At 34.8% G+C, this 254,493-nt stretch overlaps 9 protein-coding genes and 1 long non-coding RNA gene across 18 annotated transcripts; 5 read left to right on the forward strand and 5 right to left on the reverse strand.

Moving 5' to 3' along the window:
* Positions 1-11,050: 11,050 nt before the first annotated feature.
* On the forward strand, positions 11,051-120,323 carry sev (receptor protein-tyrosine kinase sevenless). Of its 4 annotated transcripts, none has more exons than XM_074176109.1 (28): positions 11,051-11,379; positions 32,548-32,607; positions 66,432-66,491; positions 70,428-70,748; positions 73,156-73,401; positions 77,608-77,749; positions 77,809-77,922; positions 82,249-82,555; positions 85,202-85,411; positions 85,923-86,242; positions 86,530-87,029; positions 87,772-87,958; positions 89,124-89,444; positions 89,537-89,718; positions 95,799-96,191; positions 100,704-101,564; positions 103,830-104,232; positions 106,832-107,416; positions 108,318-108,560; positions 109,393-109,614; positions 111,332-111,521; positions 112,807-112,918; positions 112,983-113,177; positions 114,945-115,157; positions 116,561-116,778; positions 117,244-117,398; positions 118,884-118,940; positions 119,036-120,323. In XM_074176109.1, the coding sequence occupies exons 1-28, from the start codon at positions 11,269-11,271 to the stop codon at positions 119,281-119,283; spliced, it is 7,176 nt and encodes a 2,391-aa protein (XP_074032210.1). In that variant the 5' UTR covers positions 11,051-11,268; the 3' UTR covers positions 119,284-120,323. The 4 variants fall into 4 exon arrangements, with proteins under 4 accessions (XP_074032210.1, XP_074032212.1, XP_074032213.1 ...); XM_074176111.1 differs by having other exon boundaries at positions 73,156-73,278; XM_074176112.1 differs by having other exon boundaries at positions 119,020-119,159.
* Positions 120,324-125,185: 4,862 nt separating this feature from the next.
* On the reverse strand, positions 125,186-157,866 carry LOC111503863 (calpain-D). The gene is made up of 13 exons (XM_074176113.1): positions 157,513-157,866; positions 156,830-157,445; positions 155,442-155,851; positions 154,641-154,856; positions 153,684-153,769; positions 151,868-152,245; positions 150,867-151,250; positions 143,053-143,255; positions 142,799-143,001; positions 138,035-138,210; positions 135,938-136,218; positions 134,151-134,380; positions 125,186-130,483 (listed from the first exon to the last, which is right to left on the reverse strand). The coding sequence occupies exons 1-13, from the start codon at positions 157,713-157,715 to the stop codon at positions 130,009-130,011; spliced, it is 3,861 nt and encodes a 1,286-aa protein (XP_074032214.1). The 5' UTR covers positions 157,716-157,866; the 3' UTR covers positions 125,186-130,008.
* An 808-nt stretch (positions 157,867-158,674) lies between these two features.
* Atg16 (Autophagy-related 16) lies at positions 158,675-165,154 on the forward strand. The gene is made up of 2 exons (XM_074176114.1): positions 158,675-158,815; positions 162,856-165,154. The coding sequence occupies exon 2, from the start codon at positions 162,933-162,935 to the stop codon at positions 164,571-164,573; it is 1,641 nt and encodes a 546-aa protein (XP_074032215.1). The 5' UTR covers positions 158,675-158,815; positions 162,856-162,932; the 3' UTR covers positions 164,574-165,154.
* On the forward strand, positions 158,676-201,859 carry LOC111509023 (proton-coupled amino acid transporter-like protein pathetic). Of its 4 annotated transcripts, XM_074176117.1 has the most exons (6): positions 177,502-178,079; positions 178,425-178,503; positions 188,230-188,660; positions 192,329-192,686; positions 196,314-196,495; positions 199,404-201,859. In XM_074176117.1, exons 3-6 carry the CDS (start codon positions 188,254-188,256, stop codon positions 199,819-199,821), a joined length of 1,365 nt encoding a protein of 454 aa, XP_074032218.1. In that variant the 5' UTR covers positions 177,502-178,079; positions 178,425-178,503; positions 188,230-188,253; the 3' UTR covers positions 199,822-201,859. The 4 variants fall into 4 exon arrangements, with proteins under 4 accessions (XP_074032216.1, XP_074032219.1, XP_074032218.1 ...); XM_074176115.1 differs by lacking the exons at positions 177,502-178,079; positions 178,425-178,503 and adding an exon at positions 158,676-158,815; XM_074176118.1 differs by lacking the exons at positions 177,502-178,079; positions 178,425-178,503 and adding an exon at positions 167,908-168,006.
* A 4,342-nt stretch (positions 201,860-206,201) lies between these two features.
* On the reverse strand, positions 206,202-208,891 carry Tbp (TATA binding protein). Its single transcript, XM_074176119.1, has 4 exons — positions 208,631-208,891; positions 207,626-207,843; positions 206,893-207,035; positions 206,202-206,807 (listed from the first exon to the last, which is right to left on the reverse strand). The coding sequence occupies exons 1-4, from the start codon at positions 208,674-208,676 to the stop codon at positions 206,288-206,290; spliced, it is 927 nt and encodes a 308-aa protein (XP_074032220.1). The 5' UTR covers positions 208,677-208,891; the 3' UTR covers positions 206,202-206,287.
* Positions 208,892-211,029: 2,138 nt separating this feature from the next.
* On the forward strand, positions 211,030-214,077 carry LOC111509020 (UPF0587 protein CG4646). Its single transcript, XM_023164690.2, has 2 exons — positions 211,030-211,355; positions 213,782-214,077. The coding sequence occupies exons 1-2, from the start codon at positions 211,106-211,108 to the stop codon at positions 214,015-214,017; spliced, it is 486 nt and encodes a 161-aa protein (XP_023020458.1). The 5' UTR covers positions 211,030-211,105; the 3' UTR covers positions 214,018-214,077.
* Positions 214,078-214,928: 851 nt separating this feature from the next.
* LOC111509019 (uncharacterized) lies at positions 214,929-217,965 on the reverse strand. The gene is made up of 3 exons (XM_023164689.2): positions 217,760-217,965; positions 217,354-217,660; positions 214,929-217,292 (listed from the first exon to the last, which is right to left on the reverse strand). Exons 1-3 carry the CDS (start codon positions 217,871-217,873, stop codon positions 216,127-216,129), a joined length of 1,587 nt encoding a protein of 528 aa, XP_023020457.2. The 5' UTR covers positions 217,874-217,965; the 3' UTR covers positions 214,929-216,126.
* A 1,136-nt stretch (positions 217,966-219,101) lies between these two features.
* Positions 219,102-229,358, forward strand: eEF1gamma (elongation factor 1-gamma). The gene is made up of 7 exons (XM_023164695.2): positions 219,102-219,258; positions 219,376-219,525; positions 219,607-219,822; positions 221,807-222,101; positions 226,959-227,100; positions 227,551-227,845; positions 229,034-229,358. Exons 1-7 carry the CDS (start codon positions 219,247-219,249, stop codon positions 229,187-229,189), a joined length of 1,266 nt encoding a protein of 421 aa, XP_023020463.1. The 5' UTR covers positions 219,102-219,246; the 3' UTR covers positions 229,190-229,358.
* On the reverse strand, positions 223,938-225,122 carry LOC141482600 (uncharacterized). Its single transcript, XR_012465608.1, has 2 exons — positions 224,562-225,122; positions 223,938-224,499 (listed from the first exon to the last, which is right to left on the reverse strand). It is a non-coding gene; the product is annotated as an uncharacterized lncRNA (long non-coding RNA).
* Positions 229,359-230,653: 1,295 nt separating the features above from the next.
* Positions 230,654-234,988, reverse strand: LOC111509025 (uncharacterized). Of its 3 annotated transcripts, XM_023164694.2 has the most exons (5): positions 234,893-234,988; positions 234,369-234,733; positions 233,462-233,640; positions 232,832-232,942; positions 230,654-230,811 (listed from the first exon to the last, which is right to left on the reverse strand). In XM_023164694.2, exons 2-5 carry the CDS (start codon positions 234,558-234,560, stop codon positions 230,670-230,672), a joined length of 624 nt encoding a protein of 207 aa, XP_023020462.2. In that variant the 5' UTR covers positions 234,561-234,733; positions 234,893-234,988; the 3' UTR covers positions 230,654-230,669. The 3 variants fall into 3 exon arrangements, with proteins under 3 accessions (XP_023020462.2, XP_074032221.1, XP_074032222.1); XM_074176120.1 differs by having other exon boundaries at positions 234,369-234,982; XM_074176121.1 differs by lacking the exons at positions 234,369-234,733; positions 234,893-234,988 and adding an exon at positions 234,072-234,273.
* Between the last annotated feature and the right edge of the window lie 19,505 nt (positions 234,989-254,493).

The raw sequence follows: 254,493 nt of genomic DNA on the forward strand, positions 1-254,493 counted from the left end.
ATAACCTCAGGCAATTGCTGTCCCTCGGGCCAGAGGCCCTCGGGACGCAAACTTTGCCATCGGTAATCAAGGCCCTCCTAATTCCCTTGATACATAAATAACTATTATTATGAATGAGGGAGAAATAAATCATCTGTTGAACTGAACTATTTCAATGTGAGCACATTTTCAATTTTTTCACTATTATCTAATATACAATTGTGTAATGTTTTTTAAAATGCTGTTGTTCTCAGCTTTTTAATTTCTCGTGGATTTATATTGAAAATTTTACAATCAACACATATTCAGTGTTGTTGCATTAAATGTAGACTACACTTGGCATTTTGAAAGCATTTATTGGTCTTTGATCTTGTATCATACTGATGTTCTATTATGTCAGTATTTGCAAAATGTTTTTTTATATAGATGGTACTGATTTTGTGAAATATTTGTCTGATATTTAAAATGGAATATTTTCTGAATAAACCTTTCGATGGAAATCTGAAAGGTTTTTCAAAAATTATTTTCATTGCATATTTATGAATAGACTTGACATATTTTAACGAATTTTTATATGCACCACCCCTAGCTATTATTCCATAGGTCAAAATATTGGAAAATAATGCATGATAAAACATCAATAGTATTTTCACTTCAAATATATTCTTCTGAATTCTGAACTTATAAAGACATTTTCTTATTTTTTTTGTTAATTCAAGTAAATGTTTTTTCCACTTCAGGCAATAATCTATATAAATTCCTAATTATTTTATTTGTGTTTAATTTAAGAGTGCAATTGCATCTTTGAAAATATTTCTGTAAACATTTCGAACTATGAATTTTTATTTCATCAAATTTTAGTTGATATTTTTCACTACATGAAAATGTCATGAATTTAGTTTTCGTGATATTGAGTGTGAGTAAGTCATAACTCAAGTTATGTTTCAAAATTGACATGCCAACGTTAGCCTTCGATATGGTCTCATCCCAGTTATCTCCATCCACTGCATATACAGTGTCATCTGCATATGAATGTAGATCACCATCAATATTTGTATTTAGTAAATCATTAATGTAAATCAAAAAAGGGCAGGTCCTGAAACCGTGCCTTTGGGAACACCACACTTTGTTATTTGTTGGTTACTCTTATATTCATTTATTTTTACGAACTGTTTTCTGTTTCTTGAGTAACTTCGGAAAAGTTCAAGGCAAACGCCTCTCATTCCATATTGTGTTAGTTTCTCCAGGAGTTTAGAGTGAGATACGGTATCAAAAGCTTTCTTATTATCTAAAAATATTCCAACCACTTTTTTGTTAGTATTCAGACTATTATATATATATTTCGAGTAACACTGAAAATTGCATCTTCTGTTGACATTCCTTCCCTGAAACCAAATTGTTTAGTTGACAAAATTTTTCCATTTGCAAAAAAGGTAACTACTCTTTTTTTATACATTTTTCGATATTACTTGTCAATGATATTGGTCTATAATTATCAATACATTTTTTATCTCCATTCTTGTACACTGGTATGACATTACAAATTTTGAGAATTGATAGAAAAATACCATATGTTAAACAATTATTGAAGATATGAGTCAAGGGTTTCGCTTTGAAATACTCAACAGATTTAAGTGAAGTGACATTCAATTCATCAAGGCCTGGAGCAGATTCATTTTCTAAATCATTGATCAATTTATCAATCACTTCGGTTTCTGTAACTGGCGACCAATACAAACTTTTGTTATTTGATTTAAATTCTAAATTCAAATATCCATTAACTTTTTCAATATTATTAGATAACTCAGGTCCGATATCACAAAAATAATTATTGAAAATGTTAGCTATCTCTTTATGATCTTTTGTGAGAGCATGGCAATTATCATGTATTTCATTTACATTTTCCTTAATTTTAACTTTCCCTGTTGCTTCATTGACTACTTTCCATACCTTTTTTATATCTCTCTCGACCTCTTTCCGTTTATTCTTGTAATATTGTTCTTTTGTCTTTTTTATTAGTCTATTCAAGTAATCACGATAAAGTCTAAATTTCTTTAACAGTTTTTCATCATTTCCATGTTTTCGCAATTTTTTTTTCAATTTATCACTTTGAATAATCGAAATAATCAAACCATTGGTAATCCAAGGCTTGATTTTCTTATGTTTTATTTTAATTAACAAATTTTGGCAGGACTGTTCCAAATATTCTTCAAAAATATTGGATAAGATACTTCAAGATCATTTTCATTGACGACCTTTTCCCAGTACTCATTTTCTAACAAGCAATTCAGTTTTTCAAAATCAATTTTTTTAGTTTCCATTTGATGATCGTCCGATTTTTTGACTGAATCTAAATGTAAGCAACAAGTTACAGGAAAGTGGTCAGTGATGTAGGATTCATATACATGATATTCCAATAACGCATCGGTATATTTTCCATTGAGTGTGATAAAAATATGATCTAAGCAACTTTCTGAATCATTTCCTATTCTTGAACACCAACGATATGTGGTTTCAACAGGACGGCGCTACATGTCACACGCCTAATGCCATTTTGGATATTCTGGACGAGCGATTTGAGGGCAGGGTCATCTCACGTGGGGGTGATCTGAACTGGCCACCGAGATCGTGCGATTTGATCCCGTTAGACTTTTCTTGTGTGGTTTTCCCAAGTCGCAGGTGTACGCAAGTCAGCCGCACACCACAGCTGTCCTTAGAGCCAACATAATCAATACAACCGGTCAAATTCAGCCTCCTTATTATTCAGTTCATAGAAATGAAATTGAAAAGGTACCAAAAAAATTCTTAAGATTTCTACATTACAGAAAACATGGTGAATATACAGGGCTATTCAAATTCGTTTCTGTACATGGGGATCTCGTAAACGATAAGAGATAGAGTGTCAGTTAAATTGTGGCAAAGTGGCGTATTTTAGAAACCTATTCAATGATGTAAAAAAATCGAATATAGCTCTTTTGGTTCTGGAGATATACAGGAAAAACAAAAAATCCCTAATTATGTTTTTTCCTTTATCTTCTTTATTCATAGACATATTGAGAATCTGTCCACATTTTGCTATTGGCACTTGATGTCGGCTCTCAGAATATATCCATGAATCTTTTATACAGGGTGTCATCTGACTTGTCATCTTTGAATTTTTAAATACAAAACTGTATTTTTGTTGTAGTTTTTGGATCGTAGACGTTCACTTCATACTCAGAAATTAAATGTTATTTTTTATTTCCGGATGTTTCGGTAATATTTGATTATAATTGGGTGAATTATTCCCTTTTAAATTACGGCCCTGGAAATTGGTTGACTTAATTAAATAAAAACATAATGGCAGGCCATCTTATTGGCCTGCCAATCTTATTGGCCCTAATGGGCCAATGAGATGGCCTGCAAGATCACCATATCTTACTATTTTGGACTACTTTCTATGGGGGACATTGAAAAATAGGATTTACGCTGGCAGAGATAGAAAATGAGGAAGACTCGAGATTGAGGATTTTGAACGATTTCGCAACAATGCAACAAATAAGTGTATTAAGGACAATAAATAATATGAAAAACCGAGTTAAAAAATGTATCGAAATGAAAGGATTCCAATTCGAACATTTATTGCGCCATTAATTTTTTTGTTTTTATAAATTACTTCATTTCAATTTTCATTACAATTATAGTAATAGTTTCGGATGTTATTGTTGCAATAATTTGCAATATTGTTGTTTATTGTTTATTGAAATACATATAATATATTTTTGATGTAGATATGTTTCAGATAATCATAAAAGATTTACTTATTCGAAGTTCATTGTAGAAAACGCTCTTAGCAATGGAAAAAATGTCAATAGGTATCTCAAAATTTAAAAAAACTCTCAAAAAACTCTACGGTACATAGGGAAACGTGAAAGTTGCTTTTGTGTTTTTATTCAACTCAGTCAACCAATTTTCAGGGCCATAATTTGAAAAGGAATAATTCACACAACTATAATCAAATATTACCGAAACATCCCGAAATATACTATTGAATTCAATTCCTCAGTATGAAGTGAACGTTTACGATGCCAAAACTTCAACAGAAAATACAGTACCGTATTTAAAAATTCAAAGATGAGTGTGGCTCAAGTCAGATGACACCATATATAAAAGATTCATGGACATATTCTGATAGCCCACATCAAGTGCCAATAGCAAAATGTGGACAGATTTTCAATATGTCTGCGAATAAAGAAGATATAGGCAAAAAGATAATTTAGGATTTTTTTTGTTTTTCCTGTATATCTCCAGAACCAAAAGAGCGATTTCTTCACATCATCGAATAGGTCTCTAAAATACGCAACTTTGCCACAATTTAACCGATACTCCATCTCTCATCGTTTACGAGATTCCCATGTACAGAAACGAATTTACACCGATGACTGGCAAATTACCGAAAAGGCAGAGCCATAAGAAGAAAAAAAAGAAACGAATTTGAATAGCTCTGTATTTTCAATCTCAGTTATCATACTTCCTTGCATGAATTTAAATTCACAACCTTAGAATTTAGAATAGAACTTGCTTTTCTATTATTTTGCTATAAGCTATTGCATAATAAAGTAGATAATACACACTTGTCAAAAATGTATCTGAACTGCAGTACATACTTTAATAATAAAAGGAAAGATATATTTGTTTTGCCTAAACCTCGAACCAATCTAGGTTTACATTCCACACTATACAATATGTGTTCTCTTGCAAATTGTTTGAGGAATATAGATTTCTTTGTCAAATATAATGTAAAAACATTTAAAAAAAATATTGGGATGTCATAATTGTAACTGAGAGTCAGTTTGAATGAAAAAGGTCTATTTGTCATTTTCAACTGAATGTGTCTTTGAATTTGATTTTGATTCAGGTGATTCGGAGTACATCTAGTTTTAGTCATTGTATTATAATGAGAATGATTATTCAATTAGTTTTTTATATTTGTAATCGCTTATTGAAACTGCTTGTTCTGTAAATTACTTAATAAATAAAATAAAATAAAATGTATACACCAGAGTCACGAAAAATTGGACGTTTCAAATGCGCTCCTCCTCAACCCGTAAACGGTTGGAGATCTAACAGTGAACCCGCGTAGAGTTTTTGTCAAGTGAGACCGTTGGACCTCTATTACTTGTTGTTTTTAGCAGGTACACACATGTATATTTCTTGAAAACCAAAGACCAGGCATTGGATTATTTCAAAGAGTTTAAGCAGCTTGTCGAAATATAAACAGAACACGAGCAAACAGTTTTTCATTTATACAGTTTTTCCAACACATTTTCATGGTAATTGACCTGCTAAAAACAACATTACTATTATTATTACACATTCCGGAACCTTTTTTTCTTGCAGTAGGTGTGACAGTTCGTGGTCGTCAAATAATTGAAAAGGGCACGGCTAAAGAATAGATGGTTTGATAGATTTGTTCCTTTTTTTCCTTTTTCTTCCGCCTACATTTGAATGTTACGTAACTTCATATATTCCACGATGAGCATCCAAAGTTGATTTCGGTTGTCTTTGAAATGTCATAAATTTTTGTCGAGATGGTCCTCTTCCGCCCAGAATCTCGTTTAACGAAAATGTCAAGGTTACATGTGAACTTTATCACATTCTTTTATTTCTGTAGCAATCCCAATCACGAAATCTCGTTATTAAATGGGATCGTTCGACAGGAGAAACAAAAAAATACATGAATTTATATTACTGACCGTTAAAATAAATAATTAGATGTAACACGATGGTAATAAAGTTTGTGATTACATATAAAAACAAGTTTTTCTGAAATTCTTTCCGATTTTTACGATACTTCTTTCACTTGTTTCTTACAAGAAAAAAAAACGAATACATTGTATTCATAACTACGATAGATTAGGAATTATTCACAAGAAAGTTCAATTTTAATCATTATAATTCACATTTTTATTCATTTCCATTTGAGAAATCATTCGTGTGTTAAGTTATATGGACATGTTTTGCACATACACCAAAGTGATTGAATACAGTTTTACATATTACAGTAATAATCGGAATACACAGGGCGCTCCACAACATCAAGCCGCTGAAGACACAATAAGTTATTTGACATGATACAGAAGTTAATGATATTCTCACAGAAGGAGCTGCTAAACGTAAGAAATGTTTTTCAAGCACTTCCCCAGTTGAAAAGACGGAATTTTACCGCTCCTATTGGAAAACTTGAACGACGCGTACACAAGATGGAAACAAAAAACAAGTCGGCGAAACAACATGGAACCATGGCTTCCAATAAGCCTTACATGCAGCTTTGTTATAACTAGCTACCAAGTTGAAACTTCATTATCACACTTTGAGTGTGAGAAGAAAATTTACGAACACCCACTGTTACTGTCGAGTAGAAACTGCTTACTTCTGATAGTGTTCGCCACCCCGCCAACCTTCAAAGAAAGAGAGACCCCTGATATAGATTGTTGAGTCTTTATTTATATTGAAAGCTTGCATATACAGGGGTTTATTAAACAATAAATTGTTATTGTCGAAATTATTTTTCACTCCATATCTTCGAAACAAAGCGTCCAATCAAAAATCATTAGATGAGTCCACGGAATGGTCCCTTAAGTTTTTGCCACATGTTTAATAAACACCCGGTATAGGTGTAGTCCTCGACATTGATTGCTGTTTTCCAAGATGATGGAAACAATAATAATCTTGGAAAATTCAATTGTAACTCATAAATTGTTCAGGACAAGAGAATTTTTTTTGTTTTAGTTGAAACTGAAAACTGAAAATATCAAAAACATATAGTACCCTGATTGTTGTCTACAGGAAGGTTAACAAATTATTCCATTAAAATTTTTAAATATTTGCTATAGTTCAGGAAATGTTGGTCAAAATTCGAAAAACTGGAAAAATCTCATTTTGCGTACAAAGTATTGCAAATATCCAAAATTTCCTTAGAGTCAATTATGTTCACAGAAAATGTGACATGAGTTTTCCTCGTGAAATACATAATTTTTGGAATTATTTCCTTCAAATGGTTTCTGGACTGTAAAATTTCTGGCGGCAGAAAACGAGAACTAAAAACTTAAAATATCGAAAGTGCTCATGAAACTTATTTTGTTCTATTATGGAATTGAACAAAATACTTCGTTACATTTTGTTCATAATTGCTATAGTTCCGTAATTATGTTTGTTTAAAGGTGGTTGATAATGTTTCTTGGTGAATTTAATTAGTTCTGACTTCCATTGTCTAATATGAAATAAAATGATTTAAAATCCCTGAAAAAACCAATAAAATTGAAATTAATAGCTGAGAATTGAAAATTGAACGATTAAAAACAAATGAAGATTTGAAGCCAAGTTACTTCATGACATTTGGATTGTTAGTATATGCAGGAATGGAGTGAAATGAATGAACAAGCTTGTAATCATCTTCTTGGTAAACTAGAAGAATGGTTTTGAGCTGAATATTACTGGAGTTTTTTCCCAACACCAAATCGTTATTTTTACACCTCGACACGTGTTTCGATCACCAAGTGATCATCTTCAAGAGGAAGATAAAACTAAAAACTACTCAAAACTAAAGCTACTTATACTAATCAGGTACATCATACAGGTAGGTAGTCAGTAATACCACCCATACAAGTGTACCACCCTGAATTAATTTTACAATTGGCCTTTCTATTATTTTACAATATGTCCTTATGTATGTTTAAATATTACAGCTATATATAGAACAATTTTCAGCTATATAAAATTAGTTTCACAATATTGCCTATCTAAATATATTCTGTCTTTTTGTAGTAATCAGTAAACCCAACAATATTATTTCAACAAGCTATATAGTATGCTATTTGGTATTGGTCCGTTATCGTTATTCATTATATTATTATGTTTACTTATTTCTACACTCTCATAGGCATCTAGTTGCCTGTTGTTGTTAACTTGTCTAAAGAACTGAAGTCTATGGAATGGTTTTGTTGCAAAATATGATGGGCGACTGCTGATTTTTCAGGTCTTCCATATTTTAAGTGTGCTATGTGTTCCTTATATCTCACTTTGATAGATCTTTTTGTCTGTCCAAAATATTTTGCATCGCAGTCCTTACATTCAATTTCGTAAATTCCAGACTTTTCCGAATTCTCGACTTTGTCTTTTGGAATACCCAAAAGGTTCTGCAGTATATGACTTGTTTTAAAAACCACCTTCATACCTAGTTCCTTGAAAATATTTCCAAAGTTCTTCGTATATTGGTGGTATGGAACTGAGATGTATTTATCTTGGTTTTTGTCCTTTCTGAAAGTCGAGATTTTGTTCATTCTTAACCTAAACTTCTTTTTCCTAATTATGTCATCTACAATACCCCTCGGGAAACCGTTAGTGGCTGCTATTTCCTGTATTGTACGTTTTTCTTTTGTGAACCTATCATGTGTTAGAGGGAAAGTCAAAAGACGATGCACCAAAAAATTCAACCCAGCACGTTTGTGCTGTCCACAGTGATGTGAACTGTCAGGAATATACCTGTACGTGCTTGTTTCTTTTCTAAATATATCGTATTCTAACCCTCCATTTAATTCATACGTGAATTTTATTGATGGACATCTATCATTTAAAAAGGAAACAAAATCCTCGATTTTCGATTTTTTGGTATCGAATACCGCGAAAATATTATTCACATACCTTAGCCAAATCCTAGGAAAATACTTTGACTTTTCTTTAGTTTCCATTTCGAATCTGCTCATGAACAGGTCTGCCAGGTAGGGGGACAAGGGATTTCCCATGGCCGTTCCTTCTTGTTCATAAAAGCAACCTTCTACCTGGAAACGATTTTGTTTCATACACAAATCGTTAAGAGAAACGAATTCATCGATGTCGTTGTTATTGAAATTATTTTTCTCTAGTAGTTCCCTGAGGTATTGGAAGGTCTGTGGAATTGGGACGCTAGGAAATAATGAACTAACATCAAAAGAAACCAAAATCTCACCTTCTTGCAGAACCATGTTTTTTGTATGTTGTATGAACTCTAAAGAGTTTTTTATACTAAAACCTGGTTCCGCAATAGACAAGGTTTCAGATTCCTTAGTGAGCCATTTCGCTATTTGGTAGATAGGAGCTCCAATAGCTGAGAATATGGGGCGCATTGATTTTCCCGGTTTATGGATTTTTGGGAGGCAATATAGTTTCGACACCGTTGGGTTGGAAACTTGTAACTTCCGTTTCAGTTGAGGGGTAAGTATGTGGTTTTGAGCTGATCAACTACATTTCAATATAGAAAAAACTGAGTATCTAATCTTTCACACCAGAATAATAAACAATCCACTTTCGTTGAATAACTTTTTTTCAGTGATAACCTTCAAAAAAACAAAATTATGAAATTGAAAGGGGTATATTTTTATAAGACATCTTCTACGCTTTTCAACTTATGCGCTCCTCAAATTCTTAGAGTAATCCTAGCGTTCCCGCATAAAACACACCACTGTTTCTTTGTACATTGTTTAATATTGGTACTGGCCGAGAATACCTACGGTATTCTCGATTAAACCCTGCGCCATCTCTGAGCGTGAACTTTAACCATGGTCACTTTTGTTACAGTTTTCGATAATTAGTAGCAGATGAACTTAATGTTAGATATCCACCCATTAGATGGTGACGCATGTTTTAAATTTAGTAAACATTGCGTCACAGATTTGGTTATTTGGTGGTAGTGATATTATGTTACGATGAAAACGTATTATTCTAGAAGAAATTATTGAAATAATTTGAAAAGTACTGGAGAACCAAACAAAACGAATCTGTTCTCAACAAAAATTCAACAGTTATGAAATGTCTCAAACTATTCCTTTCAACAGAGTTTGAAGACTACGTATCTTCTTCAAGATACGAATATCGCTAAGAAAAACTATTGTATTGACTTTGAAAGACGGTCAGTAGATATTTTATGATACATATATTGTTTCAAGTACGTATACATCTAACGCAATATTCAAATTTGGAAATATTTATTTGACTGAGAAGTATTTGAATGATGAATGTCATAACTGTCAACTTGGATATGACTACTGAAGCAAATTAGTTCGTATGATTTAGTTTATTCTGCCAAAAACATCACAATGATTGAATTGATATATGTTGATAGATGGAGCAAGAATATAAATCTGACGCTCTTATGTTCAATTTATTGACCATAATGTAAAAAATGTTTCACTGAATATCAATCAATTTCCAAATGTATATAAGATTTCATTTGTGTGTCTTGGTCAAACAGGGAGAACCTTTTCCGAAAGAATAAAAGAACACAGCAGTCGTTTCTCGAATTCCACATTTGTAAACCATCTTTTGACAAAGGGGCGAGAGTTCAACAACTATCATGAAGTATTGCATTTGAAAGGAAAAAGTTTGATACTCAATGCTTGGAAATTCATACAAGAATTCTGGAAATTTATTGAATAGCCAAAAAAAATCTTCATGTCTTCCAATGTGGAAATTGGTAATTAGTTTATGATATGTCCAGTTTGAAAAACTCAGGTAAAATGGTAGAAAGGTAAGTAGGTAGAAAGCCAAACTTTTGCCAACGTAACACAAATCGATGAAGTCATCGACGAAGGCAATTTTTCCCTGGTCCTGATTGGCGAAGGTTCTACCGGTGGTTCTACTGTTCAGTAAAAATTTCACAATGAAATCTTACTTGATCTAGTCGCCAATTTTGTTTATCCATATCATACTAGTATTTTTTATGGATCAGGGTGTAGAGTGTGGTAGTCATCTTCAATTGGGGGTTACCAACGGAATTAATCCATCAAAGCCAGAAAACTCTCATTGTCCCATCCCGATCCATCAAACAATTAGTACCTACAGTAAGTGGTCAGAAACTACCTTCAGAACAGGAAATGGGCAAATGAACTTTTTAAGGGCTACTCCTCTCAATCCTACTGAAAAGCCAGCAGAGCGGAAGCGGTTGAACATTGTTTGACATCGTTAATTATGTTTTCCATTGCTGCACTTGCCGGGCATTTAACAACAACTCCGGAGTGGGGCAGCGAGAGCGAACCGGATTGGATACCTCTGGCTGACTTAACAAACGCGCTCAGTCAATCCTTTATTGAGATCTAGATTGCCGAGGCGAACCGCGCGCTTTTGTTTTTGAAATTCCACCGGAGCGATCACAAATCACTCGTTATTTTTCAAAACTCATCGCTCCGAAGGAATCAAAAAGTGGATTTTGTAATCTTGTTTCGTTACATGCGAAATCAACGAGAACTATGACGAGTTGACGTAAACTCAGAAACGATGAAGAAGCTACTAGTGTTTGTGTTTTGTTTATTGGTGTGGAGGACGAATTGTTTGAATAATATAGACAGTGAGGTGGAGGCGCAGTGTATTCAAAATTGCCCTTTTCAGGTGAGCAACTGTGTGAAAACTACATAATTTAGTAAATTGGTTTTCTTTATCTTCTGAAGACGTCAATTTGGTTGGTGAAACGCAGGTCGAACAGAGTTTTGCGTTTCTGGTGAAGAAATGCTTGTTTCTGTACATAATTTAAATTAAAAAACTAGGAAAATATTTCAGATGCACAGAATATCTGTTTCGCAGACACAATATTTAGCGTACCAGGAAAACATATCAAATCAACTGAAATTAACAGTGTTCATTGTGTTCTATGCCTAAGCACTGGAAAGAGTGTAACTGCCTAAGTAATATCAACACATACATTCCTAACTTTCAATTGAGGTTTGTAAGTTCAGAAAATAGGATGAATTTTTATTCTTCTCAAAGATTAATCATTTGTTCATCAATTACTATTTTGGTCCCTTTCAAGTAGTCCTCCTCAGATATAACACACTCTTAGCCATTCGGTTTTTATCTCCCCAATCGTCGCAAAATGCCATCCTTTCATGAGACCCCTCAATCTTGGGAACAGGAAAGAGTCGCAGGCGGCCAAATCTGGTAAATACGGCGGCTAAGGCATGATTACAGTGTTGTTTTTAGCCAAAAAATTTCGAAAAAGCAATAACGAATGAGACTATGCATTATTGTGATGTGAAAGCCACAATAACGAATGTTTTTTTCGTATTTCTTTTCGCATAAGAGGCGCATACATTCAACATAATGATCCTTATTGATTGTACGACCATGTGACAAGAACTCCTGATGCATGACGCCACGGTAATCAAAGAAAACAGTGAGCAAAACGTTGACATTGCGTGCTTTTCTCAGTATTGGGACGACTAGATTTTAGTTTCGATGTCATAACCTTATTCTCATGATTCGTTACCAATTGTGACCCTATGGCTAATCGAATGTACATCGCTCACGAAATTTCAATAATCACCTTATATTTTTAACAGACCCCGTATTTGGAAACCCATATTTTGGCTCCATATTCTAGATTTGGCTTTATCAAACTGGAATATGGAAGTTGGTCCGTTCAAATGCTACTTTGATTCAGCTGGAAATAAAACGTTAGCAATGGAATTATTCCTATTGTTTTGGTCCATTACATAGGTATTTGCAAAATTGTGTCAAAATCATCTTCTGTCATTTCATAGACCAAACATACTTCGCGAGGAGTATGTTTGAATCAATGCCATGCTGGTAAACAGAACTGCAACTACGACTCTTCAAGTCAAGGCCGTTAGGTTCAGGGTTAACAGAGGCTTTCCTCAAGGTGGGGTACTATCCCCCTTCTGTGGTCGCTCCTGATGGATAGTCTGCTTGATGCCCTCGACAGTAGAAAAGTAGATCTATAAGCTTATGCAGATGACCTGCTTATCTTGCCAAGGTCCACGTCAAGAAGGGTGTCTTGTAATATCCTCCAAAGTACGATGGACGTTGTTCACAAGTGGTGCCTGAGGGAGCAGATGTCTGTCAACCCCAGCAAAACCGCGATAATCCCTTTCACCAGGAGGAGAAAATTTTACGATCTAACGCCACTTTCCCTCAATGGTGAGGTCATTCCACAAATGGAACGGAGGTGAAAAATCTTGACATTCTTCTTGAAAAAAAAACCCACCTGGAATGCTAACACAAAGCCAGACTATCCCTATGGACATGTGGAAGGATTTGTGGTGAAACTTGGGGTTCAGATCCCAAACAAATCCATTGGATTTATGTGATGATTGTCAGACCAATGATCACTTATGGTGCAATTGCCTGGTGGCCGAAGGCTCTACAGAAAACGGTCCAGGCAAAGCTCTCTGGCTCACAGAGACAGGCTTATATGGCCATCAGTGGAGTCATCAGTACCATAACGTCAGCGGCCATGGAGATCCTTCTAGATCTACCTCCTCCTTTACATTATTCTGGAGAGAGAGGCTAGATGGACTGCATATAGACTTGTGCACATTTCATTAATCAATTTAATGCAGAGTGCAACAGACTGCTGGTTGACACTGGAAGTCACGACATTCTGGAAATGACCTCTGACTTTATGTCTCCAACTGTCAACTACGAACTGCTTTATAAAGTACTGTTCCCGAGTAGAGAGGACTGGATCCTCCGGGATAAGGAAATATTAAGAGCAGATAGTTGTTGGTTCACAGATGAAACAAAAACACCCTCCGGTTCTGGTGCAGGTGTTTTCAGACGCAGACCTAGGACAGATATATCAGCCTGCCAAGGAACAAGGAACCTATGCCACTGTATTTCAAGCGGAAATTTACGCTATTGAATTGTGTGCGGAGAGATTGGAAGAGTCCAACCTCATACATAAGTCAATAAAAATATTCTAGGACAGTCAAGCGGCGTTGGAAGCTCTTGGCTCCTACCGAGCAACGTCTAAATTGGTAGCAAATTGCCAAAAACGACTCTCCTCGATAGGAAGACTTGACAGATTGTCTCTGGTCTGGATTCCTGGCCATACTGGCCTGAAAGGCAATGAGGCTGCTGACTTCTTTGCAAAGGAGGGTGCTGCAAGCAGCTTCATCGGACCAGAACCTGTCATTGGCATCGCTTTAGGGTTTGCCAAACAAACATTGAACACCTAGATGGCAAGAAGAGTTATGGACTCCTGGCATAATCTTCCAGAATTTCACTTCACTTCAAGACGTTTATTCACCCTTTGGAGCTTGATACCAAACAGTTGTTGGACCACAGTAGAGATGAACTACGATGTCTAACAGGCCTTTTTGCAGGTCACTGTCATTTGAATCATCATATGCAGAGACTCGGACTGTCGGAAGACAATGTGTGTCGCGTCTGTTTGGATAATGATGAAACAGCAGAGTACATACTTTCTGCATGCCTCGTTGGTGACCGAATCAGATTTTTAGAGTTTGGCAGAGCCGTAATCTTACCATCTGATGTGAAAGACCACTCACCATAAAACTAATTGGCTTCGTTAAGAAGCTGGGTTTATTTGGTCGAGTGTGAATAGGTGTGAGCCCCGCAAGGGTTACTTGCGGGTTGCGGTGGAGGGTCGAATAGACCCACTCACTTTAGACCTTACCTAAACCTAACCTTAATAAAAGACCCTATAAAGTGCTAGATCATCCTTCATTCACAAAATATGTTAGAACTGACCGATACTTGATGAAAATCCATTATAACGTATTCAAAAAACACACTTTGAAAATGTAATGTTTCATTTACCATTTTGTTAATAACATGTAATTTTGCCATTGTTGCCCATCCTGTATTCATTGGAAGTATTAACTCGTGATACATTTTTCATATCAGCTTAACAAGGTTACTATGAAAAGAAGAAGAAAATGGAATTTTCATTAAAAACCAGTTGGTGATAACTTTACTCAATGGTAGGTCACCTTGTATATTCAATTATATGACTCTTTCTATTGCTTTTGGCAATTACTATAAGTTAGAAAAGTTGGAAACATTCAAATATCACAAAAGTTGCGAATTCTGAAATGGAAATGGATAGCTTATCTAAGACAATCATTAAGTCGCCAACTTTACTGTTAATTATATACATTCCAGTAACGTTCAACAGCAGACATTTTGATATTCGTGGACTTTCCTCCCAACCATTTTCGTGAAATTGGATATTACAGACGTTCTTGAAGGGTAATGAAATCATCTAATCAAATTCGAAAATATGCTTTTATCAAAGATCACTGACCTGACTATTTTATTAATAAAAACATCTCACTTAAAAATATTGCTTCAGATTAGATAGGCTATGTGTCATTTCCAATGACACTCTTTTTGTTTCTTACATAATAACATCCATCTTTGTACTGATGTCTAAATAACATAGAATCATTTCATTGGATTGAGTTTTGTGTGTGTCGGGATATCAAATTTCAGTTGAATTGATACTTTTCGAAAATATAGTGTATTTCATTCTGTTCAGTAAATCAACTCACTTATTTGTGGTCGGTGAATTGAATTTCGTGGTACCTGGTACTGTAAGGTGTTGCCTAGCAACACGTTTTGTTCTTGAAAGCAATTACGTTTCAATTTCGACTTTTGACCAGTTCTCACTTGAAAATGATTGGAAACTTCACCATAATCTACTATTTTTACCAAATAGACAAAACTGAGATTATGATAATAACCGTGTCCAATTATTATAAAAGTAACCGTCACAATTGAAAGTCATAGCAAATGAAAAAATACGTAGGTACGTTGGCAAATCAACAAACAAATTACGCTTTTTAAGCTATTTGGCCTAACTGAAACTAGTATATATATATATATATATATATATATATATATATATATATATATATATATATATATATATATATATATATATATGGCTCATCTTTGGCACCCCGAAAAAAAATCATAATACAAAAAAATTGGAATCAATGCAAAGTATGGCCTCCACGCTGGTTTATTACGGCCCTACATCTATCGTGCATCGACAAAATGAAATTGTCAATGTCTTGTTGAGGTACATTTGCCCATTCAGCGATTAAAAGCTCTCTCAATTAAACGTTGTGTGAATGTTCCCCATATGCGGAGTAATTCTTCGTTGAAGCATGTCTCACACATGCTCCATGGGATTCAGGTCCGGTGATTGTGCTGGCCATGGCAATACATCAACTCCTTCGTTGGTGAGCCAGTCAGTCACTAGACTCGCGACATGTGGACGAGCATTATCGTGCATTAGGTCGAAGTTTTCACCAACAGCACCAGCAAACGGACGGACGATAGGTAGAAGAATGGTGTCGAGGTACTGTCGAGCTGTGAGGGAGCGATTTGGAAAAACGAGATCGGTTCTGCCGCCGATCATGATTCCGCCCCATAGTATTACTGTACCACCTCTGTATGTGTGGACTTCCTGGACGTGTCTCAAACGTTCATTATTTCCAGGTCGTTTCCACAGTCTTACTCGACGAGAATCTGGATGAAATCCAAATCTGGATTCGTCTGTAAACAGAACTGTGGCCCAATCATTTGCATCCCAGTTTTGATGTTCTTGACACCACTCAAATCTTCTACCGCGATTGCCTCTCGACAAAGGTGGACATCTAAGTGGCCTTCTGTTGTGGAGATCTGCTTCATGCAGTCGATTTCAGACAGTATCACGACCAATGGTTACCTGGTGCGTCTGCCGCAACACGTTAACCAACTCAGGTGCTGTGATTGTCGGTTGTCTTCTTGCGGTTAAGACCAAAAATCGGTCTTGAACTGCAGTTGTAGCGCGTCCTCGCCCTGGATGTTGTTCGGCTGGACTGCCAGTTTCACGAAACGCCGCCACAATCGACTGATAACACTTTGGGAGACCCCCAAACGGAGAGCTACATCATTTTGTCGCATGCCACCTTGAAGAAGCCCTACAGCTCTAAGTGATGGTGTTCCATGTTAAAGCACAATATTTCCAGTTTAATTGCTGAGCAAGAACTGCATAGAATGTACAAACTCGACACTTTCAGATTATTCATTTTAGCCGAAAACCTACAGTTTGTAAAAAACATGATAAAAGATTAGTTGCCGTTTTTGCAGGCTTTGTTCAACCCATAGAAATCTACAGGGTGGTCGAGTGTACCAATTTAATAGAAATTAAACGACCTCATGCATTTATTTTTATGATATTTAGTATGTTATAAAAATATCCCTAGACTTTTCCGTACAACGATTAAATGTGCATTGCATGAATGATATGTTCCTTGAACTATTCGGTACAACAGTCGAATTTTCTTGTGTTGAAATTATATTTTTTTCTGCCATGGACACAACTGCCGTTGATGTACCTAGTTGCAAATCAAGTGTGGGTGTTATTTCAGCACTGCCAAACGTTCTAAACACTTTATTAGCTATTTCTGTCCTGTGTGCTACCGATTCATCAACATACCCTTCAGCGACCGTTGATGACTTCCAACCGCCATGTTTTTTTAGAGTCATCAAGTCTCCCCCAGATTCAACTATAAGTGTAGCAAACGATCTTCGAAATGAATGACCTGTATATGAATTGGCATTTTCAAGTTGAATAAAATTAGCCACTGCTTCAGGTACCTTATGAAACTGATTGCTACCCACAACCTGATTGATACATTTTCCGTTGCGATATGCATAAAACAGGCGGCGATTCTTTGCTGCTGCTGGACACCGTAAAATAATAACGATTCAATTCAGTCATCATAGTTTGTAATATAAAACACACTATAAAAAGGTGTTTTCAATGTTTTTTGAGTTTTTGTGTGATGTCTAAATATACACCACCGAATTATATACACATATCCTGATTGTACATTGTTACAACCTACCTGTTGCGGAAATTTGTCTAAACGCAAGACTGAAGATCAATTATTAGAGTCCTCTACCGTGTTCTTCAACCGGAAAATTTTATTTTTCATTTCGTGAATTCTTTTGCATAGTTTAGGAACGAACCCGTTACGGTTCACAGAAATATTCCACCTTCCGTTACACTTCCCGTGCACTTGTTGCAAGCACGTTAAATAGGTAGGGCAGTAGGGGTTTTCCTGTAGTTAATTGAGGCGTTGGAAACCAGAAAAATTTATATTAATAACGCTGTCAAAGATTCAAATGAACTGCCGTTGGATTACTGATTTTCCTAGAGCAGACCGACCACAGGTATTCACCTCGTTTTGCTTCGAAGAAAAACAGTTTTCTCAAGCGAATCAAAACACACATTGTTTATATTTATAGTACCTACCATTAAAAATGCACATACGAAATTGTAAGTATAGATTTGAGTGAATTTACGTATTATTTCATTTCAAAAACCTCATTTTTTTCATTTTCATCTGTAATATCGCTTATTTATTCATTCATTTATGAATATACACGGGCAAGCCCAATTTAGATATAAGTAGTGCTGTGCTATGTAGTACTTTATGCGATACAGTGGATTAAAAGTAAATTATAAGAATAATACAATTTCAAAATATGTAAATACTTCCTTCCTTCCTTTGGAAGATTCCCTCATCCTTTTTTTTTGTATCAAGATGGAGTAGTAGAAAGCCAAAAACTTTCTTTCCCAAAAACTAATCACTCCTAAAAATCCTCCTAAATCAAATAGGTGAATGAATGTCATTACGATGTCAATGATGACATAAGCAGATCAAGCTTATTCCGTGACATAATTAATGAATAAATTGTGTGTATTTTCTATAACGTTATCCAATTTGGTACTGAAGAGCTTTAGGGCAAGTATCTTATGGCGAAACATTGATGTATACCAGTGAGGATGACAGTGTTCCATGTAAGTGCAATTTGTTACCATTCATTTAAAGTAAAACTCGTGTGAATGATATCTGATTTTTTATTCCACAACGAATGTTTGAAATACAAACTGAGTAGAGAAAAGTATCTTCTGTATAATTCAGTGTTCATATAGAAATATTTGTTTCGAAAGAATTTTTTTCTTTCGTGTAATTCAATGTTTATATGGAAGTAGCTGTTTCAGGGAGACTTTCTTTCAGTTTGTGCCTGAAAGTTATTTCTTTGCATGATCTGCACATCCATGTATGGAGTTACTTATTTTCAAATTGATTACTTCCTTCTTTTCTTTGGAAGATTCCCTAATCCTTTTTTTTGTATCAAGGTGGAGTAGTAGAAAGCCAAAAACTTTCTTTCCTAAATAATAAGTAGATTATTAAAAAAAAATCAAAATGTATAACAGTATGAACTTATATAATTCTTACAGGCAGGTAACACTAGACACAATACAACAACACAAGCCAGAGATTATTAGATGGCTAGGTGAAGAATATGGTTTTCAAATCTGAAAACCAATATATTAAAGATTTGAAGATTATTTCAAGAGTTAGCCAATCGAAGAGTTCTGGGAATGAAGCTGTGAAAAGAAACGTGAAACGTTTGCACCTATCCAGTTGAACGTCTGGGGACATGTAAAGATATTTTGGAGAAAAGCTCGGGGCTGATTCTCAGTCCATTAATGATTTTTAATTAGAGTATTAAATCTTTATGTTTTCTGCGAGCCTCAAGAGAAGGTATGTTCAAAATCCATTCCAATTCACTAATGCAGTATAGTCATAGTATACACGCATCTTGAAGGCAATATATCGCAGGAAATTGTGCTGTACGGCCTCGAATTTCACTTTTTGTATAACGTAATGAAGGTACCAAACTGTGGAAAACTAATCGAGATAAGATCTAACCAGGGAAAAATAAAGAGATTTAATACCAGTGATGTTGGTGAAATCACAGGTGGTTCTTTTTATAAAGCCAAGCATCCTCATAGATTTTTGAATTACAGCGTAAATGTGTGATTTATAGCCAAGTGTGGAGTCTAGGATCACACCTAGATCTTTGGTTTCAACAGCATAATGTAAGGTCCGATTATTTATACTGTATTCGAAAGTGATTGGCTGATGTGTTCGATGAATTTGGCATTAGGATGCATTCAAATACATACTAGTTTGCGAACACCAGTAAGATAGACAATCTATATCTTTTTGTAGACACAATGTATCAGCTTCACTTTTATTCATTTTGAAAATTTTTAAATCGTCAGCATTTAGCCACAGATGATTATATCGTTGGTGAAAAGGTTGAACAGTGGTCCCAAATGTGAACCTTGTGGAACACCCGATGTAACTGCGATGGCATGAGAATGGTAATGATCAACTTTATGCGTAATAAAAACAAGTACACTGAGAGAAATTATAAATGATATCCTTGTATACATTTAAGTACTTATTCGTCATTTTAATAAGTTTTAGAAGTGTACTTTGCTTTGACTAAATGCTAAACCATAAATCAAATAATCAATAGTGATTTTGAGGGGGTAGTATATAAAACTGAATCATATAAACCATCTTCAAAATTTGAGATTGCAGCCATTTTGAAGAACGTTTCCGTCCACTCATAAAAAATGCTATATTTTTCAACATATCGTCAACTTAATATATTCGGAAAAAATGATAAAATATCTTTATAATATATTCTACTCAATTCCAACAATCAACATCATTGTAAACTATAGTCTAAACACAACGCATTTATTCTACAACGGACGGCACTGTTACGACCCGCCATAGGTTTCATCAGTGGTGCTCGACTGAACCACAAATGCATTGCTGGACTGAACTGTCCTTGAAGGACACGCCTAAGTGAGCAAGGGCGATAGCATCTCCCCCTACGAAGACGTTAGAGACGGTTCATTGAATAATTTCAGAAAAACCATTGTGAAAGTTTCGAAACATTTGGTACTACTTGAGACTCAACATTTTTTCTTATTTGTCATCGCTACAGTTGTGTACATAAAATACAAATAGAAGTTGTGATATGCCTTGATATTACGATTGACGTATCTGTCATATAATAAAGATTATTTACACACAGAAGTGTCTTCATTTTGTTCACTCTGTATAATGTATAATCAAGGTAAATGCATGTGAGGTATAACACGCTATTTCATGAAAAAAACATTTTTCAAGGAGTCATTTTCATTGAAATTATAATTAAAATAGAAAAAGAATTATTACTATTTGATATTGTATTAATAAGAATGCAAATATTATGAAATGATGACTGGGATTGATAATTGTATTAGAAGAAAAAAATCAATTGCCAGAATGATGTATTCAATAACACTGAAAAGGTACAAAAAAATGATAACATATTGAAAATGTAAACTGATGCGTTTGACGTATTGATTCAATGAAGATTCCTACAAAAATAATTTCATTTTCTTCACTCTGTATATTTCATGCATTGAAAAATATATAATCAAAGTAAATACTTATAAGGTATGAAAATATATTTCATTGGAAAAAAAGCATTCATTTGGGAGTTGAAAAAAGAGGGTAGAATATACCAACTACCAGGAGAATAAAATATCAACAATTAGAACAGAAATTGAATTATTAATTTTTGCTCGTATTAATAAAATGGAAAAAATGATGATATGTTAATTGAAATTATAGGGTTCGAATGAACTAAGATATTTTCATGTGAATTAAAATAAAAGTATGTTTTTCCATTATACAGTTAACGCACACCTACGAACAACAACCCTCAGAAGTTGACCTTGTTATAAAATAATTTGCAAAAATGTCGTATATCACCTAGAAAGACAAAAGCAAATACCAGCACTCAAAAAAAAGTACAAAAAATGACTATTACGAATGTATACTGATGCGTTTGCTGTGTTATGTATGCCTAAGAAATTAGTTGCAACTAATTGGTTCTAATTAACTACAATTGTAGTTAGATTGAAGCAGAAGACAGCGGCTGTCGGTTAGTTCCTTCCAATTTCGCTTGAATTATCGAGTCTACAATAATTATATTCAATAGTACTGTACACGTCACATTCGCTATCGAAAATCAGTAAGAGTCTATACAGAGTGTTCCGAAACTTTCTTTCAAATATGGAGATGAACATAGAAACTAACACGAAGTAATAAATAACGTTTCAAAATTAGGTTTGAAACTGATATTTCTGCTACTTAATTTTTTAGTGAATTCCTACAAAATAATTAGCTTGTAAAATTGACATGTAAAATATACATCAAACATATATTCAAATTACGAAAGATCCAAATCTACCACAGATTATTCTCTCAGCCGAAAATAACCCTCACCCCTACAACTAAAAATAGGCTACATTATAATTTCAAATTCATTTAAATGACTCTGGTTGGACAAGTAAAGCCCGAACTAATTATTGTATCTACGAAAATAGTTTCACTTTCGAGGTGATTCTCACATAAGTTAACATACATTAAAACAGCAGCAGTGTGTATCTGTTACCCTCTAACAAAATTAAGCCGTAATTTTTTATAATTACCCTCGAGTGCTTAGAAGAACAAACAAAATTACAACCGGTATAATGATGTGTTGTAAATCCGGATGTAGTCGTCAATTTAATAAATAATATTCGGTCTAGCCTTTAATTAGTCAATTTAAAACTAATTACGTTTCACAGACGATAATTCATTTCATCAAAGTATAATCAAACGGAACGTCAATTTGGAGGCTTCTGAAAATTGGAAGAACGTACTTATTATTGCTTTGGGAATGGTCAGTTCACTAGAAGGTCATGTCTATAACCCTCGTCCATAATCAGTGTTTTATTAGCGCCCTTTAATATCGTTCACACTAGGGTATACGTTGATTAACTATTTTTTTCTATGACTGTTGAAGCCTCAATTATTTTACAGTTTCTTGTTGAGTAAGTAGCTAAACTGATTCATGATTCACACCTGCGACCCAATCATAATGTACTATATTCATTACTCACTAGCTCTAGGATAATCAGGAATAAACCAACTCATAACTTCACAGTTTTCTTTTAATTATTTTCAATGCCAGTGAACCTTGAAAATGTTCTTCTTCAAAATATAATCTAAAACATTAATTCAGAGTTTCGCCCCTCGATTCATGGGTCATGCACATCAAGACGCCCTTCATTATCTTTCATAAGATTTACATAATGATGTTAATAGAATTGGAAAACCTAAACCGATGTCAACGGAAATTGACGAAAAATTGAGCCACAGCGAAAAAGCACGAGAGTCATGGCTGAGATATTTGAATATAAATAACTCTAAGCAACATTGAGCAACAACAATTCTGATACTGGAAAAATTGCACGTGGAGTTCCTTAGGGGTCAGTCCTAGGCCCACTTTTATTTTTGCTATTTATTAACGATATGGCAAAACTTGATATATCTGGAGCACTTTGACGTAATAAAGACACTGGGACTTTGACTTGGTCTATCCACTCAGAGTTAGAAAAAATAAAAAGTGGTGTGAATCGAATATGCTATCGCTGAATGTGTCTGAAACAAATTTGATAACATTCAAGTGGGACATAGAACAAGTAAAACAGGTGAACACATGATTGAAAGTAGGCCTGTAACTGAGTTTCTTGATATACTGACAGTAATTAAAAATTTGATACGCAAATTACTTTTGATTGCCTTGCCATAAATGTTATATCTCGTGAACTCGGATTTTCAGCAGCAATAAATGCATACTATTCACTTATGAAGAGTCAATTCCTTTCTGGAGCTCAGGCAGCCAGATTTTGATACAGAGTATATTCGTTATCCAGAAGAGTGCTTTGAGAATAATATTCAAATTGAAGATGCTTGACTTTTCTGTAGAAATAAAATATCAACAATATTTGATATATTCATTCTGGAGGCTGTCTGCTTACTTCACAAACATGAAGAAAAGTTTGAAAGCCATACAGAAAGATCTATGCGTAGCGATAAAAAACTTGCCCTTCCATTGCCCACATCATCTTTGACCAGGCATTTTCAAATCTATAGAAGTAGACAAATATATATCATCTACCGAAACATATTACATCAATTATTGAACCTAAGAAGTTTAGAAAATTAGTGAAGAACCTTTTTTGGGAAAGGGCTTCTACAATTTGGAAGAGTATTTTGCATACAGATTCAATTCTTTCGGTATACCACAATGTATATTACGATTTATGTCACGTTATTTTGAAATCATTTTGTTTTATTGATAACATATTTGTAATTTTTTTTTATCTTTGATATTTTTTGTTTGTTTTTTTTTGGTCTTTCTATTTTCTCTTCACTGTATTTGTATTTAAATAAATTTGTAGATAATTTCGTTGGTCAATTAAAATCCCCATATCACAAAGAACTGGCCAGTTGTGTTTATCACAATGTTTGAATTATTTCACAAAAGAGAAAACTTTGGATGGACATGAAAAACAGTAGCGTTCGAGTTGCAAGAATAGAAGAAAATGCACAAACTCTCTATCAATCCATAAGTCTCCCCGTATTTTAGTCATTCACTCAGAATCTCTCCAACAGAAAGATTCAGGGGCAAGTTAAACGTTTCCATCGAATTTCCTATAGATGAATCAGATATGAACACTTATGCAGCAGATAATGTGACTCCTTGTCGTTATAATCTATATACACTTTCGGATTACAGTGAATTTACTTACAGCGGACATTATACAGCATTCTGCAGATAATCCTATACCATGGCACGAATACAATGATTCACACGTGTCACCAATTTCACCAAAATCGCCTGTGAGTGAAGAGGCGTTCTTCCTCTTCTATAAAAAGGAGGAAACGAGTTCGTATGAGTTCTTTTAGTGTTTGAAATGTTATTTTTGACCTGTTAAAAATAATGTTCGTCTATCTCAAAAAACAATTATCCTAAGAAAAACAGTATACCACAATCCACTGTTTAAGAATATCAGAGCTGTCGACAGAAAATAACCAAGTTTTTTGACATCTTTGAAATTACTGAAAGCGTTGGTGAAAAACTTTCAAAAACTCATAATGTTCTTGAGGATGTTTTTCAAATAGATGAAAAGCTTCTTCGAAGATGACCATAAACATTTAGTTTGAAATTATTTAAAATAGTTTAGCGGTTTCAAACATATGTTCACATTCTCAGCTGTTTAGCACGTTTAGTTTGTTGGTAAGCTATCGAAAAAAATTGCATTATATTTGTATAAAAAACGAAATTAAGTGCTCAAATATAAATTTTGGGAAAGGGAAAAATTGTTATTAGGAATCGTTGAATCACGATTAGAAAAGTTGCTGAGGATATTGGCATATCGGATGGATCATACCATGCAATTTTTTCAAAAATTTTGGGCATGAAACGTGTGGCATGTCTCAGGAATTGTTGAATGATGTCAATAACACTTATAATATTGATAGTGGCATACGGCGATTGTATTCCGAGTCAGAAAAATGTTTACAAGGGGTACACGTTTTTCACAGACGGTCGAGCAGATATGAGTGATGATGAAAATATTGAGAATCTGAAGAAAATTGTTATGGAGGAGTTGCTGAGGATGTCGGTATAGCGGTTAGCTCATGTCATGCATTTTTTTCGTAAATTTTGGGCCTGAAGCGTCTAGCAGCAAAGATCGTTCCAAAGTTCTGACCAAAAAACACAGGAATTGTTGAATGACGTCAATGGCGATCCAGATTTGCTCAAAACGGTCATAACTCCTGACGAACCATGAGTATATGGTTGGGACATCAAACCAATCGTCCCAATGGAAGACCCCAGGAGAGCCAAGAGCAAAGAAAGCAGGACAAGTTCGATCAAATGTCAAGGTGTTATAGGAGTATGTTCATTGAATGTGTAAATGTGTACTTCTTTATATTTTATATTTTGAAGTATCTGAATTTAAGTTTTCAATCCAGTATCCATAATTTCAGGAATTTCTTCTTGATGTATCATATATAGTGATAGTATAAAAAATTATTATCATCATTATTACTAATAATTTCTACAGCATCCTTTATACTCTTGCCTGTACATCAACGATAAAAATAGAATATTAAAGAACAAAATGATTGATTCATACAAGTTAGTTACGAAACCAATTGGTTAACTATGGAAAATAGACGTGTTTTTACACTCAGCTACCTTCTTCCATAAAATATTAAAATATTACAAATGTCCATCATATTTGTATAACAAAATAAAATTTCATAGCGATGTACATACTTTAAATTTGAGGTTTAAAGGGTTGCTTTCTCCTCCGCCCTATCGAACCACTCTATATCGACGATCCTTCAGTTATAACATAATAGTTTGTATAATAATATTCCACAAAAATAAAGTTTCCTTATTCAAGTGCTGTTACAAAAATATCTCATCGCTGTTCAATCAGAAAGTCATTGATTTTATAGATTTTATACTTCTGAAAAATTTTCAGGGATAAAATTCAACATGTTTTCTCTCCCTCTTCCCTCTCTCTCCTTCCACTTTTTTCTCTTCCTTTTTCCTTGTTTTTTCTCAAGTTTAGTTTTATTTTTTCACGGCTAGAACTAAGATCAACAGTACCCTTCCGTTATATGTTGTTTCTCGCCTCATTTGTAGTTTTTTTATTATTTTTTTAAATTGAATAATTATTGTATTTATTTGTAATAAGGAACAACAAATAAATATTATTATTATTATTAAAAAATAATACAGAATAATGAAATTACATCATTATATTTTGGACTGGTGGGCTTGTACTCTGTGTATCCACAGAGAAAAACAAATGAGTGTAAGTTTTCATGTGTCTGAAAGAACGTACCTATTACCAAACTGTCTTCAACTTGACGGTTGTGATTCCCGACACAGGGTGGATGGGAGGAAGTTCTTGACTTGTAGTCACTCAAATGTGAAGGAACGAACGACAGGTGTCTTGTACATGTCTTTCATAATGGTACCCTTTGTAAATAAGCCAACTTCTTCATCTAAATCCGTGATTATAACTTTCGATGCGAGTGTCAACGATATACATGATCCTTGACTGATACCTAAATGCTTATTTCCTATTTTTGTGTTCGATTATCAAATTGCAGCAACATATATTCACGATAATAATGACATTTCAACTGAGAGGGATATATTTTTAGGAAAAATGTAATTTTTGGGAAAGAAAGGTTTTGGCTTTCTACTTCTCCATCTCTATACAAAAAAAAGTGGGAGTCTTCTGAAGTAAAGAAGAAAACAATTAATTAAAAAAAAACTCCTTCCCAAAAATTAATGTCTTCTGAAAATATTCCCCTTTCGAATCAAACAAGATTCCTATGGCTGGGATTGAATCAAATGAGCGAATTAATGTACTATCATCGATGACATGAGAAGATGTAACTCATTCGTGACATATGCTTTTCAATCAACCCTAACCTCCAAAAGACATTTGTAGAAATTTCACAGCTGTCAGATTATTAGTTTGTGGGATATGGTGTATTGTACAACAAGTGAGAAAAACGACATATTCCTCACGAGCGCAGAAGTTTGTTGCGAGCAAACGAGATAAATATGTCGTTTTCTCACGCATTGTAAACTATACATTTTCTACGGTTGCGTTGTTTTCAAGTATTGAAAATTAGAATACATATATAATAATACTTGTATGTCGTTAACACCTGTCAGGTCGTTTTGTTTCAACATGTTTTCGGTAATTGAAATATTAGCTGCGGTCGAAGTTGAAGTTGATGGGAAAACGTACTGAGCTTCCACAGCATTGTTGTGTTCAGGTTCTAATGGCACTGGAGGCTGAATGGATTCTACTATACTTTTTGAAATTTTCATTTTGTTAACTATGCAGTTGTCGATATAAGATTCAGCAACATTGCTGGATTTCCAACCCCAATCGCGTTTTAAAGTTGAAAGATCTGTACAACGTCGTTTCCTAAAACTTCTCTCTTATAGATCAGACAATATCTATCCACCAATTGGATTTCCACAAGATGAATTGTTAGCTAGACATGCTATGAATAGCTTGAGTGGCCGTCGTGATTGTCACTCCACAATTTTTCTTTTCAAACTGACTAATAATTTAATTATTTACCCACATATTCAGCAAAAAACTGAATTACAATGTACCCAGACCAACCTCTAGAGTGGTTAATCCTTTTTATCTGCCAACACCAAGTACAAATAATATTCTGAAGCTTTCACCTCTGCATAACATGTGTAACAAATGCGATTCTGCCAAGCTGTCAGCTCGATATTTTTTACTGTTCCATTTCTGAGATCAGGTCTTTTTACTTCAGCTAATTTTATATGTATTGTTTTTATCTTACAACTTATTGTAATTGTATTGTATTGTGATTTGACTTATATCCCTGTTCTGTAGTTGGGTGTAACCTGAAGAACAGTGCATAAATAAATAAACAAATCAATAAAAAAGATGGCAAAATTGCATGAATTGGGCTTCGTATCCACGGTGTTCTCTAGAGCTGGCCTCAGCCACTTAATTCTGTTCTCAGGCCTCAAGAAAATACTCCCTAGAAATTGAGCGCTATTAAAATGGTATCCAAAAATTATATAACCGTTAAAATCGTTGTGCCGCCCTTGAAGATAAATATATTGAATAATGAAATCAAATTTCATCAATTTTTTTTCTACGTTAGCCCACGAACTCATCAGTCCAACTGTTATATTTACAAACCCAACCATCATCTCAAGCGACTACTAAACTGAGCGGCCCCAGTACTGTGCCTTGTGGTACACTGAATGTTATTTCAGTACTCATAGCAGGGTTAATATTTCCAATTTGTTTTCTTTCATTTTCCAAATGAGTCGTGAACGATTTCAAACCGTTTCTTCTTATATATTTTTTTCTGTCAATCGACAACACGTTATCCTATTTCTGTCTTATCTCCGCGTTTATAATTAATTGAAAAAACAATCCAAAAATAGCCAGTGGAGACAATACATGGTCGCTTGGGTGGCCGACGTTTCATTCCTGACAAGAATTTGAAAAAGTATTGTTGCTTATCGATATGAATTTCATTTAAAAAATTAATTACCTTCAGCTCGTCTTATCTCGTGTTTTTGTTGACCCTCTGAGACTATCGCGACTTTTAGCTATAATTATAGTTGATAAAGGCCGAATGCGTGTAGTTATATTGTTGTTGTTGCTTTTATGGGATTATTTTTTCTAATAGGCGGAGCACGAATGGGGCCTAAAAAAAAGTGAAACTTTCAGTTATCAGCAAGTTTCCATAATATTATGTTGGAAGGAAGTTCCACTAGCTTGAAGATTATTTACTCACGTAAACTATATTTAAGTGGGGAATGGGAAAAATACGAGCGTGGTTCAAACAGAATTGGCTGGTATCCCAATCGTCACAAAAGAAATAACCAGGAAAGGAATTTCTGGCAAAAACATAACAATCTGCACTGATAGCAGCCTTGTGTTAAGTGTTACCTAAGGGTAGTACTAGAGTGCCACCAAGATTAAGCCAAAGCCTCGGTAGATAATAACATTATCCTGAGGTGGATTGAAGGGCACAACAGTAGTTAAGTAAGGTAATCGCACTGGTGAGTCTTTAGCTGGACTAAAAATTTCAGGACCCTGTGACACCTACGGTCTGATGACTTCGACAATTGCGGAACTAGTCAAACGTCACACCCATGCTCAATCCCTAAAGAGATGGGATGAAATCAAAGGATGTAATCTTGTCTTGGGCGACCCTGGGAAGCTGGTGCCGAAGAAATATCTGGCAATGACCAGGAGAAATCTACGCGTAACAGTAGAATTTCTGACTGGCCACTGTCAACTAAGAAAACACCTCCATAATATGGGGCTAGTGGACACACCTTTATGCAGGATGTGTGAAAAGGAAGATGAAACTGTCAGGCATGTCCTACGCGAGTGTCCGGAGAAAAGAAGAGAGTGTGTGTTCGGCGAGTCTTGGCCTACGCCTGCCGATATAAAAGAGAAGTCTCCCAGCGACCTGTCCACCTTCCTAGAAAGGACGGAATGGACGATGACCTAGACCTACAAGGACAACTCCTTGGGAGGATGTACAATGGGTCACATGTGGCCTAAGTGCTGTGGGCCTACACTTATCCTCCCTACTATACATATACAGAGAACACTATTTAGGTTAAGATGCTGTGTGATTCACAGCATTTTTTTACATAAAATCCAAACTATCTCCATGATAAAGTCATATATAGAAAAGATATACTTGATATAAATATTCGGCAAGCTTTTTTCATCACCATTTCTCAATTTTATCAGTTCGGACTTGTCTAATATAATATAAATTGATTTGATAACCCTGAAACAAATCAAAGAGATTAACTGAAAATAACAATTTTATTAAACAAAAAACTGAAACTACAAAGAAATAACATACAACAACCAAACAAATAAAAATTGAAATATTAATAAAAGCTGAAAAAATTGAAAAAATTAAAAATATTATTAACAAAAAATTATATCTGATTTATTTCTTACTACATTCCATATTGAAACAACAATAAAAATTAAAACAACGATAAAAATAAAATAAAAACAACAATGAAAATTATTTGGCGCTCCGGGGCGATTTCATTGATTCCAGTGGCGCATTTGCTTTTTCAGCTGCAGGAAAATCCGAAATCTGAAGATCTTGATCTAACAATGTCCTCTCTCTTATAAAACGAAATGTTTCGCCAGAACTCTTCGTGACACGACTATCGTCAAACTTAAACCAGTCCGTTTCTTCTTTGACCAAGGCGTAATAATGACCAAATTCAACGCCAGAACCACAGTGAACAATGACTGCATGAATATTATAAAAGTGGTCTGCTAGGTTGAAATGTTCATCTATTTCGAACCTTCCAAAGAGTTTCTGGCTTCCGTTAGAGGTTGAATCTTGTTTGAAAATCATCAGTGTAATTATTAGATTGACTGGAGCCTCAGCTATACTTGTTTCCTTATAACAGACAGTTAGTTTGCCGCATGTTTGACAATATAGTCGATCATCACCTGTTAAAAATTCCATTTTCAGATGATTTAACAATAAGCTTTGCACGGACTGGTTATTAGTCGTATTAGGAAAAGCTAGATGAAGTTCCAGAAATTCACATAAGTTTTCGGTACTTCTTGAACATTTACCACAAAGTAAACAAGTGAGGATTTTTCCAGCAAAAGATTTACATACACAAGACGAGATGGGTTGTACGCAATCATTCAGTCCAGAGCGGTCAGGAGTATTGATTTTGCTATTGTTTTGCTCACAAAGAGTATTCAACGAGATCCCCAAGAATTCGGAACAATCCACTTGTTGTCCTAACGAGTATCTAGTGGACTTCAAAGACTCCAGGAAATCGGTTGGAGGGAAAGATGATACCTTCTTACGAAACTGCAGCTGCATGAACAGGTGTTTGAGTTTGATGAATAAGTAGGAAACATTCCCGTTCTCGTTCATCATTAAAACTTCGTTCTTGAAATTAAGAAATAAAAATAAAATAATTCAAAAAATTAAAAAATTAAAATTAAAAAATTTCAAACCAAATGTCACAACGTTTCGATTGTTAGTATCTGACTATTTATAGGCCATTCGAGTGCTTCACCTATCCCCTCTTCCCTCTTTCCGCGGGCGGAAGTTGGTCGTTTTTCGCTTGATTAGAGGTTTCCATATGTTACGTATCTCTACGCTAGCTTGACCACCTTCAAACAAACAATTTCTCAACATAGAAAAAAAATTGACCTATTAACACAAGATGAAAATTATGAACATGAGATGGAAATCAAAAATTGAAAGATTCCAAGCCAAGTTATTTCACGACGTTTCGATTGTTAGTATCCACAATCGTCTTCGGGTGATGAATAGACTAATTCTTTCGAAATATGACTATTTATTGATCATTCGAGTACTTTCACTTAATATCGGCTTTCTTTCTTTAGAAATTCGTGAATGTCAATATTTTCTTTTCTTTGAAAACATCTCTGCAAGGTTCTCGAAAACCCAAATGGAATATCAATCGTATGATTTTTTTCTATACTATGAAGACTCTGCTGCTGCCAGTAGCGGGACCGTAAACTATAATATTATGACTAATAGAAGAATATACCAATGCATAGTAGACGCTCATGAGACCTTCTTCATTTAAACAGCTCTTTAAATTTCTCTAGAAGTGCTTATTCAAGGTGGAAAATAGTGACACAATATGCATTTGTTCTATTTGAGGTTTTCGTCGACGATTGTACCCAAAAATTTGGAGCTACTTCGAAATGTGATTGATGAACTGTTTATATCCAGGTTTTCACCGATATCTCTTCCCGTAGTCGATATGTGGAATTGAAAAGCAACAGTCTTCGAGTAGTTCATTATTAAATTGTTCTTCTGACACCACTGGTTGAATTTATTTAATTCGTCTTATGTTTTAGTCTTATGTTCACCTTTGTTAGGGCCAGATATCAAAATTGAGGAATCACTTGAGAACTTGTAAACCTTTGCATCTTTCCGTCATCAACTTTTTTTGAATGAATCTAATTTTTATATAAATTTCAGTAGTCAGTATCAAAACAAATTCAGCCATGTTCACAGCATTTGTAGTTCCCGACGTTTCTCTTCAGAAAAACATCAATGTCTCTAATTCTCTAATTCCGAAAGATCAATCATAATCATGATTGGACTCATGCTCCACTGTCAAAAGATGGTTTGCATTGATGTTCTCATTAAAAAAATTAGACACTTTAATGTTCCAAAATTATTTTGGAGAAAGTTCTCCCGGTTTGGCTCATATACATTTATTCTCCCTATATAGAGGTGTAATATGTTGAAACGACCTTCATTTTTGTGGAAACAGTTGACAATAGGTTGGAGTTGAATGATATAATCAGTAGTATCATCTCAAAATTACACATAACAGAGTAAAAATTATATATATCATAGCTATATAATTATCATAACCTTTTTTTTTCAGAACCGAACGGATAATGGTCATTATGGTTACGCTTGTGATCACAATTGTAATTCGGACCAGGTAAGAATCATACTTTTCTACAGGATATATTTTAATTATTCAAGATACCTAAAAGCCCCGGATCTGGATTCTGAGTTATATAATACATGGGATTGATGGGGGAAGTACAGATTTAATCCCGAAAGTTGAAGTCACTTTTTATTGTTAGTATTATTATTCTTGTTGAAATACAAATATGTTGCCAAGCTGTTTCATAATGCTCTGCAATTTCCTTACCGCATATCTGAAAACTTGTTTAGAAAAATCAATAACAAATCAATTAACCTCGCGTGATATTTCATATTCATTACTGTAATTTCCTTACGAAGAAATTCTCTATAATTTATTGAATTGACGTAAAATATCGTTTATTGAGAAGTTGGCAACATTCTTCGCTGTTTAAAATTCCCAACCGAAATAGCACGAAAGGTTTTACAATAGTTAATTGATCACATATTGCTAGAAAGATAGGTAGGTACTCAAATACGAGGTCTGTTTAGAAAATGAGGTGAATTTTAATTTTTATCAAAAAGTATTTATTTACTCATCAATTTCTATTTTGTCCCCTTCGAAGTAGCCCCCCACAAATATAAAATACATTGAGCTCTCTCAGCGATTCGCCGTCCTTTCATGGGTCTCTTCAATCTTAGGAAGAGGAAAAAGTCGCAGGGGCCCAAATCTGGTGAATATGGTGGCTGAGGCATGATTACGATGTTGTTTTTGGCAAAAAAATTGCGAATAAGCAATGATGAGTGAGCAGGTGCATTATCATGATGCAAAAGCCATGAATTTTTTTGCCAAAATACTAGACGTTTTCCTCATATTGTTTCTCGCAAGATTATACTTCTTATTGGCCGTACGATCACGTGGCAAGAACTTGAATATTATTGATTTCTCTAAAATTCGTACTTGAAATTTTTGATTTATTTGTTATTGAATGGATGAAATAACGAGTTTTTTTGTTTGTGTAGTGTGTTCAAATCTAATGAATGTTTTGATATATCAAATTCACATTCAGTCTTGGTTCTGAGTACGTTAATTATGAGCATTTATTAGTTTTATTTTGTGACTATTCCAAAGGTTTTATTATTAAATAATAATAAGGCAATGCAGTTGTGACTATATAATAATGAAATAAATATTTTTCAAAAATTTTGTAGGAATGTTGTTCCTGATTTCCAATAGAATACCAATGAGAGGTACTACTTTTTTTCGAATGATTTCAATATGTTTTGTCCACGATAAATGTTCATCAAAATATATTCCTTATTTGATTTGAGAGCTAAAAAAAATAATAAACGAATAGATATTTTCATATACATCCCCAAAGTATGCTGTATATGAGAAACTTATTTATTAAGGGTTTTTCGACAAAAAGTTATTCTTGATAAAAGTTTGTGCATATCATAAAAATAAACATACACCAACAAAATACAGTTGTTCAGCATTAAAAAATACATCTAGATTTGAAGTAATGGCCATCTAAGTAAAGTTTCATTTTTGTACCATTTTTTTAAAATGGGGACTACGGAAAAAAATGTTTGCTTAAACGATAACTAGACAGCATCCTGTAAACGATGGGTTATTTCAAAAGCTTGTATGTAATACAGCAAAATACACAACTATGGTGTTAACCACGGTCAATTTTTTGAAGAGTGAAATAATTTTCTAAAATTTTTAGTGCAAAGTTATTTTTATTTTCTGTTAACACCGAAAATTACTTCAAATTATGCAGTATTGTAACAAGAACTCAATATTCAATAATATCAAATCACAAAACATCAAAATGAAATAGGTATTTTGGAACACTCATTGATTTTCTGGAGATTATTTTGGAGAATTATTTTGGACAAGAAAATCTCTAGAAAATCAATGAGTTTGTTCTGAAATACCTATTTTATTTTGATGTTTTGTGATTTGACATTATTGAATATTAAGTTCTTGTTACAATACTGTATGATTTTGAGTAATTTTCGGTATTAACGAAAAATAAAAATAACTTTGTACCAAACAATTTAAAAATTATTTTATTATTGGTTAACACATAGTTGTGTAATTCGTAATATTATCAAGAATAACATTTTGTCGAAAAACCCTTCATGAGTTTCCCGTATGGTGCATACTTTGGGGATGACACTGTATACTATAATAATATATTCATTATTCTTTTCTCGAAACGACAATTTCAGAAAGTTATAGAAAACCGTAAGCGTAACGACAGTGAATCGGATTCTACCATCGCTTTTTGCATTGTGAACTGTTGTTATCACATTTTAATGGTGATCGATGAGACCAAAAATTAATGAACTTGTTCATTTTTAATTTTCACTGGATAAAATGGATTGTAGGCCATGACCGCGTAATAAATCTGAAACGGAAGCGGATCTATGGTCACTGCATCAAATGATGTATCGGAATTTTGTCGCACAAGTATCGAATTCCATCGGCTATAAGGTGAATGAAGTGCTATCGAGAAGTTCCACTAAAAAATAATTTATCGAGAACTTTTACTTTTTATTCATAAATAACAAGAAAACAAACGGCGTTGTAATTCATTTAAACATTTAAACTACGAAGATTGGACACGACAAACAATTTAAAAAAACGAGGTTGAAATGAAAAGAGAGTACTGTAACTCAAAAAAATTTGAAAAAATGCATTTTCTTTCAAATTACTCAAAAATTATCAATTGAAGTATTGATAAACACAAATTAGAGCTATACTTTACGTATCATTGGAAGTTTTCAGGTTATTTCGAAGAGGATGCCATTTTTTGCGAAACTACAAAATGCTCTGGTTGCTGAACTGATTTCTGGGTTTTGATCCGTGTTATGTGCTAATATCTTCAATCTCACGACGTTTCGACAAAGTCTACTATGTCATCATCTGGTTATTACTGTTAAGTGTTCGGAAGTTAGCCGACCTTACTCGATACACTCCCTATTATACAGGTAAAATGATGGTTTGTTACTTGTTCGGAAGTATACTGTCCTTACATGCTCTACTACCTACTATATCTGTTTACAATTTGTTTTTCCGTTATTCAGCTGTCGCCCCCATACGAACAACAACTCTCAGAAGTTGAGAAACTTGTGCGAGCTAAGGACTAACAAGGCCTCACCTTTTAACGTGTGATTCCTAACATGGTCGCAGAATCATGTTAGATAAATTCTCTAAAAAAAAATATCTGGTCGAAGCAGGAATCGAACCCACGGTTTTCCGATCGTGAGTCGGGTGCACTACCACCACGGCCAATTCCACACACATATAAATATTGCTGTTGATTTTCACCTGAGTTCTTATTCTTGAAGAATAAAAACAGTTATAAATTCTTGGTCCTAGGTATACGTTTTGGTGCACTTTGAGTTATCTTATACTTTAACGTGTATCATTTGTTTCTGTCGAGTGTTTTCATTATGAATATCAATATTGAGAATGAAGTCATTCCTGTTAGTGAAAACATAAATTGACAACTTATAAATATATGATCCAACCAGAGTTGAAATTTCGTGTGTAACGAAAATGTTTCTGCATGAATACTGTCGAGGAACGTTGAACAAACAGCGTAGGATAGCTTTTTGATGGATGAATAAATATATTTTTACTCTTTGCAAAGTTACCCCACAGACATACCTACACCATAGCGCAACATGGATTCTTCCATAAGTTTTTTTCACATTGAAAAACAGGTCCTGACCATTCAAATCAGATCAAATATTATTGATATATAACAGAAATAAGAGTGGCCGAAGTATAGATCCCTGAGGTACCGATCTCATTTCTGATGTTGAAAACGAATAAACATCATCTTTGTCAAATTTGACAGAGACACACTGTATTCTGTTGATTGGAAAAGATGAAACCCATGATGGGTATTTTTTTCAAGCACTTCAGTGAAGGTTGTATGAGTTTCCCAAAATCATTGTTTTTTGGTTACTTCACGTTTTAGCTAATTTTAGCTATTGACGAAAAGGAAAAAGGTATCATTCCGTTTGTATTGGTTCAGTTGACACAATTTTAAAGTTTATATTCACAATGAATGATTTTTTCGATAAAATTGGAGTTATTTGTAAAAAATGACTGGAAACGTGTTTATTGGTTGAAAAATTAATACTTCCATTTTCAAAAGTCTAAAAGTATTGATTTTCAGAAAAAGAACTATGGAACAAAACTAGCTTATAATTTTCAGTTTGTCGATTCTCTGAACTATTTTCTATCACACAATTTTACTTTAGAGGAGAGTTGCATCCATTCACAGGTAAAAGCAACCCGGCACTGGATCAACTATAGGTAATTTATTATTAAAAAAATTAGTCAACATTACAAATTCAATTATTGATGTGCTGCATTCCACAAAATATAAAGGCCACATATGATCAACAAGAGTACCTAACAGTTACGATCATAAACGCTTTAGATGAGGATATTTGTACGACCATTATGTCCAATAATTCAATCTAGCAAGCTGCTTTTAAAGTGAACAAAACACGCTTAACGCCTACTCTGTTATAACACTGGAGACATCTGCAAAAATTAAAATTATATCACCGAATCTGGATTCCAGCAGATGGAACATGGAGATTAAGATTAATGTTTTCTGAAAGTTTTTACATTGTTTCAGTGCAAAACTTCTTTTGGATGGACTAATCATTGTGAAGAACAGACTCTAACATCGAATATTACAATAGATAACCGTATCATTTGAATAATGATGGCTACGGTTGCTTATGGCAAAATGTTTCCTAGAGTTTGAGGTTCGAATTAATAAACTTAGATGTCGCCCAATTCGTCTTCCAACGGTTAGTCTATATACAAAGATAATAGAGAAAATAAATGGAAATGAAATTTCCAAAAGAATTTATTTATATAGTGGCTTTGGAGCCATCAAATCGAAATTTAAACAGATTAAAGTTTTCATTTGGGAGTAGATAATTCACGTTTTCATCATCAACGAATTATAAAAGGGGAGTGTGAAGAATTAACGTGAAATATATGAACTAGACCATTACTAATCGGATTTTCAAACAAAATAGCTATTTATGAACAAAACGTTTTTTGATCAAGTAATCAGTGTGGAAAAGAAAGAAGCTAGTGAATTTTTTTAATTGAATTGAACTGGCCGATACTTGATGAAAATCCATGTTAAAACTCATAAATACAGTTCATTGTATGTTTTTCACTATAAAGGGTTTTACAAAAATTTTTTTTGCTTGAGCTTTCTCAAGCAAATGAATATTTTACACTTGAGAAAGCTTTTGTATAGCGAAACACGTCACGGTTTTTGCAAAACCCTTCATAGTGAAAATTTTACAATAAACTGTATCTACTGATGAATATTTTTAAATTTTCTAAATCAATCACCATTAAAAACTTTCAAAGAACTGTAGATGAACGGAACTATGAATATTATATGTGAAACGATGATAACACTACTTAATATATCGATAATACATGAATTATGGGAAATTTCTTTCCATGTAAACAAGAACAACAAGCTTTATAGCTGAATTATCTCATCTCGAGACATTAATTGAAATACCCCATAAACATTATCATAGAAACGAAGGCGAGTAATGAAGAGGATTGTTGACCCACATTTTTATAACGACATTTTTGAATATCGAAATAATTCGATGATCAGGAGTTTTGTCTAACCAAAATTGAGAAACTAGTTTTGAAAGGAATTATTGTGGTTTTGATGAGACTTTTTCTCAATACATATTCACTGTTTATCAATTAAAATCGGTATAGGTAAAAAAGTAATTGAAATATCCTCATTTATTTTAAGTTTTAATCTGTAATGGACTGAAAATTGAACTCAATTTGAAGACCAAGTGTGTGCTACACAATTGATTCTAACGTCATTAACTACGTACAATAATTGCATAAACTATTCGTATCCATTATTTCTTAGTCTTCTACTTGTCTTTCTATAAGATTTGTTTAAAAATCATTCAGGATAAAATATATGAAATGAAATAACAATTCCAAACCTCAAAAACTACCAACTTGACAACGTTCTTGAAATTTAGAGGGGAATTTTCAAGTTTCGGAATGTAAACTCGAAAATAAAACCTTTAAATTGATGTTTTCGGATAACAATATCGATGTAAACACTTTTTAGAGTTTTTTTTCGAATTTTTGATCTTGTATTGAATATATTTTTTCTTCATTATGTTCACCATTTTTTAATTCATTATTTTTGAATTCATTCAGTATTGATTTGTCATTTTCACTGTCTATTCATTCCCAAACTATTTATATTTCGATACATAGTAATTATTTGCCCAACACAAACTTAAAACTAAGACTATGCGAGTCACTGATCATGCTTTAAAGTTTTGATATCTCGTCAACCTGATTACTCACTGATACAACAATTGATAGTTATCTGTTCTAATTGTACTCTTTATGACGAATGAAGACGTATTATTATTATTATTATTTACTGTCTATCTATATCTGTTGCAACCCCTAGACCTCTAGCAAGTTCACCAGTTCAAATCCTACCTATATCACCTATAACCTATATCAGATCGACCCTGTATATTAGCATGAGAAATGTAACCCGATCCCATGATGAAATATAAATTCAAAACCATAAAGTAGGATATTGTTTACGTTCTCAGAGATAAATACTGCCGGGGTTCTGGTAAGCCTCAAAACGTGATACACTTTTTCAAGAAGCATCCACCATAATATAAACCTCATTATATGTTATTTAATTATTTCTTGTTGAGTATCTGGTCTGTTTATTGTATATTTGGGCCTCTGTTCTTGAAGAATTGCGAATGGAAATGGCAAATATAATGTGCACTATGTTCATCTATAACAAGCAAGTAGATAACTTTCATTTTCATTCCAGCTTTTTTACAAAATATTTTCAAATAGACGGGCGCAAGATCTTTCGTCTTGTGTAGTCGTTTGAGAATTTGAATGAATTTTTGTGCTGAACTACATGTGTATATGGTAGAAATTTGCATACCAAGACAAAAAAAAACTCTTTTTTTGTTCAAGCTTTCGGACAGACCTTATTAACTCTTCTTCAGAAACAGTATAAAGATGGAGAATTGTAGAAAAACACATTCAAACTGGTGAATTGTTTGTTACAAAAAGTGAGGTTATACAAAAGAAGCCGTAAAAACATTTGGATTTTAAAACACATTACCCAGGCACCAATTATTCTTTAAAAGATATCTCATGGACGTCCAAAGTGTACCAATCTGGACATGTCGTACATTTTTTGAACATCTCATAGATGTCCATAGGATATCCAAAGCAGGATATCAATTCTCAATCCACTGAGGGATATTTTATAGACATTTACTCCATGACCAAGGATATTTCGATTTGAATGGGGCATAATTTGGATATCCATAGGATATCCGGTACTGATGTATGATGAGCAAAACACAAAAAATAAAGATGGATTGTCACACATTTGAAAACACTTTTTAGGTTAGGTATGTCAAAATGTCACTTTCTTGCTGGAAGCAAGGAGGACAAGTCCCTGTCAATTGTCATGTAGATAATGTTTTGATATGTAAATGTAATAGATCTGTGATCACAAAACATTGAATTGAAGTTTTTTAGGGATAATGCTACACAAAGAGTCCCTGAACCAACCAAATTTTGAAACTCGTGGAATATAACAGATCTACCAGTCTTAGCAGTTGTTTGGCGGGCGATTTGAAATTCATTGAATGACATAAGTTAAACAAGAAAAAATGTATTGGTAGTAGGTGCAAATAATATACTCATGTGAAAATTTCAGCATGATCCTGCTGTTGGATGAACAAAAAACACTGCGAGATAAACCTCTGTGAGGTATTTGCTGAATATTGAATTATACCCAGCGTGGTATCAGCCGGGGAAATAGTTGCTTTCCGGCAGAATCTACTGTATAGGTAGTTGGGAGAGATGAATATTTTGAGATTTTATTTCGAAATAGTTACTTTCTTATTGAATAATCAATTATAGCAAGTGGGGAAAGTCTTTGTATGAGAAACTTATGTTACTATGTGAGAAAAATGTTATGTATTAAAGGAAAAGTGAAACTCATTTCTCTTGTAGTGTAAACAATATACAGATCTTCTAAGTCTCCTCTAGAACTGACACAAAGAGGATCCTATAAAATGAGTACTCAAAAAAGATATATAAAAGACTCTTTCTATAAATGACCAACATTTATGGGAATTTTTTTTGCATGAATTCTAGAAGGGACATGGATGGTCTAATAATTATCATTCATAAATATTTATTACATATAGACGAAAGAATCAATTTCAGTTCTTCTTCAATTCAGATGAAGTAGAAAACTTATTAATATCCTTCGAAAAGATATTTCAATTAAGTAATGATTCTGAAATACACTTTCACTATTACATTACATAGTAGCTGAATTAGAAAAAATTATCAAGAGCAAGATAGAAAAAAATCAATTTTATTCGTCAGAAACTCAGCGATGCTTTTGAAAGCTACCAAAGAAATATGAATATTTTTTTCATTTTCAAAGAATATAGATGAAGGTTTATTTGCATCAAAATTTGCACTCTACAATACTTAAAATTTATTAAAGAAAATTTGTCTCATTTTCTATCTATTTCCATGTTATCAATTCCATAACGAATTTTTCAGATACAAACTAAATAGAAGAAAGTGTTTTTTGTATAATTCAATGTACATGTAGAAGTATTTTTCCTACCGTGTAATTCAATGTTCATTTGAGAATAGTTGTTTCGAGAGGTTTTTTCTTCCAGTTTGTGTCTGAAAATCACTTTTTTGCATGCTCTATACATCTTTGTTGAAAGTTTATTCTGTAATCGACTGCTTTCTTCTTTTTTTTTGGAAGATTTCCAAATTTTTTTATATAAAGTTGAAGAAGTTGAAAACCAAAACCTTTGTTTTCTATATAAGAGGGCTTTTTCGATGAGTCAACTGTTGATTTAGTTTTCAAAAAACGTTTCCGACACTCACACTGTTTGTGGAAAGGTATTCAGTTTGTTATAAAACCACAGAGTAATAACTAACACAATTCAAAGAGTAAAGTAGATTGGATGCCTAATTCCACACTTCCTCATTAACTCTCCTGTATAATGACTGCAACTGGAGTGGTTCTGTTCCTGCTACCAATTATATTTCATATCAGGATCGAATTCTACTGACGGTTCAGATTTATTGTTCCGTTTCCATTGAATGTATTTGTATTTACCAATAAATTCGACGAAATAACCATGTCTTCTTTAAATAAAGCGTGTAAAAATCTATTTAATAATATTGAATCGACAAGAAGTAATTCCGTCATAAAGTATGGGTCTCTTGCTTTCCAAATCTGAGAAATGAATAAACATGCACTGTTTGTTGGAGAAACAAGGTGAATTTTGATTTTTCTACAGAAATATTCATTTATTCATCGATTTTTATTTTGTCCCCTGCAAAGCAGTTCCGATGAACAGCGTTTTTCAAATCCTCGAGGCAGTTCCCATATGCACTTTTTGGTATGTCCCTGAGTTCTCTCATAATTTGAAAAATTATGGCTTACTTGAACTGGGTGATATATCGTTTTCAAGAAGTACGAAAAGTATTTCATACTTCAAAACTATAAATATTCATTTACGTCTGTTATTTATTCCGTTCAATGCTTTATTTGATCTATATCTGTACAGTAGGGAGGGTGAGTGTAAGCCCACAGCATTTAGGCCTCATGTGACCCATTGTACATCCTCCCAAGGAGCTGTCCTCCAAGGTCACCGTCCATCCTGTTCTTTCCAGGAAGGTGGGCAGGTTACTGGGAGACGTCTCCTTTATATCGACAGGTGTAGGCCAAAACTCGCCGAACACACACTCTCTTATTGACGATAACACCGGGCACTCGCATAGGACATGCCTGACAGTTTCATCTTCCTATTTACACATCCTGCATAGAGGTGTGTCCACAAGCCCCATATTGTGGAGGTGTTTCCTTGGTTGACAGTGGACAGTCAGAAATCCTACTGTTAAGCGTAGATTTTTCCTGGTCATCGCCAGATATTTCTTCGGCGCCAGCTTCCCAGGGTCTCTCAAGGTGATCCTGGCAATATTGCATCCTTTGATTCCATCCCATCTCTTTAAGGATTGAGCATTGGTGTAACATTTGGCTAGTTTCGCAATTGTCGAAGTCATCAGGCCGTTGGTGCCACTGGTCCTAAAATTCTTAGTCCAGCCGCTTCCTTGGCTAAAGAGTCGGCAATGCGATTAGCTTTACTCCTGTCGTATCCTTTAACTCACCTCAGGATAATGTTATCATCTATCGAGGCTTTGGTTAAATCTTGGTGACACTCTAGTACTAGCCCTGAGGTTATACGTTGGTTGTTCAAGGCTAATAGGGCGTGTCTGCTGCCAGTGCAGATTATTATGTTTTTACCAGAAACTTCTTTCCTGGTTATTTCTTTTGTGGCGATTGAGATACCAGCCAGTTCTGTTTGGACCGACCACGCTGGTATTTCTTCCCATTCCACACTTAATCCTCAGGCTCAGTGATCTGGAATATACTCCATATCCTGAGCCTTCTTTGGTTTTTGAGCCATCTGTATATATACGTATTGCATTTGTAGCATCTGACTCTGTGTTCTGTGTAATTTGTATTTTGTAGGGTCTATTAAACACAAACCTGAGTTCAATTGCATCATTGGTGGCTCAGCCTCAGTTGACCCATTCCTACTTCGAGGTTTACATCAACCGTGCGCAATAGTACCACGGTCATTAACGCAACCTCCCCAACGTACAGGTCCAAAGGGGTCAGACCCATAATTAATTCTATTGCCGCTCCTGTGATGTTTAAACAAGCCAGTCGCTCTATTTGATATAATTTTTGAATGGCCGTTGCTTGTAGAACTTTCGGTCCCCATGCAATGGCTCCGTTTGTTAACATAGGTCTCATTGCAGTGTAGATCCAGGTGACCACACGGGGTGAAAGACCCCATGCGCGTCCCACTATCCTCCGACATTGCTCATGAACCACGTATTCTCTTTTTGCTCTACTCTGTAGATGAGAGTTCCATGTTAGCTTCTTGTCGAGGATAGTACCAAAGTATTTCACCTCTTCAGAGAAGTTTAGTTTGCTTTTGAAGATTTCGGGAGGTTTTAAGCCCGATAAACTTCTTTTCCTGGTGAAAAGAACCATCTCAGTCTTCTTGGGATTGATCGACAGTGAGTGTTCCTTACACCATGCTTCTATTAATTCGAGCCCATCCTGCGCTCTATCGCACAGTGTGTTCACAAATTTGCCGGTCTGCAAGATAACTATGTCATCTGCGTATGCAATTGTTTAGAATCCGTTTTTGTTGAAGTGATTAATAGGGTATATTTGATATTTTATGGCTTAATTTTCAGTGCAACTTTATGTTCATTGGGTTCCAGTTCCATGTTAGGACCAATACTAATCAGTTATCTCATATGGAATTGATTGATGATGAATATGTTGGACAGATTGATCGAGCTATCAAAACATATTTGAAACAACACACATCCGAATTTTAGATATTTTTTTGGATTATTGAGTCCAAGAGTAGTTTTTTATATCAAAAAGTAAATACATAGTTGAATATCAGTCACAACACATGTATTGGCACTTCTGTGGGTTCGTTATATTACACTTGGAGACCTGTACTGTAAACATAGCGGAATTTGTTATTATAGTGGATACGAAAATCGATGAAAAAAACTAGAGATCCGTATTCAAAAATAAAGTTGACGATGAAATCTGTTAAACAAAACATCGCATTGCGAATTGGTTTATATCAGGTTATAACAAATATGAAACGGTATCGAAAATTCCTTTGTTTTTTTATATCATTTCAAATAAAGGCGGTAGACCCAAAAAACTAAAATCAATAACTCTAGTTTTTGATGAATATTTCTGAAATGAAAAGAGATTATTTTATTTCCCCAAAATAGGAACCTCTTGTCCAAACTGGCTTGTACATTTGCCATGCTGTGTTATTCTCGAAACCGTCCAATACTGTAGCAACTTGAATCGGGTTCATTTCTGTGAATAGAGCAAAGCAAAAAAAAGATTCACGCGAACATACAGATGATTATAGTTTAGACTCAATTGGCTAACGAGCCCTGGGATCTCATTGCGCTTCATGTGGCGGATTAATTAGTTAGCGGAAATCGTCATAAAATAGATTTTTTAATTGATGCTGAATAGCACGCAAAACAACAAAAGTTAATTCGAATGTAAAGGACAACACCCTATCGAATGGATGGGGAAACGTAGTTCATCAATTTATTAGAATATGATTTCGATGATAATGACAACAGTTTTACTAAAAATGAAGGGGATTATGAACATTTTAATGTTACTGGAGTGCTATCTCAACAGTAAACCGTCATTTTTAACACCTCGACACGTGTTTCAATCAAAAATCAAGAGGAAGATTAAACTCAGTAATATTCATTAATATACCAAAAGTTCCAAACAGTGCATTACATAAACATTTCAGTTTGGACAAAATATAATATTTCGAAAGATACTTGTAGTTCAATATTAGAGGTTATGTTATTAAAATGATATTTCTACGTACTCACCAGACACCTACACATAGATTCATTAATTTTAGGTTCTCCACGACATCTTATGGCAATTATGCAATTAATACACACTAAAAAGTAACATAACAAGAGTGAAAGTTACGAGACATGAAACCTAACCTCAAAAAGTTTGTTCATTATTGAATTTAATCCATGACCAAGATAATACTGGTAATACAAATTCAGAATGATAATTATGTCAAAGAATTTACATCAAATTTTGTGTATAAGAAGGAATTAAGTGCTCAAAAACACTTGAAATGTTGACAGTGACGTACGGTGATTGTACTCTGAGTCAGAAAAATGTTTGAAAAAGGTACAATTTTTCACAGAAGCTCGAGAAGATGTGAATGGCGACGCTCGCCCTGGTATTCTAGCACATCAACAACCGATGAAAATGTTGGTAAAGTGAAGGAAATTGTTATGAAAAATCGTCGAATCCCAATCAAAGATAGAGAGAGAAATATGCTTTATTCTCTGAAGAATGAAAATTCTTATTCACAGTAGTTTAAAAAAATAGATACATAACAAAACACAGAAAATGTACCTGAATGATTTAAAACAAGACATATAACAAAACATGAGTTAGTCCAAAAATAATGAATGAACATAAATTACATCAAAGGCTACATCAGACCAGGGTTATTACACTAACACAAAATGACTTCAGTATTGCAACTTAATTCGATTTAAAATGTTTCATTAGAAAAGTCAACAACGCAGTAGTATGGTTTCTCACTAAGTAATGTTTTGAAGACTGTAGAGCTTTCGATTTTTCTTATCTCCAGTGGTAGATTATTATATATTTTACCATTCTATATAAGCGAGTCTGTGACAAGATTTGAGGTTGGAATAGGTAATCTAATATTTTCTGTCTTCAATTCATTCATTTGGATGGTTTCAAAGCTGTTAATGTGTTTTCTTAGCAGGCATGTAGTTTCCAAAATGAATGAATAGAAGAGCCCAGGAGAGCCAAGAACACAAAAGCACGCCTAGTTCGATCAAATGTCAAGGTTTTGCTCACTGTTTTATTTATTTACCGAAGGTGCATCAGTAGTTCTTGCCACATGGTCATACGGTCAGTAAGGAGTATATCATCTTGAGAACTATTATCTTGAAGTTATGTGCCGGTTGCTAGTAGCAATACGAAGAAATCGCCCTGTATTGTGGAAAAACAATTCATCACTTTTGCATCACGATAATGTACCTGCCCAATCGTTGTTGGTTGATCACATCTTTTTTGGCCAAAAACAAGACCGTTATCATGCTTCAGCCACAATATTCACCAGATTTGGCCCCCCGCGACTTTTTCTTGTTCCCAAGATTGAAGAGGGCCATGACAGGTTGGCGTTTTGCCACGATTGAGGAGATACACGTTGGCACAAGTGTAGTATATCTGAAGGGGGATACTTTGAAAGAGACAAAATAGAAATCGTTGAAATCGCCTTATTCTAAAGAAACATAGTCAAAATATGCTTTATTGTCTGAAGATTCATATCTTATTGACAAAGCTTGGTTGAAATAATTAAATAAAAAAACAAACAAACAAAATTACACATATTAGCTGTCGCTACTTAGTTATATAAAACTATAAACCATAAAATAATATGCAACTTCAAGTAGATACTGAATATATGTATATGTAACAAAATGGAACAGAAAAAGATAACAGAAACAGTTTGTATTTACTAAGCATAATACAACACTTCAGGAAAATAGCCAGTAATAAAGTATTTTAATAATTTCCAATATTGATTACATGAATTGTATTGAGAATCAGACACAAGTCAATCAATCAATCAATCATGCTTCATTGTCCAAGAAATCCTTATTGACAAAGCTAGTGAAACTTCATGAAGTCAACAATGTTAAAGTTTTTAAAAAAATATTGAAATTATGATATACAGTGAACAATCATCATAGGGTTAAAAAATGTACATATACTAATACACATAAATAAAACAATCTATAAACTATTACAGATAATGAATAAATAAATCATTACAGATATGTAAGCATCTGAAATACTAAGAGTTGAAATACATCATCGTAATATACCTTTAAGTCATAGTAGGCTTTTTGCAGAAGTACTCCTTTAAATAATTTTCCGATTTTTTTTCAAATTTGTTATTGCCCTATAGCACATTGAAAGGTGATCGAATATTTTCTTGCTCTCATATATCAAAGAAAATTTTTTAATTGCTGTTTTTGGGATTGGCAATGGTAAATTCCGACTACCGCTCGTATGGTAACGTCTGTCATTATTTGCTGATGAGTTGGAGTATTTTTTGTGAATTAGGCAAACGGTTTATAAAAGGAATAAACAAGGTATAGTAAGAATTTTCTGACTGATGAAAAATCGTTTGCAGTGGTCTTCTGATTTTGACCTACATATGTATCTGACACCCTTTTTTGTAGAACTAATAGGTACTGAATTTTTTAGTTGCTGACTACAAAAGCCCCAAAAGGCAATTCTATATCTCAAGTGCGACTCTATCAAGAAAAAATACGCTGATTAGTATTTTTTGTAATTATTACTTTCATTGTTCGACATATTCTAAATAAACATATTTTAATGTTTATTGTAATTATTACTTTCATTGTTTTAAAATAAAACTTCTTGTCTTCATCATTATCTAAATTTTGACAGTATTCATCTGATTCTTATATATAGGTATGCATAATTTAAACAGTCTTGACAGAGTAGTTGATATGTACAGTGACTAGTTCAAATCATAAAATGATTTCATTCATAATTCATAATTTTGATATTTTCAATTATCTGGCAAGTATCAGAATAATCAGTACCAGTAACATCTTGAACTTTTCAACAGACAATGTATTAAAACTCATGGAGGCGGCTGGTTTCTTTCACTAATAACTACCATCAGTGAAAGATAAACGAGACAAGGGTTAAAACACTTGTTAACAGTCCCTATATTATGTTAGACGTCTTAATAACCATAAGGGTTGTCTGGCCTAACCTCTTAGCTTCTGTTTCATGTTCCGAAATATTTATGTCTATCATGTTATTGTGTGGTTTGTATTTTGGGTTTACAGAAAGACGCACTTTCGAAGGTTTTGATTAGTTGTCCCCTTGTTTGTTATATCGCAGTGTAAATAAATCTCCATATTTCTTCAAAAAGTTTTGTAATAGATTGAATCAATCAATCGTAATTGGTGTAATGCGTAAACAACAAGTACTTATTTATATAGAGAGCATTTTATACGAAGTAATCTTGTAACTAGTTTTATGCGTTTGTAGATCATATTATTTATAGAACTGACCAATGAAAATGACTGCCTTAGACGATAAAACAATTTTTCTGGTGTATTATCAATGAATGTTAATATAATATCAACACCATTGAAAGCATTTCAAGTTTTTTATACTTATTGTAAGTCAATATTCTCAATGTTCTACTTACACTTGTGATTATGATTTTTCAATAATGTTGTTAATGAATAGTCGAACAGAAAATAAATAATAAACAATTGATTGAGTGGCTTCATTATGTCAGTTCTAATTTTTGGACAGTTCGTTGAAAAAACCTAGTCATCATGGCGTTGAGGACGTGACAAATGTCAGCCATTGTCACTATTTTTTTGGTGTGTCACTTTAGTATTTTTACATCACAAGTTTTAATTTAATTTGCAATGCAGGGCTGTTAGTTCGGGACAAATTTTGCAACTGAATTTTGAAAAAGCTATCTTTAACCAATTTTGTTTTGCATACACGTTTATTTTGGATGACAATTATTTACAGTTAGCTGAGTGACGCCATTCCAAATCCAACATGGCAGGTCACGCTAGATAACGGACTAGTTTTTCAGAAAATAATAAGATTAATAACATCCAATATGGCGAAATGAATATAATATGGCGACAACCTGAGATGGTCAAATGAAAAGATTTGCTGATGAGAATGCGGAAAATAACATGAAGTCACTCTAAATTCAATATGGCGGACTGCCCAAGACGGCGAGCTATTTTTTATACACTCCCATATTATGAATATCAAATGAATGGGTTTGCTGAAGGAAATATGAAAAAAACATAATGTCACTTAAAATCCAATATGCCGAACCGCCCAAGAAGACGGAATTTTTTTTTTGTACTTATATGATACGGATAATGAATGAAATAATTTACTAAAGAGAATAGGAGAAAACTGACGTCACTTCAAATCCAACATGGCAGGCTTTTGAAGATGGTAGGGACATCAAAAGATATTTGATATAAAAAGTAATTTTTACGTATAATCTTTCATTTATAAGCTCTAAAAAAAGGAAATGAACTTTATGATAAAAAAATGTTTTTTCAATAAAATAAATTAATTTTGCGGCAAAATTTTATATCATACGTTGTCTCTTCAAAAAAATTAAGTTAATTTTTTAATTTTTCAGAAATATTTATTTATTCATCAAATTCAATTCAGTGCGACTCAAAGTAGTCCCCCTCAGATATAATACACTTGTGCCAGCCTTTTCCCAATCCATGAAGCAGTTTTGATAGGCCCTTTTTTGGTATGTACTTGAGTTTTCTCAGAGATTCTGTTTTTATCTTCTCAATTGCCGCAAAACGCCGTCCTATCATGTGTCTCTTCAATCCTGGAAACAGAAAAAAGTCGCAGAGGGACAAATCTGGTGAATACAGTGGCCATGATTACGGTTGCAACACTGTTCAGTGAAAATCTCGCAATAAAGTGTTCCTTGAATTCGGAAAGATTTATTCATCAAAAATCATTTGAATTGAAAGGGCCGGATTAAGAGGATGACAGGCGGGGCTACTGCTTCAGGGCCTCCATAGGAGAGGCCCCGCCACAATGAAGAAAGATAAAAAATATCCAAATTCTGACCGGTCAGCTAGATAACAGCGAAATCATCTGTCGGGACTGGTGATGGATGAATTATTATTCAGACGAACACAGCGTTTATCATTAACAAAATTTATTAACAACAAGGCACAATGACAAACAAAACACGAAAAAAAAAATCACAGGGTAACCTCGAGGAACTTACGCTAAGTATTTTCTTGATCAGCGAGGAGACTCTAGAGCGGGTTTAGTTCTCGACAGAAACCCCAGACTAAGAAATGGGTTTCCGGACAAAATCCCAAAACAGAATGAATTGCCTCGGCTAAAAAATGTGTTCGAAGTAACTCTTGAAGAATCATCACTGGCAATGGTCGGGGTCATAAATATAGTCCAGAAGGGTTAACCACTTGGGCCCGAATTCCTTGTCTTAATTCATAATAGTGTTAACGATGAGTACCTTCTCGTAACATCCCAAGTGATGTCGTTCTAAACATTCATCTATTTTTCGGCAATAAACTTTCGTTTCGAAAGAAGAGAGCATTTCAATGATATGCGATGAAATAAAAACGAAAATTATAAGTAAAAATTAAAATAAACGAATTAACCCAAGCAGATGGATATTTTGGACTACTCTTCGACAATACACTTATGAAAAGTCAATTTTCTAACAAAAATCAATAAAGAAATGAAATGTTTCCATACTGAATAGTTGGAGGAAAAACCCTACAGTACCCCCTTGCCAATGATGAACGATATACCATGAAAAGTGGAGATATATAAAAATATGTTTTTAAACTAGTGTTGTAGAGAAAACCCTAAACGTCAACGACTTTTCGTCGAATAAACTCACAAAGTTCCATTCGTTAACGCGGTAATTTAGTTTTTAATAAATTTCATTCGACTTCAACAAATTATTATTCTATTTGTTGAAATGATTTCATTTGCTCACAATTAATTTTTGAAAAATTCGATAGAAAAAATGTTTTTCTTTTATTTGGAAAATAATTAATATGCAGGGGCATCAAATCTTTCGTTGCCTCAGGGCCCCAGACTTCCAAATCCGACCCTGAAAATATAAACTCATCCGTGTGATTTTCTGATTAAGGACACATCGAACGTTTTTATCAGTTATGATCCGGTGCAGAATCTCCAGTTCGTCAAAACTGTTCTTTTTCGATTAAGATAAAGGTCAACCCGAGCTCATCTCCTGAGCTAACCGGCATGTTATGTGAAAAGCCAGTATTCCACTTGAGTGTATAATAAACAACAAATTCAAATTGATTGAGTGAACGCGTGCTCTGAAGATGTCCTTTTAATCTAGTTCACAAGTGCCATATCACATGACTTCAGTTCGTCTTCATCGAAAATTATGCTTGGGTGTCATTTGATTCGAAATTTTACACAAATGATTTACGATCTGAGCCAGGTTGCGCTTACAAATAGTTCAGAAATTACAAAAAAATCAGTTGAACAAAAAGGGTGCATTTTAATTTTTCTTCAAAGGTATTCATTTATTCATCTATTTCTATTTTGTCACCTTCAAAGTAGTAGTCCCCCTTATCAATCTTCGAAGCAATTTTGATATACACTTTTTGGTATACGAGGTCCGTCTAATAAATAACGATACTGATTACGCAAAAGGGTTTTATTATGAAAATTATTCTACATTCGAATGCTCCCTTACAGTATACTCCCCTCCCCTCGCCACACACCTTTTCATACGTTTTTTCCATTGATCCAAGCAGTGCTGGAAATCTTCTTTGGTGAGGTTCTTTCGGAGCTCTGCCGTTTTTTGCTTTACCGCTTCTATCGACTCAAATCGGGTCCCTTTCAGACCAGATTTTATATTCGGAATAAAAAGTCGCACGGTGCCAAATCTGGCGAGTACGGCGACGTTGTTTTTTCACAAATCGGGCCGTGATGAAAACGTTTTATACTGCGTGAATAGAGAAAATCTTCAGATACCCAACGCACTACTCGTTTTTTCTCCACCCCTCTAGGCGTACAGTCTCGTTATTTAATAGACGAACCTTGTATCCTTTAGCTTCCTCAGCGATTCGATTTTTATCTTCTCAATCGTCGCAAAACGCAATTCTTTCATGGGTATATTCAATCTTGGGAACAGAAAATGTCGCAGGGGGGCACATTTGGTGAATACGGTGGCTGCTGAGTCATGATTACGGTGTTATTTTTGGCAAAAAAAATCAAAATAAACTTTATACAAAGATGTGTAGTTTATGTGAAGAACTGATTTCCAGAAAAAACTGAAAGAAAGAGCCATTTCGAAACAACTACTTCTATATGAACCTCCTCTTTCTATTCAGTTTGTACTCCAAAGATTAATAATGGAATTGAATCAGATTTCACCCACAGGATTGCTACACAATATAGTAGGTATATGAAAGAAGTAAAATTTCACTAACATGGAACACTGTCATCCTCAATGGTGGACATCTAATGTTTCGGAATATGACACTTGCTTTATTGCCTCTTCAGCACCAATGTGAATAACAAGTCTTGTAATGTCACTTCCTTGCATGAACTGCACAACAAAGGTGCAAATATTGCTTTCAAAACCAACAACAACCTAGGCATGCACATAAAAAATAACAAAGATAAAAGTTCAGTTTCAGAAAAATCCAGAGTGTATGAATTATCACGTGGGTCATGTCAGATGTTTTATATGGGTCAAACTGGAAGAACATTTAAAGCTCGCATAAAGGAATACAAAAATAGTTTCCACAATGGAAAAATTAATTCCACATATGTCACTCATTCAATTACAGAGGGACATGAGTTTAACCATTTCCAAAAAAAGGTTCAAAACTCAACCTGTTGTAGAGTATGGAGATAAAAAAATTCAAAAACTCTCAATATCTTCTGAAGGATCAAACTGAACTGAATAACTCGTCATTATTGAATCTGTTTATTTCCAGGTAAAAAAAGTATAATAATGGTAGGTACTTTAATTTATTCATATAGTTGATGTATTTATACCTGACCTTTTCAGGTAGATTCATTCATTAGAAAGTAGGCATACAAGTAGTTAATAAATTAGAATATGAAAAAGTTGTGATTATTTTACACTTGAGAAAGCTATTATATAGCAAAACACGTGTCGCGGTTTTTGTAAAACCTTTTATAGTAAAAATCATAGCATGAACTGTAATAATGAGTTTTTTTGTAGCTTCCGTATCAACATTAAGACTTCTTCAGGGCGCTGAAAATTAATATAATGAAAAAGGGATCTTGAAAATTGATTCAATGATATTTTACGATCAACTATGAATTTTTTTATTTATGTTCGATGTCAAACTTTCAAATATATTTGACATTACTAATGTCATTTTCAAAGCTATGAGAAAACAAAAAATGTTCATCTCGAAAAGAATTGCACTTTTTCATAGTGTTTTTTATCGACTATTGTAACCGATATTGTAGTGAAATTTCAATAATACAAAAGCTAATAGGTAATGATAAGATTTGCCCAACTCAAATTCCAATTCATATAAAATATCACTAATGTTCTGCAGGAAAGCTTAATTTTTGCAATTGGCAACCAACAATAGTGCGACTTGCAGAATTTAATAAAGTCTATTGACCAGCACACTCCATTAACTTCAATCAATCCACTTTATAACCTTACACAATGACATCATCGAAACAAAGATATGAGAAATAAAAATTGTGCACAAAATCATGTGTAATGCAATGTGGGCAGTATCAGGCAGTTCCAGAACGTCTGTCAATATACTGGGTAGGTTCAAAGTATCTAACCCATTAGTAAGTTTATGCAATCTGGTGCTTCAATATAGGTATCAACCTTCTGATTATAATATATCATCTTCATTGATAATATATTATGTCGGTATTCGACTTATTTATGTGTTTATATATGGAAAATCAGTGATTCATGTATCACAGATATTTATTTGGGATTTTCATGATGATGAATCAGAAATTCATTATTTTTTGACATAGTGCTGGTTCAAAATCATCATTAGGGGCTATACATAAATTAGGTCGTACGAATTTTAAAACTTTTAGATCCCCCCGTCCTTGTCACAGGTTGTCACATTTTTAGAACCCCCCCTTATGTGACGTCAGACATTTTTCAAAGGTATGCATGTATTTAAAAATAAACAACAGTTATTTTCATTTTTTTCTTCTCATTATTAAATAATCTTCAATAAAATCAACATAAAATCAAATAATTCTGCTAACAGAAAGAACAAACGATTATTTAGGAAACAGTAAGCGACTAATCATGTTAATTAAAGATAAAAAACTTAATCATCTTGTGTCCACGGGCTTTGGCCCCACTTCTTTATATTAGCTATTACTGTTAAATCAGGCACTTCATTTTCGTTCTGAATTTGAACGTCAAGAACTTTAATAAATATAGATCAAGTTCGAAATCTTTTAAAATTTTTTATTCACATATAAATTTCATGTCACACTATGTCACATTACGGTGATACCTTCCCCCCCATTAAAGTGTGACGTAATTTATGGATGATCCCTTACTGATAATGAATTATTTGATTTTTATAAGATTTTTGAACCTCAGTTTTCCATCCTCAATACTTCTGACCTCACATGAAAATTGACTCATCTAACTGCGGGACCTATTTGTGATTGGTAAAAACTGCAATGACCACTTTAAGCGTATTGTGGGTGGTCCCAAAAATACCCGGCTCAACAAAGGAAACACAGAAATTTTGGATAATCTCTTTGCAGCTCTATACACTTTTCCCAGCGATGTTCAATAATTTCGATACCGTTTTTATAATAAGAACTCTCTTGCTCCTCAAAATAGCGATTAACTGCAGACATCACTTCTTCTTCGTTGGAGAATCTTGGACTAATGAGCCATTTTTTCAAATTTGGGATCAGAAAATAATCTATGGGGGTTAAATCTGGCGAATAGGGTGTACGTGGTAGCAATTTAAACTTCAAATCGTTAATTTTGGATAGAACCATGTTAGGAATCACACGTTAAAAGACTGCCAAACAAATACTAAACAACGCAGCATCTTCAAACTTGAAACGTATGCTTCATAGATTGTATACTTTCTTATACAGTGATATTTTCCCAACAACTACCGCCATCTCTAGGTCAGACCGGTTACTTCTGGGACCACCATAAGTATTCATGAGGCTAAAATGCCCGGCAGGAGCTAAACCCCAAAAATTGTTCAGTGTTTTAAAATCAAGTATTGTCACTTTATTCAAAAGGATGAAAAAAAGATCGGTCAAACAAAGAATGAGGTAGTGAAGGAGTCACAAAGTACGAAGCTTTCTCAGACATTCTTCGGGACTAATCCCCAAAACTCCTCCATCCCTTCACAAAAAAATATCTAGTTCGGTTGGAGTCCTAAGTGTCAGTGATTGTTCAGTGTGAATTGCCAATAATAATAGAACGAGTTATATCCACGGGGAATAAGAGACTCCATTAAAGACTGGGATACATCACAATATTGGACCAGATCCATTCTACACATGAACAAGGTGAGGCCAAAATATCATAAGCTAAACATTGAGCAGAACCAAGCAGACTCATTGGGTTACCAGAAAGAAGTTTCTGAACATTTCAAATAGTTCCCCCCTACCTATCAGGATGTCATTACATTGTAAAAATTGATCACAGTGCTCAAGGGCTTACCCAGAAAAAAGGGGCCTTTGCCTCCCATAGAAAGTAAATTCGAGTTTACCAAATGCGCCTAAGGAAGCAAAGGTCAAGAACACTAAAATAGAGAGAAAAATAGAAAAGTAATAGAATCTAAGTCGTCACGTAATGTTACCTACCCAGACACTAAAGACAAGAAGAGAGAGAGAAAGAGGAATGAAAAGTCAAAAACTTGGCTTTTCCTCACTTCTCAATAATTGGAGATGTCGTAGTCGAGATCCTGTGCATAAATTCCAAAAAACAGAAGAAACAGGTTGCTGGAGAGACTAAAGAAGTATTATTAACAGATAGTACACCACAGTGGAAATGTAATAAAGCAGGTAATAATAAGGGAGACCAAGTGGGAATTTCGGGATTTACTAAAGCGCGGCAGATTAATATACAGGGGGATACCTTGTACCCGGTTAAGTAGTTCCACCAAATATGAGCCCCATATATAAGGCCGCCAGTGAAAGATAAAGGATCAGATTAGTAAAAAAAATTGATCACCAGAAATTCTCGAGCGCGTCAGATTAAGGTAGGGTGAGTTAATTACCTGCTAAAAAGTGTATATTCCAGTAATCTGACAATTTGAGAGTGACGTTAAGAAAGGGGAGGGCAGCAAAGTTGTAAAAAATAACGCCATTTCGACATTCTCGAGCGTATCTAATGTTTTTTATTTTGAAGGAAATAATTCAAGGATAACGAAAAATATATAATCTGACGATTTCCGCAAGCCGAAATAACAAAAATTCGTCGATAAAGTTTAATGCGTGCAGCTGTGTGATACCTATATTTCCTTCTCCGAGTTTCTATTCCTCTATTCTTTATTCACTTTTTCTCTATATATTACTTTCCCACTCCGTCACCATTCTGAATTCTGTTGCCATGACGCCATTACAGCTCATCACAGAGACTCGTTCATGATGAAGATGATGATTAATTAATCAAATAATTGATGGATGTAGCCGTTACTACGTGGTAGGAAATCATAATGGAGAAAAGAGAAATTAAACTTTCTATGTTTTCTACCACTTTTATTTGTAACTAACGTTACTGCATACAAGTTTGAAAATGTCCTTATAGGACGAAACTGCAGTAACGTTAGTTACAAATAAAAGTAGTTAAACCATAGAAAGTTTCATTTCTCTTTTCTTCATTAATTAATCAATTGATTATAAAAAACTAATTTTTTTGAGCATTTTTTTAAAATATTTTTTTATAAATACAAGTATTCTACTTAAAAAACGTACACTTATTTATTTGCATGCTATTTCCTGAGCTTTTCAATTAATTAAGTCCAATGAATTGAAAAAAAATTGTTTTTGTCAGATTGAGCGAATCCCTCTAGATAATCGTCAGATTATAAGACAGCACGTCTGAAACATAAAGATGAACCATATATATCTTAATCTGACGCGCTTGAGTATTTCAAAATGGCGATTTTTTTTTGTACATTATAATAATGGCCACGAGTTTGCGTCAGATCGAAATCATCAGATTATTGAATGAAAGCTTTTTTTGTTGCACTCAACACCCCCTTAGAAAATCTGACGCGCTCGATTAAATTGTTTTTCTTTTCACTTTTAACCCTTACGTACAACCACCCGCATCATGCAAACGATCAGATTAACATACAAACATTATTAAAAATACGTAGGACATTGATGCTATCAATATCTGACGCGCTCGAGTATGTCCATGCAACAGTATTTTTTACATATTTTAACATCTATAGCCGCTTCCCCCACCGATGAAAAGGTATATATCATATTAAATTTTTTTCTTCTCATCATCTAAGCTTTGCAACCTAATATGTCTCTATGACGCTCGAATAAATACACATTTTGCATCGTGGGCTCCCCTGCTATAATTAATCTGGACTGGATTCTGAAGGACCGGACTCCTAGAACATGGATAATTAAAGAATGTCATTGTTTTGGTTGACACCATAAACACCTACGTTTTGAGTCATACGTTATGATTCTGACTCAGAAATTGTTGAATTTGTTTATTTATACCTCTCCGTATCATTATACTAATTACTTTAACGAAATAATATTCAATACGAAATAACAACAGTAATTCTGTCGAAGCAGCGTATTTTTATCGTTCCGAAACGGGTTCAACAAATTGCAATATATCTACTGATAAGGATAGTTTAAGCACTAATGATCATTGAAGTATAAAAAGGAATGTAAAAATGATTGGAAGTGATAGTAGAGGTTCGAAAAAAACTAACAAAAAATGGAAAAAACACTTTCTCGTTCAAAGTAAAAAAGAAAGAAACAAACCTTGTAGAGAAACAAAGAGAAAATAAATAGCATCAATAACTTCATTATTCACATATCTTTCCTTCTGATACAGATGGTGTTCATCTGCATCTAAAGCATTTTTATAGGCCACGAACTTTCAGCAACTGAGCTTCCATTCAGTAGATAGAACTAGGAATGATTGACATAAACTGGACTCAACAACACATAAGCTCAAATGGGCTCAGCAACTAAACATATCAGCGAGTGAAGGGTGTTCAGGAACACGATGATCTATCGAAATCTGCTGGGTTCCGCATTGAAAAAAGTTGGGAACCAGGAGGCTCCAAAAGTACTGTGAAATACTTACATTTTATCACCGTTGCATCATAAGTACCATCTCATGTTTATTATACTTGTATGAAAGGAAGGAATTTAAAATTGTCGTTCCGATGCAGAAGGGTTTTTGTAAACAGTTTTGTTTCACATACCTCTTGACTCCAGAGGGATTTTAAACCACGATAGGTCTTCAAACAAATGAACAGATGGAATACTGCATGTGCCTGACAGGCATATCATCAAACAAAAGAAATAGAGTAGTATATCGCCTAGTATATCGCCTATAAGTGATTTTGGAAGTTGTACCAAGTGGTTAAAAAATAGACACCGAAAAAATCGAATTCTTTTGGTCAGATTCAGCAGAACTGTATGTGGAGCTACATCCTTGGCATTTGGCATTCAATGTGATGTTTATAGTAAGAAAAATCTTGAAATGTGAAATGATGGGAGAACTGATAGCACACTGCAAAACGGCATCCAGCATTGTTAGATGCTGTTTCATATCTGTTCCGAACTAAACTTATTTCCTCCTATACTTTCCATAGCCGATTCGTTTACAACTGTGACAGATATTATCAAAAGCGATGAGATCAGGAATTTAGTTCTATATTTGTCCTCACAGCACATATTTCTATCAAGGTCTCATAGTTCTTCTCAATGGTAAAAACATTTCTCATCATAAACTAGTTTATGCTTGAGGACGCTATTGTATAGCGAAACACGTGTCGCGGCTTTTGTAAAACCCTTTTATAGTGAAAATCATACAATAAACTATATTGATTAGTTTTTTTACTTGAATTTATGTAAGGATGACAAATCTAATAGTTGGTTTGTGCAAATTGACTGAAGGCTTATTGTAGTTCAACTTGTATATACCTACACCTTATAATTTTGATCTGATGTTTTTCAACTGGTTTCAATGAGGAATATTGAATTTTGGAATATACTAATGAAAAATAAATCAATTTGAGGTATTTCAGGGGTACAGCATTTCTTACTTTGAATTAAATTTCAATCATGGGAGCTATTTTTTTCTTATTGTTTCAATGTGTTTCTTCCATGATACATTTTCATCTTGAATAAGATATGAACATATATGAAGATTTTTGAAAATTCAGTGTCATTTTATGGCATTGAAGCCATAAAGATATTTGATCAAGGTCTTTTGAAATAATAATTTTGATTTCTTGTACACTATTTCCTTTGTAAATTGAAGTGTTGTCATTAGCAAACATTTGTAACTTACCAAATAAATTTACTGTAGTCAAAGAATTGAAATATATGAGAAACAAAACAGGTCCACGTGTTGATGCGTGCGGTACCCCCATATTATTTTCTTCAACTATTTATGTCTCCAATATAGACATATTACTTTCTATTCATCAAATGATGTTGAAACCAATAATAAACCAACGTTCGAGGAAGCTATTGTTCGTGAATTTTGGTAGAACCAACTTAGGAATAATTCCTTTCAAATTTTCCAGTTTTATGTCCCAATTAAATTTAATAACATGAATATTTTGTTTGAAAAAGTTCAATAACAAACTTGCGATATGACTCCACAAAGGTCAGATAATGAGGCGCCAAATTTATGAAGAGAAATAAATAGAAGTCGATGAGCACGATTTCTAATACAGTGAGGCTCAAAGTTTCCTTTATTATGTATACATCATTGAAGAAGTGGAAAGCCAAAAAGTTTTTTCCTATCGTTCAAGTATGCTCGTTTGTATTGATCCAATGTACGATCCAATATACATTCAAGATTTTTTCTATTACAAATATTTTTTTTCGATTTTTTATTCTATCTAAATATCCCTGTGTTCTAATTTTGCTGCCAGAAATGTTGATACTTTAAGAACAGTAATTCATAAAACCATAGTTGGCGAAACATTTGGAATATAATTTAAAATCTGTACGGTATATACAGGGCCGTAGCGAAAAGAAAAACCGGGGGGGGGGGGAAATCCAAATTTTCCCAACCCCACCAGCAAAATTTCCCAACTTTCGAAAAAATGAAAGCCGAGAGATTAGTTACTACTATAATATATTAATTTTCTTACTTAGCTATCCAAAGATTGCCTGAATGCACAAACATAAATGAATTTTGGTAATTATAAAAATAATAATGGGAATTATTCCACCATATCTACCATGTATAGGAATATTCAATACAAATGAAAGGAAAAAACATTAAATAATATTGTGCTTATTGTTTCCTACTATTATTTTTTCTATCTTCACGGCCCGAAATTTCCCAACTTTTCCAAGTCGAAAAAACAGTGAAAAGTTGTAAATTTTGTAAAATTGTCACTTCAAAATTTGTGGACTGTTCACGGCTGTTCTCTTACTTGGGAGAAATTGAACTTCAAGTTTTCAAACAACTCAGAATTTCAAAGTAGGGGATCTCCAAGTTATGCATGTTGGGAAATCCCAACCTTCTCCTGGTACTTTCCCTTTTCTTGCTACCTCTCTCTTTCTTTTCTCTCATTTTTATTCATTTCTTTACTATTATTTTTTTCTATCTTCACGGCCAAAAATTTCCCTACTTTTTCCCAACTCGAAAAAGTAGGGGGGAGGCACCCCCATCCCCCATGGCGACAGCCCTGGGTATATGGTGAAATTAATGAAACACTTTAAATCACAATCATGGATTTTATTCACAGTAGGTTACTTGAAATAATGATACAGTGTTGTAATGTAGGTTTCACTAGTCAGATGGAATTGGTTTATACTTCTTTTTGATGTTTTTAATAAAAAATTCACCACAAATATAACAAAAACTGTCAACAGAAAGTTAGAGTTCTTACAACCGCGATTAGGCATTTTAATGAGCACATGTACTGGAAACCAGAAAGTAAGGTTAGGTTGACAGTAAACAAAGCATCAGCTGTGAACAGAACAATATAATTCTTCTTTTTCTGGACAGTAAATGTGTTTCAGCAGTGCTGCCAACTCTTCTACATCCAGTACAAATTATTTTACAATTTTATTTGTAGTATATAAAAGTTGTTAACTTTATATGCGATATCATTCAATAAAAAAGCAGCAGCAGCAGCTAAATTCTGGTTTACTTTGAAACCAAAACAAAAGCTCCTACTCATTATCTAACAAAATTTCGAATAGATGGAAACGATTGTTGTTCCGTGAAAACATATGAACTGTATTTTATATAATATTTCTTTGATTAATAACTTAGGTGCCTCTCTATCCCTCTTTCTACAAGACATGGGAAAGGAAACAAACAATTACTTGTCTTATAATTGTGGTTGCGGTATTTCAACAAAAAAATTAACGCAGGCAATGTTACATAGATCACAATTATCATTCTTGGTTTCTAGGGATTTTCACTGCCTTGAAATCGGAGGAAAAATTATTAACGATGTACTGGTGGAGGGAGGGTCAATATTAATTCAAAAGTATTTTAATTCAACCTGAACGTTTCAGTTTTATAGTAAACAATATTCATAGGTGCTTAGGTTCATTTCTGATCATGCATTGCCCCCATTTCAGTACGAAACAAAAATATCTTCGAAACAAGCCGAGATATGTAGATATTCATCAGTCTCCTATCAAGGTTAATTCGCTAGTGATTGATCCACCTTTTTCTTTTTCAGTCAATGGACTTAGGTCATTCTTGCCCCCCAAACATGAGTTGCAGTCCTCGTGATTCTGGTTCTCTTTCAGTGAAAGAGCTTCATGAAGCAACAGCCGAATCGGTCCCTCTACGAAACCCTTCATCACTTGGAAGGATCGATTGCAGCTTGAGAAATGGTTTTTATGCAGATTCTGTGAAACATGATCTTCCTTACTCTACTGATGTAGAGAGTTGTCCTGAACATCTTGAGAAGAAAATTGGATTAGATAATTTAGGAAACACTTGCTACATGAATAGCATTTTGCAAGTGTTGACGAAGAATTTCAAGAACAAGAGTTTAACGATGAACGAGGACGAGAATGTTTCCTACTTATTCACCAAACTCAAACATCTGTTCATGCAGCTGCAGTTTCGTAAGAATGTATCATCTTTCCCTCCAACCGATTTCCTGGAGTCTTTGAAGTCTAGTAGATACTCGTTAGGACAGCAAAAGGATTGTTCCGATTTCTTGGGGTTCTTGTTGAATATTTTTCGTGAGCAAAACAATAGCAGCACTTGTTTACTTTGTAGTAAATGTTCAAGAGGTAGCAAAAACGTATGTGAATTTCTGTAACTTCATCTAGCGTTTCCTAATATGACTAATAACCAGTCCGTGCAAAGCTTATTTTTAAATTATCTGGAAATGGAACTCTTTGACTTTATTGCCAAACATGCGCCAAACTAACTGCCTTATGAGAAAACAAGTATAGCTGAGGCACCAGTCAATCTAATAATAACACTGATGATCTTCAAACATGACTCAACCTCTGACGGAAACACAAAACTCTTACGAAGGTTCGAAATAGATGAATACTTCAATCCAGCAGACCACTATCATTACGTTTTGGTCAAAGACGAAACGGACTGGTTTAAGTTTGACGATAGTCGTGTCACTAAGTTTTCTGGCGATGTATCGAATTTATTGGAGCCTCTGGAGCCCCTACATTTTGTTTTATAAGAGAGAGGACATTGGCAAATCAAGATCTTTAGATGATGTTGTGCTGCAGGTTTTTCCGGGATTTTTGCAGCTGAAAAAGCAAATGCGCCACTGGAATCAGTGAAGTCGCGCCGGAGCGCCAATTAATTTTTGTTGTTGTTTTATAATTTCATGATTTGTATTTTTTTCAACCTATACTTGAAAAACTCAATAAGTGTTGTTTCTATAACTATTTATAATTGCTTTGTCTATGAGATGTTCATCTTTCATCAATAAAGTATAAAAAAGGGATAAAAAAGGAATGAAGCCACTTTTGAAGAAAAACACGCGTTTTTTCGCTTAGGCCCGGGATTTTTCAACCCATGTGTGGTATTATTTCTTTAAAAAGGTGCGGAACACTAAAAGATTGTTAATTAATTTTTGAGCACTCAAAACACAATTCATAAGACAGATTTTATCAATATAAAACTTTTGGCAAATGAAAAATCCAATACCTAATAACTGAATGCAAAAACTGATTTTCAGTACTTTTTAACCTTCCTCCTTAGACATCTTAAAAAAACAAAATTTCTCAGTATTTCCAAAAAAATCCTGTCTAGAAGATTGGAAATTGTTGTAGTAAATGGCTGCTTATTCAGAATAAATGTTCTGCTGTAAATACAAGAAAAAAGAATATTTCACTCCATAGAAACTTAGTCTTATGCAAAATATAGCATCAAACTGAAATCTACCAGTTTCTTCCGTAACCGGGTCGTTTTTTGAAGGTTTCGTGGGAAATCGGTCACTTAATTAGACTGCCGTTTTGTTTTGCCAGCAGATCATGCATTCTAATTGGGCCTTGTTGGTTCAGCATCCGCTCCTGAAACAAGTCACACGTTCATCTGCTCAATTCTATGATGTCGGTTCATGGCTTTCGAATAATAAAAATAATCGCCAGAAGAAAATATTAACACCACCGACTACGTGAAGGGACAACCGTCTTCCGCTCTGGGCTCTGTAGTAAGGATATCCGTTACAGGGCGAGAATTGCGAAATTTAAATATCAAAGTCACATATGCACTGAATTGATCCCTAAGGAACTGTTTGTTTCAATGAATTTCTTCACGAGCTCTTCATACCTCTTGAAAGTTTTTAGTTGCTTCATTTCTAGATGTATTGCATTATGTAACTTGGGTCCGAAGAAAAAAAGCTTTTTCTGAAAAAGGCATATAATAATTTCCTTTTATACTCAGATGACTTGAAACTCTATCACAATATAACATGTTCAAATGATTGCGAACGTCTCGCGCTGAATTTAAATCTTGTTGCTACATGGTGTCGGGGAATAATCTATCACTCAAAATTTCGAATATAATGTAATGTCTTTTCTCACTGAAAACGAATTTGGCATTACACAACTACGTCATAAACAATCAAGTTCTTGAGCGTCCTGACACACTCACTGATCTAGGTGTTACTTTTGACTCTTTCCTCTCTTTCAATAAACATATTGACACTACTCTCTGACAGCTGCTTATCACATATATGGATTCTTAGTTGAAAATACAAAAGACTTCGAAAAAGCTTCAACATTGAAATTACTTTATTTCACTTTTGTTCGATCTAGGCTGGAATATGCAATTGTTGTGTGGAGTCCCTACTATCAGGTGCACATGAATCAACTAGAAGCCCTACAGAGGCGTAAATATCATTTCTTTTTTTAATCAAGATCATAAGCAATATCATTATCTGCTCTCAATTGATACATATAGTGAATTTTTGGGTTCCTAGACCTAAGAATAGTGTAACATTTTATCTCAACACTCCGTGTACAAATATAATGAAAAAATCCCCAATTTATACAATGTGCGATACCTCTAATTTTGTTATTCGTATCCTAGATGTAATCAACTGCCAGATTATACAAATTATACAAATGTAGATTCACAAATTATATTATGTAAGTACATGTTTGTAAATGCCACTGTTTTTTCCTATTCTGTAATTGGGTTCATCTTGTAGAATAGTGTATGAAATAAATAAATAAATAACATAACATAATGAATATCATATTTAAATTCTATAAACTTCCGGTGTTTCATATTTCATTTATTCCAAACGAACATTTGGTCTACTGCGCCGTAAGGGAAGCAAAGACCATTAAAAAAGAAGAAGAACGAACATTTTTTTGATTTTCAGAGATCATCCAAATCGTCCATGTTTTTTGAATAATTGTGTTTTGAGTGACTTGTACATATGTCCAATACATTAGCAAAAATACCACCCCCTACTGTTATAGGCAGTATCTCATAACTAATTCTACTGAAGATGTATGTATCATCATCATGCCATCTCAAATGTTGATCAAAAAATAATTCAAGGTATTTGAATGTTGATACTTTTGCTACAGCTGAACATTCAGGCCTGATGCGTGTACAGTTTTGCGCAGGTGGCTAGATTTTTTTATGTTAATTCCCCTCTACAAAGGCTGACGTTTCGATGTCAGGTGACATTATCAAGACGCGTTACTGTTTTGCTGATTCTCATCAATAGATGTATAGAGCTCCATCGTTATGTATGTAGTGATGAGTAAAATTTCGAATGATAATGATATACGGGGACTATTCAAAAAATGAGGCTCGAGCCTATGATTACAGTTTAATCTGTTTAACATGTTCAGTTTGTTGGTAAGAGGGATGAGCGTTAGAAGTGTTTTGCGTCGTCGGTGATTTTACGCTGTTGAAAAAAATGGATGAGATAATTTGCATCAAATTTTGTGTTAAAAATTCAATTGAGTGCACAAACACATTCGATATGTTGACAGTGGCACACGATGATTGTACTCTGAGTCAGAAAAATGTGTACAAGTGGTAAAAGCCGATGAAAATGTTGAGAAAGTGAAGGAAATTGTTATGGAAAATCGTGGAATCCCTGTTCCTGAGGAAGTTTCTGAGGATGTCGGCATATCGGTTCGTTCTAAAATTGCTGAAACAAAACCATCGCATGAGCATCGCACAAGAATTATTGAATGACGTCAACGGCGACCAAGATTTGCATAGATGGATCATAACTGGTGATGAATCATGGGTATTTGACATGAAAACTAAAACCCAATCGTCCTAATTAAAGAGCCCAGGAGAGCCAAGACCAAAAAACACACCGAGTGCTTGGTCAAGCTTTGTTCACTGTTCATTTCGATTACCGTAGTTGTATCAGGAGTTCTTGTCATATGGTCGTACGGTCAAAAAGGAATATTATCTTGAAGATAAAGGCTGGCACAAGTGTATTATATCTGAGGAAGACTACTTTGAGGGGGACTACTTTTAAAGAGACAAAATAGAAATTGATTAATAAATGAATATTTTGTTGGAAAATTAATACTTCACCTTATTTTTTGTAACACTTCAATGTGCAATTGTATTTTCATTTTCTGTATAAACATATAATTTTTTAATCTTATTATATCGCAACTTTGTTTACGTTTGTTCTTCAGGCAAAAAACTGCAATTTATTTTGTGTGACCTAGTTATGTCTCCATAACAAAAAATCATTGAAGATGTCTATTTATCTGTACGTCTATGGAACGATGACATCGCTAAAGCGAGCCTCAAAACAATGCATACATTTTTAATTTTCTTTTGTTTCAGTGTACCAGCGGCTGCAGATTATGGAAGAAAGCTTTGAGCAATTCCTGCCAAGAAGCATGCGTGAGTATATAAAGTCCTTTAGATACAGATTCTTGCATTTTTCCATGATCTCTCAACATTTATTCTAATTCTCTCAGGCATTTGTTATAGAAGGAGATAGATTTGACCTTTTCTTTTCAAACTGACCGTAATGAAAAATGTATCATCCAACTTTATTTCTCTTGTGTTTAGGGGAGTTTAGAGGTTGATGAACAAATAAAACAAGTTTGTGAAGTATTTCAGCTAAACTATTCTGTATATTATTCAGTTAATACATTTGTTAATTTTGAAAAGCTGACGAATTCACCTCTGTTCGCCAAGTTGTCATATCACTAAAAGATAACTTAGCCAGCAGACTAATCAGTAATTTATTTTCAATTCATTCGTCACGTTCAATATTTCCTAAGAAAGTTTCGATAGTATGATGGTGTGCAATATATGATTGTGTGAAGGCTACGTCATCTTCTCTTACGAATTTACGAAGCGCCATCTATGGGATGAACAGATAAATCAGTCTACGAATATGAAAAACGAATGTCAGAAAATGTTATATTTATTGAGAGGTATATACATAAAACCGAAAACTTGGCTTTGGCAGAAAAATAGCAATATAACACAATAAGGGTCAAAAAACAAAACACAACCAAAAAATGCATTTCACCGGTGACGCAACATGTGAATTATAATTTAAATTAATGTCAATCAACATATCCGTTCAAAACTGAAGCAATAAGTCAGATATCATGGATGCCTTGGTCCATATGAAATTAAAACCTGCAACTCTATAAGTTGAAGAAAAATAACTCACTACAATCTCACTACAAACTTTTGAATTTGTAGAGTAGGGAGGGTGAGTGTACACTTAAGCCACATGTGACCCATTATACATCCTCCCGAGTTGTCCTCCTAGGTCATCGTCCATCCTGTCCTTTCCAGGAAGGTGGACAGGTCACTGGGAGATATCTCTTTTATATCGGCAGGTGTAGGCCAAGACTTGCCGAACACTCTCATAAGACATGCCTGACAGTTTCATCTTCCTGTTCACACATCCTGCATAGAGGTGTGTCCACTAGCCCCATATTATGGAGGTGTTTCCTTAGTTGACAGTGGCCAGTTAGAAATCCTACTCTTTGGCGTAGAATTTTCCTGGTAACCGCCAGATATTTCTTCGGCGCCAGCTTCCAAGGTCGCCCAGGGTGATCCTGCCAAGATTGCATCCTTTGATTTCATCCCATCTCTTTAGGGATTGAGCATGGGTGTAACGTTTGGCTAGTTCCGCAATTGTCGGAGTCATCAGGCCGTGGGTGCCACTGCGTCCTAAAATTCTTAGTTCAGCCACTTCCTTGGCAAAAGAGTCGGCAATGAGACTACCTTCACTCCTGCCGTGCCCTTTAATCCACCTCAGGATAATGTTTTCATCCATCGAAGCTTTGGCCTCGGCCTCGAACATATTGCTGCTGATGAATATCCAGCAGCAATCTTCTGCGATTTAAGCCAAGCGTTCGACTGTGTAAACCACGGAAAACTATTAGAATTGTTAGAACTATATAGTTTGAGGGGTCTCCCACTAAAATGGATTGAATAATTTCTGGTGGACAGGAAACAATATGTATCTATACGAATAAACTCTAATAATACCAAATATAATAGAAAATCTGAATGTCCGGATGTTGATATGGGTGTCCCACAAGGTTCCGTCTTGGGACCCGTTTTCTTTATTCTGTACATTGATCAGACTGATTCCATTTTAAATAGTTGTCATCACTCTGCCTATGCAGATGATTTATCTTTGGTATTGTCACCTGACACTAATTTACTAAATGCTAATTGTAGTGATGTGATGAATAATATATCAATTTTCATCAATGAACGTCCTTTATTCTTCAATACGGAAAAAACAGAGGTAGTACGTTTCCACAATCGACAGAAGCCAATACAAAATCTTGATTTTAGAGATAATCAGACAATTTTGACAAACACTCAAGAGTCTGTCAGATTTCTTGGGGTATATCTAGATGAATTTTAGAGTTGGAAAATTCACTATACTAAACTAATGGGCAAATTGAATTCCCTGAATTTGCTTCTTTTGAATCTTCGAAATGTTCTCAATGAGGCACAGCTACTGGCAATTTACTACATCCAAATTGATTCGAAGCTTCGGTATGCTATATGTCTCTGGGGAAATTCCACCTCAGCATCAGATGTTTTCATCTGTCAAAAACGCATATCACGTACTTTAGTACATATTCCATCTAAGGACTCATGTAAACCTTTTTTCAAAATGTACGGAATGTTACGTCTTTCATGTATATACATTTTTGATATAGCTGTTTATATTTTTGAAAATAGATCGTTGTTCGAATTGAATGAAGATATTCATGGATGTAATACAAGAAATAAACACTCCATGTATATTTCATTTGCGAAAGTGAATACTGCATATTTTGCTCCCCAGTACATGGGGCCACGAATTTTTAATAAACTTCCAGATATCATTAAGCAGCATAAAAATGTGAGACATTTCAAAAAAGATTTGAAACATTTTTTTTTATTGGAGAAATGTTTTTATTCGCTTTCCGAATTTCTAATTGAAAATTAATGTATGTGACTATCTTATCTTAAATTCATATTTTATTTTTAACATACTCTTAATCACCTTAGAATTAGGCTTAACAATTCCCATACATGTAACCGTCAACGGGAAATAAAGATTTATTATTATATTATTATCATTATTGGCTAAATCTTGGTGGCACCCTAGTACTAGCCCTGAGGTAACACGTTGTCTGTTCAAGGCTAATAGGGCTTGTCTGCTATCAGTTCAGATTGTAATGTTTTTGCCAGAAATTCCTTTCCTGATTATTTCTTTTGTGACGTTGGAAATACCAGCTAGTTCTGTATGAACTACGCTGATTTTTCTCAGTGATCTGGAGTGAACTCCGCATTCTGAGCCTTCTTTGATTTTTGATTTTGGTTATTTCTTTTGTGGCGATTGAGATACCAGCCAGTTCTGTTTGAACTACGCTGGTTTTTCTCAGTGATCTGGAGTGAACTCCGCATTGAGCCGTCTGTATATATGTGTATTGCATTTGTAGCATCTGACTCTGTGATCTGTTCTATTTGTATTTTGTAGGATTCAGTGAACACAAACCTGGGTTCAATTGCATCCCCGGTTGCCTTTAGCAGAGGTTGCGCAGTATAATCGCTTCTCGCCATAGGCCCAGCCTCAATTGACCCATTCCTACTTCGAGGATTACACCAGACGTGCGCAATCGTAACATGGCCAATAATGCAACCTCCCAGAGGGGTCGGACCATATTCACAAACTTATTGATAAATAATAAAGATTGGAATAGTATCGAATTTTGATATACCCAGCCTAGCAAAATGTTGGGCTGAAAAGTTCGTAGTCCGGAGAACAGAAAAAAGTCGCTGGTGCCAGATCTGTAAAATACGGTGGATGCGGAAGCGATTCGAAGCTAATTCATGTAATTTTCGTTTTCATTGATTTGTGACACGGTGTCATGATGAAAGAGCACTTTCTTTTTCTTCCAATGAGGCCGTTTTTCCACAATTTGGTCCTTTAAACGCTCTTCTGGAGGTTAGGGACTCATGTTAATTGAATACTAGTAGCGCCATCTGTGCGCCATCTTTTTAGCTCACTAGATAATAGTACCATATTATATCAGTTTTCTTAATCTCCTGCAGCCGCCAACTTGGTCAGTGAAACGCATGTCAAGAAGAGTATTGAAGTTCTGGCGATTGGGAAAAGTGCTTGTTTTTTTATGCATCGGTGGGTCACTCTAACACCACTGATGAGATCTATGGCGGGTCGAAACAGCGCTGTATTGAATTATGAATGTTTTGTTTTTGGAATATGGTTTCAACTCTTCTAATTGCTCGGAACTCTTGCAAACAATCCCAACAGAACCAAGACTCACATGTTATTTTTCTCAGAATGGCACAACAGACCGCCTCATCTCCAAAGAATTGTACTGCATAATGGGATGCAACGACGCTATCACTAAATATTTCTCCAAATTGAGAACCTACCTAGGTGTCCCGCCTCCTCCTGCTCTGCTCGCCGATTCTCTAAACGCAGATTCGCTAAAATTGGAGTGGAACTTCCCCAAGGCGAAGATGTCTGGTTTGAGCTGTCACGTCCAGTGGAGGTACGAGGAGTTTTCGACAACTTGGCAATACTGCAGAAACGCTTCTTGGAACCAGGAGAATACGGTGTTCTACATCTACGATCTTCAACCCTATACTAAATACAGGGTAAGTATTTTGATATTTATGTTTGTTTAAGAAATAAAGAGGACCAGTTATTGTGTCACCATGGTTTGTCATTTTGATGAGCATGGATTTGTATCGGGTTTGTTTTTGTTGCCATGATTACATATAGATGAAAAATGACCACGAGATTAGATTTTGTGATTTCTTGACGGCAATTCTGAAACTAATGAACTTTGAGGTATTTAACAGTTCAAGCTCACATAGTTTGTAACTTTGTTCAAATATTGTAGCTCTATTGTAGCAATGCTCCAATTAAACTACTACTGCTGTGGAAATGTTTCGTTCTAACTAAACTTCTTAAGTTGCTAGAACTAAAACATTAAAATAATTTTGACAGCAATATGAAATTTAAGATCATTACTTATTAATGAATAGTGGACCCTTATCGAAGAAAAAAATATTTACAATATAAAAACAGGATAAATCTGATGAAATAGCAAATTTTTATATTACAAAGAAAATAAAAAAAGTTAATGGCGTTCCTAGATCAATTCTGGATCATTCAGATATTTTGTAATATCAGAAAAATATTAGTCTCAGGCATTTTCCATATATTTATTATACACTCAGGCAATCATTCTTGTGACAGTCCATATTAAACGATCGACTGTACTTTTAACAAAAAAAATCTCCTGGAACAATTACATAAAAAGGCAATATCAAGATAAAATAATTTCTTACGACAAAAAATGTATGATTTTTGAAAATTGAAACAATTATTGTAATTTTATTTGAGTCATCTCATCGTTTCAATAATGTACAGTTTTTTACGTGTGTTTAAATTTAACGAGTGTTCGTACATCCTTCTGATTTGATAATGTTTTAATGAAAACATAATTTTTTATGCTAGCTTCGTATTCATAACCTCAGATTTCAGTTCCAGAGGAGGAGCCAATGAAGTTTCAGAAGCTTGAACAAATAAAGGAGACTATTTTGCAATCTCCGACTGCAATACCTGCTCCAGCCTCACGCTGTATCTTAACTTAGCCATCCGAGCTAACCTCTTCACTCTCTTTATTTCTGTGTGTGTATGTGTTTGGAAAGTTGTATGCGATCAGCAATCTGACACTCTTAAGATTACTGGTCTACTGCGCCGAAGGGAAGCAAAGACCATGAAAAAAAGAGAAGAAGAAGTCTGAATTGAACAGCGTCTGCTGTTTTTAGTTGTTCGACGTTTCTGCTTCGAGTTTGAAGCCCTTTTCAAGAAGCTATGACTACACTGTGGTCTCAATCTGCCTACTCCCTAGTTAATGAAACGCTGTAAGGGTTTTGTGACCTGACGCCGGGGTCTCAACCTGCCTACTCCCAACAGTCAACGCTTGGCAGTAGGCAGATTGAGAACCTTTCAGAGACAGGCGACGACACCTAGAAACTAGGCAGATTGAGACCCCAGTGTAGTCATAGCTTCAAAGTTGAAGCTATGATGCGGTTCAACCTCGACTGTAGAAAATTTGCTAGTGAAAAAACCATAAATCACTAATGCGTAATAAAAACATATTTTGAGATTTTGGTACACATCATCGATAATGTCTTACTAAATTAATGAGGAATTTCTACTTCAGAAATGGAAACGCTACAGAATTGGAATGTGAAATATGGTGTTATGTTTCGTTTTGTAAACAATTAATTTTTCATCATTACAAGAGATTAAATACACGAATCTAATAAACTAGCGCCGTGTTTTGTAATATGAATCAGTTATTTCACCATTTCTATCTTTCTCTATATATTTTGCATGGTCGTTGCTTCCTATCTTCAGGCGCATATGACCAATGCTCCTCCTGTTACGTAACTGGCTCTTACATAACAAAAGCTTCATCGGGGAACAAAGTCTGTCTTGCAGCTTGGGAGCCTGTGTCCGGAATTGGGTGTACTATACTTGGATACAAACTATCGTCTGCTTCATAAAGATTATTGTTGCCATCCTACTCCCACGTGGAAATCCGGTCCACTCCGGCCTCCAACTGGCGTGAATAGAAGCAGGTATTACATAAATTCATTCCACTTTAGCACTCCTACGAGGACATCCGGTCCACTCCGGCCTCCAACCGGCGTGAATGCGAGTACTACTTAATTTAACACTCAATACTTTTTGTCAACACTATTATTATTTAATCGATACTGGCTCGTTATATAATGGCGGACATTCACAACACGAAATGAATCCGGCTCCAACAAAGGCGCCCGCGTACCTTCTTTGTGGACGGTCGCTATTGGCACGTCCGTCTATCACCATATTGGAAACGGAACTCCCTATTTCATCATTTATCTCGACTATATGCCAACCAGAAAGTTGATTATGATATCAACAAGCTGAATGTACAAATATAATAGATCAATAATAACCCAACTCAGATTACACCCAGTAAAATATCGTTCTTTGTTTCAGTTCCGAATAGCACTAATACTGGGATCAGCAGGCGGCCACCCTTACGGCGAACCCATCGTTTCGACCGAGAGCGTCGTCATCAGCACCCTCGCCAGTGGCGTGCCTCTGTCTCCGCCGCAGAATGTACGCGTCACTCCGGTGGACTCGTCAAGTATAAGCATCAGCTGGGAACCAGGCCCATTCCCGCACGGCCCTCTCCTATCCTATGTTCTCAATATTACCGACAACCGCCATTCAGAAGTCAAGGTTCGATTGCTATATCTGCTCGAAGCCCGTCTGCCCTCTTTCTTTTGTCTGTAGATCGCTTCGAGACTGTTTTTATCTTCTCTCGATCACGATAATTTTTGCTCTCTTCTTTTTTATGTTGATTTGACGAGATGCAAGAAAGCAGATAAGTGTCCTTTATGTAGTGTTTACGTTAACATTCGGTTGTTTTACTAAATATATCGCCAAGAGAAGCCGAACTGGTATATGACACAGTTACTCTTTTAAAATCACGGAAATTTGTTCTCTTTTCACGAAGAGATATATCGAGTGGTCCAACGAAAAGTATGCACCTTGCCTTTCTCCTTTTTTTGTAACTTAACGCAAAAATGCTCGGACAGGTCAATTTTGCTTTTGAGGGGGACACATTTCTGATGTATTTTTCTACCTGTGCCTTCAACCCCCTAGCGAGGTTGAGTAACAACCCTAAAATTTCAAATGGAAAGTGGGGTCGAGTGGTATATCATTTGAAAGGGCACAAAATTATCTTTCCAATGATACCTAATTTGTTGTATTTACTTGAATAGTTATAAAAAAAGCAAGAACGTTTACTCGATATTTTTGGTGTTAATGAAAATGCGGAAAAAACGGCATTTTTATCACTACTAAATTCCTCAATTTCTCTCGTGCTTTTTTTGGTTAAAATAACAACATCAGATAAGTGTACAAAAATAATTTAGGCAAACGTTCATTGATTCAGTTCGGTTGCTTTTGAAATTATTTCAACTTTACTGTAAAAATGGTTTATTCCATTCCTGAACGAGTTGAAATTGTTAAACTTTATTATCAACATAATAGTTGTGCTAGACTTACTGCTCGCCTCTTTAATAACAGTCATCCCGGGAAAATTGTGAATGATTCGTACGTTGCCAAGTTAGTCCAAAAGTTTGTCGATACCGGATCTGTCTGTAATGTGAAACACCAGCCACGGAAACCGATCAGAAATGAAGCAGTGGAAGTCGCTGTTTTGGGATATATTGAATTGGATCATACTCAAAGTACCCGTCAGCTTGCTGCAGCCTCAGGTGTCTCCCGTTTGTCCATAATACGAATATTAAAATCCTATAAATTTCATCCGTACAAAATTAAATTAGTACAGGAACTCAATGAAGATGATCCTGATAGAAGGCTGCAATTTTGTGAACAACTGAGCCAGCTACTAATTGATGATCCGCACCTATCATTCAACACGTGCTTTTCCGATGAGAATACATACCCAGTACCCTCAAAAAATCAATGTCTGGTGTGGCATATTAAGTAGTCATATCGTAGGGCCACTTTTTATTCCTGGGAATTTAACTGGTGAGGTCTACCTGAACATGCTTGAAGATACAATCGATCCTCTCATAACAGAAATAATTGAAAATGACCAAAATCATAATGATGATCGGCTTCATTTCCTGCAAGATGGAGCACCTCCTCACTATGTTGCTCCGGTAAAAGAGTTTTTAGATGACCGGTTTCCTGGACGGTGGATTGGAAGGAGAGGCCCCATCGAATGGCCTGCCAGGTCACCCGATTTATCGCCTTTAGACTTTTTCCTTTGGAGACACTTGAAAAGTAAATGTTTTGCTACGCAGCCCGAGTCTATAGAAGATATTCGCCAACGAATTACAGCAGAGTGCAGAAGTATAACACCTGATATGCTACTGAATGTTAGGAATAGATTTGAACAAAACCTGTATTATTGTATGAAAGCAAATGGGTCACATTTTCAGCACTTGCTGAAGTAGGATTCTACTAAGTCAATTACACATTTCAAAGTACTGGGTTGTAGTTGTTTTTCTTCATAATACCTACATGTTTGAGTGAAATACAACAAATTAGGTATCATTGGAAAGATAATTATGTGCCCTTTCAAATGATATATCACTCGACCCCACTTTCTATTTAAAATTTTAGCGTTGTTACTCACCCTCGCTAGGGGGTTGAAGGAACAGGTAGAAAAATACATCTAAAATGTGTTCCCCTCAAAAGCAAAATTGACCTATCCGAGCATTTTTGCGTTAAGTTACAAAAAAAGGAGAAAAGCAAGGTGCATACTTTTCATTGGACCACTCAGTATGAATAATTCAGCAACCTCCTTTCAAATGAAATCAAAATCTAAACCCCGGTTTAAATGTTAGGAGGTGGATCTCCGTCTTCCAGTAACAATTTATTGTTAGATTTTCCCTGGGCAGTTTACAAAATCGCGACACGTGTTTCGCTCTACAATAAATAGCTTTCTCAAGAGCTTTCGTACAGACTAAATTCCACTTGATTTGTATTTTAGATATAATGACATTTTGTATTATATAGCCTTCTATCTATGTAATGACTAATAGTTTCACCTGAGTTTGGGTGAACTTTTTAAAAACTCCACCACAAAATCTATGTGAACTACTTTGGATATAAATTTGAATGACCAAGCTTTGAAAAAGACAGCCCCTTAAATTCTTGATACTGATGAAAATCATGAATGAAGCTTTCAAAATTTTGAAAAGTTTTTAGCGAGTACCAATTATAACAAAACCATTGAACGTTGGCCAACGTTCAATCTAAGAGTATAGTAAAACGTAGAAACTCCAACGGTTTAGTTATCGTCACACATTGGCGCCCAACGGGGGGCTTGATATTCTCCTCATAAATATCTTAGTTTCAATATAATTATCTGGAAGACATATTTGTCTTCCAGACAAGAAATAAAAATTTCGAATCTTGTGAAAGTTCACCACACGCCAACTTTTGAAATTATACAATTATTTCTCAAAATTTGCAAATACCAACTACATTTCTTAAGATTTCCAGTTTGTTGGAATGTGCCATTGATAACATCTTAATAGAGAACTCAGTCTTTCGGGAAATCACAAATTGAACTCAGTCTAAATCAATACTTTAATTTGAATCGTTGAAGTCTAAAATCAATTGGAAAGGAATGAAGGTATATCCAAAAAAAATCAATTGTTGCGCTGACTAATTCAATATCAATCTTTTAGGAAATAATGGACAATTAATATTATATACTTGAGGTGTGATATACTTGATAGTATTCCTATCTCTGCTCGATCTATTATGACCAGCAGTTCTACCAATCAAACCAAATTGCCATCATCAAAATGGCATCATGCCTAAATGCCACATTATTACTGTTTCTGTATATTTCATTTCAAATACCTTCACTACCAACAATTTTATTTCTCACAAGGATTTTTTACCGATTTATATAATGTCTGGGAAAGGGACAAAATGATGTTATTGTTAACCAATCATGGTGCTTCACGGGGTTCCATATTAGAACCTATTGTCGTTTTTACTTATCTCAATTTATTCACAAGTTGAAATGATTTAAAATGCATTCAAGTATTCGCTGGTGATAACAGATATAAAATTGGTGCAACAAATGATTCAATTGTCACAATAATTATAATCAGTCACCTTGTATGCATGTATATTTCGAATGAAAAATTCAAAATTGTCGAAACTTGCCACCTCACTCAAATATAATTTCATATAAGGTTCTGATAAACTTTGTGAAATTATGAAACAACGATAAAAATTAATAGGGACTCCGGGGCGACTTTATTGATTCCAGTGGCGCATTTGCTTTTTCAGCTGCATGAAAACCCGGAAAAATCTGCAGCACCACATCATCTGAGGATAAACTAAACACTTTTAGGCCTTTACATGGAAATCTCTTATGAATCAGTCGTATTGGAAAAATAGGAAAAAATATCACCATAGTTTTTAGTGAATACTATTTAAAATATATGACGTTCATTAATTTTTGTTTGATATAATGTTTTCCGATGAATAAATTTGTAAAATACGGATCCTGCTGTAAAATTTCATAAACTAATCAATCTCCAATACTACACGTCTTCCTCAAAATCAATTCTCATTCAACTGTTTAGCCAATAATTACAGCTAGAGCACAGTCCATGAGCAATAAAAATATTATTCGCGATTCAATTTTCTTCACCACTGCTGAGCCGTTGCACAGAAATATATTTCTATTTCCGCTTTTTCTTTTGCAAGCCACATTTCGACACCTCTTCCATAAGCATTTGTGTGTTTTAACATTCTCTTGTGTTGACTAACAGCATGGTTGTGCCTGCATGTGTCTTCTTGCTTCACTCAAATATGAACTTGGCTTTATTTACTTTTCCTGCTTTGTTAGGTGGAAATCACTCTGATCTTTTTTCCCTTTAGGATATTCCTCCAGAAAATTCGTTTGTAATGGTTCGTGATGTGAAACCTTCGAGAAATTATACGATCGAAATCAAGATGAGGAACAAAAGGGGACCCGGACCAGCTGCTATCGTTTCGGTTTTGACCCCTGCGGAACGCCAGAGTTAGTACTTTTTTCAAAAGTACAATCAACTTTCACCTGTATATTTTAATTTTTTGCAGTGAATAATGTCCTGCAGCCACCACTGATTTTGGGTACGAACTGCAGTATTTTTGAGCTCAATAATATATTGGGCGAGCCCAATATTCTGTACAGGAGTGAGGTGGAGTTGAAAGGTAAGATTTCTGTTTTGGTTTCAAGGTTTTTTCAATCGATAAGTGTTTCTTCCATTCTTGGTTTTGTATAAAACCCACTACTTGATGGATCTGACAGGGAATTGGATGGGTCCAAAATACTTCTACTAGTTGAAAAGCATTTCCTTGCTTCAATGCCAAAATTGAATAAGAGCAGACTGTATGAATTACGACGAATTATGACGAACTCCGTATGTTTCTTCTCAAGAAGAGTCTCCGTGTTTTAATAAAACCTCTACTTCACTTGGTGAATCTGTCATTCAGTAAAGGGGCATTCCCTATGCAAATGAAGATAGGTAAAATCATACCAGTGTATAAAAAAATAGTCGTAAATTACTGGAAAATTATAGGCCTGTAACAATTCCATCAAGTATGTCAAAAATATTCGAATATGCCTTTTTTAATAGACTTCTATCATTCGCTCATCATAATAACATCTTTACAAAAAACCAACATGGGTTTCTGAATAAAAAATCCACCACTACAGCTTTAGATTCATACCATAGAGAGATTATGGACTATATTGAAGCAGGCGAGTGTCCTGTAAAAATTGAATCAAAGCAGTCCGAATATATGACATTGAACTCGGGGGTGCCTCAAGGTTCAATCCTGGGCCCTTTACTTTTTTCTGTGTATACCATGAATTTAATAAAATCGATGTAAGATTCATGTCTATGCTGATGATACACAGATTTATCACACTTTTCCTCCGCAGTTAGCAGATGATGCTTCTGAAATAATTAATAGGGGACTGGCGACGTTCATTAATTTTGCTTCGGAACATTGTTTACTAATAAATTGCGCTAAATCTAAAGTAATGTTATTTGGTTCTATGTATAATCGGGCTAGATTTCAGTTTCCTATTAATATAGAAATTAATAATGAATTGATCCCTGTTGTTGAAGAAGCTAAAAACCTAGGCATTATCATAGAGGCAGACCTAAGATTCGAAAAACATGTTAATCAATTGATTCGACGGGCATATGGTTCACTAAAACTGATTTATGGAAACAGGCATTTAATTCCTCGAAAAATCAAAATGAAACTGTGCGAAACATTAGTTTTATCACATTTTAATTTCGCTGACTCTGTCTATGGTCCGAACTTAACAACTATTTGCAAAAATAAAATTCAAAAAGTGCAGAATTCCTGTTTGAGGCTAATATACGGCGTGAGGAAAATCAGAGAATATCACATAAATTAATTGAGATTGGATGGTTGAATATGGAAAATAGAAGAGTTCATCATGCGGTCACTTTATATCACAAAATTATTCTATCTAAAATTCCTTCATATTTGTACAACAAAATATCTTTCAGGACAGACATACATAATTTAAATCTACGATTTAAAGGCTTATTATCCCCACCTAAATTCAAAACTGAAATGTTCAGATGATCTTTCACCTACCAAATTTATAATTTATATAATTCCGTTCCTGAAAGTTTGAAGAACCTCAGTATTACTTGCTTCAGATCAGAATATAAAAATAATTTATTCAAAACACAAGTCTAGATCCCTCTGCCCCGCTGCCAAACCAACAAACAACGATTTTCGTCACTTATCACTCATTTCTCTCATTGTCTATTTGTCAATTACATGTACAAACGCATATGAATTCTTCGACGCACTATATTAGGGTTAAGTGGAAGAACATTCTCGTAGTAAAACTATCGTTTGTCTGCAGAAAATGAACTTCGCCCTTTATTTTCAGAAATGTTTTTATTTTTTGCATACAATGTTAAAATCTATATGTATATTATTTGAAAATAATAAAGACCTTTATTATTATTATTATTATATTCTGCGATCTCAGCAGGGCATTCGACTGTGTTGATCATAATATTCACCTAAATAAGCTATACAGTTATGGTATAAGGGGGATACCATTGGCATGGGTAACGGATTATCTTCATCACAGAAAACAATATGTCGCTATTAACAATGTAACTTCCAGCATGGCCCTCTCCGAATTAGGAGTACCTCAAGGGTCGATATTGGGACCTATATTGTTTGTATTGTTTGTGCAACGCCAGGGACATTCATAACAATGTATGCAAATGATACGTCGATTATAATCTCTGACAAATCAGATTCAGTTTTGAAAGAAAAATGTAAGCATGTTTTTGGAAATATTAATAAATGGTTTTCTGCGAACAATTTGTTTTTGAACGCGAAGAACACATATTCAATGAGATTTCATCATCAGCAACGGGAATGTGATGTCATCAGTTTTAGAACAATTGATAATTCCGACACAGTAACAACAGAATGTACGAGCTACACATCTTCACATTGATGAATGTTTGAATTGGCAGAACCACTTTGAGTTCCTAATCAAAACAGTTTCGAAATATTAGGCAGGTTTTGAATGTTGATCAGATGCTGAGGCTGTACTATGCTCAGGTTGATTCCAGAATAAGATATGGAGTGTGCTTCTGGGGTCTTTCCTCTCGCTGCTTTGACGTCTTACAGCACAAAAAAAAATGTATGCGTATCATTAGTGGCATAAGTAACCGTGATTCATGCAGAAATGCTTTTAAAAATTTTAGAATTCTAACTGTTCCCAGTCTTTTAATTTTTGACTTATGCTTGTCTGTTTTTGAGAATAAAAACAAATTGTTTGTACCAAATAAATGTAAGCATAATATTGATACAAGACAAAAAAACAATCTTTTTGTACCATTCGCAAAAACGAAATTAGCTTTTGTATCACCCGATCAGATGGCTCCACGTGCCTATAATTTGCTTCCAAATATATAAAAAAATCCTAAACCATTCAAAAGAAAACTCAAGGATTTTCTTGTTGATAACTGTTATTATCGCTTTGGAGAATTTATGTGTATTAGTAGATAGTTGTCATTATCTTTTTTTTTCAGGAACTTCCAGTCTCCGATCTCTTTTGTTTCTTTTTTCTATTTGACGATTCCTATACAAATTTTATAACTTTGTCAAAAATAAGGAAAATAAAGATTTATTATTATTGATTTATGCTGAATTGAAGGGGTTCTATTTTAAGGAGTGATTAATAATAATTCAGGAGGACTTTCTTTCAGTTTGTGTCTGAAGTTACTTCTTTGCATGATCTACACACCCATGTATAGAGTTACTCATTTTAAAATTGATTACTTCCTTCCTTTTCTTGAAAGATTCCCTCATCCTTGTTTTTGTATCAAGATGGAGTAGTGGAAAGCCAAAAACTTTCTTTCCCAAAAATGAATCATGCTCTTTCTGGAAAATGTTTAAGTAGCATTTCCTGAAACTCATTTTCAGTGAAAATGCTTGGATGATGTAATTTGGATAGCCGGCAAATAACGCACTTGATAGTAGAATATTGGGATGCAGCATTCCAATGAGCTCATGATTGTTCCAAATTTTGTCTGGATACTACGAAATGCTTTTCCAGCACAACGTTTTTGTGCGTAATCTGGTCACAATTGATGAGTTTCTCATTACTTCGAATTCTTCATGATTGGAGCGGTTTTTCATTACGGCTGATGAACTACAATCGGTTTGAGGACATCCTTCTTGTAAATCCTCGGTAGTTTATAAAATGGCTTGCTATGCTTGTTAGGTTCAACATGAGACCAAATTTCACTAACTACATCCAACTCCTTGAAGAAGCCGATGAATGTACTTGGTGAGTAATCCATGCCAATGACTAAACCTCAAGCGATGGCAATGAGAGGCATTCATCCGATGAAATCGCATGCAAGAACAGTTAGTATCTTCATTACCTTCCAGGCCAGAGTGGTCAACAATCCAGCTCATAAACATTTCCATTGGAAAGCGTTCATGCCAGTTCAGTACAAACTTGGATGTCTGGAGAGCTTCCAGAGTCAATCAGCTTTGTATCATAACGATTTCTGTCAGTTTTTTTCGTAGATTTTTGCCTGAAATACTGACTCATAGGTTCCTATATAGGTAGGCCCTATGTAGGTGGATCTGTGCCTGTATACACCTATCAGAACCTGAGGCAACCAGCTGGTTGCCAGTTGGACCCCCTGGTTCCGTTGACCGTTGATCTTCTACCTGGGCGACTAAGGTTCATGAACGTACAGGTAAATTTGAAAGTACTGAATAAACCAATAGACAACGATAACGCTTTTGTACTCGTCCTGATCCCCATCAGGACATTGTTCCTTCAACAACTTCTTCTATTTTCGGTTGTATGCAATTCAGAAGTTTTGGCGAATCTCAGAATATCTTCCATCAGTGTTGCTGAAAATGTTGAGGAATTACTCCAAGGACCGAATGAAGGCCTATGAACTTATTTTGTGTCTGTCAATAACTCCCAATATTTTTCAGGTATAGCATATCACTTCAAGAAAAAACTTTTCTTCGTCACCGACAGTGATGGTTTTGTCTCTAGGCTTTCACTGGCACCGGGGGGTTTCACGAAAACTCGTATACTGGAACCGCAGAATTTGGATTTCAAACCGTTAGACATCACAGTGGATTGGCTGAACAACCAGTTGTATATTTTGGGTGAGGTGAAATTTCAAATCTCGAAATACATTATCAAAAGATGCAATTTCGACGGTAGTGGAGTGACGGTATCGTACGCAGGCCTCACAAAGAAACCTTCTTCTCTTGAAATCGATCCACTGAATGGGTAAGTTACAATTTCAATAACCACTAGTGACAAGATGGTTACCTACTTTCCTAAAATACTAGGTACCATTTATTTTACAAGAAACATAAGATAAATTGAATTCCAAATTAAATAAGTATATTTACCATGTATACACGTGTGGACGTGAATAGTTACCCCTCCCAATAGTCTATTTTTGAGCTCATTCCTAACATTTTGGAATGTTTCTCTGGTACTGCTAGCACAGGATGAGGTAATTCTGTCTCTCAGTTTCCGTATTGTCCAGGTTGCGTAGCATAAACTATAGATTCGATATAACTACAAAAAATCAAGAAGAGTCAAATCCAATGAACGAGCAGGCCATTACAACAGACCACGCCTACATTCTACATACCTGAGTATGTCTGATCCAACCAATCCCTTACACGCTTGGAAATCAATCAGCACTTCTAGCTCTAAGTACACTTTCAGTTGTTTGAAAATTTTCAACTGAAGAAAACACAAAAATACCGGAAAATAGTATATTTATTTTTCAACATAATCTTCTTGTAGCTCTATGCACATTCCCCAGCGACGTTCAATAAGTTAGATACCTATTTTATAATAAGACCTATCTTGCTCCTCAAAATAATAATAATGATAATAATGTCTTTTATATATCAAGGTAAAAAATAAAGTACACAAAGGAAAGTACAATGGGTTTGGTAAAATCCCGGAGCGGAATTCAGGAGACAAGCGGTAATTCATAGGGGTAATTCATAGGGGTAATTCATAATGCTTACAGAATGATTGTGAGTCATTAGCTTCATCGTTGGAAAATTTTTAACCACTGACCCATTTTTTCAATTTTGGGAACATAAAATAATCCAAGTGGGCTAAATCTAGCGAATATGGTGCACGAGGTAGCAACGTTCGCTATTGATGGCTGCCATACAAATACTAAACAACGGAGCGTCTTCAAACTTGAAACATATGCTTTATAGATTGTGTACTTTCTAATACAGTGCTATTTTTCCAACAACTACAGCCATCTCTAGGTCAGACCGGGTACTTCTAGGACCACCTTGATATACCCAAATATGTTAACATCATTATATCATTATGAAGTAGTTTCAAAGAGTTACGTAGAACAAGTCCGGAGACTGATTGAATTGAGGATCAATTTACCGATGAGAGATAGTTAGCTAATCTGCTGTGCTTTGCCAGCTGGCTAATTGAAGTGTTTTTAATCGGCCTAATGCTTCATTGTGCCTTGATTAGCTGTAGTTTCAGTGTTATATCGAGATTCGATTTAATGCAACGATTCTTCCTTGTTATTAAAAAAAGATGCGTTTTCATCATTAGGCAAGGTGATTAAGTTGGCTTATTTTTGATTACTAATATTGGGATTGAAAAATGCGTTTGTTGTCTCGTTGGGAATTTTAAAAACTGGACTCTTGTTTGAATATCTGTTAGTGTCAATAGGTTGCCAATAGACTTTTTGGTCCAATGTTCCATTAGGTTGTCTTATAATCTAGAAATCTAGACAATCAATAAGAGATCAATCAAGAAGAAATCATGTGTGCAAGGGACTCAATAGCAGTTATTTTGCAATTTTGCAGCTAAAAAATATATTCACACTGGAGCAATCAATAAATGTGTACTATTCTCTGTCATATTCACATATTTCTCATAATATTGTCCTTTGGGAAAGTACGTCTAATGCTCGCAGAGTTTTTATCAGTCAAAAAAGACTAATTCGTCTAATGTTTGGCTTAGATTACCGAATGATGTGTAGGAATAATTTACATGTATTAAACTGTAACATATCTAAATCTCAACATCAAGAGCTTCTAAAAAAATTCTGACTCTCATGACTATGCTACGAGGCATGGTGACTTACTTAGAAGTACAAAGCACCGCACTTCACTTCACGAAAACTGTCCTAAGTATAATGGAATACAATTTTTCAATCATCTCCCCGATGATATCGAAAACGAAAAAAATATTGATAAATTCAAAACAAGATTGGAAAAATATTTAGTGGAATCCTGATTTTATGACATAAGTGAATATTTTGCTAATTTATAATCTTTTAATTTGTTCATTGCTTGTTTGTATGGACGATATATTTAAAGTAATATAATTATTTGTTTATATATATATATATATATATATATATATATATATATATATATATATATATATAAATAATGTGTGTGTACCTATATATATCTGTGTATATACATTTTATGACTTGTCCTATATCATGTGTATGCTCTTAAAGGATGAATAAAGTTTATTATTATCATTATTATCATATTTTTTCGTGGTAAGCTGGTTCTTAGCCATTACCAACTCAGAATGACATATGATTCTGATTATTGATGATGAACTGCTTTATTGTTTGAAAAAACATGTTCTTGTCATATAGCATTTTATTAAAAAAAGGAAAACACATAGTTATCGATAATATACGAATAGAAGTCTCAAGTTCATTCCCACTACGTTTCCAAATTTTAAGTTGTTGACAGTTGATCAAAAGATATTGAAAATAACATCCAAGCTTGTTCATCAGGCGATGGAAAATATAAGACAATAGTTTGGAAATTCTTCAAGATCGCTACCCTTTTGCACTCATGATAAAATAACAGATAAATTCAATCAGACATGATGTTCTCATTTCAGCTATCTTTTCTGGACCATTCAAGACTACAACAAAGGAGGACTCTTTCGTCTAGATATAAATGATATTAGCAACGGGATAAAGCACGAAGTTAAAATCAACAAAATCCTGAATGAGACTGAGTTAGGAGCTTTCACTTTCGAATATCACAACTTCAACATTTTAATATCATATCAAAGACTCAACACCATCATGTCGGTAACGTTAGACGGGTGAGTAATGGGATTTATTACTTTTTGTATTCAAACATTGTAATATAAACTAGAGACCTGCTATAGAAATAATTTTCCGTTATACAGGGTGTAACATAAGTACGTTGAAATATTCAAGTGACGTGTTCCTGAGACAATTTTAAGAAAAAAATTATTAATAATGACAGCGTACGCAGCGCCCTCTAAATGTTGCATGGAAATTAATACGAAATTATGATTTCCCACGTCAAAAAAAATCCGGGTACCGAATTTTGTGCAAATAAGTAATTTTTTGCCAGAGTTATTTTCAAAAAGCGAACAAAAAAGTCAACACCCCGTATCTCCGAAACGATGCATTTTTGGACACAAGTTCATATAGAGTTTTTTTCTTAAAATTGTCTCAGGAATATTCACTTAAATATTTCAACGTAGTCATGTTACACCCTGTATTAGTCGTAATATTGATAGTTGTTATAATAATTTATTGCTTATAGCATCAAGTATTCAATACTCTGACCATTTTCAATTTCAGCAAAGAAGTTAAAAACATCAGAACATCAGTGACGACTCCAAAGCTCAAGAAGGTTGTTTCACTAGCAATGGCCAGCAAGAAATTTTATTGGACAGACGGTGTGGATGTTTTCAATGAGGAGTACCACGCGGCCAGCCGAAGCTATTTCCACAACACCATACCGCAACAGACTAGCGAATACTACAAGAAAGTCTTCATCAATTTGCAAAGTTCCCAGCCTTGGCCAACTCCAATCAATCCGCCTACGAACGTGCAAGCTATATTCGGAAGAAATATCGCCAAAACAAGATGGCAACCACCTCATTTGGTTGGTCTACAAGGTACACCTAAGTTTGCCAATTGAAAATATCAAGTTTTTGAATAGATATTATTTTGTAATGTACGAATATAATCTCGTTTTACTCACGAAACTGGTATAAGTAGGTACTGCTTCATCGTTGGGGGAAGATCAAACTTCCTCTTGAAGATGACCACTTGGTGATCAAAACACGTGTCGAGGTGTATTCATTACTACACTAAAGGTTCCAAACAGTACATCACAGATCTAAGTCTTGTTGTTTCAAAAAAACTCTTGAATATTTCAGTTAGTCACTTCTATTTCTTTCAGGGAAGGGAGCATGGCAGAATTGGTCCTACGAGATATCACTGAAAGAAATCAACTCTGAAGAGATCATCATCCATAAAAACATTAACGACACATTCTTCACGATCACCAACTTGAAAGAGAACACCGAGTACATCCTGAGAGTAGCAGCCTATACAAACTCTGGAAGAGGTCCTTGGTCATCTGGGTTCAAGGGAACAACTCTAAATGCCTCCAAAACTCCTATACTGATATGGTCAGCTACTGATGGTCTTCTCCAATCGAACGCCGCTGGAGAAAATGTGGAAGTGCTCATAGACAAGAGCGAAATGAAGGATCTTCACTTCGTGGACATTGCTGGGTACAAGGATCGGATATTCTTGGTTGCGAATACTTCCCAAGTGTACTGGTACAACTTCTCTACTCGTGCTCATGGCCGTTTGGCGAAGTTGGACTCTGTTGGAAGCATTGCTGTGGACTGGATTGGGATGAAGCTGTACTGGTCGAATCCCAAACAGCAGATGGTGAGTGAATAATCTGCAGGAAATTCAATCAGATATAATTCATTTATTTTGAAAAAGAATTGGAGGTGAATAATAGAACGGTAGATTATTCAGAGTTAATAGTATATTTGTATTCAGATCAATATGGCTTTTGCTGATCGAGTGATACTGAGTCTGCGGTAATGGATGGCATTTCTAATACTGAACAACAATGAGATACTATCTATGATGATAATTTAAAAATTTTCACAATTATTTGTTATTTCTAAACGTTCTAAACAAATCAAATATTTCGCTTACACCGTAGCGAAATATTTGATTTGTTTAGTTGTTTTTCAACACATCTTCTATTTATAGTTATTTCAAATGTTTGAAGATTTTCTCATTTACCATTTCAATTTCGACATCATCAGTATTTTTAACTCAACTTTTTTCTCTCCCTCATCAACGGAGTCAAATATTTTTTAACATTTGTTTTTCCATAACAGGCCTCTTTGTATAATAAGAACATTTTCTATTTAATAAACTTTTAGTCATTCATCATTGAATCTTATATGGTTATTATTTACAATTGGACTTCCGTATTTATACTTAAATGTGGTCTCTTTCTCTATCATATCTGTTTTCTCCCTATATATAGGACTTTCTTCTCATTTTTTGTTCGCTCATTTGGTGGTACGTTTTTTATGTGTTTTTTCAATTGTAAACCATTATGGATCTTCATCTTTCATATTTTCATGTTTTTTTTCATGATTCTTTCCAGATTATACGCAGTAGTCTCGACGGAACCGACCAAGAACCGCTTCTGACAGTATTAGCGAAGGAGCTCAACATTGATTCCGTAAAAGCGTATCTTTATTGGACGACTGGTATAAAAGTTGAATGTGCCCGACTAAATGGCGTGGAAAGATACGAATACCACGATGTGGAATATTTCTCTGGAAAACAAGGTATTTGAATCTTCCTTTCAGAAATACTATGTTGCAGCTTAAGATACAGGGGCTATGTGCTTGAGATTGAATATTATAGTTGCCCACTATACCGATCTCCTCCATAGAGTTTAAGCGGCGTACTGTTTGAGTGAACTTTTGAACCCTTTACAAATTGAGGAAATACGAATCAGAAGGATAGCCACACTTGAATAAAACAAACAGTATATTACTCACCCGTTGTGTATTCATCAAAGATCAACGTTTCGCTATTATCTCAGATGGTAAACGTTACGTTACGTCTCACCAAAAACTAGCGATAACATATTTGGGAATAAATAGTAAAACAGATTGTTTATGTGAATCATGAAGAGGATGGGTCCCGAGACCGATCCTTGTGGAACCTCATGATTTACTAGACGTACACTTGATTGCTCAGAATATTGATACCTGTTGCTGAGATGAGAATCGGATAGTTGAAGTGGTAGACCCCTGATACCATAGTGTAAGATTTTTAATAATAATATTGATAAATTTTATGAAAGAAAAGAACCAGATTGAAACATATATCTCTTCAGATTTCGATGGGTATCCGAATATATAACAGTGCAATTTCATAAGAGAAAGAGCATCGAAAAAGAGAGGTTATATGTTCAGGTAGATTCAAAAAATGTTTAAATCTCAAATTTAGATTATGTTTGTCGGTTCTGAAGGACAATTCATCGAATAGTTAAGCATGATTTTCAGTAGATATGACTTTATGGAATATAGGAGCAGAATACAGTGCCCGCTTAGGGAACTGAAAAGTATATAAAACAAAGAGAAGTGGGCCTAAAATCGACCCTTGAGGTATCCCATTATTTATTTTGAGGGTAGTCGATTTTTTGAGAGAACGGTTTCAATAAGATGAAGAAGAACAATTTTCTGTATAGCTGTGTTAATAGTATATAATGTAGAAACAAATTGGCATTTTGAATAGACTGTATGTTTTCGAAGAAAATGTACTAGTCGGTTTTTCTAAATGATTTCAATTATTCTTCCAATCACGTAAAGTCTAGAAATATGTCGGTGATTATGTGAACTTCCTGGGTCACCCTTTTTGAATATAGCTATTTCTTTTGTTCTCATCGAATAATTATGACCAGCTGAGATAAATGAAGACAGTTATTTTTCTATTTCATTTCAGTAATGGGTCTGACTCTTAACCTAGAACAAAAATTTGTTTACTGGATAGTAAGAGGTTCTGACGGATCTCATCTCTACAAAGGTCCAATGAAAGGTTACTGGGATGACAAAATACCTGATATCGAAAAAGTATCCAGTTTGCAGAAACCCGACATCCAGGGCCCCCTCTGCTATTTCCACAAGAGATTGTTGTGGCTTCAAGACGGAAAAAACGCGGCGATTAGTGATTTGGCTGGTAAAAATATCGCCACCGTAAGCGGAAAACAAATGCAGGGTCTCAATTTGGTTCATGTCGTGGATTCTTTTCTAGATACTCTTCCAGGTTAGTACTTTTTGAGCTTTACTACTCATTGATGTCATGAATCAGCCAGCAACAATAATTTGTTTACAGATTTTATTTTAATTCTATTTCAGATGATACCGACCCTTGGCTTCAGGTAAATGTATTGCCAGAAAAAGTGAACAATAACTCTGTGGAAGTGGTGGGATCTTCTGATTCCTTCAACGTTACGTGGAACCCCGTCAAGAATGTCAACTACGGTCAAGTTTTCTACGAAGTTCAAATCGACGACAGCACACGAATCGACGGTTTTACGGTAAAATTATATTTCAGATTTGATAGTCTTCATTTGATCAGCACATTATCTATACTGGCCAACTTGTTGAATGTAGATTTTCCATGGTTTTTTCTGTGCTGAAAACATAATTAATGAATATCCAACTAACATTTTTCCTCCTATACACCTTCACCAACGTATTGTTCAATATTTATTCTTCAACATCAATTTCTCTTCTAGTCCTAGTATGGAATGTATTCTAAGAAATGCAATAACAAGTGTTTCCATGTATCATACAACAGAAAAGTTCTGTATGCCTTTCTACATTTCTAGAAAAATAACTAACTCTTTCTCCATTTCACTGGACCTATGTAATAATATTGCCAGTTTGATGGAATTCCAGTGCAAAATTCTTCATTTCTTTGACATATATTGGGATAGATTTTGCTGCTATTGAGTGTTCTTGGCATTAAACTGGCTGAGGTTGCTTACTTCATACGAAATATCTGGTCTGATAACAAGTGCAATTCAATTGAATTCTGATGAGGAGAGTCTGTTGTTTCAGTTGCCATTTCCTTTTTCTTCAGATTACTTCCCACTTCCGTTGGTCTGCACTGGTCCATTTCAAATTTTTTCAGAATATCCTTGATGCATTTCTCCTTTCAAATTTTTAATTTCAAAGCAGTATCTGTATCTGTAGAGTAGGGAGCACAGTGTAGACCCACAGCACTCAGGCCACATATGACCTATTCTACATCCTCCCGAGGAGTTGTCCTCCTAGTATATCATCCATCCTGTCATTTCCAGAAAGGTGGACAGGTCACTAACAGACATCTAGCAGATGTAGGCCAAGACTCGCCGAACACACAACCTTGAGGTGACTCACGGTGGCCTCCGCGAAGATTTTGGAAGGTGCAGCGACATTACTGTCGCTGCGCGGCTTTTTCAACCTTCTTGGGGTTCCCTTCGCGGAGGTTCACAAGTGAAGGAGCTTTCCTGTAGGGGCAGAAGGTTCCTTGCCTTTATTCAAGGCGGAGTTCTTGGCGCCCGCCGCAGGAAATGTCCTTGCTCTTGGAGGGGGAGTGTGGGAGGAGGAGGGTGCACTTATACACTTCTGGCCACGGCGCCTCAAATGCGCTTACGCCTTGGCCTTTGTATTACATCACCAGGTGATCTGCTATGTTCAGCCTCATTCCAAGCGGTAGACTGGGGTGGACATTTCTGTACATCCCCAACCACCGCCTTAGATTGAGTAGAGCACTTCTGTCCAGCCTCGGGATTGGTTTTTGTTTTTGTTATTTCTGTTTTTGTGTTGTTTCTTCCATGTGTGTTCCCACGAGTAGCAAGCAGAGGTAGGCTGATCTGATTACAATGAGGTATCGCCCAGTTCCCCAAGGGGATCATTCGTAACCGCGATCATTCAGCTGTCGACACGATTCCTTACACCTTAGCTTGGGCAGGCTAGTCCACGGGGGCATGTTATGCAAAGGTCCACGGGGGCATGTTATGCCAAGGCTTTTGGGGAGTTTTAGTTCCCCTCACCCTACTTATTTCTGCCACTGACCAAGAGGCCGGCGACCCCGTCCGTGAGGCCACATTGGCTTCCCAGACAGGGCCTCCAGTCCCCTGGCCGTTCCCCTCTCCGCTACCTGGGGACGCGCCCGATAGGTAGCCCAACCCACGGGTTTCAAGGCAGTAATTCAGTTCTCCTGGAAGATTCGAGTTGATGTTAATCAGAACACCCAATGATGAAGTCATCACAATTCACAGTTTTTCTCGTCCTAAATGTATCGAATAGATACAAAGATCAGCTTGTGAAGGATTATTTCTCATATGATTTGTTGAACCATTGTCTGCTTGTGTTTTTGCGTCCATGCATTTTTGTTTCGTGCAACAACGAATTTGATGAAGTCTACACATAATATAGTTTTTCTCGTCCTGAATGTATCGAATAGATACAAAGATCAGCTTGTGAAGGATTATTTCTCATCTGATTTGTTGAACCATTGTCTGCTTGTCTTTTTGCATCCATGCATTTTTGTTTCATGCAACAACCAATTTGATGAAGTCTACATATAATACAGTCTAATAATACAGGGTACGTCCCACAAAATCACCAAGGCAGATTTGTGTCAAAATAAATATATACCAATAACATAAAAGAGGTCACTGTTGATACAACAATTTCCTCAATGTTCTGGTGGATTGAGTCAATGCCTAGAAGCGTAGGTATATTATCGCTTTTGTCTCGAGCATTTTTTCTTCAGGCTCAATTGAAGATATACCTGGAGCAGTTCTGTGAAAAAACTTCAGCTATTGACATATAACTCCATGAAATAGCAAAAGAGTTAAGTTTCTTGAAAAGTTAAAGCTGAAGGATTTTGTCAGATAGGAACTGACTTCTTCAGAAGTATCAGCATTCCGATACTACATCTGATATACAAAGACCTTACAGATCGTAGTACTGAGAAGATGGAACGTTTTACAACTCAGTATGATTCACAGTATTTAAGAAACTACTCTTGTACAAAGTGGGCCAAATTGGACACTTTCAAAGGGAAACTCCTGATGATAGATGAAAACTTATGGCTGTGTGGGGGGGTCAAATTTTATGACAAACTCAATGGTGAAAACTGCATATCGATATCTCTCATCGTTTCTAAGTTACAACATTTTTTTCGAAAATGTGCATTTTTGAAAAGTTGCTTCAACTTTTTTTCTGTCAAAAATTTCTTGTTTCTATGAAACCATTTCCTGACCACTTTTTGAGTAGAATAAGATGTTGTAAAAAACCTATTTTTTCAAATAAGATATCAATAGTTGATGAAAAACTATTTTTTATCGAGACACCCTGCATATTACTACATATTTCAAGCCTTGTCATCTCGGGACTAGCATAACTTATAGTTATATGTACAGTGCATTTCGTTATTATTAAATTAAGTTGAAATTGGGGATAATGAAATTAATGCATGTATACTTTATTTTGAAGGGAAATTGACAGATGAAAATTGAATAGAAAGTCTTGTGACACATATTTCTGAAGCTCCTGATAGATGATTCACAACCCTAGAATATAATGTCAATATCTTCAACTAATACAAAATGGCGGAACTTTTACTAATTGCTTAGTCAAGTTCAGAAGATTCTCGAAATGGTTGCCTTGAACTTCTTGACATATGAACAGCCTATCCGATATTTCACGCCTAACATTTTCGAACACAGTAACGTCAATATCTCTACAAATATTTATTATTCTCTGCCATATATCCATTATTGAAGCAGGTTCAGTTTTGTACACCTTTTGCTTCAAATAGCCCCATAAAAAAGTCCAAAGGTTCAAATCTGGGGAGCAGTCTGGCCATTCTGTAGGACCTCGACGGCCAATCCAACGACCGGAAAAAGTAGTATCCAAATAGTTTCTTACTTCAGTAAGATTTCAGTAATGAGAGGGTCGACAGTAGTTTCCAACATAGTCAAATACAGTTCCCCTGTTGAATTTTGATCAATAGATAGAGATCCTACAATATGGTTTCCCAATATTCCTGCCCAAACGTTAATTTTTTCTGGATATTGGGTTTGTGTTTTCCGGAAAACGTTGAGGGTTAGTATCACTTTGCCGTTTAAAAAAATTACCTTCGTCACTGAAACAAATTTTGTGGAGATAGGTAGGATGCCTTGCCATGGGTTATGTCATGATTTGGCAGAATTCTGTTCTTTGATCAGTGTCATGTTCAGTTAATTGGTGTAACATTTAAATTTTGTATGGATGATACATATTCCTCTGCAAAACTCTCCACACAGTAGAAGGAGTCACCTCACAAACATTCGCGGCGGAATAAGTAGACTGTTCAGGATTCACTACCATCTCACAAATTATTTACATCTGCTGTTCTTCCGGATGACCGGATGACGGATGACCTGAAGGCTTTTTGTTATGTACGACGGCTATCGACGGCTATCCATCGTATTTTGTTAAAAACTGTGCAGTCAGTTCATGCCTCCCACTCTGTAAACTTTTCAATACATCTATTCAGTCTGGTATCTTCCCAAAGATTTGGAAAACGGCTCTTCTCGTCCCGATACATAAAAACTCAGGCAGTAGAAATCTAGTCAATAACTATCGGGGTATAAGTAAACTCTCTATTTTCAGTAAGGTATTTGAAAGCATAGTTTATGATTCACTATTTTATAGTTTAAAGACCTCACTCTGTGACATTCAACATGGTTTCTTCGCTAAACGTTCCATCGAAACAAATGTAGTCATTTACACCGAATATATCTCGAGTGCACTGGACAGCCGTGAACAAGTTGATTCACTGTATACTGATTTCAGCAAGGCTTTTGACAAGGTTGATCATAACATACTCATGTCGAAACTTGCTGGAATTGGTGTACAGGGCGATCTTCTAGGGTGGCTGTCCTCTTATGTATTTAATCGTAGTCAACTTGTTAGCATCAATGGATTCAAGTCGACGCCCTTTTGGTTACCTCAGGGGTACCTCAGGGCTCACACCTGGGTCCACTGTTGTTTTTAGTATTCATAAATGACATACAGTCTTGTTTCCTTTATTCTAATATTTTGTTATATGCGGACGACTTGAAAATATTTAAAAAAATTACCTTCATAAGAGACTGTTTAAAAATTCAGGAAGACCTTGCTAGATTTGTAATATATTGTGATATGAATAAGCTGAAACTCAACGTGGAAAAATGTACATGTATTTCGTTTTATAGAAATCATTCACCCATATTGTTTCAGTATTTGTTGAATAGTATTGCATTAAATAGAGTAGAATATATCAAGGACCTTGGAGTATACTTTGACACAAAATTGAATTTCAATCGCCATGTTGAATATGTCATAAATAGAAGCAACAGAACACTGGGTTTCTTCAATAGAATGTGCAGAGACTTCAACAACGAAGCCGCTATTAAAACTATCTATTATGCATCCTTGCTATAATACATTCAAATTGCGTTTAGAACGACTGCAAAATAGGTTTGTTAGACATCTTCATTACCGAATCACTAATGTCTATGTAACTCACGGTATTAATCAAATCCGTAACTATTATAACATTCAGCCTCTAGAACAACGGAGAATCACTTCGGATCTAGTGTTTGGCTATAAAATTTTAACGAATCTTATTGACTCGCCTGAGTTGATAGCAATGATGTCCTTTCATGTACCCTAGAGAAACACAAGGAATAAATATTTATTAGCTACTTCCACATATAACACCAATGTGGGGAAAAACTCTCCAATAAATAGAATTACAGACTCATTCAACAGATACTGTTCCAATTTAGACGTTTTCTCCATGTCCTTACAAATGTATAAAAGTAACATAAGGAAAATATTCAATTTTTTAATCATTCATGCTTTAGATTAAGCATTTAGATCATTTACCTGTTGAACGCCAGTTTTGTTAGCACAATCTGTATTTTAGTGGATACTTGTTTGGGTTCTTTGACCTGTATGTGTCCCGAATTTAGAATAAATAAATAAATAAACTACCGGTAGTTGTGAATTTGGATCCAAGTTACCTCGAATATTTTCTACAGATAGGACGATTCGGAAAACGTTCATTGAAAATCCTTTCGGTCTCGTGAAAGTTACGCGTCGCACCGTAAATAAAAATCGCTTCAATTTTTTCTTCCAATGGACGAGAATGGACAATTTTAGAGATTATTGACGTGGTACCTTTCTACTAGTGCAACCGAAAACTAAATGAGAATATTCTAACTGAACAAAGATGTTCGTTGTCGTACTGACATTTGTTGTCGTTTTTATAAACAAAAAATAACTTAACAAACTTTATCGGGTTGTCAGAATTGTCATATGCCAAATGGCACCCAGTCGCCATCTTGAAGGTTTTATCTGTCAATTTCACTTCATAATAAAGTATTCATGCATCAATTTCATTATCCCAAATTTCAATTTTGTGAGTTGATCCCTTCTGAAAATAAAACAGGGGGGGCATTAAAGAAATGCACTGTATATTCAACAGTAGGTACCGTGTCTGAAACAAATCGAACATTGATATTAAAATCATTTCTATTGAATTTTGTATATAGCACGATGAATTCATTCAGCTTTCAAATCATCATTGCAGATCGTCACGACCACAAACTCCACAGTGAAGTACTCGAGGAAAGTGACCCCCTTCACCCCTCTGAACGTCACCATCAGAGCGTTCACATACTGGTCGTCGGCTCCTCCAGTTCGTTCCAAAATATTTTCCCCCCCGTCAACCCCTTCGGCACCACGGAACCCGAGAAGCTTCGTCGAGTACCTTCCCCATTCCTCCACGTACCCCCGTTATGCCACGATTACGATCAGGTGGGATCCGCCCCTGTATCCCAACGGAGTGCTCCACGGTTTCAAACTGAGGTGTTGGTACGTTGATGAAGAGGACGAGAATATTTGCGACAACGCATTCACGCGAGGGAATGAGACGGAGTATAAGTTGGAAGTGATGGAGAGTGACAGCTTGTATCACTTTGAGGTAAGTTCCATTATTGGTGATGATAATAATGATCAAATAACTGGTTGAGTGATTCAATTTTTTTTAAACTATTGTTTTCTTACCAACGTTTCGAATGTAAAGAATCTTCATAAACATACCTACCACTAAAACTTATAACTGTTATCATTTAAATTTTACGAAGAATTATGAATTCCTAATCAAATTACTCACCATTACATTACATTACACACTGTCTTCCGATAGTCCGAATCTCTGCACATGATGATTCAAATGACAGTGACTTGTAAGAAGATCTGTTAGACATCGTAGTTCAGTTCATCCCTGCTGTAGTTCAACAACCGTTCAGTATCAAGCTTCTAAGGGTGAATAAACGCCAATCCTGGAAGATTCTGCCAAAAGTCCATAAATCTTCTTGCCATCCAGGTATTCAATATTTGTTTGACAAAACCTAAAGCGATGCCAATGACAGGTTCTGGTCCAATGAAGCTGCTTGCAGCACCCTCCTTTGCAAGAGAATCAGCAGCCGAATTGCCTTACAGTTCAGTATGGCCAGGAATCCAGATCAGAGACAATCTGTGAGGTATTCCTATCAAGGAGAACCGTTTTTGGCTATTTGCTACCAATTTAGACGTTGCTCGGTAGGAGCCAAGAGCTTCCATTGTCGCTAGACTGTCCGAGCATAAATTTCCGCTTGAAATACAGTCACACAGGCAGCTTGATATCTCTGTCCTGGGTCTGCGACTGAAAACACCTGCACCATAACCGGAAGTTGTTTTTGATCCATCTGTGAACCAACAACTATCTGCTTTCGATATTTCCTTCTCCCGGATGATCCAGTCCTCTCTACTCGGGAACAGTACTTTATAAGACAGTTCATAGTTGACAGTTGGAGGCATAAATTCAGAGGTCATTTCCAGAATGCTGTGACTTCCAGTGTCAACCAACAATCTGTTGCACTCTGCGTTAAATTGATTCATGCAATTGGCAATGTGCACAGTTCTGTATGCAGTCCATCTAGCCTCTCTCTCCAGAATATTGTGGAGAGGAGTTATATCTAGAAGGATCTCCATGGCCGCTGACGGTATAGTACTGATGGCACCACTGATGGCCAGACAGGCCTGTCTGTAAGCCAGATAGCATCAGACATAAAAATGAAAATAATAAAAATTTTCAGAATAACAACACTACACAAATATTTGTTTGAAGGTGGTTGATAATTTTTCGTGGTGTATTTCATCAGTTCGGATTTCCATTGTCTAATATAATATAAATAAATTTTAGATGTATGTTTTTTAAGCAAAATTTTACTGGCAACATCTACTGTGAGGAGATTTTATCTTTAATTAATTTGAATGTCAACAGACAGACCAGAGCCAGTACCGAAACATTTAAAATACCGTTCCACTCCACAAATTATGGTTTTTTCTCTCCTGTCACTCGAATATGTATCAACAGGTTGATATCTTTAGCAGCTCCACAAATACCATCAAAATTGAACTGAGTCACATTATTTGCTGAAACATTTACTTTGAATATTCTATACTATTTCATCATTATATTGCTTTCTTTTTATACTATATATCATATTATTATTATTGTGATATATATTTATTATATTTAGTTCAGTTCAAGATTTTACAAACCTTTTTTTTGCATTTTTCTCCATGACAAAATTGTACTGCGATTTTTATCGATATATTATTGTATTGCCTTTTTATATTGTATTATGTATTTATTGAATTTATTATCTTTAATTTAGTTAAGATTTTACAAAAATTTTTTTTATAACAAATTGTAATTGGGACTACCCGTTAAATAAATAAATAAATAAATTGATTCTACTCTACTGGACCGTGCTTTTTTGCTCTGTAATACAAAGAAAGGTCTCGAAATGAAACTAGGCATCATCAAAAATGACCTTCAACGGAATGGTTTCTCCAAAGTGATGGTAGAACCGGCCTTCACAAGGAAGAGAAGCCACCACAACCAGTACTTGTACTTCCCTACATCAGAAGATTATTGGAAAGGATAAGACGGATTAGGTCCAAGTATAACATCAGGACCTGTTTTAGATCTGGGAACACTATCCGTAGCAGCCTCACGAAAACCAGGCCACCAAACGCAGATAGCAATTCCAAGAATTGCATTTACCGGATACCCTGCGAATGCGGAGAATCATACATCGGTGAAACTAAGAGGCCATTGAAAGTTCGCATTGCTGAGCACAAGAAACACACACAGCGAGGAGAAACCAGCAAATCCAGAATAGCAGAGCATGTTTGGACTCATCAGCACAACATCAAGCTGAAATCATCCACAAAGAGGAACACTGGTTTAGAAGAAAATTCAAAGAAGCGGCGTATGTGTTATCCAACAATAGTCAAGCTAGCGTAGAGATACGTAACATATGGAAACCTCTATTCAAGCGAGAAACGACCAACTCCCACCAAACGATCATCTCCCGCCAAAACCAATAAAGCGGAAAGAGGGAGGAGGAGATATGTGAAAGCACTCGAATGACCTATAAATAGTGAGATCTCGGAGGAATAAGTCCAGTTATCACCCGAACACGATTGTGGATACTAACAATCGAATCTTGGTTTGAAATAATTTTTATTTTTTAATTTTTTTTTAATATTTTAAATTTTTTCAATTTTTTCAGCTTTTATTAATATTTCAATTTTTATTTGTTTGGTTGTTGTATGTTGTATGTATGTCTTTATAATTTCAGTTTTTTGTTTAATACAATTGTTTTTTTTCGGTTAATTTTTTGATTTTTTTTCAGGGTTATCAAATCAATTCATATTATATTAGACAATGAAAGTCCGAACTGATGAAATACTACACAAATACATAAAATAAATGAATAGCTTCATCTTTGATACTGTTGAGATGGTGTCTTTGATAATGATGAGAATGAAAAAAAAGGGGAATTATTTAGGTATTTTGCTAACTGAATTGATATATGCCGTATTGACAGCTTGACAGCCCTTCTAGTGTCAACACTATCGTGTTTGACGATATATACGAGTATCACTTCAAATTATTTTGAATAAATATAGTTCAAATTTTCAAATAGTTGGATGTTCAAAGTCAAAAATGTGTCCATGTTTTCTTTCGTGTTCAACAAGGGCTATGAAGTTTTTGATATTTTTCTTAGTCTCTTATGTGTCCTAAAACTCGTGTGTAAGATATCGTCAAGATTGACCAACATATCATTTGTGGCAGCTTTCACAGTTCAATCCGAACACTATGTTGGATTGTATTTCTTGCGGTGTTTTAGTTTTTGGTTTGGAGAAAACATACTTTCCAACTGTGTTTTCATTTGAAAAGGTCACTTCAATATGTTCGTTACTGAGTAATATTCCAAGTTTTTCAGACAACTTTTCTATATATGGTATTTTGTGATATTTGGTGTTGACTCTTGTTTTATTTTTCGATAAAGGGCTTTTGGCTACTTTTCGGTGAGTAAGTTAATCAAGAATTCATGATTCCTCGTAACATTGAAATGAAAGTTATAAGTTTTGTGGGATGTACGTTTATGAAAATTCATTGTTACAGAGCCCTGAAGAAGAATTCATCAACTTCGAAACATTGGCAAGAAAACAAGTGTTGTTTTTGGATTGATCCTGTTAATAATAATACTTTAATAGTATAAGCTAACTCTACAGTGCGTACGTAAACTTTTGAACGAAATATCGAAGTCGAAATAAATTAACTGAAAAGGTATAATATTTAGTACTTTTCGATGTTAAAGACAATAATGTTGCAAAGAGGAATCTTGCGGTAACCCGTTTGATTATTGTTTCAATTTCCTATCCAACATTTTTTCATTTTTGAAAATCGTATCAGTTGTTTCTGAGTAATTGGCAGTAATTGGCAGAAAAAATATATTCTGAACTCTCTTTAGTTCATTCCAATCAATATTTGAGTTGGTCACTATTCGCTTCCAGACAATAACTTCTATTTATTATATGCGAGCGCTTTCGATGGCTGGCTGTGCTATCATCTTCAGGGCTCTACTCAAACTGAACGTTTCATCCTCTTGTTTGTTCTTTCATGCGGTCAGAACGCCTTCGTGCCGGTGCTGCAGATAAATTTGTCTGTATTTGAGTTGCATCAGGTAATATACTTTGTGTTGGATTTTCTCTAGGTTCATGGTTTCTAGGAATGTGTATTGTATATTGAACAACAGGAATGAGTCAGAAATACGGTTGCTGCAGAAGCAATTCAAAGCCCAATTCATGCAATTTTGCCATCGTTTTCAGCCTACCTCATAAGCGAGGACCTTGACATCTCCCCTTGAATAGATGCCATCTATGGGGTGGACAGAGAAACATTTTTCGCCGAAACAGCAGTGAAAAATACGAGAACAAATCTCATTGGGTTGTTCTCATGAACATATTTGTGTCCACTAGAAAATAAAATAATGATTTTATTAAGTTTTTTATTTTGATGCCTTCAGTATCGAGAACTGCGACCAGCATCTATTTTGGAAAATATTAAGATAATTTAAATTAAATGTTTTAGGTCCGGGCATTCACGAAAATAGGATTGGGTGCATCATCCCCCCCTCTTTCAGTGGACACAGCAGTTGAACACCCCGTCCCTACCATATTAGCATCTAATCACAATTCAATTTACATTTACGATGTAGATTATAAACGAGAATACCTACTGGTCGATGGTATTACCGAACCAAGAGGCGTAGCTTACCTAATGAAAGAAAAAAAGGTATTCTGGATTAACACAAAAAGAGAAATATACACGTTTGATGTCACAACCATGGTCCCATCAAAGATAGCTGAAACTACGAGTGACGCCAGAGGGTTAACTATTAACTGGCTCGAGAGGAGTCTGTATTACCTACAGGACGTTACTCAAAACACGACCGAAGTATATAAAGTCGATTTGAACTTGGAGCTAGGAAAATCAGTGAAAATTCTGGAAGCTGACGCTCGAATAACCGAGATAGATGTCTCCCCATTTTCGAAATCTCTATTCTGGATCCAAACCAAGGACAACTTAGATTTCTCAGCGATGTTGAGCGACGAAACCGGATCGAATATAAGACAGTTTTCCACCAACTCCAATTCTCCCTCGTGCAACTGTCCTTCAATGGCGGAATTTGGCCCGACGTTTTGCGTAGACAGTTCCAATAGAACTCTGAGACCTAAAGTTGTTTTCTACGAGCGGCAATTTCGAAGTATCTTGAGAGCTGATGGTAGCTTTTGTGATTGCGAAGAGATCGCTGGAGGTGACACTCTCAATGGCGCTGTTGATGGTTTCCCTTCGGAACATTTGCGAGCTGATTTTGGGACGATATATTGGACCGAGCAGAAATCCTTTCATGCTTTGGAGTGGAGGAGCCGGGTGTTATTGACTGAGCAGGTATGTTTTTTTCTGGTTTTTGTTTCTGTGGTGTATTTATGTGAAATTTTGAGAAAAAATACAGTTCAAAATTTTCATATACAGGGTGTTTCATAAGTGAACCACGTTATTTCGTGGATCCTTCTCTTATAATGTGGCCTGGCTTTATAATCGAATTCGTAAATCACTCAAATTTCTCTCCGCGCTAGATTATAGAAATAAACTCTATATTTACTTACTGGAACATAAATTTCCCCAATTTCTCTGTCTATAAAATAATTTTGATGTAAATGAGTATTTTATACAGTTTGATTTACATTAGTTTTTTCTTAATGTTGTTCGTACTGACAGAAATGATTCTGGTGCATTTGGCACTGAAATATATCTGAGATTTACGTATGTTGTGCATGTACAATATTTTTCATTTATTTTTTTTCACTGTCCTCATCTAAATCGATAATGAATTTATTCCTACCATTAATATGGACGTGTCCAATCTTCGTTCAACTAAAATTACTTTTTTAATCCTTTTCTGCCAGTCTTCCTCTTTTTTTATTAGCTCCACTGCCTTTCAATCAAATTTTGTTTGCAGGCGTGTTAGGCGAACATATTGTCGAACCATCAGTTCACCGTTTCGTAACTGTATCGTGAGTGTCATACCAAGTTTCGTCCAAATAGAAAAGTTGCCGTTGTTCTTGTCTATATTTAGTTATTTGTCCTGAGTATTCGTTACGCAATTCCACTATTCTTCTGCTTTCCATAACTTCTTAACGTTTATTTATTATCTAAATCCTAGTTTCTTTGTCCAATTCTGAAGAGTTTTGAATTTCACTAGTTCGGACTTCCATTGTCTACTATATAAAATGATTTGAAATCCCTGAAACAAGTAAGTCCGGAAGTCCGAACTAGTGAAATTCATCACGAAACATTGTCAATCACCTTCAAACAAAATCTGAAGAGTTTTGTCACAGCAGCTCACGTTATTGCCTGAAGTATTCAATTCCTTCCTTATGATTTCAGTTGTAGAAATCTCATTGCTTTTGTAACAGTAGTATATTGTTTTTTTCAATGATTTTTTTAGAAGGTTTTGGTGATTCCGTTTCACCTTGCGTCTTGCGTTCATAAGGTTTGTTTTTGACTATTTTACGAACAATTGAGAAAGGAATTTCGGTCAAATCTAATGTTGCTTGTAATAGTTTGTTTTCCTCGAAACCAAACTTGAGATGTAGATTCTTATATACTATATACATTGAAACATACTCTCTGTTTTCAATATTTAAAATCATGCGAATCTTATTCACTGGTATCTCTTTTTCGCATTGTTCACCATCGCTATTGGAATGACTACACAGGAAAAAGTCTACGTTGTTATCACACTCGTTATTACTATTAGTACGTGTCCAAGGACGCCACATTTTGAACAGATAACAAAAAATTTAAGTAATTATAACTGCACCAATATTGAATTTCAACATTCAAATCGCGATCAGTTCCTAAATTGAACACGACGGCGACAACCATCCCCGCATTCCTGATTTATATTCGTCACTGTAACATGACTTCAAATTTAATTTTATGACTCTTCAGCCAATCATAAAACTCGATTAGTAAAAATCATCCAATACGAACCACCAATTCGACGGTTCATTTTTATGTACTGTTTTTTTTTGCCTTTGAGAGTGCCGATAACTTTATGCACAATACGTTTACTTCGACTATACCACTTGTGAATATTTTTCTGACTCGGAGTACAGTCACCGTATGCCACTGTTAACATTTCAAGTGTTTTCGAGAACTCAATTAGCACGCAAAAGTTTTTCTAACTTTCATACCTCTCACCAACAAACAGAACATGCTAAAGAGCTGAAACTGATCGTATGTTCGACACCAGTGTACCAACATGGAAAAATAAAAAATCACTAATAGAATGAACGAAATTTTAACATTCGCCTCATTTTTTGAATAGACTTCGTACGTCTGCTCATTGACAAAATAATATGCAATATTATGTATTTTATAAGCATAATCTCTCTGTAGACTCTGTGGTCTAGATCGGTATGGAATTTGAGGTAGACAAATAGACTTCGGTCCACTACAAGAGACAACGATGAGAAAAATTATCGACAGATTTTTCAACTTGTGAATGGGAGCATCCATCACCACATGAATATTCGTTTACTTTAACTTAGAGTAGAACAAAACCACTAACGCAAAATATCCAATATCTTTTCAATACAGTTGAGCAAGACACTGAAGAAAATGCTACATGAATGTTTTAATTTTCAGATTGAAATGAGCAATTTCATCATATACGGCCAGCACATGCAACCATTTCCTCAGGACAATTGCCTGTCACCAAAACAACAGCAAAACCTTACAGTCTCCCTCAAAGCTAGAACATCCAACTCACTGATTCTGCTTATGCCGAAACCTTCTATAGATGAAGAGTGTTCGAACATATCAATGGCGACAATAGCATACACTATATACTATAGCATATATGACGAAGGGTTCGACTGTTTCGACAGCCACAACTGCACGGTTTTGATCACTACAAATACCACTCAAGAGATCACCAATTTGAAACCGTTTTCGAATTATTTGATCTCCGTGTCAGCGAGTAATTATTTCACAATGAGGGACAGTATTACAATCGGCCCTTCTACTATGTTCCAGACTGCTCCAGGAGGTGAATATTTTATTTTATTTATTCGTAAGAAATTTGGTTATCCTTTTGTTATCTTTCTTTATAAATACAGTACAAACAATTATTTAATTTTTTTGAATATTCGGGTGAATTGGACGGGATTTATAGGAAAAATTCAGTTTGCGCTCAATAGCGAAAAATATTTTTCGCGCGCTATATTACGAAACATACATTTTTCGCTTCGTAGCGAAAAAACAGTTTGTGCTTCATAGCGAAAAATTAATTTTTGCACTTAATAGCGAAAAATCAAATTTTGCGTTTCATTGCGAAAAATAGTTTGTGCTCTATAGAGGATAAATACATTTTGCCCTTCATAGCGCAAATTATATTTCATGTGATATGTAGCGAAAGATACATTTTGCGCTTCATAACGATAAATACAGTTTGTGATTTATAGCGAAAAAATACAATTTGCCTTTCCTAGCAGAAAATATATTTCTCGCGCTATATAGTGAAACATACATTTTGCGCTTCATAGCCAAAAAATACAGTTTCCGCTTCATAGCGAAAAATATATTTCGCATGATATATAGCGAAACATACATTTTGCCATTCATATCATAAAACACAGTTTGCGCTTCATAACGAGAAATACAGTTTGTGCTTCATAGCAAAAAAATACATTTTGCGTTTTTCAGCAAAAAATGTATATCTCACGCTATAAAGTGAAACATACATTTTGCACATCAAAGCAAAAAATACAGTTTGTGCTTCATAGCGAAAAAAGACATTTTGCGCTTCATAGCGAAAAAATACATTTTGGGCTTCATAGCGAAAAATATATTTCGCGTGATATATGGCGAAACATACATTTTGCCCTTCATATCACAAAACACAGTTTGCGCATCATAGCAAAAAAATACATTTTGTGTTTTTTAGCAAAAAATATATTTCTCACGCTATAAAGTGAAACATACATTTTGCACATCAAAGCAAAAAATACAGTTTGTGCTTCATAGTGAAAAAAGACATTTTGCGCTTCATAGCGAAAAAATACATTTTGGGCTTCATAGCGAAAAATATATTTCGCGTGATATATGGCGAAACATACATTTTGCCCTTCATATCAAAAAACACAGTTTGCGCTTCATAACGAGAAATACAGTTTGTGCTTCATAGCAAAAAAATACATTTTGTGTTATTTAGCAAAAAATATATTTCTCACGCTATAAAGTGAAACATAATTTTGCACATCAAAGCAAAAAATACAGATTGTGCTTCAAAGCGAAAAAAGACATTTTGCGCCTCATAGCGAAAAAATACATTTTTCGCTTCATAGTGAAAAATATATTCCGCGCAATATATAGCAAAACATACATTTTTGCCATTCATATCATAAAACACAGTTTGCGCTTGATAACGAGAAATACAGTTTGTACTTTATAGCGAAAAAATACATTTTGCGTTTTTTAGCAAAAAATATATTTCTCACGCTATAAAGTGAAACATACATTTTGCGCGTCAAAGCAAAAAATACAGTTTGTGCTTCATAGCGAAAAAAGACATTTTGTGCCTCATAGCGAAAACATACATTTTGCCATTCAAATCATAAAACACAGTTTGCGCTTCATAACGAGAAATACAATTTGTGCTTTATAGCGAAAAATACATTTGTTTTTTGAGCAAAACATATATTTCTCATGCTATAAAGTTTGCTATAAAGTTTGTGTTGTGCTTCATAGCGAAAAAATATATTTTGCGCCTCATAGGTGAAAACAACATTCTGCGCTTCATAGCGAAAAATATATTCCGCGTAATATATTGGGAAACATACATTTTGCCATTCAAATCATAAAATACAGTTTGCGCTTCATAACGAGAAATACAGTTTGTGCTTTATAGCGAAAAAATACATTTTGCGTTTCATAGCAAAAATATATTTCTCACGCTCACATAAAGTTTGCGCTTCAAAGCGAAAAATATATTCCGCTCAATATAAAGCGAAACGTACATTTTGCCATTCATATCCAAAAACACATTTCGCGCTTCATATTGAGAAATGCAGTTTGTACTTTATAGCAAAAAAATACATTTCGCGCTTCAAAGTGAAAAAATACATGTTGCAATTCATAGCGAAAATACAGTTTGTACTTTATAGCGGAAAAATACATTTTGCACTTCATAGCGAAAAATACAAAAAATATATTTTGCGCTTTACAATAAATGAGTGCTGCTCATATATTCATCAAAGAATTCGTGGATCAGTCATGATCATACAGAACTATCACTCGGGAATCTATCTGAATACAAAACCTTTTCTCCTGAATATAATTGTGAAAAGAAATGTTTGGAGTGAACGACAATAAGCTATTGTATGACCCTAACACACAGATGTCTTGTGTTACTAAAAACTTGGATTTAGAAAGCGCAAGTTCACATTCTATGCGAGTAATTTTTCCAACTGGGCCAACAGTATCATCACCTTGGATCCATGCGATGACCCACCCTTCACACTAGTGTATTAGGGATATTTTTGTTCGGTATAATAGTGTATAATTCTTCACGCAGGAACCTGATAAAAAAATATTTACTTATAATTGAACAGGCGACATTTTCGATCGATGTTTTTTCATTTTTACAGTACCGTCGAAACCGAGGAACGTATCCGCCATAGTCCTCAGTCCTAACCTCGCACGGGTTGTATGGTCACCTCCAGAAGAACTGAACGCGGCAGTTGTCCACTACGAGGTCCATTGGCAGACAGAAACCACACCCTCCGGCGTCAGACAGAAGGGGGAACTCAGGGTGAACGACTCCGAAACGCTGACCACCTTCTTGACCAAGCTGACTCCCAACGAAACGTACACCGTTTGGGTGAGGGTGTATAGTGAGAACAACGACACCCCAAATGACAGCGACAGGGTGAAAATAACGACATATCCGGAGCCGCCCATTCTGAAGCTGGTGAAAAAAACCGCTTACAATCTGGAAATTTCTTGGGAACCCATCGAATATATAGAAAAATATGTGGTAGTGTACGCCCCGATTACTACCGAAGACTGGCGGGAAATCGAAAAGATGAAGGAGGCTAACAAAAGCGTGGTTATGGTGGTTGAAAATCTCAAGCCGAGTATGACGTACAAGTTCAGGATGAAACTGTTGTACGAGGGGAACGAAGAGATGTACGTCTGGCCTGGAGATGCTCGGTTTACATTCGAGACGCTCGGTAAGTAATATTTTCATTATTGGTTGTCACGAGATGGATACCAAACCACTGACAGTGTTCTTCATCTTCTATAGAATGATTAAGCGTTGCTTCCAGTACATTCTCGAAAGATACATGCTTCCCTCCAATTAACAGGATTATATGCCCAAGAGAACTCCACTTTTCCGGTAACTCTGTCCAGGACAACTCATTGGCTTGATTCTGACATTGGCTTGATTCTGAAGACTGCTTAATTAGCGATGAACCAGGGAATGGAAGAACATGATATTTTTTGACAGGCATGCCTTAATTTGTTGATCTCCAAACTCACAGTCCAAAACGAAATTTTCAAACAATATCAGGATCTTTTTAAGAACTGGTCAACATCTCTAAAATTCATATACACTTCTCAGTGCTCATTTCTGTAAGACAACTAAAGGTTTGCTGCTTCGATTTAGTTGTATTCAACAGACAAAGTCATTTTTGGTCACCTGGTAGAGGCCTTTTCATCACCTTTTCAGTAGTACTGGTGATATCATTTTTCTGTTGGTTGTTGATGATTATTTTTCCTCACAGGTATTGGTCTGTTCGTTAGATCTGTTGGTGTTCTCAGGTATTAGTAGCCTGTTACCAGTACTGCTACACTCGACACTCCAGGAACATCTTGATCTTTCTTATTCTTTTTATCCTTTGTGTAATGCTCAAAAATTCATCTATAGATGTTCTCAACAAAAACTGTAATTACCCTCTTTACGATACTATCGATAGTCTCGGTGAAGACATTGTTTTTGAAACTTTGGCAACAATAACAAAAGTTCCATTTGAATTTGATGGAGTTTTTTCATAAATAGATCTCAGCAGAGCGGTCCCTGTAGCGTCTAACAATCCTGGAATATATATTCCTTATGGTTTTTGATTTCAGGTGACGTTCCAAGTCCCCCAGGCATGCCTCTCATCCAATACATCACACCAAATATCTACAAAGTTATTTGGGAGGCATCCAGAGATAACGGCGCTCCTGTAGAAATGTACAAACTAGAAGGAAAAATTTTGAGGTTTTACAGAACGAAAAGAAGCACCAACAGAACGGTTCCGTTCTACAATACTTCGCCATCTGTGGAGCTTGAGGATCCCGATGAGTGGAGAGTTTTTTACAACGGAACAAGTAAGTATGACAATTATCATAATTTTTGTGATTATACATAATTGATTTGAAATAAATAATCAACCGTTGAGTTGAGGAAAGAATTCCATCCAACATCCCATGTGACTTCATTATGTAACTTTTCATTTTGGTACCCTTTTGCGGAAAAAAACAACTGTCCTGCATTTCAATTTATGATACTTCATTTGAAAGATAATGTGAAAAATAATGAAATTTGAAAAAATGTACATTGAAGCAATCTAAAAAAAGTGAGAACCGTGCATATTTTCAATAATTTCAAACTAAATTAATTCACAATAGATGCTCGAACTGTTCTCTATTAGATGCTATACAACAAGCGCCAAACGTGATGGCGGGCCCGCCCCCATGCGCCCAAACTCATTTTCAATGTAAGCTCCCCTACAGCTTTTGCAACACATACAAATGATCTGTACAGAGGCGTATCTTTACTTGTCTACCAATGCTGTTGAATAATTTGTGTTGTTTCTGAAATAATGTCATCGCCTACAAAAATCAGTCATCAAGAGTGTATCATTATTTAATATTATAATGAACTTGCCTATCACCTAAAATACTAAATAAAATATGAAAATAAATTACAAAGAAGTCACGGTCCATTTGCTACCCTAAATAAAACTAATTATAGGTACTACACTGGCCGGCAAAGGGCTTATCTTAATCCAATAGTAATTAAGTTAGAATAGTCTATACCTGCGCGGTCGCTTGCCATCACGTTTGACTCTTGCCATACATGAGTATAAGTCTCGAAACGTCTGAAATTTCGGAACATTTCCGGAGTTTACATAAAAAATGATAGCCGTTTTTTTCATAGATACTTCCTGGATAATCAGCGGATTAGACGAGAAACACAAATATGCCTTCCGAGTATCGGCTTATAATTCATACGGATGGAGCAATACGAGTGAAGAGAGCAACGAGTTCGATCCGATGGCTGCCAGGATGGCCGAAAAGCAGAACCCCATGAAGCTCATCCTCATAGCGACTTTGGTCCCGATCTCCATATGCGTTATATTCATTCTGGTATTCGTCTTCCGTAAGTAGAGGTTTTTATGCATTGTTCCCAAGATATTTATCCTCAAAGTAACGTTTCGATATTTTGAAATAGCCAATTTTGGAGTTCGTATACATTATCGTTCGTCTTCGATATTATCACGACGGCAAAGTGTCACTTGCCATATTCATGTGCCCTGCTTGGTAGCTGAACTTGAAATTGAAGTCATTTCATACCAAGTCGTCATCTTGATTTCGTTCAGATTGGAGCCTGGCTCCCTTACCTTTTCAACTGATATTTGTCAGAGGGACAAATGGGTCATGACTGATGGTAGGATGGCGACATGAATGTCCTGAGACACCAGTGCCGCCCTTCACGGTGTACCCCTTCCTGGCTGGGGTGGGATGGATGAAAAGATTGTTCATTTTTTAACGGAGGACATAGGGGCCTCATTCGACAGATTGTCAGGGCCTTCTATATTGGGAGAGGTCGTCTACAGCATAATCCATAGCTTCCCTAACTAAATAATTTTCATGAGTTTCTGCGCAATCAAAAACTCACTGATTTTTCGACTGAATGGACTGCCGAATGGAAGGTAGCTGCAAATCTCTGCGGATGGCTTCATTCCGCACGAACCAAGGAGCATTCACAATCATCCTTATTAACTTGTTTCTCCGTCTAATATCTCCAGAATGGAGATATTAGACGGAGCTCTTATCTCCAGACGCCTGAAGCATACATCGTGTTTTAGATGGTAATTTTATTTCTGAGACTCATTTTAGATCTTCTGTTGATCAGAGGGTACAGACTGGCTATCCGACCCTTGATCCTTGTTTTAACTGATATAATGTGTGGGTTCCAAGTGAGCCTGCGTTCTATTAAAAGGCCGAGGTACTTTACCCGCGCTTGCCAGTTGATCTCTCTTCCAGAGATCGTCAGTTGCCTAGTCAGAGAAGATATCGTTCTTCCCATGGTTATCGCCTGAGTTTTTTCCGGTTTCACTCGTATCTTCCACTCGAGGTACCAGCGCTCGAGGTCGTCCAATGTACGTTGCATATAGACGATCCCGAGCTCCAGTCCCATGTAAGATGAGAGGAGAGCTGTGTCATCGGAAAGACGCTGGTGTAGAGCGAGTATAACGTGGGAGAGAGCACAGCGAAGATCTCTCTGTTGTCAGACAGGGAGCCTTCTACTCTGACCTGAAATGTTCTGTCTTTCAGGAAGGACCCGATCCACCGGATCAGTCCCCGAGGCAGGTCGAACGCGTCTAGTTTGTGTAGAAGGCCTTCGTGCCAAACACGATCGAAGGCCTTCGAGATGTCCAAAAGGACAAGGTGAACTTTTCGGTTGTGGTTTAGTTCTTGAATGGTATTTTCGACCAGTCTTAGAGCCTGTAACTCGGAGAAAAAGTCATTCTTGTCGATGCTAGTCTATTTATACATTGCTGTGGTCTGTAGTTGTGTCGTGGAAAGGCCTGATTGGTCGGCGGTGTGCATGTTTGGTAGGAGGCGTTCCGGCTGACTGGTGGGGGTAATTGGGTGGTGTGATGTGTCACGCTCGACTGAAGGCTCATTGATTATTGTTTTGGGCGGTGTGTTTCCTGTTGGTGGAGCACTAGCTTTGACCAAGGCTTAGTATATGCCTGTACACCTTTTTACTTTTTTACACTATCTTCGTGAATAAGATCTATTCCTCTGACAACGGAGCTTATTTTGTCATCATTCTTACCTTGATATAATCGAATAATTTATATTTGCAGTTAGTTGCTCGGGAAAACGGAACAAGAAAAAGAAACTGCAGCAAGTGATACCCACGCTGCCCAGGATGTCTGATGTGGAGTTAGCTACCTTGAGGGAGTTACCCAGGAGGGGAATTCATAACACGAATATCCTCTATGCATCCATACAACCTACGCTGGAGGAACTGAGTTTGTTACCACAAATAAGACGGTAAATATAAATTGCGAAATATTTTTATATATTGTCTCCCAAAGTCATATAGTGCATTCCAGTTGAAACAAGTGCCCTGAATAAGTTCAGTTGATATCAAGACTTAAAAATTGTGAAACACGTCAACTTTGGTTTTCAGGGAGAAACTTTACAACATATAAGTCAACCTCTTGTCAATCACCCCCAACAACTTGTACGAGTTTGTAAAAAAACATATAAAGTTTTATTTCTCATTTTTCATAATGAAAATGACAGAAATAAGAACTCACTGTGACCGACATAGTGACTCAGCTTAGTTGTACTTTATGAGTTCCTAGATGGTCAATTTTCGATATTGGGGTAATTTAAATCCCAATATGAGTCGCCAAATTCACACCCAATATCCCCAGACAGTAAATGTTGGAGCAGAAATTTTGGGTGACCATATTGAAGGACCTTTCTTTTTGGAAGCAGTCCTGTTAAATGGTGAAGGATCTTTCAATTTGCTGAATACTCAAATCATGCCAAGCATTAACAACGCCACCCAAAGTCGAACCAGGGAACTAATGGAGCACTGAAAAGACGGTAACAAATTATGATCACTTAACTTCCATTAGGACACACCAAACTCACTCACGAATACTTGAAATCTCTAGCAGATCAACCACAGTGTCACATTTGTGAAGTTGCACTGACAATACAACATATCATAGTGCAGTGTCCAGTGTTTTAATTAAAAAGGAAAATGTGCAAAATATCGAAGGAAACCTTGAGCTATTTCAATGCTAGCAAGATTTTGAATTACACAAGTGCTCTGAACTTGTCCAACAAAATATAATGAAGTAATTAATCTAGTTACTGCCTTGTAAACATCATATTCGCCGCTAATAACCATAAGGTTGATGCGGTTATTTTCAAATTCAAAAAAATTAATAACGCCATCCAGTTAGATCATCTGATACAAAATAGGGTAGTTTCCCAACAATATAGGGCTCCTACTCATTGCGTAATACGTTGATAATAACTTTCCGGGTCGAAGATTGAAAGGAGAGGTTCTACAGAATGTCCACCAACATTTCCCGATTTCACTCTTCTAGATTTGTGTTCTACGAGACGAAGATGGTTTGAGGAAATGAATAACTAGGTTATCAACACCTGATATTCTCAAGAAATGTGACAGGGCTGGATAACTATTGAAAGACCTTGCAAATGAGGCACTGCTCGACTATTATTTCCATTTGAAAGTTCTGACATGTTCATGTAGGAATGTGTAATTCATATAGTGATAATATTCTCATTTTCACAGGGATCAAATTACTCTGACGAAATTCCTTGGTAGCGGAGCTTTTGGAGAAGTTTTCGAAGGAAAATCTAAAGGAATCGACAACAGCAATGCCGAAACCAAAGTTGCTGTGAAGGTAGGCTACTCCGCCTTTTCAAATTGAGTAGATCAATCTATGTAATCGTTTATTCATCTTTTAGACACTGAAGAAAGGTGCTTCAGAACAGGAGAAGAGCGATTTTCTACAAGAAGCGCAATTGATGAGTCATTTCAAGCACGAGCATATTCTTCAGCTCCTAGGAGTTTGTCTTGATAACGATCCACATTTTATAATTATGGAGCTCATGGAAGGTGGAGACTTGCTCACTTATTTGAGAGAATCAAGGAATCCACTGGTGAGTTGTAAGATTCATGAGAAAATAATACCAATTCCTCAGAAGCAGAATTTTCAATTGATGTTATTTATCACTTGGTGCCATCTTTCTATCACTGATGTTTGGAGTAATTTTATTATTATTACTTAACAAGGAGTAGTTTAGTAAAAATATCTATGACGGTTTTTGAATCCGTCCAAAAATTGCATGAATCACTTTTGATACATATTTCCACATAGTTGTTATTGATTGCCTATTCTTTGTAATAACTGCGATTGTGTTAGTAACGTAAAATTTCATTCATAGAAAATAAAAACTTATTTCAAAACAGATATCCTCATCTCGGTCAATCTCAATATTTAAATTACAAACTCATGATGTTATTGTAAGCCGAACGTTGACCATTTGGATTCGGTCGAAACTTGCCGAACTTTGGCGGCATCATGGAGGATATGGTACGTTTAGGCTAGACTAAACAAATGTATTCTGTCGATGAGTTATAATACTGGTAACGCGAAAATGCAAGCTAAGGGTTCTTGTAGTTAGCTTCGCTGACGCGAAGCCTGATCATACTTGAATAGGCGGGCCCAAAAATTTATTTAAAATAAAAACTGACCAATGAGTTCTATGAAAAGAAGATAAAGGTCTCAAGGGTAAAGGGTTATGAAAAAATTCGGGAATATTAAAAAAATCAGACCAATCAAGGGAGGGTACAGGAAGAAGTGTTATTGACGGTTCCGCGGACTCGGGGAATACTAATTGACAGTTTCGCAGATTGAACCAAGAAGTTAATCAGAATTGGTTGTTGCGATTTGATCATCGGACGATTCGGTTATATAGAGTCCAGTGTTAATAAAGTTAATTATAGTGGAATTATGGTAAATCGCGGTCAGTGAGTCAATTGTTGTGTTTCGTTTTGGTGGCACTTAGAACGGATTATTATTTTACACGGATACCGTACCGAAGAGGAAGGCCTGAACCCAGGCTAGACCAAGGAGACGTAATACGATAACCCAGTAGAGTATCATGAGTCAATTTGAATTTTTATCAACCCCCATATTATTTTAGAGAGAAAGGAGATGTCATTTTGATTTTGTAATTGTTTTGTCTTATTTTTTGTCGTGTCTTGGGGACAATATCAGAAACGAAACAAATGACACCATACCCCTTTTCATATACGTAAATACTATAGTACTAGTACGCACGTATTTGAAGCTAAACAATAGTACGACGGCCAGACAAGTTTAAATAATCACTTCAGAATTTCCGCCAAGCTTGAATAATTTTATTGAGGTTTTCGTGTAAGTTAGAATTCCACCTCATGAGAGAATATATAACATTTTACGAGTTGATAACGAGATAATTCTTGTTTTTGAGAATCAGTTATCATAGACATGATTTCATTTAAAATTTTGTTTTTATTGTTTTTGTATTAATCCCATGTTTTATTTTTTCTCTACGCGGTTGTGGTCTATGTACTTACCCATTTATTCTGTTTCTTTGTTTTTGTAATATAAGCATAATCTGAAGCATCTTTTTGTTTTTAATGGCTCATCAATTGAGCAGGTCCCGCACTATTTCAGAATAGTTGAAATACCGTTAGCCAAAAGTATCATCCTCCAGCCTCGTTCGGTACTTAGAAGAGAAATAATCTCAAAATGGTACACGGTGTTGTTAGGTTTCTAAAAGACCGGCCTTCGTGCGATCGGCACGAACCCTACAGATATTAATTTTGCATTTCTGATGATTCTCTGGTAGTTGACTAATCCATGATCATTTCATTTTTAGACACAAACTCCATCACTTACATTGATCGAGCTTCTGAAGATGTGCGTCGATGTTTCGAAAGGTTGCAGATACTTGGAGGAAATGCACTTCGTCCATCGAGATTTGGCGTGTCGCAACTGCCTCGTTTCTTCGTGCGACGCTGATTCAAGGATTGTTAAGATCGGAGATTTCGGTCTCGCCAGAGACATCTACAAGAATGACTACTACAGGAAGGTAAGAATTGCTCATGTATAACTAACTCTATACTTACTATATATTCCATTAGTTGTAAAATATTATATTGAATCAACAATTAACGTCTGTTTACCTGATAAGTTTTTAAATAAAACCCTGTATGGTTCACTTCTAAAGTATACTTGTCTTCTACAAATAGTTTAGTCGGGTTAATGCTTGAAGTTTCCGTTGCTTCTAGAATTTCACTACAGGATTAGTATTTTTTTACAGTGACCTTTCACATGGTGAAAATCAATAACATTATTCATGATAGGAATTACAAATTTTTACAGTAAAGATTTCATTTCCAATACGCGTTTCACTACATAGTAGCATCCTCTAATCAATAGAGATCACTGATTAGTAATTAAATAATTTCAAGAACATGTAGCCGGTAGCTACAAAGCAGGTTCATTATTGTTACTAAGGATTCGACTAACTCGAGTAAATTTTTCATGAAAATAAATGTCAACAGAACTGAAACTGTACATCAACAACGACGGCCATTGAATGTCAACTGAGCTAAAACGATATGTCTTATGGACTATACAGCATACAACTGGTGTTCATGGAGGGCGTGCAGATGATGTCCATGGAGGACGTTCAAATGATATTCAACATCGGGGCATTTGTACGTCCCAAGAATATCCGTAGGATGTCCACTGTATCAAAACTGTACATCCTAGGGATGTACCGAATATCTTGAGCTGATGTTCCAAGAGCGGCACCACCATGGGACCATTTGTGATATTTGGGCAACCCATACAGACACTCATTCTCATCATCACTATCAACATAAACTAGCAGTTTACCACAGCGTGATGTGTCCACAGAGAATTTTAATAAAGAATTAAATTTGAAAAAAGATGGCAGTAAATAACAACTTCAATCCGGGTATTATTTATCACATGCTCGACAAAAAACAAGCCGGTAAACAATTATACCCTCACATCAAAGATGATACCAACTTCCAAAACACTGACGTATACAGGAAATGCATCAGAAAAGATATACCTACTAGTCAAAGTGTGGCTCGATCCCTAAAGTTTATATTGAAGAATATCTAGGAATTTCAAAACCAGAATCGACATAAAGTACTACATACTACACACAAAAAATCATTGATAACAATAATTTACCTGGTTTGTACCTGTTTGATACCTGTTCTTAAAACTACCTGTAGTTTGATGCACTGTTTACCAATTAGTGATATTTATTAATAAGGATATATTTTTAGTGGGTGAAGTAGCAATCCAACTGAGGATGCTACTATGTAGTGAAACGCGTATTGGAAATATAATATTTATTGTGGAAATATTTAATCATCATCTTGAATAATGGATCAGTGATTTTTTTCTGTCACTTCCAGAGAAATGATGTGTTATAAAGATTTTATTTCCTAGGAAGGAGAGGGTCTTCTGCCTGTTAGATGGATGGCTCCGGAATCGTTAGTGGACGGTGTTTTCACTAGCCAGTCAGATGTATGGGCATTTGGGGTGCTTCTTTGGGAAATAATGACCCTGGGTCAACAGCCCTATCCAGCCAGGGCTAATCTGGAGGTTTTGCATTATGTAAGAAGAGGTGGAAGGCTAGGGAAGCCAACCGACTGTCCTGAAGAACTGTAAGTAATAAATTGTAAAGCAGAAATTGTAATCAGAAATCATTGTTATTTGTTTCGAATAAACACAATGAAAATTTCTCAAAATTTAAAAGTTTATGACATACCGACCAAATTTATATTTTCTGAAAAAATCCTCCAAAATATCAGTTTAGGTTTCTCTTATCATTTTCATATAAGAGATGTGTCATCTTCAAAAATTTCACCTTCTCTTTTCAAATTCAAACTGGAACGAGAATTTGCATATATGTGAAATTTAATTGACCTAAGAATGGGACCTTAAGGAACAATATCTACACATGTGCTTTTTAAATAATTTTTGAAAGCACCGAAAAAATTTATAAATTTTCGCTCTCTCCAAAGGTGGTTCACAAATTTCTGTTTAATTTTTCATTCTGCTAACGTTTCTAGAAATGAATTTCATATACTCTACCTATACTCAAATGTTTGAAAATCATTGCTTTTTAGCCACGAACTGATGTTGAAGTGTTGGGAGTTTGAACCAGAAAGTAGGCCCACTTTCAAGTACTGTTTCGAGGTACTAGAAGAGTTACATCGAAGAACGCTGAGGAATCCAACTACAGGAGCTCATGAGGGACAATATATCAGCACTGTACCAGATCGTAAGTATGCCTGACGTTTAAATTCGGATTCTCATCAAAAGTTTAAGCAGTTCTTTCATATTTCTCCAGTTGGTACTTCAGAAAAACTTCTTTGCTTCATTGATTGGAAAAATAATCTTGTGGATTATCGTAAAAGAAGTCAGAGCTATGCATATTCAAAATGTCTGTCTTTTGAAAACAATGTTGTTCAAAGCCATACCTACATCAATCAAGCATCTGGAGAAGTATGACAGTATGGCACATAATATCCATCATGTGTGAATTCATGAAAATATTCTCAAGCATGTGCATCAGAACGAAACTCGTTTATAATATCAAACTAAAAACTATCGAAACCTAATAAAATGATAATTTTCAAGATGTTAAACCCTAACAGCGAAATTATTTTTCATTTCATGTTTTCAGGTTGGCATTTTTCAGTTTTTTCTACTTCGAAATTGACCATATTCACGTAAAAAAGATTGCCCGTGTTTCTGGTATTTTCGATAGTTTTATAAGGGGCAACATTGTTATTCGACGTATGACATTAAGAAGATATGTAAAAATTTTGAATTTTACCGCGTTTGAATGATTTAATATTTTGTTCATATTGTATACTTATATATCTAATGCACGCAATCTAATCTAATGCACGCAACAATTCCACCTACCAATATGTTTATTGTTTTCAATTGAAGCATTCATAAACTTTACTTGCGTTAGACATAGATGAAATATGAAGAAAATATTAAGTTATTTAAAAGCGGTAAAATTCAAAGTTTTTACATGTCTTCTTGAAATTATACGTCGAATATCAGTGTTGCCAAGCATGCAACTCCCGAAAATATCACGATCATGCACAACCATTTTTACGTGAATACGGTCAATTCAGTAGTTGTCTGTAATGTATTGTTAGTGAATAAAAACTGAAAAAATATATGGCTCATATTTGGGGCCTGAACCAGATAGGGAAGTACACCCAGGAGCATATGCAAAAAAAAACGTTATAAAAAGATCTGTTGAGAATAACTAATTCAAAAAATCAGACTCAGAACAAATACAGGGCTCACTCATTGGTTACTATTTATTTGACCTTGACTGCAGACGTTTTCATAAAGGGATAGAGACAGCTCGTCCTTTTCTTAGAGCAAAAAACAAAAGTTAGCTACATAATTGTCAGTAACTCTTGACACAACTTACCGATTACTTTGAAGAGAATCTTTAATGCACTGAATAAAATAAGCTCCCAAAATGACCATGCATTTTTTTTAATGCAGGTGTGGAAAAAAATATTGTGATATTTCATTTCAATAATTTCCACCAGTTTGTGATATCCGCTTTTTCTTTCCGACCAGTCCATTGATCTTTAATGGTCGACACTCGAGAGCTATATCCAGTTATATATTTGACTGACAGAAAATTATGAATGTTGCCTGAATAATCATTAACAAGCTTGACATAAAGCATGTAAACTAATCCTCATTGTTTTCATTGAATGCTTTGCAGTGTTTGCTGGGATATCGAATGAAGCTTATTTTCGGGATGAAAATCATAACGATTCAGGTAATCAAAATCATCTTCATTAAAATTCTAATCAACTATCAATCGATACAATCGAATCCTTTCGAAAACGTCAATGAAGTTCGCTCTATGTCCAGGTAACTCTTGGAAGAGCGACAACGAAGACGATGCCACCAAAGAAAAGACGCCATTTTTGAAAGAGGAAAATTCACCTGCTGAGGAAGTTTCCACTTATCTGGAATTGATAAATGATCCTGAGCCGGTTTTGGAGAACGATGGTTACGAGGTACCAAATCAGATGATGAAGAAAGTCGAAGCAAATGGCGGTTTGTTCCAGAATGGGGAAGAAAAGGGGATCGTTCCGGTCGGTGGGAACAAAAACTGAGGACTTCCGAATTTCAAGTTCCTTATTCATCTATTCCTCGTGTTAGGTCGAGAACTTGCCAGGTTTGCTTTTATCCTAGTACTTAGAATAGTAACAGCAAACCATGTAACCTAAGAATTAGGAATTGCGTAGTAGCCATGTTCGAAAAGTACAAACATAACTAGTGTATTTGACATGGTGTGTGTCGAAAGATACTTCTTGACGTTCTGAAAATCAATGAAAGATAAGATCAAGCCAGACCTGTGTGGAATATTTTTGTATGTGATGGATCGAAATGAAAACCACGTAAATATATTTTTTGATCTGTCAATTCAAACTTCTAGTGGGAAACCTTTGATATTTCAAACAGGAAGTGTGGTTATATAATTTTTTCCAAAGGCATAATTTTTCTCCAACGATTTAAAATAACAAAACCAACTCTCTATGTAGGGATTCAATGATAAGAAATTACTAATTATTGAACATTGATTCAATAATGACCGTGCTAAGAAGTGGTTGAGGTTTCTGCTTTCAAGTACGTATAATACGTATAATTTGGAGCAAAAAGATGATTCAAGTGATTGTACAAAACGTATATATATAATTTTTTTAATCGAGAGAGTATCTCCTAGGAAAATATTTCATACCTAGTGAAACAACAATGGTGGATACAGATCGGTATTAGGGGGACTGACAAGTCATAGATCGGGAAAGACTATTAGATAGAAGATAGATTGTATCCCAAAAGAAGGCAGTTTTTAATTGAACCAGGTTCCAAATACAATATTCCATTTTTGTACGTCAATTTTTCTAGTTGTGTAAATCAAATTCATGTGTGACAGTCAAAAATGATAATACATTCTCAAAATTCTCTCGCTGGTTTTGTCAAAAAAAAAGTATGACCGGCGGTAATCGTATAGTGTACCTTTTCATATTGACTGTAACTGCCATTGTGAATATATTTATTGTAAATATTTGCTGTAAATATCAAGTTTTATGTGATGTAGATTGTAAGTTAGCATAAGAACCAGATAAGTATGTAATAAAACGTTCAAACTGAATGTGTTTATTTTTTGAATACCGCGAACATGGTTGACAGAAGTGAACATTTACAAGGAAAAATATTGTATTCATGGTGTGATATCTATGGATCCACAAGAAGGTTTATACACAGTCATCAAGGTGACCTCTCACAGAGAGATCACAAAAAATGTATTTAAAATAATTTATAACACTAAAGCTTATTGAAAGTAACGGAACAATTCAATTATATTTCCTAAATCCGGGTTGAACTGCGTCCGGTATTTGTAGTTATTCGACTTTCAAGCAATTTTCAAGAAGCATGACTACACTGGTAGTGACACATTGTAAATGTTTTGAGACTTGACGTCGGGGTCTCAAACTGCCTACTCCCCAGGTCTCATCGCTGGTTTCTATCTGCCTACTCCCAAGCGGCGATTGTTAGGTTTTTATTCATTATAAATTTCTGCAATCGGGCCAAACCATCACAGCAAAGTCCTGTTGTGAATAAATCGACGAAATGTACCGAAAATTGCGTCAGCAGCAGCCATCACTGGTCAACAGAAGAGGTCCGATCCTGCTCCACAACAATGCACGTTTCACAAATTACCGTCCATAAATTAAACAAATTGAGCATCGGAATTCTGCCTCACTCGCCATACTCCCCAGACCCCTAGCCAATAGACTACCATCTTTTCAAGCATTTCGATTACTTTCTCCCCGGTAGAAGCTTCGCCAATCAGGACCAGACAATAACGGCTTTCGTCGACTTCATCGAGACCCCAATTTTTATGCTGACGGAGATAATCGACTTGTGTTAAGTTGATAAAAGTGCACTGGTTTAAATGGCACTTATTTCGATTAAATTGAATAAGTATTCACTGTGATGTTACAGTCCAAAGTTGACTCATAAAATCGGACAAAACTTGAAACAACCTAATATTTGACTATTCGCCTATAACCATAACTTTTGTTTCGTTTTTATTTATTGTCATTTCATTTTTCTTTAATACTTCATTCTATACTTCCAAGTTTTCCTGTAGAAAAAAAGCTCCTTCTGAGATATCTACCCTTGGTAGATTTCTGTACGCCACATGTGGTTTTTTCATTTCAGTAGAACACTTATTATTTCATCCAAATACACAGCAGAGGCTGGATCTTCTGGAAGAAGGAAATATTAAGAGCAGATAGTTGGTTCACAGATGGATCAAAAACGCCTTCAGGTTCTGGTGCAGGTGTTTTCAGTCGCAGACATACCTAGGAACCTATGCGACTGTATTTCAAGCGGAAATTTACGCTATTGAATTGTGTGCGGAGAGATTGAAAGAATTCAACGTCATACACAAGGCAATAAAAATATTATCGGACAGTCAAGCGACGTTGGAAGCTCTTGGATCCTACAGAGCAACGTCTAAATTGGTAGCAAATTGCCAAAAACGACTCTCCTAGATGTGAAGACTTAACAAAGTTGTCTCTGGTCTGGATTCCTGGTCATACTGGCTTGGAAAGCAATGAGGCTGCTGACTCTCTTGCAAAGGAGGGTGCTGCAAGCAACTTCATCGGGCCAGAACCTGTCATAGGCATCGCTTCAAGCTTTGCCAAACAAAGATTGAACACCTGGATGGCAAGAAGATTTATGAACTTTTGGCAGAATTCACCCTTTGAAGCTCGATACCAACCAGTTGTTGGACTATAGTAGGGATGAGCTACGATGTCTAATAGGTCACTGTTATTTGCATCATCATATGCAGAAACTTGGACTGTCGGAAGACAGTGTGTGATGAAGCACATACTTTGTGCCTGCCCCGCTGAAGACCTAATCAAGTTTTCAGAGTTTGACAGAGCTGTACTCTTACCATGTGACTTGAAAGACCACTCACCATCCAAACTAATCGGCTTCGTTAAGAGCTGGGTTTATTTGGTCGAGTGTGAATAGGTATGAGCCAGAGTAAACCCTTGCGGGTTGCGGTGAAGGGTTGAAAAAACCCACTCACTTTTGACCCAACCTAAACCTAACACAGCAATTTAGTTAAGTTAAATCAAATAGTTTAATAATTTCAGTAAAAGTGAAATATTCCACAGACTAATAATCTCCTTCTAAAAATTTAACTGCCTACTTCCCCTATGGTTTATTTAAAAATACTTTTTCTTCTCCAGAACAAAAATACTTACTGCCTCTTGACACAGGTTTCGCTTACCAAGTTAGCATCATCGGGAAATGACTAGCGTTATCAGGAGATAACTTGCATAATCAGGAGATGACTTTCACTAGTTCGGACTTCCATTGTCTACTATATAAAATGATTTGAAATCCCTGAAACAACTGAAAGAGAAGAATTAAAAATGAATAGTCGAAAATAACAATTATATTAAGCAAAACAATCCTGAAATGAGATAATATGAAATAAAATACAAGTAGAAATAGAACAATTGAATAAATAAAAATGAAGAAATGAAAAAAAAGATAAAAATAAATAAAAAGTGAGATGACTATTTATAGATCGTTCGAGTACTTTCACTTATCCCCGCTAACAATCGAAACGTCGTGAACTAACGTAACTTGGAATCTCTCCACTTTTTATTTATTTTTATTTATTTTTATTTTCTTTTTTTCATTTCTTTATTTTTATTTATTCAATTGTTCTATTTCTACTTGTATTTTATTTCATATTATCTCATTTTAGGTTTATTTCGCTTAATATAATTGTTATTTTCAGTTATTCATTTTTAATTCTTCTTTTTTAGTTGTTTCAGGGATTTCAAATCATTTTATATAGTAGACAATGGAAGTCCGAACTAGTGAAATTCATCATGAAACATTGTCAATCACCTTCAAACAAAGGAGATGACTAGTATCATCAGGATATGACTAGCATCTTTGTTATAGAGGAAATGACTAAAGTTAGCATTATGAGGAGATTTGTTTAAATGCATCTTGCATGGTATTTCTTTGTTCCTAGTATTGTTCAGTACCTGACTATAACTAATATTTACCCGTTTTCTTCCTCTCATTACGTAAGAGTGGGAACAGTCTGAAGTCTGTGGAGAGTTGAGAGAAAATAGTTTGAGAAAAATGTCTTCCAACAAGGACTTCCGAACTTTGACAATTGATAACAGCCATTAAATTGAAGGATGTAGCCGTTACTACGTGGCAGGAAATCATAATGAAGAAAAGAGAATTGAATTTCTATGTTTTTTACCACTTATATCTGTAACTAACGTTACTGCAAATTCGTCCTATAAGGACATTTTCAAATTTATACATTAAACTAGCAATGGTTTATTACATTAGCCCTTATATAGCACCCTTGTAGGTAATAGAGGTACTTGGCTTGATTGAGTACCTAAATTTACAATATACAATGCAGATGTGCTAATTCGAAAACCAGTCAGTAAACTAAATCGATTTTGATCATTTAACAGGTTGCACCCTCAATGTTTATGCTTGTGAATTTCCAAGGATTCTAAATAGTTGCGTTTGTAACCCTTCCTTGCATAATACAAAATTTCCGTATCGTTTAGATTCGAGAACTTGCGGTTGCATGGCAAGGAATGGTTTGAATACGTCGAATCATTTTTTCCTAGTCTGAAGGACCTTTCATGTTCAGCATACCGTTTTTGGAAATTTCGACCACATTGCCCTACATAAACACTATTACACTCCGGACACTTAAGCTTATAAACTCCAGATTTCTCCAACTTGTCCACCTTATCTTTGGCATTGAAAAAAAAAGGGGGTCGAACTCTCTAGACATCAATGTCAAAAAGCTGGACTTTGCTGATGCCCGCGTCAATAATCAGTCCTTCATGGTGGGAGTGATCCCAGATAACCTTCAAGCAATCTATGATCCTAACCTTTGGCCTAGAAATATAGCTTTTGAAAGGTTTGACTTTCGAAAAGGTAAGAGGTTCTTGGAAGAACAGACCAATAAAAAGGGGGTATCTACTTCTTCTCAACCTCAAAATTTTTTTGTATAAATTTTTTTGTCATAAATGTATTTATTGTATGCATAACATGATTAAATAAATTCTGTCTGTCTGCCTGTCTATTAATCTGTAAGTGAATTTGCGGCTTTGTTTTCTGACTACCAAAAATGAATATTTTTTTTACCCAGGTCGGAATTTATTATAGTGGTCTCCAAGCTGTTTATAAATATGTCTGCTAAAAGTGGACTGAGGGGTGAGCCCATTAGTAAACCTGAATCCTGTTTATAAAATTTGTTGTTGAACTGTAGGTAGCTCTGATTTAGGCACACATCGAAAGCTGTCGAAACTTCAAAGGAAGTGATATGGTCTACCCCCTCATTTTAGACATATTAGATCAAACGTATTCCAAAAACACTTTATTGTGAGATTTTCACTAAATTGTTTTACAATTTCAATTTCAGTTGAAAGACACGCCAGATGAAGCCATTGTATGGCGAAACACGTGTTGCGTTTTTGTAAAACAATTTAGTGAAAATCTCACAATAAAGTGTTTTTGGAATACGTTAGTTATGGATTTTCATCAAGTATCGGCCGATTCCATCATATATATTAGATCAAGCCAAAGTAGACCATATCACTTCCTTTGAAGTCACCTAATTATTATGTGACTAAGTACTATTAAATTTCTTCAATATCTATGACTACCCAAGTTTTGTCAAAAGTATATGAATCGTTGAACAATGAATTATATTTTTACTATGACTTCGAACTTTGGTGTAAAATCGGAGACCTAAATCCCAAACAATGTAGCATTCACATTGTGCACTGCCTCCTCACCGTCTTTGAAAAAGTCTACCGCAGTTGTTGACGAAACGTCAGGCACAAAACCTGCAGATCAAGGTCATCAAAACCAAAAAATAGCTTTGACACGCCGTTGAAATAGTAAACAGGACCGAAGGAAAATAAAAGACGACTATTACTTCGATTTTTCAAATTTATTAACAACTTCTTGGGAGTTCACACACTGGGTCTAGAACGAAAATGAGCAAATACTTTCATTTCCGGTAAATATTTCTGTACACTACATATTCAGATTATACTTTAATCGATCCATTCACATGTAAAATTATACTTCAAATGCTTTTGTTGACTCAATTATTGAAATTTTTCTCAAGTAGTCACTCATTTCAATTCTCCAAATTATGCAATACAATCTATAAAAGCAAAGTGTTGCAAGAACAGGATATCTAGAAAAAATCAGATATCTATTTGAAAAACTATCAGGCAGTTCAAATTCATTTTGCAAAGTACCAAAAAATACCCATTTGCGATTAATCGGCTTTGGGATACACCGAATAATATAAGGTATCCCAGAAATCAAGTCCTAAAAAAGCCATATCATTTGAATGGAACCAAAGTTAACAGTTGTTTACGAAATTTTTTCTGCTTAGTTGAAACATCCTTTGAAATTTCGAAATTTTTCAGTGTTTAATAAACTAAACTCAAAGAAAGAAATTATTCTAGAAGCTTTGTGATAGATAAATTCTGAAAAAGAAAAAATAACCCTAAAAAAGTGAATAATTTTTGAAAAAAGATAATGATGATTATGCAAGATATCACCTATTATCTGTTGATTGGGAGAAAAAGGAACCAATCTAAAAAAATATATACCTATGTGAGAGATTTTGACATAAAACGGACATTTTTTAAAGAAAAGTGTTCTGAAAAGAAATAATGGAATTATTAGGTGTGTATATTGATGGAGTTTTAGATAGGAAGGCACATAGAGTGAAAATAAAAACCACAAAATCAAAATCAATGAATGTCTCACTAATTTATTTAAAAACTATTCATTTTTATCTTATTTCCGTATTAGCTACACCTGATCCCCCCTGAAGCTGTACTTCTCAAAACTTTTTGAAACCTCTGAAAAGTTTGCAAAACAAATGACTACATTTTTAAATATACCAAAAAAATTTTATAAATATTCAAACTCTTTGTAAATTATTAAGATATTCACACAAACACTATTTAAAAACCTCTATAATTATACGGACTTCCAAACATCTTTTTGAAACTAGATCTGCAGAAAATATCGCCGCTGTCTGTGAGAGTGTGTAGAAGAATCCAAGGCAGTCGATTTTGTGTCGCTCACAAGAACTCGACCTTTCGCAGACCACAACTTGGCGAATTTTGCATTGTGACTTGGGCCTGTACCCGTACAGAAATCAACTGACACAGAAACTGAAGGTGAAGGACCATAGAAAACGTGTGTTTGCTGAATGGACTCTGGAGCAGTTGGCAACTAACCCTAATTTTCATCTGAAAAAGAGACCTGGGCCTCTTCAGCAAAGAGGCCCATTTCTGAATGAATGGGTACGTAAACAAACAAAAATGGCAAATTTGGAACAATACCAATCCACATGAGATCCAAGAGCGTCCAATGCATTCCAAAAAAGTCACCGTTTGGTTTGGATTTTGAGCTGGCGAAGTTATTGGTCAACGGCGGCATTGTCAACGGCGAGGTCGATGATTGCCAACTTCTTTTGGCCTGAATTGAATATGATCGAACACCAACCACATATGGTTTCAACAGGACGGCGCTGCGTGGCAACACAGCTCATGCCACATTGGATTTAAGCAATTTAAGGGCATGGTCATCTCACGTAGAAGTGAGCTGGCCACAGAGATCGTCTGATTTGACCCCGTTAGACTTTTTCTTGTGGGGTTTTCTCAAGTCGCAGGTGTATGTGAATAAGCCACAAACCACAGCGGTACTCAAAGCCCACATAACCCAGCCTGATTTATGTGCCAGAATCATACAAATTGAACGTTTCAGATGCGTTCCATCTAGAAAAGCCGTAGCGGACACTTGAACGACGTTATATTCCACATATAGTGGCATCAACAGGCCTTTCAAACGAATAAAAAATTTTGATGATATCTCATACAATTTTAAAGATAGAAAGTGCTTAATGAAAGACCCCATACTACGACCCTTACAGACCCCAACAAAAATTTTTGTATCATGGTCAACCTTAACGAATGATTTTGCAAATCAGTTTAGACACAGTCTACCCGAGTTTTTTCTTCCATGTTTTCAAATAATTTTGTTGTGAAAGTCAACAAATTTGTTTCCACCGAATAATTTTTGGTGAAATAATGCTGGTGAACTCTGAAAATAAAAATATACTTTTTCATGAATAATGAATTCAAAAGTTTTGGCAATGCAGTTCACAACTGCTATTGAATGGTAGTTGTTAATTTTTTTTCTCCATTTTTACAGATTGGGATGACCCTAGTCCTTTTAAATTTTTCTGAAAAATTACCATTCTTCAAATATTTATTAAATATTGCTAATAAAGGATATGTCAGGGAGTCTTCACAAGCCTTGAATATATAACAAGGGATATTATCTTGTCCGGATGATCTCTTTTGGTTACAATTTCCGAAAAAACTTGCTCTAAGTTATGTAATGAAATGTCAAAATGTATAGTATGTATTTCCTCTGGCCAGTTTTCTGAAATTTTTTTCTGTTTCATTTAAATTGTATGTAGTATTGTTTTCATAGACAGAACAAAAATAATCCGCAAATTCTTGTGAGATAATTTTCTTGTCATTTACTTTATGGTTATTCATGATGAATTTATTTTCAAAATTTCTCGTTTTTCGTCAATTTTTGAGGAAATTCCAAAATATATAATAATTTTCAATATTTTCAAGAAACTTTTTACGGGCATTTTTAATGTTTATTTTCAATTCGGCTCTAACTCTTTTGAAATTATTTAAATATAAGTCTGACGAATGTTTTTTCTTTGTAAAATATTCTTTGATTCTCACATCAGCTTTTATTTCTGACTTGAACCATGGTGGATATATTTTTCTGGGTTTCAACTTTGCAGGGAACTTCGGTAGAGCAATATCAAGAATGTTATAGAATCCTTGATAAAAATATGATACGCAGTCATCGACGTGTTGAAATTGACCTAGTATTGACCAATCTAAATCTCTCAGAAGTTCATATAGTAGTCTGAAATCGGCCTTTTGGAAATTTTATTTATTTTCTAAATTATTTAATACCCTTCTGTAGGTTATGTTTTTCTTCAAGTCAAATTCTGTCAAGAGATGATGTTTTAAAATCTGTTTAAAATCTGTTTTTCCGTTAACCAGCTGTCGCACCCCTACGAACAACAACCCTTAGAAGTCGAAACTTGTGCGAGCTAAGGTTTAACGAGGTCTTAACTTTTAACGTGTGATTCCTAACACGGGTTGGACGATAGCAAGTGAAAATCGATCGTTCAGACTAGGGCTTGAACCACCGACCAACATGGCAGTCAATTCGAGTGAGTAAACAAAGCACCCACGTCGAACCGCCTGGCTACCGACCGAGCGACACAGTTACTCAAAACTAGATCCAGCGTTTTATCGTTTACATTCGGTTAATTATTATATGAATGAATCATAATTTCAAAAAGTTATTGAGAAGATTGGAACGAATTCAGATGAAACTTTAGGAAAAACACGAAACTTCTGGGGTCGCTATAAAAAAATTATACATCAAGATCAAACTATGCAAGATCCTTTTGATTCCATAAATGAATGTTTGCTTTTTAATACGCAAGTCCCGGGATATCCTGTATAATAACAAAGAACAAGTTTTATATTTGAGAGCGAAATAAAAACAAAAAATTAACAAATCCAAACTTCATTTTTAACAAAAATCTATTCACAGTTGTCGATTACATTATCTAAATGAAAAAAATACACTTCGTCCCATAGATATGTACTAGATATCCACGTCATACATTCCTATAGTTCTCTGAACATCAGGTGCAATATATTAGACATTCTCTTTCGGAAATCAATTTTTTTCTCTTTTAGATTTCAACACCAAATTTTGAGAATCTCGAACATTGGCGACGGATAGAAATGAAATGTCATTTTGACGTGAACAGGGAAAATCTGATTTAGAAAAATCTAGAAAATTGTTTCACTAACACACACCTTATAAGCAGTCGGAAAAGTATGACAAATTATCACAAATCAACCAAGTCACCTATTATAATTCGTCAAGTAAAAATCACAAAAATTGTTTATAGTAAAAAGATAAAGAGTACAAAATAATTGCAACGATAATCAGTCTTGAGAAAAAGTAAATTCATTTAAAATAATTATCTGGAACATCTTGTCGATTTCCAGGAACTTTCAGTATCTACTGAACGATAATAAAACTTGAGTGTAGTAATGTGCGAAAATCGCGTGTATTCTCTCCAAATATGGTACTTAGGTAGATGTAATAATAAAAAAACATTATTTGTACAGTAGCAGGTTGGTAAGTCCTAACTTGAGATTCGCGGCTTATTACGATTTGAGCCTCTCTAACCTACTTTGTATACCTACTAGATTGGCTTAAAAAGTCGTAGGCTAACACACAGATGGTGCTACTAGTGTTGAAACCATATGATTTTTAGTTAAACCTAACCTTCAAAAGACAAACCAATATTCACCTCTCTGGATTTTTGAGTCGAGAAAAGTTATTTAAAAATTTATTTTACAGGGGAGGTTCAACTTACCAACCCGATTACTAAAGTTTCTTTCATATCTTAATTAAATTGAAGCAAATGAACCGAAACTGTAACGAAACTTGAAAGTTTGATTCCATAACTTAATTCAAAATAAAAAAAAAATAGAAAAAGGCACCATAGCTACAGAACCATACTCAGTCGCACCAGAGAAAACAGGAGATCCTTCAAATCAGTAACGGAACAAATAACGAGAGATTCGATGAATAGAAACAATTTAAAACAATCGCGGAGAGTGCAAACCGTTAGTCTGATAATCCAACTCAGGATCGTGGCTCCATCCTATCGGGCCCCAATCGTGAAGTCCTTCAGAGTTTGCAAGTCGATGCGTCAACCGGTGAGCGATCGAGAACCCCCCGCTGCCCTCCAGCTGCGTGAGCACGATAATGACCTGCCTCGTTAGCGGGGGTACGGAATCGACGGTTTTCAAGGTTCCCCTGGTCGACACGACGTTGTAGCTCTCCTGGCAATCGCACTTGACGTGGATCCACTTGTTCTCGTGTCTGTTTTCCACCATCACTACGAGACCGGCCCATCCCTTGGTGAGGTAGTAAGCCGTCATTCCCTCTCGGCCTTCGTGGCGTTGGCCTCTGGCTAAGGTGAGGGATATTATCGCGTCGGCTAGGATGTAGTTGGGCGGTTGGATGTTTTCCGCTGCCAACTTCTTGGAACTGTGAATTGCCAGCACGTACCTGAATAGAAATGAATTTCAGAAGTTTTAAATTGATGATATCACTGAGAAGAAATCGTGTATGAATTGCCAGCACCAATCATGCCAATCACACTCGATTACATATGAAGTAGCTGATTGTCTTAATATATGGATAAATAAAACCCCTGGGAGACATGATGAATTATTTAATAGTTATAATAGTAAAATAAGGAAATAAATATTTCAAAATAAACTTCGAAATATTAATCTCTCCCAACTACCTACATAGTAGGGTGTGGTAAACGTCTGTCGAAAAACAAACACCTCCCCGGTTAATACCTTGCTGGATATTGAATTATGTTTAGCAAATATTTATGCAAGATTCCTCACAGAGGCTAGCTTGTCTCGCAGGTGTTGCTTGTTCATCCAGCAGCAGGACCATGCTGAAATTATTCAAGTAGATCACCTGCAGACCGCAGTTTTGAAGTATTACCTCTCGTCAGTACAGGAAAGATCTTACCCAGACAGCAAAGTGTTTAGGACTCGATTAATTTCAACACGGCTCTGCTACATATATGAAACCTACGTCTGAGAGAGATTGTTAACTAGTAACTCCATCTCGTGAACAAAGCCCCAAGTGGGGAAGAAACATCCCATATATCAAAACTCTAGTAGAAATCAAAAGTGAAAACTATTGAGGAGATATTTCGACCTAAATTTCGATATATTAATCTCTCCCAACTACCTACACAGTAGCCGGGGAAGTAGTTGTTTTTCGACAGACTTTTACCACACCCTACTGTAAAGGTTGTTGAGAAAGAATATTTCGAAATTTATTTCTACTTGACTTATTATTTCAACCTTTTACATATCTCACGATTCAGTCTCTTGAAAGAGTTATTTCCTGATGACTTTCAAAAAAGCATTATTAGTAATTCCTCTGCATAAAAAAGGAAACCGAAAGAAAAAGAAATGCTATTTCCAGATTTTTGGTGGATAAAATATTAACGAATGGTAATTAATCTGAATCTTGATTCCATTATCTTGAAGAAACAAATTTGAAAACACAATAAGAAGCTTAAAAAATCTGGCAAAGATGTTATAACAACAAAAGTTTTATTGACCATAGTGGATTTTATTTCAAATCCTTTAGCTCATCTTGACATTTTTTAATTGGGGTTATTTCCCAGTTCAATGAAATTTAGTATAATGAAACCAATTTATAAAAATGGTAATAGAAACTAGATGAAAAATTATAAACCTATTACTTTATTATTGAGTTTGGCAAAGTTTGTGAGAAAATTATGAGCTACACAATTGAAAAATATATTATTCGCTTTAAAAGTCTGTCCTGTAAATGATTCAGACCATATATCGTATATATGAATGATAACAATCCATGTATTGTTGTTTCAGCCAAAGCTTCTGATACGATGAATTATGAACGCCTACTCTAAAAACTTAAAGACATTGATTTCCCATGAGAGAATGATAAATTGATACGATAGTACATCACTGAGATGAAACAACGCGCAAATAAACAAATACCACTTTTTTAATTATGCCGTATAGTATTTCCAATACCAATTGGAACAGCACAGAGAAGGAATTCCCGCCTCGACCTAAGCGTCGGCATTTCATTTTTCAGTGGTAGTTTTTCATTTACTTATTCTTACAATCATAGCAATTGATCACCCCATGAAAAAGTTATCTCAACTGAATTTTTCCACCATGGGTAATTATGAAAAACTTCGAAATTCAAGGTAGTTGATTTCCGGGCCGAAAACTCTAAAATACAATGAAAACCCAAATAATCACACCGAATTCTCGTCAAACATATATTTACAAAATAATAGAGGCCAACAAAATTGCTAGAAAAATCAAAATTCTTCTTCTCTATATTTGGATTTATGGAACTTTGCACATATTTGTTCTCTTCTTTTATAACGTGGTCCACACATTTCTTCCACACATCACTATTACCTACTTCATTCACCACTCGCCTTATATTGTCAAGCACTACAGCATTTAAAGTCGGTGACTGATTACATTTTCGCAAGCTTTCTTTCATTGTAGCTCAAACCATTTCAATTGGATTGAACACACAATAGTATGGAGGCAAACATAAGAGAATATAACCACGTGTTTCACACATCGAATCAATAATATACTCTTTTTTGAAATTACGTTGTTTTATGGTCGCCAGTAAAACTTTTTTCGTTGGAATCTTTTCGGGTATTTCCATGTCATGATTTCGCATGAAATCAACAATATCTACTTTTTTCGTGTTATTGTTTGGTATTGTAGTCAATAACCGAGAATAATACGAATCATTATCCATAACAATAACCGAGATTGGAGGAATATTTGGGAGAAGCTGCTCACTGAACCAGGTTTCGAATAAAGCTACAGTCATATCTTCGTGGTAATCAGCAGACGAATTTGTCCGCTTTTTAATCTATTGTTGACAAATCAATTTGCAGGTAGTGGTTCTACTAGTTAATTACCGAAAAATCAATTAGGATAGTCATCATTTAACAAACAAAGTCCATATTGGACCAAAAAACTTTAGGTATATGAACAGCTAACCCTTGTCTTTAGATTCAGTATCAATTTGCTTCTCCTGAAGATGCTAACCTTGTTAGCGAAACGCGCATCGAGTGCAAAAATATCAGTTTGGTGTTAGGGTAATTGATCTCTAGAAAATGTTTTCAAAAATCGGTTTGCAAAACCGCTCATTACCTCACCTAACCCCACTAACACACGTCACTGATAAAGAAATATTGTGAAACGGACAAAAAAATTGGTATTCAGCCAGTCCAGCTAGCAGAGCCTTCATTCTTCAACTACATTTGATAGCACGTTTACTATCTGGGCGACTAGGGGCCACAGGCAATACATGTTTTTGACTGTACTCTTATTTTTATTGCTGTTCCAATTGGGAATGGATAGACTATACCTCAAAGTAGTGTCTTAGAACCTCTAATTAGAGACATCTCAACAATTTATGGAATTTACAGTGGGAAGTAAAAATCCATGCTTTTGCATATGGTATTGTAATATATTATAATGTTCTTAATTGGAAAGAAATGATATGTAACATTAAAATCCAGTTTGATCAAAATTAACTAAACTTGAAATTTGAAAAACATTATCTCCTTCCACCAGTTATCAAAAGTCACCGAACCAAAACAGCCCGAAAATTACCCAGTTATTTGTCAATGATAGTGTTTATGAACACACCGATCGATGTTGGTTTGCGAAATTTCGTTATCGATACTTCAGCCTCGAAGATGAGCCCCGAAGTGGTCGACCTACAGTAATCCAGGACAAGGATTTGAGAACCCTGGTGGAGACTGACCCATCACAAACGGTGGGTGTAATGGCCAACCGATTACCATCTTCTCAAGCACATCGATAACTTTCTCACCGGTAGAAGTCTCTACAATCAGGGCCAGGCAGAAACGGCCTTCGTCGACTTTATCGAATCTCGAGCACCCTGATGGAATTCATCGACTTGTGTTATGTTAGCAAAAGCGATGAATCAAACTCATAAAAAACGGACAAATCTTTTGGAACAACCACATTGTTAGATAAGACAAAATTAACTTTCAAGCTATCAGTGTAAATCATCTTCTGTAAGATATGTGAAATGACAGTTGGTTCTACAATTAGACAGATGATAAGAATTTGTTATATGGTCTTACCTCGGGAAAAGATTAACGTCATCCAGACCGGTGTGCCAGTGATTGAAAGCTAGAGGGACAACAATGTACGAACCAGCTTCCAGCATTTTGTTGCAACCAACGAAACCTCTGACTTGCCGTTTGCTGTGCTCCACCAAACTCCCTATGGTTGAAGCCGGTCTAGCCTTGAAGAGTACGACACACAAGTCCAGTTGAGATCGCTGGGACTTCTCCGATTTTCTTTGACCCTCCTAATAGAATTTTTACATTTGTCAGGTGTATTTTTATTTCACGTCTCGGTTAAATTAGTAAAATGTTGAAGAAGAGCGATAACTTTGAATATAATAATAATAATTTCATTCGTCTTTTTGATCATTTACATGAATAAAAAAATAGATAAACGATAACGGTCCAAAGTATAAACATAGATCGGACACTTAAGAGAGGTACTTAACATAATATAAAAAATAAAAACACATACATATACACCTACATATACATAAATATATATAAAAGTAAATAAATCTTTAACTAGGGTAAAAGAAATGCAGTGAAAGCAATAACAATTCCTTTCTTAAAATTCTTCTACGATATTATATCTCTTATTAGTTAATAGCTCCTTTATTCGTTTTTAAAATGGTATCATATGCAACTCTTTAGTATCTTGAGGCAACGTATTGCCATTATATGCAAGAGTTTCCTTGAATTTTGATGTTTCATGTTTTGGAATAGTTAATAAATGTCTATTTAGTGTTGCATAGTTATGAACAATTGATTCATGTCTTTAGATTGGGTACATTACGTTTCACATGGATCAGAGCTTTATTTATATAGATACGCGGTAACGTTAGCATTTTATTCTTACAGAAAGCAATCCTTGGGTGCAATATTAAAGTTGATTCTAGTTACTCTTTTCTGAAGAATAAAAATCTGTCTAAAATCTGTTTCTCCGTTAACCAGCTGTCGCACCCCTACGAACAACAACCCTCAGAAGTCGAAACTTGTGCGAGCTAAGGACTAACGGGGTCTCACCTTTTAACGTGTGATTCCTAACACGAGTTGGACGATAGAAAGTTAAAATAGATCGTTCAGCCTGGGGCTACCAACACGGCAGCGATTTGAGTGAGTGAACAAAGCACCCACGTCGAACCGACCAGCTACAGTCCATGTTTTGTCCCCACAGAAGAACCCCACATTAATATATTTCAAGCCATATGTGAGTAGGCCAATGAATAATAAACAGTCCTCTGGTACCATCTGAACTAAGCACTATTTTGATCTAATATATGTGATTGATGACTTTTTTACTTTATGGTAATTCATGATCACTTAAATGAAATGAATAAAAACACTTTTGTCTAAATACCACTGGTAAATTTTATTTATACGACCAGTTTCGGGTTTGACCCCACTATCAAGTATAAAACTGAAATCTGAATTTTGAAACATCGGTTTTAATAGAATTTTCAGGTATGCTGCCAGGACAGGTATTTGAGACACAGGATGCCAACTTAAAATACCACCCTGAAATCAAACGTCTTAGCCAAGTCATATAATATTGAAACTACGAACTTTCCCTAATCAATTTCTTTGGAAATAAACTTGAATTTTCTAGCAATAGCTAGGATGTAAGGCGGGAATGTGTTTACTGGGCGAAATTCTGCTATCAAAGCACTTGTTACTTTTTGAAAAGTTAAGACACTATCAATTTTCAATTTCTGTGGGATTTCACTTACATGAAAAGCTGTATTAATGAAGTTCAATAGATAGAATAAACCTAAACTAAACATGGTCCAAGTCCAACTCACCTGAAATAATGTGAAATCAACTTCCGTCGGTTCTAAAATAGTCAGAAATATACAGGACAAGTACTGCTGGCTTGCGAGTGGCGGAAGAGTTCCAGTCAACCTCACTTCATTCCAACCACTTCTCGCCTTACAAATGTCGATGCAATCGAAATATTTGAGAACATCGGCGAAAGATATCCAGAAAGTACCGTCCTGGGACCCATCCGGGCTCAACTCAGCCACTAACTCGCTTGTCCACAGCGGAGAATCGTCTGACCAATCCCCTTTCCATACAAAATGACCTGAAAACATTTAAATGGCACAAGTGAAAATTCATTGAAAAACTTTGGAGCAAAAGGTAAAACTGTAACCTCTAGCATTGAATAAATACTCTTCTTAACTAAATACTTAAATACTCTTATTCCAAAATATAAAATGGTAGGTGGTACACGTTCTTTACCATAGGCTCGTTACGTTCCCCTTGAGTAAAGAAATATATGCTATTGAGAACAATGTTATCAGGGACATAGCTGAAAGCAACGGGTATTTTCAAATATAGTGGACGAGTTAATTAGGAGACGTACATTTAGCGAAATTCTTTGACTTTTCGAATTGTCTCAGTTTCAAAGTTTATTATCTTTCAACAAACTGTTATAATAACTTGCCGGCATCTATTAGGAAAATCGAGTCAGATAAACTTTTTAAAATTGAGGTGAAGAAACTTCTTTTACAGAAGTGTTACTACAGTCTTGAGGAATTCTTGCACGACACTTTTTCATGACATTTTGAGAGTATTTGCTAGAGCTTCTCCGATTTTTTATATAATACTTCTATGTTGTGAAAGTTTGTGGACGTGAACCATATTTATTGTTTTTGTATTGTTCAACTTCTGTAGTTTTATTTTTGTTTTTTAATTATGACTTAGCACATGTACTCAATGTACCAAAGTGTCAAATAAATAAATAAATAAATATGAAGCAAGATAATCTAACCAATCAAATTGTATCTTCAAGAAGTTGAACGTGAAAGTAGCCTTTGAGACGAATATTTGGTAACCCTGAAGATGAGATGTTGGAAATTTAAAAGTCGGGAATATATGAAATATAGTGTGAGGACTGTGACAAAAAAAAATATTGGTCAGACTAAGCGAGCCATTAAAACTCTTTTCAAAGAACACATATTCGATTTCAGAGACTGGAAAAGTCTAGAGTAGCTCAACACGCCAAAGAATACATGAAAACTGTCTGGAATTGTAGAGATTGGAACAAGACACTAGATTTTTTTATGCTTTGGAAACTCTAGAAATAGCAGAGTGTGACATGAGAACAGTGACAAAGATCTCATTTCAAACAGCCCATCATTTACCTTTATATGAATTAGTCTATTGAAATTATTTATCAAGCCTATTGCACATTTGATAAACACATGTATCGAGAGCTGAAGTTATCCTCAAATATTTAAAATAGCTCTAGTTACTCCTATTCATAAGAAAGGAGAATTCAACAACACAGACAGTTACAGGCCTATTTCCATTATACCTGTCATCTCAAAAATATTTAAAATTGTACTAAAAAATAGGTTTTTAGAATATTTTGAAAAAAAAGAACTTATTAACCAATTGCTCAATTTGGTTACAGACAGAGGAGATCTACTATCGGTGCAATCTGCGAAATGTATAAAAATATTCTAGAAGCTTTTGAGGAGCGTAAATTGTGCTGTGCGAAATTTCATGATATGTTCAAAGCATTTGATACGGTGGAACACGGTGTATCATTACAAAAATTAGAATATTATGGGATCAGAGGAAAAGCTCTAAATCTATTTACATCCTACCTCGCAGGTCGCCAGCAACGTGTTAAATTCAACGGCGACATATCAAAACCTTTAAAAGTCAATTATGGAGTACCACAGGGTTCAGTCCTAGGTCCCGTATTATTTATTACTTACATTAATGATATGACTTTCAACGAAATGAATGTGTCTCCTATAATGTACGCTGATGATGCAACTTTCTTGTTGAGTGACACTAAGCCTCACAATCTACACTCTAACGCTAATGCAGCTGAAACCTTTTTAGCAAACTGGTCTAGAAGCAATTATCTCACTTAAATGACTCACCCCAAGGATTCCTGAGTTTTAGTAATCTATGTCCTTCGACGTCTCGAACGTCTAGAAGAGAATAAGCGTGTCTAGGTCTCAAGCCCTTCGACTGATATTCAAACTCGTCTACTTTCATGTTGCCACCGCCACAGGAGGCACCCATTAGAAACAAGGCTTGTCTAGATGAAAGCAGTCTGAAATAAAATTGTCAACTGCATTTCTAAAATTGGTATTGTATACATATTTTCGATAATTATACTGGTAATATGGTCGATCCTGTGATATTGTGGAAAGTTAATAATGATTGATAGTGAGTCCAGTTTCCTATTTTCTGGTTCACACGAGAACATACACGTCTTATATAATAATTTCACAAATGCAAAAGTTGACTTTTAAGAGCAATTCACAACAGCCCTTTTGAAGTATTGTCAAATTGTGCGAAATTTATCAAAAGCTGTTCTTTTTCAATCAGCTTTCTCACGGCATTGATGTTTTGGGATCTCAACTGATTTTGGTCACCCCAACGAAAACATTCATGAGTGATTTTAATTTTTTTCTGTATCCCAAGAAACAAATCTGTTTGTACTAGATTTCGATATAAATGAAAAAAAAAACATCAACATGAAAAATATAGAAGGATTTTCGTGGGAGGAACATCTGATTGACTGTAGTGTACCTCAAGAGCCCGTTTTGGGACCTGTATTTTTTCTCACTTATGTCAATGACTCAGTCCATGTTCGACATCACTGGTAAATTCACTTTTTTCACTGACATCACTATTCTCTAGCACAATAATACCACCTTAAATTTATCTGACAAAATCAGCGCTGACATTGTGAAGAAATGGTGTGATTCCAATCTTCTATCCTGCAACATTAACAAAACAAATGTGGTCTCATTCAGATGTGATTTGGGGGAAGTACAATTGGAAAATGAAAAAATTGAAATGTTGAATAGTAATAAATTCATAGGGCTATACATTGATGAGTGTCTGAAATTTGATAGCATTGTTGACATTTATATAAACGATTAGCAGCAGAATGCCAGATTAGCAGAGTAGTTGCAAGAGAGTTATATACTGCTATCACAAGATATGTTTCCTTTGCTCAAATTGCACGCTGTAAAATTTTTAGGTTCATTTTTGCAAGATTACTATGGGATAAACATATTCAATACTTGTCCAACAAAATATCAAAAAACGTTTTTCTTCTCAAAAATGTACAGCCTGTTGCAAATCATGAAACCTGTACGAGTGCCCATTCTAACCTCTCACACCACCATTTAACATATGGAATCCTTATTTGGGGGCATCCACAAAACTGTTACAAACTATTTGGCCTTCAAATAAAAGCCGTTAGAATAATAAATGGCTTTAGTTTTCGAGCAGATGTCAACGTATACTTTTAGATGAACAAAATTATGACAATATCCTGTTTGGCCAAGTGGCCAACACTTGGATAGAATCCTATTTAAAGGATAGGTCATAGATAGTGGTTGTAGACAAAGTGAAATCTAACCGATTAAAAGTAACAACTGGTGTACCTCAAGGCTCTATTTTAGGTCCTTCACTATTTATTGCTTTCATTAATGATATTATATATTCATGTACATCTCATAACAAAATGATTATCTATGCAGATGATACAAACCAGCTGGTGGCTGAAAAATCTCTAGCAGGCACTGTTACAACTAGCAATACATGTGCGCGCGAATTCCAACAATGGTGCGAGAATAATGGATCATCAGTCAACATCAATAAAACTTGTTTTATGGTATTTCAACAACAAAATATCAGTCTTGACCATAGTCCATTAATAAGAATGGATCATAGGTCCATAGAGCAAGTAAAATATTGTAAATTCCTTGGAGTATACATAGATCAGAAGCTCACATGGAATGTTCATACAGATCATATTGTATACAAACTAAGCAGTGTTTGCTTTGTTATTCGACAACTACAAGGAACAGTATCTCTGGAAACTCTTAAGCTAGCTTATAATGGTCTTGTTCAGTCCACACTGAGTTATGGTCTTATTGTTTGGGGCAATTCTGCTCATATTCAAAAGGTGTTTATAATAGAGAAAAGAATTTTAAGATGTATGGTGAGAGCCAACCCTCGAGAGAGCTGTAGAGAAATCTTTGTTCGTTTGAGAATTCTCACTCTTTCATGCTTATATATATATTTAATAACTCTTGAGGTAAAAAACGGCACTTCAGCCATGAGAGGGGTTTTATGATCCACAATTATAGTACACGCAACGCTAATTGTATACGTTTGCCATTCTCTCGCTTATCACTGGGACAGAATTCATATATGTATCAGGGAATTATTTGCTATAATCACACAGTCACACTAATGGGTGAAATTGAGAGCTTTAAATTATTTAAATCAAAATTGTTTGATCTTTTATGTTCAAATGCCTTTTATTCAATGGACGAGTTCTTAGCATTCTGTTCATAGTATATATAAATTGGTATAGGGTAGCTTATGCTTTTATTTTTATACTAATTGTATTTGTTGTATGTCTGACTAGTCCGATAAGTTTTAGGGAGGCAAGTTTATATGCTGTATCTTGTAAAACTTCAGTGATGAATAAACATATCTATCTATATATTTTTTGATATTACGGATTGATAATTGGGCAACACATATTTGAAATGCATAGTGATATTCACCACTGAAACACAAGAAATGCAGCTCTGATAGCTCCTGAATTTGTACGATTAACGAAGAGCCAATATTCTGCAAATTGTTACGCATCTAGGTTTTATAATGAGCTTCTTTCACATCAAATATACTCATACAGGAAAATTATTACTCAGTTGATGACATTTTTAATGCTGATCTGGGTTTTTAAATAGATAAATAGATACCCAGATAGAAATAGATATATAGATAGATATACATACATAAGTACATTAAAATATTCAAGTGGCCTATTCCTGAGACAATAAAAAAAAACTCTACATGAACTTGTGTCCAAAAATGCTTTGTTTCGGAGATACGGGGTGTTGAAATTGAATTTTTTTGTTCACTTTTTGAAAATAACTCTTTCAAAAAATATCTTTTTTTCAACACCCCGTATCTCCGAAACGAAGCATTTTCTTAAAATTTTCTAAGGAATACGTCACTTGAATATTTTAACGTACATAAGTTACACCCTGTATACTTTATTGTCCAAGAAATTACTATCTTATTGACAAAGCTTGTTAAAAATCTGGTATGTATAGCACTTCAAAGAATAAAAGAAAAGAAACAATTTAAAAACCCAAATACCCAGAGCAAAACTAGGTTCACACATCAAGTAGATAAAATATAACATAAAAAATTAAATTTAACCCAGTTTGTCGAAAGAATATTTTGTGTAGTCCCTGTAAAAAAATATAAAAAACAACTACACACAATAATAAAAACACATTTATTGAATCACAGCAAAGTTTCACTGTAATACTCATCGAGATTGTAGTACGCTTTTATTGCAAAGGCATCTTTAACAAGTTTTCTGAACTTTTTATAGCTTTTTTCCTTCCTAATTCCATAAGGTATGTGATTATACAGCTTTTTACTTTCATAAATCAAAGAATACTTTATCTGACTTGCTTTTGGAAAGGCAGTTTCCAGAATGACAGACAATACAAGTAACAGTGAAAATTTTTTCTCTCAAAAATAATGGTCTGCATGACTCACACACTCCCACCTAACATAAGTATCTAACTGCTCACTTTTGCAAAACAAACACTGAATGAAAAATATTCAACGAAAAGTCATTTTTTGCGGAGGAAAATCAGTTTTTTATCGACCTTTTTGGGTATTTTCATATTTCAAAACTCCTTTGATATCTGTCGAAGAAGTAAAGAAACAAATAATCAAAAAGGAATAACCTCCAATATCTTAGAATTTTTTTGTCCATTTCTGAAAACGGAGGCAGATTTTGGCCACCAGAACGTTAAGATAAGTATTGTATTATTTCTTAGTAATTTTTTTGATAGTCAAAATTGTTAAATACGACAATTTACTGATTAGAAGATTTTTCTTTGTGAAAAATACTTTGATTTTACGCAGTAACTTATCGCGGTAAACTAAAAAGTTTGCCCTTCTACACTTTTATAAAGTTCCCCATTAAGTATAATTTTTATATTTTTCAGATTGTGGAAGGTAACAAATACCCAAAAAAGGTCGATAAAAAACTGAATGAAAAAGTTGTTAATTGCAAAATCCCCAGAAAGTAACACCATATCTCAGGTGAGACTCAATCAGGGAATGATATACCATTTTTGTTGCGGATAAACTCAGTTCAGTCGATACTATTCGAAGTTCATAATATCCGTATGCCAATTTTTTATTGAAAGCTGAAATATGTTGATCAAATTTCAATTTGTTATTCATGATAACAAATTGAAGATTCCCAAGAATTTGGATTGGTTTTTATTCTCAAGAATGTGACCATTCAAAAATAAATTGTTAATATTACGGCTGAAGGTGAGTAAGTTTGTTTTTTTGATATTACCAAACGGTATTTGATTATCTTCAATTAGATAATTTGAACATAATCTGTTAAAAGAGTTCTGAACATTTGTCTTGTTCAATTAATTTTAATTGTAATTTGTATGTTACTTTGAATGTATTTTGCAATGTAACCATATTCTTGACGTGTGCAAAATCTTCACGATTAGAAGCACAAATGAATATCCATCTATCTATCAATCTATCTATCTATCTACCTATGACTAAACAACATGATACTGATCAGTCCTCTACCAAATGAAAAATTATGAACTCACTGCGCCCAAATGAGATCAACATCCAACTCTTCTTCTGCTGGAGCCGGAATCGACGAAGCTTGTAAAGGAATACTCTCGCAAGGTGCCCCCGTTAGGGTAGCCAAACCTTCAATTGCACGTCCCGATACGAGCGCTTCGTAGCACCCGTGTATTTTGGCGACCGCCTTCTCGATTAAAGGCACCCAAAGCTGCCTCCTTTTAGCCTGAAATTCAAAATTTATGAAAACGTTCGTTTCGATTTGAGTTAAACCAACCTGTGAGTAGAACAGGTGACCCTTTTTGTCGCAAGGAAAATAGTCGTCTACGAGTACCGTCGTCCAATGTCCGTCCTTGCAAAGTCTGACTTGATAAACGCCTTGCGGGCAAAAATCTCGAGTGATCAGTACCGCTCTGACAAGGTCTTCTCGTTCTGCCAATACTGCCAGAGCACTCAGGAGCCAACAGTTACCCAAGACGCCTAAAGAGATGGAAATATTTGAATTGAAGGCGTTATATTTTTAGGAGTGATTAATTTTTGGGAAAGTTTTTGGCTTTCTACTACTCCATCTTGATACAAAAAAAAAAGGATGAGGGAATCTTCCAAAGAAAGAAAGGAAGTAATCAATTTGAAAATAAGTAACTATCAGACACAAACTGAAACAAAGTCCTCCTGAAACAGCTACTTTCATATAAACATTGAATTACACGAAAGAAAAAAATTCTTTCGAAACAACTACTTCTAAATGAACACTGAATTATACAGAAGATACTTTTCTCTACTCAGTTTGTATTTCAAACATTTGTTGTGAAATAAAAATCAGATATCATTCACATGAGTTCTACTTTGAATGAATGGTAATAAATTGCACTTACATGGAACACTGTCACCCTCACTGGTATACACCGATGTTTCGCCTTAAGACACTTGCCCCAAGGCTCTTCAGTACCAAATTGGATAACATTATAGAAAATACACAAAATTCATTCTTGAAATACGATTTTTTAATGTCACGGAATAAGCTTGATCTGCTTATGTCATCGATGACATCGTAATGACATTCATTCACCTATTCGACATTAAAAAATCGTAATTCATGAATGAATTTTGTGTATTTTCTATAATGTTATCCAATTTGGTACTGAAGAGCCTTGAGGCAATTGTCTTACTGTCACCCTCACTGTATACCAGTGAGGGTGACAGTGTTCCATGTAAGTGCAATTTATTACCATTCATTCAAAGTAGAACTCATGTGAATGATATCTGATTCTTATTCCACAACAAATGTTTGAAATACAAACTGAGTAGAGAAAAGTATCTTCTGTATAATTCAGTGTTCATATAGAAGTATTTGTTTCGAAAGAATTTTTTTCTTTCGTGTAATTCAATGTTTATATGAAAGTAGCTGTTTCAGGAGGACTTTGTTTCAGTTTGTGTCTGAAAGTTACTTCTTTTTTATGATCTACACATCCATGTATAGAGTTACTTATTTTCAAATTGATTACTTCCTTCCTTTCTTTGGAAGATTCTATCATCCCTTTTTTTTTGTATCAAGATGGAGTAGTAGAAAGCCAAAAACTTTCTTTCCCAAAAAAAAAAGATGGAAATATATTTTTCCACACAACCAGAAATTAATGTTCCGGTACAGCTCAATTACTCAAAAATGTGGAGCAGTAAAAGAAGATCAACGTATCAGGGGATTAGGAGTTTTTTTCCGGCTATCCAAAGATGGATTTGACCTTGAACTTACAGATTGTTTGAAGGTCAAGACCAAAGAAGAAACCCGTATTTTTTTCTCAGAAGCAGAAGGTCATTTGCAGAGGTAATGAAAATAGTGTTGTAGGCGAAGAAAACGTACAAGGTTTTCACAATTTTTTCTGGCTGTCCGATGTTGATTTTTTTATTAGACTGTAATTTCGCCGATCATTTCCAAATTTTTGACTTCGGAAACAGAAACAGTGAGAAATCTAGTATCGTCTCAACCACTCTTCATCAACTTCCCAGGTACACCGTCCTAATGGATCCAATGATAAACTTGCCATTTCTATACGACCCTTTCTATACGAGTGCCGTATGTATACGTACGTTCATGTAAGTACGAGTGTCGTACAAGTTTAAATGATAATGGACAGCTTCACGAGTGTCTTACGAATACGGCGAGCTGGACGTGTGTAATATAACCCAGTATTTGCAATCTCAGTGGTTGCACATTTGATGGGCAAAATGTTACTGTTTGAAGGCAGGTGTTTCAGTCAGCATCATTTTATCAAAGGGTAAACACTGTAAACATCTCTTGCAGGTATTTAACCCAAAAAGAGTTCGAAAATATAGCCGACAATTCATCTGACGTGGATTATAACGAGTGTATCTTGAGTAGTGGAGGAAGTGAAGATGAAGAGGGATATGATGATGAGCCAGAACACAATGAACAGCCAGATAACATTGAATCTGATGAGAATGAAACAAATTATGTTCTATACTAACCCTTTACGACTCACGGCAAGACACTTCATATAAAAAAGATACCGAAATCCAAACCTACTGCAAGGCCTCCCGTTAGAAGTTGTGCAGTATGTTCTGCGAATAAATGAGGAACTGAAAAATCCTTACCAGTGTGACATTTGTAACGTCGGATTGTGTGTGACACCTTGCTTTGAGCTGTATCACACCAAAAAGACGTTATGAATTTTAAAAGTATTCCTTTATCTTTTCTTTCTTCAAACCGTAGTTTATTTTTAGGAATCAATAGATTGATTTTTCTTATGAATAAAATGAGTATTTTGCATTTTTCTTTCATTATAATTGTTCTGAATACGACTGTCGTAAGTATACGTCAAATAAAAAAACCTGCGTACAGGGAGTACTGCATAAAAAAAAACACCCTCGTATAAAAAGGGTTGACACACCACTTTGCCTTCTGTGAGTTGGTTCAAATATAACCTGCACTTCACTGGCTTCATTTCTTCATAATGTGAAAAGTTTTGCCTTGAAATGGGATGAAAAAATTGAACTAGTAATGTTTGACCTTCAAATGACATTCAGTAGCTCAAGGTCACACCTGAATTTTCCCGCTCTTCTTATTTCCGAGACAACCGGCCTCGACTTCCAAATAATTTCCAAGAATAACGTCAAACTTAAAGTCTCCATTGAATAACCAGAAAAAATACTAAATCCTTGGTAGTTTGAACATTTCAAACTGGGATTATACTATAATTGATGCTCGCCGAAAAAAGGTACATAGTGCATGAAAACAAGTTATTGAGAAAAACGTGTTTAGAGTTTCGCGGTGTATTACTAATACGTACACGCCTTCAGTGGAGTGTAAGGTCTTGATATCATTGGTCTGGGTATCTCTGACGTCATTCCTTCAATCTACGACGCTTATTCTCGTTGCCGGAAGCTTCAGTTATCAAGTTTGTGATTGGACTACAATACAGCTGAATAAAGTAACTTTTTCGTTTCTGGGTTTTCGTTTCTGGGTTTTCTATCTTATTACCACTTATGTTTTCCTTCAGTTTCGCAATTTTCGCGAGAATTTCATCGTGAATTATTAATTTTTATAAATTCTATTTTACTGAAATGAGAGGGAGTGACGATTTTGAAAAAAAAATCAAAAGGTTTTCTGATAAAGAGTTCAAAGCAGTAAATGTTATATAGGAAGGGTGCTCAACCCCAGGCCCGCGGGCCACAATGTGGCCCACCAAATTGTGGCGCACCATATTGAAAAATCCCGTCAAATTGCCTGCCGCAGTTGGAACTCATGAATTGCAAAATCACGATACGTTAAAAAACCTTTTTGCCAACAAATTGTCTTCGAAAACACAAAATTCTTCAGAAGATTTTGCAGATTTCTGGAAATTGGTACCAAAAGCAGAATTTCGAGCAATAACTGACTTGGCGTTACAGTTTTTAAGTAGTTTTGGATTAACATATGTGTGTGAAAAGGCATTTTCAGACCTTAATTATGTAAAAAATATTTACCGCACATCCTCAACTGAGCAACATGTTTGTGACTTGTTACTATCAACATAGGATTTGTCGCCTAACCTAAGTAAATTATTAAAAGACAAACAATGGCTAAAATCACAATGATTGTATCAATGACTTACCTTAGATTTGGGAAGATACATACTTAAGTTCAATTTTTTTTCTTTATTTAGCTGCTAAATTTTAGCATAAGATACTCTTTGTTTGTTCATAATATTACCTAATAAACAAAAATTTTATTTTATTTCTTAATATTGGGTTTTTATTGCGCATGTCTTGAAAGTAAATGAAATAGGAATTGTCAATGGCCCGTCGTGAAGTCTGAATTCACCATTTAGCCCGACTGTTAAAAATGTTGAGCAGCCTTGGTATATAGGATGCAGTATGTAATGAAGATGAATCTTCTGCAAGTTCAGGTTTGAATATTAGATCAGAAAATTGTGAAACAGGGTGTGCTGAGTTTGAGAATTTTAATGATACACAAATGAAAATGTCAAAGGTTTTGCCAATATACAAAAAATAAGGGCTCTCGATCTGACTGTGCATTTTACAGGCCTATATCGCTACTTAGTCAGTTTTCTAAGATTATTGAATTCTGTTTCTATCAAAGATTATATGATTACTTTGAATCATTCAGAATATTTTCTTCTAGTCAGAATGATGATAGAAGAAATAAATCTACAGTTGATGCAATTGATCAACTCATTAAACATGCGCTGGAAATCTTGGAAAACAAACAGCAGACTCTAGGTTTTTTTTTATTTGAGCGAAGTTTTTGACCTAGTTGACTATGATATACTGTTACACAAATTGCAGTTTTATGGTATACGTGGCTCTGCATTGAATTGGGTTGGATCTGCATCTGGATAGTGTCAAACTGAAGCTGTGTAAACATATATATTTACTTCGTCGGTTAAAACAAACAGTCTCTCTTGATGTTTAAGCTTTTATACCACAGTTTAATTCAGACAGTAATTTCCTATGATCTTGAACAGTGGGGCTTATCAGCTGAAGCAGATGAAGTTTTTGTTATTCAGAAAAAGGTAATCAGAATTCTGGCCGGTGCATCTTCAAGTGAACACTGCAGACCATTATTAATTCGTTATAGTTTATTAACAATGCCTGGTTTGTATATCTACCAAACACTGATATACAGTGTGTAACAACGAAAACTTAACAGAGCCGTTTTTGAATATAAAAAGTAAGATTTTTAAGAAAAGCTCGGACAAGTCGATTTCTAATTAGAGGGGGACACCTTTCAGACAAATCAGATTTTTCGTAGTACGCACCTCCTCGGAGGGGTGCGTCCGACGACCCTTATTCAGATAGGGAAAGTAGGGCGAGTGGCACCTTGTTTTCAAGGTTTTTCGAATACCTTCACAACACTGTTAAAAGAAAATGTTTGTAACAATTAGTTTTCGAGATAATTTGAAGTTAAAATTGCCATGTTAATAATACATTATGCTTGTATGCCTAAATAAAAAAAATGTCGAGCAGTTCTTCTTATAAGTTTTTTGTTAAATAAAATCCCTTTTTTAAAATCAATACCCACTCCTCTTTTTCCAGTTTTCATTAGTACATTGTTCGATTGTTTTGTTTAAACGGGTCGTGTATTGTTATTTGTTTAAAAATGCCTTACACTACTGCTAAAAGGGTTTCAGTTATTGCTTTATTTTTTGGCAACGACCAAAATGCTAATAGAACAACAATTTTAATTAACGAGCAAAACCCTGGTAAACACCTAAGCAGAAATCACATTCTGGATTTGGTCACAAAATTCAGGGGGACAGGTTCGGTTTTAAATGAGAAAAGAAATGTTCAGAGAAGGGTAGTGAATGACGATAATGCGATAGGAGTGATTGGTCAAGTCATCGCCAATCCCAGGTTAAGTACCAGAGGTTTATCAGCAATGGCCAGAATAAGCCAAATGAGCGCATGGAGAATTCTTAAAAACCACAAATTCCATTAAATTAAACTTGCTCATGAACTCAATGAGGATGATTTTGACCGAAGACAGGAGTTTTGTGAGGGCATGAATGAGAGATTAATGCAAAATCCCGAGCTGCTTTATAACATCTGTTTTTCGGACCAAAGCTCATTTTATTTAAATGGTTGCGTGAACCGTCACAATTGGCGTTATTGGTCGGATGAAAACCCAAGACAATACGCAGAAATACATACCCAACATCCCCAAAAGTTGAATGTCTGGGCCGGAATATTAGGCAGTCATATTATGGGTCCATTTTTCAATGGTGGAAATTCAACGGGTGATTCTTATTTACAACTTCTTGAAGAGGCAATACAAACTCGTATAGTTAAAAAAAGTGAACATGATCCAAGATGTCAAGATGAATTTATCCATTTTCAACAAGACGGTGCACCAACCCATCCCAGTAGGTTCGAAATGTTTTGAATAATCAATTTGAAGGACAATGGATTGGCAGAAGAGGTCCAATTGAATGGCCAGCACGATCACCAGATTTAACACTACTGGACTACTTTTTGTGGGGATATTTAAAGTCTAAAGTTTATGCTACACAGCCAGCCAATTTGGATGAATGACGTCGTAGAATTATTGATGAATGCCGAGCTACAACTCCTGAGATGTTGAATAATGTAAGCAAAATTCGAAAAAAATCTTTATTGTTGCATGGAGAAAAATGGCGCACATTTTGAACATTTACTCTAAATTTCCTATGTGAGTTACCCTTATTAGGTGTTACTTTTTTTGTGTGTGCTTTAAAAACAATTATTGGGATTTATTAACCCAAAAACAGTTTTTTAAACTTTTCTATGTCATCAGCATTCAAGGAAATCAGCAAGTTGTATTCGTGTGGTAAGGGTGGTAACCAACCCCATCCCCCGAAAAAATCTCCTCGTAATAAACAAATAATTCTTACTTCATTACGAAATCAAATGAACACACAATTTGATTTATTTTAAAAAGATCTGAACTCAATAAAAATACCTTTAAATCTTCAAATTATCTCGAAAATTAATCGTTACAAAAATTTTCTTTCAACAGAGATGTAAAGGTATTCGAAAGACCTTTAAAACAAGGTGCCACTCGACCTACTTTCCCTATAACGGTCGTCGGACGCATCTCTCCGAGGGGGTGCGTACTACAAAAAATCTGATTAGTCTGAAAGGTGTCCCCCTTCAATTAGAAATCGACGTGTCCGAGCTTTTTTTAAAAATCTTACTTTTTATATTCAAAAACGGCTCTGTTAAGTTTTCGTTGTTACACACTGTATATAAAGAACAATATTTCAATTATTCCTAGAAATGAGCAAATCCATGAACATTTCACCAGAAATAACTCTCAGCTACATCAACCTTACAGTAGATTGACAGTATCAAAGAATCACCCCATGTGCATTGGGATTAAGCTATATAATAAGCTTAGTGAGGACATTAAATCTTCAAATATCAATGTCTTTAAAAGGCGACTCAAGATTTTTCTATTGCAAAAAGCATACTACTCTGCGGATGAGTTTCTCCTTGAATCTTAATTTGATTGTAGCTTATTAACTTTTTTTATGTATGTTTTATGTTTTATATTGACTGTTTTATCTTTTTTATGTTTGTTTGACCTGTTGAACCAGCCAGTATTTTATGATAATGTAATGTTTTCCTTGTCTAATGTGATTGTGAAGGAAAACTGATTCAATAAATATAAAAAAAAAGTTCTTGCATCAGCTTCTTAGAACTTGATGAACCTGTCGTACCTGTACCTATTTTCAGCGTATCTGTTTAAAATCTGTTTCCGTTAATCAGCTGTCACCCCCATACAAACGACAACTCTCAGAAGTTGAGAAACTTGTGCGAGCTAAGGACTAACGAGGTCTTACCTTTTAACGTGTGATTCCTAACACGATATGGTATGGTATGGTTCTGAACATTTTCAAATTAAGGTGTGAATTTTTTTTTCGCAAGTTTCAAAAAGTCCACATGAAAGAGCATTCTTTCAAGTGTCCGAAACCATCGTTAAGTCAAACTCATTTTTTGACAAGCTATGTACCTTTTTTCGGCGAACACCACATATACTTTTGGATCATGCCGTATATGAATGCGACAGCACTAATAGGTGAATGGAATAAAAACCTTGTGATATATCCGAGGGCTGCGGCCGCCTGAAAACAGCCCAGATCAAGTCTTTATCCTCTTCGACGACGATGTCTCTCAATCTTTTCCATTTGACAGTGTGGGAATCCTTCATTTCGACAGGATTGTAGTAAAGGCTACTTGGCATAGGTGGAAAATCGTCATCGAGGTAGCTCTGCTTCCTCAATTTACAATACTTAACAATATAATTCCAATGCTTGTTGCTCATCTCTTGTTGCGTCAGTCTAGCGGGATCTTTCGGGTGGGCGGACTTGACGTCTTCGCGCATCCTCTGACACATATCACAGATTTGTTGGGATTTGGTATTTTCGAAGGTGCAGATCATGCATTGCCAAGGCTGGTACGGACCCACTATTATCGAATCTGAAAGGAATACAGAGTTAAGACATCAAGAAAGAATATGATTAAAATCAAAATCATTTTCAAGGAACACTTTATTGTGGGATTTTCACCAAACAGTTTTACAAAGAAGGCAACACGTGTTTCGCTATACAATTGCTACCTTAGGTGTGTCTATACTAATTTTTATTAAGAGGGAAAATAATTTTTTAAATTATCCCCTGAAAAAATAACTCTTGGCCAAGGTCACGCTCGACTTTACTGATAAAAAAAAAATAAATAAATAAATTTCTCAATCGTTAGAGGTGTCACGTCACTTCAAGAATATTCCTCTCGATTTCCTGAGACTTCCATTGGCATATATAAGCACTACCAACAGGCAGATGGAGCTAGTCTAGTTGAAAGTGCGGTACGAAGTGAGCTACCGAAGCGATATACATTTGAGAATTATTCTGAAGTTCAGTTAAAGATTTTGTGTTGCATTAGCAGTGTAGTAGTGAAATGAAGTTCAGCTTAACTGTACAGTGTAGTCAATTATTGTCGAATCCGCGGGGAAAACGTGAAAATGAAGAAAATGAATGGTTTTTAACTGCTGGGTAGTAAATGCCATTATTATTATTATTTTTATTACTAAATCATACCTTTATCCAGATCTGTACGGAGGTTGATTTTGCCTCTCTCCGGCAACACGACTGGTTGGATTTTCGGACTCGTAGTGATCCTGGAATGATTCCTTCTCCCTTTGCCCCCATGTCTGGGCGAAGGACTTCTCGAAGGTGCTGGTTCCGATCCGATCCGTTCGGTGTTGCATGCTTTACAGGCGGGTATCGTGAGCGAATTTTTCAAAGTACATTTCGAGCAAGACCAAAACTGTCCCTTCTTCAAAGTCATCTCTTGATGCAACGATACAGATCGAAGTTTTGAACCAAAACAAGCCTCGCAGACCAGCGAACGGTCACTATTCACTAGCGTACACTTCTTGCAAGTCCAGTTTTGTTCCTCGCTGGGACTAGAAGCTTCTGAAATTTTTTAGTAAAATTTCATTTTCAGTAATAATAATCTTTATTCACCATTTTAAATACATGGGTTGTATATGGTGGTAATCATGTGGTACCCCTCTTACACCTGATCTATAAATCTTAGATAGTAACAGTTCATGGTCTACACAATCAAAAGCACGTGAGAAATCTATAAAAAAGCCCATGACACATTTTTTCCTGTCGAGAACATTAACAATTCTCGACTGAAATTCACATAGGGCTGACTCTGTACTCTTGGATTTAGTGAAACCGTGCTGTGAGGATGACAATAGTTTGTTTTGTTCGTAAAACATAGTCAACTGTTGTTCTCGATTCAACTCAAATGGCTTGGAGTGACTCGACAGTAGGCTTATTGCTCTATAATTGTATAGGTCATTCACATCACCTTTTTTAAATAATGTATAATGTATAAGAGTTCCTTGCAAAAACTGAACGTAATACAGAACTATATTCTGAAAATAATCTTGAAGAAAAAAGATCATATCACACTAATATTATTTATTCAGAAAATCTTAGTAATATTCGAACATTATACTTTCATAGTTTATGAAACAAAACATTTTATAATTATGTTCACACAGTTTATATTACTAGAATTACAACAAACGAATTACTTCACACTCCAAAATTCAATAAAAATATTTTTCATTGCTTTTTAACTTATACATTACCTAAAATTTGTAATATTCTACCCCTGAGGATAAAACGTATTCAAAATTATAAAACCTTCTCTGTAGAATCAAAAAAAAATATTTTCGAAAATTACTTTGAATTTATCAAAATATTAGAACATCAATAGATACACTGCCACTAAATTGTTTCCTGTTTCTCTGTACACAACTGTACTTTTATATTAATTAGTATTACTTTGTAGCATAACACAAGTCTTTCTTTACTTTACTTTATATACTTCAATTACTGTCTTTATATCTCTATCTTCGTTAGTGTTTTATTCTTATATTCTGTATTTTTGTGTATCAATTAAATGAAAAAAAAATTAAATTAAGTTGAAATTTTTATGTTCAAATAAAAAAATTGAGAAGTGAAAAACACATTCAGGGTCAAAACTTCATGTCCTGATGACACCAACTCGGTTGGTGAAACGCACGACAAAAAGAGTGGCGTAGAGAACGTATTTGTGCTGAAAAAAAAATTGTTATCATTGTTCTCAACCAAATACATGTATTTATAAAAATACATTTTTAGAAATACAATAATGTATTCATAAAAACATTTTTATGAATACAAGAATGTATTTATAAAAATACATTTTTATAAATACAAGAATGTATTTATAAAAATGCATTTTTGGTTGAGAACCCTATTCTCATGATATTTAAAAAAAATATTTAGTACTGTCATGCAATACCCATCTTTCACACAACCGGACAAAATATGTGTATGTCAAAATACTAACCTGACAACAGTTGAAAGTCATCATCCAGATCCTGATCCAATGTTGCAATGGGAACCTGAAGCTTAACATCACTCCAATTGATTGCTCTAAAAATAAATGATAACGGATGATGACCAAAATAATTTTGTTACATTAAAAATATAAATGATCCAAAGCATTTCCTATGAATAGGTCATAGTCAAAATAGGAATGTTGACTATTTTTGGGAAAGCGTTCGAAACCATGATAACCATTGTGGATACTAACAATCGAAACGTCGTGAAGTAACTTGCGTTTGGAATCTTTTAATTTTTTTAAATTTTCATTCCATGTTGATTCAACAAATTACCTAATGCAATTAAAAATAGCCCATCTCTAAACATTTTCAAAAATAAACTGAAGAAATTTGTTTTAAATGTACAAATATGATATGTATTATGTCTTTGTTACCTGTAGCTGTAATTTGTATACCTAATTCCATTCATCTAATGTTCGTTATATATTTCAAATAATTATGCAATTTATCTTTCTACATGTTGCATTGAAATTTTTTGAATGTGTAATGTTGCTGTTTTTGTAGTTATGTCTTTAAAAATATTTTATTGAACTTATGTTTGTCATACATTCAAGTCATTTCTATATGTAACACATACCTTGTTTTTTTTTATTTCTACCATTCTAGTTGATTTGTATATTATTAGGATATCCTATTTAAATAAAGATCTATCTATAAAGATCTATCTATCTATATATTTTTTTTAATTTTCATCCCGTGTTAATATTTAAATTTTTTTGGTTGTTGCTTGTATTTTATTTCATTGTAATTTCAGTTTTTTTGCTTAATATAATTGTTATTTTTCAGCTAATCTCTTTAATTTTTTACAGATTCTTTCAGGCATTTCAAATCAATTTATATATATGACATTGAAAACACCTTTTTTTCTTTTTCATTCTGTTTACCGTTGAACAAAAACTTACTTGTGTGAAGAACCTGAACCTGTCAAGCTTCTATCTTCAGTCACAGTTACCGTGCAGGGCTGATTCAAAGATGGTGGTGATCTCCAGCTTTTACAGATGTCGCATTTGTCAACACAAAAACCGTTGTAAGCAAAAGAGCATTGCCGACAAGTCCATCGCCTCTCGTTAACGGTCCAACTCAATTTCGCAGTATTGTTTTGCTTCATAACTTGCATTCTGAAATTTATGAAATTCATAAGGACAAATTTTTTTATACAAATAGGTAACTTTTTTTCTTCATACTCAGAAACATATTGCACTGTTTCAGACTCCTCAGTAGATCACCAATGTACTTAATCTATTGAAAACACGTTTTCCTCATCAGGACAAAAATTAGGAAGAGAGAATTTGGATAGTGTCTATAAATAATCGACTTTTCAGAAAGATGAAGACTCAACATTTCAAGTTCTTCCATACGAACCAAAATACACACAAATTTTTGTGAAATTGAATATGAAAGTGGCTTTCAAATTGCTTGTACAATTCAACAAGTGTTGGGCAAGACAAGAAGACGGAAAGTAAATAAATATCACGAAATAAGTTGTGAGGATTGTGTTGAAAAATATGTTGGTCAAACTGAGTGTACTATGATAACTCGCTGCAAGGAACATGTTCACATATTCGGTTCCATTTTTGTAGTATATTTGTAAAAAATTCAAATGCAATGAATGCTTGACTGAAGCAGAAATTGATGCTGAAGTTAATTTTCGAATAAAGTTGTTATTAAAAATAAAGTTCCATAATTTGAAAGGTACTACTTACATCTTCTCGTGCTGCTCCAAGTCGAAGTTTGAATTTTTCTTCTGCGCATCAATAATGCTGTGATTCTCATAGAAATGCTTTTCATTATCAGGGTCTGAGATTCCAATATAAGTATACAGAGTATTATTTGTTGTCTCCTTAGGAGAACTATCACATACTTCCCTACCGACAATTTTCCTCTCCATACTGTTAAGCTTTTCGAACACAGGTGGATATTGAGATGATTGTATGTCAACCATTGACGTGCTAGACCTGGGAACGGTCAGTAGCGAAGAACTACTTTCAAGGCTTCTACGGTTTATATTCGGAATATGCAGCTTTTGTGTCGAAGGTAATTCAGAAAAAGATCTTCTGTAAATCGGTTTGAGATCGTGACTACGCAAGCTTTCGTTATCTGTCCAATTGTCGACCTACAAAAAAGTCAATCAATCAAGTACACTTTATTGTCTGAAGGTATTATCTCATTGATCAAGTTATTCAGAATTCTAAAAACTAAATGAATTCATTCACAACCTTAGCATGCAAACTAAATAAAATACAGATTCACAAAAAAAATTAATAAAAACAACGTTGGGCTTTCCAGTGTTGGGTGAATACCCCATTCAAATTTAGGGACCCATGAGAATCTTGTTTCCACTGAAGAGTTTTCAAAACTGCAACAAGTGTTTCAATATACAAAACTTCCTCAGGCATATTGATACTAACTAAATTCTACCTAAAAAGTGCTTCATATAATTTAAGAATTTGAATGAGATGGCCTTCTATATACTTAATGACTAAGAAATTAACCTGAGTTTTGGTTTGAACTGATTACAAACTCAAACATTAGGAAAGACATTTTACAAACTCATTTAAATAGATATCATGTAATAAATCAAAATAACCTTAGTTTACATATCATCTGATTACCAATTTTTCCATCAGAAAAAAGATTTAATAAAAGGGAGTATTCAATAATAATAATTATAATAAAAAGTATTTATTGTGTCATAAAATACAAAATTACACACAAAGGTTATTTTGGAACTTATGAAAAAAGGTACACAATGTAAACCTCACCTTAAGACTATTCAGAAAAATTAATGATGAACTGAATATCCAGCAAAAAAATGTTATAAGTAAAAATCCATCATTTGAATTTCAGAAATGCTTATGGTTATCCCTGTGTAGATTTGGGAAAATAAAACCTTAACTATGATTCCAATATTATAAAAAAAAAACAGAGAAAAGAAGACTAAAAAAACACATATATAATATAACAATAAATGATAACAAGAAAAGAATACAGTTCTATAGGCATAGAAAGTTTCAAGCGGCAAGCATGTACATGTAACTCAAAATAGGCAAAGATAGAGAATCAATGTATATTCTGAGACAAAAATCATTACCTTGATTATGACACTAGGTTTTATATTGCTATTTAAATCAGGAGAGAATGGCGACTCGCAAGCTTCGCACTGTGTCAAGTTAGCACTATTCAATAAAGTGCACTTATTACAGGTCCATGTGCCTCTCGGTAACAAACTTTTTACCGTCCACATGTAATTATTGGTGGGATGTACACTGTTTATACCACTAGCAGTAGTTCTTATATTTTTTGGTTGTTGGCCGTCTATTTTTGAATCACAGCTGCTTTTTTGAGCCACAGAACAACTCAAACTTTTAATAAAAGATAAAGACTTGTTTCTCTGGCATTTACACATTGGTGGTCTATCACAATTCAGAATATCAAAATTTCGATAGTTTTCTACGGGTGTCAGCGAACAGATCTTACAAGGAGACTCTGTTAGGTTCATTTTTAGCAAAAAATTACTACACAGGATACATTGGATTGTGCAAGTCCAGAAATAAATCTCGCAAATCTCGCAGTAAGTTTTTGAAGATAAACAAGGTAAGCTTGAGTACTTTTTCAAACCAAAATATGAATTTTCAGTAGTTTTTGATGAAGTCGAGGAAAGAACTTTGCATTTAATCAAACTACTACAGTACCCATCACCTAAAGCACTGAAAAAAATTGACCCACATTATTGATCTTTTAATGAATGGTCGGAAATATTTTTAATAATCTTACCTTTCTGAATTTTTCTCGGCTACAGATTTTGTTCGACGAATTACTGTACAATTATTGTCACTTCCTAGTGTATCAAAAAATGGGTTCCTTTCGATCGAATTCACCCTTTTTGTTCCACATCGAATGCATGTCAGTTGTTCTGTGGGATTAATTAAACTGCAAAAAGTGCAATGCCACTGCAGCACAGACGCAATCGCTCCCATGGTAGATGGTACATGGCTACAAGACCCATTAAACAAAATATGCGGTTGGCTTTCAAGAATCACAAACAGCTGATGTTTTATTGATATTTTGAAAAACTACCATAACTGACTTGACAATGAAATGTCGATCACACAAACAAACCTCGTTGCCCGCATGCGCGAATTCGATGATATGTTCGTTGTATTTTACTCGAAGAACAAAACTTTGGTGTTCCTTCTTTGACAAGTACAATGGGAATTTGGGAATATATTCAAATTTAGTTTTGTTAAATCTTATTTGATATATTATATCGCCATTCCGAATATTAATATAAATGGATTGTTGGAGGGAGTATATAAAATATGAATAGATTTTTGTTTTGACTCAATGTGCCTGAACTGAATGGAAGCAAAAGTCAATTTATATATATAGAGAGAGATAGTGATACTTTTGTTTCAGAAATACTGATTAGCTGATCCTTAACGGTGAAACTAGAGTAACCTCAATGTTTTTCTGTTCTTTATTAATAAATGAAGAAATAGAAGACAGAGATATACTGTTGTACAACAATTTCATCAATGGAAAACGCTGTAAGGAAATGTAAATAAATAATGAAATATTTGACAGTTGAAGGTACTTGGAAGTGTTATCATCTGAGAATTACTATTTCATCTGAAGCGAAAAAAAAGTAAAAAGCCAAATTGAAAAATTGATAAGGTGAGTTCGTGATTGCCAAATATTAGTAATGACCAAATTAAATATTTGGCAAATATGCAATTTGGCAGTTCATCACCTTAAGCAAATAAGTACTCTTTGATGAATTTTGAGTTTTGAAGTAAACATTGAACATTTTTTGGATATATATTTATAGTTGTCCTCTTTTTTGTGCTTTAACATTATTCAGTCGTAGTAACGAAAATATATGTTCTTTTCAGGTTATTTCTAAGAAGATTCGAAACATCATAAGTGAATACAGCTATGGCAGTACCACTGAAGGAATCATCTGTAAATATCTCATTTCAGTAAAAGTGTCGCATGTGTTGCTTGCATGGATATGTTTAGGGAGTTGTACCAATTGCACGAAACTCATATCTTTACGACACTATGCCGCTTCTCACAGGTAAACGATAGCTACTTACATTGATTTATGAAACACAACCAGTAATATAAAGTTTTTCAAATTATACAATCACAAATTACAATCAGTTCCTCACGTTATTTATGAAGGTTAGCATAGACCTCTTTTGAGGTATGAAACTGTTTTTCAAGTACAAAGGTAGCTGATTAAGGGAAGATAAATGACTATTTACTTTGTCAGATTGTTCTTTGAGACCTCCAAAAATCAAATACAATAAAGTAAAATAGAATTATACAGAAAAGTTCTTCTTAAAAATTATCGTTTGCTAAAAAGTTGCTATTGTCAATGCAAAAAACAAAATTATATACAGGGTGTTCGAAAACATTAAAATAAGAGTTTGTATGTTGGTCCAAAGTAGATGCATTGCAACCCGTATTGTGGCTTATATCTTTTCAAACTTGACCAAATAAATTCAGCTTTTCAACGAAGCCAATTACTTCATTTCGTGAGTGATCTCAGGTCAGATGGCAAAAGTGTTTAATTTACACTTGTGGATGAATTGCATTTTTAACTTTTCAGACCTCCTTATAAAACTTTTTATTTTTTTCATCGCCAATCATATTTTTTGGCAAGTAAAAATTTCTGATAAACAAACACTTTTCTTCGAGAAATTACATTTTTGTACATTTCTCCTCTTGTCTATCACATCGTAGGATTTACTGTACATCATGAATTCATACACACATTGTATGAACGTTTTCAAAAACATACATGCAACATTGCAAGCTCTCACAATATTTTGTTCTAGGAAGCATAGTTAGGAAGAATTACTTGTTTACTTACTGGATGAAAGCATGTATATTGTCATGTTCAAAATGTTGTTTACAAATGTCGCCTTATATATATCGACATGCATTTTATTGATTCAACACGATAAAGTTATTCATATTCCCAATAAACACTCTTTCAGAATATGATTTGTATACCTCGAAACAGTGTATCAGTTGGCCTTACTTGTTTTGGATAGTTGGGGACTTTTCCATAAAAAAATAATCTAAATTTTGCTACGTTTCTACTCCAAACAATCTACTTTTTCTCTATTGTCAATATATCTGAACGATAGAAAACTACAGTGTCATAGACAGATTTGTATCCACGAAGATGTTTTGCTTACATCTTGACTGTTATCAGAAGAAATGTTCATAAGTCAAGATGAAAATACACTGAAAATTGGATAACTATTGAAAAAAAAACTACTCCATAATGAGCATTTTTCAAGAATGTTAATATATTTGTAGTTTTTCCCAAGATAAGTAGATAAATATTAAGAATACTCTCTCTGGAAACTCTGATTTTGGTGAAATATTATTATTCCATCCAGCCTCAGAAAAAATGACTTGTCTATGATGAATCAATAGGTTCTTAAGACTACCACTCTTAACCCTTTAGTTTGTCTCGGAGTATATCACTGCTATAAGAAGAAATAAACTAGTACTTCATCTTATGTATAAAAGCAATCAGAGGAAGGGCCTGAATGGTGAGAGTCTCTTTCAAGAAAACATTTTTTCGGTTTTAATTTTCTCAAACTCACTATGAAGTTTATTACAAATTTATGATTCCACGTGTTACTTCATATTAGAATATGAAATATAATGATTTGTTTGCTGCATAAAAATAGTTTTTTGTGGGTGTGCTTACAAATTTAGTACCTTGGTTGGTCTTGTCAAACTCTTCTTAGACGAATTAAAACATCCAGAGATGTTTCAGAGATGAATCCATTAGAATACGTCTAACCAAAATTCCTGCCATTTGGATATATGGATAGTTGAGAAGAATCATGAGATTGTGGCTTTCAAATTTTTCGAACCGCAATATCCATTTTATTAACACACCCGTATTTCCAACAATTTCGACACAATTGCTTGACCCCACTGATACTTGTTCAATTGAATATTGTAAAAGTTTTTATTAACGTAACATCTTTATGTTAAGGTAACACTTCTTTTAGTGTCCAAGATACATTTCTTATTTATAATTAACCCCAACGGTTTATTGATTATAAAAAATAAAGACATCAAATATACGAGGAAAAATATGTGACATTTTCAAGAAACGATTATTCAGTAAGTTCATAGAAAGGAATTTGGATGAGGAGGCTAACCACAAGAAATTTGTAATCTTGTGGTAGATTATATGTCAACCACCAAATAACGGAAAGAATTTACTCATCATTTTCCACAGTCAGTCACGGCCAATACCTTGAAAATGTTGTTGTTTTGAGTTCTTCACACATTCCCGGATGACATGTTTCCACTGTTTATAAAAGAATATACTCTATGAGCAAAACCACAGAATTGGAATCAACTTTAACTGAGAAGGCTCATTTGCTAATTCTAAACTCTAAACCGGGACACGTTTTCCTAGACATTACTTTCCTTCAGCAGGACATAAGAGATCACTAAATTATAATATTTTATATTCTACAAACAAAACGTATTATTTGCAGGTTGATGAGATGATTTTAGTAGGCTAGATTCAACTACATAAATCCCTAATTTACTAATAAAAACAGGTAAAAATAGGTCAACAAATTAATGATTGTTACATGTTAATTTTTCTAGAGTGACTGATAATAATAATCTGGTAAGAACATATTAAGCAAAGGTGGGGTTATCCAAATCATGCCAATTAGTCATTAGATATTGGTAATTTTTGATTTATTACTTTTCATAATTTCCAGAGAATTGAGTATCAAACCTTTCATGTGCAAATGGAAAGTTTTAAATTCATGATTGCCTTCTGTAAGGAGGCAACTAGCATAAGTTGAATTCATTTTTCCATTCTGGAAACTTTACATGTTCTTTCATTCGATTTTTAAATGTTCCTTCAGATTGACCAATGTAAAACATCGGCATGAATCCACGTGGCAATTTATGAACTTATGATCTATGTAATACTGAACTCTTGTCTTATATATTTTCAATATATAAGCTCAAGTTCTTATTGGTTTTGAATGGTATATTTACACCTTTATCGTTTAAGAAATCAGAACTCTTCATACTAGATTGATATAGAGTTTCGCAAAAGTGTCAGCTGTTTATAAATGGTTGTGTGGTTACATAGGTAAAAGTGGGAGAACATTCGAAGCACGAATGAAAGAACATAGAAACAGTTTGCATAATGGAAAAATGAATTAAATGCGTACTACTCACTTTGATACAGAAGAAGTTCAATCATGAATTCAAAATTCTTCAATTGCAGAAGAAAGGTTTTTACTCAACCTTCTGAAAAATATGGAAATCAAATAATTCGAGATCCCAATATCTAATGTAGATCATGAAATATCGGCCAATTACATTCAGTTATTTTCTAAAATTGTTTCATTATTCGTTATACATGAGATACGTGAGTAATACGTGAGATTTTTCTCTCAATAGTTTGCAAACACGCAACACAAGTTTCACTATACCATAGCTTCTTCAAAATTCTTTCAAAATTAGAAAAGTACACGAGAAGCTACACTAGAATATGTTGACAATTTACTTAACGATGCCTAGAGAGACATATCCTATCCCTAAACATATCCTTATCCCTAAACACGATAAAAGAGTTTGGTGAACAAGCTACCAAATTGTATGGTAACTGAGTGAGAAAGCAACTACATTTCAAAATTTTATCTAATCTGATGCATGAATAACGAAGTTTTTTTCGTGACTACTCAAAGAAGAGTTTCAAGTGAACATAATCACATGAAATAAATACAACTACCAAACCTCATAATTTTTCATCTGTCCAACAAAATAAAAAAAATAATTAACCAAAAATTCTTGTAATGCTCTTAAGATTTTTGGATATTCCACAGTTACTAGCAGTAAATATTTCAGTCAGGAAAGTTAATCATTCGGATACAAAAACAAAGTTTTAAGTAAACAATCTAATTTTTTTTTGGTTTTTAGAACTGATTATATTTAGTGCAGTTTTCAGTGTGATGGTGATTGTGATAATTAAAAGAGTTTGTGTTACTGTTTTGTGAGAAAACTCTAAACGAATACAGGTGTGTAACTTGCTTTAATTTGTTTTAGATCCAATTATGATTCCTCTAATTGGACAGCACACTTAGACAAATTGTGGAGCTAGGCAGTGTGTAATAGTAGTAATAATGGCCACGGATTGGAGGAACTCTATAGTGAGTCAAGTGCAAAAAAGGAATCGTCGAGAAACTGACATATTTCAGGATTTGATTGTCCAGCACAATAAAATTTTCGAGAATTTAAATACTCTCTATTCGGAAAACTTGCAATTGTCCATCCAGATCGAGAAGTTGAAGACAGAAGGACCGGGCAGCTCGGGTTCCATCTCGAATTACAGCGAGGTGAGATACCAAGAACGAATACAGCAACTAGAACAAAAATTGCTCTCTCAGGCTGAAGAACTCGCCGAGTTGCACAGAAGGAAAGGGGAAAACTCCCAGCAAATCATCGACCTAACGGCCGCTATTCAAGAAAAGGACAAAGCCATAGCCTCGAGGGATGTCCGCCTGGCAGAAAACACAGCCACCATCGTCCGACTGGAGGCGGAAGTTTCTCTCCTACACAAATCCAAAAACGAACTCCACTACCTGAACGACACACTCAGAGATGAGCACCAAGCCCTGCAAATGCTGTTCAACTCGGTGGAAGAAAAGCTGCGCAAGCTGCAAGAGGAAAATGGCCAGATGGTCGAGCGTCTGATCAAATATAAGGCGAAAGACGCCGACAAAATGAACGAGGAGAATGACAACTTCCTCAAAAAGAGGTTCGCCCGGATGCAGAAGGACATTGAGGACGCATGCAGGGAGGGCAGGGGAAGTTCCCCAGAAGAATTGACAGAGGGTTACGGTCCGGTGTGTACTTCGAGTTTACCTTCAAGGATAAATTCGAGGATTGATGCGCACGAAGGGGAAGTAAGCGCCGTCAAGTGGAGCCCTCTGGACAAAGTACTCGCAACCGGAGGTGCGGACAGGAAAGTCAAGCTGTGGGAGGTTACGAAGGGATCGTGCGAGAGCAAAGGGGTCCTCATCGGGAGTAACGCGGGTGTCATGGCGATCGACTTTGACTCGTCCGGGTCATTGATCCTGGCTGCTTCGAATGACTATGCGACCAGGGTGTGGACCGTGTCGGATCAGAGGCTGCGCCACACTTTGACGGGGCACTCCGGCAAGGTCATGGCGGCCAAGTTCCTGGGCGAGGCCTCCAAGGTCGTGACGGGCAGCCACGATCGCACCCTGAAGATATGGGACCTCAAGAGTAGAGCCTGCATAGAAACTAAGTTCGCTGGTTCCAGCTGCAACGATCTCGTCACTGTCGACAGTTCCGGTTCGATAATCATCAGCGGGCACTTCGACAAGAGCATCCGCTTTTGGGACATCCGATCTGAGACGAGCACGAACAATGTCATTCTTAATGGTAAAGTAACCTCGTTGGACTTGACCAGGGACTCGAAGTATCTCGTTTGCTGTGTCAGGGACGATACGTTGAAGCTCCTCGACTTGAGAATGAACCAGGTAGTGACTCTGTTCGGGTGCGATGGCTTCAAGGTCGGTTGCGACTATGCAAGGGCGACTTTCAGTCCTGATGGGCAGTATATTTCGGTCGGCTCGGCGGATGGTAGCGTTTACGTGTGGGGGATGGCTAGCGCAAAAGTCGAGACCATTCTGAAAGAGCACGGGTCCGCGGTAACGGCGACGTCTTGGTATCCTTTCGGGTCTTATCTCGCCAGTGTCGACCGGTCGAGGAAAGCAATTATCTGGAGTGATATTTAGAATGTGACATATATAGTTATGGCGGCAATTGTATGATACTTTTGGATTATAATTTAGGTGCTGAGAATAGGGTTAGGAGTTCGGGAAAAAAACTGGCGTTTCAATTAACCTTTTTTTAATTAATAATTTCGGAACACAACTCACATTTTTTTATCGGCACTCACAATACAATTATTTTATAATGGGTGCATCAGATTTGTGGTGTTTTAAAAATCAAATCGTTTAGGATGAAAATATATATAATTGAGTTAGTGTGCGAAGATTTTATTAAGAACAAAAAGTGATATATTCTCAAGAAATTACACGTTCAAGATTTTTACAATTATTACATAATTATTAGCTTCTGATTTTCAAAAGACGATTTTTGTACCTACAAATTATTTACTGTGTGCAATCACTTTATAACAAATTATATTGAATATGATGAATAACTTCATTTGCAAAAGGAGAGTTGTCCATGGACGAACTAATAATTTTTTTTGTATATTTGTTCAGAGTTCACTTTACCTTAACAGATCGTTTGAGCTAAGAAAAACTAACCTAAAAAATGTATGTATTAAAATTAGATTTTTCAAATTATATTCCAGTGTTATATTTTATTCAATCATAGGAAAATTGATTTCAATGATACAACTGAAAATGAATGAAAAATAAAGGAATGGTTCTTTTACAATGATATGAAAAACATAATGAGTTACACATATTCTAATTTTTATTTTAAAATATAGAATATTTTCCATAACATAGTTTAGTTCAGGGGAACATTCGTATAATTTCATATTTCAGTCAGCATGCTTAAAATTAGAAAACTACACATCTTTTGTGGACGAGCCATCATTATTGTACATTCTTAACCAATAAGCATATTTATTATAAAGAAAAAAAAATGGTAAGTTTCGGCATTGAAATGGTATGCTCTTCCATTTTGTTTTACGATTATGTATATCTGCCTGCTCTAAATAATTATATACAATCTTCATTCCTGTCTTTTTATCTTCATTAAATCTGTAAAAATACCCATAGAAGAGATTCAAGTTACTGATACGATACAATACATTCTATAATTTATCGTCTCCATTAGTGCACTACCGCCTCTTTTTTCTTAACTGTTTAGTGAAAATCTCACAATGAAGTTTCTTTTTTAAAAACATAGATTTTCATCAAGTATCGGCCGATTCTATCAAATTTATTTTCCTTGTTTTATACTTTAAACTGTGGTCATCCAGTACAGATGTAGTATTTAGTAATATAGAGGACGAGCCGCTCCGCAAATTGAGTTATGTGCCGTCACTGTGAATGGATTTGTTCATCTGACATATTTTAAACGAGTTCTAGTCGTAACATAAAATTTTGAGTTCTGTGGAAACGACTGTAAACTACGATGATACCCGGTCCATATAGCTCCGGTAGCTAATGCCAATGAACGTAAAAGAGAAGAAAACTATCGGTTGTATGGCCTTAGCTTCCAGTGCTATCGAACAATGTTAATGACAATATCGCTGTTCAAATAATAATACTCACAGATACGATTATTAAATTATAATGGACCCAGATACGAATCACCAAGAAAAAGAATGTGTAATGAGAGTTGAAAACGAAAAGTTCCGTTGTGAACATAACAGTGACAAATGACGTTCCAAAATACTGATAAAAATAAAGTTTATTTTAAGAACAAAGGCTTTCATGGCCGGAGTCATTGTTAGAGATATCGAAGACATAATACTTGTGGAAAAACCGAATTCCGAAACACATATTGAATGAAAGAAAAACTGTTGTTGTATAGGCAATATTTATCTTTACGGCCATCTCATACTCCACATAACAGATTACTCGTAAATTAAAATGAAAAGAAAATATTCGATTCGGCCTATTGGTATCCATAGTTTTGTGAATTTTTAAATTCACTCAATCTTCAAAATTAGACAGGTCATAGCAGCGATGTTATTTGCTGATAATGGTGAAAACATCAGAAATTTGAATAGACACGGTAGTTGGAAATCTACCAATGTTGAAGGATATATAAATTCACCTACAAAAATAAATTGCCATGACCGTTGACATGGTAATGACATGAAGGGTAGCTTGAGATATTTTCCAAAGCACGATAGACGTTCACAGAGAGGGAGCAGATATCTGTCAACCCCAACAAAACCGTGATAATCCCTTTCACCAGGAGGAGAAAATTTTACGATCTAACGCCACCTTCCCTCAATGGTGAGGTCATTCCATTTGGAGCGGAGGAAACGCCAAGCTGTCCCTATGCACATGTCGAAGGCTTTGTGGTAAATTTTGGGGTTTAGGTCCCAAACAAATCCATTGAATTAATGTGAAAATTATCAGACCAATAATCACGTGTGGTGCAATTGCCTGGTAGCCGAATGCTTTACTTAAAACGGCCCAGGCGAAGCTCTCTTGCTTATACAGAGACAGGCTTGTCTGGCCATCAGTACCACACTGTCAGCGGCCATGGAGATCCTTCTAGAGCTACCTCCTCTCCACATTTTTCTGGAGAGAGAGACTAGATGGACTTCATATAGACTTCTGCACTTTGCCAATTGCATAAATCAACTTAATGTAGAGTGCAACAGACGCACTTACTTTGGATCTAACCTAACCGGGTCTTATAAAATTACTAGTTGATACCATGTAAAACCTCCCACATGAAAATAATGATTAGACCTCGAATTATACCACGCCACCCATGCCATAAAAAAGCTGCCGACGTTCGGTAAATATTTAGTTTTTTTGCCATTCGATTTGACTTCGTATATACTATACCTACTTAATTATTGATCATTTATGATGAAACTAATTCAAATGAATCATAAGAAATTTAATTTTCATTTTTGGAAAACAAATTCACCAAAGAAGGATCAGCCCATTTAGGTAATTGGTTTTTGTACAGTGGTTCTGAAATTTAGAACCTTCATTAAAGTTCCAAACAAACGTCTTTCTCTGCCAAATATATAATAACTGCATAGTCATGACGACAAACATTCATTTGGTATTTGCATCCAGCAATTTACTTTTATTTAACCCTTTTAGAAAATATTCAAGAACAACAAGTCAGCTTATTTCTCCCATTTTCATTTTACTATTATTGTTGGTAACATATTAATGTTTGTTCTATAGGCTACATTATCCAAGTCTTATTTTTCTAAATCTATTATTCATGTAGAAAGTAAAGTGAAGCATTTCACTGTGCCTTTGATTGCTCATTAAAAACACATACAAAAATACAATATTATCGACCGCTACCTTCTTTCTATATTTATTCATCTCACATTTTAATATATGATCCTGTGTTGATGAATCCTTTATTTATGGATTTATATCTTATCTGGCATTCAATGCGTTATCAATGTTAAAAAGCCGTCCAAATTTTATTATGAACGTTTGTGTGGTACAAGTAGTTTTCTCAAATTAATATTTGGTGAGTGTCAGTCATATTGTTTTAGTAGGTAATTCAATAGGAGGACTTATGAAAATAGTTCAAAGCATTTTATAAACTTTTGATTATGAGAAAAATCTAATAGTTTTTTTGATTTATGCAAGTTGACTGAAGGCTCCTTTTAGTTCAACTTGTATATACACCTTACAATTTTGTTCTGAAGTTTTTTAATTATATGATACCTTGTTTTAGCCTAACTAACCTTATCCACAATTAAATGGAGAAATGGCATTTTTGCCATTTCTGCAAACATATAAATCATTGTAACAGAAAATTTTTCACATTCGTAAAATGACAGTATGTAATTGTTGAAGCAACTGTTTGTTATTTATCCACAAGTGTTGAACAGCCAACTAATGAATTTTGAAAGGATTACGAAAAAGTGCTACCAGATAAAGAACTTCAAAAATGATGTATTAAACCAATGGTGTTACAATATTAATTTAATTTCAACGCATAGATAAGTTTGGGGGTTTTAGGGGGTTCAATACCCCCTAAGTTTTTATAGGCTGTGGTTCTATATGAAAATGAAGCTCTTACGATAAGAAAGTCATGGCTCCATTTTCATCACAAAATTTTAAACAGTTCATGGAATATTGGAAAAAATCGATTTTCATTTTGTACTTTCCAAGTACGTGTAACTGTTTATGTGTGCACATTTGCATCAAGGTAAGTTATGTGCATCGAGTTATTTTTGACCCCAGAATATATGGATCTATTTATGATCTACCTTTTTGTTACACCCTGTATACGACCATTATTTCAAACATGGAAATGGGTATAGTAAGCTATCCTTAGTATGTGGTGATGAGACATTCGGTTTGATTGTAAAGGTAGTATTTGTAATAAATTTAAATAACTGTAGGTACTGTGTTACATATTTTGGATAAGAATAAGAAGTGCCAAACATGTGCTTAACGAAAGCGATATGATAGGAGCAGAAAAATCCGTTGGAAGAAGCCGATAAGATATGAAAGTGACTCATATTGAATGTGAAAAACAGGATACAAACTTCCGAAACAATATTTTTACTAATGGCACTGAGAAGCCGTCTGGGGACAGCCATCATACGAAACATTGAAATTCCTAAAGGCACTCTTAGAGCGGTGTTTGTGCGAAAGTAGTGATTCTCATTGGATTTGAATCGCTGAAAATCAAATCCATTGGAAAACGTTCTCAGGAAGTTTATTCCACATAAACGCAGTTCTCTGAATGAAAGAATTCTTGAACAGTGGAGTTCCAAGTGTACTGAGTTGAATCTCAAAACGATGAGCAGCCACAGTCCGTCGCGTATTTCTGATATGATCAGTGCCAAATGTGCCAAGTCACTTGAGCACCTCCCGTGAAAGTATCTCAATCAGTCTAATCAACAAGTTCAAAAATATAAAAAGTAGAGATAAAGGTCCTAAAAATATGAGCTATAGATCATTCGGTTCGGAATCATCTCTAGAAAATGTTTTTGAAGGATTTTGGTGCAGGTAAAAAATTGCAATTGTTATTAACAAAATTAGATTGAAAAAAATGGTATTTAGTTTTTCGTTAATAACTCAAAAAATAATAATATTTAAGCAATTTTGAAAAAGCTCGTTAAAGAGGAGGAAATTTCCGATAAAAAAGTCCCGACTGTTTATCTGTTTAAATCTGTTATAATTTGTTATAAACAAATACTGACCAACGTTATATTTTTTTCTGAAGCAGAAAAAAATTATAAAAATTCGTTTCTGTACATGGGGATCTCGTAAACGATAAGAGATAGAGTGTCGGTTAAATTATGGCAAACTTGCGTATTTTAGAGACCTATTCAATGATGTAAAGAAATCGAATATAGCTCTTTTGGTTCTGGAGATATACAGGAAAAACCAAAAAATCCCAAATTATTTTTTTGAGTATATCTTCTTTATTCGCAGACATATTGAGAATCTGTCCACATTTTGCTATTGACACTTGATGTGGACTCTCAGAATATATCCATGAATCTTTTATACAGAATGTCATCTGACTTGGGCCACCCCCATCTTTGAATTTTTAAATACGGACCTGTATTTTTTCTTGTAGTTTTTGGATCGTAGGCGTTTACTTCATACTGAGAAATTAATTTCAATTTTATATTTCGGGATTTTTCGAGACATTTTTAAACTCGGTTTTTCATATTATTGATTGTCTCAATACACTTATTTGCTGCATTGCTGGGAAGTCATTCAAAATCCTCAATCTTGAGTCTTCCAAATTTTTTATCTCTCTGCCAGCGTAAATCCTATTTTACAATGTCCCCCATAGAAAATAGTCCAAAATAGTGAGATCTGGTGATCTTGCAGGCCATCTTATTGGCCCATTATTTGTCTCGAAATCGAAGGACTCCAATTCGAACATTTATTGCACAATTATTTTTTGGGTACCTATATATTTTACTTTATTACAATTATAGTGTTCGTTTCGGATGTTATTATTGCTATCATATCTTTTTCTGCTCATTAAAACACATATTATATATTTTTGATGTAGATATGTTTCAAATAATCATAAAAGGTTTTCTTATTCGAAGTTCATTGTAGAAAACGCTCAGAGCAATGTAAAAAATATGAATAGGTACCTATAAATGAAAAACAAAAATTCGAAAAATTCTACGGTACATAGGGAGACTTGAAAGTTGCTATTGTGTTTTTATTTAACTCAGTCAACCAATTTCCAGAGCCATAATTTAAAAGGAAATTATTCACACAATTATAATCGAATATTACCGAATATTACCCATAGTACCCATTTATTATATGCGAGAGCTTTCAATAGCTGGTCGTGCTTTCATCTCAAGACTCAAACTCAAACTGAACGTGTCATCCTCTTGTTTGTCCTTTTATGCGGTCAGAACGCCTTAGTGCAGGTACTGCAGGTACTTTAGGTGAATTTGCCTGTTTTTGGGTCACATCAGGTAATATTCTTTGTGTTGGATCTTCTCTAGGATAACAGTTTTTAGAAGTGTGTATTGTTTTGTGTAGTATGTTGAATGTTAGGTCTTGTTGTGTTTTGATTTGTAATTGTTCCTCGATAAGTGAATTATGACTGTTAAATTTATGGATGTTTAACAGCCATCCATTGAATATTCTAGTTACCTACTTCTCTTTCACTTTGGTAATTATCACCAGAAATACGTATAATTTCCATTTTTACTTGAATTGACAATTGAGCCGTTATCTAGTTTTATTTTGAATTGCAAATTAAAGGTGAATTAAGATTCCTAGAAACCTTGGTGTTTGCAACGATTAGGTTTTGTTTCGAACTTTTTGAAGGAACCACCTGTTGCTTTTAACGATACTTACGAGAGTTTTCTCAAGATGGCGCTATTCTGAATTGTTCGAGTCCCCGCTAAGTCAGTCAAAGTAATTATTATCTGTCATTGTCAAAAATAATTTTCAACTTTTGGTTTTGAAATTGAAATTTTTTGTCATCCCAATCTTTACGTTGTTCGTATTTTTATTATAGTTTTCGTTCGTTAGTTCTCAGTTATTTTAGTTTGGTTACATTTTTCAGTGACATCTTAACGTGAATCACGAAATGACAATTCCTGAACATATAAATGATAAATTAGTCGCAGCCTACTTGCTTGCTGACACCCAAGTCAACTTGACAAGTTTTTATGTGGATTTGTTTTCCGATGGCATTTCAGGTTAGCTTCCCAAATTTCTGCTACCGCAGTTGCCGGTTGATTGGTCAAACCACCAACACTGACATAAAAACTTGGCAAGTTGACTTGGGTGTCACACCAATAGGTGGTTCCACTTATATTTTCGCTTGCGTTTACGCAGCTATTTTTATGAAGTACCTTTCTGGTTTTTCACATTTTGTCTTCAATCGATATATATATATATATATATATATATATATATATATATATATATATATATATATATATATATATATATATATATATATAATATTTATATATTTATATATATTTATATATATATATATATATATATATATATATATATATATATATATATATATATATATATATATATACATATATATATATATATATATATAGAATATGATGTGTTGTTTTTCCGGGTGTTCATCCGTTGTGTACTATTCGATAGTCGACGTTTCGCCATCATCTCAGATGGCATTATCAAGACGAGTTACTGCTTCGCTTTGAGAGGTGTAACCTCGCTTTGCTAAAAATACCTCGGCTATCAAAATATTATTATATTTTGCGGGAATTTGGCAATCTCATGTTGCTGAAATGTGTCCATTACCCTTTAACAAATAGTACTTGACCTTTTATCAGTATCGAATTAAATCATATATCGAAATATACATGACCGTCATTGAATTACATGTTCATTTATTTACCAACAAAATATTAATTGAAAATTGGATCAGTGTCGAAACACCAGTTCAGACCTCCCAAAATAATATGTCTGGTTATCTATCTCGAGCAATCTTTGTCCAGGTGAAGGTTCATGATGTGTTGAACGTTAATGAAAAAATAACAGCATCGCATTTTTGTTTTGTATTTTCGTCAATGATATAATCAAAGTTCAACTGCGTTTTTTAGTATTGATATTGAATCGTGTTGAAAAAATTTAATTAAAATTTTCAAAAACTCCACAAATGGGTTACTGCAAAAAAATGCAAGGCCGTAGCCAGAAAACAATTTCGGGGGGGGGGGGTGGATATGGTGGAACAGTAGAAAAACATGAAATATAAAAACAACGAAAGAAAAAGAAAAAAAGTTGTATTACATGATCATATATATTTATTAGAAAACCATTACAGAAATATTAACATCTTTTTACAAAATCAAATTTAGTTTTCTAGCTTTCTTTGCAGCAAACAAATCAATTACCTATTTCCTCGGTTTGGATGTCAATTCTACGGTGGATTGACATTAACGCCAAACCGTTTAGTCGTTCTTGGCTTGTGGAGTTTCTTAAATGAGTTTTGAGGCGTTTCAGACAAGAGAAAGTCCTTTCAGGGGTACATGTGGAAACAGGTAGCGTCGCCAAGATCTTCGAAAGTTTGTACGCACATTGCCGTAAGGTTTTTCCATTGTGTTTCGGGGAAGTTTTTTTCAATATTCTCTTTCAATCACTTGGTTCGTTTTGCCAAGGACTTGATAAAATTTCTAACATATTTTATAATTCCAATAGTATCTCTTTAGGGATTGATCATGGGTGTAACGTTTGACTAGTTCCGCAATTGTCGAAGTCATCAGGCCGTAGGTTCCACTGGGTCCTAAAATTTTTAGTCTAGCCGCTTCTTTGGCTAAAGAGTCGGTAATGCGATTACCTTTACTCCTGTCGTCCACCTCAGGATAATGTTATTATCTACCGAGACTTTGGCTAAATCTTGGTGGCACTCTAGTACTAGGCCTGAGGTAACACGTTGTCTGTTCTAAGCTAATAGAGCTTGTCTGCTATCAGTGCAGATTGTTATTTTTTTGCCAGAAATTCCTTTCCAGATTTTTTCTTTTGTGGCAATTGAGATACCAGCCAGTTCTGTTTGGACCACGCTGGTATTTTTTCCCATTCTCCACTAGATCCTTAGGCTTAGTGATCTGGAGTACACTCCACATCCTGAGCCTTCTTTGGTTTTTTAGCCGTCTGTATATATGCGTATTGCATTTGTAGCATCTGACTCTGTGTTCTGTTTTATTTGTATTTTGTAGTGTTCATTAACCACAACCCTGGGTACAATTGCATCACTGGTTGCCTGCAGCAGAGGTTGCGCAGTAACCGCTTCTCGCCATAGGCTCAGCCTCAATTGACTCATTCCTACTTCGAGGTTTACACCAGCCGTGCGCAATCGTAACATGGCCATTAACGCAACCTCCTTAACGTACAGGTTCAGAGGGGACAGACCAATAATTAATTTCATTGCCGCGGTTAGCGTTATTCTCATGGCTCCTGTGAAACAACCCAATTGTTGTATTTGATATAATTTTTGGATGGTCGTTGCTTGTAGAACTTTCGGGCGGGATCAATCCCCCTTGATCCCCCCTGGCTACGGCCTTGAAAAAATGAGATGATTCGAATTATCGAAACTTTTTTTGGGTAATGAAAGGACTAACCTTCCAGTTCACCCCGAATACCTTGTACTGCGTAGAATGTTTCAGCAGTTAATCAAAATTGATGTAACGGGCCTTTCAACAAGGGCTTCCGAGCTTTGACAATTGATAACAGTCATCTTGTTGAAGCTACTACATCTGTCAAATTAGTTGTCATTGATTCAGACTGTCTTGCCAAGTCACCGACGGGTATAACATTCAGCAACACGCGATAAAATTGTTGTATAAAAATGGGTGTTCTGTTCGGACAACGTACCGCGCGCTTCGTCAATTACGGTCGCCATAATCGTCCTACTGAGAGGACTATTCGCAATGTGGTGAACTTCTCCGCTATCTGTGAGAGTGTGCAGGATAATCCGATGCAGTCGTTTTAGCGTCGCTCACAAGAACTCGGCGTTTTGCAGTCCACAACTTGGCGATTTTTGCGTCGTAACTTGGGCCTGCACCCGTACAAATTTCAACTGACCCAGGAACAACGTGTTGTTTTCAGATTTGCTACCCGACGTTTCGTCTTCCGGCCACCATCATCAACTTTATTTTTTCTTAGGGGCGCTACATTGGATTTTTTTGTTTTGAATAGAACCTGATATTACCTTTTCAATGATGTATCATGAGTTATCATTCTTTTTCGAAAAATTGCAGTGTATCCATAACACCTAGGTCTGGGGACCTTGCTGGCCACCTCACCCGCCCTTTATTCGCTATCCATTCATCACCAAACTTTTCAGTCAGGTAATTAGATACAAGTCTGGTAGTGTGAGGTGGAGCACCATCATGTTGAAACCAGATGTTGTTATAGTTAGCCAAAGGTAGGTCATCCAAATAGTCTTCGAAAATCGACATTAAAAACTGGTGATAGGTTTCTTCATTAGGAATTCCGTCAAATAAAATTCTATCTTTGTAAATTCCTGCCCACACATGTGTACTTAATCGCACTTGAGGTTGAATTTCTCGGAACTGTCTGGGGTTGTTCATGTTTATCTGCAAATTATCAATTTTCATTGAACTTACCTCATACATAACTCATTTATCAAATTTTCTTTACTTTCCTGGTCCATTTAGTCTCCGTATTTTTTCCTCGGCTTTTCAAATCGTATTTGTAATAAATTTGTATCATATCTCTTTTTTCTTCAATTGTGAAAGCCATTTTTCGCCAAAAATTCAATGACTTGTACAATAACAAAATGTCATTGAATGTAGCAAATTGAAAGTCAAATTTAGAAACATCAAAGTCAAAGCCTATTATGATAAGAATGAATTTTTTTTAATTTCTCCAATTTTTTAAAAAGAATGATAACGTATTATATATCATTGAAAAGGTAAAATCTGGTTCTATTTAAAGAATCCAATGTAGCGCCCATAAGAAAAAATAAAGTTGATGATGGTGGCCGGAAGACGAAACGCCAGATAGCAACTTCCAAAAATAAAGCCAGAAAAAATAAAAACCATTTTCCCAAATTTCCGTTTTTTTCGGATATCTCCGGATATACTCAGAATTTCAGAACTTCCTCAACGGCATATTGTTAGTCAGTCAACTTAACCATCTTCGTATCTCTCATAGTATCCGAGATCCCAATGGTGAGGATCGAATTTGAAACACCCTGTATAACATATTATGCAGGCGTGCTCATACTGAATTAATTCTACCTAATGAGTGCTTCATATTTATACAATATGAAGCACTCATTAGGTAGACTAATTGGACTATTCGGTGGTTTATATTAGACGGAAGTTTTCGGGAGGAATTTTCGGTTTGACTTTTATTATACTCAAGCAGAAAAATAGCAAGAAATATTCAATCCAATATCTTTGGAATAAGAAATATAATATTCAACGAAAGTCATTTTTTGTGGAGGAAAAAATCAGTTTTTTTATCGACCTTTTTTTGGGTAATTGTTACCTTCCACAATCTGAAAAAATATAAAAATTATAATGGAGAACTTTATTCAAGTGTAGAAGGGCAAACTTTTTAGTTCACCCCGATAAGTTACTGCGTAAAAAACAAAGTATTTTCCACAAAGAAAAATCTTCTATTTATCAGTAACTTGTCGTATTTAACAATTTTGCCTATCAAAAAAATTATTAAGAAATACTACTTTTCTTTTACGTTTCGGAGGCCAAAATCTGCCTCCGTCTTCAGAAATGGATAAAAATTCAAATATATACACAGTTATTCCTTTTTTGAGAGCTTAGAAATGAGGAGGTTTACTAAAATGAGAAATTAGTTGAGTGCGTTCTGTTTTGGTTAGCATGTCTTTATATTTAGCCAATGTTCTATAAATTTTTTGTTCAACTAATTTCTCATTTTAGTAAACCTCCTCATTTCTATGGTTCACCAAAAATACATAAACCTAATGTCCCTTTAAGACCAATTGTAAGTTCCATTGCATCTCCCTGTCAGAAATTAGCAAGATACCTTTTGGAAATTTTGAAACCAATTTCAGGAAAAAGTAATAGTTTCCTAAAAAATACAACCCATACATAACACTCAGTGATGGTGATGTTCTGATGAGCTTTGATGTTGAAAGTCTTTTCACGAATGTTCCTGTTGATAAAACTCTTCAAATTGTCAAATCCAGGTTGGAAAATGACTCAACTTTAAAACATCGAACGAAGTTGGATGTTAATTCTATATTAGAATTTTTAAAATTATGTATAGACAAAACCTATTTTCAATATAGAGATGATTTCTATCAACAAGAATTTGGCATGGCTATGGGTTCCCCTTTATCTCCCATCTTAAGTAACATATATATGGAGTATTTTGAAGAAATACACTGAGATCTATACCCACACATACAAAACCCAACAACACTGAAGAAAAAAAATACCTTGTTCTTATGGTAAGAGTTACATTGGTGAAACCTCAAGACCATTGAAAGTGCGTGAGAATGAACATCGAGATTATATAAAAAATAGACAATTGACAGGATCAAAATTATCAGAACACATTTTAAAATCAGACGGTGAACATCGGGTGGAATGGAATAGGACAAGGATGATTATCAATGAGCCTCATTCTAAGAGACGTAAGCTAAAAGAATCAGCGTATATTCTCATGTCTGGAGAGAATTGTATCTCGAATAGCTCCTTAGAAATAGACCGTACTTGGCTACCCATCTTGAAGAAAACTTTGGATAGTGGCGAAATGGCAACAAACTGATATCGGAGAGTACCTTGTATTACATCGAATGTTTCAGTTGTCAATCAACAACATTGACATAATTACATGTTTCAAAACTTCTTTGACATCTGTCGAAGAAGTAAAGAAATAAGCTCTCAAAAAAGGAATAACTGCGTATATATTCGAATTTTTATCCATTTCTTAAGACGGAGGCAGATTTTGGCCTCCGAAACGTAAAAGATAAGTATTATTTCTTAATAATTTTTTTGATAGGCAAAATTGTTAAATACGACAAGTTACTGATAAATAGAAGATTTTTCTTTGTGGAAAATACTTTCATTTTTACGCAGTAACTTATCGGGGTAAACTAAAAAGTTTGCCCGTCTACACTTGTATAAAGTTCTCCATTATAATTTTTATATTTTTTCAGATTGTGGAAGGTAACAATTACCCAAAAAAAGGTCGATAAAAAAGAAATAAAAATTCAAGAAAGATTTTTTCCGAAAACCTAATCCCTCCCAAAATTACTCATAAACACAATAACGTTTGTCAACTCGGACCCATATCGAATAAATAAAATTCCGGCAGGAAACAAAACAAAAGAGTTTCCTCTCACAACAATAGACCCACAAGATCCAACTACTAAGCCGGACAGAAATAAAAGTTAGGGATCTCGTTCCAACCGAATGGTAACCTGATAATGCGGTCGCAGTCACTCAAACTCAACGTTTCCGTCAGTTACGTTTGGCCTGTCCTCAGAGCAACATCAACAAGTGAACACTCGGTAAACAAAGAAACGTATCTGTATACAGGGAGTGCAATATGAAGAATCACTACGGGACCATCAGTGACATGAAAGAATATGTGAGTTTTGCTTTTGTTGTATTGGAACGGTTTGGCCTTCAAGTTAGGGTTTGATTTTGACGGGTTATTAAGATTTTCTTATTGTCGAAGATTTTAAAATTACTCACAGTTCGAGTGTTTGATGAACAATATTATTTCCTTTTTATGTTTTGGCTCAACATATTCATATTTTAGATTTCTGCAATATTTAGACAAATAAAAGACGGGTGCATTACGCTTTTTCTTTCTCATACTGTTTGTTCTTTTGGAACTTTTAAATTGTTGTAGGAAAACTTGAAAAAATTTTTTCACGTATGTTAGTTTCGCTGTGAATATGTTTTTTTTATTTTTCTTTTAATTTCCCAGGGACAAAGTGAAGATAGATACGTCTAACTGTTTACATCAGTGGCGAATCTACAGGAGTATACAGAGTGATACATTTTAGGTACGATCTGTATATGAATATTCTTCACGTTTTCAAGAATTTGCATAATTTGTTGTTGATATGCAGCTATTGTTCCTAAATTTTGTTATCAAACGTTTTATGCGATGTAATTTTCAAAATTCAACTTGGATTTGTATTTTACAAATTGTATGTGTATTTTATAAATATATATATAAATGTAATAAATAAATATATATTTATATATGCCTCATATATTTCACCATTATTATTAGAGAAGGGAACAATTAGTTCGTGGAGATATATACAGGGTTCTTCGGTATGGTAGAAACTTGGAATCCCACATCGTTCCGACGTTGAAGCTTACTCATACAATGATATCTATTAGAGAGTTTTGAAATAGGTTTTCGTTAATAATAAGTCTAGACTTTTCAACATAATTGACCTGAAATTTGTTCAGCTTTGAAATTTCAGTATGGAAGTTATTAACGTGGAAGTTATTCTTTCGAGTCCTATATAGCTCACCAACAAAAGATGAAAAAATAACTCCCTGTTGAAGAATCCAATCGATATTATGGTACATAAGTCTCAGAAAATAAATTAAATGTGTCCTTGTAGAAAAAACTTGTTTTTTCTTGTAAATCTATCAGATACTATCGACAAACACTTTTAAGAAATCGACTATTTCATGCGCTAGGATATGAAAATAAAAACTGATAAGCTGACTAACCGCTTCACTAGAGTTTTTCTTATTATTCGTTGGCAATATGATGAAAACTATTTTGAAAATTTCACTTGAATCGCGTTTTTTTTATAACATCGACATCAGAACCAACGAAAAGTCCCTTGTGAAAGTTTTATTAGATTTCATAAACAGTTGGGGTTTTAACAGTTTGTTGGAAAAAATAGAATTGACGTGAAAATGGTTGTACATGTTTTAGTCAGTTTCAGGTGTTTCATGACTGGCAACACTGATACTTGACATATTAATGAGAAGATGAGAAATAACTGTGATTATGTAGACATTATTGTCATAATATGAACAATATCAACTTAAAAAGCACTTTATATTGATGTTTTTTAACCAAAACACTAAATCATTTTTTTAAATGCTTTAAAACTCAAAAGTTTACAACTACATTTACGTCTTCTTCTTGTCAAATATCGGTGTTGCCAATCATGAAAAAAAACCCGAAACATACAACAATTTGTTCGTGAATATAGTCATTTATGTATGGAAAAGATGAAGAAAACATGGTGGCAGTTTACATGTTTTTGTTACATCATAATGCGTTAGTCATTTTTTTTGTATCTTGTATCTTGCATGGGCTTTAAAATATTACTAACTTGCCAGGTAAATCAAAGGTATATACCAACGTGCTCACTTGATATGTATTACTCAGTAAAAATGTATTACTCAGTAATAAATGAAAATAACCCTGGCGGTGCCTATAAAAATATCGAATCAAGCAAAGGAATCTGGAATACTTCCCTAAATAAAGATGGTAATGCGTAATTTTCTACTTCCTGATTCACCAGATATTCATATAGAACTAATAATCGAAAACATTTTCCACGAACTATATAGTTAATTATCTGGACGAATACATGTAATGAGACATTATGTTGTAGGTTTTTAACGATGTCACTGAATAAGAAAATAATTAGTAATGTTTAATACGTTCATTTATACTCTAAATGTGTATTTTGTTCAGGTGTAGAAAACGTGTTTTTATTAAAAGTGTGTCTTCATTGTTTTGGTTGAATTATGACAGAAATTATGTCAATCCACGTGTCGACGTAAAAAAGTGATACAGTAATATATTGTATTGAAAATGTAAATAATTCTTTATAGAATTTACTAAGGAATTAGCACAATTTTGAAGTCAAAAGTATTTCATACTTTCTCTGAGTTGTATACTCTTATTTGACATTAGAGTCAGTTGCCATTTTAATTATTCACTGGTGTACCTGAACTAAATATTAAGAAGACAAATGGAAAATGAATACATTGAAAACAGTAAATAAAACACAGTGATGAACGAAATAAACATCAACTCCACATGACAACTGACATTAATGACAAATACAAAGAGTAGCCAACTCTGAAAAAATACATGTGCTGTAAAGAAAATTCAAAAAATGGACGATGAAATGAATGCAGTGAAGACAACTCTCAAATAACAAATAAAACTCAAAAATGGAAAATATATCTCCAGATCAACAATGAAAAAAATAAAAACCTAAAAACAAAGCACAGTTGGTTAATTTATTGTATACACCACCCAGACTGGAAAATACTGGATCTATTAGTCGAACCTTTCTTTTCAAGAGAGGGTAAAATTTTTCAAATTTGAAACAAAAGTGAACTGCAAGAGAAACTAAAGGTGATGACATCCTCGCCTACGAAAACGCCATCTATGGGATCGACAGAAGACTCAATCTTTGAAAATAAAAGATAAACCAGGCTCCTTTTTAGGAGAGTTGAGTGGTTCAGCTCAGCATCACTGATGATACTTTGGTGGGTCGAAACAACGTCGTCTGTTCTTCTGTAAGAGAGAGAATCGTCTTGGAAATTCACAAGGAACCGTACTTTGGCCATTACATCTGAGTTTTTAGAATTGAGTACCTTATTTTTACAGTATTTTCATACTGTTAGAAAAAACCTTTAAAAATATATGGTATAGCAAAACACGTGTGGTGGTTTTGTGAACTGATCAGTGGAAATCTCACAATAAAGTATTATTTGGATGATTTCTTCTGAAAAATAGTTAAAAAATATCAAATAATTTTCAATTATTGTTATTCTTTTTAATGATTATTTTGAAAATGTTTGGAATTGTAGAATTATAGTTTTATTATATAATAACTTTGAGTAAAATCATTATTTTTATCCTTTACAAAAGTTATCTATGCAATAGTTATCTACTTGATAAAACAAATTTGTGGTGAATCCTAATAGAAATTATACTTTTAAATTAGTAAGTTTCATATAATAAAAATACTAATGTCTCCCCCTTTTTTTTATTTTTTGACCGGGTCAACTTGAAAAATGGAAATTTGAGGTAATGAAATTAATGCATGAATACTCTATTTTGAAGTGAAAATGAGAGATGAAACTTTCAAGATGGCGACTGGCCGCCATCTGAGAAAAAAAATTAAATAGAAAGGGGGGTCTTATGACACATTTTGAAGCTTCTGACGAATACTTCACAACCCTAGAATATGAAGTCAATATCTTCCCCTACTACAGAATAGCAGTTCATTTAATAATTTCCTGAAGACAAACACATCAATATCGATATTTCTAGAAATATTCTTTTTTATCTGCCATATGACAATTCCAATAAACAGATAAGGTTTGATAAGTTATTTTTTGTTTATAAAATCGACAAAAAATGTCAGTAAGACAATGAACATCATTATTCAGTTAGAATATTCTCATTTAGTTTTCGGTTTTACTAGTAGAAAGGTACCACGTCAACAATCTCTAAAATAGCCAATTCTCGTCCATTGAAAGAAAAAATTGAAGCGATTTTTATTTACGATGCGATGCGTAACTTTCACGAGACCGAAAGGATTTTCAATGAACGTTTTCCGAATCGTCCGAACTGTAGGAAATATTTGAGGGAATTTGTATCTAAATTCACAACTACCGATAGTGTAGATAACAAAAATCTCCCAGGTCATCCGTCCATTCCGGAAGAACAACAAGTGCAAATAATTGGTGAGATGGTAGTTAATCCTGAACAGTCTACTTATTCCGTCGCGAATGTTTGTGAGGTGTCTCCTTCTACTGTGTGGAGACTTTCGAAGAGGAATAGGTATCATCCATACAAAATTAAAATGGTACACCAATTAATTGAAGATGACCCTGACCGAAGAACAGAATTCTGCGAAATCATGACGGAAACCATTGCAAGGCATCCTAACGTATCTCCACAATATTCGTTTTAATGACGAATGTACATTTTTTTAAACGGAATTGTTTACAGACAAAATTGCCCTTATTGGGGTGACACCAACCCTCACGTTTTCCGGGATACACATACCCAATATCCAGAAAAAATTAACGTTTGGGCAGGAATATTGAGAAACCATATTGTAGGACATCTATTTATTGATCAAAATTCAACAGGAGAACTGTATTTGAATATGCTGGAAACTACCTACTGTTGACTCTCTCATCACTCAAATCGTCGAAGCGAATCCTGATGAATTCGGTCGTCGGATTGGCCGTCGAGGTCCTACAGAATGGCTAGCCCGCTCGCCAGATTTGACACCTTTGGACTTTTTTAATGGGGCTAATTGAAGCAAAAGGTGTACGAAACTCCAATATTGGATGTACGGCAGAGAATAATAAATATTTGTAGAGATATTGACGTTACTGTGTTCGAAAATGTTAGGCGTGAAATATCGGATAGGCTGTTCATGTGTCAAGAAGTTCAAGGCGACCATTTCGAGCATCTTCTGAACTGACCTCAAGCTCATTGCCTCATATTATGTAGTTAAATGTCAATGTTTTCAGGCAATTATTTGAAGTTTCGCCATTTTGTAGTAGTTGAAAATATTGACATTATATTCTAGGGTTGTGAAACATTTGTCAGGAGCTTGAAAAAGATGTGCCACAAGATCCCCCTTTCTATTTATTTTTTTCCCAGATGGCGCCCAGTCATCATTTTAAAAGTTTCATCTGTCAATTTCACTTCGAAATAAAGTAATTCATGCATTAATTTCATTATCCCAAATTTCAATTATTTGAGTTGACCAGTTCAAAAAATAAAAGGGGGAGGGGGAAATGCACTGTATATTTTACATTGTATTAGTTAGAATGCCGCACCGAAAATTCTACATCAAAAATTTTTGAAAAGTATGTTAAAATGATTCGTTATATACTGATATCTTTTGAATGATGCACTTTATTCAGAAAAGCCTAATATAAAAGCATATAAATTTATTATGTCTAGGTATATTACAAAAAATAAGTAACTATTAAGTAACAACAGATGTGTATAATAATATATTTTTCACTAATAAACGTAAAAAAATAATACGCTGGTAACAGAAAGAAACTAATTGATACAGTTTACTCTATGATTTTGACTATAAAAGGGTACGTGTCGCGGTTTTTGTAAAACCCTTTTATAGTGAAAATCATACATTAAACTGTATTAATCAGTTTTAATATGGATTTTCATCAAGTATCGACAAGTTCTATTCAATTAACAGAAAAAAATTCACATTTATAGTTCCACCATTCCACTGGAAAGTAAATTGCTTGACAGATATATATTCTTTATACAATGTGGCAATCTATTACATATAAATTCAGGAAAACCTATGACAGAACTATTATAGACAACCTGCATCTAAATCATTTGTGATACAGCAGCTGCATTTGCTGTCATAAGAATAATTTTAGGAGTAACCTCACAAAAATGCTGTGTTTCATTCATAATATTTAAAGAAACTGTTTTAGTCATTCATTTTTTATTTAGAATGTAGCATATATTAAATGGTGAATAATATCAATGAGACACTCATATACGAATTTTGAGAGATTGGAATTGGCCAAAAAAACTATGACAATTCTAAAGGCTGTCTAAATTTTTCCATCGTCTTCACATTTCATTTTGTGTATTCAGTTCTTTCTGTCCAATACAAATAACGTGGTTCAAGAAATGGACAAACACAAGAAATTTATCTTCCTTATCTTCCCTAATGACCTCTTTATTGCTCACTATGTAACGACATGATTCAGGAAAGTTATACGTCTCAGATCTGGACAGTATTTGAACCCTTCTCTCGAAAACAGGGAATTCCCAAGATTCAGGTAGAAGGATTAAAGTCCTTTCAATAAAAGTTATTGATAAAATATTTAGATAATGTATTCGTCGATGTGAAAGTAGGCACCGTACACCTTCGATTTGGGTCAAAAACGATATTAATATTTAATTTCCTAAAAGTTTCCAAGCACGGTTCGTCACACTAATGATTCAATGTATCAAACTGATGAACTATTTATTTAAAGTTTAAATAACAAATAACTTGTACATTTCCGTAGAGGATTGTTATTCGATGCAATAATTTCCATGCAGCATAAAGGATCGAGCAACCGTTTATTTGTAAATTAATATTTTTTTGTTGGCATAAATTGATTACAGAAGAGAAATATGTGATTAATGAGAGTTATGCAGACAAATCACGTTTTGGTGAAATTCCACTTGATAAACGTATCATCTGGTGTTTGTTTTGTTTTGTGCCAAGCTGGATCTTTCTGCTTATCGGGCACAGTTCAATCGAACTGGAATGTAACAAAAGACGCGGATCGCCGCTAATCAGATAAGCCGTTTCGTAACGATTCGTTGAAAGCGCGTGTACGAATAAAATCATTTTTCGCGAAATTTCCATATAGAGTCAAAAATTTGGTTGTTTTGAAGGGATGCCCTAACACTTTAGTCTGTTTTTATGTTGTAATCATACCGCGGTTTCGCACGGATAGCGGAATATACAGAGCCTATCTTCTTAAATGATTTCAATAATAATAATAATTTTTGATTATTTCCTTGTTAAAAAGTACATTGTTATACGTACAGTGACAAGGAAAACGGCTGAGGATAGGACATAAAAATATGATACAAATAGGTATATACATATAATTACTTGTTTGGGTTAGATTATGTAAAAAATAACTATAAATAAATGAAAGTCAATTTTATCACATAATTGTGATATTTTGTCATTAAAATATAAAAAAAACAGTTTAAAATTCGTCAAGTGTGTAGCAATTTTTTTCAATAAGTGCCTTTTTCAGTCTTGATTCAAAAATGTTAAGATTTGGTGATATTTTAATTGATTTTTCTAATTTATTAAACATTTTTGGTCCAAGATAAAGAAAACTTTTCTGATAAAGAGTTGTTCTATGAATATTGGGCATCAGTTTGTCTCTAGAACGAGTTGGATAATTATGTTGCTGGAAGGTGTATTATGCTTGTTTCTATAAACGTATATACACAATTCATAAATATAGAGACCAGCAACAGTTAGTATCTTGAGATTTTTAAGTTTTTTTGCCGATTTTAATGAAACTATAGTACATTCGGTACTGCAAACATGACGGTACATCAAAAAGAAAGAAACATAGTCGTCTCAAGCAAGTGGCACTGCAATTCATCCACAAAGTCACTGAGATATTTCTACCCGCTATTCCCCTTGAAGACGCCGCTGAGGAGCCATTGAAGTAGTGACTTGCTACAAAGAACTTCAAAATAGGCGGTCGACGCTGTTTGTCATATTGCGTTAAAATTAGTATTAATAGGCGTCGGACTGGGGGTATTAATATAAATTTTCCAATGATATATTCTGTATGGTGCCAAGATTATTGAAATATCATAAAAACTAATTTTATTTGAATTTTTTTTCCTGAAAAAGACAATTTATGTTTGAAATAGTTTTTTATTCAATATTGTTACCCTTTACAGATCTATAGAATAATCAGAATATTAAGTTTAATAAATATAGTTTGAAAAAACTAAAAAACACGCTTATGAAGAACATCGAACTAAAAAGTTAAACATTTTTTTTAATAAGCTTAAAACAATAACGAACGAAAAATACTAGTTTTATTGTGAAAAAAGCGACTTGCGCTTGATATATAAAAATATGGCACAAAGCGCCCGCGAATAGCTCAAGCGAAGTTGATTCTTACTGTTATTTTCTATCTATTCACTTTTATATTGTTATGCTTTATAGTTTTTATATTCTCATACTTACATTTATGTGTTGCATGAGAATATTCATTATTATTACTATTTTTTTTTCACCGTAGTTATGCTCTGGTCAGGCCCTATCCCCCGTAGCTCCGATACATTCGGGAGGGCGCGCCAGCATTATCAACCAATGACCACTCCCCACACCGTGGGGTAAGTGATACTCGAGGTTATAACTGTGGCGCCCCCGGAAATCGGAGGCACAAGGTCACCCATCTCTTTTATATGGATGATCTTAAACTTCATGCCTCTGGAGAGAAGTATCTCCATCAGTTCTATTTATACCGCCCTCAAAAAAATGTTTTTACAATCCCCTTCAACTAAATACTTATTTGTTGGAGAATGTATTGCGGTCACTACAGGACATATTTTCACATTTGTCGTAGTTGATGTGTTATTTTGTTTGTTATGAATGAGATTTTTCATGGGTAAATTTTGAGTATTCATTTATTCAACTCGTTGTGAGTAAATGATTTGAATGCTGTACGCCTATGGCACTAATATCTGTTTGAAAATCTGTTTAAAATCTGCTTTTCCGTTAACCAGCTGTCGCACCCCTACGAACGACAACCCTCAGAAGTCGAAACTTGTGCGAGCTAAGGATTAACGAGGTCTTACCTTTTAAGATCGATCGTTGTACAAGGATCTCATGCTTATTGTAGAGCCACTGTTTTTCGTTCTTGTCTTCCAGCTTCTTGATTGACAAAACTTCATTGGTTAACAAGAATGCAGTTGTGAAATGATCGGAATGTATCAGGTAATTCAAAATCCTCATACCAATGTGACAGATGATAAAGCGTAATTATCTAGTTGAATATTATAAATATATATATATATATATATATATATATATATATATATATATATATATATATATATATATATATATATATATATATATATATATATATATATATATATATATATATATATATATATATATATATAATAAGTATATATACACACATAAAAGAGTAAAGATATGAAAATATCAAACAGAAGTTGGTGTTGTTCTCATGGCTCCTGTGATGTTTAAACAAGCCAGTCGCTATATTTGATATAATTTTTGGATGGCCGTTGCTTGTAAAACTTTCGGTCCCCATGCAATGGCTCCGTACGTTAACATAGGTCTCATTATTGCAGTGTAGATCCAGGTGACCACATGGGTTAGAAGAACCCACGTGCGTCCCACTGTCCTCCGACATTGCTCATAAGCCACATATGCTCTTTTTGCTCTACTCTGTAGGTGAGAGTTCCATGTTAGCTTCCTGTCGAGGATAGTACCAAGGTATTTCACCTCTTCAGAGAAGTTTAGTTTGCTTTTGAAGATTTCGGGAGGTTTTAAGCCCGATAAACTTCTTTTCCTGGTGAAAAGGACCATCTCAGACTTCTTGGGATTGATCGACAGTGAGTGTTCCTTACAACTTGTTTCTATTGATTTGAGCTCATCCTGCTCTCTATCGCAAGTTACTCACTACACATTCTGATAATTCCAACAATGCCCTGAGCGTGCAAAAAAATATATCGCTGCTCAATCAGAAAGTCATTTTTTTCATAGATTTTATGCTTCTGAAAAATTTTCAGTATGAACATTCAACATGTTTTCTCTCCCTCTTTCCTCTTCTTTTTTTTTGTTTTCTCTCTAATTTAGTTTTTTTTCTTCCAGGCTAGAACTGGAATCAACAGTACCCTTCCGGTACATGTTGTTTAAAGCATCATTTGTACTTTTTTTATTACTTTCATAAATATTACTGGAGTTTTTTCCCAACACCAAATCGTTATTTTTAACACACTTTAAAAATAACGATTTGGTGTTGGGAAAAACTCCAGTAATATTCATTACTACACCAAAGGTTCCAAACAGTGCATCATTACTTTCATAGAATGAATAATTATTGTGTTTATATGTAATAAGGAACTACAAATAAATATTATTATTAAATATTCATCCACCCCACTGTTTGATTATTTCAATTTCAATGATTTTTTTTTCAAACAGGATGTTCGACCAAAAACCGCCGCAATGACCCGATGCGAGGAGAAGCAGCACCTCCTCGACAGCGACTACCAGAGCGAAAGCGCGTCCATCAACATGGAGAGCGGCTTCACGCAGATGGACGACCCCATCTTCAACAGGAGCATCGAACATCCCACTTCCAATTTCGACACGATGATCCACCTGCTCAAAGGCAATATCGGCACCGGCATCCTGGCGATGCCCGACGCCTTCAGAAACGCCGGTTGGGTCGTGGGCCTCTTGGGCACCGTGCTCATGGGTATCGTCTGCACCCACTGCATGCACATGCTGGTCGGGTGCTCTCACGAACTGTGCCGCAGGACGCAGAGGCAATCGTTGAATTTCGCAGAAGTCGTTGAGAATGCATTTAAGTTTGGTCCGGGATGTTTGCAAAGATTTTCTGGACTTGCCAAGTGAGTAGTATTTTTGTGGTTATGGTTAATTTATTTCAGAATGTGTTGTACAATTGGCAAGCCAAATGTCTTTCTCAAGACTATGGGACAAGATACTATCTAAAATATTCAAGTGTGGTTGACCTTGGACACATATATGCACATATGCATTGTGTTTTTGCCTAGATCAGTCTTTATTCGGCTTCTTTCAACACTACCTTCCAAATGTTTTCTTTTTCATTATCTTACAATTTCGGATCCTTTGTGAATTTTGTCAATGCTTTTGTACTGTCCAACAATATGCTCTGCGGTGTCCCCTTTTTTCAGTGGGCCTTCTTTTCAAGATCATACGAATTTTGGTTCTTCAGACAATAAAACATATTTCTCTCTCTCTCTCTCTCTCTCTCTGTCTCTCATCTTGGTCGTTCTGTTGTTTTCTATTCTGTCTAATCTTATGTCGCTCTATACAGCTACCGAACTGAGTCATGGCCGGTGAGAGAAATTGTATCTGCATAAAGTTTGGGTTGCTGTATGACAAAGAAAGTATCAGGTAAAATGAAATACAAACTTTTGTTTGCAATTTAACGTATTTAAATGTTTACGGCTCGAATAGCTGCAGTAGTTTCCTAAGAATGTATCATCTTTTCCTTCAATCGATTTCCTGGAATCTTTGAAATCCACTAGATACTCGTTAGGACAACAAGAGGATTGTTCCGAATTCTCCGGGTTCTTGTTGAATACTTTTCGTGCGCAAAACAATAGCAGAATCAATACTACTGACCGTTCTGGATTGAGTGATTCCGTAGTCTATTTCGTCGTACGTTTGTAAATCTTTTGCTGGAAAAATCTTCACTTGTTTACTTTGTAGTAAATGTTCAAGAGGTGGCAAAAACGTATGTGAATTTCTGGAACTTCAACTAGCGTTTCCCAATATGACTAATAACCAGTCCGTGCAAAGCTTATTGTTAAATCATCTGAAAATGGAACTTTTAACAAGTGATGATCGACTGTATTGCCAAACAAGTATAGCTGAGCCACCAGTCAATCTAATAACAACACTGATGATCTTCAAACATGACTCAACCTCTGACGGAAGCACCAAACCCTTACGAAGATTCAAAATTGATGAACACTTCAATCTAACAGACCAGTATTATAATCGATGTATTGAATTTATTGGAGCCTCTGGAGACACCCTAAAGTTTGTTTCATAAGAGAGAGGATATTGGCGAATCAAGATCCTTAGATGATGTGGTGCTGCAGGTTTTTCCGGGATTTGCTGCAGCTGAAAAAGCAAATGCGCCACTGGAATCAATGAAGTCGCCCCGGAGCTCCAATTAATTTATTTTTGTTGTTTTATAATTTCATAATTTGTATTTCGAAATCTAACAGACTGATAATATATTTCTACACATCTACTGCACATCATGAGGGATGTGCAGTAGATGTGTAGGGGCTTCTCACCGACCATGACTCAGTCCGGCAGCTGTGCATGATATTCATTATTTATATGCCCTTTTCTACTTATTTCCTTACTGAACGAAATTCAAAATATTGATAAGTGAATAATAGCATTTTCAGTCCATTGATATTATCAAATGGATCATCAGCTGCTGCAGAAATGATAATAAATATACCGCTGATTTGAAAGAGGTTGCCATCATGTTCATAATTCTTCCTTTAGACTTGAGAATTTTTCAGGTTTTCGTTCATTGATACTCCGAAAGAAAAATAATTGTGTGAGGACTAATGGAGAACCTGCACAAGTGTGACGAAGGCAAACTGCAAAGTCACTTCGTAATATGAACTTTTTCCTCAGGAAAATCTAATTGAACAAAAGGTCTAACCACCAGCCACAACAAAAGAGAATGGTAATTAAAACGTTGGTTGAGAGAGCACGACGTATCTGTGAAGCTGAGAAGCTAAAAAATGCCTTTAAAGGGAATGGGTACATTGAAAGAGAATTCGAGAGGCCATACGACTTAGGAGAGACAACGCAAAGTAACCCCAGCTAGGCTAGTCAAGAGACCAGCTTTCCTTCCTCAGCTACACTAGTCAAGGGAACAGCTTTCCCTTGACTATATTCCTTATAGCTGCGGTTCAGTCTACATTGGAACCACGGAAAGAAGTGTAGGTACCCGTTTCTCTAAACACAAGATAAATTGTCGACTCGGATAAACTGACAAATCAGCTGTAGCTGAACATATTCTCAACAAAGATGGCACTCGCATTATCACATTCGAAGATGAAACTCAAAAGTACTATTTAAAGTACTATTCAAAAACACAAAGATAAATTCAATAGAAAAAAAGAGGCAATGAATAACCATATGTTTACCACAGTAGGAGACAACACGTTAGGCCTTAAAATAGTGCAGATCATGGCTAAGCAAGCAAAACAAGTTGTAATATACTATATATTAAGTCCAGTAGTACACATTTTGTGTATTGTACCAAAAAGTCGTAATTAAATCATTTTAAATATTCTCTACTATTCTGCTGAATTTATCGTTACTACAAATTCAAAACCGTTATGTGAAGCTTCTAAAATAGGAGTATCAAACTAGACAAAGGTGAGCAGAAGTTGAAATAGAACCAAAAGGGGGTACAAGCAAAATTGAATCAAAATGGAATTAAAATATATAAGGTTTTCAAACCATAACAAATGTTTCGGTATGCAGTAGCTTCTTCAAACAGAAATAATTATTCCTGTCTACATCTACTGTGACGAAACATTTCAATGAGCTTGCAAAAGAAATAAATGAGTCGGCTAATTTAGCATGTAGTTTGTAGATGATAGATATTGTTTACACATTGAATTAATTTTTTTGTCTTTGATAATATTATTGTAAATCATGCCCTAAAGAAAATAACGCCGGCCGCCACTGGTAGCCCCAAACCAATTGTGACGCAGCTAAGAACGCGCAAATGTACGATTTTTGCTGCCGCTCTAGATGTAGCGAGAATAATGCTACCGATTTTTCAGTTTGCACCCTATTCGTATTGATAATTTCAATGGATATCATTATGCGGATCTCATTATGCTCCACCGTGTGGTGTCGATGAATGAGCTTTGCATTCTAGGCTACCAGGTAGAGAACCGGCAGTATCCGACAGCGACGGCTTGGTTTGGCTGGAAACATTCCCGAGCGATAAAGTTTTCAGAAACTTAGACCTGTTAACAGTCAATCGAGTTGAACTAAAGTTCATAACAACCAAATTTATTTTTCATATGGCCTTCAGCAGTCCTCGAAGAAACCTCAGTATTTGCGTTTATTCCAGTGGGTTGACCAATAATTGACTACAGTGAACAATTATCAAACATAATTTTATTACACTCTGAATACAACAAATACTTCAACTATTATTCGGATGTCTATCGCCTTACTAGATCACTTCGCGTACCGCACTATAACTTCCATTTGACTGTGTCGATAGGCTCGTGGCTAACGTTCATTTATCGTAATCGAATGCAGTAGAAATTTCGAGTTCCATCGAAATCGGTAGCATTATTCTCGCTGCATCTAGAGCGGCAGCGAACATCGTACATTAGCGCGCTCTCAGCTACGTCACGATTGGTTTATGGCTACCAGTGGCGGCCGACGTTATTTTCTTTCGGGCATGATTTACAACAGTATTCTGTACATGTATCCTAATGACAAATCCTTATTTGAACCATTTTTGTTTCAGAACCACTATAAATATATTCCTCTGCATCACTCAGATGGGGTTCTGCTGCGTTTACTTCGTGTTCGTGGCAGCGAACCTCCACGATGTTGTGAAACACTACTTTTTCGACATGAGTGTTCACTGGTATTTGCTGCTTCTCCTGCTCCCTATGATACTGCTGAACTGGGTGAAAAGCTTGAAGTATTTGACACCAGCCTCGCTGTTCGCATCTATAGTCACCTGTACTGGGCTTGTCATCACTTTTTTCTACATGCTTCAAGGTTTGCCAAACATGTCGTCGGTGCATGCGTTCTCTTCTTGGAGTCAACTGCCGCTTTATTTTGGAACTGCCATATACGCATTCGAAGGAATCGGGATGGTAAGTAGTATTGAATGTAATTATATTTGTTCATCCTCAATGAACTCTTTTCCATAAAGCAAAGTTGTATGAAAGTACAGGGTTTCAATTTGGAAACTGCTGAACCTCAACATCTTCTTATGACATGAAAAATCGTAAATTTTATTACCAAATGGAACAATTTCCTGGAATATTTTCTTGTTGCAGTTCCACCTCCTAAAAGTGGTAGACCTCAGAGATATATTTGAGGTCCATTATTGTAATTTTTTTTTCGATTAAATTAATCCTTTAATGCTATAGCATATAATCATTACAATGGAAAATAAAGTAATACAAATTATGAAACAGCAATAAAAATTAATTGGCGCTCCGGGACGGCTTGATTGATTCCAGTGATGTATTTGCTTTTGCAACTGCAGGAAAACCCGGAAAAAAGCTGCAGCACCACATCATCTACTATTTATTATTTATAGTAGTAATATCATTAAGGCCTACGCAAATAATACTAAAATCTCTTAAAATTTACATTGCTCACTGCTATGCCGACGATACACAGATTTATTATATAAACTTTCTATCCAGGGGATGTGGTAATTGCCTGTAATTTCACTAATGAAGATCTTCACAACTTCATACAAAAAGCATCAATTCATTTTCTTCAGATAATTTCTAATAAATCTAACATAATGTTATTTGATACACACATAATGTGTGTATCAAAATTTATTAAATGGTCAAAAATACTGAGTGAGCATATAAGCAAAACTAAAAAAAATATGGCTCTTCTTTGGCACCCCGAAAAAAAATCATAATACAAAAAAAATTGGAATCAGTACAAAGTATGGCCTCCACGCTGGTTTATTACGGCCCTACATCTATCGTGCATCGACAAAATAAGATTGTCAGTGTCTTGTTGAGGTACATTTGCCCATTCAGCGATTAAAAGCTCTCTCAATTGAAACGTTGTGTGAATGTTCCCCATATGCGGAGTAATTCTTCGTTGAAGCATGTCCCACACATGCTCGATGGGATTCAGGTCCGGTGATTGTGCTGGCCATGGCAATACATCAACTCCTTCGTTGGTGAGCCAGTCAGTCACTAAACGCGCGACATGTGGACGAGCATTATCGTGCATTGGGTCGAAGTTTTCACCAACAGCACCAGCAAACGGACGGACGATAGGTAAAAGAATGGTGTCGAGGTACTGTCAAGCTGTGAGGGAGCGATTTGGAAAAACGAGATCGGTTCTGCCGCCGATCATGATTCCGTCCCATAGCATTACTGTACCACCTCTGTATGTGTGAACTTCCTGGACGTGTCTCAAACGTTCATTATTTCCAGGTCGTCTCCACAGTCTTACTCGACGAGAATCTGGATGAAATCCAAATCTGGATTCGTCTGAAAACAAAACTGTGGCCCAATAATTTGCATCCCAGTTTTGATGTTCTTGACACCACTCTAATCTTCTACCGCGATTGCCTCTCGACAAAGGTGGACATGTAAGTGGCCTTCTGTTGTGGAGATCTGCTTCATGCAGTCGATTTCTGACAGTATCACGACCAATGGTTACCTGGTGCGTCTGCTGCAACACGTTAACCAACTCAGGTGCTGTGATTGTCGGTTGTCTTCTTGCGGTTAAGACCAAAAATCGGTCTTGAACTGCAGTTGTAGCGTGTCCTCGCCCTGGATGTTGTTCGGCTGGACTGCCAGTTTCACGGAAACGCCGCCACAATCGACTGATAACACTTTGGGAGACCCCCAAACGAAGAGCTACATCATTTTGTCGCATGCCACCTTGAAGAAGCCCTACAGCTCTATTCATCTCAGCCAATAGTAAGTGATGGCGTTCCATGTTAAAGCACAATATTTCCAGTTTAATTGCTGAGCAAGAACTGTATAGAATGTACAAACTCGACACTTTCAGATTATTCATTTTAGCCGAAAACCTACAGTTTGTAAAAAACTTGATAAAAGATTAGTTACCGTTTTTGCAGGCTTTGTTCAACCCATAGAAACCTACAGGGTGGTCGAGTGTACCAATTTAATCGAAATTAAACGACCTCATGCAATTATTTTTATGATATTTAGTATGTTATAAAAATATCCCTAGGCTTTTCCGATGTGTGTGTGTATATATATATATATATATATATATATATATATATATATATATATATATATATATATATATATATGCGAGCGCTTTCGAGAGTTGGTCGTGCTGTCATCATCAAGGCTCTACTCAAACTGAACGTGTCAACCTCTTGTTTGTCCTTTTATGCGGTACGAACGCCTTAGTGAAGGTATTTCAGGTACTTTAGGTAAATTTGCCTGTATTTGGGTTACACCAGGTAATATTCTTTGTGTTAGATCTTCTCTAGGTTTACTGTTCCTAGGATTGTGTATTGTTTTGTGTAATATATTGAATTTTAGGACTTGTGTTTTGATTTGTATTTGTTCCTCGATAAGTGAATTATGACTGTTGAATTTATAGATGTTTTAGTTTTCCCAGATGTCCATACGGTTTTCCTCATTGACTTGCTTTATGAGTTTTATGTTCTCTGGTGGGGGGAATTTATTTTTGTTTTGTATGGCGTGTATTGCGAGGTTTGATTTATATATTATTGTCTTTATGTATGCCTTTTTGTGCTCGTTTTTTGGATCAGTTTTTTTCCATGCCCGCAAGTTCAAACCATCCACCAACACACAAAATGGCTGCCTATAACGCATTCATATACAGAATGTTAACGATACCACTTAGCAATGAAGCCCGGAACAAGGAACGGAAAATCATATACTAAATAGCGAACGAGAACGGATACACGCAAAAGACAAAAGATAAATTAGAAAACAGAATCAAACAAAAAATATAGAACAAAGATCAAACCACTCCAATAGATAAAACAACACAACGATGGACAGCATTTACGTACGTAGGTCACCAACCAAAAAACTAACAAACATCTTCAAACCCCTGAACATCAACATCACATACAAGCCAAACACGAAAATAACACAAAAAATAAACAGCTATGAAAAAGAACAAGACAAAAACTTAAACGGGGTGTACAGCTCGGACTGCAACAAATTATATATCGTCCAAACCAAGAAAAAACGGATCCAAAGGTACGACGAGCACAAAAAGGCATACATAAACCCAATAATATATAAATGAAACCTCGCAACACACGCCATACAAAACAAACATAATTGCCCCCCACCAGAGAACATAAAACTCATAAAGCAAGTCAATAAAGGAAACCGTATGGACATCTAGGAAAACTTAAACGTCCATAAAGTTAACAGTCATAATTCACTTATCGAGGAACAAATCTGTTTAAAAAAATCTTTTTCCCGTTAACCTGCTGGCGCACCCCTATAAACGACAACCCTCAGAAGTCGAAACTTGTGCGAGCTGAGGATTAACGAGGTCTTACCTTTTAACGTGTGATTCCCAACATGTTATTCAACTTCCAATTATCCCCAAAAGGGATAATTGGAAAAAATCGGGCATATATAGACTAGAATGTGGTGACTGTCCAGCAGCTTATGCAGGACAGACAGGCATAAACTTCATCATAAGATACCGATTGTTGAACAAAAACGGATTCTGTTGAATGTGCAAATTTTTGAATTAATTTTTTCTAGGTTTTACCATTAGAAAATAATATGAAAACTCCCCAAGATTTCGGAGGTTGGAATGGTGTTCTCAATACCGGTATGGTAATCGTCGGTGCCTTGTACACGTCAGTAGGATTTTTTGGATACCTCAAGTATGGTGATAAGGCCGTTTTAGGGAGCGTTACGCTTTTGCTGCCAGTTAATGAATTGTAAGTATACCAACCCTATAATCTTATTTGGGTCTCTCTGCGATGTCTAACCTATCTTGGCAGCTTCCAAAATTTCCCTGAGTAGGTGAACGTATACGAGTTCTGTTCAAAAAATATGGCGAAAGTTTAAATTTCGCGGGCTACATACTTTTGATTAGGGATTTTATTTTTTGTGTTGGTACACTCGTCTCGAACATATGTTTACAGTTTCAGCTGTTTAGCCTGTTGAGTTTGTTGGTGAGAGTCATAAATGTTAGAAGTGTTTTGCTCGTTCGGCAATTTTCTGCTATTAAAACGAATGGATCAAATGATTTGCATCAAATTTTGTGTAAAAATGGAATTAAGAGCTCTAAAACACTTGAAATGTTAACAGTGGCTTATGCTAATTGTATTCCTAGTCAGAAAAATGTTTACAAGTGGTACACGCTTTTCACAGAAGGTCGAGAAGATGTAAATGACGACTCTTGCCCTTGACGCCCCAGCACAACCGATGAAAATGTTGAGAAAGTAAAGAAAACTGTTATGGAGGATCGTCGAATTACTATTAGAGAAGTTGCTGAAGGTGTCGGCATATCGGTTGGCTCATGTCATGCAATTTTTTCGAAAATTTTGGGCATGAAGTGTGTATCAGCCGAGGTCCTTCCAAACTTGATTAGAAACAAATTGGAAAAACTATTCATGGCTTTTGCATCACGACAATGCCCCTGCTCACTCGTCATTGCTTGTTCGTAATTGTTTCGTCTAAAAACAACACCGTAATCATGCCTCAGTCACCGTATTCACTAGATTTGCCCATCTGTGACCCATGGAAGGACAGCGTTTTGCGACGATTGAAGAGATAAAACCCGAATATACAAAAAAAGTGCATATCAGAACTACTGACACAATTTATAAGAGGGACTTCTTCGAAGATGACAAAAAAAAGTAATGAATAAATAGATATTTTTTGAGAAAAATGAAAATTCGCTTTATTTTTTGAACAGAGAGCGTATATCAAAAAGAGCAACAAAACATTATTCTTATTCTTATCAACCAATACTGACATATAAATTATCCATGAAAGTTTCTGGATGCTCACGATCATCTTCTCATATCAGTTTATTTCGGAGAAAATTTGATAACAGAAAACCGACAGACTTTCGAAACTATCCAAAAATCTAGTTTCATGTACCGCTCTCGGCAATTTCAGATAGTTTTCATTCATTCTATGGCTGTTTTCCAAGGAGTGTTAAGCGACACCAGATTTTTCCGGTCTCCGGAATCGCATATTTGCTGCGTGATCTTTGAAACGAGTTTTAATGGCTATCTTAGTCTGACCGATATTTTTTTGTCACAGTCGCCACAGCTTTCTCATATACAGTGCCTTCATTTCAAAACTTCCCACCCCTAGTACTTCGTTTAGCAGGGACAATTTGCCGTAGGCAAAAAACACGTCAATTTAGATATCGAGGGGGAAGTTTAAAACCAGTGCCAGTGGTATTTAAGGTTTAACCCCCTTACCCCTAGCTACCCCCACTTAATAATTTTAAATGGCACCCCCTATTTTGGAATACATAATTTTAAAGATCATAAAAATCCTCACTTAACCCCGTTTAGAAAACTGAAATTGATTGATCTGTTCTCGTAAAATATTACAAGATCTGTTCATTTTGCACAAATTGAGTCCTATTTACGTTATGGAATTTGTTTCTGGGGAAATTGTGCACAATTTCGTTTCAATATGGTATTCTCTCTACAAAAAAGATCCATCAGATATTTATGCAAGGCTAGCTACAGGGATTCATGCCGCCCATTATTTGTGAACCATAAAATTGTGACCTTAGTATGTATTTTTATTGTGCAAACAGTATGTCTTATCCACAAAAAATATAAAAAAATTCTCGTTAATTTTCGACAAAAAGACGTGGATTCAAAGTGTATTGTCCTTCCGTATGATTCAAGATACAATAACGGATTAGATCGTATTTTAAAATGGTCAAGTCGGGGATATTAGAAAATATAAGCTGTGAGGACTGTTACAAAAAATACATCGGAAGGACTAAGCGAGCCATGAAAACTCGTTTCAAAGAACACAGCACATATCCGATCTCGGAGACCGGAAAAATCTAGTGTCGCTCTAAACGTCTTGGACTCTGTGCCCACAGAATGAATGAAAACTGTCTGAAATTGCCGAGATCGGTATATTATACTAGACTTTTGGTTACTTCCGAAAATCTGAAAATGGCAAAGTGTGCATGAGATCTATGAAGAGTGATAAATGTTTCATTCCAATTAGCACATCGATTACTTTTTTATGAAATTCTCCACAAATTTCTACTCGAAAGACGCGAACTAAGTTGGTGAAACACGCGTGTAGAAGAGCATTCGCATTCACCATTAAACACATCAAAAATGAATGAAATAAAATCGATTATTTTTCAACTAAACTAACCAAGCATATCCTAACCAACATATTTATGTAACCTGAAATCTGAAGTAAAAACTAACGTCTTTTAGAATGCTTTATTTGGAGAAAAGCATCTACCCACAACATCTAACCTGACTTCCGAATTCGAGAACGAATTTAGCGCATTATTACTTGTATTTCGTAGTTTGAATAATATCAATAGTGCTTCTCAGTAACCGATAAGACTATAAAAAAACGAACATTACTACATTTATTAGTATCGTTTGTAGATAAAGTAGGATTTTTTCAAAGCGGGTTCCAGCGTGACGGAGCTTGTAATCGTCGCACTGAAATACGTTATCCATCAGTACTTTCTAGAATGCTTTGTATATTATTGGAATTGTAAAAACTGAACTTCATTTTCATTTGTCTCAAACGTTTTCTGCTCTCTTTCCATTCAATATGTTTGAACCGTTGTACCGCCTAATTTAAAAAATAATAACACGCACACTTCTTTTTCAGCTTGTCACAATCTGTACGACTGATGATGGCGGTGGCAATTTTCTTATCGTACAGCTTGCAGTTTTACGTACCTTTCCAAATCGTCTGGCCCATGATAGGAAGACATTTCGAGAACGAAAAAACCCAAGATATAGCGGAGTACATCACCAGAACCGTATTGGTTTTCATAACTTTCCTATTCGCTATCGCAATACCCAATTTGGGTGCCGTTATTTCTCTAGTTGGTGCTTTCAGCAGTTCCGCCTTGGCTCTGATATTTCCGCCACTGATAGAAATCATTACTTTTTGGCCCGATAAGTTGGGAAAACATAAATGGGTTCTGTGGAAGGATATTGCCATTATTTTGATTGGTTTCTTCGGATTCCTTATTGGGTCTTATACAAGTTTATTGAACATCCTTCACCCTCAAACAATGTAGAGAGTTTTACCTATTTGATATCAAGTGCTACCATGAAGTAGAGAGCTGTTGCTCAAGATATTCTCTTCGTATCAAAGAGCTTCCCATTTGACAATAAAAATGTGTAGATTTATGATTATTTGATGTTAGTCAATTCCAGATGTGTAGTTTGAGCAGCAGTAGCTTTGTTGAGATTTGCAGTAAAGTCTACTTTTGGACGCTGATTGATGGTAATTTCCAGAAAGACGATAAGTTCCAGATAAAATCCTGTAGTGCCACCTTTTATATCAGTAAAGAATACAAGTCAAAGTCGCTCTTGTTTTGTCTTGAAATCAGACGCAAATTTTCAGTTATCCCACACAAATTCTTATTTCTACATCACGTCATTGAATTGGATTTTTCCACCTCACCATTTTTCATGATAAATGTATAATTTCACAACCATGAGAAGGTATCTGGCTTGCTACTTAGGTGAGTGTTAGGTTTCCATTGTTGCATCACTTTACATTTGCTAAGAAGGATTTATAGCTAATCATGAAATTTGGTTTCCAAATAGTGGATTTTGCAGACTGAATTCACATTTTGAAAATCCCAAAGCTGCTGTCAAACTGACACATAGTGTGAGTTGGAACTTTTATGTTATGGTTGGTATGTTATGTTATGATGTTGGCAGCAGTTCAACTGTTCCACAATAAACTTAATTTTATTGTACAGGAGCAAGTTCCGACATTAATTGAAAGATGATGAATGTTTTGTGATAGTAGTGTTTAATTCGACCACATTATGCATTTATTTATATTTATATGTACTGTTAGATATATAATTATCTAGTCATTACCAGTTTTGGCTATTCATAATCTAGTCATCACCTGTTTTGGCTATTTATAGTAATTTTAGATTCGATTCCCGTTCAAGAATGGGTTTTGTTCCTTTCATCATAGTGAAGTGTTGTATTTATTAGGTGTCACATTGAAGATTTAAGCACTTATCAGAACTTCACAATCAAAAAGTTTTTTGAGTTTCATGATTTTTTATCAAATTCAGCTTTACTTCACGAAAGCATATAAGAAATACTGTAAATTGAAAAATTCTCACCTACAACTGTGAATTCAAACGTATTAGTATGAAGTTACAAGTACAACTGTAAATTGTCAAATTCACTTTCATGATTGTAAATTTTGACAAACCTCTGTAGATAGCAATCTCCTGACATCTACACTTTGCACTCGGCATAACAGATGTCAGTTAATGAAAACAAAATCTTAACATAATCTAGCCAAAACTATAGTCAACTAATAAATTTTAATAAGTGATATACTTTTCAAGTTCTAGTTGCACTAGTTGAATCGAACTTCAGCTAGCAAGATTGGGTTACAGGTAAATTTTTATTTCACTGACAATATGCTAAATGAATTTGCAATAAATGCAATGTGCTGACATCTATTCTGCGTAGTAAAAAGTGTACATGCGAGGAACTTGCTGTCTACAGATGCTGATCATAATTTACAGTTATAAAAATTAATTCATAGTTATAAATAAATCCCTTATTGAACACTCTAGATTAGTAGCAGCAATTAAAAATGTGAGACATTCACAAGCCAAAGTGAGACATCTTAATAATTATTTTCAAATATGGCTCCTAAGTTTTGCCTAGAATTTATTCTTGGCCGGTGCCTTTCTTAGTTTTCCTCGTGTTATGTTCACTTGACAGATTTAACAATGTTTTTATCTTGTCCCTGGCAGAAGTTATTTTCTAAGGTTCTTCGTATCTTTTTTTGTGTAGTTCTATGTCATTTCCTTTTTACTTTTGGATTTTTTTGTATACAATTTCCTCGACTGTCAGTTCATTCTTCATGTACCTGTATTTTAACCAGTGCTATTTTGAAGGGACCGTTTTTTGAATTATTCACTGTGTCAAATGATAATATTACCAATTATGTACATATCATATATTTATTTACGTTGTATTATATTTTTGTAAGATTTAGTTGACCCAATTCATTTATTTATTGTTGGATACTTTCAAATGAATGTAGGAATAAAATATTTAACTATCAAATTGAATTTTTTATGGAAGCACAGAAGCGTTACAGTAAATTTCTTGATATACCCTGATAGCGGAGGTGATTGTTAGATTTGAATCGCTGTGAATAATTATATCAATTTGAAAAAATAGTTTCAACAGCTTTATTCCACAAGAGCGCAGTTTTCCAAATATGCAGTTCGAGATGTGTCCTTCTGTAATGAATAATGAAAAAGAGAAGACTGTTGATAAGTTCCAAAAATAGTTCAACTGTAGAACAATCTAATTCGAGTATTACGGAAAAAAATGTAATTTTACTGAATCCCTGAAAAGTAAGCCCCAAGTTGAAAAGTAAAATTTTCTGTTGGTGAATGGCAATAACGGTAGAAATCTTATAAAATATGTGACAATTTCCAGTAGAGAAAATCAAACAATTCAATCGATACTGCCAGTAACGAAACTTTGCTGATAAAAAGCCATAGAACATGCAAACAAGAAAGCCTTTATTTTTTACCAAATTCCACAAAGAGAATGACCCGTAAAGTAAAATTGATTGAGAAAGCCAAGACTCTGAACATATCAAAGGAATGTTTTAGACATATCGTGTTCAAAGTGGGTGCCGCGGGAGCTTACAATCTTCCAAAAACAACAATGAATTGATGTGCGAGGAATAAAACTCGAAGTCGTCTCCACAATTCAGTGTCACCATCGGATGTTAGTGCGGTAAAACCATCAATTAGAACATGTTTCGAAACTATATAGGTTGATCATCAGCTAATATTTAAACTTCTGGAGATTTTTTTTATTTTATAATGGATAAGAAAAGGAATTATCACGTGTTGTTAATGAAAGGAATGGTCACAATGACCTATTAATAATATGAAAAAATGTTCATGGTAGAGAATGGAGAAATTTAGCACATCATATTTCTCAATAATTGAACTATGGGTGGCTTGAAGCCTTGATACCCATTCATTAACATCAAATACATCAACCGGTACATGAGAACAACTTATAAAGCAACTAACGGAAATTAATTGAATGAGAAAGGAGAATAAACCAGAGGTTTATGAATTGATGATTCTGAGCAGTGTTCGAAGCTCTTCCACCAAAAAAAAACTAATTCATGCATCGATTTGTGTCGATGGATCTGTATCTGTAGAGTAGGGAGGGTGAGTGTAAGCCCACGCACTTAGGCCACATGTGACCCATTGTACATCCTCCCGAGGAGTTGTCCTTCTAGGTCGTCGTCCATCCTGTCCTTTCCAGGAAGGTGGACAGGTCGCTGGGAGACATCTCCTTTATATCGGCAGGTGTAGGCCAAGACTCGCCGAACACACACTCTCTTATTGACGATAACTCCGGGCACTCGCACAGGACATGCCTGACAGTCTGATCTTCCTGTTCACACATCCTGCATAGAGGTGTGTCCACTAGCCCCATATTATGTAGGTGTTTCCTTAGCTGACAGTGGCCAGTCAGAAATCCTATTGTAAGGCGTAGATTTTTCCTGGTCATCGCCAGATATTTCTTCGGCGCCAGCTTCCCAGGGTCGCCCAAGGTGATCCTGGCAAGATTACATCCTTTGATTTCATCCCATCTCTTTAAAGATTGAGCATGTGTGTAACATTTGACTAGTTCCGCAATTGTCAAAGTCATCAGGCCGAGGGTGCCACTGGGTCCTAAAATTCTTAGTCCATCCGCTTCCTTGGCTAAAGAGTCGGCAAGGCGATTACCTTTACTCCTGTCGTGCCCTTTAACCCACCTCAGGATAATGTTATTGTCTACCGACGCTTTGGCTAAATCTTGGTGGCACTCTAGTGCTAGCCCTGAAGTAATACGGTGTCTGTTCAAGGCTAATAGTGCTTGTCTGCTATCAGTGCAGATTGTTATGTTTTTGCCAGAAATTCTTTTCTTGGTTATTTCTTTTGTGGCGATTGAGATACCAGCCAGTTCTGTTTGGACCACGCTGGTATTTCTTCCCATTCCCCACTTAATCCTTAGGCTTAGTGATCTGGAGTACACTCCACATCCTGAGCCTTCTTTGGTTTTTGAGCCATCTGTATAAATCCGTATTGCATTTGTAGCATCTGACTCTGTGTTCTGCTTAATTTGTATTTTGTAGGGTTTATTAAACACAAACCTGGGTTCAATTGCATCACTTGTTGCCTGCAGCAGAGGTTGCGCAGTAAGCGCTTCCCGCCATAGGCCCAGCCTCAATCGACCCATTCCTACTTCTAGGTTTACACCAGCCGTGTGCAATCGTACCATGGCCATTAACGCAACCTCCTTAACGTACAGATCCAGAGGGGTCAGACCCGTGATTAATTCCATTGCCGCGGTTGGTGTTGTTCTCATGGCTCCTGTGATGTTTAAACAAGCCATTCGCTGTATTTGATATAATTTTTGGATGGCCGTTGCTTGTAGAACTTTCGGTCCCCATGCAGTGGCTCTATACGTTAACACAGGTCTTATTATTGCAGTGTAGATCCAGGCGACTACACGGGGTGAAAGACCCCATGCGCGTCCCACTGTCCTCCGACATTGCTCATAAGTCACGTATGCTCTTTTTGCTCTACTCTTTAGATGAGAGTTCCATGTTAGCTTCTTGTCGAGGATAATACCAAGGTATTTCACCTCTTCAGAGAAGTTTAGTTGGCTTTTGAAGATTTCGGGAGGTTTTAAGCCCGTTAAAGTTCTTTTCCTGGTGAAAAGGACCATCTCAGTCTTCTTGGGATTGATCGACAGTGAGTGTTCCTTACACCATGTTTCTATTAATTTGAGCCCATCCTGCGCTCTATCGCACAGTGTGTTTACAAACTTGCCGGTCTGCAAGATAACTATGTCATCTGCGTATATGCAATTGTGTAGAATCCATTTTTGTTAAGGTGATTAATTAGGGTATCCAGAACTATGTTCCAGAGAAGGGGTGATAAGACCCCTCCCTGTGGACATCCCCTCATAACCAGTCCTTTTACTGCGATGTCTTCTACATTAATACTTATTGCTCTGCTAGAGAGCATCTGGAGTATCCATTCTCCTACTACCAGGGGTACATTCCTGGAGTGTAGTTGCTGGGTAATTGTTGGAAAGGTTGTTTTATCAAACGCCCCCTCAATATCTATGAATATACCTAGGGTGGATTCTTTGTTGTCCAATGATCTCTCGATTCTGCCAACCACATGGTGAAGGGCCGAATCAGTAGACCTTCCCGGGATGAAGTGGGTTGTTAACAAGTACTTCATCTCTTATATACCGCTCACATAGCCTCTCCATGGTTTTTAAGAAAAACGATGTGAGACTAATTGGTCGGAATGCTTTTGGTAGGGTGTAGTCCATCCTACCTGGTTTGGGTACTTCTCTCCACTTACTGGGAATATACCTCAGAGCTAGAGAGGCTCTGAATATTCCAACCAGGTATGGCATAAGAGTGTCCAGTCCCCACTGAAGTTGGGCTGGTCTTATACCGTCAGGCCCTGGTGACTTGAAGGGGGGAAAGCCCGATATAGCCCATCTTATTTTGTCCTCATCAATTACTGTACTAGCATATTGCCAGTCATATTGGTACATCCGTCCAGTTCGCCGTTCCAGGAAAGACAGAACCTGGGAAGTGAGTTTCCATAAGAATCTCAGCACTCTCCTGGAGGTTGGCGGCTTTGTCGCCATTTTCCCTCGTCAGGATGCCGATAGTCTTATGATGGTCATTTGAGAGTGCCTTCTGTAGCCTAGAAGCTAGTCGATGGATGAAACATGGCTCAATCATTTCAAACCAAAATCAAAACGATCGTCATCTGAGTGAACTGCACGTGGTTATCCGACTTTAAAAGGTCAGCTGGCAAGGTTATGGTATCAGTATTTTGGGATGCGCATGGTATATTAATCGACTATCGCGTTATTGCAGCATTTGAAGAACAAAATCGCGACCCCATTTGATGTTAAAATTACAAGAATCGGGCTTCAATTTGCTTCCGCATCCACTGTGTTCTCAGATCTGGTCCCCAGCGACTTTTACTTTCGATTATCTTCAGGTCGATCGTATCAAATACATTGAGTCCAGCAATACATTTGAAAAATATAGAAATAGAAAATTGCAAAACTACAATTCTCTTTTCCATTCAAAAATACTAAAAACTAAGGCTTTTTATGCAAAGTTCATCAGACTTTGATATCTTGTCCTGTTGAGAAGGGGGGAACTTTATACATCTGAAAAATCGGAAGTTTTCCTGAATAGAAACTATTTTGTCTGTATAAATGAATTCATAAAAATTATCTACCTTTCCATCTATGGTTATTATTTTTCTTTGGCAATTTTTTTTATATTTCAATCGGAGAAAAACAAAGATACTCAATTAATTTTGGGGAGTTAAATAACGACATATTTAACCAATTAAATAATAATTTTAATTACAATAACTTAAGTCCATACGTCATAAAAGAATACAAAATGAGAATACAATAAAGGAATCACTGTTTTTTGAAACTTTTCAATATAGGATAAATATTATCAAAAGCTTCATAAATTTCTTGCCTAACTTTGGCACCCGTTAACACAACCTTTCCGGAAACGAAAATCAACAGAACTATCCTAGGTTTCACCATTCGGTAGATCAATCCGGGGAACAATTCAGGTTCGTAACTACTGAAAGAACTGTGAGTGAGCACGAGCCCCTCTAATCTAATGGGAAATTTAACGTCGCAGCTGCCGACCATGTTTTGGATTTTGAAATCAAGGAATTTCGCATTGAAACCAAGTTTTTGTATGATCCTGGCATATTTTCTAGCAGCCAACCTGGAGTCTTCCTCGCTTTTAGCGCCTGTACACACCATTTTACCGGAGGAGAAGATTAATGCAGTGGTACGGGGTTCTCGTATCCTCATTATGACAGCAGCAAAACGTTTTGGATTGTATTCAGCATTTCTTGCGTGGAGGGCGATTTTTTTCAAGTCCAATTTACAGTTCAGATTAACTGTTGATACGATATTTCTGAAATAAAAGAGCCAAAATTACCACACTATCTTCACATATTTTTTTTTTTGCATGTGGAATATTTGATTTGATGGAAACTTACTGTAGTTGAGGAATTATTCCTGGATCAGCAGAATGTGGAGTCATTGGAGTCAATGGAGAAGGAGTTGCTGGAGCCATGGTGGGTGTTGATCCGGTAACTACTGATCCCCCCAAGTTAACCAGAGGACTCATCATAGTATGTTGCTAAATAAAAGAAGAACTTTATTTCCATATATTGTTTCATTTTCCAATACCATTCATGGGTATGTTCAGAAAATAACTACAATTTTTAAATTTTACGGGTTTGAAGCATCCGATTATATTTGTTAATTATATATATATGTCCCTGAAGTATGTATCAAAAAATTTTGTATAAAATTTTATGTAAAAAATGATGAAATGAAGTGTAACAAAGTGTGAGAAATATTAACAAAGGCCTAAAGTGCTAGCGGTATAAGCATTTCGAAGATGTCGTTGGAGATGAAAAACCCCGAAAGTCCAAACCATACCCGAACCAAAAATTTTATTTTTCTCAAAAAAATTATCTTTCATAAAAATTTCCCATTATCAATTGTGGGCAAAACAATTACATCCCAAATTATTATATTTTGAAATTTTTGTTCACTAATTTATAAACAGTCAAATTATAAACAGTAGTTCTTGTTTCAAAAGGAAATATTAGAAACAGCTCTCGACAAATTTAAGCTAGAGAGCTTTTTGTGAAAACATTTGAAATGGTGGTTGAATAAGATATTGTCTATTGCTGGATCAGATTAAAAATTCATGCTACTCACTGGAGTTTGCTGGGTAATGGTACTCATTGGAAGAGCGAATCCAGTAACATACTTAGTTGGGGTCATAGACATGGCATGGCCCATGCCGAGACCCAAAGTTGGCGTTAGACCACCCATTGGTGCCAAGGGTGGAACTTGAGAAGTGCTAGGTTGCTGCTGCTGCTGAAGGGCATTAGGGAGGATCATCTGATCTTCCTCCGGTTGATGAAGAGGCGTCCCTGAAAATTGTATGAATCCATTAATTGCTGTAACTCTTTATATGTCCGAAATAGATCATTTATTGAAATTCTGTGTTTTTTTATGAACAATAATACAGTTTCATCTAGAATATGTTTTTGAATTAATATTGGAATTGGCCGCGGTGGTAGTGCGTCCGACTCACGATCGGAAGGTCGTGTGTTCGATTCCCGCCTCGACCAGATATTTTTCGGTAGAGAATTTATCTGGTTGAAGCTGGAATAATTCTGCAACCGTGTTAGGAATCACACGTTAAAAGGTAAGACCTCGTTAGTCCTTAGCTCGCACAAGTTTCTCAACTTCTGAGAGTTGTCGTTCGTATGGGGGCGGCAGCTGATTAACGGAAAAACAGATTTTAAACAGATTTAAACAGATTACACATTAAAATATATTCTACTTAGTGTTCCTTGTTGAAAACAAGAACAAATTTGTTTTATCGGGATTTCTTCTGGTAAGTTGACTTTACAAAATGTTTTATATAGGTATAGTTCTAATTAGTTCCAGATATATTTTAAGGAAGACATATATTTCTATCATATCTTTTTACCCCCGTCTCATGTCAAATCTTTACATCAAATTTTCAAATGAGAAATTTTTGTTGGATTTCCACCGAAATTCATTGAAATATTCAATATTCACACTGGGCATGGATTTGTAGGATTCTCGAACTGAGGCCCCGCTCACCTTGTATCTTTCAAATTCATTTCAGATGTGGAAGAAGCTAGCCAAAATACTATTATCCACAAAAAATAATTATTGGTGTCTTACCTATGCTGGGTATACTAAACCCTGGACTAGGTAGCATTTGATCCATGATTGATGGTTTATTGCAATCCACTAATTACGAATAACTGACAACCCTTTACGATTATAAGAAAGGAATAATGTCAGACTGGTTCTTCGGTATGCATAATGAAATTTTTCTTAAATAAATTGTGGTGCTGCAACAACTCTTCTAAACAATCAAATCAGTTTACATATATATGGCTAAGCAAGATAATACGTCACTGTTTATATCTCTGTCAAACTTCTGAACAGGGTCGCCACTAGATATTATATTTGCATTCAAAAATTTAGGTATAAATTCAGTGATTTCTTAACTTTTGTATGTGCAGGCGCCATATTTTACGAGAGATTTTACAGAAGCCTTCATAGACTCGCAGACTAAATTTCCAATTCAATGATCTGATAATTTTTAATCTACACTTGATTAATAAATCAATGTATGTTTTATGTAAGTTGTCAAAATGTTATGCTATGTCTATAAATATTCATAGACATTAATTCCACTTGGCGCATTCAGACAGGCTAAAATGTACTTAAAAGTCTTATAACCAGGGTTCTTATATAGATTCCAAGTCCCATTATGTGAACCCTCCTTAAACTATAATTAATCAGCAGGGTTGCCACTTTACGGGCAGGACTGGCTTAAATGTCTGCGCCCTCTATAAACATGATGAAGTCATCAGTGATGAATTCCCTCATTGGTCCATTTGAAACATATGTAATTACTATTGGTCACTATACGTGTTTTCTGGCTCTCATGTATTCAAAACGTATTCCTCTGTGATTCAAATAGATCCAATCTGGCGTTGAAGCGATGACGTCACATCAACTATGATTTGAAACATATTCGTGAGGTTGGTTTTGAAACGGAATTTGACATTACGTTACGTCAGTTGTCAGTTTCTGCTTTATTTTATCGTTATAATTTATAAATTGCTCAAATCTTTTCATGAAATACCTTGTAAGGATGTACAAAATCCTGGCCTCAGCTGTTCTTATTTTTTTATTGATGGCTTCAGCTACCAGAGCTATTTATCCAGGAGTTCCAAAAAAGTTTGTTTTTATTATTGAATTTGACATCTGACACAAATTGAATTATTCCATTATGGCGAATTATTAATGAAAACACCATATATATGCGCATTATCAACTTCAAAAAACACTTTATTGCGAGATTTTCCCCAAATAGTTCCACAAAAACGCAACACTTTTGCTATACAATAGTTTCTTCAGGCGTGTCTACACTAACTAACCAGTAAAGACTCGCCTGAAAAACGTATTGCGTTTTTGTAAATAAAATGTTTCTTGGATAGGTCATGGATTTTCATCAAGTATCAGTCAATTCCATTACATGCATTAAACGTCGTTGAATGAACCCACTTGTCTAAAGAAAGCTAAAGAAAGTTCCTGTTTGGTTCGGTCGTTAATTGATGAAGATATATAGTAATTTTATAAACTTCACCTTACGATTTGATCTTCAAAAACTTTATTTAAAAAAATATATTACATATTTCGCAGCAGTAACTTTTTCCTAGCGAGAAAGCTATTGTGATAGGTGTGAGGTTTTCATTTCAAATAACAATAATTGTCTGTTTTACGGCCACATCGAAAAACAGTGTAGGCGAGGAACAACTAAATGTAATCTGGAACTGATAAAAATGAAAACCGTAGGTTGGGTATTTGTCAGCAGAAAATATAGTGTGTATTCTATAAGCAGTATAGCCACAATAGCACTAGTGAAACTTGTCCTGAATTTTCTAAATGAAGAAAATTAAAGAAGTTATGCCTTTGGACAACCTGTCATTTTACAAAGCAGATGAAATTATTTCAAAAATACATCCGAAATTTGGGAATTTCTCAAACAAAAGCAATGAATTTTCTTCAATTTCTTCGAATGACTTGGAATTTATTTCAGTTATCCAGAGAAGAAGAGAAGTTAATCTGACTAATGGAAGATTATATAAGGTAGCGAAAAACAACGAAAAAGAAATAATATAAATCAACAATAATACTTCTGTTTAACTTCAATCCCAACAAATTCCATTGTAAAAAACATCGATTTGATAAATAAATACCTGGCCGTAAACTTAATTCACCTGTAATTGATATTACCACACCTCCTGTAACAATAATAAATTCAAACCATTAATTTAATAAATATTACCTGTGAATGGCTCTCAGGTCAAAAAAAAGACGATTTGGGCTCAAAAACTAAAAAATTAATGAAATAAAAATGGGAAATGGTAACAAATCTGGTGTGGAAGAGACTGAAAGTTTAATAATCATCTCATCAAACGAGGACAAAATACAGGCTTTTTTGTCGAAACTGGGTAATGGCCAAGAAGCCAAAGCCAAGAAGAATTTTTTGTTAAATAATTTTTCATTTATTTTTTTACTTTCACTCTCTTAAGGTTAGAAAGCTGAGTAGTTTGCTTTTTTTAGTTATCGATTTCGAAAATGGTAAAACAACAGTTACAAATAAAAGTAACATTGGAAGGAATAGAAGAGCTGTATACTAACCACCCAGATTACACATTTTTGGTGAAATTCAAGTGCATCAATTGTGGAGAAATATCAGATAAATGGCATGATGTGTGCGAGTCTCATACATTTCCTGGTAGATCAGGGAAATATGAAGTCAATTTCTGTGCAAAGTGTAAATTATGCTCTCGAGAAGGTACCGTCGACATTATTGCCGGTAGTAATGGTAATTATTTTTTGTCAATTTTTTAAATACAAGGTACCATTATTTCCTGCTGTTTCTATGGGTTTTTTCTTCCACAATCTGAAAAAAAAAACATCTGCAGAGAATTTACTAACACATTGGCCGCGACAGTAAAAACTCTGTTTAAATTTCAGTACATTGTCCTATTGTCCATCTCTGCAACCAATAATGTCTCCCTCATTTGTTCTAATGATCCTGTAGAGACCAATGACCAATAAACAAAATATCATTCAGTGCCATCTACAAGTTCAGTGTTGAATTAAAGCTCAAAAATTGTTACAGATTTCTGCAATTACTTGTCTCTCTCTGTTAATGGGGTTAGTTTATATACAAAGTTAATGGCTTTTGCTTCCATTGAGGCCCATTAAGCCAAATTACTTTTTTTGTGAAGCTAAGTTTTCCTTCATATCCGTCTTCGGCGAACCAGTGTCACACAGAAGAGCTTGCCAATTTGTCTAAAAATTAAATGCACAATTATCATTTAGGTATTGTTAGGACTCTTTCACATAAGGAGCTTCACTCCATACCGCCCATTCATACTGGAAGCGTTTTCAGTTCCTGGCTCCTTGAGCTCAGTCGTAGAACGGATCGCACAAGAGCTGCTGTTGCCACATTCTCTTCCATCGACACCAACTTCGACGACAGGAACGCCAACAATCAAGAATGTTTTGGATACATATAGTTGAGCACCTTGCAGATTTTCACCCAATTTTTTACGACTTTATTTTTCTCTTTATACATGTCGAGACTTTTATCCAAAAGAGGGAGTCTGTTGCAGACAGTTTTGATTAATATCTCCACATCGTAGTGTGAATCGTCAACCAGGGAAGGGGGAGAGAGCCGTTTTCACTCGTCTTGTGAAAGTCCCCACTAACCTTTTTGCATTTTGGGGAAAGAATGTGGCTTCCCTGCTTGAGGCGCAGGAGACGTGAAAGCTCGCGTTTCCCGAGGCATGGTTGCTTCCGCTCTCCATTTGGATGCTTCATTGGACTTGTTGCGTTTCTTTCTCTAGGGAGCGAGAGACGTGAATCTCTCCGTGTAAAAGAGGCCTCAGGTGTGTATTTTATTGGAGTAAGAAAGGCACATGCCAGGTTTTCCAGGGCAATCATCACAGAAACTGGTTACCTCAGATCAGGAGGGGATCTAGGAATTTACTGAGGGGGGTGCACTTGAGATACATTTTTTATTATAAATAAAATAAAATCAAGTTGTTAAGTTAATATGATAGTATTTTCAATCAGTGATAGTTCTTATATTTAAATAAGTTAAGAGGACTCATGCAGGAATCCGGTTATCGGTTTGGTAGTGGGCAAGAGTGTAGGACTGGCTTAGGCCCCACGATTGCTTAAATTAGGAGCTGTTGGTGTGCGTGGAGTACCTATTGACTGAGCGAAGTCTTATCTATCTGAGCATACACAAATAACAGTGTATGACAACTCGAAATCGCAAACAAAAGAATCTAACCTAGGAGTACCCCAAGGCTCAATATTGGGGCCCTTATGCTTCATAATATTCACATCACACATAAAAAAATACTGCAGTTATCCTGAACAAATCTTACTGTATGCTGATGATACAAATATTCTGGTCAAACACCGACATTGAACAATTAATTGTGAATAGTAAGCTTTGTGAATATTGTGCTCAGAACGGTCTGCAATTGAATGTGACGAAAACATATTTTATGCGGTTTTTACCAAGAAATATTACTCCTGACCAAAATCTTTACCTACATATCAATGGAAAATCAACTGAAGCTACAAAAACAATGAAATTTCTGGGTGTTACACTCGATCAAAAATTAACACGGAAGGCTCATATAAAAGCTGTATGCTCTATTCTAAGCACATATTGTTACATGATAAGACAGCTCATAGATTCTGTTTTTTTTTAATGTACTTAAATTAATATATTATGGACTTGTTCAGCCAGTTCTACAATATGGATTAGTATTCTGGGGTTCCTCGTCACATGCTGATGAAGCATTCAGAGCATAGAAAAAATATTAAGAGCTATGTTCAATGTCCATCCACTGTCAACATGTAAAGATCACAAATGAAAATTTTGCTCAGCTTATACATAATTCAAATATGTTTTTCCGTTAACCAGCTGTCACACCCCACGAACAACAACCCTCAGAAGTCGAAACTTGTGAGGGCTAAAGACTAACAAGGTCTTAACGTTTAACTTTGTTAAATTTTATTTTCTATTATTATATTTTATCTATTAGATATGTGAACTTGGTTTTGCTCTAATTATGTTTTTGGGTATGTGTTTTTGAATTGTTTCTTTTCTTTTATTCTTTGAAGATTTTTTCAACAAGCTTTGTCAATAAGATTGTATTTTCTTGGACAATAAAGTATATGTCTATCTATCTTATTGTTACTGACTTAATGTCAAATTTCTAGGAAAATATACCAATGATAACCAGGGAAATTTTGCTCCCATTGTAACCTTCGAATGCCGGGGATTTGAGCTCATCGACTTCACACCAGGAACAGGATGGATCGCGAAGGTGGAGGAAAGCGCAACAATATTCAAAAACGTTGATCTGTCAGATAAAGAATGGGTTGAATACGATGAGAAAAGTCATCAATCTGTTAGTGTTTTTTTACTTGAGTCGAGATTTGTTCCAGTGAAATAAATATCAAATATACATATTGAATATACAAATATACATATTAAATTAAACATACATTAAAAAGAGGTTGTTTATTTTACTGTTACACAGATAGAGTTGAGAGTGAAATTTGAAGGTAAAAAAAAAGTTTTTTTGATAATTTTTCACCAGAATTTGAATTTAAGAAGAGGATACCAATTTCCAAGACTCCTTGTCTGATAAATGTCCAAAGCACTGGAATTGAATAGTTTATCTTGATGTGTAGCTACTTAATGTAGATTCGAAAAGACTATAAAGGCACTATCACAACAAAATTGGCCATTATTCAAATATGGCACTATTTTATACTGTTCCTTCATGTCTCAGAGTCTTTTAAGGGTTATTGTTCATAGGTCGTCGACAGAAAAATCCATTAATTTTTTTAAAGGCGTTAAAATAATCATTTCCTCATATTTCTTTGACATTAAGTTTGTTCATGTTGCAATATTTTCACAAAAGCATTCACCCTTTTACTACATGTGCTGAAAATTCTAGGGCCTAACACATAGATGGCGCTAGCCGTATTGCATTTACTGCTTTTTCAGTTAGTACTAACCTTGAAAAGAAAGCTGTCATAACTGGCGACGAATCATGGTCATGGGTATATGGTTATGACATCGAAACCAATTTTGTTTTAAGAAGTTTGAATTTTCTTTCCATTAAACATACAGTTTTCAAAAATTTAAAACAGTTCTTTATATCTGATTTTTTCATTTTTTTTTATTAATTACAGATCTAGGTTTTTGCAGTATTTGATGGAATGTATTGATATATGTATGGCACAAACTCTTTATTTTGTACAACCCTCATAGAGATCTATATATTGCGTGGAAATTTCATTTGGTTCTGATTTTTCAGGAAGCAGAAGTTCAGGGTTCAATTAAGAAAAGTAAACACTGGTTTCACGTAATTTACTTATTTAAAAAAGAGATTTGTCTTAAAGATTATGTACAGAAATAAGTCAGCAAGGAGTTTTTTTTTTAAATCAATGGACTACATGAAATAGGAATTTTCTGCTTTGAATTATACCAAAAGTAATATGTACCCTTGAATGTTATTTGTTACTTATAAAAAATTGACATTTTTTTTAATGGCATGACATTTTTTTCAAAAATTTTCAAAAATGTTGTTTACATTTCTAAGACCATGACAAATTTTATCAAATCAGGACTAAATCGAGTTTTTTGTTTCTTGGGTGAATATGTTCATTCGAAAATAAAAGTTGATTTCATAGAAATATATGATCACTACGGAAATAGGAATATAATTTGATTTTAATAGCCTGACAATGACTTTTAGTGAAAAATATCCATACGCTTTTTTATAACTCGGAGAGCAAAAAATCCACTTTCATAGAGCTCTGTTGGTTAAATAATGATCATATGTTACAGACATATGAAAACTTGGTATATGTGACAAATATACAACATATACTTTATATACAAGTCTGATATCACTTATGTATCTTTTTGCTAAAAGTAGTATTCAACTTTTTTTCATCAGTTAGAGTTTTGATTCATCTACTTGTTGGAAAAACGAATTTATCGCTCTTGAAAAAATCATAGTAGTGTTGAAAAATCAACAAGGTTTCAGAGAAACATTAGTGCTTATTATGCTGCTTACTTCAGAAAAGGTTACTTTGCACGTTACTTTAGAACAGGTTACTTTAATCAGCTGTATTGCAGCCCAATCACATACTCGATAACTGAAGCTAACGCCACACTACAACTGCAGATTGAAGGAATGATGTCACAGATACCTAGACCAATGATATTATGTACATAGTAGTAATACAGTGCAAAACTTTAAACAAGTTTTCCTCGAAAACTTGTACACCATGTTTCTTTTTTCGGCGAACATCACATATATGCATAGTTGGAGAGATCTCAGACAACTTTCTCAAATATTTTTTGTAACCACATTGATCTTTGATTTGTTTGAAAGCAGTGACATTTTTTAGCAAAGTTCTACCTGATTTAAACATTTTTGAATACAACTTCAATAAAAAAATATAACGTTGGGGAGTAGAGGTGAGACATCCTGTATAAAGAATAAAAATAACTTTTTGTAACCCAGAAAACTCTTCCCATCAATTCACCTTGGTGTCGGCGAATAATCTGTGAACAATTCTGAATCATCAGTTGGCCCGAAGAATGAATCTTCCACTAACTCTGATTCTGGGTCATCAAGGGGAGTTGACTGTAGATGGTCTTGAAGTGGTCTTGAACAGGGGCTGTCAGCTGGATTGAAGTCTGTTTCGTCTGATAGCAACAAGTCTGGCTCATCAGCCGATTGATGCTCAGACTCATCAGTTAACCTCAAATTGGGATCGCTAGCTGGACTAAACTCAGGATAATTCACCAGCCTTTCATTTTCAGCCATATAGAAATCAATGTTTCTCAATTTCAAATTCTCAACAGTTACATCTATATCATCGTCCTCATATTCCATATCCGTGTGATACATGTATTCCACTCTAAAATCATCTCGGTCTTTATTATTTACCTTTTCACTATTTCTACTGTCTACTCTGGCAATTATCAACTTATCTCTGTGAACTTGACGTTTTCTCTTTTCTCGGTGAGCTGTCTTCACATGTTGTTCTCGCAGATATTTGCTCAAGAATTCTGTATCGCAGAATTTACACCGAATTGAATAAACGGAATGTTCGTCTAGATGCCTTTGCAATGCACGCTGGTTTTCTAATTCACACCTACAGTATAGGCAGGCAAATGAAAATACATCATGGATTCTTGAGTGAATCTCCAAATGCTGGAATGTTGTATACCTCTGCTGACATTCATCACAATAGTATAAAGCAAGCAACTTATGATCGATTATTTTATGTAAATTCAACACCTCTAAGTCTTCGAAGTACAAAGTGCAGTCTTTTTCTTGGCAAGTAAATCCATTCGCCTCTATTTCTTCTCTTCTTTCTTCTTCTTCTTGTGCTCTGCTAACAGATCGTGTACGTTTTTTAGTCAGACGGCCTTGAGCATCATATTCAACAATTTGCTTTTTTCTCGCTGGTGATTTCCGACTATTATCAGTTACCTGCTTTTTTGTGGCTGGCGATCTCGATTTAGAACTGCGCGAAAAACATTCACTAGTCGATCGACTCCCACTCCTTGATTCTACAGATTTAGGCCTGCCTCTTTTGGGTCTGGTCCAATTATGGCCCTTTCTCTTCTTCCTACCTCTTGTTCCTCCATTGAGAATGTTTGACACTTCACTGGTATTTGAAGCAATGGTTCCACGGCCTGAAAATAAAACAATCTGACTTGACAAGAACTTCAATAATTTCTTCATCTCATTACTTACTCATACTCCTGAGTCGTTCTCGCTCTGCTATATGACTTTCCTCATTGCTTTGATAGGGAACAGAATATTTATGTTTGAGTAGTTTGGATGGTGTGAGAGTTTGATTTCTCTGAAGTTCGTCTTTCAAGTCTTCTTCAATTTTGATAGAAGCAAAAATATTCCATAATTTCAAGAATTTACCAGGCTGTGGTTGATCACAGGGATTCGTAATTATTGACCATATATTCTTTCTGAGCATAGCCATATTGTCCAGCATATTCATACAGACATTGCAAACCACACTGTCAGGGGCTAGGTGCAAAGAAATCTGTAAACATTCATTAATTCATGTCCTTTTTCTTGGTACATACAGTGATTGCTTGCAAGAAAGCAATTCAACATGTAACTATATAAACAAACATTTTACCTTTTCTCCATAAATTTCCGCTAAATCATCTCCAACCGTATGGTTTATTGTTCCATAGTTTTTACTAACGCTAAACAATCTAATATCCGATTTTCTGCAAACCATACAAGACATTTTCACTATTAAATAATAAATATTACAGTATTATTATCAAACAACTACAAAAAACACCATCAACACAGTAACACACTAACGATAGCATCTACATATAGCAACTTTCCCGCATGGTTACATATCACATTCTTGTCACAGAACAATTCTACCAAATTAATATATGAATTATTGGCAATAATAGTTTGGTTGACAAAAAATAAGACATCGAAGATTATAATAAAAACAAACAAGAAATAATCTATCACAGTCTGTCTAGAAAAAAAATAATCAAAATTGATATATAAAAATTCATTAACAGTATCTGAGAAATTTAATTATGTTTCACATAATAGGAATATAACAAAAGCGTTTGTTTCGAATATAACAAAAACGCTACCTATAGCATTCCGGTAGCAAGCAATCCTTGCAATACTTTTTTAGTTCTCAATCTTCTTCCTTATTTTCTATTTTATGCACTTTTACATCATTTATCCTTATTGAATTTTGAGTTTTCATTTCTCATTGTTGCATTCTCACTTAATTTATTATTTGACTCGTTTATTATTTCACTTCCATTTCAAGTCACAATATTTGTTTTATTTTACAAATTGGCGTTGATATAATTTAAATTCATACTCCTTGTTTTTTTTTCAATAATAATTCCTTCTTCAAATAACCCATAGAAATAACTCTTTGTAAAGATTTCAAAAGTAACTGCTTCACTAATCTATCCAGAGGATTGATCTTGACTTCGGACCAGAAATCTTGCGCTAAATTTTTTGCAAAAATATATGCAGCTTTTCTATTTCGACACTGATTGAAGCAAAGAAATTTCAAAATTTTTGTTCAGATCAAAAAACATCAAAAACTTTATAAAAGCTGTTTTTTCATTATCATGAAACTATGAACGCGATTCAAATTCTGAACAAGTTTTTCAGAACCAAAGACAAATACAAAAACGACAAAGGAGAGCATACTCTGTGACATTAACAACTACAATGATATGCATTCTGTGAAATATTTGAAATCACTTGAATATAGACAAGTGTATATGAAAAGTGTATTCCATGGAAAAAAATCATACCTCTGCGGAGAATACCAAATCGTTTTTCCTTTGGGAATACATGCTTAGGTCCTATGGAAGTTATGTCGCGAAAGGACTCCCTGGTGGAAAATAATTTCCACGAATTAGGCCGATGGCTATCGTCTGAGGTTCTAAAATTCTGTGGACTATAATTATTTACACCTTGTTACAGAGCATTGTGCTTCTATTAAAACTTTGGCAACGTTGTTGACGTACAGTTGTATTTTGCATAACTTCATACTCTCTTCTTTCTACTTCTTCCTTTTTGTTGAATGTAAATTCTCTCTTTTGAAATTTTAGAGTAGTGAGAATGGCTGCCGGGGTAAGGTTTTTTTCAAACTTGAAAATACTTCTCTTTCCGGTGACCATCCTATAAAAAATACAATTAATATATGAGACTCATAATGTGCTGCGTATCATCTAATATTTATTTTTGTAGACTTTGTACACTTATCCTGAAAATTTTCGTGCCGCTAAAGCTCTCATCGCTGCACAATATGCGAAGACATCTGTCAAATTAGCTCCAAATTTCGTTTTTGGAGAAACCAATAAAACCAAGGAATTTACGGATAAATTCCCGAGCGGCAAGGTAAGTCTGCCTCTCACAATTTTGAAAAAATGCAAATTCCAAGTATTGTGGAGAGGTTAAAAAGTTAAAAAAATTTTTTAGGTGCCTGCTTTCGAGTCCAATGATGGAAAGTGCCTACAGGATAGCAATGCTATCGCTTATTTCGTAGCTGATGACCAGTTGAGAGGCAAAAATGAGTTTGACAGGGCTCAGATTTTACAGTGGATTGGTTTTGCTGAAGGTGAGGTTTTACCCCCGGTCTGTGCTTGGGTATTTCCCGTTATTGGCATCCTCAAAAACACTGGTAGCAATCAGGAAGTAAGTACCAGTATCCTAGATGAAAATGTAATATTTCCTTAACCTAGTCTACTAACAAGAGTGTTTAGAGATGGGACCTCCACTTTCTATCACACTTTATATATTCTCTTCACAATTGCATGTTACGAAAATAGAAGTGTTGTCAAAACTGCATCATTGCAAACACATTATATATGAGGACCATGTAGAGGAAGACATTTGGAAAACATCATAAGGAACTGCCATCAAAAACATTTTGAAGCTTGAATTGAAAGGGGTATAATTTTAAGAAAGTAGTTGTTCAGGAGGACTTTCCCATTCAGTTTGTATCTGAAAGTGATTTCTATGCATGATCTACACATCTTTGAACTTATTGGAAGATTCCTACAATTTTTATGTAAAGGGGGATGGAATAAAAAGCCAAGAAGCTTTGCTCGCAAAAAGATACCTTTTTCAATTTTCATTTTCATAGATCCATTAGAATATTCTTTTATAGACATGAAAAAGTCGACTCTTCATAATGACAAGTAAATCCAAATTTTTTAGTGTAACTAAACTAGTAAGCTAGTAAAAACTAGCAAAGGAATGGAAAATTATACCCAGAATTAAAGAAAAATGTATTTGTGTTAACGATAGAGATGTTTATTTTTTAACACCACTTTGTTGGCAAGAATTCACTGTTCAGGCAATATTTTTTCTGTCATTCGTTGAAGAAGGTATTTTCAGTGTTTTCAAGTAGATGTTTTGGTTGGTTTCTGGGTATTGTCGTGGTCTTCTTTGGTTACAATCTTCAAACGTTTCAACTGCAACTGCAGCAGTCATTTACAGTGGTGTGGTCGAAGTACTCTTCTTGACGTATCAACTTAAAATGAAAGTTTCAGTTGAAACTTTCAGCTTCAGTTGATATGTCAAGAAAAGTTTGTTTTTTTTTGAGTTTGAAGTTATTTTTATCTTTATATCCAATTTATATATCTTGGTCTGTGTCTCTTAATTTAAGTCTCAAGTAAAAGGTTCAATGTTTATGATCTGCTTTATAGTTTTCAATTCATGTAGGAATTCACTCTCAGATTAGCTGTTTCAATTATAATCACATTGAATTCAAAATTTCATTTTTGTCAATCTTTGTGTTTTATGTTCCTAGAATTTTTATATATCAACTTTGAAATTGTAAACAATGACACCACAGCAATCAAATATCTGAAATGTTTTGATATCACAACCTTCTAATATTTCCGTTGAACATTTTCTCACAATTTCCAGAACCTTCTGTAGTTCAGGAAAAATCTGAACTTTTTTTTTGTTCCATTCTCATTTTGGCTTTCACAGTATTTACTTCAGGAGAGGTTTCTATGAAAAATTACCTGGTGTTGTCCCTATTAATTTGAAGTTGATATGACATTTCTTAGAGAAGAAATAATAGTGCAAACACCAATAAGCAGAAATCCAACCTCATTGTTAATTTCTTAAATATTTGTGAAATAAAATTGAGTAATCCACTAGTATCTTTCATTTTGTGAATTTTCGGAATTCTATTTTACGTTTGTTAGGAGTTTCACATAAATTTAGTAGCTGAAGTGAAACAGATGATTTTTCTTGAACATATTTTTCATTGATTTGATCTTAGGATGTATTTTGTTACTGATTTGATCAACTCCCAAGAGGAGCCTTAATCAATAGTGTTCATTGAGAATAGCTAGATGTAAAATGGGGGATGGAAAATGAAAATTTGCTTTTTCATTAATTTCTGGTGGTTGCCACATGGGAAAACTCAATTTCCAGGTATGATGATAATAAAAAATCCTTACAATATTGACCTTACTTCGAATACACATTTCACTGCAACAGTAGCTTCCTCAGTCCAACTGAAAATTTGTAATTATTATCATAGTGTAATCAATTTTCACCAAGCAACAGGCCACTGTACTTGAAATATTACTTTTTTCAAAATTAAACCAAAAAAACGATTGCCTTGATATTTTTTCCCTGAAAGTTATGTTTTTCGTAGGCATCTCAAAGAGCGAAAGAAGACATGAAGGCTGCACTCACTATTCTCAATGCCCATTTGCTCACCCGTACTTATTTGGTTGGAGAGAGGGTCACTCTTGCTGATATAGTAGTAGCTTGCAATTTACTGAATGCCTACAAGTATGTCCTTGATCCCGACTATAGGAAGCCATTTGTTAATGTGAATAGATGGTTCAACACCCTAGTAAACCAACGGGAATTCAAAGAGGTTCTTGGTCAAGTAGAACTTTGCAGTAAACCAGCTCAAATTGGTGCCGTTAAACCAGCAGCTCAAGGTAAACATTTTCTTCCATTAACTAGGGTTCTATAACTTTGAAAATTATTGAAGAGAATAATGAAAAAGTAACTGAATATCTGAAAAAAATAAAATTTGTGTTGGAAAACTTTATACGGGGTGTTCAAAACGATGAGTTACAACTTGAAATCGATGTATTTTTCTCCAAAAAAATTATTTTTATATCAATAACTTGTCGCATTTAATCATTTTTATCATTGCTGAATTTCGATCAGTTACATTGAAAACCAGTGTTGATGAATCTGATGGGTTCGTGTTAGCTGTCAATTGTCTACTAGTAGTGGGGGCTAAATGCGTTTATATATATGAAAACAAAGTTTGAATTTGGAAAGAAGTATTTCTACAGCATTTGTTATTTGTCATTGTAAGCAGTGTTGTGATGTGGCTAAAAATTTTGAGAATTTGTTAATATTCATGTCAAATAAATATGTGAGGAAATATTTTGGTTTTGGCAATAAAGGCATCCCGTCACTTGTAAATTCAGGTCACTGTTCGTTCTTTAACCAAAAATAAATAATCTTCATTGGATTCATCTAAACTCTTCCGGTGATGTCGTTTGACAACTTTTACAATTAATTGGTGGGATTCATCAGATGAAGAAAGGAATGCAGAGTTATGTTTACATAGGTCTCGATAGCATGTCGTCATTCTGTGAAACATTCAGACGACACAAAATTCCGTTTTCTGCAGTGTAAGGGTTTTACTATATTTGTGCATGTATTAAGAAATTAAAATTTAATTTCAATACAAAAACTATAAACCTAGTTTCCCTTCCCAGTTTTCTCTAATTTTTGAACCAAATCATTCTTGTTACATATGAATAAATCCTTAATTTTTCTGGATTTCTTCAAGTGTTTTCTTAATTTAATGAATCTGCTTATAAGTATTTGATTTCGTTTGGTAATTCATTAAATAATTAATTGTGGCATAAGACATATGTTTTTCTGTCGATGCTTATCTAGTTTAATAAATTATATCAATACTGCAGGTAGTATAGTCAGGATTCTCACTTCCCCACACTTTGAATTTCAATTTATTTTTAAAAAGGTATACATTCACTAAGATGTAAACCTAACTTAGTCAAAATGCTCATTATTTTATTTTTTTTAACAAGCTGCTTTGAGAGAACACGATGGACCTGTTAATACAAACAAAAAAAAGAGTAAGTTGGTAGGCTGATTGAAATTACTATCTAGAATTCTGGATTTCACAGAAAACTCGTAGTTGTGTTGAACCTCTTCAAACAAATGAATACAAGGTCTGTTGAAAAATAAGGTAAATTTTTTCGTTTTATTTATTCATCAATTTCTATTTTGTCCTCTTCAAAGTAGTCCAGGATTTTTTCCAATCCTCAAAGCAGTTTTGAGATGCACTTTTTGGTATATCCCTGAGTTATCTTAAGGATATGTGCTCGTGTGACGGTTTTTTGTGTCAAAATTCAGCAATTTTTCTTCATTTTGTCACCAACAAACTATGAACAAGGTAAACAGTTGAAACTCTGAACATATGTTCGAGACAAGTTAATCGAATGTATGTTACCTTATTTTTACAACATACCTTGTATTTGAATTTTTCTTCTGTATTATATTGTTACGCACTACTCAAATAATATTATGTACCCTTGTTCATCTGTCCAATAGCTGAGGTGCGTGAACTCGTACCCAAGCTCAAGTGTCGGTCGGGGTGGGTCCACGAGATCAATTTTATTAGATTTTTCTGAGTTGATTTTAATGGGCGCCACTAGTTATCAATGAGCCAGTCTTAACTAGTAGACTGCCCAGGGTGACTGGGTATGAACAGACAAATCGGAACGATATAAAGATGATTAACAATTATATTACAATAATAATCAGGATTACGCGTATCGGTACAAATTACTAAATAATCAATTCACACAAAGGAAGGACTGCCCCTTAACATCTAATATATTTTTACTCATAACAACAACAAAAAGGCAAAACAAACTCAGTTAACGCGCCGCAGTGACGTCACGTTGTCGCTTACACGTTACCTTAGGACCAAAACACATAATACAATTTCTTTTTAAATAAGAACGTCGTTGAAATTCTCTTCAAAATCCCTATTTTATTTGTATTGTTCTTGCTTAAATTAACGGATCAGAGGGCTTAAATAAAATGGTATCGACTAATAATTCAATAGAGCTGGAAGACCATTTCAAAACTTGCAATTTGAATAAGTCAGCACTCCTAACAACTACAAGTTCTACAGTTTTCTCCGGAGAATTCAGACGGGAAATTGAGTTGAGAGCTACTGATTTCGCTTGCCAAAGACAGCAATATTGCATGTAGAAGCAAATGGCTACTTCATTAACTTCCACATCAAGTTCAATCAGGAATAGTGGCCCCCTCACTGGAACCCTATAAATTGCACAAAAAAATTAAGTCACTCACCAGTTGTTCTTGAATACGTATTAAGTTACCTCTTGAGGGTCCTTACGTCCACAAAACCTTTCGTATCCAAAATGAGTAACAAAGGAAAAGCCCCAACTGCTTACACAGTATCTTATCCACCTTGTAGTGAATATTATTGGCGAAAAGTTCTTCCTAATATCGCTTTGAAATGCTTCACTACACAGATATTAGACTCTTCCACAACCAGGAGCAGAGACAACGATGATAATTAATTTCTTCTTAACGTTGAAACACTCAACTAACTATAATAAGCCACATTCTACTCCTACATAACGTTCCTACTCGAGTTCTCACTTCAGTGCCCTTCCCTATTCTTGTAAATCAAGTAAATAAGTTTACATTACTCCAAATCTTATTGCACAATAGAGAAAAAGGTACAATTTCGAAAATACCAACACATACACACGACCAGAAGAGAACTTGTTTATCAAAACCTAGATCAGCTGTTCGCTTTTTTTTCCCTTTTCTTTTCAAGGAACGAATTCTCCACTTGAACGAGCTGCGAGCGAACGGCTTATCGGACCAATTTAGTTTTTGAAGTTACGGGGTGGACCATCCAAACCGTAACAATATATAATTATATTTGTAAATAATAGATATCTCAAAAACTGTCTTCTGGCTATAATTGACAGATCTTATTATTGATCTTGATCTCATTTATTCATAATTGACTGTTGATAGTGGATAGGTTAGCCACAGTCTATAGTTTTGATCACCGATTAACTATAATTGACTACGGATTGTTAGTTAACCACAGCTAACTTATAGTTTAAACTGTAAATTATGGTTGACCGACAATTTTGAGCTCCTAATTATAGATAATTGACATTTTGAACTGTCGATTTTGGTTGATTATGGTTAATCGAGTTTGATCTTGCCTGATCAGTAGTAGTAGTAGTTGTAGAAGTAACTTTGTTTATAATTAAAGCAGTCTACAATTCCTCTCAGGAGAATAAAAATCACATTAAACATTTAAAATGTCGAGAAGCTGCCTATCTTTTAGAACTTCATAAGACTATAACATTTATATTAAAGGCATTATGCTGCCAAATGTTCTTCCAGAGAATATAATGCATTATTAATAACAAATGCATAAAGCCCCTCTTTCCATTTATTAAAATTGTCCTCATTTTTCGTTTCTCTGAACATGAGCAAAATATACACTTACCATTTATACAGTGCCTTTGTATAATATGATTATTAAATAAAACCACTTTTCCACTGGATTGTTCTATTTAGTCCTAATGTGTTCAACGGTGGATTCGAAGAACTTGTCTAAAAACAATTAATCCGAAAACATTGATGCTTTGCGTAAAAAATTATGCACGATTATTATTTGTGAAAACTTCTGATAGAGGCTTTTCTGACTTCCATTTTATACTTTGATAGTATCAAATGATTTCACCAGAAAAAGATATTTGTATCTTTATCAGAAGAAACTGTAGGCAAGACTAATTAACATTAGAGTCGCAATAAAATGTTGAAATGAAATGACTGGATGCTTTTTCAGATTTTCTTTTGTAAAAAACTTATTGAGGTCTTGTTATAAATATATAAATGTGATCTTTGACTAAACATTTTGAATGAGATTCTAGTTGAGATTGTGAAAGGAATATTATTTATAGAGATTAGTTTTTGTGAAAGAAGCGTTTTGGCTTTCTACGTTTTTTTTTGAAGTTGATTTCTTTCTTCCTTTCTTTGGAAGTTTCCCACATTTTCAATTTGAAAATTGATAAGTAGAAAGTCAAAACACTTTTGCCCTCAGTTGATTTTTCTATGGATGTTTCTGTGTGATTTTACTTTCCACAAATTGAAAAAAAATGTAATGCGAGATGTTCAGAAGGCAATTATTTAGTTCACTCTGATAAGTAATTGTGTAAATTCAATGTATTTTTCACAAAGGAATATACAAAATTTTTCAGTAACTTGCATATTTTATAGTTACGTCTATCACAAAAAGAGCTAAAGAGGTGAAATAGAAGTTTGCCTTTATCATCTATACAAATTGCTCTCTTACATAATTTTTTAAAGATTGTGGAAAATGAGAATTCCCAGAAAAATCAATAAAAAAAACTTTGATTCCCTTAACAAAATTGCTTATCAGTAATATTTCAAAACACCAAACTAAACCATGATTTCATGTATGATTCTTAAAGATTACGTAGACTTATTACCCATTCATATCATCTATGCTTTTTGTCTTAAGTCTCTCAAAGGCAAGTGTTTGTGCCCAAACCATAATACTTGTAACAAAGAGACGAAAAGAAAATGGATATTCCACACCTTCTTCAGAATATATGTTTATAAGAAAGGTACTAAAATATCCAAACATTATTATCTATATCCACTTTGATCCTTTTTTTTTTCATTTGATATACGTTCTGAGAAATATTTTTCACATTTAGGCAAAGGAAAGAAGGAGGAAAAGAAACAGGAGAAGAAGAGTGAAAAGAAACAAGAGAAGAAGCAAGAGGCTCCAGAACCAGAAGAGCTAGAAGAAGAGAAACCCAAGAAACAAGAGGATCCTTTCGCAGCTATGCCCAAAGGGTGAGTTTTGGGTAGTTCAACAATTTTTAATTCTTGAAATGTTGCTAAGCATATATTTTAAAATAATTTGATCAAGTCCTTAGTCAAATATGTTTAGTCCTTTCAATCCATAAAAGCTAAATTATGGAAATATTCATGTAGAAATTTATAAAACTCCAAAAAACTCACTTTCGACCTATTAAATAAAAGTAAAATGTATATTTTGCAGTTAATGATGAACATCACAGAAAATCAATAAATTCTCACTGCAAATTATGACTTCATAACATATTTAATCTCTCACATTTAGAAATTTTGCAAAATTGTTACAATTTGAATATTTTTTTACACAGTAAGAGTCCTAACAATCAACATAGGTTTCTGGCATGTCTAATAAATGTGTGACATGAATGTTTATACATTGAATTGTGTGACGTTCTAGATAAATTAATTGTACTTTTTTTGTTACAGTACTTTCGACATGGACGATTTCAAAAGATTCTACTCCAACGAAGAAGAAAGCAAATCCATCCCATACTTCTGGCAGAAATTCGACCCAGAAAACTACTCCATATGGTACTGCGAGTACAAATATCCTGAAGAACTCGCCAAAGTCTTCATGAGCTGCAACCTCATAACCGGCATGTTCCAGAGGTTAGACAAAATGCGTAAGCAGGCGTTTGCGTCGGTATGTCTTTTTGGAGAAGACAACAACAGCACCATTTCGGGCGTTTGGGTGTGGCGAGGCCAGGAGCTGGCTTTCCCGGTAAGTTACAGTTTTAAAGGACCGCTCCTTTAATTTTGTGAGTTTTTTGTATGAGACACTTATTGTAGACTAGAGAGAGAGACTTGAGTGAGAGGTGTTGACTGGAGAGAGAGATAAGAGATTACTATAGACAGACATAGAGAGAGATTGGAAAGAGATGACCAGAGGGATATGTAAATATAAAGAAAGGTCTGGAGAGGAGGGAGAGGGGAATAGTAGGAAAGAGGCCAGACTTCTTGAGAGGAACGATTAGAAAGAGATGGAAGGGATAAGATAAGAGAGAGACACAAGAAGTTAGGAAAATGAGAGACTAGGAGATTAGAGAGAGAATGTCATGATATAGACAATACATTAGAGACAGGAGGAACTTGAGAGAGGAAGAGGGGGAGAATGAGCTTAGAGTGGAAAAAAGGAAAATGAGGTCAGAGATGGAGGGTGGCAGAATGAGGGTATAGAGGGGGAGATGGACAGGGAAAACGGGCTAATGAGGGGAAGGGAGAGAGAAGGTACGAGAGACTAGAAGACTAGAGAAAAGAGAGTGTATGGAGTAGAGACAGAATGGGCCAGAGTGAGTAAGGACATTAGAGGGAGTAAAAATGACTAGAGAAATGGAGAACGGGCCAGAGGGATGCAGAAGGAATAAGAGATATGAAAATGGATTAGAGAGAGAGGTAGAGAGGATTTGAGAAAGAAGGGATTAGAGAAATAAAAGGCAAGAAAGGAACATAAGGGCCTTGAGGATAGGAAAGACTGAGAAACGAGATCAGGAAAATTTGAACTGAGAAATGAAGATATGGGGAATAGAAATGAAAATAAGAAATAATGGAGTGCAGAGAAAATGTATTAGATTATTAAAAAAAAACAATAATTAAGGGGAAAGGATAGTGACACATCAGAAATTTTTATCTGGTAGTGGGTTTCATTCAACTATAAGATATAATTGTCTGAATTTTCAAATTTTAATTACATGTTTGAAAAAACTGAGGATTGAGGAATTTTTACGGTATTGCTAGAAATATTTCAAATGAATTTAGAAGGCACTGAGGGAACAAGGGAAGAAATGTAAATTAAGTATTTCTGAAGACAGAAATATAGAGAAAGAAAAGTGTTGAGTGAGAGATGGAAATGATAGACTGAAATATGATAAGCCTATATTGAGTCTCTCTAATTTATGTTTTTTTTTTTCAGTTGAGCCCCGATTGGCAAATAGATTATGAATCATATGACTGGAAAAAACTAGATGCTAGTTCCGAAGAAACTAAAAAATTAGTGGAGCAATACTTCTCTTGGACCGGTACCGACAAAGGCGGTAGAAAGTTCAATCAAGGCAAAGTTTTCAAATAACTTTTATTTGATTGTATGCTAACGATTTGTTATATACTCTGTATGTTTGAGATGAAAAATCAGGGCTGTTTTTATTTTACAATTTTTTAAAACAAAATTATTGACTTTTCAATGGAAGACTTAACGTGCTTTGATTTTGACAGAATTCTGAATAAAAATTTTGAAAATTTTTGTTTTTTTTTTACGCTTTTGAAACTATTGATGTCTGAAAATTGTATTTCTTCCAACAGGACTATTCTTGAACAATATGAAGGGTGTGAATAAAAATTATTTTCAAATTAATCCTGTATTACTATCTTGAATAGATGCCAAACAAATTGAAATACTTTCTTTAATAATTTAAGAAAAAAGTTATTACTAAAAGTTCTGTAAGGACTGAACATAGAATGCCACTTTCTACTGTCGAATTATTTCAGTTCTATACGAGGTTTATAAAAAAATATGAATTTAGCCCAAAATTAAATAAAGTAACTTTATATTTAACATTGAAAGTTATGAAAGAAGGTAATCAGAATTGAAAATTACCTTCAAACCCATAATTTAACTAATTACAGTTTTTTTGGAATATCTCAAAACTCGTGTTCAGTAACTATGAAAGTTTAACTGTGATTATTGGACATGCAAAAAAATTTGAAAACAGGAAGCAGAGAGTTTCTCCCGTTTTTATGGATGCTGGAGAGATGAATGTTTATTACGTTGGCTTTTAGAACGGCCATAAATGATTTTGAAAAAAAAAATCAAAATGCTGTGTTTGAAATCGGAGTTTAACAAAATTTCGTCTTAATTTAATGTTAAAGCCTGAATGTATCAAAAAATTTAAGATTGAAATCTGAACTTGATGAAATTATCATTAAATTTCAGGACATTTCTGGGTATATTGTCAAAGCCTGTCAGATTCATCGTGTTTTCGTACATTACAGTAAAGATGGAATCAGTGGTAATGTGAAAGCTGATATGGAAGCTTCAATGACATTAGATGAAGATGCAATATGAACAAAATACTGAATTACTTGAATGTGGTGAAATCGTGAAATTCAAAGTTTTTACATGTCCTCTTCTTAATATTGCACGTCGATTATCAGTATTGCCAACCACGAAAATTCCTGAAACGCGCAACCATTTTTACGTGAATTTGGTCAATTTATTCTAAATTTTGTTTCATTATAGTTTCTATTTTTGTATAATAATAAAGAGTATATTGAAAATATTAACTAGGTTTTTTCCAAGTAATGAAGTAATGAGAGTAATGCGTGAAATTCACTGTATACACTTTTTTTTTAATAACACCAAAGAAACTTCACTAATTTATTGATATTCATCAAATTATAAATTGTTATTTTTATTTTTTCATATTATCAGAAAGTGGTTGAAGATTTTTGTTAAGGAAAAGCCCCTGAGTATTTTCAATAAAAATACTCAGTTGAAAGAGGTTTCATTCTAAATCAAAGGAAGTGAATTTGCTTATTTGTGTTTATTTTTATTAGTCATTTATAAAAGTGCTGATTAAATCTACAACACTTATAATACAGTTGTTATTATATGCTGAACAGTTACCCGTTTTTCCCAATAGTTCCGCCTTTTCATATTCTGATGGTAGTTCTAAGTTTTTAGAACTTGATGGCCTGAAAAAGGAAAAAAATATAAGAAGTATATTTTCAATTCCTTCAATATTTAATAGTCAGTTGGTCTAGAGGTTCTATATATATATATTTTTTCTCTTTCTGAATTTAACTGCTAAGATGATGACATGTAGTATTCAGGTTGGCTAACCTGAACTAATAAGCAATTATGAAAGAGTCTGAAATATTTTATAGTTTTCAAAATACACGAGAAAAAACTTTGAATGTGCCTTTTCGGTTGTTTTTGAGAGGTAAAATGTAGGTATTTTGTATTTTACAGAGTCTCAAACACTATCATATTACTTTTAAATTCGACATTCATTATCACATCTCCCCATCAAAAACATTTTTTTCATCAGGAACCGGCATACTTTTTCATCTCATATTTGTAATCATCTTGTAACCATATATATAAAAAAATCGATTCTATAATATTTCGTTCATTTCAAACCCTGTTCAGTGAATGCATGCATACAAGAGGCTTTAGGCAAATTTGTCATTATTTTGTAACCGTAAGTATATCAAAAAAATTGATTCTATAATATTTCGTTAATTTCAAACCCTGTTCAGTAAATGCATGCAATACAACAAGAGGCTTAGGAGGTTTTGAACAGTAAACAACCGGTTTTATTGACATAGACCGGAGTTCTCCAAAAGAGCACATGCAGATCACAGCTATCAGGATCATAATCAAGATCAATGTGAAATAAGCCTAATATAACAGTCGTTTTATAACAACTTCAATGAAATGAAGCTTATAGATGAGAAATGAGTGCATTGCAGGGAATCCACCTACACTAGATAATAACGGATAGGGATTTTATTTGGAGCACATGTTTCTCTGAGTTGGCTACCTTTTTTTGTGTCATTAATGTTATTTCTCTTGATAATTGACCATAGTTACGTGAAGATGGTGGTTGATTCGAGCGTTTCATTATTGGCATCACTGATATTTCATGTAATTACTGCATTGACAAAAATCACGAAGTGGGCGACATCTATATATAGCAGAGTGAACCACTTCACTAGCGGAAAATAAAAATTTTACACTACACGAGAACAGTAAACCACGCGCTTTATTATACAGCCATACATAAATAAAAATCTAGTGGGTGGAAGAAAAACTGGCCCCATTTCCATAATACAATACAATACAATACTTTATTTTTCATGAGACTTTTTTACAAGCATGGAAATCGTCATATACACAGTAAAGATTGGAGTTGAAAAATATCAAGTGACACAAAATATTAATAATAAATCAGATTTCCTATAGGAACTATTTGAACAGAATACATTTTCGCCTGAAATGATTTATTTTATAAAAGTTATAGAAAATTTTATCAAAACAACGATAAAAATAAAAACAACAATAAAAATTAATTGGCACTCCGGGGCTACTTCATTTTATCAATATATAATATCCCTCCGATTATCAACTGAACCAACCGCCACTGTTTTATGGTCCACAAACCCGTCATTACACGCCACCCTCCTCACCCATAAGTTATACAGAAAAGGATAGTACGATACCCGTTTCAAAAAACATGTATTGTATTGGTATAGGCATGGCAACTCTGTCTTATTTTTACTCTGTGATAATATACTATTTACATATGTCAAATGTGTTTGGGGTTCGAATATCCACTTTCGAATATCCACGTTCGGATATCCAAATGCTTAGTTAATACTCTACAGGAAGATGACTGAGACAAATTCTAACGATCATGTTAGTATTTTATATGCATCTAGAATCTAGACGAATCATTACTTCACATGAGCGTCAAAAGATAGTATTTTTTACGTCAGAGGTTCCAGATTTTAATTAGTAACTCAAAAGTGCGAAATAGAAATATTTTCATTTGACACATATGACACAACTAATGAAGAATATACAGAAGAACCAACGTAGAAAAATACATGTGCTTCAAATAATCATTATTTTTGTATATTATACAGGGAAAACATGTGAGACATAACTTTCAGTGAAAGTGTTGTTATGGATACTTGAATTGATACTCACGTGAGAATTATATGGAAAATATTTCCTAACACTCCACTTGCTTCATGTACAGAATGCATAGAAACTTCACATATGGCTCGTAATAGGCAGAACTTTCCCGGAAAACCACGTCTAAAATTGTAATAGTTATTGTTTCTTGAGGTTATTCCTATTTATAATATAATATAGGTTTCTATAAGATGACACGTAACACCCATAAAATAATGAAAACACTTTCAGTTTTCAAAAAATTCTTGGATTATATTCACATTATCAAAAAACTGTGACTCCACACTATGACTCCACAAGTTGTCGGATCAACTCCGTATTATCTAAATAAATAATTGTTTCCTGAAAGATCTACTATGAAAAATTAGATTTTGTGAAAACCCTAAAAAGTGTTTTGACGTTTAGGTTGACAGGATTAGGAAGAACAAAATAAACATGCTATATCTTCCTTCGGCATCAGGAAATTAACCAACTGTTTCAATTATCCCTTTACATCACCGACATAACCTATAACTTATGTCGATGATTTACGTCGACATGATAATCCAAAATGCCACATTACTTATAGAAAGTAAACACAGAGGGCATACTAATATTTCCAACCATTTACAACAGTTTATTTCACGTTGAGAGTCGACTTACGATTTGAAATTGTTTTCTAGAAAACTATAGAACAATTTTCTCTCTAGTCCTCGTCCCATAAGTGGTGGATATTCGAAGGAGCTTTGGTTGGGTGGTAATCTATGGACAGCATCAATGAAGAAGCCAGAGTAAGTATTTGTGGGTGGCAAATCGACTGGAATTACAACTGCCATGTAAAACTGAAAAATAAAGTATTTGTTGGATGAAATCAAATGCGGCGGTGAGTATATAATTGAGAATAATAGCTATATCTCAATTGGATAATTTTACACGCAAGCCATAAACTTGCCCTTTTTACTTATGTTTATTACGACGAAGTAATGATGCAAGTGCTGAAAATAAAAAAAAATCATTCAACTGAAAGATTTCAAGCCATTACGGTGGTGTGAAAATAATAATTGTAAATCAACTATTTTGAATTTGTTAAATGATACACTCCCAAACCGTCAATTGAGACACTGTCGTTTAATACCTTTCAAATCTGTTGTTTTGTTCACTTGAAAAGTTTCTACTAGTGGTCATAATAAATTGTCATAGTTTGTTGGGATAAAATGTTTGATGATTATTTCTTTTGATTTATTCGTATAGTAACATTATAGCGATTACTAACCTTTCAGCAGTCTCAGTTTTTTTCCCTTTGGCGAAAGTCCACAAACTTTTAACCCTTTTCTTTATTCACAATTATATCATCGACTTAACTATGAACGAGTAGAGCATCATTGATAAGTCGTTCTAACGATTTATTTGTTTGTGTAGATAATATTTCTTCTCTAGCCATTATTGCACAAAACAGTATTGACGTTTCAAAAACTACCGCTCTACCAACATGGCGACGCGCTTGCGCCCTTCTTGTCACGAAAAGGCATATACCTTATAAACAAAGCAATTTTGAAAGAAATCTACTCACCCCCATTGTCGCTCTGCTTCTGAATCGCAACTTCGCTAAATTTGGAAACGAGAAATCATTGGAATTACTTTGTCCTAGGCACACCATAAACCACATGAACATCCATACAATTTTACTTTTTATGTTAACGTATCTCCAGAAATTGCGTTCTCTATGAATACTTTTTGGTGAGTTTCGGAGAATAACTTTCATCCTAAAACTGCAGGTGCAGGTGCTAATTCACACGCCGGAATTTTGAAACGTATTTCAAATTCTTGAGATAACACCACAGTAGAAGTTGACTTTCACTTTATATAGTTTTTTATGATAAAATGACTGGAGAGGCGCCTGTGGAAACTTCACAGCCTAAACAGAAGCGAGATAATCTGAAATGCCAAGCAAGTACTGCTATGTTTTGTTATCGTCGCTAATTACTTTTACAAACAGTTTCAGTTACAGAAATAATAGGAATTGTATTTTGAATCGACATAATATTGAAATCTTATCTGATATTTAGCATTTTCGTGTAGTAGTATTGTGCTCACCCAAGTTTTTGAATAGAGATGCGCGAAAAGAAGTCTTTAAACTTTTATGAGAATGGTGATAAAGTAGCGATTCAAGTTGTATTTAACTCACTGTAGTGAGTTTATTGCACGACGAAGTTTTGAAAACGAAAGAAATTTAAATTGTGTAGTTTAAGGCGTGTTAAGTTGAACTTCGGAGCAATGACACCTGTTTTTATAGCGTACCTACTGTCATACAATGTAGATGTAAAAAGTCCCTCTTTTTTATTTGTGTACGTAACAAGACGGCAAGGTCGGACAAAATTCAAGTAAAAAGGCATCATTTTTGCCAAATCTAGCGGTGCCTCTGAATATTGAACGCGCATTAGATCAGCCGGAGCTCATTATCATCGAGGAACTCGAGTAGTCAATATCGTGTAAGTGGCGAAATTATTATGTGTGGTAAATTGTGGGTTATTTATTGTTTTTGGAAATGCTTTCAGCAGAGACATTGTGAACAACGGTTTATAGGTGTATGCCTCTTCAGGGTTGGGTTACTTTACAAATTGATTTACATTAATAGTTAGTAGTCTGTATTTTTGGTTGTAGTTTCCGGGTCCATAGCGGTGGTCGTTCTTTAGGGATCGGGTTTTGTTACGCCGGGGGAGGTATGGCTGAGACTTCAGAGTGTTCCAGGCCGTGCGCTGTCCTTTATCTGATCGCCAGTGGGTACTCCGCTAGGATATCCTGGATTTGCTCCATCGGGTCTTCTACTGGCTGGGGAAACGGAAGCTTCTTCCTTGGTATCTTTCTGAGGCCTCCACGTGGCGTCCAACGGGTGGTGAGGGTGCTGATGGTAGCGGTGTTGTTGTTTCCGACTTCCCTAAGCAGTGGAAAACGGCTCGAATTTGTCCGATATTAAAAAAAGCGACTCTAGCGATATTACAAACTACAGGGCAATTTCAATTTTATGTAACTTTTCTAAACTCTTCGAGATATGTGTGCAAAATGTTATGTACTTCCATATTCAAAAAGTTATTTCTCCTACTCAGCATGGTTTCGTGCAACAAAGATCATGTATGACAAATCTTTCATGTTTGAATCAATATCTCTGTACGTACCTGGACAAGCAAAAACAAGTCGATGTTGTTTATTCAGACTTTCAAAAAGCCTTCGGCCAAATATACCATTATGTTTTTCTCAGAAAATTGACAAAATTGGGACTTTCTAACCAACTACTCACTCTAATCGAATCATATGTAGTTAACAGAAAACAATTCGTTGAATATGAATCTTTCAAATCGGGTCAGGACGTAATTACATCTGGGGTACCACAAGGTTCTAATTTTGGACCTCTTTTATTTTTATTTTTATTAATGATTTGTCACGAGAGGCATCGATCATAATATTTTGTTGACACGATTTGATATGACATCTTTGGAAAATAGGAGAGTTATCCTTTGTATAAAAACAACAACATTGACAGTACGGTTCTTTTACCCGAGATTAATTTCTTAGTACCTAAAAGTGAAAGTCGACACAATCTGAAATTCTATTGCACAGCATCACGCACAAATGTTATGCTTCGATCACCATTGAATTTTATGTGCAGTAGCTTCAATAAACATTGCGATATTCATTTCGACTCTCTGAACGCCTTGGTATCATGTATCCACAAGCATTTTTGATAATACTATAAACAACATTTGTGTCAGTACTGCTACATTGCATCATTTGTAACTTTTTGTGTTATATACTCAATTTTCCATTCCTCTTTTGGAATTCTACGTATACGAATATTTTATATATACTTTGTTTTCGTATTTACTTTTATTTTTAATATTTATTTCATATATATTCTGTAATAATAACATTTCCTGTAGCTGGGTACTCCCGTTGAAAGTAAATCGCTTTTTTTTTCCTCATGGCTTCAGCAGCAGATCGGCCTTGTAGATCCTGAAATCTCAAGTTGACTGGGATAACATTAATTCGGTTATATAAACCTTGGAAGAGGTATCTGTTTAAAAAATCTGTTTTAAATCTGTTTTTCCGTAAATCAGCTGTCTTCCCCATACGAACGATAACTCTCGGAAGTTGAGAAACTTGTGCGAGCTAAGGACTAACGAGGTCTTACCTTATAACGTGTGATTCCTAACACGGTTGCAGAATCATTCCAGCTTCAACCAGATAAATTCTCTCGATAAAAATATCTGGGCGAGGCAGGAATCGAACCCACGGTCTTCCGATCGTGAGTCGGGCGCACTACCACCGCGGCCAATTCCACAATTCCAATACCCAGTATCGGAATGGGAGGTTATGGATGTTTTGTAGGATTCGTCTCTGGGAGAGCGTGCAGTAGATGGTGGTTTTAAAATCCAGGATCGGTCTTATGAACATTTTTTACGTGTGTAAAGAGTCTAACTGTCGCATCTCCCGAGCTTGCCTTTCAGTGCTTTGAGGAGATTGGCTCTTTTCCGGACTCTGTCCAGTTGAGGGTACTCGTAAATACCAATTGAGACACCACGCCTTGGAGTTGGAGGTTCTCTTCCAATAGTCTGAGGTGCAAGTTGTTAGTACTTAGTCTGGGGCGGGTAGTGGTATTAGGCTGTCTGAATAGGATGGTTTGGGTTTTGTAGGGGTTTATTTTGATGCATCAGTGCTTGAAGTGTAAGATGCGGGTGTTAGGGGCGGAGAGAGAAGAGGATCGTGTCATCGTATTTTCGCATCATACAGAATATATCATTGAAAAATTTATATAATACCCCCAGCTCGGCGCATACTGATACTATCAACGCAATATGAGAAAAAGCGTCGGCCGCCTCCTTTGACGTTGTTAGTCGCAAGTCACTATTTTAATGGAGGTTAGCGGCGTCCTCAAGGGGCATAGCGGGTAGAAATATCTCAGTGTTTTTGTGGATGAATTGCATCACTTGCTTCAGACGACTATGTTACTTTCTTTGATATACTGGCATGTTTGCATACTTGAAATTCTTTCACTCTCAGACAATACCGAATGGACTATAATCAAGTACCTATATCTTTTCTTCATAAATCCGCAAATAAGCCAAATAACGAAGCATAAATGAAAAACAGTTATTTGGAACAAAATTTATTATTTTAATCATGCCCTGTAGTACATATAATATCCCATTGATGTTTACATTGACAGAACAACAAACATTGCTACTTACTTTAGAATATTGATTGGTCTTTGCCTCAGACGTATAGGTGGAAGAGAAGGGTTTTCGCAAAACAATATTATCATTCCCAAACTTGTGAAAAAATATGTAGTTCTGTTGATATAAAAATGTGTTTGGAAACTGGAATGATAGTATCATTTGCGTTTGAGTGGAATAACAAAGATTGTACATGGGCGAATATTTATACTTTGAAAAACACAACGATTTTATATAGATTTTCGTGTTAACATATGATATACGATGTGTGTTATTTGATTTATTATATATAATACATGTTAACTTTACAAAACATTTGTAGGATGCGTTCCTCGAGTGAAAATCTGATTGAATGTGGGAACGTGATGTGATTGGAAATACATTTGGATTATCGTTAAAAGAGCTGCAGTTCTGAAATTTATTTCTTTTCTCTTACAAGAATCCTACACGAGGTCTTTATTTATCAGAGATTCTATTTTAAAACAGTTACTCACAGATTTTAAGACAGATTAGAGTGAGTAAAAAAGAGTCCCTTTAACTTCAAATTCACTATTTCATACTATTTTTTTTTGGGTTTATAACCTTCCACAATCTGAAAAAATAAAAGATTGTGGTTATGAACCCCATAAAACAGTATAAAATATTAAGTCTTCCACAAAAAAATGTTGTTTGAAGAATATTCAAATTCACATACTCGATATTCCCGTATGAAAGTATTATTTTTCATGATCACAAGCGTGGATTGGAAAGTACAAAAAGTTTCATTGAATTTGAGTTGTGTATAGATATAGAACGTATTCTTTGCAAGAAACTTGAGTCTAAGTTACTATTTAGACTGGAGAATATATAATCTAGTTTTTACTACGATATCTGAATGACTTTGAGTTGCAAATAACATATACAGTGTGACCAGTATGAACTTTTTTTGATATTAGCTTTATGCAAAATTCAAATTCGGCATCAATTCCTGCTTCAATCGAAATGAAAAATAACTGCCACGAAATTTGTATAATTTGTCTGAATTCAGTAAAAAAATTCCAGAAAAGGAGTTATTACTCCTTCGAGTAATCGAAGGAGTAATAACTCCTTCGAAGATATCGAAAAAACTTATCAGTGACAGTTTTCCTAATTGAAATTATAGTTTGGATGCACAATTGTAGTTGAATGAAATGTGTATTTTTGAATAAAATTGTAATAGGGATCTTGAGTATGTTTTTGACCTTGTATAAGGTAACTTCATTGAATAACCATTTTTGAAAAAGTTGTCTCAATGTACAGTGTGTCTGCTTAAGTTCGCACAGTATGGAAAACTTTTTTATTATTGATTTCACGAAAAAAGTTATCCTTTATAAAAAGTTCTGCACGGTCTTAAATCTAAAATTCAACCTTCAGATAATAATTTGTCTCAGTCGTATACGCGGTTTCTCAAAAAATGTGAATTTGGCTCAGGAGTAAATTACCTTCATTTGATATTGAGAAAAGTTATTCATCAGAACTAAAAACTTCACTCTAATATGCAATTACATCCAATCACATTTCAAGGAACTATAGTTACGTGAACTACGTAACTTGATAGCAAGAACTGTTTGACAGTGAACGTCAAATGAAATTTGTTAATATGTCGGTGATATTCAGTGTGGCAAAAAAGAAGAAATTGTGTTGATTGTTGTTGATGATGATTATGAAACTTTTCGTGAAGCTGGTGAAATATTAAACAACAGACATCTACTGGAATCAATCAATTTTTATCACTTAATAACCTGTAATTCAGAGAAAAATATACACCATACATCAGTAATGAGAATTATGGATAAATTCAAATCATGCGGAGATTTCAATATCAAATTCACAAACAAACATCGAAAACTTGTTGAAAATGATGAGATAAGTTAAATGTAAGGTTATCTGCAGTGGAAAAACCCGAATTGTATCCTCGAAAAAGGGCATCTTCGTTTCCAGATAAAATTGGTAAAGATACAATATCAAAAATTTTCAAAGAAAACAATTTTCATCGATATAAACCACAATATACGTTGGAACCTGGAGACTATGACAGACGACTAGAATTTTTTTTTCTCATCTAAGAAAAGCTTAGCTAGGAAAATAATTTGTTTTGACGAAGCTACACTCGCGTCTAATGGAACAGTGTTATCACAAAATTGTCGATGATGATTTTTTAAGACTAACGTTTGGTGCGGCATTTACAAGGATGAAATTATTGACCCCATTTTTGAAAATCTATGACTTGTCAACGATATCTAACTGTTTCATGAAATCAGTTGCATGATTTTCTTTGTGATCATCCAAGACATGAATGGCAACATGTATGGTACCAGCAGAACATCGCAACATATTGTAGGTTGGACATAAGACAATACTGTGGAAATATCTTTGATGGAAGATCAATTCATAGATATTCCGATATTTTTGACTAGCTATATCGCCAGATTTAACCCCACTGGATTTTTTCTGGGGTTACTTGAAAGAGAAGGTACATCAACACAGGACATTCATTAACGTAGATCATTTGGAAACAATCATTATGGAAACAATTCAGGGTATAACTTCAAATATAATTAAGAAAATATTGAGGAAGTTTTCTTCTAGAACGGAAATCTGTATCGTAAGAGAAGGCGTATACGTTGAGGCAATAGTGAAATGATGACGAACTATCACATGCTTATTACGTAATTAATATTATTGAAACTGTGATTAGGAAGTTGATAATTATTTTGATATCAATTATTTCCTTATATGTATCATAAATTTTGAGGTATCAAAATAATAAAACAAAGTGGTTAGAGACGTAAAAGCTATCAACTTTTCAACGGATAAAGAGATACCAGATGAGTTTCCGATATTTTCAAAAATAAATTTGTTGTTGGACAAAATTAATATTTTCCGACAAACCACGTATAATACTGAAAAAATTTGATATTTGACGGTGGCATCTTAGGTTTGAGGCCATGCAGAACTTTTTATAAAGAACAACTTTTTTTTCGTAAAATTAATTATAAAAAAAACATTCCATACGGTGCAAAATTCATCAGACACACTGTACAACACTATAATTACCACAAATTATAAAATTGAGTTAGAGTAAACTCTCACTTTTGGCACACAAAAGTGAACCAAGTTGTTTGACAATATTTTCGAAAATGGCGTCATAGTACGCCATATTGTATTATAGAGAAAATGGCTTCTACGGCGTCATTTTGTGAATTAATGATCACTTGTGGCACATCGTTGAAAAGAGAATTTAATGTTATATAACGCTCCAAAAAATATATCAGGTTCTCTTTGTAATCTTTTAACTTGAATTCATTTTCTGTCAGACCGCAATTTGTTTTCAATTATGTTTTCTTTGAAAATATCAGCTCAAAAAAACTATATGTTCGTTCAAAATTTCAGAAACAACGGAATGTACAGTGATTTAGTTTTCACCTAGTATATGTAATCAGAGGCGTAATTTATTTATTTTTCAAAACATAATTCATTCAATTGAACCTTTTGTTTTTCCATCAACGAAGCGACTCACAAATAACCAACATGATGTAGACGTTCTCTTCTAGACTGTATTTCATTGAAGTCTAGCGCTTAGTCAATTGAGAAAAGTCTCATTTAAGCTGAGGAATGGACCCGGTACGATAAATTATCTTGGTTCCGACAGCTGAAGATGACCACTGCAATATTCAAAACGTTCAGAGCAACCACATACAGGTAGCGAACAGATTACATTATTCTTCTTGTAGTAACATTCGAGTATGGCTCAAGCTGAGGCTTGATTACTTCATGGATATAATAGATTTTGTTGTAAATCATCTACGGGGAACGTCCCACGTTCAATCGAAAGTTCGCATTCAACAAATTATTATTTTGTCGGTTTGAGCAATCATGGCGACCGATTGACAACTTGAACTTGTCGGTCTCCATGTACACAACCGACTTCGAATTTACTTCTTCGAAGTTAAATGACTGAATCTGATTCATAAATTCGGTATCAAAATATGTCAACAATTTCCGCTATCTAAGAGAAATGAGATTAAGTATTTGACATCGAACACAATACATCTGAATACATTACGAGTAACAGAGATGAATTTGACGTTGCTTTGTGGGACTTGAACGATATCCTTCCTTTGATTGAAATTGTTTATATGAAGTATATCTGGTGAAAACAAAATGTATAAAATATCCCTTGTGTAATAGTTGTGTAATATCCCTATGTAATAGTTATTTATTAAGGGAAAAAAGTATTAGATTTTAGCTCGAGGTTGTGTTGTCTTCCGACGCGAGTATAATACACAATTTTTTTCTGTCACAGGAAAAACGACGATTTGATATTGAAAAAAACATTATTACAATATCGCATTAGTATTTCTAAAGGGACACAACTCAAAAATCAATATGAAAAAAATCGATAAATATTTCTTTATCGATCATATAAACTGTATCAAGTTGATACAGTATCATCTGAACTATATCAAGTTGATACAGTTTGGATGTTAATACAACTTGATACAGTTAATACAACTTGATACAGAAATATTTACCAATTTTTTCATAGTCTCAACTCAAATATACCGATTTTTGAGTTGTGGCATTTTAGAAATACTAGTGCGATATGTTAAAGTCAGAAAATTATCGACGTGAAATATGAATTTTTAAACAGGTATTAGGCTGTTGTACTTATAGCATTGCTAGGAAACCAATCAATAGAAAATCAAATATCTGTCAATTTATTCAACGAAAGTCATTTTTTGTGGAGGAAAAAATCAGTTTTTATCGACCTTTTTTGGGTAATATCAACGAGCGGGAGCCGACAATAAAATTCACAATAGAGATTGAACAAGATGGTCGACTCCCTTTCCTTGATGTAATGTTGGAGAAGTCATCAGATCAATTTGATACAAATGTTTATCGGAAGAAAACACATACAAATAGATATCTTCACTATACATCAAATCATCATGCGAGTGTTAAAAAAGGTATAATAAATTGCCTTTACAAAAGAGCTAAAATGATATGCAATTCAACTGAAAATCTCAATAAAGAAATATCATTAATTAAATCTGTTTTGAAAGATAACGCTTATCCAGATTCTTTCATAAATTCAACGATAAATTCAATAGAAAACAAAGAGTCAATTAAAAACCAAACGAACATACAAACAGCTTCACAAATTCAACAACATCCAACTAAACAATTACCGACTCAACATCCAACGACACCTTTTACAACTAACGTTATACCTTACATTCCAAGACTATCTGAAAAAATAAGACGAATTGGAAATAGATATGATGTTAGAACTATTTTCAAAACAAAAAATACACTGAGATCTATACTCACACATACAAAACCCAACAACACTGAAGAAAAAACAAAAAATTGTATTTATAGAATACCTTGTTCTTGTGGTAAAAGTTACATTGGTGAAACCTCAAGACCATTGAAAGTACGTGAGAATGAACATCGAGATTATATAAAAAATAGACAATTGACAGGATCAAAATTATCAGAACACATTTTAAAATCAGACGGTGAACATCGGGTGGAATGGAATAGGACAAGAAAGATTACCAATGAGCCTCATTCTAAGAGACGTAAGCTAAAAGAATCAGCATATATTCTCATGTCTGGAGAGAATTGTATCTCGAATAGCTCCTTAGAAATAGACCGTACTTGGCTCCCCATCTTGAAGAAAACTTTGGATAGTGGCGAAGTGGCAACAAACTGATATCGGAGAGTACCTTGTATTACATCGAATGTTTCAGTTGTCAATCAACAACATTGACATAATTTCATATTTCAAAACTTCTTTGACATCTGTCGAAGAAGTTAAGAAATAAGCTATCAAAAAAAGGAATAACTGCGTATATATTCGACTTTTTTTATCCATTTCTGAAGACGGAGGCAGATTTTGGCCTCCGAAACGTAAAAGATAAGTATTATTTCTTAATAATTTTTTTGATAGACAAAATTGTTAAATACGACAAGTTACTGATAAATAGAAGTTTTTTCTTTGTGAAAAATACTTTGATTTTTACGCAGTAACTTATCGGGGTAAACTAAAAAGTTTGCCCTTCTACACTTGTATAAAGTTCTCCATTATAATTTTTATATTTTTCAGATTGTGGAAGGTAACAATTACCCAAAAAAGGTCGATAAAAAACTGTCATTTTAATTCTGTGATTTGATTTAACAATTGCGAACTTAGTGGTCAGTAGTTATTTTGAAAAATGTCTAATTCCGAGTTTTCTCTGACTCCACCGGAGTTGGTAGAAGCAGCGAGTCACAAAAATTATTGCTAGCTTAATCGCGGAAAATTTATGAAACCGCGTATTCAAGATTCATTGAATGGAAGATGAAAAAGAAATGCAGTTCTTTCTCGGAGACGGTGTTATTGGCTTATTTTTTGGAACTGGCACAACAACAAAAGCAGCAACAACAACAGTGTGGTCGAATTATTCCATGGTCAAAAGTATTTTACAATCCAATAATAATGTAGACATTGTAGACAAAAAAGCTGTGATATTTACGAGTACACGTATTGGTGACTTTTTAAATAATGCTCCGGATGAAGTTTATTTAATGGCCAATGTTGTTGTATTTGAGATTGCAGGAGCTTGTCGAATTTGTGAAGTCAGCCAGGTAACATTAGATGATATTGAAGATTCGGTAACGTTATTAATTGTGAAACTCAAGTAAACAAAGAAAGATGTAAACAGGAGATTTGTAGTAACAGAAGAATATATTAAATTTTGCCGAATATACATAGCCCTTCGTCCAGCAGCAGCAAAGGATCGCCGCCTTTTATGCATATCGCAATGGAAAATGTATCAATCAGATTGTGGGTAGCAATCAGTTTCATAAGGTACCTGAAGCAGTGGCTAATTTACTTCAACTTGAGAATGCCAATTCATATAGAGGTCATTCATTTCGAAGATCGTCTGCTACACTTTCAGTTGAATCTGGGGGAGACTTTGATGACACTAAAGAAACATGGCGGTTGGAAGTCATCAACGGTCGCTGAAGGGTATGTTGATGAATCGGTAGCACACAGGACAGAAATAACTGAAAAAGTGTTTAGAACGTTTGGCAGTGCTGAAATAACACCCACTCCCGATTTGCGACCAGGTACATCAACGGCAGTTGTGTCCATGGCAGAAGAAAATATGATTTCAACACACGAAAATTCGACTGTTAAACCGAAATAGTTCAACGAAAATATCATTCATGCAATGCACATTTAATAATCGTACTTTTGATATAAAGGAAATGCAACTTTTGTATAAGAAAATATTCTAAAATTAAATTTCTACCTTTACTCATGTATATAAATTTCATGAAAAGTGACATTTTGTTACCTGTCATCAGAGATAAAATGTCAAACTTTTTTCCCGTCACAGAAAAAAATTATTTGTCAAAAACTCTCGACTTACGGCACTCTTGACAAAAGAAATAATTCAGACTTCAATCCATAGAGGTGCTGAGTACACTTAAAAATGACACTGCTTGACGTTGTCAAATCTCAAACATAGTTTTTCTCTTTTTTCAAAAACTACGGCCGAATCACTCTGTAAAAAAATATTTTTTCCCATTTCATCAACTCAATTCATCATCATGGCACATGTGAACTCCAACTGACGTCATTACCAGAAAAAATAAAGATTCTTGTTGCATATAACGATTGTGTGGAAGTTTGGGTTTAGCAAAATTTGTAATATGAACGCGTCAAAGCTATTCTTCGGATTTGTTGACTGTGATCTGCAGGTTCGAACCCCTGACATTTCGTCTACGACTACGGTAGATATTATCAAAGGCGATACGGTATCGTGATCTAGTCATTCTCCAAGCAAAAAGTGTCTCCGGTCTTATTCCATCGGTGGTGGGAGTAAATTCACTCCTATTCATTCGATTAAATGGGACAATTTGGGACAGGCAGCCAGATTGTATTTATGTCAATTCCCTCTTTCTTGAAGATTGATTGTCTTTGATTGATAAACACAGGGACATTGGGGAATGTTCCTCCTGGCGAAAATCAAGTAGTTTTCACAAAAGACGTCTATAACAACGCATTTTAAACTTATCATTTCAACCTTTTTCTTTAAAAGATTATTTAAATACTTCAAAAAGAGAAATGAAATAATGCATTCAACATTTGAAGGGATTCGTTTCTATTTCACCATTTGGCAACATCGGTTTTAGCTAATAAAGGACAATGAATCTGTTACCTGTAGACAAACAAAGATGACATATTTCAGAGGCGTGCTGTTCTGTTGACTCATGTTCCGAGTTTCGAGACATTCTGTGATATATGACATTTTGTGCACCTAACCTATCTTCCTCTAAATAAATAAATAACAAAACAACTGTTGTTTATGTGGCTTGTGGAGGTGGTATTGAACTATAATTTATATTTTGTCTAAATTATTGATTGATAAAGATAATTTTCCTTTTTTAAAGTAGAATATCTAGGTATGTATAAATTATTTCAACTTGATATAGGCGCTATTGCCAATATGTGAATTAGAAACAAATCCATTCAAAAATTAAAACCCAATACTTGAAACATCAATTTGAATATTTTTCGAAGTGAATTTGAAAAACTCATGAATTAAACTCAACTTTATTTTGTTCAAACTTGCATTTGCTGTAATAAACCAAATTGAGGAACATTCCCCATTGCAATCGAAAGGAAAAGAAAATTAACAATAATGACATTTGGCTGCCTGCACTCGATTGCTTTCGCATCATATCGTTTACTCCAATAGACAACAGACAACAATAGAAACGAAGTCATGCATACCACCGTTGGAATGAAACCATAGGTACATTCCAATATTATTGTATCTGTTGTGAGGATTCATCGTCTTTGATGAAATCTACCGCAGTCGTAGACAACACGTAAGGCATTAGAATCTGGTCAACAAACCCAGAAAATTGCTCTGAACACTATGAACGTTCACTGGGTGTTATTTCAGGTAACTGTAACGGCAACTGTCTGAATGTGATTTTTTTTCGAAATGAGAAGGAGAGTATCTCGTCAAATTCAGGAATGATGATGATACAAATAGAAAACTTTGCAATTATAATGGTTATGACTGTTTTCTTATGGTTTTCTACGAAATGTCAGCAATGCAATATGCAAATGACATGCGATTGCTCATGAAAGTCGTAATTTCGGAAGGAAATCTTGGATGAAAACACTCAGTAGAGTTTGAAGGAACTTTTGTAGAAAAACGAAATATATTAGTATTGTATCCTACTTAATAAAAACATAATTGGTGTTATATCAGGCGATCCTGTTGGTTATTCGACATGGCTTCTATAACCAATATTATTATCAATTCAGAGAAAAATTTCACATTTTATTGAAGATACTTGTTTTTCCGTTAACCACCACAGAGAGATCACCGAATTCTGAAATAGTGATATTTATCGACTGATGTTTTTTCTAGAGAATTTAGGCAAAGATATTTCGAACTTTTTTAACATAATTTTTTTAATTGACGGGGTATATTCCCAATGTCAATTCAGGAAGGATATCGTTATAGACGTATGCTATATTGAATAGTTTCTGAGAAGTAGAAGAATGGAGAACGTGTTCCGTCTCTTTTTGTAATTACATAACATTTTATCGATGATAACTAGAGAGCAGAGTCGATTTTTGAAAACGATTGAATAAAAACAAGAGACATAAAACTTGATACATGTTATAATGCTGTGAATCTACAAATAATTACTAAGATCTGTTCTGGGGTCATAATTCTCGAGTCAAGAGAGTATTTTTTCACTAGAAAGAAAATGACGTAATTAGACATTCAGGGCATATATTGATCATTTCTTCATGACGCCAGAGTCTTTGGGACAAATCTTCCCAACACTCTAGAAAATTAGTTTAATAACTAACAAAGTTAATTGATAATCTGAAAATTCCGGCTTCAATACAATATTTTTAGCTAATAGGTCTGCTACAAGAAACTTCTTTCTAGTGTTTCAATAACGACTTCGAAAATTTGAGTTTAGTGGATCAATAAACGGCTCAATTTTGTTACGAAAATAATTTTGATTGGTCACCTTTATCTTCAGTATATTTCTGGTCGCATAAGTGAGAAATCGGAGAACATGGATTCTGCTCCCTAGCCATACATCGCATTTCTACTAACAATATCTGCAACATTGTAAAAAATTGCAGCGTATTAAGTATACAGTCACAGCTTTCAGAAAGATTAACATTCAGTTTTTACATTATAATTAGTACAGTCACATTAATCTTTTATTCTCAATCAGAGTATAAAAACAAACAATATTCACAGGAAATCACAATAGGTTACACAGAGTGATCACGAAAAGGTGTTTCAAATTTCAGTGACTGATTCATTCCTGTACATTTTTATGTATTTGACGGCAAAACAACGCAAATGAAAAATACCAATATTTGTTTAGTGTTTTATCCATGACTTTTGAGATCTAGTAAAATTCAGTTGAATCTAAAATTTACTACATTACAGACGCAGACCACAAATATACAGTGCGGACGTAAAAAGTTCCGGCCTCTTATCTTTCGAATAGAACAAGTGGCAAGGTCGGTCGAAATTAATGCAAAAAGGCATCTTTTTCAATCCATTTTGAAATAATGTATTAGTTTCATATGTAATTGATGAAATGTGCCTACCTAGATGACGTTCAAAGTATGTTTCAGTTTCAAACATATTTGAATTTATTTCTTTTCAGAAAGGCAGGGCATACACCATAACATTTCTATACAAATTATTGATCAATAAAATTGAATCTCATGAGTTACTATCATATATCAAAATATATTGTTGCCTGTATAAAACTGCACTTTTTTTGTAAAAGGGTACAATCTATGTGCATGAACTATAATGAAATTGGCAATCATTGTTTTATTTTCTTTCGTTCTTCAGGTTAAGAAATAAGTCCAGGGCATTGAAGGAAAATAATTTTTTGTAAAAAAAAATCAGAGCGTTTGTCGACCTTAACAATATTTTTTTTCAGATAGTCAAAAAATAATTGGCGACAATAGAAACTTCAATAGTGAGAATTTATTTCTCCAAAAACAATTTTTCAATTTGTTTTCAAATTCCTGTACGGATTTTGTATTTTCTGATGAGCAATTATAAATTACAATACCTTGGTTTAATACCGATCTGTTGGATTGCTTTATATTGAAACAATTCATTAGTCTGGTATTATAGTTATGAACATCTTCAATTTCAAATTTTATTTTGGAATTTTTATGTATGAATATATATATATATATTTTATAGGGAGTGATTTTGCTATCAAAACAAAGAGGTATGTTAATACTATTGATTTTCTTTTTCGAAATATACATATGAAAATATTTATCAAAATTTAAGATCGATTTGTGTGACTGAAACCAAATTAATATTATACTTAGATCATTTTGAATATATTCATGTTTTTGAGTTGAACATCCATTTTTAGGATATGGAAATGTATTTTTAGTAGTAAACAAGTTTTTAGTTGTGTATAAAAATGTATATTTGTTTGTTATATATTTTCTCAACGATTCTCTATATTCGAAAGACCTTGAAACTAGGTTCTTTCAGATATAGATCTATTAAAAAATCTTCAAAATAATGAAATGAGAATACTGAAATTATCGTAGACTCCGATTATATCACCGTAGAAACGTCTAGTTGATAGTTCTTGGTGTATACTAAAAAAACAGAAACTTGTTAATCTGAGGGTATTCATTTTAGTTCACTGAAATCTACCACATTCGGAAACCACTCTGTTAACAATCATATAAAATTCAAAAATCGAAAATTTCCGAATTGGAATCTGAAATAAATCATTGTCATATACCCATGTCACATTCATGAAAATGAAACTCTTTCAGTAAGCACAAATGTTTGAAGAAATTCTTTGGAAAGTAAGATTTTTGTTTTCTTCTTCATTTTTATACAAAAAACGTTGACAGTTGAGACAGAGAGGCTATTGAATAGTTACTGTGAGTAAAGTCATATTTATTAAAAGGATTCATGCTTTTGAATTGTGTTTCTTATATAAGAATCACTCATACTAAACTAGCTTGTGGTAGAACAAGAACAATTTTCAGAAGTATAATTTGTCACATCGTAAAACAAGTTGAATTTTGTATTCAGCATTCTTATACATAAAAGGCCTCGTTTGTAAACTGCCCATTGACAAATTATTTTGACATGGGTATAATTTGAATGAGTATCGGAAAATACTTGGAAAAAAGGCGAACCACTCACAACATTTATCCACATTCACACAAGTATAATTTCAAAAATTCACAAATTTTTATATTGCCCGTGTTTTCAATACGGCAAAAAATATTTATAAAATCATAGATTGAATACCTCAAATTTGATCTGGAAAGCGAAACAGTTTGAGTGGAAATGAATTGCTCAGTAATGTTGAGAAACTGGATATCTTAAAAAATAATTTTCAAACATGACCCCTTCAATAAGGGGTTTTTCGCATGAACTTGTGAACTTTGAACGGTACCAAAATCATATCAAATTATTTAACGCATTTGTTAGTGATCCTCAACTGTTTTTTCCAAAAAAAAACAAGTTAGCTCCTTCAGATTATTATACAGTGTGTCAATTTTAAAACTTACAATGGGCTATATCTCACGAACGAAAGCTGATATAAAAAATGCTTGATACCGTTTCTAGGATAGTAAGGGGGGACATCAATCCCCTCGGCCCCACCCACCAAAACTCAAAAAGTTTGAATTGCAAACCCCTACTTGTGATACATCATTGAAAATACTATAAAAATGCTATCTAATGGTACAAATAATAATTGTACAGAGTTTTTGTTGAACTACAAATTTATTTAAAATGTCAATTAAGTAAATGTATAAAGTGGGTTCCGTTGTTTTGTAAACAATAATACAACCTATTGTCAAAGTCTGCACGAACTTTAATATCAGCCGGCTTACTATGACTTTTTTATTTGTAATGCTACCTCCCGGACTATTATTTTAAATGATAAGTGTCCGTCGTTACTTTTTTTGTTAAATAAAAACTTAATGTGCCATTTTTGCAAAACATGTTGGAAAGATCTGTTTTTTGGGTTCTGCCAGAGTCAATAATTTTGGTTTGTTTGAGACTTTTAAATGTCATTGGTTTTCATCATTTGTACGATCTCTACTGTCATTCAGCTGTAGTTGTCACTATGGTTTACAGTATACCTGAGCGCGTGGAGATAATTTTCATATTTGCCTCCCAGAACCAGTGTTATTTAAAAACAGCTCAAATATTTCATGAAAGGCATCCGGACAAAAATGTAAGTCACGTGTACGTCCACGATTTAGTTGAAAAGTGTAGAGAAACGGGATCAGTGCAAAATAAAAAAAGGAATGCCCCAAGATTACTGAATGAAGCAACCCAAATTGAGGTCCTTGGAAATTTTGCAATGGAGCCTACTGCATCAACACGTCAAGTCTCTGCAGTGACAGGACTTTCACATGAGTCGGTTAGAAAGGCGTTGAAATTACATAAGTTTCACCCGTACAAAACACAAATTCTTCAAAAACTAGGCGATGATGATCCAGACCGACGAATTGAGTTTTGTAAACTCATGACTGAAAAAATTCGCGTTCAACCGAGAATGTTAAAAAATATTTGTTTCAGTGATGAATATACTTTTATGCTGAATGATAATGTAAATAAACAAAATGTCGGTACTGGAGTGATGTGAACCCGCATCGATTCAGAGAAGGTCACAGTCAATATCCTGAAAAACTGAATGTTTGAGCAGGAATATTAGGCGATGATATAAATTGGTCCCTTGTTTATACCAGGCAATTTAAGTGGCGACATTTATCTCGATATGCTGGAAAATACCATCGAACCTTTAATTGTGCATGAATTAGAGAACCAAAGGGACGACCAAGGCAATCTAGCTGTAAACGAAGTTTTGCTGCACTTCCAACAAGATGGAGCACCTCCTCACTATGCAGCTCCAGTTAGGCACTGGTTGGATACTAATTATCCGAACAGATGGATTGGAAGGAGAGGACCCATTGAGTGGCCACCGAGGTCACCAGACTTGGCGACACCTGACTTTTTTCTGTGGGGTCACCTCAAGTCAGTTGTTTATAAAACTCAACCTGCGTCACTTGGGGAATTGCGAGAAAGAATTACGCAAGCATGTCGCGCCATTACTAGAACAACATTTGCCAAAGTCCGCGAAGAATTTGAAAATAGGCTGTATTATTGTTTACAAAACAACGAAATCCACTTTGAACATTCACCTAATTGACATTTTTAATGAATTTGCAGTTCAACAAAAAGCCAAAGTTTCACAATTATTACTTCACTCTGTACAATTATTATTTATACCATTGGATAGCATTTTTATAGTATTTTCAATGATGTATCAAAAGTAGGGGTTTGCAATTTAAACATTTTGTGTTTTGGTGGGTGGGGCCTAGGGGGTTGATGGGGGTGAGTTCTCTTTCATGTCACTTCAGTTCCCCCTTAATATCCTAGAAACGGTTTCAAGCATTTTTTGATATCAGCTTTCGTTCGTGAGATATAGCCTATTGTAAGTTTAAAATCGACACACTGTATTTATCCAAATTGACTGAACATTGTGGACTATTTGATTGTCAGCTCTGAGAAATTGACAAAGCAAGCCGAAATTGGCAATTGATATTCCATATTATCCAGTTGCCTGATTTTTGAAATGGCAAAACCTTTTTGCTTCTATTTGGTAGATATTTCCTGGAACTTCATGAGAAAATTCAATTTAAATACTACAAAACTTTACTATTCACAAAATTCACTGCCACCTTGATCCACTTAAACTGAGTCTCTCAGAAACTAATATTCCTGAACACAGTGAGTAAGAATCATACGCTATTATCGTGGACAGGGCAAGTACGGCTCTGTTCATAATAAAGAAAAGTTGAATGTCTGAGAAAACAGTTGATATGTTTTATGATATCTACATACTGTTCCCAAAGTACACAGCTGATTTGACAATGTAGATAGTTGATACCGATCGAAGACAGGAAATCGTATTCCGTTTTCCTCTGCAGTTTTCACTAGAGCAGAAAAATACTTTTTAATTGACTAATAGACAACAGGGAATGAAGAAAATGAGGATTGCTTAGAAGAGTATTGACGAAACGATATACAGTGTCACCATTAAAGTGCGCACCATATGGGAAACTTCTTTTCGAAAAGTTTCAATGAAGTTCAACTCCGGCACTTGTTTGTGCTTTAAATTTAACTTGAAATGATGCGACCAACTGCGACCCACTGACGTTCAGTGTTTGTCAAATTCAACTTTTTTTTGAAAAAAATTGAAAAATTGCATTTCTAGATCGAATTTAATAAAAAGTTACTTGAAAAAGTTGTGTCTACGGCAATTTTATATCCATATGCCAAATTTTATGCAACTAGGATAAATTTAACGTTTTGCTTATTTTTGACAGAAATCCCCTTTATTTTAAAATAAGAAGTTCGGTTAATTGTCATCAATTCATGTATACATAACAAAATCATCATGGAGTTTAACTTTTCTGATGAATGTTTACTTACACGGACATTTTTAGAGAGAAATTAAAAATGTTCTATAAAAATTTAACATGACTGGTGCAAAGTTTCAATCACTTGGCTATTTTCTTAAACAAACGTCAGTACCTTCAATTTTGAAAAAGCAGACACAACTCAAAAACTGCAATAAGTATTAATAAAATCAATAGAGTTGAAATTACATCAAAATTTCAATATTCAGTATTTACAGATTATATTTATAAACACTAAGTAGGGCGGTAAGGATGCATAATCCTTACAAACCAAAATTTATTAACACATTGAAAGAACGAGATTTTGATGTCCGTTTGGGGTTTTCATTCTGGTTTCAAGGAGAGAGAGAAGAAAATGTAAAGTTTCCGTATAAAATTCTATGGACAGATGAGGCAACGTTCTCTTCAAATGGAACGGTAAGTTCTCAAAATTGCCGATGGTGGGCCCAAGAAAATCCCAATTCCACAGTTGAATGTGGTGATCAGTATTCCTTTAAAACTAATGTATGGTGTGGGATACTTAACGACCAAATAATTGGGCCATTTTTCTTCAGGAAAAATTTATCATCCGTCGGTTATCTCAACCTTTTAAATAATGAGGTCAATGAAGTTTTAGATAATATGCCTTTAAATATTAAATACGACCTATGGTATCAGCTTGATGGCGCACCAATACATCACACGGTTGCTGTATAACATTCCCTCCAACAAATGTTCAGAGGCAAAGTTATTGGACGTAACTGGGAACATTATTGGCCACCTAGATCACCCGACCTTAGACTTTTGTGGGGTTACATGTAACAAAAAGTGTACCGAAGTAGACCATTTACTGACATACAACATCTGGAAAATACCATTCGCGAGTGCTGTGCAAAATAAATCCCCGATTTATTGAA

Source organism: Leptinotarsa decemlineata, unplaced genomic scaffold, assembly GCF_025532065.1.
Source record: "Leptinotarsa decemlineata unplaced genomic scaffold, Ldec_3_MD MMD2_tig00001621_RagTag_RagTag, whole genome shotgun sequence".
In the NCBI taxonomy this organism is placed as follows: domain Eukaryota; kingdom Metazoa; phylum Arthropoda; class Insecta; order Coleoptera; family Chrysomelidae; genus Leptinotarsa; species Leptinotarsa decemlineata.

Coding starts and splice junctions, on each gene's coding strand:
- LOC111503863 (XM_074176113.1), bottom strand. CDS start 157,715: ATGGGAGCGATTGCGTCTGTGCTGCAGTGGCATTGCACTTTTTGCAGT. Junction 154,857..155,441: donor TTGGAGCAGCACGAGAAGAT/GTAAGTAGTACC, acceptor CATAAATTTCAG/AATGCAAGTTATGAAGCAAA. Junction 143,256..150,866: donor GCCCTCGGATATATCACAAG/GTTTTTATTCCA, acceptor CCATCTCTTTAG/GCGTCTTGGGTAACTGTTGG.
- LOC111509020 (XM_023164690.2), top strand. CDS start 211,106: ATGGTAAAACAACAGTTACAAATAAAAGTAACATTGGAAGGAATAGAA. Junction 211,356..213,781: donor CATTATTGCCGGTAGTAATG/GTAATTATTTTT, acceptor TCAAATTTCTAG/GAAAATATACCAATGATAAC.
- Atg16 (XM_074176114.1), top strand. CDS start 162,933: ATGGCCACGGATTGGAGGAACTCTATAGTGAGTCAAGTGCAAAAAAGG.
- eEF1gamma (XM_023164695.2), top strand. Junction 219,526..219,606: donor ATAAATTCCCGAGCGGCAAG/GTAAGTCTGCCT, acceptor AAAATTTTTTAG/GTGCCTGCTTTCGAGTCCAA. Junction 227,101..227,550: donor TTCGCAGCTATGCCCAAAGG/GTGAGTTTTGGG, acceptor TTTTTGTTACAG/TACTTTCGACATGGACGATT.
- LOC111509023 (XM_074176115.1), top strand. CDS start 158,744: ATGGATATGTTTAGGGAGTTGTACCAATTGCACGAAACTCATATCTTT. Junction 188,661..192,328: donor AGATTTTCTGGACTTGCCAA/GTGAGTAGTATT, acceptor TTTTTGTTTCAG/AACCACTATAAATATATTCC. Junction 192,687..196,313: donor CATTCGAAGGAATCGGGATG/GTAAGTAGTATT, acceptor AATTTTTTCTAG/GTTTTACCATTAGAAAATAA.
- Tbp (XM_074176119.1), bottom strand. CDS start 208,676: ATGGATCAAATGCTACCTAGTCCAGGGTTTAGTATACCCAGCATAG. Junction 207,036..207,625: donor CCATTACCCAGCAAACTCCA/GTGAGTAGCATG, acceptor TCTTTTATTTAG/CAACATACTATGATGAGTCC. Junction 206,808..206,892: donor GGAATAATTCCTCAACTACA/GTAAGTTTCCAT, acceptor CTTTTATTTCAG/AAATATCGTATCAACAGTTA.
- sev (XM_074176109.1), top strand. CDS start 11,269: ATGAAGAAGCTACTAGTGTTTGTGTTTTGTTTATTGGTGTGGAGGACG. Junction 82,556..85,201: donor GAAATCGATCCACTGAATGG/GTAAGTTACAAT, acceptor TTCTCATTTCAG/CTATCTTTTCTGGACCATTC. Junction 96,192..100,703: donor ACAGCTTGTATCACTTTGAG/GTAAGTTCCATT, acceptor TAAATGTTTTAG/GTCCGGGCATTCACGAAAAT.
- LOC111509025 (XM_023164694.2), bottom strand. CDS start 234,560: ATGAAAGTTATTCTCCGAAACTCACCAAAAAGTATTCATAGAGAACGC. Junction 232,943..233,461: donor CTAGAAAACAATTTCAAATC/GTAAGTCGACTC, acceptor TTACAATTTTAG/ACGTGGTTTTCCGGGAAAGT. Junction 230,812..232,831: donor ATTTTCCATATAATTCTCAC/GTGAGTATCAAT, acceptor TTCCTTTTTCAG/GCCATCAAGTTCTAAAAACT.
- LOC111509019 (XM_023164689.2), bottom strand. CDS start 217,873: ATGTCTTGTATGGTTTGCAGAAAATCGGATATTAGATTGTTTAGCGTT. Junction 217,661..217,759: donor CGGAAATTTATGGAGAAAAG/GTAAAATGTTTG, acceptor GAATGTTTACAG/ATTTCTTTGCACCTAGCCCC. Junction 217,293..217,353: donor AGAACGACTCAGGAGTATGA/GTAAGTAATGAG, acceptor TTTTATTTTCAG/GCCGTGGAACCATTGCTTCA.